Source organism: Ambystoma mexicanum, chromosome 5q (assembly GCF_040938575.1).
Source record: "Ambystoma mexicanum isolate Mex_15411 chromosome 5q, UKY_AmexF1_1, whole genome shotgun sequence".
Classification (NCBI taxonomy): domain Eukaryota; kingdom Metazoa; phylum Chordata; class Amphibia; order Caudata; family Ambystomatidae; genus Ambystoma; species Ambystoma mexicanum.
The window spans coordinates 837,287,426-837,575,783 of NC_090933.1; the positions used below are offsets into that span (position 1 = coordinate 837,287,426).

Genomic DNA, 288,358 nt, shown 5'->3' on the forward strand with positions numbered 1-288,358 from the left:
CTATACAATTACACACTGTTTCACCAATCTGCACCAAATTTTGCAGAGTCACCTTTTAGGACCCTCTGGGCATTGCTGGCTACATGACATCTGGACACCCCACCCCTTTCCCCAGATTTCAGCAAAAGTGAAAATGTGAGTGTGGGTTTGTGGCTTTGCGTATGTTCCCTATACAATTCCCCACCATTTCACCAATCTGCACCAGATTTTGCACAGTTACCTGTACCAATGAGGGAATGAAAGCTCAGGCAATGTCGGGTATATCAGATAGTTATTTAATAAAAAATAAAAAGAGGGCTTTTACACCCTTTCCAGATGGTAATTCCTCAAAATCACATACCTTGTTTTAAGCAATACAATGGCTCAGGGCTCCGCTCATTATATGCTGGTGTGGGGAATGTATGGGATGGCATTTGGAAAGCTCATTTGACGTACAAAGATATTGTAACCTTTCTTTCGGTATACTTAGATGAATATGTACATCTAGTACAAAAACAGAAAAATGTTCAAATATAATTTATGAATGTAAGAATCTTCAGAGGATGAAGAAAACAACCGTACTTTCTGTGTAATATTGAAACCTTGAATTTCTCACAAAAAAGCAATTTTCCAAAATAAAATTACATTTGACCGAAGTAGGAGTCCTCTCCGTGGAAGGAGCAGTGACAGCCTTGGCAGGCGCATGCTTCAGCCTTAATGCAGGGAGACGTTAGCCTGGCTTGTCTCCCACCTGACCAGACAGTCAATTTCACTGCAAATGAAATGATGAAAATGCCCACACACACCCACACACAGACATCAGACTCCATTATTTTGGATAACATATTTATTGCTTTGATCACAATGAAATCCGGGACTTATAGAAACTAAACAGCAGCATTTCTTATTACAGAGCGTCTGATGAGAAACAGCAGCTAATGGGGGAGGGGGGTTAGGGGGGTAACAATGGGCTTAAACGTATGTAACAAGTTCTGCAAAACGATAAAGCTTACAAACTGTGAAAGAGAGCAATGAAAGTGACAAGACCTTGTGGAAAATGATGCTGAATCTTAGCCGCCTCATTACTGTGACCTGCCTACCTGACCCAGTTTCATCCATTTTTGAAGGAGAGCAGCGACGGACCACGTCGGTGAAACTTTGGATCAAGTACTGGCAAAAGGCACTCATCACATCATATGTAGATGCTGAAAGTAGGAAGTCCTAGATCGTTTGCGCAGGGTTCAGCAGATGCAGACACAGCAAGCGAACACTAATCAGCTCATTGTTGTGTTGTGATACATATATATGGATTTCTTTAAGTGAAATGGATGATCTGTGGCTACTGTAATTCGAAGGAAATACCACACCCAATGGACAGTGAGCACAGTCCCATCTCTGCACTCCTGGTGCCACATACGACCGCACATATGAAGACGCAGATGGTCCTATGATCCCAGGCTCCATTTTCAAAAGTCCTCGATCGAGGGAGATTTTGGTGAATTGTGCCACTTGTGTCTGAGGCTATCACTCAACATTTGAGGATGTGCCTTCACCTACAGCACATATGGAGACGCAAATGGCCCTATGATCCGAGGCCTCATTTTCAAGGGGCTTCGATCGAGGGAGATTTTGGTGAATTGTGGCACTAGTGTCTGAGGCTGTCACTCAACATTTGAGGATGTGCCTTCACCTACAGCACATATGGAGATGCAGATGGCCCTATGATCTGAGGCCTCATTTTCAAGGGGCTTCGATCGAGGGAGATTTTGGTGAATTGTGGCACTAGTGTCTGAGGCTGTCACTCAACATTTGAGGATGTGCCTTCACCTACAGCACATATGGAGATGCAGATGGCCCTATGATCTGAGGCCTCATTTTCAAGGGGCTTCGATCGAGGGAGATTTTGGTGAATTGTGGCACTAGTGTCTGAGGCTGTCACTCAACATTTGAGGATGTGCCTTCACCTACAGCACATATGGAGACGCAGATGGCCCTATGATCTCAGATCCCATTTTCAAGAGTATTTGGTGGTGGCCCTATTCTGCCCAGGAGGGCTATATAATTATAAAAAACAGTTGAACGGGTCAGTAGAACAAGCATACCACCTTACTGTCCATTTTCATATCACAGGATGTATGACAAGTACCACACCTTATTGTAATAGTACTTCTTTTATACGAATAGTAGCATGTATACCTACTTATTAGTTTCACAATGGGAGATTTTGGTGACTTGTGCCACTAGTGTTGGAGGCCGTCTCTCGACATTTGAGGACGTGCCTTCACCTACATGTGATTTGCTTGTTTTGATGATGATGATGTGTTGATATTTTCTCGTTGCCTGTTGGCTAGACACAAGATAGCATCTCTGTGTAGCCTCCACTGCCCCCGACATTTGAAATGTCGCATGGACAGATATTAAAATAATGTGTGCACCAAAAGATCTGCATGAGATATTGAGGACACTCTTCCATCGTATGACTTTTTATGCTGAACATGCTTTGATAATGAATTGAAATGACTATCTCTTTAAGCGTACCAACTTTCCTATAGCTATAACCTGGGCTAAAATATAAGCACATTGCTGTACATAAATGATACTCGCAGTCTAATTGTAACTGTTGATAACAAGCACTACGTCAGTTTGGTGACTGTAAACTCTCTTCCGTTTGTGACTATAGTTAATACAAGACTGGATAATCACAACTGCAAATGTTCTAACTCCCCGGCATACAGTCGTTTTCAATATGTCCTCTTTCTGTGTTTAGTAATGGAAAGGAAGAAATCAAGGTTTCTTTATTCAATATACAGAGTGGCCCAAATGCAGACATTCTTTTTTTTTTCTCCTTATTGTTACAAAAACTGTACATTACAAACAGTATAGAAACAAACCCAAAGGAATCTGCTGCACATCCTGGCTATGGATCTCTATTTGTAGTCAAATTTACAGATATAAAAAGAAAGTACAGCCTACTCTCTTATAGTGCACAGTTGACGTGTCGCTACGCTAGATCCTCAGATCGTTGGAGACGGTGGCGGGCCTCTAGTTTTCATCGGCGCAGAGGATTAGGGCCAGTTCTGTTCTGTAAAGCTTTCCTCCGTCGGACAAGGCCATGATGCTCTTCTTGTAGGAAGGGATGCTGTTGCTGTCTAAATCCTATTTACAAAACAGAAAAGCCAGCATAATCCATTTAAATCATCAAAATGAATGAGTGAGTACATTGCCAGCAAAACGCTGAATTAGTTGAGGGTTGCGGCCCTGCCGGAGTAACGACAAAACAGCGCTGTCGATAAGTAGTTCATCATTTAGATAGCGTGCAACAATTTACTGATAAATGCCAGATAATTCCCAGAGCGATTCAGGGCATCCCTGGGGATCCACCGCCAATTTCTTGACTTTGACATTTACATCCCTATTACTTCTACTAAGACTGCTTAATGCACTTCAGGAATTATGGCCGGCGGCTCTATTTATAACCACTTCCTTAAATGGATTAGAAGCTCTAAATCTCATTTAGAGTTTAAATTGCCAATTCTAAAAATATAGCCATTCATTACCTTTTTGTTCTTCTCGCACAGATCCTTCAGCAAAGCGTCCAGCTCGTTCTCATCTATGTAGCCGCTGCCGTCCTGAGTAGACAGAGAGAGGGAGGTGGGTGTTTTGGCCTATTTGGGGGAGTTTCATTTCTGCGGATATGCTTGCATTGACTTAGATGTCACATTCACAGGTATTTGTGTCAGTCTTTGTAGCATGACAAACAAACATTGGCAAAGACAACAGTTTTCCCTTTTTGTGTAGGCATGAGATAGGCATTTGCTGGGCAATAATATTGGCACTACCTGGCCATAAGGTGGCAACAGCTGGAAAATGATGTGATCACCTAGGCATATGGTGGCAGAGCACGCCTAATACATATACACAAGCCATTACTGTTGGCTTTGTCACTGCTTGTTTTTAAGAGGACTTCAGTACATGGAATAGATATAAATCACGTGGCTGAAGGCACTCCTGTTTACAGGATTTCTTTTTTACACCAATAGCGCATTTACAGCTGCAATAAGCCATTAATGCTTGTAAATAACACAGGCAGGCCAAAGTTTAACGTTACTGCTTGATGCATCTGGCTCAAAGAGATCCCTGCAGGGTGTGTTTTGGACAGGGAGGGGCACCCTATCGGTGGTATTTGGGTATTTTTCATGATTAGCATGGCCACGAGCATTCAATTGGAGGGCAAATAGCTATCAAACCACACCCACAAGCTGGGTGCCCCTCCTGACATGTCATACTGTACTCTTGCCAGGGCAATCATTTCAGCTTACAGGAGGCCTCTAAGCGCCACCTAATAGACAAAACATAAAAGGATGTGAACGGGGGTGGACAGCTTTGCCCAGTTGCAAAGTAAATTTGGAATGCGTAATTAACATTATTTCTACTTCACCCCTACAGCAAGTGTGGAATGAATACTCACACCCTTATTTCGGGTATCCGAATGCCACATTTCAAGGGCGCTAAGAAAACATCTAACCGCAGCAATAAGGATTAAATGAAAAATCTACATTTGCATGCAAGAGTGTTCTTAATAATGGTACAAATGCATAATGTGACTGAAGGGTTTTGACATACACTGTGGTGGTCTTGAGATGTACCTTATGTAGTCAAGGTCTAGAGGCATTCGGAACTGCTTTAACAGTATACACCTTCCTAACAAGCAGTGCCTTTAATTCCAAAACTGGTACAAGCACCTGCTTTGTGCGTGTGTAAACTGGAAATGTCATTGGTGTTTTTTCCAGAGTTCTAAAAAAGGCCTAGCCCAGTAGGTCATGCAGCAACCCTTGAAAAAAGCTGAGCCTTCATCTGCTGCCGCGTGATAGTGTGCAGAAAGCCACCCCAGCCTACAATACCCCACAGTGGTTGCGGCACCCAGGCTGAACCCACCCCCATAGGGTCTCTCGCCCTCACCAAAACAGTGCCCAGCCCCCTAAGAAGGAGCTTAGGACCTCTTCGGTAATGGGGATGCTCCCTCTTTGATTTGAGGTTCCTTAAAGCTCTTAGATGACACTCTGGCACCTCTCACAAAGTTGCCCATTGGAAATCCGTCATTCAATCAGTGATGGACTAGAGGCCTATGAGTCTGAGAATTCTCTACACATCTGCCGGCATCAGCAGGAATTGCTAGTGGATTCCACATGGGGGCGCCCCCTCCAAATGAGGAAACGCTGCGCTGCAGTGCCACTGGCTGTGCATTGCATAGTACCGGAAGGTGCACACGACAAACCAAGGCCTTTCTGGAATATGAAAGTGTCTGGTGTGCACAATGCTGTCTAGAAAGACGTGGTGCACTTCCGAGGACACTCTTCATAATACTGTCCCCACTTTTTAATACTGCACATATGAAATGTCCTGAAGCAAAACCGTTATATCTTCCTACTTAAAGGCAACCATGCCATTCATTAAGCTGTAATGCTTGAAATGTCATATAGCACAGCACCTCACCATTTCCATCAATAATGCTTTGATTATGTTCTCAATGATCAGCATCTAATACTGTGCTGATGCTTGCTTGCACGTTCCTATTACCCCCTGTTCACAAATAAAGTACAAAGCTGTAATTGTGTGGGATAAACTTACCTGATCATAGAGCTCAAAAGCTTTATTAAATTCTTTCCCGCACATTTTCACCCCCTAGAGAAACAAGAACCACATTGAAAAGGTGTGAGAGCAACATGACATGCTATCATGAACAATCCACAGGTCACTTGGATCAAGGGCTGGTTCAGCCTTGCTGACATTCAAACACGTGACTAAAGGTCACACAAAGATGTCTGAGACAATTGATTAAATGACTGAGCTATTTTATCCGCTATTGTGTGGAGATAACTTCAGATTGGCTGAGAGGAACAACAAGCTCAGTCCAACACCACTAGAGGCACTAATTCCAGCTGCCTGAGGCCGCTTGCAGAGGTCAGTGGACCCACAAGAACCAACAAGGGTCGATCTACAGGCTGATCATGTGTTCCTGGACAAGATTTATCGGGAAACTCACTTAGAGGCGTCCTACCGTGGGACCTCTTGTTAAGGATGGAAGGTTGGGTAGACCCCCGATCTTAATCAGTGCCATTTTGTAGCCTGAAGCTCCCCTTGCTGTGCTCCAACCCAGCTCCTTACCAAAATCGTGTGATCCTGCAGTTGCTGATTTCATAGTCAAAAGAGGACTGTCTTCCTTTTTCCTGTTTATAACCCTTTCCTGCGGCAGTACCTCTGGGTTAATTTGAACATTTAAGTGATTCCCTTAGACTTCCTACTTCCCTGGGCATACAGAGCAAAAGGTTGACAGAGCTAAAGGTTCTTGCAATGATCTTTTCCCTTTTTCATTCATGGTTCATTCCCTGTTAGCCCCGGTTTTCCATCGGTTCCACACAACAGGCCTCATAAAAAGCACAAATATTAAAATACAACTTCACCACAGCACTCCGCTAAAACAACTAATTACATATACCTGCATTCTTCTCAACTACCAATCTGCACCTGCTCACACACATGAAATCAATTAACTCATTAGCACACAGTCACCAGAAATACTTTTCATTACAGAAACATGGCTCAAACCCCACCACACACCTATTATTCCTGACCTGCTTCCCTCACACTATCTCATCCACCACAGAGACAGCCCACACAAACAAGGTGGTGGCATTGCTATCATATAGAAAGAGTAATTCACACTTTGCAACCCCACACACCCCATACACATCCTTTGAAGCACTCTCTCTCTCTCTTGCTTGCCTCCATCACACCCAAGCACCACCTTTCTCCTCCTCATTTACCCTCCAAACACACAAACCCAACTTCTAAAACAGCTGACTACACAACTGAAAACCAGAGCTCCCCTGCATCAATATCTACAATAGCGACTTCAACCCTGGTAGTTCCCATCCAGAGAGAACCCCATACTAAAGAGTATCCTCACTCCACCCCCCCCCCCCAAACACTTCACACAACTCATCACCTACAACACACAAACAGCTGGTAATACCTTGGAACTTAGATTTCAAGTAAAAACGATGTCTCGATGATAAATCGAATTTGGGTGTTGGGGTCCGATCACTTTGCTATCCGCTTCATGCTCACTCTCCCACACAAGATCCCCACCTGCCACACATCCCCCCATCCTAAGTCAAAAAACCAAACACATTACAGACACAGCCTTAGTACCACTCATACCATCCCTCTCCTCCCCACATGCACATCCCTCCACTCTCCTCAATAATTACAACACCATCATCACACAGGCCCTCGAACAAACTTGCCCCCCTCAAATCACAAAAGCCCAGCAGCCACCATCATAAACCATGGTTTAACATATCCCTCCTCTCTATCAAGCAGGAATCCACACGCCACCTTTACACCACTCAAACACTACTGCAACAAATAAAAAACTGCCATATGCAATTCCAAATCCACCCATTACCTCCAAGAACTCCAATCTGCCACCAACCATGTATAGAAACTTGTGTATAGGCGTGTTATAAATGCCATATCATATCATATATCATATCAACATCAGGCAAGCGCTCCCGCCTGCTCGCCAACTCCCACCCCCGGTTCCCAAACATCCCAACACATGGGACACCTTCCACCCCATCAAAACAGACACCCTCATTACCCTTACCACCAAAACAAAACCTGCACACGTCCTGAGGATGCATACTCACCTCAAGCTGCACCCAATTCCATCAGCACCCTCACTCCCCACTGGCTCAACATCATCAACTGATGCCTATCATGTAGTACTAATCCCTCTGCACTGGAAAAATCTCACCCCTCCTCAGAAAAAAACATCTCTCAGCCCCAAGCCCACCTCATCAATATCTTGCCACACCTCACCAGAATCAAGGACACTTTGTCACTACCCAACTGCAACAACAGATCACCAGAAACAACTTACTCAACCGCTTCCAATCTGCCTTTCAACCTGGACACAGCACTGAGACTGCTACACTTCACATCCGAGATGACCACACCAACATCATAGATAAAGGACACACAGCACTACATGTACTTCTTGACCTTTCTGCAGCTTTCAACACCATCGACCACACCATTCTATTCAGCATCCTATCCCACAGTATAGAACCCTTGGGCACCGTCCTCGACTGGCTCACCTCCTTCCTTACTGACAGGGCATACTTGGCCTCATTACGAGTCCGGCGGTAACCGCAGCGGTAAAACCGCCTGGTTACCGCCGGACTCGTATTACCATTCTGCCTCTGTGATTCCCGGAATTACCAGGGCATTACAACCTCAGTTTCCTGGGAATCACGGAGGCGGAATGGTGTTAATCCCCATTCCCATTGAGTCCTATGGGACTCAATGGGAATGGGGATCATGGAAAGACCGGCAGCATCTCGTAATGCTGCCGGTGTTTCCTCGTCCGCCTGCAGGCGGGCGGTGTTAAACCCGCCAGGTCAGACCTGGCGGGAACATCACCTCCCGCCTGCAGGAGTTGTGATCGCCCGCTATGGAAACAACGGTGGCGGCGGGTTTACCGCCACCGTTGTTTCCATACCGAGCGATTTGTAATGAGGCCCACTGTGTCTCCATGCCCCCTTTTACCGACCCAACCCTCAGTCAAGTACAAGTTACTGCAAGGCTCCTCCCTGTCTCCACTCCTCTTCAACCTATATGTTGAATATTTTGGAGAGACTCTTAGCAAACACAACATCCATTTCCACCAATACAAACACAACACACAAGTATACTTCCAAATCGAATCCCTCTCACAACTCCACATACTCAAAATCAGTTTCTCCACCATCAAAACCTGGATGGACACCTACTTCCTGAGGCTGAATCCTTCCAAAATGGAATATCTTTTTATCTGATCCCCCCAGACACAAACCCAAATTCACCCCCTGAATCGAAGAACTCAACATGGACAACACACATATATCCGTCTCCACACCTGTCAAATACCTGGCTTTACCATCAACCCTCACCTTTCCTTCACGCACCACATAGCTGCTGTCACCAAAACATTGAATCTTCAAATACACATCCTATATAAGATCAGATACATCCTTCCTTCTGATAACTTCTGCCATGCAGTCCAAGCACTAGTTGTCTCCAAGCTGGACTACGGCAGTGCTCTCATCATTGGACTCCCAGCCATACAAAATGCAGCAGCCAGCCTCATCCTCATCCTACACAAACATTCACACATCACCCTAGATCCAATGGCTTCAAATACCCCAAATAATTGCCTTCCAAAGATGCTGCTTTGTTTTCAAAGCCATCCACCACGAGCAAGCCAGCGTCGCCTACACATTCCACTTTGCAAACTACTGTGCACACAAAAACAAACATGCACCCACTGAGTACCCAGGGCACGAAACACCCTACCTCTTCACATCCACACTGCACCCTCCTCCACTTTAAAAAAGAGCCACAAAACAAACCTGTTTCCCACACGCATGCTCCTCTCAATCTCCTCTGCTACCACTTGCCTATCCTAATCTTTGTTCCCTCTCCTGAAAACATTTCATAATACTTGAACCTTGTAAGGCGCTCAGACATCCTCTGGGCAGGGGCATTGCTAAACAAAAAGTCTCATAAATAAATAAATAAATAAATATGTGCAGTACTATTTTGTCTAATGGTCCAGATTTAACTTTTGGGTGCTCAGTCATAACCACCTAGCAGCCCAAAGAGCTCTAATGAAGTAAAAAGAGTGTGGCAAAAACATGTTGCGAAGTATCTTTACCTAAGTCAGTTTCTGTCATGCCCCTTCATGGAAGTGTAACAGAATCGCTAATACACTTCCAGAAAAACTAGTAGTAATTGCAATAAGACCCTCCCTGCCAGTTGCAACATTTTGATTACAAGACTTACTTTCAGACCTGGTCAAAACAGGAAGTTGATTGTTAAATGCAAATGTAAAAAAAACGTACCTGGAATTTGAGGAGGAAGTTCTCTTGAACTGGTAGTAACCTTTAGGGAGGAAAAACAAATATGAATGCGTATGACTATTTTGTAAGTAAATTGTCTCATGACAGCACTTTCTTTCATTACCTAGTGATTATCAATGCAAATGTTTTGAGAGTTTCTAATGGACAGAAACATCACAACCAGGCCTCACTGAAGCTTTGGACACCCATGTGAGGAGAGTTGCAGAGCCAGCACATTGATAGGCACACCCAGGCAGAAATATTCTATCCAGAGCATCTTAGTCAGGAAGGCCACACCTTCCACTGGCTTCCACCATCCACACCATGACAGCATCAAGATTACCAGTGAGTTGGAGAGGAAGAAGCCTCACTCTGTCACCAACCAGGAAGGCTAGTCTTTGAATTGGGCAACCAAGAAGCTACTCCAGGTCATCGCTTATCTCCCTCAAAAGAAGGTCAAGTTGAATTCTTTGAAAGAAAAGGCATCTAAATCTATATCCTTAGCCCAAACAGTGATTGGAAATTGGTGACTACCATAATGTCAATGTGCCTGTCAAAGTGCAGATTTCTCCATCTACACTGCAACAGTGGCCCTGGATCAGTGTGGTGGTCTCACTAACAATGCACTGAAGTGAAGTCCTGGATTGTGAGGCCTGGGTCAGGGATTAAGGTGCATACAGGCATAATCCTGAGAGCAAAGGGGACTTGCTTCCCTGACAGGAATGAGCTCGGAATCCCAAACCTCTATGCTGGTGACTGCATGGTGCATGGGCTTGGTGCGCCTGCTGGGGCTTCATGCTGTTTGATTGAGTAAGGAGAGTAGGGAGCAGGATAGAGAATGTAATGAGACATACCACCCGGAGTACTAATGATTTCATATTCAATCTCTTGCCTGCTCAGGTGCATATCGCAAGGGGCTAATTCACAGAGTCAGTGGAGCAACAGGTCTGTGGCAGTGCCTAATAGTAGTTACTACTCAACTGACTCACTCACAGTGATTCTCCTTTCCAGTAAGAGCTAGGTGGAGGCACCACGGGGAGAATTTCCAAATGTTGCTACAGATCTGAGCTTTGACTCCAGTAGGTGTGTATTTATATATTTATATATGAGCACCACACACCGTGGGTAATAATAAGCAGCGCTCAGATACCTGAGGGTTCGTAGCGCTATATAAATGCCAAATTATTTATTATGTGAGATATTTATGTGAGGTGGATTGTAAAGCTAGGAGGTATATTGTTTATGGGGCCAACATCGATTTATAACCTTCCTGATTAAGGCGGCGCAAATATATAGATATTCTTATGATTTTGACTGTGGTTTCTTTATGAGAACCACAATGTTTAGCCAGCCCGGAATCACAGACTTCTGCTGGCTACCGCGAGGACGTGTCCACGGAGGAAAGGCAACTTCAGATCATTACAAAATAGGGAGACACCAATCGAAAGGGACCCCCTACAAGCTTAACCCAGGAGATCACATAATAGATTCTGCGCTCTTGGTCTCAAAATAATCAGAACAGAAGCCAAGCAGCCACAACTGCAGTGCAAAACTGGGGGATCAAATCTTTTAGAACACTGAAATCGACCCGCAGAACTTTGCACTGTCCAAGAGCATGTCGCCATAGGACACAACAAAGAACCCGACCACAGGGTGACCAGCAAGAGGCAAGAAACACAAAGCCTTTACATTAGAAGGGAAACACAGGAGGACGCTTGTACAGAGCAAGGGTCACCACATAAGATATGGTCCTGAGGAAAGTGGTGCAATCGTAGATCTGCCGAAAACACCAACTTACTCATAGTGGAGGAAGATTCAGTGTGTAGGAAGTGTACCAACACAAGACGTAGACCTGGATGCAAATGAGTTGTGTTTTTTATGGGTGTTTAGTGGTATTCACATCACAACGTGATTTAGTAAGTCTGGCTGTATTGTTAGACATCAGACTTCACGCTAGGATATATGCAAATTTGTAATTATGAATGCAGCCACAATGGTTTGGAAAATAAGAAATACCAGGGGGCGCATGGAGAAAGCACTATGTTTATGGAAATAATTGTGGAACATGTTGAATTGCGCTAAATAATTGAGGCAAAAAAACAAGTGGAAAAGGAATAACCAGTAAATTAAATGCTATTGGTTACTAGAAATGAGTTGAGAGAATTACTTTGGCATTTGATGAAATAAAAATTGATAAACAAGAAAGGATAAAAGGAAGAAAAATGTTGGGTACAAATGTGCAATTATAGCCATTGCCAGATTCCCCTGCTTCCATGGTACCCTCTTTCATCACCTTTTGCAGTTGCTCCTACAATGCAGTCCTGGCTGTGGCAGGCAGTTGTCTGACCTAATGCTTGATGCGAATCGCTGCTTGTAGGAGACGTATTTTGGGCACATAGTTCTTTATGCAGCCTAATGTCTCCAAAAATAGTTTGTGGCACTCGTTCTTGGACAGTGAAATTCCTTCAAATTTTAAGAACACGACTTGACCCATTGAATGGGGATCCAGTTTAATATTCAGCTTAGCTTGATGACCCCATCCCACACAGCTGATCCTTTCTTTGAGAAATACACTTTGGTTTTGGTTGTGCAAAATGCCCAGAGCGACTTATGTATCCTAGCAATTGTATGCTGGCACCTCAAAACTCGTTTGGTTGCTGTTTCGTTTTGAGTACTTCCACTTCTTGTTTTCCTATCATTTTCTTGTACCTACATATGTATGGGTAGTATGGTCAGGTCTGACCCAGAGTAAGGCATCAGATGGTTTCTTTGAAATTGAGTTGTACAACACAGTGAGGTTTTTCTCTCCTGGAGCATCTGAGATTTTATCATAAGAACAGTTCAGATACCCTCATCAGATGATTCTTCCTCTCTCCTTTCGTCTCTTCGTTCGACCGTTGTTACCTTTCTTTTCCTCCATCTGCACACTTTAGCAAAATGCCCTGTCTTTTTGCAATTGGCATACTCCTTACCTCTCACCAGACTTTGCATGTGATTTGCTCTGTGTCTTGCCCTGCCACACCAGTGGCATCTTAGAGGTTCTTTCCCTCAGTCGTTCTCTTCTCTGGTGTCATTTATCCACCTGGTCGTCTATCGACCCCTTCGGTATTGAACGGTGTGCACCTCATTGCTCAACGTGATTCCCACCAATTCCTTTCGCCTTAGAATTGTTTCTTTGCAGCTCTGGCTATATGAATTGCTTTATCAAGTTTGAGTTCTTTCTCTAATATGTATTTATCGTGAGACTTTTTACTGTTTCAAGTGCACAGTTAGCAAATCACATATCATATTCTGCACGTTGTTACCAAATTCGGACAACGCCATCATTTATTGTAGTCTGTTGATGTAATCCTCTATCAGTTCAGCATTATCTCGCTTTCTAGTGTGCCTGCCTCATCACCAATTATGTAGTGGCCTTGCCTACCAATAAAGGGCTTGACTAGCTGTTCAGTTGTAATTGCGTTTTAATATTTACACATGCGTGAATGTGGCACGGGTAGTATAGCTCAGTGGCAACGTGCTCATCTTGGAAGCAAGATGATGCAGAGCAACACAGGTTTGATTCCCGGGTCTGCGCTTTTCATAAAAAAACAATTATAATTATGAATTATCATGCAAGTATTAGGTACATGATTTTTTGTATGATGTGAGTCCTGAGTGCGCAGCCGCGAGGAGCACAGGAGTGGAGCATCCTGCTCCACTCCCTGTTTCTCTCTTCACACACCTCTTACGCTCATGCTGACTGCCGCTCTCATGAGACCTCGTTTGTCGAGATCTCGCGAGACTGACGCTCTACAAGGTTCCTTTTCCTGTTTGTTTATTTTTGTTCCATGTTCAACACGCTCCCTGCTCTACCAGGGAACTTACGTTGGACAAAGTCTCATTCCTTACACGAGGGCCCGGGAGTCGAGGCGCTAAACATATGAGCTCAAGGTGCTCATCCCATTTCACATTTTATTCTCACCTTCCTCTGCCGAGCTAGGGAAGCCAGGTCGTGCTCTTTTCACCGCCATTGTTTTTTCCCTCCTAACGCAATCTCCGGTCTGGCAGAAAATACACTTTCTCTGACAGCGTCTCATTTCACGGGTCTTTTGTACTACTGTTTTTGGTGCAGCTGTGTTCAGAATTTTATTCCAGCGAGCAGGGATGGATAACTGCAAGTTTATTTCTTTTCCTGACTTTCATCTTCAAAATGAGTTCCCTCTAATGTGAGGTAGCAGTCAACAATTGCACACCAGTCCTCTGTGAAACATACTCTTGCTCTCCTTCCTTTCAATCACCTTGTACTAATTGCCCCATGAAAGGTCCCCCGGCCCCTCATATTGCCCCTACAAACTGACACCTTCTGGACTCATCCACTAGGTTCGTCTTCAATCCCTTCCGCCGCCTATCCCAAACACAGCTTCCCTCACAACCCCATCGTAGAACCTCCTCAACCACAGATGTAGGACTATATGGACCCCAAACCCACATCACAGTCCATGTTCTTTCAGAGCCTCCACCCGACCCACCTAACTTGAGGCTAGTGTTCGTTCTAACCCACCATTCTTTCACACCTCACCTCTACAAAAGGCCAACCAGCCTTGCAATGTATACTCCTCGCCTAGGCAGCTGTATAATGAGCTCCTTTCTCAGAAGAGTCACTGCCACTCAGCCTAGACTCTTGAAACCCTTGACCATTTGCACACCTTTGTAACCCACCTGTAAAACCTCTGCACACCAGAACTGCTCACTCACAACATAATCTCCTGAACATCTTTTCACTCTCTCCCTCGAGATGCCATTTATTACCTGGGATACACTCAACTTCATTATCCAGATTAGCAAATACATCATGCCTTGACCCTATCAACATTTTACATACAACCAACAACGTTATGCCTCCACATCCGAACCACTACCTCTCCATAAAAAACGACTACTCTGCCCTCTGCCAATAGTCGTTGCACCCCCATTCTTCAAATCAGGGGTCAAGTCCTAAAAATGTAAGTGGGGGGACTCATCAACAAATGCAAGGGAATGCGACATCGCCAGAAATTAGCACATCAATGTGAAATATGCACATTTCATTAAATTGGCTTTGCATAACCACCCAAATAGCATAGGACGAATGGCATTTGCCTTTCACAAAAGCAACACACAAACAAAACCAAGAGAGGATATTTTCTTCTAATAGTGTTTTTGACAATGTTAAAAGATGTGCATGTTTTGAACTCGAAGAACCAATACAAATGTTTTCCCTGGGACTTGCAGTACCGAAATGAGACATTTTGCCTTTAGTTGTCTGTTAATTTTCATCAGGTTATATAGTGCAGTGGTGAAGTGTCCAGCCTACAAACCTGATAACTGTGGTTTGATCCTCGTGGTCGGCTTTAATGCATAAATTCAAAGAGGACATTCAATGTTTCTCATTTTAGCTGGGGGGGACTGAGTCCACCCTCTGAAAAAAGTGGCGGGACTCTGTCCCCCCACGTGTACGCTCGACTTGAGCCCTGCCTCAAATGCTTCCCCCTTACTGCATGAACACCTTCCACACCTGCAGCTGGGTTTCCATGTCACCCACTCTCCTAACGTGTTCATGCAAACCAAAACCCTGCCAAGTCCAAATCCTAATGATCCTGCCTTCATAACTCGGCTGGCCATCCGGTACACTCGACAAGGGCAAATGTATCCAAATCTGAAATCTCACTGGAGGGGACTGTCAATGTTCACTTGAGTATAAAATGTCTCTCCAGGCAATTTTTATAATTTGTATTTGGAAGTGTGATAAAGGGGATGGGCATGTAAGCCCACCCCACTCTCCTACTCCGCCTGGTAAATCATTTGAAATCCTCTGGAATGGTATAAGTGGTGCTAATCATTTCTGCCACTTTTGCTGCCACATTTGACTGATCTGGGGTTTGGAGGTTTGGAAAAAGACCTTGACCTCACAAGAAAAAAAGAAAGATTGCAGCCACAGTGAAAGCAAAAGTGGCAGTGGTCTAGCTATCGTACACAATGACTTCACCACAATCTCTTACATTTTACAAGACGTAGTCAGCCTCAAATAAATGCTACCATTAAACACTCACGGCAGCACATTAGCCCTGTCAACCATTTCCCCAGGCTTGTTCCATGGGAATCTCATCAACAGTCTTTTCTAAATTCATTCTGAACACTTAGAACTTTATCTGGGAAACGTCCTAGAGAAGAAGAGATTATAGACCACTGCTGCCTTTTCCAGGATTTCTCTCTAATCAGTTCAGAAACCGACAAGCCATAACACATCTTCAACGTCGCACTCATGCCTCTTGCTCTTACAGACCACCACTAAACGGATATCCTATCATTCACCAATATCATGTCCCAAACCACCTAGAAAAAAATCCCTGACATGGAGCAGTCTAAAGATTAAACTTACTAGTGCTTAATAGCTAGCTGTAACCCTTTCTAAATCCAAATGTCCTGCCCCCAGAACCATGACAGGTCCGCCATAGTATTATCCACCATGGACTGGCCACAATAAATACTTGAACTTCATCCAAGCAAATGCAAACCGATTGCACACACAAGGAACCTTGGTTCAACACACACACACACACACTTTAGCTCCCTTCAACGAGTGAGCCACAAGCGGAGAATGCAGTGAGAGTCCAGAACAGAGTAAGATCAACTGGCAACAATTCTAAAATCCTCTTCTATAATAAAGCCTTTCTGAAAGCAAGCTGATCCCACATCATAACACATTTGGACAAGGTTAGCAGGAATGCTATTCAGGAGCGTAAGATCTAAACATCTCCAAATTCAAAAGCTCGAGTCTCGGATTATTTTGTCATTGTGCAGCACACAGAATAAGATGTTTTTGATGTATAAGATCTATGGATCCCAAAAAAGAATGTACTAATCCTTCTGAGGAATCACTGCTTGCTACAATGACCGTCTCCTCCACTAAAAGATCATGGCCTGCAAACATGATATAGATCCGAGCCTCGATAGACATGGATGGCTTCTAAGTTGATACCTGCCACTCTTCACTGATCAAAGGTAATGCAGTGTAGTCCCTCCTCTTCCGACTCAAATCATAGATTTGTGCATAAATACAGGGTGCGGGAAAGCAGCCTGCAATCGAGGCCTTGGTAAAGTTTGTTTTCTTTAAAGTCGCCCTGGGCCAATCCCTTGTTTTTGTGAACTTTGGGTCCATTGCTAAATGCCCTAGATCATGGAGTCGATGCCACAATTCTGCTTAAAACTGCCGCAAACATGCACAATATTCTGCTTTCGCTTACACTTGTTCATGGCTAGTGAGTCGGACATGACTGTTATAGGTAATCAGGAAATTTGCCAGCAACTTAAGGTACCATTTCAAAGCGTCGTAATGTAGGTGGTATTCAGACCGTGGCTGCCGTCTCCACTCCAGCCCGTACCCTTTACGTGATGCTCAAAGAGTGCACAGTAACCTGTGCTGAAATAGAAGCGCAGCCCGGGATCATATTTTATAATTAATGTACCAACTTATAACAGCCGGCAGCTGCAGTCTGCCCCAACTCCCCACCTTACCAACAACAATGAATGGGGCCCCAACCATTGTATTTTACTACCTCAAGTAGTACCCGTTGTTATGGATATGTCTAGCACACCCAAAAATGTTCCTAAACTAGGGTCCACCCTGCTGGCCCTGGTTTGCCAGAGGTGGCTAAACAGGTTCCCTTGCTCCTTATGTGTCCTTTCAATGCTATTGTACTGATGCACGTTTTGTTGCTGGTAGTGTCCTTAGCGAAGTGTGCACTCCCTGCTTAGGACAGGTGCCCTCACATTGGCACACCACCCCAGGGCAAGGTATCCCACAACATGGCAGGGGAATGGGCACTGACCCCTCCCCGCCCCTTTCGAAGAACCTGTATTGACGGAATGTGGAATGCCCCAGTCGTCCTCACACCCTGCCGGGTGTCCGCTTAGAGACATATACAGTCACTCTACTCAGATGTACACCAACAATGTTGGGCAGATCCTGCTCAGTCCTGCACAGCAATGCCCATCTTCATAATGCTGCTGAGGCATCCTCTTGGGCACTGCGTGTGCCGTGCACTTCATGTTTTGGTCCACCCCGCCTCGCCACTCCTTCTCCATGCAGTCACCATGACTTCATGCAACTGCGTCTTTATCTCCTCCTGAACCTTCAGGGTCGGCCTGTACCCCCTACCTCAGATGTTATGTTGACTTTAAAGTCCGGCGTGTGGCATGGCTTTCAAGTCCTGTCAGCAGCTCCTCTTCAGCTGCACCCCAGAAGCAGTATTACTCGAGAAGGCCCTCTGCCTTTCAGGGAAGATATTTTTGCGCGCGGGCAATGCTGGCTTTGTGTTTCCGATCCACACCCCCATAAGCCCTCTGGCAGCGGAACCCTGGAGGATGCCTCGCTCACTGGAGTTACACATTTGTGGCCAGGAATAAAAACATTGTTTTCTTTTTCAAATAAGATTGAGTGACATTTCAAACACTTGCCCAACTGGCCTTACAAAACCAGCAGAAGCCTCTCCTCCCTATTCATAACATAGTGGCAGATTAAAAACCTTTTTACCCACCATTATTTTAATGAATATTGATTCTGATTGGAATGTGCATTGATGCAATTGTCTGACGCATATTTTAGTTATTTCTTCACACTTTATCCAGCCACCAAATGTTTGCGCTGGCTGTCTGCGGCACATGTAGCAGGACTGGAAAGGTGCAGGTCCACACTGAAAGAAGAACATTACAGCTAATGTATCTGATGTGGGTCCAGTGATACCCAACTCCTCACCTCCTGTTTTGCCAACTGAAAGATAATACCTTTCAGATGGCGAAAGCTATAGAAAACGTGTCTGATCATTAGCGCCTTGGCCATCAGTCTGAACTGGGCAGCAATGACGTGTTCGGAAATGTAGAGTTCCTTGCTGATCCTCTAGAAGGAGAAGATGTGATGGGGCACCAGAAACCCCAGGCTGCATCACAAGAGTAGATATAGGTGGCAGGTATTTGAAAGGACACATCATATTGCCGGCGTGTCTTTTGGGGAATTGTTATATGGCTTTCACCCAAACCCAAGATCGTTTTTTTCATGCCATGGGTGTTTCTTCCAGGATCTAGTTAGGGAAGGGAACTTTCTTCATTCTTAACTATCCAGGCTTGTCTGAAGGTGCCTGTCTGGGAGCTCATAACCTGAATCCTATTGGACACCACACTGCCAATAGGATGTTGGCAACAGTTCTTGTAAGGGAGGGCAGAAGCCAGGAAAAGATTTCTATGTCTACCGAGGCTGGGTTGAATTTGCTGAAGACCTTTCACCCAGTTCCCAGCAAGAGCTGGCTGACCTCTTTTCTTGCCGAGGGGCAAATTGAGTTTTCAGAGAAAGTTGGCCAATCGTACTGCAGGATTTTGTGCCGAGACTAACTAGGCAGCCAAACTGTAGTCATTCTTAGCACATACTGTTCATATGTAAATTAAGTGCCAACTTCAATATGAAACCGAGTAAATGAAAGGGAGCTATGACACAACAGAGCTCCAGCATCAGTGGCTGCCCCATAACTGAGGCAACATGTGTCCACGAAGCATCAGGAGGATATCTCAGGGGCAACGTGCTCGCCTTGGAAGCAAGACGACACAGAGCAACACAGGTTCGATCCCCGGGTCCACGCCTAGAAACAACTGGGTATTAAGTGTGTTATAAATAACCTATCATATCATAACTATTTAAGAAGCAGTTTTGATCAGGCAAGCCATTTCCCTATCTAATATGTAAGGATTTCTTTTAGCATGGGGCCAGGGTCACAATATATGTCCTTTTTATATATGCACTTACCTGGCCAATTCTGTCAATCCCAGCTTTCCATCATTGTTTGAATCAAACATTCTGAGCTGAAAAAATAATGTGAGTTCTTTAGGTTCTTGTAGGAATGGAAATGCCATAATCATTAACTACCACATGATTTTCCCTGAAATGTCAGCGCTCATGATCTAAGTTATCGCCTGCTCATCGAAAGCAAAGAGATTATTCCAATAGTAGGTTAACTGGTGCATATGAGAGTACTTTATAAAACTAGGTTATGAGACACTAATCTCACCAAAAAAAGTAAATGAACTCGTTATTGCATCAAACCTTTGACAGATAGAATGTTCTATTTACTATACTCTGCAATGATTTCAGTGTCTATCCATAATAATTAACCAACAATGATGTGCCCAAGACTCTTGAAACCTGGTCAAGGGCACAGCCCATCGCAGATAATGGCAAACAGTAGTGGAAACTGACCCTCTGTACCAGGGAGTGAGCATTTCCCAACCGAATGGAAATTAAATAGATACAGTCATGCTTAGCTATATTTTCTCACTACTTGGATTCCAATCTCAAAACGTGTTTTGTGAAAACTCACTGAATAGTGTTCACAATTACTCCAAGTACCTTTCACGCCACAGAAGCGCATACATGTGGTTTTATAGAAGCTGTTATGTTTGACTGCAGCAATAATGTTATAAGTTAAACATAAATAAATACACACGATGCAGCTATGCAATTATGATAAAACCAGATAATCTATGTCAAACTATTGTTTCACATGTTAGTAAATGGGGCCTAAATGTGTTTACATGCCACTGTAAGGCTGGCAGCAAAACTCTTAGGGGTAGAAACGGAAGTCCAGGGGGGCGGGGGGGGGGGGTTGGCCAAAAGAAAAACAAGATGGCTGCCATATTAGAGGGAGTGGCTAGTGGGGCGTACATATAGCAAGAGAAAGGAAAGCAGGCATGAGGAAAACGAATTCATGGAATTGGAACCAAAAACCAAAGTATGTGAGTGAAGATGAGCGCTGAGAAGGAAGCGTCCACGTTCAGGGCAAGGAGGCTGGTGAAATGAAGGCGAAAGGGGGAGGAAGGGGCGGAGTTGGTGATGTAGAAGGAGCAGGTCTCGCAGTGGGAGGATGCTACACTTAAGCGCGCAAGTAAGACATTCTGGATCTAAAAACCGATGCTCAGGGGTCAAACATGGGATGAAGTGAATGAGGAAAGCGAAGAGCAGGAGGCCACTTACTCCTCAAGAGCTGATTCTCTTGAGTACAAGAGAAAGCTTGAAAAAGGCACACCTGTATCTGTCTGGAGAAGATAATGCATGACCGTGTGGGCCTTAATGAACCCCCTCCCCACCCCAGAATCTGGTGCATCCATCAAACGGCCTGAGGAAATCTGAGTACCTGTAGATAAATTGCTGAGAAACCTTTAAAAATTGGGGTGTTTGCAGAACCCATTTACCAGCATAATGCATTTGGTAAACAAACATTTCTACAGGGAAGTGAAAGTAAGCATTGTTCTAGTAGGGGCGGGGGGACAGATCCTCAGGAATAGAAATGATGGAGGGTAAGGCAAACAATGCATCTGGCTAGTGGAGGAACTGGAGGGTAAGGCTGTGTTTGTTGAATCCACGCCTCCTCCACCTGGTGGCAGAAACAAGAGCAATAAGGCAGCAGCCAAATATCCCTGCACAGAGGACCCTGTCAGTCCTATGCAGTAAGATGAAGGCGCTACCGCACTGGGTGCGCCATCAGGACCGCCTAGGTCCCAGATGAAGAGAGAGGGGCTGGGAGGTAGGGTTGGTTGCAGTTAGAAATGTCACACTACTACCAAACACCCGCTGCCAATGCACAGCAGACTAGGTCAAGGGCTCACCCTGACCATCGGACACCGGTCGTTAGGGTATAGCCCATTTGAGCAGGTAGTCCTGCATGCCTGCCGGAGATCAGTCACCCCTTCACATACCCCTCCTGTGTATAGTCTGAAAGAGCGCAAGCACACCTTAGACAGGCTGGCCCCATGTCACCTGCCTGGCCAGACAGGCTCAGCAGAGTAGGATACGCTTTAAGCCACACAATCCTAGATCTCTTCAACCTCACAGAGAGCAGCAGCATTGCACCAGGCTGTGCCCATTCAGTCATCCCACAACACACAAGCACGTTGGTAGGGTTGCAGGCATACATAGTTGGGACGCCACTTCTCCTGCTGAACCCTTCTCACGCACAAGCTGGCAAACTCTCTGACCCGCCGCACACCTCTAGCTAAAGAGCAAGCATGCAACATGTCTCCACTGGGGACCCTGACATTCACTCCAGAACCTTCTCACCACCTCTACCCAGCCCTTCTGCACACTCTGTGATAAGACCCTGACACAAAACTGTCAAGAAAACTGCGCTATCCAACCACTCCCCTCTCCGGCTTCACCCAGGCTTGTGTTGTGACACAACATAAGCCATACAGGAGCCCTCCATTTGGGAGTACTTGCTCACACACCAATAACGACACATGCTACGTTCGCTTGATCACAGGCATCTTTAAAATATATGCGTCCCCTCATTGGCATGCTCACGACCTCACAATTCATCAAAGACGAGCATTCATCATCAATGCCCCGAACCCCACACAGAAGACCACCCTGCAAACACAAAGCGTCACCGAACCAGGCGCATTTGACTTGCTTTCAGTGCCTCTTCTTTCTTGGTGATGAAAATCATAACACACCAAACTCTCTTCCATGTGGATTTAATAATGCAGGAGACCTCACTCACTCACTCACTCACTCACTCACTCACTCACTCACTCACTCACTCCCTCCCTCCCTCCCTCCCATATTTACATAGAAAGTAGCATTGCAAAAATGAGTAAAACACACACAATAAAAGAAAACGGCATGAAAACGAAAGACTATTCCGACCTATAGGACGCATCCCCTTGTGCTTTGTGTTTGTCCACAAGGCACATCACAACCTCGCTCAGTCCTGCAGGACAGCCACTGGATTGGATTAAGTTTAAATGGATGATGTGTTTCTGCTCTAATTGCAAGGACAGCATGTCGTCTTGAAAATGGCGTGGCCGTGCAAACCTCCCTGCAAGCCTGGGGGGGGTTTATGTTCCAGGCTGGCCTCGTGCCTGCCGTTCATGCCATGCTTGCTGTACTGGGTGGTGAATGGGCCCTGTTGTCTTTCTTCCTTCGGGCATGGAACCTCTCAAGAAGGGCTTAGTTGCTGCCAGGATCTGGGGAGTGTAAATGGGTTTGGTCAAGTGGATGAATCAGTTGAGGATTAACATATTGCGATCAATTGCAGTGGCCTTTAAAGGAGAGTTCCGGGACTTTTTTTTTATTGTCCCTACGGGTCGGCCATGTGTTTGTAAGCATAAATCGGTAGATCGTAGGAAACTTTCCTATGGACCTTACCCGACTTTTCGCCCCTTATCGCACTCGAAATCAGCCTCCATTTTGTGATAATCCTATCATTCCGCCGCATCGACCTGGCTCACCTGCCTTTGCGGCACTAAATCAAATCCCCCGCCCCTGAGCCTGACATCAGCAGACGCGTACTGCCCATTTCAAGCACGTCTCGTGTCAACAATCGCTGCGCCTCAGCTATTGACGTGTTGCCATGGAAATGGCAGGACGCCTCTTTCCCCAATAAGTATAAACAGACCGTTTCACAACATACAGCAGCAGATTTTCGATTCCATTCCTCTCTCTGTGTTACTTTGAGTATTCTGTGACTCGTTTCAGTGCTCTGGTCAGCTACCTTCGCCGCTTGTAGCCCGTGTGAACAGATACCAGTACCACCGCTATAAATTATTTTACTATCTTTACCGCACAATGGCCACAATAATGCCGTATATGTACGAGCCCGAGTACACCGAGGAAGAACTACTGGAAAGGCAAGCACGCGAAAACGATGGGGATTCGGACGGCAGTTGGGAGGACCAGTCAACGGATGAAGAGCCTGGACCATGTCGCATGGACGGCGTCTCCACCTGGTGCACGTGCAATCGGTGCGAGCTAATGCCAACTGAGGAGGAGAACTGCTGCTGCCGTGAAAATTCCGGGTGCTTGGCCTACATTTCGGAAAGCGAGCAAAGTCAGCAGGAAGGCGAGCAAAGTCCGCAATGCATCACCGAGCTGCCAGAGTTCAGGGAAGCCTGCCTCTCACGGACAGTGTTGAGGATGATGATGGTGCTTATGCACGAACTTCGTGGCACTGTTCGTCCGCGTAATCCGAGTAACGAGTAAGTATACTCTGTTTGTGATGTCAGTGATGCCACCACTATTTCATGGTCGTCTCCCACATATAAAATTACATTTACATATCATTGGAACGCATGTAAATTGGTTCCATATAGTGCATTTTCTAGATATAATTTTTTTCTAAGAAAAATGACATGTGTTACCTGAATCGACATTGATAAGAAAGTTTGGTCAGTTTAATACAGTTTGCATCTTTTTTTTTCACAGGTGGTACAGGCTGGTGGCCTATCGTTGCTTCACTTGGTGGCTTCACGGGAGGCTCGGACACCGCGTTCGGAGAGTAATACCTGCCTGTGCGGTACTTGCCATTAGACAACATTTCCCCAGTGACAGTGGACAATACCGCGGATTTTCCCTCGATGTGCTGCAACCTCAACTTTACAATGTGTAATGTTTATTATTTATGTTTAATTAAAATCTAAAATAAAGCCCAACATATATTTTAACAATGGTTGTTTTGATTTTTTAAATGAATCTAGTGTATATTCTCCTGGGAGGGTGAGGTATTTATAAACTCACCCCCCTGCCTTCCATGTAGTAGATCCTGCAGCCATCCTCTTACATTCAGTTAGATGGCCTCTCCTTGGTGAGGCCCTGCGGCAAACGGGTCTTGTCTGCACGACCACCGCCCCGATCCACCCCCCGCCTTATCAAAGGCAGTTCGCACCGGGGTACTTGAGCTGCTGGCAAGTGGAGCTGTCAGGGAGCGATAAAGGCCAAGAGGTGCCAAAGACCATGTACACTTCAAAGTGGTCTATAGAGCATGGGTTTGTTGTTCCCATGTCTACCTCCAGACCCCGTGTCTCCTGCCAAGCATCCCCCTCACGCTGGACGGCCCCCTGCAATCCACATAAGTGTGTCTCCATTCACGAGTCTTCCTGTGTCTTGTCTGCACGACCACCGCCCCGATCCACCCCCCGCCCTATCAAAGGCAGTTCGCACCGGGGTACTTGAGCTGCTGGCAAGTGGAGCTGTCAGGGAGCGATAAAGGCCAAGAGGTGCCAAAGACCATGTACACTTCAAAGTGGTCTATAGAGCATGGGTTTGTTGTTCCCATGTCTACCTCCAGACCCCGTGTCTCCTGCCAAGCATCCCCCTCACGCTGGACGGCCCCCTGCAATCCACATAAGTGTGTCTCCATTCACGAGTCTTCCTGTGTCTTGTCTGCACGACCACCGCCCCGATCCACCCCCCGCCCTATCAAAGGCAGTTCGCACCGGGGTACTTGAGCTGCTGGCAAGTGGAGCTGTCAGGGAGCGATAAAGGCCAAGAGGTGCCAAAGACCATGTACACTTCAAAGTGGTCTATAGAGCATGGGTTTGTTGTTCCCATGTCTACCTCCAGACCCCGTGTCTCCTGCCAAGCATCCCCCTCACGCTGGACGGCCCCCTGCAATCCACATAATGCCACGACATATACACGTCATTCATTCACAAACACACCCCTGGTTCGAATTCTTTATAACCCACCTCATATTTCTAATGAGAACTTCTTTGCGCTTTGCTAGTCAACCCGTGAAGGTGCTGGTTATCTGCTCTTCGTCTCTGTGAACTTCCGTGACCACTTTGAGCAAACTCGTCAGTTTGCAACCTGTGAACTGCTCCCTGTTCTACGACAAGAAACTACTCTGATCCCTGCATCTAACTGTTTGTTCGTCAAGGTAAGTCCATGTACCATAATCATTTTGCGTCCAATTTTTTAATTTATATCTATTTGCTAGTAGTCATCAAATTGCATCCATGTTTTCTTTTCGTTCACGACAGTACATGCAAGGAACTAGTCACATGTTCTGAGTTTAGTCAAATTACTTTTTCTATTTTTTGAAAGTTATTGAAATACTTATCCGCATGTGAATAACGTGTATAGTTCCAAGAACCAAAACGGACCTTGCATTGAACCTTTTATGTGTCATTTACTGTTTTAACACATTGGTATTCATAGAGAATTGTTGATCTTTACTTTTCAGAACTTTCCATAATGCCTGCCTGTTCCATTGGCGGTTGCCCTTCGAAGACCCATAACAAATCTGAAGGTACTATAATGCATGTTTTCCCTAAGACAATAGATCAGATAAGAGAATGGGTCCGATATTGCGGATATCCAGCCTCTGAGCTAGAAAGTAGAGTCCTAGAAGTCTTTGCGGACAAGAGGGGTGATCGATACCGCATCTGCAGCAGGCACTTTAGCCCAGACATGTACTCCACATCATTGCTAATAAAGAAGAAAACACCGCGAGCGAGGCGAAAATTGCTCTCAACCGCTATTCCCACTCTATTCGTCCACATCCCTCCACTGGTGAGTCAAGTTTACGTATTTATCTCTCGGCCTTGCGGTAGTGTGTAGCATTAGCTAACAATAATTTCCCCATTTATGTATCCACTCAATATGAAGGCGGAATATTCTCCATCCGTGTCGTTATTGCAGTCATCAGCCACTTCAAGCGCCTATCGGGTAATCTTACTTAGCTATTCTGACACTGACTTGTTTTAGGCATGTAAATCAATAGTTTTAATTGATCGTGTAATTATTTTACCTAATGGTACACCCTTGTACTCGTCCTCTAGTCTTTGTTTTCAGTTATAATTATTGTTATCCAAAATAATGCAAGTACTGTCTTTCAGGGAGATGCTGAGGAGTCCAACGCATTGACGACAACCGTAGATGTCACTCAGATGCTCGAGGTACGTTTCCGGACAGTTCCATCGATGGAGATCATCAGATCTTGCATTCTTGTAGCGTGATTGTTACACACAATGTTTCTTTCGTTTTTAGCCATTGATATGTCCTTCTGTCGTCGCCCTCCTATTTGTCTTCTTTTTTCAATATTGTGTTCATTACTAATGAAAGTCCTATGTTTCAGGGAGTCGATGGAGCATTAGTCCAAGTAGAAGGGGGAGCATGCAGTTACGGGTCGGCGCAACAGCTTGCAGAAGTGTGCACCGCAGTTACATCGTCCCTTGATGTTCTTATGCATTTCGAGGTATGGATACTGACAGTTCGATCAAGCGAAATCATATGACGTGATTACATCCGCTATACTTCCTTCTTTATTAACGCAAGTACTATGTTTCAGGGAGATGACGGAGCTTCTTCTACAAGAACATCACCCCTAGTAGTTGATGCAGATCTCTGGGTGGTGACACTTCCAACGATCGAGCAAATCGAATCATATTTACATATCCATTATTTATTTTAGACAACTGATCATTTGTGCAGGTCTATTTAGATGAGCCGTTGACGCCTGCTCAAAGTTTATGTTCTTTTTAACAAAATAGAAAAGCATACTAATGCAATTACTGTGTTTCAGGGAGTTGCTGAAGCGTCATCTTCAATAATATCATCAATGGAAGTCTATGCGGAGCCCGAGGTATGGATCTTGACAGTTCAATCTAACTAGATCAACAATGCGTGAACTATTGTCGTTTGAATGTTCTACACAATGCGTTCATTCGTGTTTTGCTATTGAGATGTACGTATGGGTATTGGTCCCCAAGTACATTTTGTGTTTTCAATATTATTATACATACTAATGAAAGTTCTATGTTTCAGGGAGTCGATGGAGCCTCAGTGAGTGATGGATGTGCTTATCATGAAAATATAGTCGTTGCAGCGCGAGAGGAAGTGGAGACATGCACACACGAGTCGGAGCAACAGCGTCCAGATGTTGAAGTTCGAGGCAAGAAAGTTTCAAAGAAAAGAAAGCAAAAGAAGGTTAGTGTCCTGTTCACTATATTATGTTGTCTTTCACTGTCAATAGTTCAATACTGTAAGTTGTGTTTAAACTGAACATCCCTTTTCTAATCTGTCCTCTAGTTGCGAGTGGGTGTAAGAACTAAATCTACACAGACAGTGAAGCGAACGAGAGATGTTGCTTGTCAAACCTTTTGGCAGGGACTTGAGACTGGAGATGCATCGTGCCAATGGGAAGAATATGAAGTGATTGACAACGGAGCTATACCACCACCAGCCATTGATAGTGAATGTCCTCCTGGTAGTTTGGATGCAGTCGGAGATCAATTCACAGAATCCACACCCGCAAAAAATAAGAGCGCGCGAAAGTTGAAGACATTGTTTTTTTCTCCCATCTCCGGACAAGGAACAGATGTTGCAATGGAAGAGAATGACGTGGACGACAATGAAACACCATCAATATCACTCAGCATAGCGGAAGACGATATCAGAGATTGTACCTTTCATGCGAGTGACATGTCCTCAACGTTACAGGCCGAACCAGCTGGGATGCAGAGTGAAAGTATAAGGAAAGAGGCCAAATTCATTGTATTCGATAGCTGTTTGATGGATATTATTATGATGATGAAATGTGGGCATTCGGTTGGTGGGGAAGTATGTGGGGAGCCATTGATTAATGTGACTCGTGCAATTCGAGGCACTAACCTTAAAATACATGCCACCTGTACACAATATCATCCGTTCGCATGGTCTGCACAACCCATGCTGGGGCAACTGCCAGCAGGCAATCTACTTTGTGCAGCGGCCGCACTTTTTAGTGGTTCAAGTTTTAAAAAGTTACAGTATTTCTTTCAGTTTGTGGGAATCCATTTCATTGCGAAAAGTCAGTTCTACAAATACCAAACCGATTATCTATTTCCAGCCATCAGCGAAGCTTGGAGAATGGAAAAAATGTCAATGGAAAGTACATTCGCGGGCAAACGCTTCAGGCTAGCCGGTGATGGACAGTGCGACAGCCCAGGATTTTCAGCCAAGTACTGCACCTACCACTTTCAGGACATGGAAAGTAAGAAAATTGTGAGTTCGGTGGTCGTGCAGGTGTCACAAAGTACATCCTCAGTGGCCATGGAGAAAGTTGGCTTTGTAGCATCATTGCAAGAACTACAATCGCGGGGAATGGTGATCGACCTGATAGCCACGGACAGACACGTTTCAATTGCCAAGACAATGAGAGAACAGTACAAAAATATAAATCACCAATTTGACGTTTGGCATCTTGCAAAATCAATCAATAAAAAATTGTCTGCTGCAGGTAAAAAAAAAGAATTGCAAGGTATTTCACAGTGGTCCAAGTCAATCAGCAACCATCTTTGGTGGAGCTCAAAAACATGTGAAGGGTCGTTGGAAATTCTACTGGAAAAATGGCGGTCAGTAATGTTGCACTGTAGCAACGTACATCGATGGTCGACAAATGAGCATTTCCACAAATGTGAACATGGCCATTTGTCCACAGAGGAGGCACGGAAGAAGAAGTGGTTGATTCCTTCATCACCCACTCACAAAGCCATTGAAAAGATTGTATTTGATAAAACTATAACAAAAGCTTTGAGGGGACTCACGGAATTCTGCCACACAGGAGATTTGGAGGTGTTCCACAATATGTGCCTCAAGTACAGGCCCAAAAGATTGCATTTTGGCATGGAAGGCATGATAAATCGGACTCTTTTAGCGGTCTTGGCACATAACCATAATGTTGGCCGTCAACAAAGTAGGACGACCGGAACTTTAGGGACGCTTCGCTACAATAAGGCCTTCACTAAAAGAAGTAAACAATGGGTGATCAAACCAGTGTTTGAGGATATGCAATATGAGTTTATTGAGAGACTTATCGTAGATGTCCTCGATAGGCACATACATGGAGTGGTGAACGAACCTATGCAGGGGACAACTGCATTGCCACCCAACATTGCCTCTGTTCCATGTCCACCTAAAGCAGAGCTCATTGAGAAATACACATCACGGTTTAAATGATTGTAATTTGATTGTCTGTTCTCTCGAGTCTCCTCATGTTGCAGGCCCATTGCAATTAAACCAAACAGTAATATAAATCATTTTTACAAAAATTATAGAATGTTTCCGTATTGCAAAAACATGGCCGACCCATAGGGACAATAAAAAAAAAGGCACGCAGACAAGATGTCCCTAAAACTAACTGCAGCTAACTAGAAATGTGTGCTCGCTCAAAGTGAAGGTCAGCTGCTTTGATGTTTTGCTCGGGTGGCGGAACGGCCCACGACCCAATATAAGGTTCTATTGTGATTTGACCTTGACAGGCCGGGACCATCCTGAAAGACTAAGAAAAGATAATGAATAAAATTTCAGAAACGAAACGATGAGCCACGTTCATTAGAAGAAGTAACGTCGGCAAAGAAGGAGTGGTGTTTCGGGTCTGCCCTACACAGAGACACAATGGAAAATGCAAATATAATGTAAGTAACTTTTGATGAGTTTATACCGCAATTTCATTACTATACAGTGGCTTTAAAGACGGGTTCAGTTGTACTTGTTCGTTCTATGTGGCATATTGTTTTCTACCGCGCACTATCTTGAGGAGAAACATCTGCTTTTACTGAAGCACCTCAAAACCTTCCTCTTTGCTTCTGCTTTCTCTCTCCCTCTCCCCTGCTACAACTGGTCCACTGTCTGCGACCTCAGTCCTGGGCCCTTCCACTCTCCACCTGCACTCCCCCCCCCCTCCATGCCTCGCCACGCCTTTAAACACTTGTGTACACCCAGTAGCGCTGTCCTCGCTATGAAATGAATAATTTTAATAAGGATCTGATGGTGAGACTAATTTCATTTTTTATGTTTTTAGGTACATCATTCACTACTGTCTGTGTCACGAGTACCAGACACCGGCGGACGGCTTCTACAGCCGCCAGTTGCTTCTCCGCGTGAACAACGTTACCACCCTGACCATTTTATGGGACGATCGCCAAGTACAAGTATGCCCTTATGCGGTACTAACGGTTAGATGCAACATACCTACCGTTGTGGTGGCCTAGTGCCTCGTTGTTGGAACAGCCATGCGATTATCAGTGCGACCGAAGAGCTTATTTTTATCGTAAACCAACACCCTGTGTACTGCACACGAACATCGCTTCCCTCAAGACGAACTAATTTGGATCGAGAGCAAAGAAAAATGCAAATCGCTGAATATTCTCTAAACATTTGATGTCCAATAAACGTACTTTGCCAAATGTACAATCTTGCCGTTTGCTTTTAAACCACGGTTTCACATTCCGAATTGTGGCGCTGTATTGTGAGATGCTCTAAGACCCTGTGTACAGCAAAGGACCATCGCGTTCCTCAATACGAACTTTTTGGAACGTGAGCAAATAAAAATGCAAATCGCTGAATATTCTCTAAACATTTGATGTCCAATAAACGTACTTTGCCAAATGTACAATCTTGCGGTTTGATTTCAAAGTACAGTTTCATATTCCGAATTGTGGCGCGCTGTATTGTGAGCTGATCTGTGTTGATTTCCGGGGTCTGTGTGGAGTCGCGTAGAAGACGCCTGGGCGCGTTTGCCTACGCAGCACAGTCACGTCACGGATAGAGGCGGGGAATATGAATGTTTTGATAAAGTCTGTTTCAGGGGCGGGGGATTTGATTTAGTGCCGCAAAGGCAGGTGAGCCAGGTCGATGCGGCGGAATGATAGGATTATCACAAAATGGAGGCTGATTTCGAGTGCGATAAGGGGCGAAAAGTCGGGTAAGGTCCATAGGAAAGTTTCCTACGATCTACCGATTTATGCTTACAAACACATGGCCGACCCGTAGGGACAATAAAAAAAAAGTCCCGGAACTCTCCTTTAATCCAAAAACAAGACCAAACTGCCATTGTTTATGATCGACTTATTCACAAGTTCCAACTGAAAGTTCATAATGGTGGTATATGTGTTTTCATATGTGATTTTTGCCCATTCTTATTTTTTTGTTTTTACTAAGAACGGCGATTCACAATGACTTATATGCAGAAACTCACCTCTTTATGAACATGCTTGGATCTTAGGACAATTGGCAGCACAAGGGCTCAGGACTAGGGGCAGCACACAGGCTCTGAATAAACCACAGGATAAGGGGCAGCACACGGGCTCAGGATAAGCAGCAGCAGGAAGGGCAGCAGAAAGGTCCAGGATAAGGGGCAGCACACATGCTCAGGACAAGGGGCATCACACAGGCTCAGAATAAGCTGCTGCATAAAGTGCATAAAGGGCGATGCACAGGACCAAGGGCAGCATGCAGGCTCAGGATACGCAGCAGCGTAAAGGGCTGCACAAAGGTCAAAGATAAGGGGCAGCACACAGGACAAAGGGTAGCACACAGGCTCAGAATATGCCACAGCAGAAAGGGCAGCACAAACGGACAGGATAAGGGGCAACACACAGGACAAAGGGCAGCACACAGGACAAAGGGCAGCACACAGGCTTAGGATACACTGCATCGTAAAGGGCAGCACAAAGGTCCAGGATAAGGGGCAGGACACAAATGCAGGATAATTGCCATCACACAGGTAGAGAATGAGGGGCATCACACAGGCTCAGAATAGGGAGCAACACACAGGCTCAGACGTGTGGCAGCTCACAGGCACCCCAATGGAGACTAGACGAAGGGATAGAGGGTCATCGGGGTGTCCATTCCTTTCAATGCATGCTATTTTTGCTGGTCTGTTAGCCTTTTTTAAAGAAGGGTGAATTATGGTGCTCTGCTTACATTGCGCTTTCTACTCGCCTATGCGTTCCACACTTTACGCCTCTAGATCAGGTGCATGGCAGCCCTGGTGCAGATTGGTCGCTTTGTGACTCTTCTTGCCTGGAGCACCATAGATGCTTTCATCCAGACCATTGCGAGCTGCCCCTGAATCCCCCCCTCTTCCCGAATAGAGCAGCGTGTTAGCATTGGGTGGAGAGTCCAGTGGGAGGACCACTAGGAAAGGCTATATATAATAGGCCCCGAGAAGCCTACTCACTGGAATCAGGGGTGGACTGGGAACCAAAAGAGGCCCTGGAAATAATGTTCACACTGGCCCCAAATTACACATTTTCAGCAAGCCCAATTATTTTCCTATGAGAACATTTGGAACTAAAACAGGTTATCACACAAAAGTGGCCCAGGGTGCAGAGGCCTACCGAGAACACTCCAGTGTTCTGCATTGGCCAGTCCACCCGTGTCAGGAATGCATATCTTATGCATTCTCTGTTGTGCACGTGAAAAGCAGGGGTAGGGTACCCCTCCCCTCTTTTCTCCCACACTCTCCATGTGGGAGAGAGGTGTGATGTCAGAGGCACGTGGAGCACAGGAGGCTGTCTCCGACCCCCGTAACTGCAAGCACCCGTGCGCAGGTCCTCATGATGCGATGCCGATATCACCATCTCCACCGTCAGCATGACGGTGCCGGTGTTACCGTCTTCCCCATTGATTCCTATGGGACTCGAATGGAAATGGGGAGTAATTTTTTCCAGCATCTGGCTAGGGGGAATTACTGGGACCACCGGGGCTGTAATGCCCTGGTAATTACCCATTGCCAGGCGCCGGAAAAAAAACAGCCCCCGGTGGCAACCTTGCCGTTTTTACCGGCACTGCAACCGCCAGGGTTGTAATGAGGCCCATTGTATTTGAAGAAGGGAGAAGAGTATCGGTATCAGAGCCTGCAGAGTATCTAGGAACGCAATGACACCTTTACACAATGCATATTTTCGAATCTGTTACATTTAACCTTTGTGATGCTGATGTCAGGGTGAGTTTCCAGAGAGTGCGTGAACCGCTCACAGTTCACATTCAATAGTTCTGGCTTCCGGGTGCTGCTCTAGCGCCCCCCTACGTGACCCTGGGCTATTGCCACAGGAAATCTAGGGCTTTTTGTTGTAATAATGGGCTTTGCATTCCTGTAGAAACACGAGCCAACTATCAGTGCAGCTTTGGATGGAGGCGGGTTTCAAAATTGTGCAGTATTTACACTCCCACTGGCTATCAACAGCCGGCATGTGTTCAGAATCCCAGGCATGTGACATGAGTACCAGCCATTGATGCAATGCGTAGAACATTATGTGAGCATCTTGCTTGTCATTGGCAACGCAAGTCTATGATGCAAGTACTAGGGGAATCTCATTATTGGCCTGGCATCGCCTCAGCAGCTTGCTTGGACCTCTGGGGAAGTCTGCTGCTCATATCAGCGGCTAAAGACCATTGTAGGAAAGAAGTCTGATCGAAGCATCACCCCTCACCTCCCACATTATTCTGAGCATTTTATGGTGGCTGCCATAGCACTACACACTCCCTTGAAAGTGGCGCAACCAGAGCCACCTGCAACAGCTGCTTCACTTTTCAGTATCCTGTTCCTCCACAAAGACCTGCATTTCCGTTTATAGCGGACGTCACCTCCTCTCTGCAAAACATATATTATTCTGAATGGTTTACAATGAAGAATGTGGATTTTTTTTTCTCAATGGATGGTCTAGGCGATATTCGCATGAAGTCTGAATATTCCCGCTTTTAAGGGAACAGACAAGGTGATTATTGGACCATGCTTGAGTGTGAATTGTGCAAAAATGCCAGAAAAGTATAACCAGAGCAATGTGCAGTATCTCTGCACAGTGACTGCCTCCCATGACCTGTGCATCCCTTATGACCCCTTTAGGCACCAATGCCTCCCGAACGGCTACAAAGCTCAAACGAATGAATACCAAAAATTGTGGCCTGATTCATGGAATGTTTTCATTTGGGATTGCTCCATTATAAAACACTTCCATGAATCAGTCCCACATTGTGTTTTTGACCTGGTATTAAATTAGTATATCATACCCATGATTGGTGATTTGGTGGGCTTGTGCCTTAGATGGCAAAGAACACCACAGTGATGGTGAATACCCTTATAATGCACCTTATGTACTGAGAAGGAGCGAGAACTTTGGAAATAGACGGTAGATGCTTGCTTGAAACATATCTCATTTGTCACGCTGAAAATAGGAATCACAGTCTCGGGAGGATAGCTCAGGGGCAACGTGCTCGCCTTGGAAGCAAGACAATACGGAGCACTACAACCAGAGGTTCGATCCCCCGGCCGGCGCTTAGAAACCTCTGGGTATAAAGCACGTTACAAATAACCTATCATATTATATCAGTGGTAGAAAGAATTGCATCTGCATTGCATAGACTGAAGCCTGCCCCGTGGGGACAGGGGAGAGATGGCAATGCTGAGCTACGGGAAATGAAGAAGTCCTTTGGATGCCGCAAGGCCCCTCCGTATTTGATTATAAGGCCGTTTGTGGATGAGGCCTTCAAAGATTATGCCTATGTAGCGGCTGCTATTAATAGAACGTTCTGAGGTTTGCTCTGCAATATCAAGTGTGATATTTTTAATAGCACATGGCAATGGTTGTCTGAGTGACACATGATAATGGACAGTCAGGAGAAAGGCAAGTCTAAGGAATCATTCATTAAGTTTTCTCGACACCACTCGAGGGCTGTACTGGGGGGCCCTGAAGATTGAGTAAAAGGCACGACGAGCATAGCAAGGGCATGTAACAATGTTCATGGGCCCATAACTCATGTTACAGCCCGGGAAGGTTTATAAAGCTATTATGGTCCGTTGTTTGGGGGAGGGAGGGTAGTAAAAGAAGGAGGCACTATGCCTGGAGGAGGCGGGGGGTTGTTGTTGAGAACTGGCTGGTTTCCCCATTAACACGTAGAAACATCCTGAGAGGGGGTGAGCGGTGTGGCCATGTCTGCGGGGTGTGGCCAAGGAAAGAAACTGAGTGGTGGTCTAGGTGGGGTGACAGAGGCCATGGTTGGGCTGCTCTGCCTGGTGTGGGCAGGCGAGGACTGAATGTAAATGCTTGGGGCGGAGACAAGGAGGCTTGTGTACACCAGGAATGACCCGGCTTTGAGGAAAGGAGGGAGGAGAGTGGGTCAGGATTTTTCGGTGCCCGGTTTGAATCTGTCAGGTGCGGCCCGGGCAAGGAGGGAGTGGTGCTGGTGGTAGGGCACCTAGTGGTGCTCATTTGATGAGAGGGCACACACCCGCTAGGAGTCCTGCCCACACCGGTCTCCAGGAGACTCACAGGGATTCCTCTCATTGGCTAATTTCTGGGCTGTGATTGAGATTTCTGAGGCCTACCAGCTCATATAGCCTGGAAATTGGTCAATGGGGAGATGCCAAACAAAGAGGTGGTGGCTGGAAGGTTTAGAATAAAACTTAACCTCTAGCATTACTCTGGGCTGGGACCAAGTCTTATTTCCATACGATCTTTTCCCTTTTGTAATGGCTTGGCAGGCGATGAACGATGGTCTGGAGGGTTGCCCAGAGTAATGGCAGAGGTTAAGATTATTTCCTAAAACTTTCCAGCCATCACCTCTTTTGTTTTGCTGTAGTCACCCTGAGTCCGACGGGTTTACCTAGGTGTGGGTCCCGTGCCTGCTGGGCCTAGGGACCCAAGCTACTCCTCAGTGATGAGGCCCAACAGCGCCGAAACATGTTGGGGATGCTTGTGGTCTCGTGCAGAAGGGATGTGACCTAGCAGTTCAGGCTGGCCAGCCCCTTTTGGGTGGGACCGAGCCTTGTTTGCATATGGTCTTTCCCCTTTTGTAATGGCTTGGCAGGCGAAGAACGATGGTCTGGAGGGTTTCCCAGAGCAACGCTAGAGGTTAAGATTATTTCAAAATCTTCCAACAATTACCTCTTTGTTTTGAAGGGGAGATGCTACATCACTCTCCCAGATCACAACTAAGGATATAGGTGGGTCATTGGGGACAGGTAACAGACCACGTTTTTGGTGATTGTCACTGCCTTCTCCTCCATCATCATCTGTGTTAAGGATGGGGAGGGTGCAGACAGGTGGCGGCTGTCTTAGCATCTGTAAGTGGTGCTGGCCTATGAAGGAGGACCAAAGTCCTCAATTCGACAATCATTGAGATATGCTCTTTTGGTGGCAACAAATTGAAGTCCTGACTGACCTTGAATGAGGGCTTAGTGTATCGAGTCGAGGTGTAGGAAGTCTTTCAAAACTGGGCAAGCACAGATGCGGCGTTCACTCGTGACCCTATTCTGATTCTGAGGAACTCCTTTTTGGCTATGTAGAACATTATTCGAGGCCTTGCTCAGAAGTTAATTAGCCTGAGATTTGGGTTACAGTTATTATCTTAATAAACCTTTTCACTTATTTTGAAAGTGTATCATTGGGCATTTCGTCTATGAAGTGTGTCTTCTGCCCAAAGTATGCGCACCTTTTTAAAAAACTCTTTTTGTATTGAAGGTTTCCAGTATAATAACATACATTGGGAGCACATCACATGAAGGACTCTCACATGAAGGACCCGTGTACTTCAGTAGTGTCAGAGTTTCCAGAACAACAACAAAAAAAGAGCATGATGGTAAGGGCTCTTGTGGAGGTCCACATTACATGTATGGGGGAGCAAATATTGCAATACAAGAGGGAAAGTTGCCCACTTTCAGCTTTTCCTCAAACTAAACAGAAAAGGGAGGAAAAGCCTCGACCATCTACCCTGTGGATGAACCTCCCACGGTTGACATAAGCCACAACAACAATATGATCTATACAAATCCTTTGCCGCAAAGCTAATACACAAAGACGGGTACTGATCGATAAATATATGCACACTTCATTATTAACAGGAAGCCAAGACAGACCACACATCAGATTCAGCCTTTCTCTGCTGATGAGGCCAGAATAACTTTGAGGAGCTCTTCTGCCTTCTCAGAGTCCCAGTAAATGTACTCCTTACCCTTCCATGTGACCTTAAGTTTGGCAGGACTAACGATTCTCGCTTTCACCCCTCTGGGGCAAAAAGGAGAGTCCACTTTTGTTGAAATGCCAACCTCTCTTTTTCATTCGGCACTTTCAGAATCCGCTCCTTGTCCCTAGTATCCGAGAGTTTTATAATAAGTGTGAAACCAATCTCTGAATCCTTTGTTTTGCCCTTCTCTAGTTGTTTGATTAAATATATATAGAATCTTCCTCGGTGTCCAATCCTAGCACCCCCGGGAGCCAGGTCGCTGGAAATGCTATCGGGTCATCTTCTGCGCCTATGCGCAGGCCCAGTAATCTAACTTGCTTCGAGCGGACAACATTCTCCAAGTATTCCACTCTCTGGGCCAGTGACTGGCTACAGCGCTGCACCGCCTCAAACTCCTTACCCATCTGCTTCACGGCTGGGACCATCAGGGAGCACTGACTTTCTATTTCCGAGATTTTTTGTTGTAGAGTTGAGGTTCTAGTTTCCAGCAGGGCCACCTTTTCACTCAAGCGGTCAATTTCCCCTCCAGTTGTGACACAGTTTTATTGATACAGCCCAGAACTGACATAAGATTTTCTTGGGTTGGGGACAAGGCTCTGGAGGATTGGTCTGTATTACTCGTTGTGCTCCACGCAGCAAAAAAGTCCCCACCCTCTTGTTGCTCTTTTTTGTTCCCCTTCCCCGAGGCCATCGTGGAGATTTCAATTTCAGAAACAGAGCTAGAGTTCCCCCCACTAGTGCTGGCCACAGCACGACAGGGCCCAGACTGTTAAAGCACTTCAGATCTCAATGTCAGGCACTGCGCCAGACTGGGTGACCCCACGCAGTCATGTGACACCTTGAATCCTGTAGCAGACTTAGACCTATTGCCCTATCAGCTTCATGTGCCCTGTTGACTTCACATCCTGAGGCCCCAGCCACTACACTGAGAGGACCACTCACAGCCCAGAGGCCAGAAACTGCGCCCTGCATTTAGACATTCTCCAATCTCCTTGCTCCACTGACTTCTGATGGCCACCCACCCGTTATGAGTCTTCCAGGAGCTATCTTCCACTAATACACTAAGATGGTGTAAGAGATTGGGTCTGCTCAAAAATGGCTTCAGCTTACTAACTTTGCTTCGAGTTCCATAGGTAGGTACATCCTGGTGTATCGACCGCCTGTAAGCAACCTCCAAGGAGGACAGTTGGGGACACCAGAGCTCTGGGCCCTCACTCAACCACTCTGGCCACTGGCGGCTCTCAAGCCCTTTGCACCCTGGACTTCTAACATGGCTGCGCATTGATTCCCGTGAGCGTCGTATAAGGCCCTGCTCTCTCTATGCCTTAGCTGGTGTGTATGGCCGCCAGGGTATTCACCTCGCCTGCGAGACACGGAGCCCTCAGCCACCGCTTTCTCCACTGCTATTTGTGCCTCAGAGCCATCCCCGATTTGCCAAGCACACCCCTGCCGCTTCGCCCATGCAGCATTGGGTGGCGTGTCCCCCGGTATAAGGGAGTACGACCAGATCACCACTGACACTGCTGGAGACCTTCTACGACCCGCGGCCCCTTCAGTCTGTCATCCGACTGACCAAAGTGGCATCAACACTGATCAGCCTTCCCTTCATGCCAGGAGCTTCGTTGAAAGATGGCCATATTATTCGGGCTCATGAGCGCCCCCGCTGGTCTCGCACCTTTTGATGTTTTGCAGGCAGTGTTTCAGGTGTTTAGCAAATGCATTGCCCCATTAGTACTGTCACCATTGTGATCTTTTTGGGGGAAACTATCGGTAGCCTGTGTGCTTGGGATATGTTGAACGCTGGCCGCCAATAATCAATCCATTCATTATCTGTACAGGTGGCTCTGGTCATTTCAGAGCTCCTTCTGAAAACTGGACCCAGCAGGCAGAATAAGCTGTAAATGGGTCCCAGTTCCTTTTGGGACTATCCAATAGCTGTATGTTTGGTCATGCAGGTACACCTGGAATATTAGGCAGGTAGTGAAATACCCACATCCACCTTTACACCAATGCACCTAAAGCTCCTTAAGCTATGCATGTGACCAAAGAACCGCACTGCCCATGCCCTCAAATGTCCCGACAATGCTCTGTCATTATGCCACAGGCTTCTCACATTGGGCTGTTCCGGTGCCCAAAGTTCCTCACTGTCTGACCATATGTCCAAAGTTCCTCTCACCAGCTGGTCCATGTGCCTAAAGAGCCTCAATGGCGGTCCTTGTTTCAAAGTGCCTCATAAATCGTGCCATTGTGTTACAAGGCCCTATCGCTCGGCTTTCTATGTACTCATATGCCCATTGGCCACAGGATCTGTTTATGTGCCCAGAGCTCCTCATATAAGTCTCTCAATTTGTCCATATCACCTTCTTTTCCGACTATTTTCCTTTTCTTTTCTGAAACACACAGTGTATAGGCGCATTATAAATACCCAATTCTGTCCGTGTCTTGGGAGAAGGGGGGATTTAACAAGCCCCCCCCCCGTGCCTTGACACACTGATTGGTGCTTTTGAATGCAAGTCCAGTTGCCAGAAGCCCACTTGCTCCTCTTCCAATTGCAGTGATTAACAATATTTCATGCAGGGAGCACACTTCCCAGGCCACATAATTAGTGTATGCTTTAGCTCCAGAAGTCTTTGACTGAGTAAGCCCACATCCCCCTTCCAGGCAGAAGTGTTGACTATGGGGTGGGGTGGGCAGGGCAGATGGCAGGCCCCAGCTCTTGGGACATGCCAGGGAGCGCAGAAGAGAGACATCATGGTTGCAAGACCTGGGCCCTGTTCAGCAGCATCAGCTATGTATCGCCCTCCCACAACCCCCATTTCTACGAGCAGAATCCATGAATGTTACCCTGAGGATCTGGTTGTGAATGCGTTTCAAGAGTGGCTGTGCAGACAGGCAGGGAAAATGCTCTGCAAATGCCACGAGTGCAGGGAAGAGGTGGAGATGGATTTGGTGGCCCCAATGGGCGCAAGCCTCGAGTAACCCAATGAGCACTGCAGTGCTTATCACATGGTGCAGCCTGGCCTACCATTCCTCAAGTACGGCAGGCCTAGGCAGGGACCTGACTTCGAGCAGACCTACACTGTCCCCAGGGGTGTTTCTAGGTCTGGAAAAGATCCGGGGCTATGCTAATTTTGTGACTGCCGGGACAGGGGGCAAGCTAGCTTTTTTGGTTGTAACCCCTGAGCTTCTATACGGGGCTACAACAAAAACACCCGGGGCTATACCACCCTCAGCCCCCCCCCCCAGCAACGCCTCTGACTGTCCCCATTGGTTGGAGGCAGAATTCCTCTGTGGGATTCACTCTGCTATAGCCCGAAGGGGCGGGGCTAGAGAGTGACCCTGTGTTCGAAATCCAATGCAAGGTCCTCCACTAAACCTTGTCCCCATTGTGTGAAAGGAAACTGATGAAAGCATGTATGGTCATGGCTTCTGCCTTCTTTGAAAGGAGGAGGGAAGAAGAACCAAAGCAGAATCCACATCCAAACTTTTGCCAGAAAAGTAACCTGAGAAAGTTTGAATATGGCGACCACCTACCGTTGAATTGTCGCCAAATATTGGAAAAGAGGCACTCACCTGATTGGAAGCTTCAACTCTGCTACTAAGTATTTTTATAATGAGGCTCAAAGTAATATTTCTTTCACATCTTTGTGTGTCCATTCTCTTATGGAATGTTATGTGTCTTCCACTGTATCTTCACCACTCCCTTTGCCTCCTCAGAGTTGACCTTGAGTAATCAGCCAGGCCAACCCCTTTGTGATATTGGATAAGATTGCAGGAAGCAGTTGCTTAGCTGTGGGTCATTCTCTCTCATCCTCTAAACACAGGGAGCAGAGATACTACTGTCCTAACATAGGACAACGTAGAACTATGTCTCAGCCACTGACATGCATTACTGTGGATCTTCCATGCAACATGGTTGCATGTTAAGACGTCTGGGGAGGCTGGTGGTGTATTTGATTAACAGGCATGCAGATGCATCAGCATCCATGTTGAGGGATCTGTTACAGCAGCAAACCCCTACGCATGGCAGTACAAGTCTAAGCGTCTCATGTTGTAGGGCTGCATGGCCCTGTGGCTTCTGTAGTGTGTGCCCCTCCCACATGGCAGGGACACTGATTGTTAACTTGGGTCATTATTCTGAGGCTTCACATACGCACATGAGGGCTGTGGGGAGAAAGGCCCTCATTCAATGGGCACGAGGATGTGGAACATTTTCACATTTTTAAAAGCCTGAATTTCCGTTCTCTTATTGGAAAGCAAAGTCAGTCTTTGGTGAACAATTCACAGTTTGCGAATGGCCCTTACACACAAACCTCAGAAAAACGTAATTTCAGAGATTGTCCCGTTTTCTGAAACCTTGTAGAATGCATGATGCTCTACTTTGTAGTTTCAAGATCTCGTTTTTGGGCATTTGTGCATAACGGGCGACGCGACGCCAACCCATCACTGTCACCCATTATGGGTGAGCCAAAGGCAGCCCTGTTAAAAGACTGAGCCCCTTTGATAGTTTGAGATTCCCAGCATGCCTGTCCAATGGGCCATGCAAGGCTGGGGACATTTTGATTCCCCAGACTTGCACAGCCCATTCGGGATGCAGGCTGGGGAAACGCAGACATAGTTGTGCTTAGGGACACTTTTGCATCTCCATGCACAATTAGGTCGTCTTGTGCTGCATGAAGGAGGCACTACGGCTCCACTGCACATGCCTTCAGGAACCAGCCCTCTCTGGTTCCTGTTGCATCCTGCGAGGGAACTGGGGGCATTTGTGGCAGACATTATCTGGTCTGGGGTTGCAGATACACATTTTTATTAATGTATGCATATATGTAAGTATGCATGCCTGCATGCGTACATGGGAGTTTTTGTATCTGTAAGTGTGCATGTGAGCGTTAATGTTGTATGTGTCTGTGGTCCCTAAGAGAAATTAATGGATGTTTGAAATCCTGTGTTCCGGGAAGCGGGTCTCTGATTGTGGGAGAGGGAAATGATTGTGCAGCTGCACGCACAGACATGTTTCTCTTACTATGGCATGGCCTTTTTTTTACTGGGAATCATAGGTAAAGCAAACATGATAAGTGTTTTTGCGTGACTAGACTGGCCTACATTGGCAGGGCTAGTCTGGATATATGTTCTTACGGTGGCATGACATTTGTTAATGGGCATCAATAGTAAATCCAACATAATCAGTGTTATTACTTAGCTAGAATGACCTACATTCATGCTGCTAGACTGGATGTGTTTTCAGTGGTATGGCATTTTTGTACTGGCATCAAGGGTAAACCCAACATTATGAGTTTTCTTACATTGCCATCTTGGCCTACATTGGTGCAGCTAGTCTGGAAATGATGTTTTATTTTGATATTGGATTTTTAATGGCAAAGAGCAGGAGTATGCTACATGGGGCCAATGGCAAATATTGGCAGAGCCAGCTTGGACATGTTTCCTTACAGTATTATTACTGGCATTGTGCTTAAAGCAAACAGGAGTATGTTCTGAAATGAGAATGCAGCATACATTGGTGCAGTCAGCATGAAAATGTGTTCCACAGCCAGCATAAACATGGTTTTATACTGGCATATATTGTGGTAAAAGGCGTTATGAAAATGTGTTGAGAACTGATCCTGTGGACTTTTGGTGACTTGCATCTATTGGATTATTTCATGAGATATCCTACACAGCGGATTGCAAACTGTGTGGCTTTTTACCCAATTCTTTACAGAAAGTTATGTAAAAGGCACAATTTGACCATATTATTTTTAAAAATGTTCTCAGGAAGAGGGGCAGTTACTCCCCAAAACACCCTTTGGTTGGTTCGGGGTCCTTCACTATACTTGGTTGCTACTGCTGATTTGTGGGAAACGTGTATGTCCCTCCAATTAAACATTTTCAACCAGCACCCAGTGGCCAATGGGCACACTGTTGCAGCAGTCCAGCTTCAAGATAACTAAAGCTTGGGCTAGTGGAATTTTGGGTATATGATCAAAGGCTGGATACACTATTTTCAGCACGTTTATATGGTAGCGACAGATATTGGTTAATGTTGCAATCTGTGGGGAGAAGTGGAGTAGTTGATCAAAAAGGATACATTACTGTAATGCAACAATCACAGTTTTTCTTGTTCGACAGAATGCTGGGTCCACATATGCTGTAGTCTAGTGCTTTATAATTAACTTGTCTATCCAGCTGGGAAGATGGCTCAGCGAGTTAAGTGCTTGCCATTGACACAAGGCCGTTTTAGAGATAATTTAAGTTGCTGAACAGACTATCTCATGAGTCAGACAAGCCCTACCTTACCTTGTAAGGATATTAAAAGACACAGAGGAAGTGTGAGCAAATAGAGGAACAAGGCCAAAGGCAGAGTTCCTTTATAAGGTCACATAACGCCAAGGTGACTTGCAATATCCTTCGTATGTATGGACAGTGGTATTCATTTATTTATTTTATTGCATTCCTATAATAATGTCCTCACACTGCCATTCCCTTTAACACCTCGTCTGATGCTTAATATAATGTAAAAATCTTCCATTTGCTGATCCATATAATAAATATAGAATCTGTTTGGATTTTTAAAAAAGTAAACATCCATATCCTAATGTTTTGCAGAAAAATAGTTAAAGCCGTTTAATGACATGAATTGGAAAACATTTCATTTTGCGCATTAAAATAAGCAATAACATGCCGATTCTTGCTCAAGTGAGTTAAACTCCAGCAGTGCACAAATTAAACATTCCACCATAAACAGTTCCTGTCAATTACTGGCTGCAATGTGTCAAAGGAAACTACTTTGCAAGCAAGTAATTTGAAAAGATTTCCACGGCTTTAAGTGCTGCAGTAACAACTGAAACTCTCTATGCTGGCTCAAGCAGGAGGCACTGTGATGTCACAACTGAAGCGTAATAACTGATTACAGAGCAGTTGTGGTGTCATTTTCATATTTAGGTCAGTTGTGATGTTACAACTAGCCTGTAATAAGATCATTATTTCCAGGCATTGCTGCAGAATTTGCCGGCTACCACATATTATAGCATGGTTTAATGCTCATTAGCACCCTCAGAGCCAATCCGGTTGCCCCAAACCGGGCTGAATCTACCGATGCAAGCCCGGGTTTGGAGCATACTGGGTGTTCTGTGCACCTGCCCTTCACCGGCGCTACTGTTTTCCCTCCTCCCCTGCTTCCCCTGCCGACCACCCCCAAATCCAGCCCCTCAGCACCCCCCTCTCTCCAGCGATAGGCTTCTCTGCCCGATCCCTCAGCACGGTCTGCTTCATCAGCTTGGCTTTCTGTTAAACCATGAAAATGGAAGAGGCGCTCCGGGCACAGCCCCGCCATCCATTCCCATGGCAACCCTGACTCTCCCTGGCTGCTGCTGTGAACAAAGCAACGCAGGCATTAAAAAAATGTTTTATTGCTATTAGCACCTCGAGCCGTCTGGGTGCTAATAGCAATAAGCCCACGTTCTGCTGTCTTTACCGGTCTGGTAACGGCCCTGGGGCCCAGGGTTAAGGCCCTCGCTTCGCTCGGGTCTGTAACTTGGGCGGCGGGCCATTAACGCCCACTGAAGCCTGCAGAACGCAAAATTATTGCTTAATTGAAACTGGGTCGGAAACGAGTTTCGTATTTCACAATAACTGTGTAGTAAGAATGCACACATAAGCAGTGCTTTGTGGTAAGCTCTTTATCTTTTCCAGTTCACATGTAATACCTCGGATAGTTGAGAGCCTTACCATTGTGTGGGTGTACTCCTCAAGCTTCGAGTCGTCGTAGGACTTGTTTGCTTTCTGTAGTAAGTCTTTCAAGAAGCTCTGCAAGACAAAGAGTTCCATAGCTAAGCCGAGCTGCACGAGAATAATCTTTCAATGTATTCCTTGTTTACTTCATGTTAACAGGAGATTGCAATGCGATCCTGACAAAGACGACAGACCATTGAAAGACATCACCGTCACTCTGTGAGGTCATTTGTTTGAAGGCAATAGACTGAAATGTCTTATTGTGGGGACACATTTAGACGAATTACAGTGTATGCGAAATGTTTGCTTGAAATAAAAGACAGACAATGATTTCAGAATTACTAATCATGCCGAGTTGAACATGGTTTACAAAATGAAAAATATTTAAAATTAAAAACTCAAAAACATCACTGAAAATCCTGTTTGACATATGTTTGAAAGCAAATAGAATTCGCTTTGCAGGGTAGGCAGAGGGGGGGGGGTGCAAATAGAGAAAATTGGACCATAATCTCATTAACATTTAAATGTTGTAATCGTTTTTGGTAAGATTGAAATATAACCGTTTCATTACACTTTTAAACTCTGAAGTGGACCGGATGAAAAAAATAGGAAGATTTGTTTTTTCAAACCGGTTGCCTATTTCATTAAAAGAAACTAAAATTTCAAGCAATCACTTTCAGTTTGATTTTCTAATAACGAAATGACAACCATCTAACTTAGATACAATCATCACATTACAAATGGCTCTTGAAGTATGTAAACTATTTATTTGGTGAAACCTCATATTCAAAACGATAGAAATAGCAATACATGTTTTTTAAAAATGCTATTGACAATGACACTGGCTCACACCCACACTGCTCACATTTTGACAGATTTCATACAGAACTTTCAGAAATGGTCCAATGGGCAGGGCAGTTTATCCCCCACAAACATCTGTGTGCAACCTGCAGGCATAGATTCGAAGACTGGCCGGGCTGACTCATTGGTAAATGAAGTACCATTCTGTTGGGGAATAACTCCTACTACTATAGCGTTCACAAAGCAGGCGGAATCTGCTGTGCAGTGCCATATACAAAGTGATGCAGTAAAACCAAGACTATCCTGCACCAATCGGAACCCAAAGGTGCTGGCGGTTAATTAAGCATGGCAGATCCCCTAATGGCGGTGTTCTGTGTGGCAGAGAGTTGGAAAACCGAGCAAAGAGGCAGATAACACAACTTCATGGCGTTCTGATATCAGAAAGCTCAGTTATCCATCCATCCTCAAAAGCTTGTTTTCTGGCATTTTCCTGATCAGAACAGTACTATTGTCGGCAATGACAGGTGGCGATTTACTGAGCTTGCTGGATAACAAGGCTTCCACAGTAGTTTTATTATTAGGAAATGGAAAAACTAGACAGCTACTTGTGGTGGCACTAGATTGTCCCCAAAGCATACAGCCTCTTTGTTAAGGGAGGGAGCTCAGAACTGTCACTTGGCTTGCAGGTCAAAACTTCACTGAAGCTGCCTATTGGACACATCTTCTGGTCTGATTCTGCCACAACATATAGACGCACTATGTGGCTCATTACATGGTTGCCTGTATCCTGATGATAATACCGCCAGCATACCGGCAAACGGTATTATCATTACCGGCGCTTGATCTACTGGTATTACCGGCAGATTTCAGTTGACAGGAACGGTAAGTAATTCCCCATTCAATGGAGTCCATGGGATGCCTGTATCTGCACCAGTAATACTGGTGCCGGTAATTCTGGCTGTTTTTTGCCAGTGGGGTGCCTGATTTACCTCCAGCTTTTAGCCAGATGTAAATAAGGGAGCCTCACCGGCAAACTTGTTGTTTCCCGGTCCAGAAAAGTGCTGATATACGTTATTACTGCCACTTATTTTCCGGACCGGCAAACCTGAAATGAGCCCCATAATGTATTTATCACAACAATTGCCAAACACCTCCATTTTAGGAGATTTTAAACACTGATAACCAAATTCAGTTGAGGCTGGCGACCCTGAGTAGAAGAGCCTGAATGACTGCGCATCCATGTGGTTGGCTGTGTCCATCAGAATCTGAACCGCTTCCACACATGCCAGAGATGGATCAAAAAGTCAATGTATGCCTGCGATGAAAGGCTTGGGAACCGGGGATGAACCTGGGTGTATGTGTCTTTTGCCACACAGATGCAGTGTATCCGTTGTGATCGCACATGGCAAATATCTTTAGCAGTTGGTTAACAAGTTGTGCCCGCTTTTTTCTTGCACAGGAGGAATGTAAGAATCAGTTGGATTCATACCGTATGTGAGAATTGTATTGATGGTGCGCACATATTAGCATGAGGAGTTCCTTTTTGAAGCAGGAACCCCAGACAAGAGTTCCAGCTCTCATCCAGTTCAACAATACGACTGTAAGGATACCTGTTAGTCTACAAAGGTAGGTGCCTGGGAGAGTCCTGCTTGGGAATGACTTAAAAACTCTTTGAGTTGTATCAAGCACCCCCTGGCCTCCTAGTAAAAGGAAACAGGAACAGACAAAGAAGGCCAGAGAGAGTACCTTAACAGACTTTCAAGAGGTTGTTACAGAAGAAACTATAACACCCAGTCCACAGGAACTACTAACTGCTATTTCCAAGAAAAAGGAGACAAAGGGGAAGCCCAAGGTCTCAAGGAAAAAGCCTGAGAACACTCCTTTGCAACCCGCAAGGACATCCCCGAGAGGACTGTCCAAAGTCACACCTCTGACTGCTCCACCAGCTGAGGCTGAGTGTGAGGAACAAACAGGAAAGGTTGAATCAGCTGCTGAAGATTCAGAGCTGGAAGAAGACCTTCCCCTGTTGGAGATCTGGATCCTAAAGACCATCCTGAGTTGCAGTCTTTACTGGCAGAAGGTGGCCCCTGTAGGGCAGACTTCAGCAGAGGTCAAAGAGAGTGTCCTACTCTTGAAGGACTTCACCAACAGGCAGCTTCCCAGCTGGATGGGCAAGAGCCAGGGAATCACAGGTTGTACTGGGAAGATGGCCTCTTCTACAGTGAACCTACTGAGTCTATCCCAGGGGACTACAGAAGACTTGTAGTGCCTCTAGAGAAAAGACAACAGTTCCTACAGTTAGCCCATGAGATTCCTTTAGCTGGTCACTTAAGCTTTAAGAAGACCAAGGAAAGGCTTTCTCTGCATTTCTACTGGCCTAGGTTGGAATCTGATGTAGATAAATTCTGTAGGAGCTGTCACACTTGTCAGACATCTGGCAAGAGTGGAGCCAAGAATGTGGCACCATTGCTGCCCCTCCCACTGGTGGGTATCCCTTTTGAGAGGGTCGGAAACAACATTGTTGGTCCCTTAGACCCTCCAACCTCTTCAGGCAATAGATTTATATTGGTTGTGGTAGATCATGCTACCAGGTATCCTGAAGCTATACCTATGAGGACTGTTACTGCTCAGGCAGTTGCTAAGGCCCTACTTGGTATTTCTTTTCCCACGGTATGTTTTCCTAAGGAAGTCATCTCTGATAGGGGATACACTTTATATCCCCCTACATGCAGGCCATGTGGAAAAACTGTGGAGTGACTTACAAGTTCTCAACTGCCTACCATCCCCAGATTAATGGGTTGGTAGAGAGGTTTAATAGAACTATGAAGAGCATGATAGGTGCTTTAGAAGAACCCCTTAGAAAAAAGTGGGATCTTCCACTGCCATGCATTCTCGTTGCTTATAGAGAAGTCCCTCAGGAGAGAATTGGATTTAGTCCCTTTGAGCTTCTCTATGGTCATCCAGTTAGCGGTCCGTTGGCCCTAATTAAGGAGAGGTTGGAGAGTGCTACTTCCCCCAAGCCAGAGAGAGCCACTGACTATGTGCTAGGTCTCCGGAGGAGAATGTCACACATGATGACAGAAGCATCTGATAACTTGAAAGCAGGTCAGGCTCTGGTGAAGCATTGGCATGACCAGAAGGCCAACATGGTTGAGTTTACTCAAGACCAGCATGTTTTAGTTATGGTACCTACAAGGCAGAGAGCCTTACGGGACAAACGGATGGGACCCTTCAAGGTTGTGGGAAAACTTGGAAGCCCCCAGGGTTTTCACACCAACCGCCTAAAAGCCTATGGCCCTCATTATGACCCTGGCGGAAAGGGGTTTTCGCCGGCGTAAACCATGGCGTACCTTACCGCCTGAGTACGAGTTCCCTTAGCGCCATGGTGATTTTAACGCCTGCTTTTAGCAGGCGTTAAAATCCATGGCGCTAAGGGACCTTGTTGTTAATTACGCCACCGTAAATTACGGTGGCATAATTAACGCCTTCCCCACTCCCATTATGCCCTATGGGGCCAGGAATGGGAATGGGGAAGGGTAAATGGGGATTGGGGACTTACCGCCCCGCCAACCTCGGAATGGGGCGGTAAGTCCGCCAACCCCCATGGCGGAGTTGGCAGCTTAGCGCCATGGACCATGGTGCAAATTGCACCATGGTCCTCCGCCAGGGTCGTAATGAGGGCCAATGTCTCAAGACCAGAAGTGGGAGCTTTGTTTCTAGCTTCTGCTCAGAAGGAGGAGGAGGAGGAGGAGAGTGAACCTCTACCTGATCTCCTCAAGGGACAACCTTTAGATGGGAAGATAGAAGGAGTTAATCTCTCTTCTAATCTGACACTGAAGTAAGCGAGCGGTCACACACCGAATCAGAACATATGGGATACGCTGATCATAAGACAGGTAGGCGGGTACTCAACTAACTATCTATGTCTTATGAAACATAGAATTAAATATTAATGTAACCCCTAATGTTACATATAATATACGTTACAGGAGGTGATACGTATAATTACTGAACAAATTGTGATTCCTCCGGACATCCACCACTGATTTAGACAGATCGATTACGGTCACGTAATTCTAGGTAAGCACCAGGCTGTTTTCTGTATAACACTTGCTATTTAAACTGAATTTTATGTGGCGACAGGGGGACCCAGCGCTATGATATGGCACCTGCTCCCCCTGAGCCACACTATGTATTACCGGGGTTTGACACTACTATATCCATATTTTTCAGTGATCATGTAATCTACCAGCATGTAAACATTTGGACCACACTCCAGGTCCACAACCAAGGTTAGTGCCGTTATGTGCCTTTAAGTCACACAGTACTGATACTTTAAACACTTGTAATTATCACACTTATTGAATTTTCTTTATAATTAATTGCAGGAGAGATAGAAAGAACGATTACCCAATATTTATAACCTGAAGAAGGGTGTTTAACACCCGAAACGCGTAGTTGGGAAGAGGGGACAACGGTTACATTAACACTGAACAATTTATGTCAACTCTAATATTGGGACTCATTTTTTGAAATTTGTAATGAATTGTTGAAAGACAGTCTAAATGTATATTAAGTTTTGTGAAAGAAGAACCTGTATTCTTCATTATTGACACAATCTGCGGAATTAATTGAATTCATGTATGTTGGAAAATACATTTATATGTTTTCTATATAAACTGTGAAAGTGAAAGTTCATACCATATTGTTTGAATTACTTTAATCATCGAAGTACTAATACACTTTATTCATTGACATTTAATCAAATCAGTGCAATAAATTTGCTTTATTGTAGTGCCCCAGTTCATTCACCGTGTAATTGCAGTGAATCTTCCCAGCCACATTATTGCCATTGTGTGGTCTCTGAACAAGTTTACACCATACTTGTATGGATCTACATTTGTGATTCAGACAGACCACCAACCCGTGAGATGGTTAATGCAGATGAAGGGGGAGAATCCTAAATTGTTGAGATGGTCAATCAGCCTACAGGGGTTTGATTTTACCATTGAACACAGGTCAGGGTGTAATCACCAAAATGCTGATGGTCTCTCCAGAATGTATGACTGACTGGAGTAAGGATATTCATCCAGGCCTGGATTAAATCCTACTGTCCCTTAGTCTGGGGGGATGAGTGTTAGGGAGAATTCTCATAAATGTGCGAATTCCCTTCACCTTACAGACCCCTAGCAACTTTGCTGGATTTTGAGGACTTGATTTTTTTTACCTAGAGAGAGTGTGAGCCTTTTTTCCCACTCTGTCATGTATTTTGAATTTGTTTTACTCTTGTGTTCTTTGATTATGGAGTTTTAGACAACTCCACAGGCTCATCTTTTCATGTGTGTCACACAGCACCCTCCGTGCAGTGACACAGAGGAAGTCTTTTTTGGCTGTCCCAAGGTTTAAATACCTTCTCTGGGGTAATCTACTGTTTCCCAGAGAAAGTAAAGTGAAATTGACTTTACTAGTCTTTTCAAATACCTAGACCCAGCACACCCTAGCTTACAAAAGAGTTCTGCAGGGGTTACTTAGTATCCCCTATGTCTAGACACTTATATAGCAGTCAAATGCTACCCTTTCCTTTCGAAATGGCTGGTGGCAGTGGTTTTACAACGAACTACCATGATTTTTCCCGACCGCAAACACAGGTAGTGTTAAATCGCGGGAGCCATGTTTTTCAAGATGGCGTCTGAGCCCCCTTTGTTTAAACAGGTCCTGGTCTTCTTTCTTTGCCATTTCTTTTTGGAAAGGTCCTTCTAGGGTTTGTCTCTGTGCATTAAACCCGGTTTGGTCCCTTTGTTCCTACACCTTTGGCGGGCTTCAGGACTGAATATCGCCTCTGATGCCAGAGTGCCTGGGGTGGGCAGGAAGTGAGGGAGGTGCCCGAAACTCCCTGTGCTTAGTCTCCCAGGATGCCCAAATGCACTCTGGCGTGATTGGGTGGCTGACTGTCCAACAAGGACAGCCACCCTGCTGGGTGAGTGGCAGCTAGGCTGGAATGAATGGGAGGAAACTGGATAAAAGGCGAGTCTCTTGGCTTGAAAGGCAGAGTCAACCACTGGAATGAAAGAACCGAAGACGAGCTGGAAGAGGACAGCTGCTGCAACTCCTGGACCATTGGTTTGCCTGGTGAAGCCCTGCTGCAGGTCTGAATCGCCAAGTTCATCTCAACAGAGAAGCGCTTCAAGGACGATTTCTCCCTTTCAGTTGGTGGGACCAATCAACTCGACCCATTAGCCAACTGGATACCATTCTCAGAGCTTGTTGTATTTTCCTCAGAGTGCTGCAGGAAACCGAATAACCAGGGAGAGGGACACCAGTTTGTGTGCTTGACTACAGCTACCGGAATTGAAGATTTGTCTTTGCCAGCTTTTTGACCAATCCCCGTGCAGTGCAGGAGTTCCCCGACGTCCTCCCTCTTGTCCCCACGACAGACTCAGGAACAGCGAGATCTACAGGAACTGCCAGGAACATAAGTCCTCAGCTGCATCTTTTTCTTCATTGTAAGGTACTGTGAAAACCCGACCGAGAGAACTTACCTCTCACTGCGAAAGTGCTTGCAACTTTGGCAACTGGCAGGCCTAGTCAGCTTGTGAGCCAACATACAAATCTTTCTTTTACGAACTACGTCTGAGAACCTTTGCAAAGACTTTTCCGTTTAACTACGAGAACTGCCTATCCTATATAAGACATTAGCCCATTGACTCTGGCCTAACCTATTGCATTGAATTGACTCCTCCGGCGAATTCAAACTATTTGCACTGTCTAAGAGTAACTGTAATCTTCTTTTTATTAACCTATGCCTTTTTGTTCCTACTTCAAATGCAGTGAATGCCATTTTGCTCCTCCTTCAAAGTAGTTTAAATGCCTCAGAACCTGACGTGTGAAGTGCTGAAGTATATTTTTGTGTGATATGGATTGCCTACTTCTAGTGAATGTTTTATTACTGACTGTGAAATAAATTAATAAGTGTTTTACCAAGAAACTTTGAGTGTAAGTGTCTATTTGAATACTTGTGATTGTAGACCTCTGTGTAACATCCTTACAGCTCACATTCCCCTCTTGAGATAAGCCTGGCAGCTCAGCAACGCTACCACAAAACTGTGTAGAACAGACTTATACCAAAGGTTGGTTTTGCTTACACCTGTAGCCCTAGTTGTGCGTAGTGGTCCCAAAGGGTACTGCATACAAACTTTGCCTAACACCGACCAGGAAGCCAGATGTCTAGAAAGAACTTGGCAAACAAAAAGCATCATCCTCCAGCCTTTGAAAGTTGCTGATCCATATACAAGATGTCCATATGCAGCACCAAACCCACCGATTAGCACAAAGAGCTTGAAACCACCCCCAGGTGCATAAAGAAACATTTCAACACCATCAATTCACAATCAAAACTACCACCCAAACGTAGAAGGCCCCATCCATCTTGCTATGCAACTCCCTCATGGGCTATTTCAACTCCAACATGCACAACACCAGACAGGCCCTCTTCTCCACAAACCCTCTTCTAACCCTCACTGCTAAACCCTCAGGCACATGGGACACATTCCGCCTCATTTACCAAGATACCCGCAAAGCCAAAACAAAATCAGTCCACTTTCGGGGTGGCACATGACCAGCTCAAGCTCATCAAACTGCATCTCCGTCCAGCCCCCCACTTGATCAACATTATCAACTCCTGACTCTTACACAGAACCATACCATGTACATTCAAAATAGGATAAATCTCCCCCTCCTGAAGAAGCCATCTATCAACCTCACACTCCCTGAAAACTACCATTCCATCACTTTTTCTGCCATATCTCACCAGAATAATGTGTGCTTTGTAATAAGCTGTCCTAAAAATCACATCACAAGAAACAACCTGCTTAATGCCACAGCCCTTAGACTGAAACCTTTCACATCCTAGAGAACCACCACACCATCACTGACAAGAGAGACAGCCCTACTAGTCCTCCATGCCCCCTCTGCTGCTTTTGATTCTGTTGACCACACCATCCTCCTAAACATCCTATCCCACTGAATGAAACACTCAGACACTCTTTTCAACTGATGTCCTTCCTTCACCACTGATATGACACTCCTCCTCTCCATGCCCCATCAATAATATCTCACCACAGTCTGATACTGGGGAACACAACCCCCATCTTTCTGCTTGTTTACCCTATATGTTAAACCCCTCTGACAAACTCTTAAGCATCCTCAGCAATATGCCGGTTACATGCACAAATATACTTCAAGATCTCCTGCCCCTTAGAACTCCACACCCGCAAAGACTGCCTCCTCACCATCACCACCTTCTTGATGGCCACTAACTTGCTAAAAGTAACCCCATCTGAAACTGAATACTTCCTCACCTGCCAATGCAGGCACACACCCAGACTCACCCCCCAGATCAATGACCTCCAACAGGTCTCCCTCTCCACACCAGTACAGTTCCTAGTTTTCAACATTGATCCCCAACTAACCTTCACCAACGCATGCAACCTACACCTACTACACCTACTCCACTTTAATAAAGTAAGAAACATCATTCTTCTTGAAGACTTCTGCACTGCAGTCCAGGTACTCATTCTCTCCAAGCTGGACTACGTTAATGCAACCATCACTGGACTCCCCAGCAATATTCTTGCCCCCTTGCAAGCCATAGAGAAAGCAGAGTATTAATAGTCATTCTACACGTATCCAAAAATGCACACACCATCCTAGATCTCCCAGCTGCATTAGCTTCCCATACCACAGATATTTGCTTTCATGGGACACTAAAAACCCCATCCTATCTCACACAAAACATAGGCCAATCAAGCTAACCTGCGGAGAAAGACAGGTCTTCACCCAATGGGCACCCGGAACCTGCTATGCCCTCCCACCTCGCATCTGTGCCATCCCTTCTATCACTAGCTTCTGCAAATTCATCAAAATGGACCTCTTTCCCCACACCTAATCCGGACGGTCCACGTCCCCTGCTATACTACAACTGTGCTGATCCTCCTCTCCTGTTCTGAAAAATGATACCTTCTTTTTCACCGCCTCCCTTTGAACTTTGTGAGCTATCCGACACCCTATGAGACGGTCCATTGCTGCAGAAAAGTTTAAATAAATATTTATACTGACAGAAACGTAGCGCTGTAGAACCTTACTGTCTTCACTTTCCTGCTGAGATACGTCATTGGGAAGGTTTAGTGAGTAGATTATTGCGGTATTAGTAAGTATTCCCATGAGCCACAATGCCTTTGGCATGGAAACAAATCTGAACCCTGAAACATGTTACATTTTCATGACTGGTAGCAAGTGTTTGGACAGTTTCTCTGAGCCCTGTCTTCAGTGTAGACGATTGTGTATTGATGTAGGCCAGTGGTGCACAAACGGGACGGGTGGGTAGCCCTGTGGCAATGCGCAGGACTTGGAATCAAGACCACGCTGAGCAACCACAGGTTTGAATCCCGGACCCGCATTTGGAAAAAAAAAATCAAAAATCAACCGTGTTATAAATATAACCTGCCCTTCCACAATGAAACTAGCGCCTAGATACCTATGGGTTATGTGGGCTGCAAATACATGCAATATAAAAAAATACATAACAACATGCGGCCCTTTAGGACATTATTTGTGGCCCATCAAGTCACATGAATCTAATGAAGTGCTGCCTGACCTAAAGTGTGTCAGTCATTAGGTCTGTAACAGTTTGTGAAGGCTCTGTGGTACAGTGTTTGTCTTTGCATCGTGATTTGTGCAGTTTTAAAAGGGCTCGGTATAATGCCTAATAATTAAAAAGCAATAAATAAAAATAACGCCTTTGAAAACATGTTTTTGAACTCAAATTTATGAACCAAGGCCCCTTCCACCCACACATTCCCATTGATAGTTTAGCCCAAGGTACGGAACTTGTGTGGCACATTCGGCCCCCGAGCGAAACAAGTTGTGCACCCCTGGTCTAGGCTAACAGGGTCTCCCAGAAAATGTCCCTTGCTCAGCTAGTGGTAGCTGTGGTCAAGCATCGAAGGCCACCTCAAAGGGAACAAAAGTGACAAAGTTCACTGCAACATAGGATTTCTCAAAATAAAATAAGGTTCACAGAGAGATGTTGCAGGAAAAAGAGTGCAGTGGATACAGCGATGAATACAGAACGTCTTGGAGTGTCTTTTGCACTGGCTACAGTTCTCTGCAAGAATGGCACGGCTGACATTCCGTGACCCACACATGTTCTCACAGGAGTAGCAGGGGAGTTGAGTACACCGCATGGCTACACAAGCTGCTGGTTACTGGCACTCTTGGGGAGATGCTTATGCCTCCTTGTGACAAGTGGCTGCTCGGCTGTGCTCCTGTGTTATGGGAAGAGAGAGCCATGCAAACAAGCTCACAATGAACATATATGAGGAAAAACCTACATTAGTAATGTTTCCATATTTGATTGTCAATCAGAGAGCCCAACCGTATGTCCCTATTTAATGGGTGGACAAACTCAACCTTAATATGTAGCTTGGTCGAACCAGAGCTGATACTATTTATCGCGGCTAATGAAACAGTGTGGCTGACCAGGCACCAAAAGCCTACACAAGGATCAAGCGGTGACACCAACAACATAGACCATAGCTGCCCTAGATCGCCATAGAGAAGCCAAACTGAACAACATGAAAAGGAGGCCAAGGTCCAGTATGAGAAACTCCGGTATCATGAGGCTGAGACGGAATTCTTACATCTCCCACACACAAAAAGAGAAAATACACACACCCCTACTTCATGGTACTCAGCAGGGCCGGATCCGGGCAAAATAAAAGAATGTGACATGTGTCTCCTAAACACCTCATGTCAAATGAGAAATCGTTGCGAAAATAACTTTTGACCACATCAACGTTCCTGACCACCCTCAAATAACCTCTTTCTAGGTATGTAGGTGAAATCTAATCCAGCCTGTTCAAATCTCATTCTCCTCAAAACAGAGTAAAAACGCGCAGATTCCCCTTACCTGTTATATTTTGTCCCTTAGGGCATATATGTGTATCCTGATTAAGTGGGCTTGATTTGCCCTTAAATGAGGGGGAAGCAAGATCTGTGCTCCCTCACCCCCTAAGTACCCTGGGAGTCAAGAAAATGGTTTCCCCCTCATCCCCCAGCAATGGGCACCTGGGAGGATATGCCCTCAAAGGGTTAAAGGAATCACCCTTGACAATCAGCCTTGCACGCAAATGCTCCAGTCAACGTAAAAGTCCAGCCATTGTCACTGTACAATTGAGGACCTGCCAAAAGCAATTGCCATTATTGGACCTTCCCACTGATTTTGCAGGTCCCATTGTTTCCTCATTGGTCAATGCAATATTTGGCAGCATTTTCCCTGTCCGATTGAATCTTAATAATGTTTTCCTCACTCAAAGGAATGATTCTCGGGATAGGATAAGTAACAACCCCACTTAAGCAAGTCATCAGACCCCAAAGCGCTCATAGATTTCTTTTGTATCACAATTATCCCCTATCTAATCAAGACAACTGAATTGTGAGTGTTGTGGTCCAAAACTGGGTTATAAATTTGGATTCTGCCTGAGTTGTAGCACAGAAGCAGCCACAATTCAGCTCATGCAAGGCTCCCTATATATAACGTATAGCGGTAAATCCTGAACCCCAATCCTGGTTCACCTATTGTCAGCATCGCTAACAGTAGATCATTAAAATAGGTATCCACACGATGGACACTGGTGATAATGGGCCTCATTAAACGGACGGCGGTAACCATGGTGCTATTAGCGCCATGGTTGCCGCCAGTATTTTACCGAGTCCGCCATGGTGAATGGCGGAATTAACGCCCTATTCCAAGGTGTTTGGGGGCAGTAATTCCCCATTCACCATGGCACTTCCCCATTCCCATTTTTGCCCCCATAGGGCTCAATGGGAAAGGGGAAGGCGGTAATTGCGGTACCGTAATTACCACCAAGGTCCCTTTGCGGGTCCCGTCCTTAATGGCTGGTAAAACCAGCCGTTAAGGTAGGGTCCCACAAAGGGACCTTGTAGTAAGGCGGCAAGGGTTTACCGGTACCGGTAAACCCTTACCGCCGTCCGTGTAATGAGGCCCAATGTCTTTGATGGGTTCACTTAATTTCTGCAACAAGGCACTCAGGGCATCGATGGGTCAAACTCCTCACATGAGCCTTCGGCCCATTCATAGCCTCACAGGGCTCTATATTTTCCCCAGGCTTTTCCATCTACAGGTGCAGTCCTCGAGGGCTTTCATTGACAGCCGGCCGATCGCAAATGGCATGATATGAAATGCTAGATAAGAGCAGAGAATACGTGAAGATCATACAAGACTGGATGCACCAACACAATCTGTAATGAAACACGAACAAATGAGCACCTGGTCTTAGACACCAGATCCTTCACCCTTCCCCTTGCAGGCCTGGCTCATCACACGACCAGTTACAAGGACCAGATGCCCCAACGTAGCCAACACGTGCCAGACTCTAAAATATCCAATGACAACCACAGCAATGAGAGAAGCAAATGCCAGCTGCAGATGTTGGGGGAGGTAACGCAATCTTTCTCCTCAAATGAGCTGGGCACAGACGCTGAAGCTTCCTGGCTGGTCTCGACTGAGGACAGTGCTTGTGCCGGAGCTCCCAAGCGCTACACGTGCATCGCGCGGGGCAGTACACGATGCAGCAGCATATCCCATGCCAGTCAGATGTTAGAGCATCATAACTGGCAGAGAGAAGCCTCAAATGTACCCCACAAAGGAGGCTGGTTTCATGTTGAGGTGGCTGCACCTGTAAGCTACTTACTCTGTAGCTGTGTGAGCCACCTACTAAAGAGATGCACTTCCTCCAAACCCGGAAGTGCAGCTTTCTGTGGCATTCAGAACATAACCGCCCTGGGTTCTTAATCGATACTTTACCGTCATGGACACTGGGGCATGTCCTGCTGACCTTTGGTGCCTTTAAAGCATCAGGGGATCTACGACTGTAAGACTTTGTCTGAAATATGTGCCCCGTCTCAAAAAATGTGGATCAGAAGTGCAGGCCAAGACTCTCCGCTTAACTTGCCGTTGTTTATGCAATTATAATATGGACTGACACATTATATGCCATGTCCGGGTGCACATCAGAGGTCTAGCTCCGGTAAGAAGTACTCAGATATAATAAGCGACTAGATAGAGCGTGCAGGGACTTATAACCGAAATTGAAAAAAAGGAAACAGCTTGAGTTATCTGGGTCACCGGCACTATGTTCTCAAGAGACTCTAGAATGTAGGTCATGAAAGCAAATTATGTCTCAAGTCTTAATAGTTTTTCCTAATTGGTTTTAATTGCACAAATGATATTGTCTCGTTAATGACACACCAAGAGCCATGCTGTCCCACAGATTACAAACCCCTTTTGTTTTTTTCTCTGTCCTTGATAATATCCTTTCTGCAAAGTTTTTTAAAAAAACTTTGCAATCCCCTTTTCAGGGTTTATTGCTTTATCAATACCAGACTGAGAGAATATTCGAAAATAATAACTCATGATACTTTAGTGTAATAAATGACTGGTGTCGCATTTCCACTGCTCTTCTTTCATGCTGGCGTCGAGGTAAGGCATCCCAAGCATCCCGGTCCCTCTTACCTTCCATTGGGTTTGCAATGTTGGAACTTGCTTTTCTTTGTGTGAGTGCTGTGCACTCTGTGTGTTTCCCCTCAGTCGTTGTTCAATGTTGATGTGCCCTCCCCTTGCCCTACCCTCTCCCTCCATTGGCTGTCCAATGTTGCTGCTCTAGCGAGGACCTAGTCTTTGCTTGCCTTGCCTTCCTCGCTTCGCCACTTCCACTGGCGTCGAGGTAAGGTATCCCGGTCCCTCTTGCCCTCCATTGTGTATGTAATGTTGGAACTTCTTCTTTGTGTGAGCGCTGTGCTCTCGGTGTGTTTTTCCCCCAGTCATTGTTCCGTGTTGGTGTGCCTCCCCTTGTCCCATACTCGCCCCCATTGGCTGTTCAATGTTGCTGCTCTAGCAAGGAATTAGTCCTGGCTCGCCTGGTCTGCCTCGCTTCGCCACTTCCACCGGCATCGAGGTAAGGCATCCTGGTCCCTCTTGCCCTGCATTGTAGTTTGTAATGTTGGAACTTGCTTATCTTTGAGTGAGCGCTGTGCACTCTGTGGGCCCAATTCATGGAATTTTAATTTTTTGCACAGTGTAAACTGACTTTGCACTGCTGAAAAGTGACTTTGCACTGCAGACACAAACCCTGATTCATGGAACTGTGCAAAGTGTCTTTTTGCCATGCAAAGTCACTTTGCACTGCAAAAATACACTTTGCACTGCTCCACCCGGATTCATGGAGCAGTGCAAAGTGTATTTTTGCAGATCAAAGTGACTTTGCACGGCAAAAAGACACTTTGCACTGTTCCATGAATCAGGGTGTTTGTTGGCAGTGCAAAGTCACTTTGCACCATGCAAAAGATTCCATAAATCAGGCCCTGTGTGCTTTTTCCCAGTCTTTGTTCTGTGTTGGTGTGTTCTCCCCTTGTTCCACCCCCTCGCCCTATTGGGACCATGGTCTACTTATGTCTATCTCACAGGGTAGCACCCCTGCCCAACATCCCCTTGTGGAGAAGGGCCCCGATGCAAAGGGCAGCCTCGCCAGTGGAGCATGCAGCACAGCCATCAACCAGCAGTCACTGACAAGGTAAGAATGTTGCGGTCAGGGGGAACAGCCATTACTGCTTCCTATTAAACTGTCCAATGCTCTCTTATTACTCCTTTTAACAATACTTTAGTCTGCTGTATGTCGCCCACATTGTATGTTGGCTATCTCTGGCACTTAGGTCCTCCATGTATCTCGCTTCTGGCTGTTATGCTCTGTTTTGCTGTATCTTAAAACCTAGGTTTTCCCCTGCTTTCTGGGAAATTCCCATCTAGGTTTTTTGCTCTGTTTTGCTGTATGTTGAAAGCTATGCTTTTCGCTTTGTCGTGGAGACTTGATTCTAGATATTTGTATTGCTGTGGTGCTGAAGTTGTTCTTGCTTCTCGCTCCGCTGCTATGAGACCTCCCCCAGCCTCCTCCCCTCCTCTCTCCGACTCTCCTGTCCCTCCCACATCATCTGGTGAGGTTTCCGGATGGCCCACTCTTGCGAGTCTCTTGCAACAGGTTTTCCCCCTGAACTCTATAGGACAACTTTGCCTCCACCGCTCTATCCTTGGTGGACTCTGCGATTACTCCCTGTCTCTGTGCTCCTTCTTATTCTCCTCTAGGACTCCCTTGTGTACCCTCTACCCATAAGTTCACTTCATTTAGTGTTCCCTTCTCCCCCCTTCAGCATTAGCCTTCCTCCCTGCCCCGCACTTCTCCTCCTCCTCATCTCCCCTCTTTCTGTCTACCACACTTGCATGCTCCGAATTGTCTCATAACCTAGTAGGAATGTTATTTTTTGTCTTCTTTTCTTTTCATTCCCTCCTCTCTTTTCCCCTACACCCCCTCTCGCCTAATTTCTTTTACTGCACTTGCACAATCTGAATAGTTCCACAAACCAGTAGGAACGTTATTGTTTGTCTTCTCCCCTGCCCCCACCTACTTCCACCTCCCTTCCTTCCCTGCCTTCCCCTTTATTCTTGTTACAGTACTTGCACATTCCGAATGTCTTACGACGTAGTTGGAACATTATTGGGGTTTATTCGCGCTGCCACCTTTCCCCGCCCCTTGTCTTGATGCACTTTGAAACACCATTTTGGCTGTATAGGTGCATTACAAATACCCAATAAATAAAATAAATGCCTCCCACCATCCCATTTAATTATATGTCTCTTATGTGCACATAAAGCGTAATTCATACTCATCCGGAACTTTAAAATGGCGGTAGTACACCTAGGCAATGTCCTAACTTCTTGTCTCACACACATCTCGTATTGGATTTAAGGAACCGTGCATTCCAAATAAATATCGATCCATGCCTATGAAACATTTCGTATTCATATCATTCTTCACTACTAAGGGTTCTATGGCATTTCAACGAAAAAAATTACTTTGTTGGAATTTACTTCGAATTTTACTTCGATTTTGGGTCCCCGTCATTCTACCGTTTCCCTTCGTTACCAGCCCCACACCAAATCCCTCCACACCCCTATTGCCCCGTAACCCACAAATAACTACAACAGTTCAAAGTCATTTGAAGTAATGCGCCTAAACTAAATTACAATGAAGTAATTTAGTTCACGATAAAAACGGGAGACCCTACCAAGCAAATGGGTTTATGGGAAATTGGATCTGTGTGGGGAAAGAAAAACAAGTATCCAAAGAAGACAGTTCTGGAAACCACAAACAATCGATGAATAAAGTCGTTTTTGAGCAAGCAGGTCCAACTTTCTACTGTGGTGCAACTGAAAAACCCCTTACTAGTGACGTTCCTTGACCACAGTGAGATACAACGAGGTTAATGTAAGGTCTAACTATGGAAGCATATCAGTGAATAATTTAAGACAATGTGCACATCTGTTTTGGTATCATGGGCAGAATATTGATCACTGATCATTTGGTGAGGTTTGGCTCCCTGGCGAGCCTTGGTCATGGAAGCCATTTTGCCCAGTGCACTTCAGCATGGAGAATCTTCTTAAGGGCACTGAGTGCCATCTAACAACCATAGCCTGAAAACATTGCGAAATGTCTGCCGACTATGAACCTCTGGAGAAGTTATCACAGGGCAGAGGCAGAGTTGGGAAGAGATGAGGTGCAACATAACACCATGAATGTAACGGAAAACCAAGCAAAACCTAGGCCGTGACATTTAGGGAAGCGTAGAAGAATCTGGTATGCGAAATATACAATTCATTGCCTCTGCAATGATAATCTGTTCCATCCTTATTTCCTCTGTACCCTACGTGCCCTGTTCTAAACATGGGTTGATTGTGCTCAGAGATGTTCACTGTGCATGTCGGTCGGCAGGTCTGCACAGGCCGTCCAACCCACAAGTCCACACAAAGGGTCCTGTAGATCTATGTGTTGGGGGCTAAGGGTACTGAACTGGGAGAGCAAGCACTGCGCAGCCCCACCCTGTCTTCACATTCAAGTACAGGTTCAATACTTATAGAGGCATTGGCTCCCAGCAGTGGGAACAACTGATGCCCGAAGACTCCCAATTTTCCCCAGACATGCATTTTGGGAGTGCACTTCAGCTAGTATCCATTAAAGGGCCTATCAATGTACATGTACAGTCTCGTCTCAACAAAGGAGTAGTTAAACGGTACAGCATTTCTGTACGAGAGACGTGGGTGAGCATTGAGCCCTGTCTGCTTTGGACCTTCCCCAAAGCCTGATCTGGCCAGAGCAAGAGTCAGGCACGGCAGGGATAGGGCAGAGTGCCAATCTGAGCATCCCATTGCCCATCCCTATGAAAGAGGGGGGTATGACGTTTTCGTGGAATTTTTTGTCAAAAATGTTCAGCTGAAAAAACTCATCAAAAAATATTGGAGAAGGGGTTTTGGGTGGGTAAGGGGATATATAAGGGTTAGGGATTTTTGGGGAATAGGGAACAGATAATAGGGAAGGAGGGGCTTGGGGGAATCCCACCAAATAAAACAAAATAATTAGATGAGTTTTTTTCGGCTGAAAATATTCATCAAAAAACATAGTGGAAACAAAAACTGGCGATCTAAGAACATTGAACTGAAACAGGGAAGTGCACAAATGTGCACTGTGCATCCTTGCTTCTCATACCCTGTTAGAACAAATGCGTGTTTGATGTACTGGGAAGGATCAGTGTCATATACAAAATGACAAATTGAGCATGCACACAAGACCTTGGTCAATCATGCCAGGCACACATTGTGCACCTATTACCCGGCATGCTCATACAATTTCCGATGGATATGTTTGGGTAACAGTTTTGTAAAATTGGCAGTGTGATAACAAGCAGGGCAGAACAGCCCTGTCTCACATCTCATATTATGCCCCCACTTCAGGCTGGGGAAAGGTAATCATCTTTCCAAGTCTGGTAACATTTTGAGATGGCCAGAAAATGTAAAAACAAAGTATGGAATTTCCACATGTCTCCAATTTGTACCTACAAGAATTCTAAAAAAATAAAAGGCTGGTGCTGACACTTTTGTGTATAATTAAAAATTGTAATGGAGCGATATTATGATACATTACTCTGCACTATCCAATGTCAACCTCAAAATGAGGATAGTAATGGATTTTAACCAAATGCATGAAATACAGCATGCATTATTACTGAGGATCTGCCTCTTTGACCTCTGCATTGGAATATTTCTCCTAATTGGGTGGGGACTCAACATTACCGAATGCAGTGACAGTAACTAACTAAGCTCCCAAACTGATATTGAAATCCTAACAGTGAACTATTTGATATCTTAAACCAGTGAAAATGAAATGTGATTTTAAAAATCACTTTGAACGAACAACCACATGTGAGACATCTTCTATTCAAGATATGTTAAAAGCAAGTTGCTATCAGGCAGAACGTGCTCAATATGCTCAGAAAATCAGAATTATATCTTTGTCAGGATTTGACCATTTAATATCTCTTCAAGGTAGTGATGTTCACACTTGGAGGTTTTTTCCAAGGTTTTCTCATTATACCAGACATCTAATGTCTAATGACAAGTTGTTGTCATTGCTTGTGCACAATCCAATATGTGATATCGCACCTCATAAAAAATATATGACAAATACAATGAAATGTATGATTCATAGGCCTCAAATGAACTTCTTAATTTTAGATGATCCTTCTTTAATTGAATTTATTTTACTCAGATTTGTCTTCGCTTTTGCAATTAGGTCTTTGTACTCTTTATTAACTTCCATTTTGATTTCCCCAGTGTTCTCTCCGAGTTGGCGCCGTAACACAGTCTGCCAGGCTAGAAGAATCTATGCAGAACAGCAGCCGCCCTTGTGATAGGCAAATAACAATGCAGATATACTGTAATGATCTTCCAAAATGTCACTGACTCCCGCTGAAGAAGCGACCTGCATTCTGGGCCGGTGGCTTTTCTGTATTATTAGTAACGTTTTGTAACGGGAATGTCATGTTCTTGGCTTTATCTGTGAAGAGCATCTCTTTTCCAGCACATCAAAAATATTTCCAGAGTAAACTGCAGATTTTTAGCTTTCGATGGCCAGATGTTGAATCCTGTGAAATTGCCTTTCGCTCTGTGGCTACCGTCTGGTAAATTTCTCCGTTATGAATGCGGAAAGATCCTTTTCACAAATCTCATTGCTCTTAGATTTTCATGCAACTGGAGTTCTGAAAAAAGGATATCCTTTCGCTACCACCACTGCTGACTGTCCGGGAGACACCCGCGAAACCCCACCTAAGTGTCCCACACTCCCCAACTTCCCGCTTCTCTTTCATTTCCCCTCTTGCCCACCCCTTCTACTTCCCACCGCATTTGCTCCATCCTTTACTGGCCCCTTGTCCCCCACGTAACGCTCCTCCTCCAACACTGGCCTGGGCCGTCCTGTCCCCCTTCGCTTCCTGGTATCAAGCAATGGACGTTTCTCACTCGTTATATGTGTAAGGTCTATTGTGCAATACAGGGGCACACCACCTGAGGAAGACCTTTCTGGTACTTTGAAGTATGATCTATTGTAAATGTACCATTTTAGCATATTGGCCTGGTTCATAATGACATACAATGGATTAATGTTGTATCTTCGGAAATATCAGATTTCGCTTCACCCATGGGCAACCGACACTAAATCAGGAGATGCCTGGGAGCATCTCAGATTTGCCGCTGCTTCCTTACGCCTTATTGGCAAAGTCCAAAGAGCAGCATAACAGCTGGCATTCATGGCATCTTTTATGAAATGAGGTCTTGTGCTTGTAACACTGCAATCTTCAGTTTGGCTTTTCTCAAACTATCTCTCATGAATGTGGATGTAGTTTTCTGATTTCCGAGTCACTATATGTGTATTGTAAGGCTAGAGCTGTCATCGATCAAATGCTGTCCTTCAAGCTCCATTTGTGGGCATTTGGTACATTGCTACTATTCCAGAAAAAAATCACTGACAAAAGTGCAAAACATGGCTTAAAGTGGAGGCACTTTGCTGACCACCCATTAGGATCTCACCATGGGCCTCATATTGAGTCTGGCGGTAACCGACCGGTGCTACCCGTGGGTTCCCGCTGGACTCATTACACTTTTCTGGTGCCTGACTTCCCGGTGCCACCGGGACATTAAGGGTCCTGGCAGATCAGGAAGTCAGGCGCTGGAAAATGTTAGTCCCCGTTCCCCTAGAGCCCCATAGGACATCATGGGAGTGGGGACACAGAAGCACGGGCACTGTGGCCAGTGCTTCTGTGACAAGTCTGCCTACTGGGACCGTTGCGTCCGGCAGGTCAGATTGGCAAGGCTCAACAGCCCCTGCAGGCAGATTTGTACTGTGGCAGTCCGGAAAGGGTGCCGGTACGTTGCTACCAGCAGCCTTATTTCTGGTCCGCCACATGGGTAATGAAGCTCATGTCACCTTATCAGTAAAACGAATGGATATTTATTTATATATTTATGTGACCTTATAAAGTGCTCACAGCAAAGCAATTACACAAAAAGAGCAATAAAAAACATACAAGAGCAGGAAAGGGGTCAACCAACAAGGTGTCCCTTTCTTAAAGATGGGGAGGAGTGAAAAGTTGTACTTTGAAAGAAGCTTGTAAACAGGCAGTAGAGACAGCATACATACTAGTGGGCACTGTTCTATAGTTTGGGGGCAAGAAGATAGAATTGATGCACCCTTTCTCTGGAACAAATTACTAGTGAGGATAAGGCTGCCCCCCTCCATGCCACACTTTATAAAATACTGGAATACTTTACTCTTCAGAGAACATCGTGCCAATTACTGATTGCGCCGCTCAAGCCTGCTTCTCCTCTCTTGAGCCCTCCTTCCTCTGCTCTGCCTACACATCCCAGCTCCTTTGCTACCATGCACCCTACCTGCAACACCCTGGCTTAGACCCCGTGCCGGAACTGCATGGATTCTTAGCTAGGTTTGCTCTTTGTAAATCCCATACAAACATACAATGTATGTCAATGAGTATGAGCACAAGGTGGACAAGGAACATTCAATATAAAAAGCGATGAAGAATGAAAAGGGTGATAGTGTTAGGACACAGAAACAAAAGAAGAAAGGTAAGTAGGGGCAAGGCCATGAACACATTAACAATCATGACCAGGTAGCGAATCTGGTGGTGGGCTGGGAAGTAAATCCAATGGAGAGGGTCTAGTGAAGGACAGATATCAGAACAAGCAGTAAGCAAAATCAACAGGCGAATAGCAGATTAAAAACATAGTGAATGGGAGAGAGGGCAGAGGTCCAATGGCCTGGAACAAGTGAGGAGCAATAGTTAACATGAGAAAATGTCATTGTAAGAACAAGAGTTGTATCTGCAGAAAAAGTGAGGAATTAACGACATTTGCAGCTGTTGTACAGTTGGTAGTGACATGAACGAGCAAGGGAGGAATGTGAGAAGTAAAGTAAAGTGGTGTAAATAAAAACACTGGGTTACAAGCCGAAGAGGATGGATCAAAGGGCTCTGGGGGAGCATCGCAAGGTGCAGGAAGAAGGCCTACATTTAACCACCTATTTATAATTATCATGGGCGGAACATCAGTCTACAAATCCAAGAAGGGGTCCATACTCCACTATATGTGTCAAAATTCCTGGAGCCGCATAGCTTTGGTAGAATGCATTTCGGCGGGTTCTCTTTTACCAAAGCAACTGGAGAATGTGGTTGCACTAGACTAGCCACCTGTGTTAGAGCACTCAGTAAATAAGCCAACACATACATGACATAAAATGACAGTAAGACCTAAGGCATCCAAAGATTCAACTCAGATTCTGCAAGCCAGGCAATAAGGGGTAAGGGGTGGATTTTTGGTACTGTTATTCTCATAAACGTTCTTCCGCAAGGTGCTCCGCTGAAATCCTTCTCTGACTGACATGGTAAGGAAACCCTCACAACCCAAGGAACATATATACCCCGTTCTGGGGTGATATGCTCAGTTGAGACACTGAACCTACCATCTAGGACTTGTTTTAGAAAAATATGCACAAGACCCCTGGAACCTCCAAATTGGGACTGGTGAAACGAAACGACAAGGTACCAGGGAAGAATTGTAGATGTTGAAACCAAAGTTATAACCTCCGGCTTCCGGCGGTAACCCAAGACCCCTTATACCAAAGGCAAAGGGAAGAGACTCATTCTGTCATTGGCAGACATGGGTGTACCACCTGTTAGGGTAAGTCAACAAGAGGTACTAGCGGTGCTCCTGTAATGATGCCCCTTGCCCACAAAATATTTTCTGTAAAGAGCGAGGCAGGTGCAGATGGACCCTTCGCCTACAAATACATATTGGAGAGAGAAAAATTCAAGAGGACCTCCGCATATGTAGTCCTAAATAAACATATACATTTGTGTACCTTAATGTTTCTGTACTTGTTTTAAACTGAAAAACTGTATTTTCCTCCAGGTTAGTCATTTTTCAACTACCTATATAAATTTGGGTCATCGCAATAAATAACTTTGAGCTGACTTATAGCAAGTGCTGGAGGATAAGGAACATGCATTTACATGTCCAGTTCCCAAACATGAACATAGTTCAAGGTTGATGATATATAATGTTGATGAATTCTGAACACAAGTATTGACATTGGTTTGTGAATTCACAGGGTGCCGGGAGAGAGAGATGGTACAGTACATCTATTTGGTAATGGGTGACTATAAAATCTTGAAAGACACATAGTCCTGAAGCACTGGGTTTTGATAATGTCCCATTAATAGAAGGGTGGACTGTAGTGTCCTCAAAATGTGTGAGGAACTCAAACCCTGTGCAGAGGGGCTGTACATTCATTGCAATGCTCCAGGTAACTGGATACTTCTCGCTTCGGTTGTTCCTAGCTCATGAACACCTTGGGTTTGGATTACGAGGGTGGTCTGACAAGACCCGCCATAAAGAGAACACTCCACAGTCCTGATTTTGTCGAAACACGTGGAGGACATGATGTGATGATTTTCAGTGAGATGAGGTGGACAACCGAGGTGAAGCTAAATGGCTATATAGTACTACAAGAATGGGCCGCTCCATCACTTAGAGACTGTAAGACGCAGCTTGGTATGCATGATATGCATCTGTTGCTATGGACTGCCCAGTGGTAGAAAGTACATGGAAACCGTATTAGGGTTTTGGCAGACCATAGCTCTTCTCAAGGGTTCGATTTCAACCCACAACTGATTATGATGAATAAATTACTGTGTCTGTGGAACTAAATGTCAAGAAAGAAGCAGTGCAGTTACTTGTGGAAATACTGTCTCAACGATCTTAGGGGTGCACACTTCATATTTATGGAAATGACGGAATCAGGCCCAGATCTCCCGAATGCTCTGTGTAGGATCCAGAGGGCGATTTGATGTTAATTCTGGGCTGGTACGGTGAGCAAGTGCAAGGCAACCAGAGCCTGTTTAATCATGTCACAAAGCTTCAATCCCAGAACCAATATAGCTGCCTTATTTTTAATCAGCTGCAACTGATTGGTTAAATGCTTAGGGAAGGCCTAGGTAGAGGCTGCTGCAGTAATCTAGGTGAGATGTGATGATGATTGCGGTAGAGACCTGCAATCTTTGCATCATGTGCAGGAGTGGGAGTAATACGCCTGATCACAAGGAGTTGAACGTGAGGTTTTTTGGTGATCTCATGGATCTGCTGTGAGAAGAAGGGGAACCTGTCCAAGCTACACCTAGATTCCTCACAGTGATGGAGTGAGGTGGAATGGCACCCATGGAGGAGGGCCAGGCACATTGAAGAGTAGGAGGAACAGAGGTACCAAATTAGATTGTTCAGTTGTTGATAAATTTAGACAAACAATGTTCTATTTCACCATGATGTACTCTTTCTGTAGCACAAGAAGGTAATTGACGCCTGATCCCCTTTAAGTACTGCTCCAAGAGGTCTGTTAGAGGGCTAAAGTGCTCTTTGGGACATACCTAAAAAGGACTATAATGGAAAGTAGCAGGCCAAAATACTGTACTCATAGTGAACAATAGCGATCCAAACAGGGGGGGGTCCGCGATTCAAATACCCCCATCAGCTGCCAATGACACTAACCTTAGAGGACCCACCTAGTGCTAAATACTGGTGTGACTTTACCCACTGAGGTATCCTACCATCATAGGAATTCAAATACTTGACGAGAGAAATACATCCACAGAGAGAGATGTATATAGATACACGCATTTAAAGGACATACTTCAGAACTCACTAGGTGGGAATAACTTCCATACATATGAGGCATAAGAGGAATACACAAACATCAAACACCAAATGGAATGGAAGAGCTTTAAACGGTGGGTATAGGCAATAGGCATACAAAACCGTCAAGCATTGCGACACACTGGCAATGATGCAAATAGACTACGATGCAAACTAGCAAGCACAGCTTGCCCGGGGTTTCCCACATTGCCAGTGTTTGGAGGTTGGGACAATACACAGATCCCTAGCTTCCTTCTGCTCACCGGGTGGCAGCAGATACCAACTGGTTATTCGCATAAGAGAATAGAGAGTTTATGAGGATAGGGCAACATTGGTAACACAGGTAGTACTTTAAAATAAAAAGACCGCACACAGTTATAGTTTGAATACTTCCTTTTGAAATTACATTATTTACACCATGAAGTAGTGCTACATGAGGAATCTCGCATGTGTTTAGGGTGAATCATTGGTTGTTCACTACCCATGTGGGTGAGGGTTGACCAGGTGTAAAGCTTAGTGGGTCTAGCTACGATTTACAGGAGATGATTAGATGCCCGAAGGCAATGCTGACCCAATCTCTACTCAGCGATGATGCAGGGCTCCCTTGTGATGTGGGGGCGCGTGGTGGGCGCTCCGGGCGCAACTGGTGCTGAGGGTTACTTTGCAGTTAAAATTCCATGAATTTGCAGAACGCGCAGAAAAGGCTTTTGCGTGCAAGTAGGCGCAAAGTAGTTTTACACGCAGAGTGCTTTGCGGGGACGTTGCGCATTTCCTATAAATCGGGCTCTACGTTTCGCCCAAATGTGCACCCAAAATACAGCCGTGGCCACCCAATTAAAAGGTGCAGCACAGGTTGCAGGTGCTGCACCTGGAGAGCAGTCAGTGCACACACACACACTTGCTTAGATACTGTTAGATGTGTGACAACTACTCTGAACAGGGGTGTGTGTCTCACTTTGTGAAAATCTGTTTAATAGTATCACAAAAGCCAAATAAAATAATACACAATAATTAAAGCTGTATCGCTACATTTCCCCAGACCACCTCATAATATTCCGACTTCATTTTCTTGCTCCCACGTAAACACACTGATAAATATGGAGCAATTTATGAATAAATAATGTACCAGTCACAGCATTAAAAACAATTGCATTTCCCAGTGCGCTGTAAAAACTACTTGCCTGGCAAATTTAATAAAAAAATCTGCCTTTGTTTCCCAAGTGTCAAAAAAACATATTGAAATTTACAAAGCAGACCGTGAAAGATTAATGCTGCAGTTACCAGTTACAGTTATGCAAGCCAAATCTACACTGCGCATCACAATGAAATCTGGGAGCGGGGGCCAAATAGCGGACAAATGAGACTGGAAGTGGCTGAATAGTGGCAGTCCATTGGCTAAAACCATGGGTACTCTCTAGCTGGTGGACATGGCAGGCAGAGTGAGGCTGGTTATCTCTCAGAGTGGATGAAGTCAACGTGGAATGAATGAAGGCATGAATACATTCCCATGTTTACCTGGCGCCTTAAGCTATCGCACACAGTTGCAAGAATGCCTGCGGGTACCTGCTGTATGGCAAGGAAGATTTCCATGGCTTTCACCTACGTTTAAATTACCTGCGAGTGGGCCCTACAATGTCTTGTAGGTTCCTATGGGTATCTAGGTACTTTTGCTTCTTTTAGAAGCAATTTATTTTTAAAAAGCTGCATGCAAATATCCAAGTAGAAACGTGTTGTGGGTATGAAAAATAACTAAAAGCAGAACCAGCCCGTCCTACTTAAGGAGAACCCTCCATCTTCCTCAAGGAGGAGAACCCTCCATCTTCCTCAGGGAGGAGAACCCGCCCATCTTCCTCAGGGAGAAGAACCCGCCTATCTTCCTCAGGGAGGAGTACCTGCCCGTCCTACTTAAGGAGAACCCTCCATCTTCCTCAAGGAGGAGAACCCTCCATCTTCCTCAGGGAGGAGAACCCGCCCATCTTCCTCAAGGAGGAGAACCTGCCCATCTTCCTCAGGGAGAAGAACCCGCCCATCTTCCTCAGGGAGGAGTACCTGCCCGTCCTACTTAAGGAGAACCCTCCATCTTCCTCAAGGAGGAGAACCCTCCATCTTCCTCAGGGAGGAGAACCCTCCATCTTCCTCAGGGAGGAGAACCCTCCATCTTCCTCAGGGAGGAGAACCCTCCATCTTCCTCAGGGAGGAGAACCCTCCATCTTCCTCAGGGAGGAGAACACGCCCATCTTCCTCAGGGAGAAGAACCCGCCTATCTTCCTCAAGGAGGAGAACCTGCCTGTCTACCTTAAGGAGGAGAACCCACCTGTCTTTCTCAAGGATGAGAACCCTACTCCCTGATTCACTGACAGGCCAACGTTCTTTTTTAATGGTCGAGGAAAAATAGTATTTTGACAAAAATATTAGATTGTGATACATACGTATGTGCCCTACTTGCAGACCCCTCCCTTTACATCAATATTGCCACAGAAACACTGTTTAGAGACATTGGGCCTAATTCATGGAACGTTTGGAGCTGAGCAAAGTGACTTTGCACTGCCAATAAACACGTTCCACCGGGCCTAATTCACAGAGCGGTGCAAAGTATATTTTTGGGGAGAAAATTCACTTTGCACTGCAAAAGTACTCTTTGCACCATATAAATGGCCCATTGACTGGGATGTTCATGTTTCAGATTTATTAACTTCGCGAAAATAGCGTTCCAGGACTGTTCTAAGCATATGGTAGGTGAATAGGAGTTTTGATCAGGCTATATTATCTGAGGAGAATCGGTTTAATTTAATGGCAGCTAAGCTTGAAAACAAAATTACCTTTTGGCTAATAATTATATTTGGGGACATTGTAGGGGGTGGAAAATCGAATTGGTAGAGAAGTGCAGAAGAAGGGCAAAGACTGGAGGTGTGACGCAATGAAAGAATGGTAGTAGAGGTTTGGACTAATAAGTTTGAGAAGGAGCAGGATATTAGCTATTCAAATACTACTTACATTTCTTCAATGGCAGCCCCCCACCTTTCACTTTCCTTCCTTTGTTCCTAAGCCAATAGCACTGTATTTGATTTGTGAAAGAGAATTAAATACCTCTGTGGTTTTATGTTACCCGACTACTTTGGAAAAAGAAAAGGTTAAAGAGTGTTAATGAGGATGGAAACCCTATCAGAGACGTACTATGGGCCTCATTACGAGGTCGACGCTAGGCAGCGGGTTACTGGCAACCCCCATAACATTATTACCGCCGCCTGACATATCGGTGCTACCGGGATATCACAGGCAGCGGTACGGCTATTTCCCACTCCCATGGAGTCCCATGGGACTCCATTGGTATGGGAAACCTGAAGCACCAGCAGCGTAGTTAACCATAGTCGGTGAAAAACATGCCATTAGGGGCCGGAACTCCCAGATGGTCAGGCCTGCCAGTAGTTCAGTGCCCCTACTGGCATACTTATAGTTTGGCAGTCTGGAAAGGGTGGCGGTACCTTGCTACCAGCACCTTTAATCCCGGACCGCGAAACTTGTATTGAGGCCCATAGAGGTAGACTTCATAGAGTGAATGGAGTTTCCTGGACCGTGTTCTTGTGCTTCTCAATGAACCTATCACAGTGGTGACTCTTACAGACAAGGGGCCAGATTACAGAAACTTTGAAACTGGTGTAAGTGAAAAATTGCACGGTATTAGCACTAGGGCAAAGTTTGCCCTATTTTAAAAAATACTGGGACACATTAAAAAACCAATGCACTTCGACAACTGCAGTTTGGCATATTAAAAGAACCAGGGCTTAAATTGTCTTAGTGCAAAAAAGATGTATTTTCACTAAATGTTTGCACCAGGGCAAAGTTTGCCTAGTGCTAATAAGGAATGGTATTAGCACTAGGGCAAACTTTACACTGATGCAAAAAATGTATCATAAATGTATCTTTTTAGCACTAGGGCATTTTTAGCCCTAATGCTTTCAATTTGCCAAACTGCACCTGTCGAGGTGCAATGGTTTTTTAATGTGGCTCAGTGTTTTTAAAAATAGGGCAAACTTTGCCCTAGTGCTAATACTGTGCAAACTTTGAACTTGCACCGGTGCAAAGTTTCTGTAATCTGTCCCCAGAAGTGCAAAGCCCGAACAAAGAAAGATAATAACATTCAAAAAAGGGAATGAAAAAGAAAAGGAGCAAAGAACAGCTGTAAAGTTACATCGCCCCACCTTACGTTGACAAGACAACCGATAGGGGATCATTGTTTATGGGGCAGTGCGGGAAATGAAGGTGTAAAATCAGGTGACAAGGCGTTCATGCCTTCCTTTCCTGCTCTGCCCAATTTTTAAGGGCTTTCAAAGTGGAAAAGGGACAGGGAGCAGAGTTTAGATCGCCACCATGCTTCGCTCCTCCCTCTCGTTAGTGCGCATCATTTTATGCCTGTATGGCATTTTCATGCAGCCACAAAACAAAGGGATTCCGAAAGGAATCCACCTCCATTTAGCACCTGCTAGAAGCAGGCAGATTCCATAGGATACCTCTGCAGAGCATAAGGTGGAAATGGTATTTACTTTTCTACAAGACAGCACCTAAAAGTGAAGAGCAATGGCGATGTTACTTGGTTTTACTCTTCACTTTTACATGACACCTTCACAATGTTTAAAATGCCATGCCGAGGACCACACTGGGGGGATTCACCGTGCGCAATAATACTTCTAACTGTTCACTCACTAGCATCTTCTGACATCACTGGCAAATATCAGCCCATATTCTCTGGGGTGACTCACGCCTTAATTACAAAACACCGCTTTGTTTATTGTTAGTTCAATTCTTCCAATACTCATTTCAAAGTAACATTTAAAAGCAATACCAGCACCCCATCCAATCAATACAAAAAAGTAAATAGTACATTCCAATCCACAATTATAGCGCAAAAAATATAAAACAAGAAATTGTTCATAGTACTTATACATTCAGTTGATACAATCAAATGCATTTGTAAACTGCAGTTTTAAAATGTATAATGCATGCTTTCATTTGTGGAACAAGGATCCAATATTTATCAAATACTAGTTCATTATAATCCACAAATAAAGTGCATAGTCCATGTCCATTCCATATCTAGATGCCATCTATAATTAAAGTGCTTAGTGCAAATCCCATGTCTGCTAAATACCAATTACATTTTACAATCAAATGTGCTTGTAAGCTGCAGTTTAATGTGAATGATGTGTACTATGTGGACTTTGATTTATAAAAAAACATAAAATATCTGTCAAGTACTGATGAATTTTAATCTGCAACTAAAGTGAATGGCGCATTACCGATACATATCAAAATGCTTAGTCCATATAACATGCCTGTCAAAGGCCGCTACTAAAGTGCTTAGTGCCTAGCCGATGCCCGTCAAGTGCCAAATGCTGCAAATAAAGTGCTTAGTGCATATCCGATGAGTCAAGTGCCAAATGCTGCAACTAAAGTGCTTAGTGCATATCCGAAGAGTCAAGTGCCAAATGCTGCAACTAAAGTGCTTAGTGCATATCCGATGAGTCAAGTGCCAAATGCTGCAAATAAAGTGCTTAGTGCATACCCAATGATTGTCAAATGCCGCAACTGAAGTGCTTAGTGCATATCCAATGCCTGTCAAGTCCCATGACAGGCATTGGGTATGCACTAAGCATTTTAGTTGCAGATTATAATTCAGAGAGTTAGAGGAACAGAAAGCCAGGGTGCCCTCAGCAAAGAGACCCATGCTATAGACACACTCTCTAGGCCAGGTCAGGCAATACAGAATTCAGAAAGGCAATTTGGGAAGACTGGTGATGTAATCTAACAGCTAGCAGTGCAGTGACTGATGTTAACTGCTCTTGTGTCAATTGCAGCATTTCATATTACATCAATGTTTTGGAAGTAATTAATTCTACCATAAAATAGATATATAATCTTTATTATAATCCAGCAGCTCACGTTTATAAATTAATAAGAGACTCAGTGGACCCATTTTATTAGGTCACTGCATCCACCAAAAGGGAACAATTCTTTTAAACTCACCCATATTTTTTACTATAATTAATCAATATCCTGCTGCTATCAGAGCACTGCAGTAAATGCGTCAGTGCAAACCACACTTGCACTTTCTACGTCATGTCCTCTGTGCAGCCCCTTCACCACCCACCCACCTCTCAGCAATCCTGTTTTGAAGAGGGGGTCCCACTTCACCGCCTGTCAGGTCTTACTCCCTCCCTCACCTAATCCAATGTTCCGTCTTTCCCTGTCCCCATTCTGTATTCCCTCCCTGCCTGCCCCTTCTGCGACCGTCCCCCCTCTTGTCCCATCCCCACCCCTTTCTATCTCCCTCCCGGCCTTTATCATACCTACATGCCCACGCCGTTATTTACGTGAAAGCTGCTGAGGCAAACGCCTGTGCTGCAAATGACAGCACAAGGAAGACATGCCTCCTGAACCAGTGGATTACTTATGGCAGTCAGGGGTGGGCATCTTCTCTTTTAAAATGAAGGCGAGGGGTGCACAAGACATAAACGTGAACAATGTGTTAGAGAGGAGAAACAATAACCGGGTTCCTGTTATGAAGGACCGGCAATCTCCTCATGCCCCAAAGTTTCAATAGAATATTAGATCACAGGCTCACATACAATCTGGCAAGAACCAAAGAAGAGTGGCTTGCCAGGAAGAGGTAAAGAGCAAACATGGCCAGGGTGTGTAGGGAATGTGCGCTCCAGGGGGCTTGGTTGGCAGCTGTCTTAAAATGGACTGTTTAATTAATGATTTCAAGTTGGTGGTTTAGCAGTAATTTTACAAGGAAAAGAATGGCCAAAAAGGGAGAGTGGGTGAGGAGCAGATACGGCTTAGAGTTTGTTTATGCTTACAGGGTGTTGGGATGCATGTACAGCTTCCAAGTCAGGGTAAAAGGTTCAGGTTGAGAAAAACCTATTAGCACAAACTATCGCTGGAGCTGACTGAGGTTTGTGCAGCAAAACGGCACGCTTTGATTTTAGTTAGGTTTGACACATATTAGATACCCACATATAGCAACACAGAACGAGCAACAAATGTACTACTGTTGTGGTTGCAGAGGTCATAGATGGGGCAGTGTTATAGGCCCTCTGTTTAGTGGTTGCATCCAAAGTTATGGCCCGAAGTGAGGTGTGCAGGAAGAACCGAGACAGGTGGAAGAAGGAGTCAGAGGAGTACTGTGGTAGATGCAAGGTCAATGTGTTATCATGGCACAATTGTCACCATATTGTAAGTTAAGGACTAGTTGTCAAGGATGGCACTCTGTCAAGAGTGGCACAGGGCCCCCAGGTAGGGTTTAGGTGGCTGTGCTGATGTAAGGTGACAGATAAGTACACGCACAGCAGGAAACTCATCAAGAAAGAAAAGTAAGCAACTGTAGTTGTGAACAGAAAGGGGCAGGAAATACAAAGATACAAACAAACTTGATTCCCTCTTGGGGTGTATGCAGATATGGAAAGAGAGTGTTCCACAGACCTTTGGAAACTCCAGCCTTCTGCACAGATTACTATTACAGAGGCCCACTCTGTCTGCTCATGGCTGGGAACAACAGCTGTGGGTGTCTGTTAAACAGAAAACGTGACAAGGGAAGGGGCAGAGGTTGCCTGCTGGAAACCGACAGTCAAGCTCTGTACAAAGGATCAACATAAGACACAAGAGAGACAAGAACAGAAATAACCAGGGACAAGGAAGTCTAAGAGAAATCTAGCAGAAGGGAATGAAGGAAGAAACAGTACAATAGAAATGGGTAAACTAAAGGGGAGGACAGAGAAGTCAAGGAAGAGAAGGAGAGGGATCAAGAACCAGGGGTTGCAAACAAGGAAGAGAGCAAGGGAGCAGCAGCCAGGAATTAGGGGGCCTGCAAACACGGATGTAGGGTTGCAGTACCGAATGGCACAAGGTACAGAAAAACTGCAGTGGATTGCAGAGGACTGTAGTAGGCTGCAAGGCAGAGAGTCCAGAGGAGCAGACTGAGAGCTGTATTAGGCGGCAGACAGAGCCCAGAGGAGTAGGGCAGCAAGGAGCGAACCCAAAGGAACAGGGCGTCGAGGCAGGGAGACCAGAGGGTCAGGGCTGAAAGCAGAAGAGAGTAGCAGGCTGCAAGGCAGGGAGCCCAGCGGAGCAGAGCAGCAAGGAGCGAGCGAGCTCAGAGGAGCAGAGCAGCGAGGCAGGGAGCCCGGAAGGCTATGGCTGTAGGCAGCGGAGTGTAACAGGCTGCAAGGAAGGAAGCCCAGAGGAGCAGGGCTGTGAGGCAGGGAGCCCAAAAGGCTAGGGCTGTAGGCAGCAGGGTCTAGAAGGCTGCAAGGCATGAAGCCCAGAGGAGCAGGGCTGTGAGGCATGGACCTCAAAAGGCTAGGGCTGTAGGCAGCAGGGTATAGCAGGCTGCAAGGCAGGAAGCCCAGAGGAGCAGGGCTGTGAGGCAGGGAGCCCAAAAGGCTAGGGCTGTAGGCAGCAGGGTGTAGCAGGCTGCAAGGCAGGAAGCCCAGAGGAGCAGGGCTGTGAGGCAGGGAGCCCAAAAGGCTAGGGTTGTAGGCAGCAGGGTGTAGCAGGCTGCAAGGCAGGGAGCCCAGAAAGAGCACTGGAACAAACGCAGGAAAATGCAGCAGCAGGAACAGCATACAAATTCGAGTCAAAAGGCAAAAAGGGGCTGGGAGGACTCTTGATGCAAGAGACTGCGCTCCTGCAGGCAGCTGCTTAAATACCACCCTGCCTTGTACTGAGGCAGGCTAATTGGCAGCACCTGGAGCAGCACCCCTGAATACAATCTGCTCCTCCCTCTCTGGTCCTGAGATGGTGGAAGCAGCTCTGATCCCTAGGGCTTCTGGGGATTGTGGTTCCAATGCTGACGAATGGGAATGGCCAGGAATTGATAGCTGTAGCAAGGTGCATTGTGGTACATGTAGTTAGTTGGGTTAAATAAGAAGGCACCAAAGTCACGCAAATGGGGATTAAGTACCAAAGTGTGAATAGGGGATGTTCCAAGAGTATTCTGAAGATAAATGAATAACACATAGTCCATGATGGTTGCCAATGTGTGCTCCCATGGTGCAGGCATGACACTAGTATACTATGAACTGAATAGAATGCATGCCCTGATGTGGACCCGTAGCTCTGTGTAGCTCACCTCCAAAAACAAATCCCCTTTCCGTTCCCCAGGAGAGAAGCCGAGGTCAGAGACAACTGCAGAGTACAGCAAATGCTAATTCTATCCAGCTGCAGGGCCTGACCGTGGTGGCAATGGAATGTGATCTGGTAAGGATACTACCTTTTAAAGGACAAACTCGTGAGACTAGGGCATAAGGTTTTGTGATGCTCAGAGTCTAAGCAAAGATTTAGAGCACTACTGCCCTCCCCAATGAGCAGTCATCCCATATGAATTACAAGTAAGCACCAAAGGCAAACAAATACATTCCTGAAATTCAGACTCAAGAGTGATGTCCCAGTCATGTTAGATCTCTATCACTCCTTTCCTGGGCAAACCCCTGGAAAAGCTGTCCACAAATCTGTCGGTTGTGCCCATGACTATCAGTCTGGATTCAGAGCAGCCAGAGGCATGGAAACTGCTCTTCTGAACACTCATGAAGATCTGCTCTCTAATCTTGACTGCAGCCTTCCTTCTGTCCTCATTCTACTTGACCTTTCCTCTGCTTTTGACATGGTCAATCACGCCATCCTGATCAATCGACTCCACGAGAACATGGGTATCAAAGATCAGGCCCTGGAGTGGTTGACCTAGTTCCTCCTGGACCGACCCTCCTAGGAACAACTTGGGTCCTTCCTCTCCACCTCCTCTCTCTTTCCACATGCAGTGTTCCTCAGGGCTCTATCCTCTCACCCTGGCTCTTCAATGTCTACTGGGCCTCTTCGGCCCACTTGATCTCTACCTTCTCCTCTAACTTTCAGTGCTATGTGGATGATACTCAGCTCTCTTTCATGCCCTCCTCAGCCTCCTCTCCTCTCTCGCTCATTCCTGACTCTCTATCCGTGATTTAGGATTGGTGCACCTCCAACGATCTATGCCTTTATGCCAGTAAGAAGGAGATCCTTCTCATTGGGACCCTGCTCCCGCTTTCCTTCTATCACTCTGGCTGACTTCCTTGGACCCACTTCCTTTGCCTTCCTGCGAGGCAATAAACCTTGGTGTCATCTTTCATTCCACTCTCTCCTTCTCTCCTCATGGACCTTGCCAAGAAGACCCACTATCTACTGCACCTCCTCAGAGGGATTCTTCCTTTTCTTACTTTCCCCCAGAATCTCACTGTCTCCAGAGCCCTGGTTCTCTGTAGGCTGGACTACTGCAATATCCTGTTTCTCAATCTGCCTTCCTCTACTTTCCGCCCTCTGCAGGTAATCCAGAACAGGACTGCAAGACTTATCCTTGGCCTCAAGCCTAGGAACTGTATCTCTCCAGCCCAAGAAATCTCATCACTGGTCCCGGTTGCTGCAACAATCTAGTTCAAGAACCTCTGCATCATCCATATGGCCTTCTGGGGCCAGGGCCCACACTACATCCAACTCTCTCTTCCAAAATACCATCCTTCTCAAACCCTTCGATCAGCTACCACCAACTCTCTGAGGGTCAGACACATCTCCAGGCAGAGGGGGGGGTAGATATACTCAAGACCATAATTTTCTCCTCTGCTTTCTCTCTCTCTATCACCCCTGCTGACCTGCCTGTCTGCTGCACTGGCTGGTTACTTGGCTATCCTGAGAATCTCACTGGGTACCAGGCTCCTCCATGATCTGTCTCCCCTGCATTGCCTCTGTGCCTATCACACGCTTAGGGGCTGTAACTGTAACCTCTAGAGCCCCCTGCCTCCTTGCACTTACCAAGAGCCACGTGCCTTGTCTGCACTCGCTCAGAGCATGTCTGCCCTGATTTCACTTCCCCTTTCCCTCTCCCTGGCTCTCCCCCCTTTGCCTTTCCTCTGCACTTTTGCGCTGTCGCACTTGTAAGATCTCAAAGTCACTTGGCCTAGTAAGATCGTTTGTCTTGTCCTCCCTCTACCCACCACCCCTTTGCCTTGTCGTGCCTAGAAACACTTGTGTACCGGCGCATTATAAAAGACATGTATCATATAAATACTGTGCACCTGGGGCTCGACAGAGATAAGAGGGAGCCGTGTCTGGATCGTTCTGTGATTTGGGATAGGAGGAGCAGATGGTTGGGTGCGCCATAAAAAATAAATAATGAGAAGGCCTATTATCTCATTAAAAACATAGTTGGCCTCACCACTTCACTTTGATCGCGTCCTGAATGGAGGGGTGCACATCACGTGACAGTGTCAACTTATTAATGTGTCAATACGTTTGAACCAATCACGTACCTGGATTCAATGGTGACGATGAAGGGGACCATGTGTTTAGGGGACTGGGTTTAGATAAGATGTGGCCAATCGGTCCAGGGACTATAGGGGGATAGTAGCATCTTTTGGATTATTTTTGTCATTCTGTTTTTGGGTTGCTATTTTCTTTACAGGGGATCTACAACCCAAAATGTTGTGACATGTATGTGCTAGAATAAATAAGCATGATCTGCTTTTTAATACGAGTCTATCAATGCATGTGTACACCATTCCAGAACAATGCCGGTGGTATGTTAACACTGTAACTTGCTTATTCAAATCCTGCCGTTTACCGCTATAAAACCTTTAACTTCTTGGGGCGTGATGAGCTCTGTGTCAGTTTGGTCCTATGGGACCGTCTGAGTAATGTAATGTAATAAACGGTGCAGTGATTATTTGACCTTTTGAATTATTTTTATCATTCAGTTTTTGGGTTGCTATTTTCTTTACAAGGGCTCTACAACCCAAAATGTTGTAACATTTTTGTGTTAGAATAAAGATGCGTGATTCGCCAATGTTTAATACAAGTCTATCAATGCATGTGAACACCGTGCCAGAACATCACTCCATTACGGCTATTTGGTATGCAATGGATATATTTTTTGTGCAACTGTTTGATAAACTTCTTCTGGAAATAATCAAGATGCCAGGTGTGCCCAATAAAGATAAAGCCCTCATTATGACATTGAAAGAAGCAAAAAGCCCCTGGCACAATCGTTTTTGCTTCTTTCAATGGAATTACCTTCCGGTCGGTTGGGCATTGCCTCTCGCTACCCCTGGCACACGCAGCAGGGACTTAATTCTAAGAATTTTGTTGCAAATCTTTTCAAAACCTCGCGCAGTTAGACACATCGTTCTAGTGCCCTTGCATTTGTATTTCACCTCATTATGGCATACAGATGATAGCAGCACCAACATTTCTTTCTAAGGGCCTCCTTATGTGTTTGTGGTTAACATTAATACCTCAATGCCCCCTACCTATTTTTACTGACTACCTGATTATGGGCCTAGAGGTATTTACTGCATGCTGTATTCCTTATGAATAAATGGCACTTGATTGTGAGTTAAAAAAATCCACCAAAGGGTAAAGGTACAATTTGCAAAACCCTACCACCATCTTAAAACATTACTTTCTTGAGGGCTGCACTTAGGATGTGAAAAGTAATGATAATGATGTGTTATTTATATAGCACCTTTTTCCAAAGCACATATTTACATACAATATCACCCAACTGAAATTGGTACTCCTTTATCGACCTCGGAAGGATGAAAGGTTGAGTTGGCTTTGCTGGGATTCGAACCTGCGACCTGCAGATCACGGTCAGATCGCAGCAGCAAGCGCTCAACCTGCTGAGCTATCTTACCGGTTAGGTAAAGTAGGTATCACAGATGATTATCTTCTGTCCCCCATTGTGTTTAATGCACAGAAGGGTCAATAATGACCCTTTCATGCATCACCATACATCATGGAGAAGTAGTATGATCCATGACTGTTAGGTCTTTAAGTGGCCTGGGCCCATTTTGGGCTTAGCTCTGTCTGGGTCCAAAATGTGTTCTCGAGCCAGGACCTTGCCATGTCTCCCGGAACTGGCTTCCGCGGCTATCTTTTCGTTGGAAAATCAGAGACAATACTGCTCTTGCCCAGTAGATGGCCCTGTTACTCATATTCGGAATAATCCATTTTATATATTTGGAGTTTGAACATTAATTTTGCAATATGGAAATTATAATATAGAGAATGATTCAACGTGTTTTGAAAGTCTGCATTTTGGTGGTGCACATTTGGTCACCCTCAAGTACCCCAATTTTTCTTTTATGGGGTTCACATCCCCATCCCACACGTATGCCCTCCCATCCCCTCTCCCCTCACCTCCTTTTCTCCAAATACACCTCTATATCGATATGTAATAGGCCGATTCAAAGAAAAGGGCACAAAGTACAGACTTTCAAAAGAAAGTATTTTAAAACATGCAATACAATTGATAATGCAACGTTTGATTTTTGACAGATATCAAATTGCAGTGGTGTCATCAGAATAATTGAATTACATGAAGGAATACATAAGAATCGTGGTTTTCCTTCAGATGAACAATGAATTGAGCCTGAAATGACCTATGCTGGAGGTAAATCCTCCACTCCAGGGGATTTGCGGGAAAAGTGGTGGTATTTCTATTACCGCCAATTCTTTCCTGCATCGCCATACTCGTAGTGAGCCTCAATCTGTTTAGCCTATTTTTTTAGCGCTTCTTAAAAGTACTCAACTTGGATTGCCTCTTTACCTCTGCCCCCTAGATTACTGTAGTTACCATAAGTCAATGTCAATGTTTCTTTTTCAATGATGTATTTTGCTTAATTAATTAATTATTGTTGGAAGGCGCTATTCTGATTTCCACGTGGAAAGCCATTTATTTTTCCCACCATTTCGAGAGTCGCTCCTTGGACCCTTTAATTCAAACTAACCTGTGTCCAATCTCTTTTTGGAATCCCAGGTGAGATCCTTGAAAAGACTGTCGCTCCCGAACGTGCCCAATTTAGTTACTCATCAAAATTGTTTGGATACACAACAGGTGGTGATTCACAGGCAAGAGCTGCTGAATCATTACTTGTGAATCTTCTGCGTCACAACAGAATATGCCCCGCCTCTGCTTGATCCCGCCTCTGCTTGATTGCCAGGGCATCCGAAAACATTCATGAGCCCATATTAATCAACCCTCTTTGTGAGAATGGTGTAGGGGGCCATGCATGGATATCATGTTTCTTTGTAGATCATCAATACAAGCCTTCTCTGCCTATGCCCCAAGACTATGGAGCCTCCTCCCTGTCAGCATCAGACTCGCCCCCATGCTGCTACAATTCAGAAAAGAACTCAAGACCCACCTCTTCAAGGAGTCTCTTCTCCTCAACGCCTAAGCCATCACATCACCCCTCGTGCCACCTGACTCGCTAGACGCCACCCGCCCCTCTCCTCCCCCATCCCCTAGTACAACTGTAGCCCCTCTCTGTGCCCCTCTGTGTCTCCCCCCACTATATATCTGTTTTGTTGTTACCTATGAAAAGCGCTCTGTTATGTATCTGTATTGTTGTATACCTCTGTAAAGTGCTCCGTTATGTATCTGTACTGTTGTATACCTCTGTAAAGCGCTCTGTTGCTTCTCGAAGCTAGATCCGTGCTCAAATAAATACTAGAATAATAATAATTAATAATATATAGGCAATATCCTAACCATCTTTTACATCTGCTGACTGACCCTTTCCATGCAATGTCCCACAGGGTCTTTTCCTTTTACCATACAATGAAACATTTAGGTTCATCCATTATGAGAGCTCATTGGCTCACGTGACTTGGCTTTAAATCTCTCCGCCATTTATGCCTCTGAAGCTCAATTCCGTAGCTGCCTGACTGTCTCTCACAGTTGGATTAGTGCCATCTGGCTGAAGTCGAATCTGTTAAAGACTCAGCAAATGCTGGCAGGTGGTAATGACACCGTCTTGTCTTCCCACTGTTGGATTAATTCTATGAAAAACCTTGTGTACATCTATGGGAACCTGTCTACTGCCAGTGAAGGTGGTTCCTAGTGTAGCTTGTTTCCTTGACTTGGACGTGTCATTGAAACCTTTAATTGCTGCAACTGATCCTTTGCGCTGAGAGGATAGCTCAGGGGCCACGTGTCTGTCTTGGAAGCAAGAGAATGTAGAGCATCACAGATTTGAAACAAGGTCCCGTGCTTAGACCCGGTCCTGTACTTAGCGGCTGGTCTACGGCACGAAGCGCGATATATAAAAGCTCTATTTTTTTACCTTCTGTATTTTCTCTGAAGGATCTGTCCTCTATTCACTACAGAAGCACTGAGATCAGTTGTGACAACTGCACTTTTCTCTTGGCTACACTATGGAAACTCCCTCTACCTGGGGCTGTACTAAGTACTTTATTTATTTATTGCTGTGGCATCTCTAGTCAGTACAGACTACTGTCGCTCATCTCTCAGTATGAGGGAGTTGTAGGGAGCATAACTCCTCACACATTCATGCCTTGCACGGGCTCCTGATTGAGGGGCGATGTTGTGCTTGGTTCAGAGGGAAGACCACACTTAGTATTCTACTTTCTTGAGTGCGAAACCCCAACACAATTTCTCCACCTAGGCTCCGAGTGCCTCCTTCCATGCATGTGTGGATGGAGCCTGATCATTTTCCGTGCTGCCTTCCACAGTAGATCTTCTGTCCCCTGGATCTGCAATACACTGTAGACTTAACTACACTTAAAACCATGTCAGTCGAAGGATTGGCTTTAATGCCTCACAATAACAATGATATTGTAGGTGTGGGATGCCACAGCTCCTCACACTGAGCTGCAATGTAGGCACACGATGGTGTCCTCTTTCTAAGAAAGGCCAGCCCTAGTGAGGGACCTTGACGTGTTTTGTGGAGTCTTTACGTTCAAGGTCTATTGTTCCAAGTCTATAGGAATGAATGTATTAGATTCACCTGAATCTATTGCGTCACCTCTGGAGACAGATCCCTTTTCATGGTCTAAAGACCATTTATATTACTTAGGGTTCACAGTCACATCCACATATAAGCCATTATATCACACAAATATTCCAGAATTATGCAACTCCATGAAAGAGCAATCAGATTTCTGCGACTCAGAAGAAATATCCTCATTGGGCCCTAGCTCGTCCATCACTATTCCTCTAATTCCCAGGTTATTCCATGTGTGCCAGGCACTTCTAATGTGTGTTCCAGTGGGAATGGTCAACAGCTTGCGAGTGGAGATATATTTCTTTATCTAGAACAGAAAGTCCCCATATGTTTCCTGTAAAAGTCTCATGTGTGCCCTCCACTTGGAGGCTTGAGTGATGTTTCCTTAAAAAGATACCTGATTGCATCACAGACTGGCCCCATTTCTAGCAGTTGTTATCCCTTCCGCCAGCAGTTAAAGGATGGAAAGTTGCTTACACATGCATCTTTTTTCCGAGGCAAGCCACCTTTATGGACTGTAAACAGTCATTCCAATTGGATTAGGCTGTGCGATTTTAGTACTTGTAGCTTCGTCATTGGACATATTATACAGACAAGGTTAAGGCAACTGCCAGAACAATAAGAGTCCTGGAGGTGCTGGGGTTAGAGGCCATTCCAAGACTCCTCGCTACTAATGGATTTCCAATTGTATTTGTTAAGGTGGGAACAGGAGTTGCGTCTCTATATCCAGGAGTCATGGAAGCACATATGGGAAAGGGCTCACAGATCCTCAATATGTGGCTCAATCAAGTAGTGTGCAAAGAAAGGTTTGCTTTAGCAGTATATAATGCTCAAAACGCTGTACAAACTCTTCCCGAACTCATCACCATACTGCTTGGGGAGTTGCAGGGAGGTTGGAGGCTTGGGTCACACGTGTTTGAAATTGTGGAAGGAGATTTAGGCTCACGTAATGGAGATCTGTGCCATATAACTTGCCACGCACCCACTGATGAATAATGTTGGGTGAAGGCGACGTGAAAAGAGGCTACCCTATGTTGTGTGCTAGAGCCTCCAGAATCACACACCTGCAGAATACAACTCATCTGAGCTTGGCCTGCTTGGAACACCTTGGCATTTTGGCAATGGAAACATTTCTGCTTTGACCAATAACTGATGTACCGCACAACCTGGTCCCCACCACTAGATTATTAGAAGGAAGTGGGAATTTGTATCATAGACCACATCTGTTAAACAATTATTCCATCATTTGAAGGGAACAACAACACAGGGTCTATAGTTGGTACAATGTTTGTTGAGTTCTAAATTAATGTTATATATTGAGGGGTGAACCTATATGCTTGTTGGCCTGTCCAAGGCCAAATGGCAGGCTTTTTCTTCTACCCCATATATTATTGTTAGGTGATTTGCTTTTGTATTCTAATTGGCAATAGTATCTTGCTGCATGATATTATTTCAGGTGTGATTGCCTTTATCAATGTTTAATACGGCTTATTTAGTTTGTATTATAGGCATTGAACAATATATTTATTTATAGTGTTTTTTTAGTTTACAAGCAAACTCTTTAGCACTTACAAATAATGTTCCAATAAAAACAACATCAAATACACAAAAGTTCATTCAAATTACTTAAAGATCATCTATACCAATAAATTAATCTAAGATGGCCCAGATTCAGCAATCCAACCCATTTCGCATTATTGCATAGAATGTCATGATAGGTCATGGTGGTCTGTGATTATTATCCATACATATTAATTTGAATACTTATAAAATGACAAGTTAACACTCAGGCATAATTCAGTACATGCTTTGATTTCAATCACTAATTGCTTAGATATAGTATATCAAAAGTATACTACTACAATACTTAGGGATGTCTGATCTTTTCAGTGAAGGCTGCATAAACAATCAGACTTATGCAAATAGATGTGTGAGTGTTTAGTAATATTTGTTTTAGTTGGAGTAAGTCCTTATCAATGCCCTATTTAGTTAATTGTTGCCATAAGATCTCACGGTCTACTCTAGCGTAGGCAGCAGAGAAATCTAAAAAGCCGTATCAAGCAAAGAGTTTATTTTCCATTCCCATATTTGAGCCAGAGTGCATTTACTATGATATATTTAGGTTAGTCTCCCTTCCTGTCCTAAAGCATGTTTGGGAGTGTGTGTTTTCCTGAATACAGCTGTTTGGCTCCTCTAACAAAAGGCTTGCAAAGCTTTATTGAAAAATGAAAACAAAGCTTATAAAATGATCTTTAGCAACTGTGGCACAATTTAATTAGACAGAACATTTTACTATGATGTCTCTCATTAGTCAAGAGCATTTGAACCCACCTGTAGTAGATCCGTGACAATTATGTCAGCGAGTAAGAAGTAGAATAAGCCAAGACGTGGCTGGGGAGCAGGTAGAGTATTTCGTGTTGCAGCAGTGAGAAAAAAAAGCCTTTAAACAGAAAGGTTCTATTTTCGGAAGGCACTCATTAGTGGTGATGCACATATGATGCTCCTCTTCCTCATCTAACAGCTAGTAAACAAACCTAGGTACCTATAATTAGCAGTGTTTAAGCGAGTGCTGCCATAGTGTTGCCACTACTTTACTGCCACAAGGAGTAGGCGAAACAGGTTTCTGCAGCTGTTGCGATGCACTAGTTTTGCTTTTTGCCTCTGGGGATATTATAGAATGTGTCCCATATAAATATTTACATATCTATGTAAAACAGTAAAGAAATGTGGGGGCCTAATCTTGTCTATTGTCTCTCTCTTTCTTGGACCCTATCACCCTCCTCTGCCCTGCCTTTGTGTCCGTCTTTTTCTTGCTCTCTATAACACATTTGCCTTGTGTGAGTCGCCCCACCTGTTTCCAGATTACATGAAGATTGATCCATCGCCATCAGTGCAGGGATGGAATAGGGCAGAGCCCGCTCAGTGCTCCTGGGGCCCGGCGTGGATTCGCTTCGGGGAGAATTTGCATAAAGATGGCTGGAACTGTCATGAGATCCCTGGCTAAAGGCTGCACAGATGGATGTCACTATTTGAATGCGCCTGCAGCCTCCCCACCCTGGTCGTTTCGATGGATGCCCGTGCTCCTTCACCCGTCTCACCTTTGCCGTATTCAGGGGTTGCACATTGCACCCTGAATGCAAGAAATTTTATGGACGCAGCCGGCCAATTGTGTACAGTACCATCTGGTTCATCTAGCTGCCGAGTCTTAAGAGGTTGGAGGTCAGATTTATTACGTTTGAACCAGTCTTAAGAGTGGAGAAAATCCATTGCACAGTATTTTTTTCTGCTTGCGTCATAATGGACAGTATAAACCATTCTGTCATTGTTTGCATATTTACCTACGCATTGACGCCCATGGCTATACTGATTCAGTTGGCCGTTCCCACCCACTACCTGCTCCTCACACCCAAAACACACCCTCCTTGGATCTATTTGAGCTAGCTCTATCATGCAGTAACATCAAACTCTGTGCCGTATCGCACCCATAAGTGTTTTTTATAAGCAGTATTCTGAGAGTTAATTTCTTAATTGACACTTTAATGAGTTTCTGGTTTAATCAAAATGTCTAAATGCCTTGAGCCACTTCATTTATAAGCAAAGTGGGTGCCCTCAGATCTGCTTCTTGCACTGAATACCCATGAAAACCAAACACTGACAAAGGCAACCATTTTGGCTTGTGCAGAGGTATTAGATAGGCATTGACATCCTGGACACCAGATACACAGACAATTTTTCAGCTTTTGCCATCTTTTGGCCAGATAGTACTATTATGACAGTACCGGGAACATTCCTATCACATGCCTGCACTAAAGTGAAATATACAGGTATTTTCCATGCTTGTTCAGATCGACAACGGAGCTAAAAAGTTTTTCCCTACATTTAGTAAAGAGCCTCATTGTGAGTCAGGCCGATTTTGGGGCAGGAATAACACCAGAGAAAATGAAAGCTAGCATTGGTGGTAATCCTGAAATATTGCCCAATTCTGCAATTACCACTGGCCCAGTGGTAATAGCAGCGATCATGTTCTCCCTTACATGGAGTATAGACATGGATAACGTGCAGTATTGGCGAATATCACTACTGTACATTTGTTTTAATGCACAGAAGGGTCAGTGCTCATCCTTTAGTGCATTACATGGCCAGAGTAGTGAGAGCGGGCCCTTTCTCTCTATTCCTGAGGTGTCAGGAGAAATGAAGCTCACACAATGTCATCTGAAGGATACCAAAGGACAGAGACAGTTTATTGCATTGCAACACAACAGAGAATCCACATACAGAGTGTGTCCCTGTCTAACCCTCCACAGCTGCCACCACAAGACCCTGGGCAGGGGCGGGGCTAACTGGAAAGTATTGTCTTTCCGTGAAGGCGTCGCCTCATATACAGCACAAAGCCAGCTTCGTGCACTTTGGACAAGTGCAAGCATCGTTGTTTGATGTAGACTGGCGCTGAAATAGTGCTAAATGCACTTGCTCAGTTGGAATCAGCGGTGAAAAGTGCATTTGATCTGGTCTTCGTGTTGCCCTCTATCTCTCTTGCTGCATACTTTCCAACCCTGCAGATTTAGGCAGTAGGCAACTGCCTTTTAAGCAGCCCTACCGCCTACAGACTTCAGTGACAGATCCTGCTGCTTTTTACAGTGGCAGGTCATTTATGTGACTCTAGGGCAGGCTCCTTGACAAAGCATATAACACATTAGTTAGTCTGCCTGTACAGTGGACTGATAGGTGATTACTTTGATTGGACTCAAACCAATCCACTGTCCTGACAGCTACTTGACTCTGTCCAGCAGTCTTGCTGGGACAAATCTTAGGTTAACCGCCAGTGAAGGCAAGGGGCTGAGTGTAACACCATCACGCAGCATATGTGGGGGGGGTATCAGTCGCCATGCCATTCAGTGTTCAACTTGCAATAAATATGTACTGCCTGGACTCCAGCTACAGAGCAGTGGCAAACGTTACCTACCAGCTCTGTGTGATTACCTTCTGTGAAGTTAGGTGATTTAATTTGGTGTTAAGTTTCCATTCAGAATTATACATTTTTAACATTTGAACATCTTTCCATATTGTGCTGTTTGATGGGTTGTGTATTTTAGAATGCTTCAATGGTGCCAACATTCTATGTTTTGTATTGTCCTGTGATGTCATTGTTATGGGAATTATTATTTTTGAAACTTCAAAAATCCTACATCTTTTTGGTCACAGAATGTTGCTGATCATGTGCAATACCCGTGTGTTGCTTATGTTGGAGCCGCGGTTATTAAGCCTTTCAGCCAATGATTCATGTTAAAAGTAATATTCAATGAAAATAAGTGGCACATCGCACCAGCAGCCCAAAGAGCATCCTAAACTTGCCATCCGAAACAGGCTTGCATTCAAATGTCAAATATTGATTGAAATACTCATCCGCGGCTTTTGGGGTGCATATGTTTTGAAGAAGAGAGTGTTTGGCAGTGTTCACTGAGCACCGATGTCTCATTTTAATCAGATGACATTCTGAATCCGCTGTTCCTAAAGCACCTTGCACTCAGAGCACATCTGGGCATGGGATTATTTGCTCGTTTTTCCCATTTTGAGCGGCCTGGAGCAGCTTAGAGGTATATTGAGTTGTGCTGCGTGACCTCTTCAGAGAAACCCAGGGCACCGTGGAGATTGTCATCGAATCTCCAAGTGGCGCTTCAGCAAATTCCGGAAACACATGCTGCTTCCCAAGAAGCTCCTCACACCTGCAAAGAGGGAGACTTAGGGGTATAATTATACAAGCTGTGTCAAGTGCAGATGCTGATCAACAACGCAGTTCTTTCTTAAGCTTTCCGTAAAGGGCTGGATCAACCAATCGGCACACTAGGCATGCGCGTGGAAGCCCCCTGGTAAGTTGCTGTCCATGCCCTGTACCTGCTGTGTTACTTTCCTGCAGCAGCGTACAGGGACAAATCAACCAAACGACATGCTATGCATGTGCATGGAGGCACCCTGGTAGGTTGCAGTCTGTACCCTCTACTTGCTGTGTTCAAATTCTGATGCAGCGTGCAGGGTCGAATCAACCAATCGGCACACTAGGCTTGTGGACAGATGCTGCATGGTAAGTTGCTGTCCATGCCCTGTACCTGCTGTGTTAGATTCCTGCAGCAGCGTACAGGGACAAATCAAACAAACGACATGCTATGCATGTGTGTGGAGGCCCCCTGGTAGGTTGTAGCCTGTACCCTACTCTTGTTGTTACATTTCTGAAGCAGCATACAGGACTGGATCAGCCAAACAGCACACTAGGCATGTGTGTGGAGGCCCCCTGGTAGGTTGCAGTATGTGCTCCATTGGCATAGTGGGTGCCCCTGCAGCCCTCACAGAGTAGGGGGGCCCACCACACCAGGTCTTGAGGGGGTCCCGGCCCATTCTTCACCCATCAGAGTGAAGGCTGGGTCAGGGCTTGCAGCACGAGAAGGAGGCGCTCAGTAGGGGTTAAAACTGATCGTGACATGTGGTACATGTCATGTGCCACGTTCAGCTCCAACCCTTTCCCTTGAACCCTTTCTTGCAGCTCATATACAGGATCCAGGAAGCTCTCCCAGCTTCCTGTTTGTGAGCAGCACAGAGGCGCCGAGGGTGGCCTGGAGTGACAGACCGAAGCTGGAAAAACAGGTAAGAAGGCTTTTATTTTTATATTTAAATGTGATGAGTAGTTTACAAGTGTGAAGTGCTTGTCAGATTTATCTATGTGCTAGGGGTCAGTGAGTGGTGGGTGAATGAGAGGAAATGTGATAGTGTGTGTGTTTGAATGTTCTGGGTGGATGGGTGTGTGCCTGTGTGGAGAATGCATTGAGTGTGGATGTAAGAGAAGGTTTATGTATGAGTGACTGGTGGATGAATGACTGCAAATGTGATAGTGTATGTTTGCTTGTTCTGGGCGTGTGCCTGTGTGGAGAATGCAGTGTGAGTGGATGAGAGAGAAGGTGCTGAGTGAGTGACTGGTGGGTGAATGAGTAAGAATGTGATAGTGTCTGTTTGTTCTGGTGGGTGTGTAGATTCCTTTGTGGAGAATGCAGTGTGAGTGGATGCGAGCGAAGATGTATGAGTGAGCTTGACTGGTGGGTGAATGAGAAGAAATGTGATAGTGTGTGTTTGAATGTTCTGGGTGGGCGCATGCCTGTGTGGAGGATGCAGTGTGAGTGGATGACAGAGAAGGTGCTGGGTGAGTGACTGGTGGGTGAATGAGTAAGAATGTGATAGTGTCTGTTTGTTCTGGTGGGTGTGTAGATTCCTTTAGTGAGAATGCAGTGTGAGTGGATGCGAGAGAAGATGTATGAGTGAGTGTGACTGGTGGGTGAATGAGTAGGAATGTGCTAGTGTGTGTTTGTATGTTCTGGGTGGGAATGTGCCTGTGTGCATAATGCAGCGTGAGTGGATGTGAGAGACAGTGTATGACTGAGTGACTGGTGGGTGAATGAGTAGGAATGTGATAGTGTGTATTTGTATGTTCTGGGTGGGTATGTGCCTGTGTGCATAATGCAGCGTGAGTGGATGTGAGAGACAGTGTATGACTGAGTGACTGGTGGGTGAATGAGTAGGAATGTGATAGTGTGTATTTGTATGTTCTGGGTGGGAATGTGCCTCTGTGCATAATGCAGCGTGAGTGGATGTGATAGACAGTTTATGACTGAGTGACTGGTGGGTGAATGAGTAGGAATGTGATAGTGTGTATTTTTATGTTCTGGGTGGGAATGTGCCTGTGTGCATAATGCAGCGTGAGTGGATGTGAGAGACAGTGTATGACTGAGTGACTGGTGGGTGAATGAGTAGGAATGTGATAGTGTGTATTTGTATGTTCTGGGTAGGTATGTGCCTGTGTGCATAATGCAGCGTGAGTGGATGTGAGAGACAGTGTATGACTGAGTGACTGGTGGGTGAATGAGTAGGAATGTGATAGTGTGTATTTGTATGTTCTGGGTGGGTATGTGCCTGTGTGCATAATGCAGCGTGAGTGGATGTGAGAGACAGTGTATGACTGAGTGACTGGTGGGTGAATGAATAGGAATGTGATCGTGTGTATTTTTATGTTCTGGGTGGGAATGTGCCTGTGTGCATAATGCAGCGTGAGTGGATGTGAGAGACAGTGTATGACTGAGTGACTGGTGGGTGAATGAGTAGGAATGTGATAGTGTGTATTTGTATGTTCTGGGTGGGTATGTGCCTGTGTGCATAATGCAGCGTGAGTGGATGTGAGAGACAGTGTATGACTGAGTGACTGGTGGGTGAATGAGTAGGAATGTGATAGTGTGTATTTGTATGTTCTGGGTGGGTATGTGCCTGTGTGCATAATGCAGCGTGAGTGGATGTGAGAGACAGTGTATGACTGAGTGACTGGTGGGTGAATGAGTAGGAATGTGATAGTGTGTATTTGTATGTTCTGGGTGGGAATGTGCCTGTGTGCATAATGCAGCGTGAGTGGATGTGAGAGACAGTGTATGACTGAGTGACTGGTGGGTGAATGAGTATGAATGTGATAGTGTGTTTGAATGTTCTGGATGGATACGTGCCTGTTTGGAGAATGCAGTGTGAGTCGATGTGAGAGAAGGTGTATGGGTCAGTGAGTGGTGGGTGAATGAATAGGAATGTGATAGTGTGTGTTTGAATGTTTTTGGTACATGGGTGCATTCCAGTGTGGAGAATGCAGTACAAGTGGCCATGAGAGGTTTATGGGTGAGTGAATGGTGGGTGGGTGAGTGAGTAGGAATGTGAGTGTGTGTGTGTGGGAAGGTTCTCAGTGGGTGGGTGCCAGTGTGAGTGTATGTGATAGAAGGTATATTGGTGAGGTACTGATGGGTTAAAGGGTATGAATGTGATGGTGTGCGTGAATGTTCAATGTGGTTGGGTGGCTGCATGTCTTTGTGGTGAATGCAGTGTGAAAGAATGTGAGAGGATATGTATGGTTGAGTGACCGTTGGGTGGAAGGGGAAGCATGTGTGTGTGTGTGTAAGGCCCTGGTAGACTGGGGATCACTAGAGCATTTTTAACACATCCTTTATTGACTTTGCATGTTTTACTGGTATTTCCGGGCAAAGCCAAGTTCACGTGTATCATTACTTGGCTAGAATGGCGTTTTGGTACAGCCAGTCTAGCCATTGCTTACTGTGGCATGACATTTATTACTCAGCATATTTGATAAAGCAAGCATGATGAAAAGACTTACCTCGCTAGACTGACGTTTTGGTGTAGCGACCTGTATATTTCTTACTGTAGCATGACTTTTGATTAACAGAGAATCTATGATGAAGCAAGGATTATAAGTTTTCTTATGATTCTAGACTGGCTTACATTGGAACCAGTTTGGATATGCTTCCTTATTGCGACATGTCACTTTTAATGGCCAAACCAACAGGAGTATTTTCTTACATAGGATTACTGGCATATATTGGCAGAGCCAGCTTTGTACCTAGTGCCATAATGATACTATAAAAAAACATCTCAAAGCAAACATGAATATGTTCTTATATGGGAATACTAGCTAGTGCAGCCAGCATGGAGATGGATGGGCACAGCCTGCATGACAATGTTTTTTATGCTGGCATATGCTGCAGGGACCCGCATGAAAAAGCATTGGGAAATGCGCCTGTGCACTTTCAGTGACTTGCATCTATTGTACTTTTTATCTTAAGTTGCCCATGCCCTAAAAAACTGATTGCAAGCTGTCTGGCCTTTTACACAGATTTTCACAGAGAGTGTGCTGTTTAATGCACCATTTAAACCCATTATTCAAAACAGGGGAAGAATCTTCCTGCCCCCCAACCCTGTTTTTGTTAGTTTGGGCCCCCTTGCTACACTTTGCATATTTGTGGGAAATATTTGCACACTCCAATAAAACAACTCACCAGGTATATTTGAGGACTAGGCACAGCCGCTTCTGTCTACCCTAGGTGAAACATTTAAGCTTTGATTAAAAAACATATTTACTTCTTTCGTTTGGAGTAGTGCATGTCCCCGCAGTGGCATAGTCACCATGTACATTGCGCACACGTGGTGGTCCGGCCCGGCCCGGAGTGTGTCGTGCCCTGTGCTTTAAGTTGTTGGGGGCCCTCAGCATGGCTCACAGCAGGAGGCACTTGTTGTGCTATGCAACTGCTGTACTCTGCTCTTGTTGTTGCATTTCTGAAGAAGCATACAGGGCCGAATCAACGAATCGGCTCACTGGGCACGTGCATGGAGCCTAAGGTGACCAGATTTCCAAAACGAAAAACCGGGACGACCAAGAACATAAAAGAGGGACTACCCCATCGCAGCCCACCAATTACCGCCCCCTCCCCCAACACGTCCCCACAACCACCTCCCAATCATATTTCCAGCACGTCTCCTTTTTATAAACTGTATATGATCTCATTTGTGCAGTTTTGTCTGTGAATCTTGGCATGTTAATTCAAAACAAGCGTTTGCTCTAATTGATATTACATAGCTTGCTGTACCATCATTTCCAAGCCATTCTCTGTAGCACAGTCAGCAGGTGTTGTGACTTGTACCTGAAAGGTTGGAGGTTCGAACCAATCCTCCAGCTCCAACATTCCGAACATGTTGTGAAAAATAATTACAATTTTAATTACCATAGCCGCCTAACCATGCAAACCCCAGATGGTGTTTCTAAAATGAGAAAACTCCTGGGACCCCGGGACTGAGGGTGATTTCCCCAAATTGTCCCGGGAAAATCGAGACGTATGGTCACCCTATTGGACCTCCCCCCCACTACTTGCTGCGTGACATTTCTACAGCAGCACTCTCGGCAGCCTGATTAAGTTCTCCTTCTCTATCTCAAAGAGCGTGTGTACACTGCAAAGTTTCTGAAACAATGAAAACCAATAACTGATGAACCCATATGCATGCATCGTTGTAAGCCGAACCCCGACCCTCACCCGAAATGATTTGTCTCACAACATTTTGTCAAGTGTTGGCAATAGAAGGCCATAGGATTTGATTGTACAGATATGGTTATGCAGATAAACAAATAATCACATATCATAATATCATACTTTTGGGCACCGGGTCCTGAGGTTACCCCCTCTGACCCGTGCTGCCTTCTCATGTCCCACAACTCGTTGTAGACACCGCACAGTGCCCTGTACTTCTTTTCCTTTGTTCTTCTCCCTTATTTGTAGGGTGGGAGGGTTTTGTTGTAAAAAAGCAAAGTGTGGAAGACGCTGAGTGAACAGCGAACCTCCTGTCAGTTTGGGTCCCCGTTCAGGGTCCACAAACAGGTTGTGTTCTCTTAGAGCAATCTGCTCTTATTTATCAGACCCAGGGAAGCCCTGGGTCTTTGATGTGTATAGTGGTGGGGGCTGTGTGCCAGCCCCCGCCCGGATAGCTGACATGTCTGGCCCCCTGAGGAGGGGGCTAGGGCTTTGAACCTGGGCCCTGCGTGCCTGTTGGTTTTCCGTAGGTGCTTAGCACCTTGTTGTTTGGAGGAAGGGCGAGGCGCATGTTCGCACCTCACCCTTCCTCGGCATTGTGTGACAGAGACTGCATGTCTCTGCGCTTGTGGGGGAGAGGACCAGGCGTGGGGGCAGAGCTGTCCCTCTCCTAGCCTGCCGGATGGTAACATCATTTACTCTGCCTCACCTTGGGTGGCCCTGCGGCATTGCCCAGAACTACTAATGGTTACAGACAAGAAAGAACAATGCCCGCAACTGAATCGTTCTATAGAAAATGCACCAGGCTGGCAGAATTCATAACAGATCTACTATCTCAGTGCATGTGAAAGCTAAAAGCAATCTGCGTAAACACAATACCGTGTTTTTCATGAAAAAACACGTGTGCTATTTAAACGTTTATTTTTCAATATCGTGCTATAGGTTTTTTAAGAACAACTGCGCACATTCCAATGAACGACGCCCACACCCATAAAGTCTGGCCACCCCGGAAAGTCTGAATCTGGCACTGCTTGCACACTATTGCCACGCATAGTTTGGGTTTGTTCAATGTTCCCATTTACAAGAATCAGCTTTTTATTATCTATGTCAGTCAATGGGTATCAATACGTGCACATGATGCACCATCACAGGTGCGTGAATTACGCAATCCGGAACTTTGCACACACATAGTATTCCTGCAGCGGTGACCGGCGCCATTTGCAATGTTTACATTGCAATGCAGCCAAGGCGCACTGAACCAGGACTGCACTATGTCGCATTTATTACGATTAAAATACGGGCCCAGCAGGGCTCGTTTGTGTGGCTGGACTTCCCTGCAGTGAATGCAGGAGGATGGCTGATAAAACAGTTTAACTCTTACCTCATTACCGGGGATAGCAATTTATTTTGCAGCGGTTGAAATCTAAAACACAAGCAGGAAAGGCCCATTTTGGATTGTGGGGGTTTGAGGAGCGCCAATGTCACTAGTAGGCATGTCCCTGCATCCACGTGGCCTTTCTACATGAGTTGTAAATATCCGGGACATACATATTTACGCCTCGCAGATGAGCAGAACTCTTGAAGAATCGGGCCCACAGTTCATTGCAGATTATTCGGCCTGTCTAATCATGACAAATAATTAATAGTATGTTGCGCCTGGAGGTCAAGAAAATGAAGGACAATTGCAGCCCGGGGGGGGCACTTTTTTACACTCAGGGTTTGATTCATGGACATTTTTGCACGGTTCTAAGTTACTTTGCACTGCTGAAAAGTGAATTTGGACTGTCGACACAAACCCTGATTCATAGAACTGTGCAAAGTGTATTTTTGCAGTGCAAAAAGATTTGTGCACTACAAAATGAACTTTTCACTGCAAAAATACACTTTGCACAGTTCCATTAATCGGGGTTTGTGTCGGCAGTGCAAAGTCACTTTTCAGCAGTGCAAATCACTAAGAAACGTACAATAAATTCCATGAATCGGGACCTCAATATTTTCTGTTTCCCAATATCCAGTGTTATTATGAAAGATTTGTGCCTAGTGTGTCACAGGATAGCAACCACAAAGCTTAATTTATCTCTCTCGCGCGCGCTCACACACACAAACACACACACGGTTACACGTTAGTATCCATGACTTCATGTATTGGCATTGGTCATGCTTGCCGTCCTATAATTGCAAAACTCCATGGTATGTGTACCTGAGCTCAGTAACTCGGCATCCATGGTTCCTAAGCAGGCTAGCCTCACCACAGGATTCCACCAATGGGCTGATCCCTATAACAGGGCTTGGAGTCTCGGGAGGGGCACTTCTTTCCGTTGAATAACCCCATCCTGTTTTCCTCCAAAGCTTCCATGCTGAGAAGGCACATGATAAAACACCGGATACATATAATGAATAAAAGGTATGCCCCTCTACTGTACATATGAAAGGAATGTCAGCGATTCGCTACCATTTTGATATAGCTTTGGATCCAGCACACATGGCTGACATCAGTGCCTGCCTCGAGTCATTAGGTCGGCCTGGATATGTCTTCGCTCTATTCCTTCACTCAGGATGGGCCTTAGGCATGGCGCTTGGCAGTTCTTCTTTGGAAAGTATTGGTCACACGTCTGAAGGGTTTCCTGGTCTGACTTATGCAGGGTTTACACCTCCTGCTGCGGTTAGCTGTGCTGGCAGAAGAGCTGGTCTTATGTCTAGAAGAATGGAGGAATCAGTTGCCTGTCCCAGAAGGCAGTCTGGTGGCTTCCTTTGGAAACAGTGCGCCTGGCATATGGTTCTTAGAAGCGTTTCTGAAGTACCAAGAGGAAAATACCATCCAGGAAAAAACTCTGATAAATAGTTGATATCAGGAATATGAGTAGTAGGCAGATGTAAAGGCAGACGATGGCTGCGGTCAGGGCATCACAGGAAGGCAAAATAGAGCAGGGGAAGTATAGGGCAGAGTGGCTGACAGATTTGGTAGCGAGACTGAACAGGGCTAAAAACAGGATGAAAAGGTCAAAGCATGGCAGAAAGCAGTGCTGGACAGGACTGACCGAAAAACAAGGAATTTGTGCGTGAAGCATTGTGCTGCCAATACAATCGTTGATGCTATGATACTGTGCCACTGACCTATTCTGCCTTCGATGACCCAGGAATACTTTTATGCTGAATCAGTTGATCACTGTGGGGCAGTATCAGGATCCCACAATCTTGCAAAGGATTTACTGCACTGCTCCCTTGCCATCTGTTTGTGGGCTCAGAACACGCTGTCATCGTGACTGCCTTCGAGGTTGCCCGTGCTCATTCTCTGGCCGCAGGGTCACACGTTCACCCAAGGAACACACCTGACACGCCTGAGTGAATGGTGGCACTCCTTGCCTTTGAGCGGCCGGTGAATCCATAGAGCGCGGTAAGTGACGCGTGACCGTGCTGTCATCATTACAGCAAGCCAGATTAAACGGTGTGTTTGTTGCTATATGGTCAAAGCAAAGAGTTGGGTATCTCACTGAATTAACATAAGGACTGAGATGAGAGAGAGGATAAAGAGGCAGTGCTTTGATTATTTACTGGTAATCTTCAGCAATTCGATTATATCTTCCTCATCTCGCCCTTAAACGCCTCCCTCTTGCCCGAGAGAGGGCTCTGTCTCGAGGGTTTGTTGACCTAATATTAATCAAGGGGGCATTCTGGAAGAGGTGGTCCTTCATGGGCACTTGTACTGGAGAGAGGATACACACATAGGGTCTCACCTCACTGAATTAATGATGATTGCTGGTAATAATCTAAGGCATTAAGAAATCTATATTAAGGGGATTCACCTGAACATTGTTTCAACAGAGATAGTTATTCAACTATGAATTGGCCTGGCCCTAGTTTACCTCCAAAAACCTTTTATCAGAAATGCATCAGATTAGAAGGGGATCTCTCTAAAAACTGGCAGCAGAAGCACAGGAATTTACTCTTGCTTGGAGGAACTCATATTTCTGTTCCCTAGGTACGGAGGGCAGGCCTTTGAAGAGGTCACCACCAAGATGTCACCACCATTGTGATGCTATTGTGATGCTATTGTGTAATTACACTATAGATTTTTTGCAATCATCTCATTTTAATTTGTATACTTGAGTCATTTATAACAGTCTTCCTCTACTCTGCAACTCCACCTCGACATTTGAGGGATGTGAGGATACCAGGCGGCCGCCTAGGACAAAACAGGAAGGGGCCACCAGCAGGCGCCAACTCTGGCCCATTTGCAAGAAATGGGGAGTTCCAAATGGCCAGGTATTCTGAGGGGAAATAAAAAAATGCACTGTCCTTGACTAGGTCCCACTTGAATGTCCCTATTGAAAGGGTCATGATTTCTCCTGATAAGTCGGGGCAAGCCCTATTAATCCTGATAAGTCGGGGCAAGCCCTATTAATCCTGATAAGTCGTGGCAAGCCCTATTTGGACTTTGGGAAGAAATGCAGTTTTAGACTTTTGTTGGCAGGTTGAAGTTAAATCATCCATCTGGTTCACCAATGAATGCATCAGTATTATACGAAAGACTGACCCTTGAGTGATGAACGGCTTTGTGCATATTATGGGATGGCTGGTTTAAAAATTCTGAAGTATTCGAAACAAGTCATCCACCCAGAGTAATGTGTGCGTGACCTTGCATAAGCTTAGGCTGGCAGAATATGTTTCAGTGGCAAATGAGCTGGTAGCTCCCAGGAGGACCATGCAATTGCATGTTCACTTCCTAGGCAGGAGGGAACTGAATTTATTTTACTTATTTTTATTTTTTAAAGTGCTCACACAGCCTGGAGTCATCGAGGCACTGTTACAGGAATATGCCTTAGTTGCTTATTTATAAAGCGCTTAATACCCAGAGGTTTCTAAGCACGGACTCGGGGATCGAACCTGTGTTGCTTCGTCGCGTCTTGTTTCCAAGGTGAGCATGTTGCCGCTGGGCTATCCTCCTGGGACAATTGATCGCATTTTGCCATTTTCTGTTTATACACCACTCGAAGAGGGAGGCACCTTTACACATGTGCCGTAATCAGGGGGGAGTGCCTTCAGCGTGTCTAGCAGAGACGTTGTAGCCTACTGACTCGAGGTAAGACTGGTGCCCAAATACTGTAACATGCATGCAGGAATCCAGTGGTGGCAGTTCCCTGTACTGAGTGCACTGAAGGTGAGACGGACATGCTGAAAATTGAAACAGTTACACTCTATCTTTGACTGCTCTGGGACAGAATGCAGAGGTCAAAGTTGTTTGACGGCCAAACAGTAGCCAATGAGGTTCCTCTTCTGAGCTCAGACATCTAGACAGAGTCCTTGCACTGAGCAGGTGGCAGTCTTTAAACACTTCCCTGGTGGCAGGCATGGATGTGGAACTCGTATTAGACTTCACAGAGACAGTGCTATTAGGCAACATTGAGACTCTGGGGTGAATTTGAGATAAGAGAACCCAGAATGCAAAAAAGACAGGACTCGGATTGACTGATTTGACCAACTATGCAACTGCCAAGGTCAGACAGCATGGACGTGGTGTGCGGTTCTGTGGTAGTGGTTGGTATCAACATACTGAACGTTTGCTGATATTTCTCAGTAGACTCAGGAAAAAGGCTACATGTTCTGTTTATCTGTGACTCAAGTACATGGCCGGAGGTTTGTTCTTTTTTCTCGATTTGGGGACTTTTTCTATAACAGTTTTCAGGAAGGTGGAGTAGGCATCGTGGGACGAGAGAAGCAAAAGACAGCGTTCTGTTGTGCTGTCTGTTAATGTATCTACCTTTAAAACACGGGGTGGTCATTTATTTATTGAGACATGATGTTCAAGCATCATGGCTCGTGCAAGCGTGGGTTCATGGGGGTGTGTATGCTGACGCCCTTAAAGGAGCCTGTCAGCATTGGAATGCACTGTACAACATGACACTCTCCAAAAGTCACAATAGCATCAAAGAAGAGATTTAACCCAAGCCACACCAGCATGTGTCCATATTACATCATCTAGTGAAGTCATAGGCTCCCAGCTGGGGAGGCAGTGTCCTGTGTTGTTGTAGAAGACTCCTGGGTTCATAGGCTGCTTCAGGAATCTCCAGCAGTAGTTGGCTAACCCAGGGAACCTGTGTAGTTCTGACACTAACTGTGGGTGTGGTGTGGTGCTGATGCCATCAACCTTCTTTGGATAGGGATTAACACCTTTGCAGTCAACCATGGAGTCAAAGAACCTGGGGGACAGCTTGGAACACTCACACTTTGCTCAATTAAGGATAGGTCCACACTCCTGAAGGCCTGGGGGACAGCTTGCAGCCATATGAGGTGTCCATCTGCTGTGGCAGAATACACTATGATGTCATCACTGACATAAATGATGCATTGCAGGCCTGCCGGCACACTGTGGATCATGTTGTGAAATCCTTTGGAAGCTGACAAGATGCCAAAGTTTAATGTTGTATGGCACCGAAGTTCCACACGTGTGGTGAAGTTGTTGATGGTGCTTGAGTTTTAGTCATGCTCGGGCTGGTGGTATCCTGATTTCAGGTGGAGCTTGGAGAAGAATCACGAGCATGTGAGATCTGCGACTATGTAGCCGATCCTTGGTGTGATGTCTCTCTCTCTCTCGTTATACCTTTGTTAGGGGGCAGCATGTCAGTGCAGATACGAACATGCCCAGGCTGCTTAGGTTTCTTCATGATGACAATAGGTGAGACCCAAGAGGTGGGAGCGGAAAGCTTCTTGGTGATGTGGGCTGATTCAAGGTTTGCTCAGTTCTTCTTCAACATTTGCTCGCATTTGAATTGATCTTCATGAATAGCGCAGGTGGACAGGCTGCACTTTCATGTCCATGTGCAGTTTGACAGGCTTCCACTTCAGGCAACCAATGCTGGAGAATAATGGTTCAAATTCCTTGAGTAGGCCTTCGAGGTCGGATGCATATACACGCAAGGTGAAGTAGTTGCGGTCTAGGACCTTGGCAGCTTTGCAGCTCAGCAACATGTCAGAGTGAACTGCTGTGACAAAAATCCTCTCAGAGATGTGCATGACCCATGAGTGATGTACGGCGTGAATAGTCCTCAGGAGAATTGGTGTTTTATTGCCATAGGTGAATATCTTCACACTTTTCTGCTGATAGGAGGAAGTGGTGTAATGTGGTGGAACTTAATTGATGGGAGTAGGTTGGCAGGTGTGCCTGTATCTACAACCAGTCACATGTCTTTAGCCACTTGAATATCGAACATGAAGAACATCTCATCATCACTTGATTCTCCGGATGCACATGTTGCTTTGTGACTGGTTTGGGGTTCCAGCCTTCGAGCGACGGACCGCAAATTGGGGTTTTTCTGTGTGATGCCTTTTGAGTGGAATACATTTGAAAAGTGGCTTCATTTGTTGAATTTCTTGCGTGTGTCTTTGATACAGTGTCACAGCCAGCATGAAACAGGAGCATGTAATGTGTCAATGTTGGGAGCTGTCTATAGACGGACCACAGGTGTGAACCACAGGGCCTGCATGAGTGGCAAGGCAGGACTCGGCCACCTTGTCTTCATCTGCTGCCCAGTCGTTGATCTCCTGCTCAAGCTTGGGGAATGCCTACATTTTTCATGCCATGGCATTGCAGTGCCATGGTTCGTGCCAACATGCATGCATGTGGGCGTGGATGCTGATGGCTCCTAAAGAAGCCCATCAACACTGGTTAAGCAGATAGTGTCTCTATTTGGAATGTCACAGTCCTGCATTGGTACTCTCCTCCATATTGTCATTGCTTGCAACTTCACAAAAGGGCATGCTGTTTTCAGTTGTGGAGTCCAGCAGGCACATTTGTCAATGCAGAACTGTTATTACAGCGAACACGTGTGCCTTATCCTAAACACACTCCCCATCTCCGAACCGCAGTCTTCCCTTTTCAGGGAAGTATTTTCTGGAAATGGAATGCTGAGCCTTGGCGGCAGGGAATGTCATCTACTCCAGTCTACTGTAACAATACACCCTCAGTCACATTCTCCCCTGAACATATGAATTCCTACTTTGGTATTGGGACTTCATAACACTACTCCATGTTCACATGCATGCCAAACAGCCAGCAACAGTCCAGTGATCTAATGGATATGTGTTGTTAATATTGTGCAATACAGCCAAACATGACAACCACTTTTCACCTGAATGACCAATCGGAGTTGTTGTCTAAGGGCTCTATAGTCGAATATGTGTATGGTGCATTGGCCCTGTAATGCAGTCAGCATCCCCCTAACCTGTGATGCTGATTGGTGGCCGAGGACAGCTAGGTCATCATATCCATAGGCGCAAATACTATAAGTAGTATGAGTTTGAAAAGGACACACAGGCGTTTGACATGTGAAACATTATGGTGGGGCACGCTGCTACACAACGAGAAGCAGAGAAAATGCAAGTCTCTGTAAACAATGCTGGTAGCATTCTGCACCCCCCACCCACCATTCATCGTTTTTATGGGGGAAATGGATTGAACACACCTCCTTCCAACATGTCTATGCATGTATGTAAACGTAACTGGCTGCTGCTGAGGTTGACATTCTGCTTTGAAGATAACAATCAAATATCTGCAAAGCCCGTTACACGTGTTTAAAAACACACGGGGCTGATTCAGAAGGAGTTCCTTTTGTGTTTGCAAAATCATCAGGCATAATAATCTCCACCTGGAACCACACTCGCATTGCACTGCCTGTGTAACTGACATGGAATCCCATTGGCTTCAGGAGCAATGAGTGCCTGACACATTTTGCTGACTGTCTTGATTACGAGGGTGTGGTCCCTTGAATGGGCCAACATTGGCGCAGACTACACTGCGGTGGTGTTTATGGTCTCTGTTAATATCAGTGAGCGTGGCCTGATATTACTTTGATTAATAGTATCTGACTGCTCTTTGACAATGGTGAATGTAAAAGTCTGAGTGATTCATGGCATGGAAAGTGTAGAAAGACTGATAGGGATCAATGGGCACAACGCGATCCTCAGCAGCTCCTATGCAATTCTAGTGGTGCTGTTCGGGAGAAGGCTAACAACAAAGATAACATCAGCAGCGGGGAAGAAGGCATTTCATCCCAGGCAATATTTCACCCGAGGCAATTGGACTTCAGCTAGACAGGAGGCAATCTGAGGAGACACTTCCACAATGAGATGCGCTGCTGTGGTATCAATCTCACATGCGCGCCGCTGACTATCTTTATTACGAGGGTGTGTAAGTCATCACACCACGGGACACACACATTCCCTCTTGTCTCTTCCAATTTCCATGCCTCTGCTCCGGCTCTCCACATGGGAGGAGGTAGTCAATATCCCGGGACTGAAATGTGCTGGATGGAGCAGAGGGCTTTGCCGCGTGCCGGCTGCAAATGGGTGGGACCTCGGTACAAGGAGTAGCCCTTTATTCCCTAACAAACAAAAGAGCAAAGAACTCCCAGGCAGTGAAAAAGAGCAAACAACCTATATCATTGTGCTGCCTCTCTCTCTAGAATTGAGTCCACACATTGTGTACTAACAAATGTCCCTACTAACACCAAACATTTGCCCCCTGCTGCACCCCCTCCCTTTTACAGAAACTTCTTTTTTTGTTGCTTTCTCTTCCTCTTACATGACTCTTTTACACTCCCCTCTTCCATCAGACTAAGGTCCGGTTTCTCTGGGAGATAGCACATCACGCCATTTAATGAACAAGGATAGGCATTTTGAAACGACTACATAGATCATAGTTGGCTTCACTCTCTGCTGTTTCCTTTGTCTCGCACTTCTCCACCCACCCCCACACTTCACCCCCCCCTTTACCCCCTCCTCCTTCCCTTGGACTTTCACGATCTGAATGTCACAAGGCCTAGTGAGATCGTTATTTGTGTCCTTCCTCTGTTTCTCCCCTTTGTCTTGTCACGCCTAGAAACACTTCTGTATAGGCGCGTTATAAATGCCAGATCATATCATATCATATCATGATTCACTGCAATACTGAGACCATTAACATAACACAATCAGGAATATCCTACTGAGTGCCTGATTCTAGGAGCAATCATCACATTTGTTTTTTTATGACCACATTTTGAGAAATTGGCCTTTACCATCTAGGCTACACCAATGTACGGTTTTGGGGGCGGGGCAGTTGATATCCTTGATTGTGTTTTCAAGGCAGATTTGAGGTAGTATTAGAGTACACAAATGGTGTGTTGTGAGGGGCTTAGGAGGGTGCTTGGGCAATCCTTATAGATATGTGGCCCTACTGGCCTGCGGATGTGTGTGCATAGCACTTGAGGCATATTCCAGTATGATTAGTCTGGGACTGCCAGCACAGAGCCACAAGTGGCCCAGTCCAAGGCGAGGACATGTAAGAAAGCTGAATGGCGTTGGTAAAACAAGGCAGAGGAATGAGATCGGCAGAATAGTAATGTAAAACATGGATAGCCTGACACCTAGATCTAAGCTAAATGGCGTGTAACTGTTTCTTGTATTTGCTCTCTTAATGAGGAGTGCCAGATGTCCATGGGGAAGAGCATAGATGATGCGATTCCATAGCTGGTATTAGCCTTATGACGAGAAACCCTTCTCACTACATGCAAACTCAAATGATCTACCCATACATAGCGTTTATAAGATCCTCTCGCCGGCTCCAAGCATCACAGCTGTATATGTCTAACACCCACTGACTCGCAGATCCTCTGGCCAATGCATGAGCACACTGCGAGCACGAGCTTCCCCTTCTGGGTATTCCTCCCACCATTGCTCCCTCCAACCCTGAATGTAGGGGTGGAGGCTGCTAGGGGCATGGCATTCTTTTTTGTTTAACCCTTGATGCACAGTACCGTGGCTCTTTGATTGGGGATTCCTTGAGTGCAACATGTGAGGTGGGCTCAATAGCCCGATTGCACCAACTCAGCCCTCCGTCCTTGCGAAGTTGATCATGTGAACCCCATAAGTGGGTAATAAAGATGGTGGTTATTACAGTGCTTAGAAGCTTGAGGAATTGGGCATGAAGCTCTATGTAAATCAGAAAGTTATGCATATACAATGGGCCCATACTGTATCAATGTTTGCAATCTGTAGGATAATGCACACCCGACGTGCACGTGGTGGTGGGCTCATCATGTTCGGAATGGATGAAAGAGAACTGCCAAGACTCGTCTCCCGCGTGAAGCTGTGGATGCACCGCTGTCGCGTGGCGATGAAGTAAAAATAAAAGGAGCGCTTAATTATACAAAAGGAACACGTTATGCAATTCTCTGTGGAACCAAAAGAGCTGATTTCAAATGACATCATAAATATTCAAAGCCAGAAGCATGAAAGGAAGTGCTCTGACAGACATGAAGCACCATCTCTGCTAGGAACGGATTTCAGGCTCACCATTGTTTTGGGGAGAGCGGGGTCCCGCACTACTTTCCCATAACCATCACATTTATCCAGAAGACGTTTCTATTCTTTGTGCCCCCGCGTACCCAGAAGAGTGGAATAGTACAACTGAGTGGGCGCTCAAAGGCTGATCAGGGAGGGAGGGAGAATATCTGCAATTGGTACTCCATTGGTACTCGAGGTTCATTCCTCACCAGAGAACGAACTAGGAGCACTAACTCAGCCTTTTAAAAGCAAGACCTGAAATATAAAATATGTCTCGCTAAAATGGTGGTCTATTATGAAACACTGAAGACTTCAGATAACCTTCCTGGTATAAGACAGACCATTTGAGCACCTGAAGATGCAATCTGCAATCCTAGCTCATCTTCTATTTCTTATCCTGGGTGAATGAAGATAGCTTTAGTTCTATGGAATGCACTCTTTTGCTGCAATCAAACACTGCTCTGCTCCAACCCCAGAGGAGAGGCCAGGATTGTCTAACAAGTGCAGCCTGTAGCTAATGTAGTTGGGCCCAGTACAGTGACATTAACATCTGTAAATTCCCACACAGCACTACTGAGTGGGCATTTACAGATGTTGTGTGGGCCTTGCCCACCCAGGCCCTACCTTGTCTACTCCTCTGTCCAACGCTCTATGAGACGCAGAAATACCAAAGTCACAGAAGAAATGCAATTCCATCAATAATTTCTTTCTCATTACAACACACATGCACAGGCAACAAATCAATGCCTAAATCGGTTGCACCGTTGATAACAATCCCACCTCGCATATGGACTGCCTTGGCGCCCCTCGCTTCCAAAGTTATCACTGAAAATCTCACTCATTGTAGTGATAAACCCTGCAATGGAGGGCTGACTGGGCCGTTAATAGCCATCAGCGCGACGATCGAAGGCCAGAGGTCTGTTACTGGCCCCGTCAGCCACGCATTCCGGGGTTTCGCAATATTAGCAACCCAGGGTCTCCCTCTGAGGTCCTAATAGTTTTTAAACTGCTTTTCTTTGGCAAAGGAGATTCGTGCCTCATGTTTTGCGTGTGCCAATTCTCCCACAGAAAACAAACGTAAGAAAGATAAGAACTGCCATAGCAAATATTAAAAGAAATAGTCCCTTTGCTATTTCCATGGCCGGAGACGGAGAAGTTGCAGGGCCAGGACCTAAAGAGAGGAGCAGGTACATTTGGGTGGGGTGGGGGGTGGCGAAAAGGAGTGGGTGCCCGGGGGGAGAGGCTGAGGGTAAGTGTGGGGGAGATGGGGAAGGATGGGGTGGGCGTTTCAAAACAAATGATGGCCACCTGAGGGTGGCTGAGAGAACCTAAGCCACCTTCGATATGGCTGGTCATCACACTGTGACCATCCTCTTTATGCTGGCACGGTTCTCAATTGATTCTCCAGTTACCCATCAGATAGACATCAAACTGTTCAGGTGGGCGCCTTCAGATCTGGCAGCTGCCTAGTTACCTGTGGAGTGCCCCAAGGCTTAATACTCTCCCCAGCGATTTTCAACATGTACTTCTGAGGAACCACTTCCTCAATGATGCAAACACCTGTCAACACCAGTACTTGGCCAAAACCACAGCTGTACTTCAGAGTGAACTATTCCAACAACATCAAATTCTTCCCGAAATGCCTTGAGACTGTTCAGACGTGGGTGACAAGCACATACCTAAAGCTCAACCAAACCGAAATGAAATATGTTCTCCTTTGGCATCTATCCAAATAGGAAATCATCCAAGGATGACGGAATGACATACAATTAGATGGGTTCACGTCTCAACTCAGCTCACACTGCTCCACAACATTAAGCCCTTCCTCCAACCATAGGACTCTAAGACCATGTTAAAAGCCCTCAGGATTTCCCTTATTAATCAGATAAAACCCTTCTCGCTGGTCTCCCTTCCATACACCTGCCATTTTTTGAGGTTGTCCATCATGCTTTGCAAACCTGATACAATGTTCCAATCATTTCACCACTCACATTTTTACATGATCAACAATGGCTTGCCTACCTTGCCTACCTTACTGACAAACTTACCACCTCTGGTAATACATGCTCCTCCATGAACCAGACCAATGCAAGGCTTGAAATAAAACTGGGACACAGTTAAAAAGACCAGTAAACAGTCCTCCTGCTATGCCCCAGCATACTGGAATACCCTCCCATTTGCAACCAGCACTGCCTCAGCACTCCTTCAGTTCCGAAAATAATGTGAGACCCTGTTTCTTAGAGGATTCCTATGGGTGACTTAGGATCCATTGTCCCTAGATTACCACTGCTACAGAATTATCTATTCAATGCATGTACCAGGTTCCATTTCTACTGAACTGCCAATTGGATTACCTCCTTATGGACAAGTAGGATATCTTAGGTAAGTATGGGCTCCTGAGGAGCTGAAGCTGGAGGAAGGGAGCGTGGGGTCCCTCAGGGATCTTGTTTTACTCCCTCCTTTTTACCATCTAGATGAAACACCTTGAAGAGGAAAATATGAAATCTACTCCTGCCCCTCTCACCATAGATGCATGAACTGGAAAGAAGAGCAGAAAGAATGAGCGCACTCGCCATTTTGCACCAGTCCCCAATGCGCCCATGGGTCACAACTATGCTGAAAGATACTCACCTCACAAACACTGCAACCAAAAAGTAACACAGACCTTGCCCAGAGTGGATGAAGAGCTTTTGGGTGCTAGCAGAAACACTTTAAATGACAGTATTGATTAAAAGCACTAAGAAGACATGCTACACTAGCCTCAATGCAGCAATACCGCCATGCAGAATCTGCAAAACACACAAATTCCTGTTTAAAGGCTTGCAGATGCTCACATGAATTAACCCCATGGAAAAGCAAAAGCGTTGAGCCACCTAACAGCACTATAATTCATGCATTATCAAGTGGCACAGTGTAAGCCATGCCCGCTTCAGGACATTACAGCCAAATACACTTGTCTCACTGAAGATGAGAGGCGATGGGACAGCGTGCAGCCCCCAGACAAGGTCATGTAACCAGATAAACTCTTTTCTTGTAACAAAATGAAATTATTTTCTTCTGAACAACAGTGAACCGAGCTCAGCCAGCTTCAATAATTCTCATTAAATACAGCTAATTCGAGTGTGGAGGCAAGACACGTGACTCTGTGGCTTTTCTATGAGAACGAAAAGAGGGTCGCAAAGCCAGACATGATTTGCAACAATATGTAACAAGAATGCCTGCATGTCGCATTTAAAAGCAAGTGCATTCAAAAAGCAGTGGGATTCACACATTTATGACGCACAAGAGACAGTTACTTTTATGGGGGAAATACACATTTCAAGCTGGGAGCAGAGTTTGTCTCAGGCTTGGAGACCTCAGCTCTGGCCATTCACCACTCAAGGCCCCAAGGCGGAGAACCTTGCTCAGCTAAACCGATGGGAAGGCTTTCACAATGCAACATTTTTAGAATTAAATCACTGGGAGAACAGCCAAGCCAACCCCCTAACAACGTAGGACCAATCATTAGGGGTTCTATAAGGGAGCTATATGTGGCCAATCACTCAGCAGCAACATGCTAGAGAGCAGAATCCTTTAGGATGCAAGCATGCCTACTTGTGCTCAATAAACACAAGGGGAGATTGCAGGAAGGAGGAGAATCATGGAGGAGGCACACATGCCTACTCGTGCTCCCTTGACACAAGTAGAGATTGCTGGAAGGAGAAGGCACGGATGCCTACTTGGGCTCCACTGACACATGTGGTGATCTGGAAGACCCTTGGGGGCCCTAGGCTACAAGCTATCTAAGTCGTGAGACGATGGAGAGAAAGGCTGACCAGACTGCTTGTGAAACACCCCCATAATCTTCAGGGAATTTGAAAGCCAAGGCTAATGCTATCCCCAAGGAACCCTAAGGTAATGTGGGAAATGACTTAACATATGCATGAGGGTGATATAATTGTGTCTGCCAGACAATGGGCCTCATTACGAGTCCGGCGGTAACCGTGGCAGTTAAACCGCCTGGCTACCGCCAGACTCGTATAACCATTCCGCCTCCGTGACTCCCGGAATTACCAGGGCATTACAGCCCCGGTGTCCCGGGAGTCACGGAGGCAGAATGGTGTAAATCCCCATTACCATTGAGTCCCATAAGTGGAAACACCGGCACCATCTCGCCACTGTTAACTCCGGACCGCCCGACCTGTAATGAGGCCCAATGACATGGAATTAAACTGAGTAATCGGCCAATCTCAGGGAAGATGTATACCAATGAGAGAAAATGAATCAGCACCTCTTTCCGTCTGAGAAGACCAAAAGATTAAGGCTGACAATAACATATTTTCAGCCCGCATGCTACTGGACAGCCCCTTGCGTGTGGTAAATGTTACAGGAATAGGGCTATCAAAACTGCCTGAAAATCATAGTGTTTCTAGCAGTCGAAGTTGCAGCGCTGGAGTAGATACATAAGTATGTAACTCTACCCAGCGTCTCGCCTTCACTTGCGTGAAAAAATGAGCAGGGGAGTCATGAAAGTGCTGAATGTGACCCTCTCTGATGCCCTTTGGCAATACTATTGCGTTTATAATGTACTGTATTGGGCTCTAGAACCACACCGGGGCCCAGAGGTGCCCTTTCAGCTGCTAGCGATAAAGCGAGAGGTGACGGGGTCACACACCGAAATAATCCGTTGACATCAGGCAGAGCAGAGGTGCACTGCACCCGAGGCAGCGTTAGGCAAGGATGCTGCTGATCAATTATACAGATTTCCACTCCATTGAGTCTTTTATCAAACAATCCATGGGCACAAATCTCTCTCACAATTCTCTCCAATACATATTCATGTTTCCCCCCTAGCTGGGTCAGCTAAAGAGACTGTCGCCAAATGATTCACTCGTTTAGAAAATGTCTTTCCACCCCTGAAGAGGTTTCCTCTTATCTGCTGCCTCCCTGGCGCCGCGCACGAGCTGCTGAGCGGGCACGTCACCCACCGCGCGCCAGCTTACCTTTAGTTCATCTGTCTCGATGAATCCGCTGTGGTCCGTGTCGTACCGGCGCCACGTCTGCAAGTGACAAGAGAGGCAACAATGTCAGCGCGAGGCCCAGGCAGCCCACCCCCCACCCCCATATCATCCGTCTATTCCCAGTGAAATTGTCTTTGCTGCCAGTACCTGCATGAATTCTTCGCTCGATTTCAACTGCTGGCGAAAGAACAGCAAGAAGTTCTCTTCTGTTGGCAGGATTTGGGCAAGCTGCAAAAGATTTAAAAAAAAAAATCGACATTTTACTATGATGTGGGGCAAATTAGGGCAATTGCCACCCCCAAGCCCATTTTGTGGTCTGCCCCCCAGTTCCCCTTGACAAAGGACACTCATAAAAGGTACTCCGCAGACCAGACCCGTCAGCAAACACCTTTTCCAGGCGACTATTTGCTTAGCCTGCCCCTTCTTGTGGCCGGCAGTAGACACCACTGGAGGAGAGGGGCCTTCAGTTCAAGGCACTGTGGTGCGGGCCATCTAATCTTAAAAGCGGACCTCCCACATGCTGCTGCACACTGCTTGATAAAGGGGCTGCTTACAATTTAATATGAAACAACAAAATGCACCATTATGTATTCAGTTATGAATAAAAGAAATCACAGGGAAAATGTTTTATGCACATAATTTACTACCTGCATATGCACTGGAACCTGGGATGCAGGGACGTTCTCTGGGGAGGCAACTGAAAGGGACTTGACAGGAGAGAGACAGCCTGGATGGATGTTAACACTGGAGCTCGCCTGTGTACTAACTTTATCTTAACCTGCAACTAAATTAAAGAAGTTTCCTTTTATGCTGCACGTCTCCTGCCTCATCCTTACCTACGGCGTGACGTAGCTGATATTAGGACACTTCAGAAAGCAATGCATTTCTGCACAAAAACACTGACAGAATGTACCATTGACGGCAGAGCAGGGGACATGGGTCCTTTACAATGGGGTGAGAGAATGTGACTTGAAGATCAGATGTTGCAGGGGAAGGCGGAAACATAAATCAGAGATGAGGGCAGGACAGAGTGACATAGGAACGGGATGGTAGAGGAAGTGCTGACTCAAGGACGGAGGTGTGACGGAAAAGTGATCTAGGGTTGCCCATGAAAGGTAACGAGAGAGACGAAAACAGGATGATGCAGTGGCATGGAGTACTAGGAAACAGGTCCTTCAGAAAGAAGCAGAGATTTGAGGTTGGATTTAAATAGTGGTAGAGTTGAAGTGGTACAGGGAGGGTGAGTAAGAGCATTCCACAGTAGGGGAGCGAGGAGAGAGAGAGCAGAAACGAGAGGGAGTACAGGGGGCTTGAGTGGTGGCTAGGAGGTGAGCCGGGATGATCTTAACGAGCGAGGAGGAGAGGAGGAAGTGAGATGAACAGATAGGTAGGGTGGGGCAAGTCTGTGGATAGTTCTGAAAGCGAAATAAATGTCTGCCCTTAAACCGACCAACATATTTCCAGTTATCTATGTTTAGTTTATTTTTGTGGAATTGCCCTCAAAATACCCCACCACTTTCCTGCCACTCCTTTCGGGTACTTTATCTCAGGGTGCAGTCTCAAAGATATTCTTGGCTTGTCAGAACATTCAATTGAAATGAAAAGCTCCCATTGTGCTGACAGCAGATATGAGAACACTGTGCTGTGGGTGATATTTCTCCTGGTAAACAGAGTCGGGCAAATGCTTAAACAGTGGCCCAAGACAGAAAAGCACAGAGGAGGCACTTGTTTTGCCTTCTGGCAGTTTTTTTTAAATGGACAGGTCACTTCACTCACAGTGGTGTCCTGTGCATTTCTTTGGGGCTGTGCAGCAGCACAGAATATGAGCTGGCCACCCTTCTTGCATACATACATTGACTGGAGTGCACCGCAGACAATAATGCATTACAGGCTCCCAGGACCCAGATGTGTGCTGGTAGCACATTTCACAGTGAAAGTGCCTTTCACTGCAAAATGCCAATAAAATAATGAGCATTTTACTTCTGCTTGAGGAATAGAAATACAAGTGGGACAGCACTGACAAAACATGGTCAGTAATTAACCGGTCAAGCACTGCGCAAGCTCCTCCGCCTTCTCAAAATAGGTGCAGGGGAACAGAGTTGATATCTCTGCATTTCAAAGTGCATCTCATTTGTCAATTTGGGATGTGCATTGAAATGCACCGAAACAAGTCCTTATTTGTGCAAATGGGCAAAAGCGGTCTGAAAGAGCATGTGAATGTGCGGATCTGTTATGCACTGATTAAAAGGCCCTTTGTGAATAGGGTGCAACCTTTTGGGGCACAAGTGAGGAGATGCGCTAACGTATCTCATAGCTTATGACAAAAAGGTTTTGAGAATCTGAACCAATGTCTTTAACCACATATTGTTGTAAGCTAAGCGATGAGTGGTGTCTATTCTAGGAAACACTGTCTCAGACCCCCTATTATTTGAAGCTGCACTGTGCTTGGTGCATAATATTAGGTGGCTAAACTTTGAGTGATGCTTTTTTCATTAAAGGGCTAGGCTGTATTCACATCAAGCACAGCAACAAGCGGTATGCCTGTAACAAACAATGACTAAGAGCAGCTGACTTTCACACATGTATACTCCAGCAGAAAGATTAAAGACATCTCAAAATAACTCATATCAGGTGTGGGATACTAAACCAGACCTCAACTCCACATTGCATTCTGGCACTTGTATGTCTGGTTTTATAGCCTGAAAATGTAACTAGAAATGTCATCCCCGAATGAAGTGTGATAAAAGAACAGGGAACAGCTCAAGCGATTTGTTTCTTAAAACATAGTCAAATACTGAGAAGGGAGTTAGTGGCTTACTCCACAAAGACATTCCTCCAGACTTTTGGAATGTTTGTTAAAGGCCTAAAAAGGGACTGGAAAAAGGGTGTGGTTATCTGTTCACTTAGTTGACCACTGGCCACTGAGACAAACGTCCAAATATGTTATCACAATTAATGGGAACATAAAAAGCGAGCTAAAACCTTTGAAGGTCTCTTTGTGCGAGGCAGACATGACCAGTAGAAGATGAGCTCAGGCAAGATTGTTGCAAATATTCCCCATGTCTCCCAACCCCACGACTTGAAAAATGAGATGAGTGCAATGCAGGCAGCACGGGTGCATGGAGAGCAGCAGTGCACGCCTCACTCATAGACATTGAGTACAGAAATGACAAGCTTGCCCCTCACTGCCTCTCGCTCACCCTCATCCATGCCAGGCCTGGCTCTATACAAATGGTTTCCCCGCGTCTGTCTCGCCAACCCCCTCACATACTCAAATCCTCCTCTCTCCTAGACCTCTCTCTGCCGCCTTCTCGCACATTTGCTCATCATCACTGCTAGCCAGTCTCCACTGCAATGCCCTCCCCACTGACAGCAAAACATAGCCCCACAGAAGTATTCAAGACCAGATTCAAATTCCAACTGTTGGCCAACAAATGGGCCTCCCGCCATACCCCTGCACAGACCACTAACTGACCATGCCAGACTCCCTTGTCACCACTGTAAACATGCACACACTGGTGTGCTCAGGCTCCTGGAATTATTATATGCAGTATTCATGCCTGTCCTTGCTTCATCCCCGGCATTTGCCCACTTCACAAGGCCATCATCGCCTTATTACTTTAATAGTAGTTCATAGTTCACCCACCCCATTGTAAGGCTGCTCTTTTCCAGGATTGTTTCTGTATTGACTCCTATTTAGGTCATGTCTGTGAGAAATGACATGCTAATTGCTCATGCTAATTGCTCAATAATTTCAAATGCAACATACACACCATAAAATGGAAGCCAGAACAGTAGTACCACCGCACTTCGATGGATAGCAAACCGAATTTGTCTCTACTGCTTCATTCTAGCTCGAAAATTCCAACAGCAGGCCTCGAGAAGTGTCCCAAACCACCTGTCTCTTTCACAACGAACCAACTCACCTTCCAATCTACTAGCCACCCTTATAATACAAACTGACCGCAAAACACACACGACAGCTTTATGCTGCTCCGACCACCCCAACAAGAGTAACACCAGCAGAGCCACTCGGAGCGCGTTGCCCGGCCCGCTACAGCTTTACCTCTATCACATACCACTCTCCTGTGCTGTCATTTAATAGATCCTGGGGTTTCCTCCCTGGATAAAACAGATACTCATATCCCAAAGCCACAAACTGCACAGAACCATAACTGCACCTGTGGGCGGATATGCAGTGACTCATATGCCAATGCCACAAACGGCACAGAACCATACCTGCACCTGCGGGCGGGTATGCAGTGACTCATATGCCAATGCCACAAACTGCACAGAACCATATCTGCACCTGCGGGTATGCAGTGATTAAAACAAAGTTCATTGCAGGTTTGCTATGCCTGGGGTTAGGGATGGGGAACGTGCAGTGGGGAGAGATCATGGGCTCTCCCAGTAACAGAAAAAAAGGGGTCAACCGTAGTCGTTCAAAAGGAGTTGAGCACACCCATCACTACCAAATGAGGGTCTTTTAAAGACATAGAACCAAACCCAGGACCCTGGTACTTGAGGCCTGCACTGCTCCCTGCCAGGCCCAGGACTCTGGTACTTGAGGCCTGCACTGCTCCCTGCCAGGCCCAGGACTCTGGTACTTGAGGCCTGCACTGCTCCCTGCCAGGCCCAGGACTCTGGTACTTGAGGCCTGCACTGTTCCCTGCCATGCCCAGGACTCTGGTACTTGAGGCCTGCACTGCCCCCTGCCAGGCCCAGGACTCTGGTACTTGAGGCCTGCACTGCCCCCTGCCAGGCCCAGGACTCTGGTACTTGAGGCCTGCACTGCTCCCTGCCAGGCCCAGGACTCTGCCAGGCCCAGCACTCTGGTACTTGAGGCCTGCACTGCTCCCTGCCAGGCCCAGCACTCTGGTACTTGAGGCCTGCACTGCTCCCTGCCAGGCCGCCCAGCACTCTGGTACTTGAGGCCTGCACTGCTCCCTGACAGTCCCAGGCCTCTGGTACTTGAGGCCTTCACTGCTCCCTGCCAGGCCCAGGACTCTGGTACTTAAGGCCTGCACTGCTCCCTGCCAGGCCCAGGACTCTGGTACTTGAGGCCTGCACTGCTCTCTGCCAGGCCCAGGACTCTGGTACTTCAGGCCTGCACTGCTCCCTGCCAGGCTCAGGACTCTGGTACTTGAGGCCTGCTGCACTGCTCCCTGCCAGGCCCAGGACCCTGGTACTTGAGGCCTGCACTGCTCCTTGCCAGGCCCAGCTCCCTGCCAGGCCCAGGACTCTGGTACTTGAGGCCTGCCAGGCCCAGGACCCTGGTACTTGAGGCCTGCACTGCTCCCTGCCAGGCCCAGCTCCCTGCCAGGCCCAGGACTCTGGTACTTGAGGCCTGCCAGGCCCAGGACTCTGGTACTTGAGGCCTGCACTGCTCCCTGGACTTTCACACCTGCCTCTTCCTCTACCTCACTAACCACCACTTTGTTTTGGCAAACGCACCACAGGGCCATCAAAAACGGCAGATTTGGATTTTACAAGACCAATTCAGCATACACTACCATTCAATTGGGTCGTCAAAATATTTATTACAGCGTATAGAAGAGAGAGGCTTCTGTCTTGAAGCACTAGAGGAAAATGTCGTATTATTATTAGACTTGTAAGAATGCAGAAGGGCTCAATGGAACATAGTTACGTGTTATCTGTGTACCAACAATCTGCTTGAAAGCTCTGAGTGGGCACTGAATGAGGGCGGCTGGGGTGCAATTCAGGGGTGTGTGGCTTGGAGCTGATGAGCGGAAAGAGCGGGCCGGGGAGGGTCATTGGGTTAGGGTTCACTTCTTTTTCATTAATTGATTTGAAGCTACATTACCAAAGGGGGTGACACGATGTGGGCTCCTTGAAGACCACACATTGAGACTCCTGTGAGACCAAATGGCTTTGGACTGTTTTAAGGGCCTTTTAACAAGTTTTGAACATAAGTTCTCATTTATGATGTATATTAACTTGATGCACACCTTTTATGTCCTAGCCCTTTTTAAACTTGCATATTGACGCCATTTTATTAATGACAAATCGCGTGGTAAAGTATATGCAGGCTTGAACCAATTCGGCCTGTTACCACTTATTGGGGCGCCCCGTGTTCTACGTGTGCCCCTGTTTGCCCCCGCAATGATGATTTCTAAAGACAGGACCGGACGTCCACCTTTTCCGGCATCAGGCAACCTTTCCGTTAGAAGTATGCCAGCCTATAGATACATTACTCGGTGTTATTCAACCTAATTATGACACCTGAAAGAATGTGCGCGCGCAGGTCAGATCTGCTACACTCTCGTTTTCTCGGTCTGTGGCCCCCCAGGAGCCCATTACAAACATTGTCAACAGAATGAGAGGGCACGACATTCACTTTGCTCCGAGAAATGGAGATCTTGATTGTACACTCGCTGAAAGGTCAGTGGACCCAGGCTGCAGGGCGAGGGATACGTGTTATCAGCTCTGCGGCTAGAGGACGTGCCTTTATTGGTGTTCAAGTGAGGCGTGCAGACGGTTTCGCGCATCCCTTCGACTGATGCTTTCATTGTGGCCCTTACACGCTCCCGGATGTTCATGTTCCATCCAGGCAGTCCTACCGTATGAGCAGCTCTGCACGTTGTCATGCGTTTTGCTAACAGCATTTGGATACCACCCATCTTAAGTATCGCTTCATGGCAGAATGGCTTTACATTCGTGTGGGGTTTACTATGGCTCTGGGATTGCATGCAGGCTAAATTGTGTGCACGGGAGAGTGCCAGTGGTTAAGTATTGTGAGTGTTTGCTCGGTAGTCTGTGCATTAAACACTGAAGCCCAGAAGCGGTCCATAGTGTGAGGTTTGTGAGGACGGAGATCAAGGGCTGGCGTGAGCAGAGATTTGAGGGCAGAGATGTGCTCAGGGTTGCCTATAGGTGTGCTAGTGTACCACTTTGGAGCACCCTCGGGCTGTTTCTGTGTGCTTCTTCCCAGGTTGGTGTGTTGATCTCTGTGGGTCCGTGGCAGACATGTGTATGTGTGCGGAGAGGGGAACAACAGGGTGTATCCAATTGGTTATTTGTTGCACATTGGTTGTCCGTTGTCCTGTGTAGATGAAATGGTAGTGGGCATAATCTCTGTGACAGCAAAGGTGCTATGTAGATGTGTGATGAATCAACTTCCGCGGCACCAGTGGTCCAGGGATGAATATCGGTTTCTCAACCATCAATCAGCCCCGCACCTCTAGTACACCAGAATGGACCTGAACAGATTGGAAACACAAGTACATTTTAAACCTCCTTGTCCAGTTTTGGTAACGTGGATGGAACGGCAGGCTTATCTCTGCAAGGTCGTGGATCGTTGGTTAGTTGAAACACAGGGAAAATACAATTATTACCCAATGATAAAAGGGACTGTCCAGTCAAGGTTGTACAAAAATATCTACTTTATTATTATCTCAACAGACAGTTCTAGCACACTTCAAAATACAACCCACCTTGTAAAGAAACACAGAGGACAGACAGTTTCACGAAGGAAAGGGATGCACTCTGGATACTGACAGGAGGATAGTCGGTAAAGCAATCAGTCATAACTGTTCAAAGTTACTTGGTTTCAGCACCAAGGGAGCAAGGGGTCGTAAATGTCACTTGGGGCCTTCGGAGAAGGACCAGGTTGGACAGAACCATAATGTACCTGGTGCTTGAGATGATCTTGATGCTCGACAGCATTGCGTCGGTTCCAGGGCGCTTTGCAGCTCCTGCGACAGAGTTCACAGTGGGAGACAGCTCCAGGTATCAAGCGGCAGGCAGTTCGGCAAGTGAGGCAGGACGGACAGCTGCAGGCTGGCACACAGCGGTTCCGGGTCAAGAATCGTTGTCTCTGTGGTGGTTGGTGGATCTGGAACGCTGGGCGAGGCATCTCGGATGGCTTTAGTGACTGCAGCGTGACAACAGTCAGCAGTGCAGCCGGTTGCAGCTCGAAGGGCTTGACTGCCCTGAAAATGTCCTTAAAAGATGTACTTTGGTTGATGCTTGTCATGGCACTCCTCCTAGCTTCTTTGGATGGGGTCATGTCGGTCTTTAAGGTGGACGGGCCAAAGCTGAGGCGAGTGTTTGCAGGCAACAACCTTGTCCTTTGTTCAGAGACTCTCTGGCACTTCCCACCTAGGAAGCTTGCTGGCAGAACCTAGCAGGGCACGCTGTGTGCTGGCTGGGTATGGTTATGGAGCTGCTGTACGGGTCCTCTGAGGTTGGTATCTCCCTCTGTTCCCTAGGAAATGTTTAGGGGAAGGATCCAGGCCTTCCTTCCCTGGTGGAAACTGTAAGGTAGACTGTACCTTCAGCCAGGGTCCAAATTAGTCCTTCTTCTTACTCCTTTTGAAGACATCGGATAATCTGCAAAAAGAGGGGCTCAGCCCTTTTTTAAAGCCAACTGGGTCCCAGTGATTGGTGCAGGCTAAGCTTACCTTAAGGAACCAATCTAGGCTCCCCACCAACAATCTTCTGTTATGCATGAAGTCATAACCAGAATGTTTTGCAACAGGAAAGGTAAGGGGTGACAACATGTACTACTAAGTCCCACCCATCTTCCTGTCTGTTGTGGATCAAAGTGTCTCTCTGGTTAATTGAGCTCTCTGTGGCTCCTGATCAAAGCGCAGGTCCCCTTGAGGTTTGTGGCGAGAACAGACTTTCTGTCTCCATTAATTCACATACTTCTTCCCTAAGAAAGGGGGTCTACCTGCAGGGGTTGCCTTCTGTAAACAGTTGTCCCAGACATGCCATTCACTGCCCTTGATACAGAGGGGTGGGAGCTAGTTTCAAGTTGATACATTGCATATCAAAGAGGTGTTGGGGTTTCCTGTCCCCTTTTGTCAGTTCTGCGAACAGGCCTATCACAGGCCTGTTTCATTTAACTGTCATCAGTGTGCGCTGCCACCAGCAGAACCTAGACAATGGAGAGGGCGGATCAATGGAGCCTTTGATATTTTAATTAGGCTGGCCATGGCCGGAAGAAGGTGTTGCCTCCCCCCTTCGTGAGATGCTTTAATGTACCCGTGCTTGTCACATTCCAGCTAAATGTGACAGGGAGGACTGCGCCTGTAGGCTGTGTCCCCCCAGAGTACACATGACTATGTGTTTGTTGTGCGGTGAGCAGAGGAAAATGTGTGCGGATTAGCCCCACACATTTTCTGAGGCTGATCTCCCATCATTCATTTTCATTACAAAACATTTTTAAAAAGCCCAGGCGAGCGCACATTCCCTGTGCGGATGGTCGAATTCCTCACAAGATGGATGTATAGAAGGCAGGTGCAGTGTTGTGTCCAGTGTATTCCATTGGGATCAATAGAGCATAAACGACAATACCAAGAAATACATTACAATGATTCACAACTCTAGAAACAGACTGCCTTTGGCAGGATTCCTCCTGGGTAGATTTTGTACCCACACTATAAGGTACAAAGCTCCCATGGAAGATAAACACTACATCAAACTATCATGCATATTTAAGTCAACACAGGGAACTCTACCATTAAATAATAGAAAGCACAATGTTTCATAGTTATTAGCAGGTTGTTTCCATAGGATGGAAGTGGAAACTAACAATCACAGCCTACCTGTGGCAGAGTTAACTTTCTACTCTTCTTCTTAAATGGCCTACCTACATCCTGCTCGCTGGACACCCACATGAGTCTGTTAGAGCTCTGAAGTGGATTCAAGTGTCATGCAACAACTTTATGAATAAGTAAAACCGTATTGGATAATGAGATCCAACAATGGTGTTTTCACATCATGCAGTGTTTGCTAACAGTGGCAGCCCACTTGCAGCTGCCCTCTACTTGATGGATTCATCTGGTGTTTCACGCTTCGTTACTGAAGTCTTATGAAGATCTCTACCATTGTTCCCATCCAAGAATGGAGGAACAACCTATTCCAGATGGACTGTAATACAAAGTCAAGGCCATTCGTGATTCCCAGATTCAACACAGAAGCATTGATTGAAAGGGGTACATTGCGTGGGCCCACTAGGGGGAGCCACCTCTCAAGTCCATACACCTCAAATAATTAAGCCGTTTCTTCTTCTCCAGTCAAAACAGGTGCCCCTTGAGCATTGGGAGAGGGCACAGTTTCACATTAGTAGGTAATTGGAGGACCTAACCACATTGGCGCTTGGGAGGTCATTGTGCAACACATGGATTGCCACACTGTGCGTTCTCCAGCTATTTTCCACATATGGGCACTATCGTCTTTTCCAGTGCATACATGTGCCAGGCACCACTGACTAGGGTCAAGGCAGTACGTTGTTTTCTTTCAGTTGTCACAGCAAACACTGATGCGAAATGCAGCACCATTCCCATTCTGCATACATACTGCTGTTCCCCTGATTCCTGCTGCTAACTCTCTGCCTTACCTTTGCAGGGTAATTTCAGCCACATGACATTAATTAAAAGCTACAAAACCATTATATTAATAAAAGACAGTCACAAGGGGGCTGTCAGAAATTGTTCAGAAATGCCATTTTAAATGGGTGGAGCAAGAACTCCCAGAGATGGAGCCTAGAAACCTAAGAACCAATTAGAAGAACATGGATAGGCCTTGTGTAGGAGGAGAAAAATACATGGCCCCTCAGGAGTATCAGCCAATGAGCCAGCACCTTATAATTTAGATATTTCGGGTTGCGGTTAGGAGATTTTAAAAGTAGAAGCACAGTGGAAAAAGGGAAGACTGACTAAAGAAGAAGGACCGAAATGCAAGGGAGACAGAAGGAGGTGAATGAGACAAGGAGAAAGATGGACTAAAATCTGGAGGGAGCCAGGAGAGACAAACGGAGGGATTGATGCTGGAGGCCATCCATAACTGAGTCTGGAGTCTGACCAGGTCCCTGTGTTTCCTATGAGATGACACAGGATCCCTGCTATATGTTGACTGCTCCATTGCCAAAACCCAGAAAAAACTCTAAGTGAGTAAATTTGTCTAAGAGAAAAAAGAATTGGTGGGGATCTGTTTGAATTAATACCTCATCCTTATTGATTGGTAGGGCATACAGAAGTAGATCCTTACAATTTTTGTATTAATTAGTAATTCATTTAACTCCCACATAGTCAAAGAATGTGGGTGCAAGCTCGGGGGCATGCACAATCTCTGATCTCGCTCCCAGCACTGATAAAGATATAGTCATTTCAAGTAATTGGGTAGAGAGTGAGGAAGTGACTCCAAATTAAAGACAGATTTCTCACTACAGAGTGGTAATGAAAAAGGGTTCAATAGGTTGAGAAAAGTATTTTGTTAAATCATGGTTGGGTGAGAACATTATAAGAAATAAAAAGCACGCAGGGATGTCAGAGATGAATAGCGGTGTGCATATCAATTATTTTGCGCAGTAGCAAAATGCTACATTTGGTTTAAGTGAGATCACATACAAGTTATATGCTAAAGTAAATCTGTCCTGTTACGTCTAGGGTCCTGCATAATTCTTTACATTAGAAGTCTTGTGGGCGACCCACTAATTTGGAGCGTTTATTCGACCTGCACTTCTATTTACATGTTAACAGGGGGTAATTTTAGATCAGAAATGAAAACTGCACATGTTTGTGTCTTAGATATTCTGTGAATCTTTACCACCAAAAGTGAATGGTGCTCAACCTGTTTGTATTGAAGTTTTGTCAGAAGGAAAGCTTGTGGGCCACCAAGTAAGGTGCTGTGCATTGTGATAATGATTGTGCAATGTTGATTTTGTCTATTGATGAATACATATATATTTTTTCTACACCGGTCTGATTCTCGGCTTACCTATTGTAAAGGGGTGAGGGATAATAGTGGTGTGATATTTGTCAAGGGCAGTACAAATTCGGTAAACTGATGTGGTGTTTTTGATTGTGGGGAGGGAATGAATTCCCTACATTAATGGTTGCCCCATAAATATATTATTCACCTGGTTGCTTCTGTTCTGCTCTTGTGCCTGGCTCTGTTTCCTGGCTAGGCCCCCATCCCTTGTTTGATCCCCCTTGTCTATCCTGCCTTTTTCATTGGTCTGTTTTCTCCTGCCTCAGTTTTCTCCTGTTTATGGCCCTCCTCTGTCCTGCATCAGTCTTTCCAAACTACCCTATGTTGTGTCTACAGTATCTTTACACTAACTCTTGTCTGTCGGAGCCCTTGCTATACCTGCATCCCTGTCATTTGGCCCATTCTGTCTAGTTGCCAGACCGTCTACCTCCGTGCTTGCACTATCCCTTGCAATGTTAATAGTGGGTGGCCATTCCGTGTCATTTGGATACCGTATCATCACAGTCTTGGTCATTTAGTGGCCAGCCTATTTGTCGTTGATTCCATAGCCACATTCTCTCCTGCAGGTATATACTAGGGGACACCATGAACCCTTGATGCCATCAATGCCACAAGCAACTGGATACAAAACCACAGTGTGATGCGCAGCTTGACAGCTACGTAGTATTTATGGAAGTCTAGGAATCCTCATCTCTCTCTTAAACCATGACTACTTTTCATCATTTCCCCTATGTTTACAGCCTCACGAACAATCTGCCTGCTAAAATCTCAAACCTTTTACACCGCACTCACTTCTTATCAGGAGGCCCAGAAGGCCTATTGTAAATATCACAGACTTCTACTGTTCTGCTGTTATCACGACACATCCCATATACATCTCAGCTCTGCCAAACCAGAGGCCGCTCTTATGGATAACTCGCTCATTGTCCTTTCTTCACTAAAACACCGATAGTGCCTACTGCCACACAGGTGACGGGTGATTCCGACCTGCACTCAACAACATAACAGTTTGCTGCATCTGCCTCTCCCTTTAAACTACTGGCAACCTGTCTTTTCTCTGCACAGGAAGTAGCCGGTCAAGTGGCACAGCGAGTAGAGCGCTCGCTTTGACACCCGTGCAGAGCCTGTTAACGCAGGTTCGAATCCCGGCGGGGCCAAACTCAGCCTTTCATCCTTCCGAGGTCGATAAATGAGCACCACACACCGTGGGTAATAATAAGCAGCGCTCGGATACCTGAGGGTTTGTAGCGCTATATAAAAAGCCCAATTACAACATTATTGGCAGGTGGTCGATTAACAAGGGCACATACCCTACCTTACTTAATAGTAAAATTAGCTAAGGTAGCAGAGGGTCAGAAGCCCTATTTGCTGCTGTTGGTACTGTGGAGACGATGTGAGTTCCATTTAGTCCATTCAATCCATTTGACAATCTGATCTCTCAAAACCTTCCCACTCTCTCCCGTTTGATCTAAGGAGGTTTAAGGTCAGAGAAGGATTTCCTCCCCCTTTCCTTTTGTGTGATCATTTTCTTCCTAGACGGATGCTTTTATTTCGAAAGTTGTATATACAATAAGGAAGTCAAGCTAATTATTTATGTGATGGGCAAAACCCTTTTACATATACGAAAAGGGGGACCCCCTGCAAGGAACAAGAGCCTGTCCATACAAGTAGGATGTCCTTCTGTTTCTTGTATTCATCTCCACTTGGGAATATTTTTAAATACCCATCAACCATTTTGATAGAGAAGGAAAGTATATGCCATCTATTTTCCCAGTGACAATACTAACATATTGACAACATGTTGATATCAGTTAGTGTGGTTTTGTTTTAATAACAGCACAATAGCAGTAGGTGCAAGTGTGCCCACAGATCAAAAAGCACTGCGCAGAAAGAAAAGGCATTGCATTGAATCTATGGGCGTGCCATGCTTGTGCTATTGTTACATGTAAAGATTTGAGAATGTTCTTCTATCTACCATTCTTATAGAGATAGAAATGGTGTTGCTACGTTACTGCGATGGGTGCCACGGCACTTATTTTCTCTTCCTGATGAATTTCCTGAATAAGCTAGGAAAGAAACCCATCAAGAGGCTCGGTGGTTTTACTAATGACAGATTTTGATTCATTAGTCTGTGCTTAATGTTGTATAGTGGAATAAATATGTTGGCTTCAGTATTAGCAGCGTTTGTTAACATTTCACTTTTGAAGCGTATTCATCATATACATGAGGACCACAGGGGGGAGACACTTGCAACCATTAGAAACATGCTGTTATAAAACGTACACACATGGGATATAAAAGATTCTTTCAGTATTGAATATTCTCACTGTGTATGAAGTACGATTCATTATCTGAAAAATAGATAGAACTATGGTCTTAGTGTACAAGCTGTTTTCACCATAGCAAAGTCCCTAAGGACTCACCACATTTGGTGAGATGGCATCCTGTAGAATTGCAATTTAAATAAATCTGGTCCCATCCAATGATTACCAGTGCCATAGTGTTGCTCTGATACTAGATCTACTACGACTGAAGCATTTTTTGCAAGTTATAAAAATTCTGGTTTGGACCGAGTACTTTTACCGAGACCCAGTATCCCAGGTCCGGCTTTGGCACTGCTGGGAATAACGTTTTGTTCTGCTACTTCCCTCATTACCCTCATCTCGTGCGGGTGAACCCCTGCAGCCTCTGCCCGTTTTCCCACGTGGTGTGCAAAAACGTTGTTCACACTTTTTTAAGGAAGCTGGCAGGGTAAACTCTTTTTAATAAGACCTCTGGAGGAAGTCTATCCGTGCAGCTATCACACCAGAAAAAGTGTCAAGTCTGTTTTTGAAATAATGGCTTCCATAGTGTGTGAGAGTGACATCAGTTGTAATGTAATGAATGGAATGTTAAATGTAAACTGGTTTAGGATGCTGTATTGCCTTTTCTATGTGATCATGTAACCAGGTCTTGACCAATGGGGTTTAGGAAAATGATTGACCCAGTTCATAAATATACACAAATACATGTTTCATATTCCGGATTGTGAGCTTAGAATTTTCTTTTGACCCTTATCTGAACCCTAAAACCCTCTTGGCATTTACAACAAACAGGAGACTTAAAGATAAGGAGAGATGGCATAATTACCAAGTCAGAAATCTGGAGTTGAAAGGGTGTTAGAACATGATTGCTTTTGCAATTTCTCTAAATTGATGATTTGGTAACAGAGAAATACGCAGAGTCGAGAATGCTTTCTATAACCCCAGATAACATTTCCCCTTGAGATTTCAGTGCGTTCAACTGCGCTAACATGTAATTGAATGCATTGTTGTTAAAATATATTCATTATTCTTTCCTATGAGACCTTGTAAAGGAGCCAAGAGGCTGTTTGTGCTCAGGACAACATGGTGATTTCTAGAGAGAATTTAGCTATGGCCGGGATTCAACCTAGACCCACTTTTCCCTTTCAAGGCGGGAAATAAGATATAAGAGAGCGAGACCTCTAGGGGCATCAAGCATAAAACAAAGGACCATGTTTTCAACAATGGGGTATTAATTGGATCACAAACAAAACCCTCTATACTTTTGAAGTCTATAGCACCAGTTGAGATCATAGGATGGAGAAGAGCAATTTTATTCATGTTGAGCCATTTAGAAATCAACATGTGTAGCAGACCAGCAAGACGTCGATTGCGTCTTTTTGGGCCAGAATTACGACCGAGAATTAACTGAGGTTTGGCTTATGGATCATACCTTGCACCCTTGAGAAAGAAACAAGACTGAGATCCTCTCATAACATGTATCACTCATTGAGGGGTCATATTCCAATTTTACTATGCTGATGCCAAGTCTTCAATTCATCATGGAATGAAATTATTTATTTCATGAAATTAACTTTGGTTAATGCCGGAAGTTGCTGCCTTTGGCTGGAAATGTTCCTCAAAAGGTACATACTACATTTTCTGTCATACTACATTTCCTGGCATACTACATGCCCAATGGTAAAATGTTTAACACCATAGCAGTATACATCATATATGTTTAGGAGTGGTAAGTGGCTCTGGGTCCATTAAACATTTTCGTTTATGCTGAGGCTGTTAACACGCCTGCCTAGAATGCAGTGGTTCACCACGAAAGGTATTTCAGCCACCTGAGAAGTCCTTCTAGCGTTCCGTCTCCTCTTGTGGTGATAGGAAACCACTCAGCTCGTAGTGGGTGCCTTATGAATCATCAATAAACGAATGAATAAATATGCAACTAAACGAAGAGCAGGCGAGCAGCGATGTTCAGACACCAGCTCGATGAAGGTAGCACAGCTCTGCTGAGCCATGCTGGGAAGTGCTGGTAGTGTCTCATGCTTTCCGCCAGTGTGAATTCTACTTCATAGGAGACGGTAGGAGACCACATTGCATGATCAGTAAACGTTTGCCTTCCCTACTGAGCTAGTAGCTGCATCCATGCAATCAAACACACAACGGCCCTTCCAACTCAACCCAACCCTGTTTTAGTCTTTACATTTCCAGATCTTAAAATAGCATGGGGAAACCCCTGACCCAATGAATCTGTTTTTAAATCCTATTTATATGTACCCATGGTACTGCACAGTATGCATTGAAATACATATTTTTCCACAAAGTTTTGTAAATATTTCTTAGGGAGAACCCTCCAATACCTTGAAAAGATGAATTCAAATCTCATCCATCTATTTGGGATGCCAGGGATCAAATGCAGCCTTCATTACTGACGCGTTCATTGAGACCCCCGCGTTCTACTTTCAAAGAGGTCTTGCAATTCTACCAAGCTAGGATCAATAAGGCATCTAAAGATTGGAAATAAGGAAGGCACTTGCTCACTACATGCAAAGGACCTCTGCTTATCTTTACTAGACAACATGGGAAATATGTCGAGCGGACAGTGCTAATAGCAGATATTTCCCTTAGACATTTGAGATATTGCCCCCACACATTCCCGCGGGGGATAGATGATCTAGCAACCTGCTGCCCAATGTAATTGTATGTGGATACAGACAGGTGCGAAAAGCATGTTCAATGCGCATTCTATGGCTTCTTGAGGTGCGAATTTATGCTAGGCAATGTTGCTCGTTCCTTTACAGATTCAGCACATATATGAACAACAATTATTTGCTGGAATCCCACAGAAATGATGGGGTTTGAGCAATTACACTGCAGTTGGTGGGAAAGTCTGGGAATGCCTGGGGCGCTCCACAATTATTTTCAGGCGGACCCCTCTTATTTTGCTATACTTCTCTATTCACAATATTCTAATTCCCATAAGATCAGAATGCATTTTTCCATGCTTGTGTCTATGGTGAAATACTATAGCATGGCCTTGCTAAAGGATTTGTAGGTCTCCATCAATTGTACGAGGAATGGAGTTTTGGAGTAAAATGCAATTTTTATCCCAGACCAAGTTCTTGTTTAGATAGCGCGCCAGTCTGCGTCTACCAGCTGCAGAAGACTCCTGCAATTATCTTGTTTTTCATATCCAGGGAAATTAGTGTTTGTGTCTTTTTCGGCACATGTGAAACCCCGCAAATTGCTCTGTATTTATTGTAATTTGTGTTTGCAGTTATAATTACTGGATCATGTGCCACCTAATGCCAGGATAGAGCCAACACCTGAAAGCTTGGAAGCCACCCAGAAAAGACCACAAGATGTAGGAGAATGAAATTCTCTGTAAACACTGATCTTCCATGGGCAAAAAAAAAAAAAAAAACCTTCGTTTTGTAGACGTTTGGTCGTGTTTACAATGTACCTTCACGCACCAGAGGGTGCTTTGTGTGTAGTATTTTGCTTGGATTATTACAATTCAATAACATCTAGATTGTGGTCCCACAAATTTGAGGAAGGATCGTTGAACACTGCTCGGCAAATAAAAATGGGGACACCTACTGTCTTGGGCCGCCTCCCGGACCAGCCCATCCTGTGCATGTGTGTTGTTTCTTCAATGCAGCTGTCCAACCACCACACTGAGACCAAATCTGTAGACGTCAACAAATGTGAGACCTCACTTCCCAACGGCATTATCGCTCTTAGAAAACTTGAAAGCAAAGCGTTAACCCTCCACAGATAAACACAACAAATGGCCAGCCATCACAATTCTGAAGGACAATTCTGCCATGGCTTCACGCCCCCATATCGTTGCATTCTCACAGGTGCGATGCCACAGGACCATGACTGGGCCCAAGCGTAAGCAAAGGTCCCACCTTATCCAAATTCCCAGAACCACTACAACACTCCCCCAAACAGGCGATTACCCACTTGCCAGCTCCCGACACTCGAGTTGACCACTGCCATCATTGCCTGACCAATCCCATTACAGAAACACAGGGCACCAAGCTCCAAGCATCTGAAATCACTTGGCCACGCATGCCTGCTCGTTTCGACTATCTCATCAACTAATCACATCCGAAATTCTTGGATCATCACCTGTTGCTCAGAGAGCAACACATCACCAAGATCAGTCCCCCGCAACCAGACAACAATGCCAGCACTTCCAGAGGGCAAGCCCCCCCCCCTCATCAGACTGGCTGGCAGAGCCAACCCCAAACACCTACTTCCTTCTGCTGAGGCATCAGTGTACATGCATCAAACATACAATGGCTCCTGGCACCATGCACACCTGAACTTGGCTTCAGCCCATCAGGAACCAGATTATCTAAATGTTGCCTTTGTGAATAAAAAATGGAGCACATTAATTGATCACCAATTTTGATGCTCCTATAATCGCAAATGGACCAACGAGGTGTTGCCCGAATTTGTAGTATGTAAAAATGTTCGCACTAGGTCAATCATTTATCAGACTGTTTTCGTTACTACGTTTGCTGCATAGAAATGCAGTAAACATGCTCCAGTTTAAGGTACACAGGAAATATAGCACAAAAGAGTCACCTTCATACTTAACCTAGTGCAAAAGTGTTACATTAATACGAATTGGGATAAAAGCTCTGTCCTCCATTTGGTATTACCTAAGTCCATGGCTGGTGCTAAATACATTTGCTCAGTGGTTGCACTGGTGCAAATGTAAGAAAATCTGGCTCCAGCATACAACAAGGCTACTTTTGCCCTTTGCCTGCTAGGAGCACACAAAACCAGCCCTAAGTACAGCTCCTGCACAAATGACATCACTAGCCTACGGGCAAGCACCATCATAACATGGGGAGCTCCTTCTAACCCCTAAGTAAGTATCCACAAGTGGCCACTACCATAAAACAGGGCCTTGCTGCTCCTGTCAGTAAGCTTAGAACCACCACAAGGACTCAACCAAGCCAACCCGGGCCTTCACGAGGCCAGATTCAAAGGATTGTGGGTCCGGTTTAGCCCTGCGCATAGACGTTCTTGGCCACAACAGGACCCCGCACAACAGAGAGTCTGTAGCACACACAACGTAACATTAACTCAAGTTGTAAGGTACTACTGGAGTTCACAAACGGACACAACTCACAATTGACTCATGACATGGACCACAGTTAGCCCCTGAATCAGGCCTACACACACGATTGTCATGGAAACAGAGTCACATGTGCACCTCCAAAAAGAAAATCGAACAGCAAGCTTGTCGCTGAAACAGGTCCACATGCTGCCTGCCATAAACCAACCCCCAGAAGTTCTCTCAAAACAGACACACACATGGTGAACATGGGTATTTGTAAGGACAGCACACCCACCTTTGACGTAGACACACACCAATGACATACATCCTAAAATAACCTTTCTTTTCAAGCACACAAAAGCACCATTACGAGGTACAAGGCACTGCGACTTGACTCAAAATATGTCCGTGAGAATTGCACGACTTCCATGATAGTATTCCTGAAAATTCCTGAAGAGCTGCCACAGTGCCCTCATCTCACACCCGCACACTGCTGATGGGACAGCAGTCTGGGGCTTGCCTGTCATTTGTGTCTTCAGGTATATGGTCTTTATAAATGTCTCATATCATTTCATAGATATGTGCATTGACTGCAAGCCTCTTTTCTGCAATTACTTGCCTCGAGCATTAAATAATTGCATGTTCTTTGTATAGCCAGTAAAGAGGACAGTGCATGTTTGTGTTTGGTTATTTTCATATTTGTTTAGATTAATTTGCCAATGATATTAAGTGTGCTTTGATCATTCATTTCAAAAACATATTAAGTATTATTGTAAAAACTAAATGACTAAAACATTAAAAAATACATTGCCTAAATGAAAGGCTCCATAGAGCATCAATATGTTGACTCTGAGTTTGTGAAAGTCAATCTCGTGTATCAAATCGGTACTTTGTGAAAGGCAAACCTCAGGCAATTAAGGCTTGTGTTTGTTCGGAACTCAGTGTACATGATAGCGCTGTTGCCAAAACTGCACTTGCGCTTTACCATATTGGCCATCAGGTCATTTGCTCTCCAGTATTCAAGCAACAGGTAACAGAGGTGACAATGTATGTTCATCAAATGCAGCTGTGACTGACTCAGAGGACATCATGGATTGGGACATTGGCTAGAGAATGTTGGCAAACCTGAGCATTTCTAGTTGTATTGTCGCATAGACTGAGCCTTAGTCATTAGCCAATAGGATCTTCCCGGTGCAGTCCTCAGTAGCCACTTCCAGCCATTCCAGTGAAATCACCAGCTAAATCCGGCCGAGGCTAGGTCCGCGCTTAATATCTTCCTCAATAATAATGTCTGTGCACAGCTCAGATTTGCACAGGATTCCTTATACCTCATTCAAACAGCATACCTCTGGAGTGAATAAGGAAAAGGCTGAAGTATTTGCACATGGGCATCCTGGAGATGCTCCAAGCATCTCCAGATGTGCGCCAGTTTTAGGCTTTGTGAATCGGTAATAAGGCATCAGATGCAACCCTGAGACCTTTAGACGCATCTCCTCCTTTGGTCCAGTGCAAATCTTTTTGAATTCGGTCCTTACCTTTTTACAAATATATGGATTTTTATAAAATGGTCGTTGCTTCTGGTTCTATCATTGTGTTCACCTAGTTTAGAGATGTGTGCTAAGTTTGTAAAGAGTCACAATTTCCCCCTAAGTGGAGGCGAGTCAGATCTGCTAAACCCTGTTAGTGAAAGTTCCACATCTCGAGCTCCCAAGACACCAACCGCTGCCCCCAGGCTGCTCATCACCATTCAGCTTAGTTCTCAAGCTGACATTTGAAAATCTGCACAGCGAGAACATTTCGGTTTATGGTCTTTCCATTGGAAAGTTTGCAACGAAAAGAAAATGCATCGAAAGTTTTCCATCAAATGTTTTGCTATTGAATGCATTTTATGTAATTTTTCTTTTTTTGGGGGGGGATTCCCCCAAACACCCCGTTTTCTACCATTACAAACCCATCCCAAAATGAACCCTTTAACCCACAGAAACATACATTGAATGGTAAACATGTCGTTGTAAAACGTTTGATGGAATTTATTTCGTTGCAAAGTCTTTCAATGGAAAGACCAGATACCGAACATTTCATATATCCAGACGACGCTTAGTTCCCATATTAAACCTTCAACACTGGCCACCACTTTTCCTACCATGTGGTTTTCATCACACTTTGCTACATGTGTGAGTTACGTTGCACATTTCCTACAGACTGTGTTGCTTTCTATAGTTCAAGATGAAATCCCCTATTTTTGTTCAACACAGAGAACAGTCAATTATTTTTCTCTAACAATAATAATCTGTCCTTTTTGCCGTGTGGTTGGCAAGAAAAGTTCACTTTTCTTTACACCACTCTTTTACCCCTGGCCGTAGGGGTGTTGCTAGGTCTGGAAAAGATCCAGGGCTATGCTAATGTCAGGACTGTCAGGACGCTAGGCAAGCTAACCTTTTGGTTGTAGCCCCTGAGCTTCTATCCGGGGCTACAACCAAAAGACCTTGGGCTATAGCCCCCGCAGCCCCCACCTGGCAATGCCTCTGCCCGGCCCCAAAAGATATAAGAATTTAGAATCATATCGGTACTTTGTGAAAGACAAACTTCGTGAGAATTCTCTCTCATGTTGCTGAAATCGGTTTAAAAGGAAGGGAACCAGTCACAATTCGGGATCAACTGGAGAATGCAGCATCAAATGGTAGAATGCCCAAATTCCCAGGATATTTAGAATGTTTTCTTGAATGCTTTGGCCATATTAGAGAATACAGGCAATTTATAAACTGCTGTCTCTCAAACCAAGGACTCTGGAAGGAGCCCTTCCCACTGACCGCAAACAAATACTTTTTTAGCACCCAGGGTGTGGGTAGCAACCAATCAGTTTCTTTGGATCTAAGCCTGCATTCCATGGCTGTTTTCCTCATCTGCAGCACCATCTTCTCCCCACCCTCCCTTCCCTTCATTTTTGACCAATCCCCTTCCCCAGCCTCACTTACCTGATTCTGGCAGTGACTCCAACCGCCGCAGTTTCGCTCTGTCTCCCTTTGCCTGCCACCATGCAAATAGAAGAAGGACTCCGTAAGGAGCCCCACCTTCAAGCTCTGTGGCAGCCATCTTATGTAAGTATTTTCTTTTCATGAACTGGATGCCGCGAGGTGTCCCGTTCATAGAAAAAAAATACACTGCTCTCAGCACCCCGGGTTACTGGATTTACTGGATTTCCAACCTGGGGTGCTAATAGCGTGAAGCATCCGTTCCACGCACTGAAATGGATGTTAATGTCCCGGTGTCCTTGTTAAATGCCCTTGTGAAAGGGGTGCTAATAGTGTTAAGCATCTGTTTGAAAGGCTGGAACGGGTGTTATTTAATGTCTCGAGCCCTCATTAAAGGTCCTTACATCTCTCGGGCTTTAGCTCTGGTCCCGGGCTGTTAACACCCATTCCAACCCTTTGAATGAATGCTTACACTATAGCACTACATTGTCAATGGGATCAAGCTCCACGCTCTCATATCTACCACAAAGAGTTCCCAGCTAAGGCAAATAACCACTCTGCATGGAGAATGGCAGACAACACAACGTGCTAACGTTAGATGTATTGAGACCCAGGGTTAAATTGCTGATTTTGGTACCTGTAGACATGTGTTCTAATGCTAGTGTCCCCACAAAAGTGTGTGCCTCCATGTAGCTCAGTTTCCACATCTGTACAATATGTGAATTCTTATAAAGAAGTATTAGGGGCATTACGTGTGCAGTATTGCATATTGCATGATACATGCCTGGTCAGTCATTCATTCAGTAATATATATTTGTTAAAACAATAGTGCCTATATGTGTTCTACAGAAGCAAAACATTTCCAAAAGACTTCTCACTTGTACCAATTGGAACTGAACAGTCTAAGAGTTCCTCTGTAGAAACAGCTGGCATCAAACCATACCCCCTTAGTATTCCTCTGAAGTGGCTAAGATACTGCCACATCTGGGGGTTGGGTGCATATAGAGCATTCTTCGTACAACAGCAACCTCCCCTTCAGTGGAAACTATTGACTGCGACGCCATCTATTCTCGCGTGATTTGGTAATTGATCTGCTCCATACTTGGAGACTGGTCAATTGCATATTTTACACCAATGAATTGAAATAAATCCCTTTGAGAATGCACAATCATCACATTTCTACTTTAAGCATGTGGAATACATTCTGAAAGCCCCCCTCCTCCTTCCTCTCTTCTGTAGTGTACATCTCTGTTAATGGGTGTGGCAGAACTATCCCTGGCTCCAAGAATCCTCGTGTGGGGAACTGCTCACACCTTGTGCATATGATGATCCCTGACAGACCCGCCCTACCCTTAGAAGGACAGCCCTTAGAAACTGGAAGAATAAAGCATAGCTGTCTTTGCCCAGCTCCCATCATTTTAGCTGTGGTACAAGTAAGGAAAACCCACTGAGACCCTTAGCTCGAAGGGCCAGAGAGACTGCAAACTCGAGATTGCAGCCTTATTGCAAAGTCCATCATTTCCCCCAGCCCGAAAACTCCTGTTCTTCATTGCCAACATGCCCCCTTTTTTACACCAAGGTGCAGCAGATTTTTGAGGAATCCATGCCCCACCTTCCATCTTTTCTTCTCCGTGTTTCATCACTGAGTATCCCCTGCAGGGTTGGAGCATTACTCTGATACCAAAGGCCTGGTGTCACCTCAGAAATGGGTGAGTTTGTGTTTGTTGGTGTCGGTGGAGGGGGACTTTCATTTTGGGCTGTGTGAGAAGAGTTTGGGGCTGGAGGGATACAGTTAGGTAGACGTCTGGGCGAAATAAGCAGGGATTCTAGCCACAGCCCCAACCAATGCCTGGCAAATGCCTGACAAATGCCTTCTGCCTTTCCCAATACGAGCCTCTCGTATCCCTTAGTTGCAGTTTATGGAAATTGGCTGGATTTTGCAGACTGCTCCTTGCCTCTCATCTGCCAATTTACATCAAAGAGAGAGAGAGAGAGAGAGAGAGAGAGAGAGAGAGAGAGAGAGAGAGAGAGAGAGATAGAGAAAAGGAGGGGATGGTTGGCAGTGGCAGGGAGAGCTAGTGAAATGGGACATGTATGCAAATGACCAGGGGTGGGAGTGAAGGGTTGGAGGTTGTTTTGCCTTGTAAGGCCTTTCCCTCGGTCCCCTGACTAACTGCCTCACCTCCAGGATCTCCTACCACCTTATACAACACACACCAGCCCTCCCCACAGACAGCAACCACAGGCCTAGCCGTGAGCACATCAGCTCTAACTGAGCCATGACTAAGCTTCCCTCTTTAGCCCTTTCACACTAGTCAATTCACATTAATTCATATGACCTTTTAAATTTTCACCAATCAGGTTTCAGACCAATTAATTCCACCGAAACTGCACTTCTTCACGTCACTAATTCTCTTCTTTTGGCTCGTCACTCCAATCTTTCCTCAGTGCTCTCGACAGCATTCAACACGGTAGATCATACTATCTTTCTCTCTTCTCTTTCTGCTTTGGGTATGTGGGTTCTGTTCTTTAATGGCTTTCTTCTTATCTTTCAAATCGGACAGTATTCTGAGCTGCACTTTCTTTATGCTTTGGTGTCCCCCAGGGCTCAGTCTTAGGTCCATTACTCTTCTCTCTTTACACTTCACCTTAATCACTGCTTCTTTTGGACTTTTGGGCCACTTTTATGCAGATGCCACACACATTTTCTTATCTTTCTTGTCTTTTTCAGACTCCATTCCATTCTCTCGTCCTGTCTCTCTACTCTCCAAACCTGGATGCTGTCACTCTCACTACATCTCAATCCTTCAAAAATTGAGGTACTCTATTTTTCCCCTTCTTAACCTCCTGTTATCGCTCCTCCTGCACCAATCTTGTTCACCCGTCTCATTTTCCTTTCTCGTCTTCGGTTGGAGTCTTTGTGGTAATTTTTGATTCTAACCTCTCTTTCTCATCCAATATTTCTAGCTTGGCTAAATACTCAAGATGCGTTTTGTAAAAAATAACAAAAATTCAAAAGTTTTTGACGTTCCACGCTACCAAACATTTTTTTGCCTCTCTTATTTTTCCAAAACTAGATTACTGCTCCACACTTCTGGTCGGTCTTCCTGCCTACTCCCACTTCAGTCTATTTTGAATGCCTCAGTTTGCCTTCTATATCGTCTTCCACCTCGATCTTCTATATCTGTCTCCCTTCTTTCTCGTCTTCGGCTCACTTTCGACTATCGTATTTACTTCATTACCTATGTTACATGGCCAACCTCCTCTCTAGTTGCCTCCTGTAGTTTCTGTGTAAACTCACTCTCAATCGCTTCGTTATGCCTCTTTATTCATCTTATCTGTACCTCGACCACCCTGCGCTCTACCACATTTCCGCGCCTTCCTTGATAGCCCCTAAATATCGGAATGCACTTCCTCTGCACATTCGTTCTGCCTCTTCTCTTGCCATCTTCCTCACACTACTTAAGGACCATTTCCTCTCCTTCTCTACTTCGTCTGGAATTTCATTGTCCTGTTTCACGGTTTATCTCTGACGTAATTTCTCATGCTTTGTGCTATTTGTTTTATTATTTATTGGCGAAAGCGCTTAAAAAATACAAATACTGATCTTAAATGGCTGGCACCCACTAGTGATCTTGAGGCACACTGAGATAACAATGGACATTAATTAATAATAATTTTGCATTTATATAGCACTACGAACCATCAGGCATCTGAGCGCTGCTTATTATACCCACGGTGTGTGGTGCTCATTTATCGACCTCGGAAGGATGAAAGGCTGAGTTTGGACCTGCCTGGATTCGAACCTGCATCAGCAGTCTCTGCACACATGTCAAAGCGAGCGCACTACTTGCTTTGCTATCAGACTGGCAAGTGTTTGACATTACCAATCAAACATTAGTAAAGTATTTTGTATTTGTCACTTTGTATGCAAGCTAGTAAGCCCTTACTGAGCATGAGGTGCACAGAGATAACATCAGGCATTGCATCAATTAAAATATGGGCACATTTCTGTATTGGTCACATGATCTGCAAGCCAGTACGTATAAATAACGGATGTTAACTCACTACACAGGGCCTCATCACGAGTTGGGCGGTGACGCTGGCACTATTAGCGCCGGCGCTAATAGCCCTACCGCCAAACCCCCGGCGCTATTAGCGCCGGATCACGGGTTTGGCGGAAAGGTTATTGCCCATTTCCCATTGGGCCTATTCGAGAATTCCTCATTCCCCATTGGGCCCAATGGGGAAAATTCACGCTAATTCTGCCGGCGGTAATCGCGCCAAAAATCGGCAATTTTGCTGCGGATTTCCCCCCAGCTCAGAGCTGGGGAGAAATCCACCAAAGCCCTGATTTGGCGGACCCTTAAATCCGGCGGTAACAGCGCTACCGCCGGATTTAAGGGTTACCACCAAACTTGTGATGAGGCCCACAGTCTTGGCACTGCATAGAGGCTGCCAAAAATGTATATTTACCTCTGGCTCAATGCTTTAATTTCCACACAGTTCAAAGCACCATTCTTAAGCTTACCTGGGTATGCCAATCATAGCAAGCAGGTGCATGGATGGGACTGCCAGTGAGTTTCAGGCATCTCATTTAAAAACAATGGAGCTTCAGGTATACTTGAAAACAATTTCAGACTCTGTGGCCCTCATTACAACACTGGCGGTAACCCATGGCGCTATTAGCACCATGGTTGCTGCCGGTGTTGTAACGAGTCCGTCAATGTTCAATGGGGAATTAACACCCCATTCCAAGGTTGGCGGCGGTAATTCCCCATTGAACATTGGCCCTTCCGCATTCCCATTTTTGCCCCATAGGGCTCAATGGGACTGGGGAAGGCGGTAATTACGGTACCGCAAATTGCGTTACCGTAATTACCTCGAAGGTCCCTTTGCGGGTCCCTACTTTAACAGCTGGTCCAGACCAGCTGTTCAGGTCGGGTCCCACAAAGGGACCTCGTAATTAGGCGCTAAGGGGTTAACGGCGCCGCAGCCTTTTACGGCGCCGTTAACCCCTTAGCGCCAGGGTCGTAATGACCCCCTGTGTGTTTGGTAAATGGGAAAAACACACCCGACCTACAAACTGTGTATTGCTACATCGAATTTCCCCACTATGCCATGTCTTATTGTGTACTTAGTGGTTACCACTTCTAAGACTCCTTGCACTTAAATGTGTGGATGCATTACGGCAACCATTTTGTGTTCATAAAGTGTATCTCCAAGCCCTGCTAGCATTGCAAATTGCTTTCCAATGGGTACAGTCACGTGTCTGTCATGAGACCGGATGTTTGGTTTGTAGAGAAGGTGGCTATCTGAGGACTACATGCCATAGATACTCGTCCTGCAGCCCTGGCGATTAAAGTGAAAGGTGGCCTCTTGTTTCTCTGTATGAAAGACATGTCCAGCACGGTGTCTCATGCATGCTGCTCATCTTAGTGTGACGCCATCTTACAGAGAATTCTATGAACGTCAAAGCTAATGCATTTTACAAGTGCAGAATAATATTTTCCATCAGTGCAAAAAAGGTACCAAACCTTTGTGTGATTTTAAATCTGGGCTAACACAGGGCCAAACCTTTCTTTGCGCATCAGTATTGCAAATGTAAAACACACACATTTCCCCCTTTGTTTTTCAGTCAAGAGAGGCCGGGCCTTCTGAGTTGAGAGTCCATTACTCAGGAACTTACTCACCACCCGGCTGCTTCTTATGCTTGTTTCAGCCTAGCTCTTTACGCATTTCCCTTCATTCATCCATTGGTTTCCCTTCCCCAGTACCCAGCATGCCAATACAGTGTAACATATGCACCGCAACATGGCACTGCCTGGCATTGTTTTCTAACCCTGCAAACACAACAATGCAAGCTATTGTATGTAACATGGCATTGGCGCCACACCAGTAAGTAGCACAATTTGACAATATGCTGCACGTCATTCTTAATCAAAATAAAATAAAGACATAATAAGGTCACGCTTGAGTTATTTCAATATGCAGAAAGATGCAGTTGCCAGGCAGCACTGTTACTTTGCAATGAATTTCATATTGCATGTGGGAATCAGCAGGGGATAGTATGGAGCGATATCCCAGGGTGTTGGGACACAGAAATGTATATTATCACACTGAGAAGATATGTACGATTTCCCCTTCCTATAAATATGTGTAACACACATTGACAGAAGGGTTATGTGGCAACGCAACACAGATCAAGCCAACAATTTGGGTTTTTTGTGTAGGCATGTGACTTCCATTGTGGCACTGCCAGAGTAGTATGAACTGGCCATTGATGCTAGCAGGTGCAGAGTGATGCAAGTACCTGGACATCTAATAGCAGTGCCTGGCAAATTCCTAATACCTGTACACAAGCCAACACTGGTGGATTTGCCTATGCTTGTTTTTCACAGTACTTCAGTGAAGGACACCCATAGTACTTGCAAATTGAGTGGCTGAAGTCAGACCTGGTTAACACATTTGTATTACACCAATAGCAGGTTTTCAACTCCCATTAAGTAATTCACTCTCGGAAGACTGCTTTGAACAAACACTGGTGGGCACTCTGAGTGCGAACTTTGATGGTAAGGTTTGATTAAAGTGAGTTCAAAGAGTTCCATTGAGGAGGTCGTTTGGGCAAGGAGAGGTAGGAACTGGGTAGAAATTGCCACATGGATTAGCAGGGCCATGAGCAGTCAGTGGGTGGACAAATAACCAAAAAACACATAATAGCTGTGTGTGTCCCTCCTCATATGCCATGTCTCCCTATCTGTACTGTAATGCGATAGTTTTGGCTTATTAGTGGCGCAAGTGACACCTAATAGCTCAAACTCAAAAGTGTTAGTGGGCCTCTCTGCTGGGCCACTTTTCTACTGAAGCAAAGCCTAAAGTTAGACTGTTTATATATTTTACTTTGAAGAAAAAACTGCAAATATTGTATTATTATAATAAACAATGAAATGTTAAAGTATCTCCCTGTGCAGGGAGAGGGTGAGGCATATGAGTAAGTGTCTGCATTGTGAAGCATATGTTCAGTGTGATCAGCATGGATTCCTTGAGATTCGAATGAAGACTGACATCGGTGAAGCGACTTAAGGATAGCCGGACAATTGAAATGTCCTTAGTCCTCAAGGGGAAATACAGGGTGAAGGTGCATTTTGGCCACTGGCACAATAATGCACTATTTAATCATCCAACCTTGTAGGCTTGGTGGCAGAAGCACCTCGAGTGGCTGCTATTTGGGATCAATAAACGAGTGGGTGGTGAGTGAGCACTGAGTGAGCATATGCATGTGCCAAAGAAAATTAAACACTGTCTAAACTACAGATTTCACTGTCTCCAGGCACTCATGATCTTATCAGAGTCACTCTAGGTCAGGGGTCTGCAGCCTTTGGCTCTCCAGATATTTTGGACTACAACTCCTATCATCCTTAATCGGCATAGTCAATGGCCAGATAACATGGGACTTGTAGTACGAAACATTTGGAGAGCCAAAGGTTGCAGACCGCCTGCTCTAGGTTGTTATTAGGAAAAAGGAGCACTTTTAAAAAAAAATAAACTTGAAAAGCCTGATGTCTTTCTAAGATTCTTCGATCAACTGGAAGTCAGGTAGGTCCAATTTAAGGGAGCGTTTACTGGATATATTGGTATTCCCAGGGCAAATTAATGATATTTGGAAACCTCTATAGAGAGTTGGTGCTTTGTGCTTTTTCTGTACTAAAAAGAAAGAGATTTGTTTGTGTCAGATAGAATATATTGAAGTGAAACCCAACAGGGAATTGGGGGCCATCTTTTTCTGAATCGTGGTCCTATTTCGTCAGTCCCTCGATTACTTCTCTACCCAGGCTATGCTATGCTCTGCTTGCAGGCACATTAACAACAATGAATTGGCATGCCCTGCACACAACCCTTTACAATGATCCAATGTGTCATTTTTGCTGCTTCTGTTTGTGGTACAAAGCATATCCAGAAGTAATGTTGCAGAAGTAATGTTGCAGAAGTAATGTTGCAGAAGTAATGTTGCAGTAAAAATGGGCAATGCACCCTGCTGACAATCAAACACTTTACCCAAATATTTTTGGATTGGAGGTAATAATATATAATTATACCCCTGCTAGAATATTTGGGGAAAGAATTTTGGGGGTCAGGGAAAAATAGTTGCCTACCTGTCGACTTTTTTACGCCGCCATTAGCACCTTGATCCACAAAAAGTCGGCTCTTACTTCAAACAGATATTTGCAGCAAGATCATCCCTTTCAAATGTCTTCACATTGTGCTTTACATGTCTGCTTATTACCTTTCTGCCCCTGAAGCTATTTACCGTCTCCTTTAGCAGGATTCAGTCTTTAAAAAAAGGTCAAATGGTGCCATTTCCTGTTACCGCCATTGCTTTCTGGTTAATGCGAATGGCACTTAATTTAGAGAACCCCGAGCATAGTCTGTGCCAGGCAACCTTTGGGGACATTGCCAGCGCTGGCTAATTGGCCGGCTCTTGCTGGATCCGAGATCTGGCATCAGATCTCTAGCCGGATCTCGGGATCCGGCTTGCCTCTGCCCCAGCCATGCCAAACTGTGCACAGTGCGCTCGCATGTGATGTAATGTGCTCTATGCGAGCACACTGTGCGCCCAGAGCCTGTGTGCACAGTACACTTGCACAGAGCACGTTAGATCACCAAGGTCCAGTGGCATACCGAGCGAGAGGGAGCAGTCAGTGGGACACCTCTTGCATTCGGCACCTCAATGAGGGCGCCCAACGGAAAAGGTGTCCCGCTGGCTGGACAATGTGCACTGAGCAATTCCTGCTCAGCGCGCTCATTGTCCTGGCATCAGGACACCTTACTCTGTCCAAATGGGAGTGTTGTCCCACTGCCAGGACAATGTCCCAAGGAGCTGCGGGCAGCGATGCGGCTGCCACATTGCCCTGTGTAAACAGAGCATTAGAATGTGAGCCATTAGGCACTGATGGGAGGGAGGGGGGACCTGTTAGAATGGACTTTTGTCTTTAGAAATGTGAATGGGAGGGAGTGATAAGTGTGCATAATGTTGCTTAGTACATGAAATAATGACCATGGCTTTAAATCCGAAGGGGGGTTTGTTAGGCTCTCTTTGAATGCAGGATGGGGGGAATAAAACTACAGCCGTACGCTTATTGCTCAACTTATTTCTATGGCAATTTATATCGTGTATAGTTTACTATGAAAGGCTAGTTTATTATGTAATGTGGTTTGCTTCTAAGGCATTGCTAAAAATAAAGTATTATTTAAGCACATGAAACGCAAAGCAAAACCTTAATAAATATCTGTATCAACTAAACCTGGGAAGATATGCTCAGTTCCTTAAATTGTCTACATCTCGGTTTGTCCATTTAACCAAAGTATGTGATCCTGGGCAAATCATTTAATGTGTCGTATCAGCAGCTCTGTAAGTGATTCGGATTCACTTCATAGCTTATGTTAATATATCATGCTATTATAAAAATAAGCCTAGAACTATAGAGTTGCTCCACATATAATAACAATGCAATTTAGATATTTTGCACCACAAAGTTATTTGCCAGTTGGCTTACTTATGGCAACTTATTCTAAAGTAACTTCCATGATGCCTCCAAGTATCAAAGACGATGCTCCTTGCAATGTAACTGTCAAATAAATAAATGTACTTTTCGGTGAAGTCGCTTCTGTTAATCCAATCCATATGCAAATTAGGAGGTTTGTATGTATTTTGCCCCAAAGCACCTGGACAAAGCCTCTATAGATGGGTTTCCTGCGTCTGTAATGATTCTGCAGTTTTATTTTTTTGTTGTTTGTTCAAATGCCACCTGCCACTAATGTTACCAACAAAGTAGATAGGGGCGGGCCGGTTGTCGGTTTGGGGGCACAAATGAGACAGTATGGAATTGTGCGCACTGCATTTGGGGGGAAAAGTAGCAGGACCTTTTTCGTGGTTCTTCCCCCCACTATTACAATGCTGGATAATCCTCTTCCGAGGATAACCACCTGGTTCTCCGAGGTTCAAAGACCCTGTGACAGAGCAAAAAGTTTACTGTGTACACAGAGCAGAATCCATTTGGAAAACACAATGATTACTGAGCCCCCAGCTTTGCAGGCTCTGCAATGTAATCTGCTCTGTGCAAGTACACTGTGCACACAGAGCCGATTACGTTATCGAGCCGCAAAGCTGGGGAATCGGTGATCATTGCCTTTCCCAAATACATTCTGGTATTTGTAGTCTTGAGAAGATGGCTTGAAAAGTACACAAACCATAGTAAGGCACCCACAGCTTACTATGGTTGGTGTACTTTTCAAGCCATGAAAGAAATTCCACACTTATTAAACTATTTCAACCATCCTTTGATTGGAGTTCAACTGCCAGCTCTGCCTCTCTGAACGCCACCTCCTCGGAACTCCGCCCCTCCTCCATACACCACCCGCACTCCTTGTGGGATTCCCCTTCACATTTTTTCCATGCCCACCACTGGACATTGCATTGATATGCACACTCATGCACTCCGTCTGCAGCCCCGGAGGGCCATTGAGGCCCCAAATGCAAAATGGCTTCCAGATTAGTTCAAGGCCTATCTATGTCTATGTCGGGGTCAGTGGTGATATAAGAGGCCACTCACCCCACTTTGCTGGCCCGTTCTCCTGCTGCATTTGGCTTAATGCTATTGTCCACGGGCTGGCATTTGTGTGTAGCATCTGTTTAAAATAGACTCTGCCACGTGGTAGCAATAATCAGAGAGCAGTGGCTTCATGGAGATATTTACATGTAGCAGAGATGTTTCAAAGCCCTTTAGAACTCTGCAGGTTAAACAAGTGGGTTCCAACTAATGAGGTCTGCAGCACAGCGCTTGGGAACCTACCAGACAAGAAGGGCGGCAGCCAATGAGCTCTGGCTTGCATACCGTGAACGGAGGATAGTGCAGGGGCAAAGTGCTGGTCATGAAAGCAAGACACCACACAGCACAACAGAGGTTCGAATCCTGGATCCGCACTTAGAAACCGAACTCTGGTATTATAAACAATTACATTACAGGCTCAAACACACAACGCAGGCGCAGTACAGAAATGCAAACGTTTGAATAAAGTGATAACTGCTGCAAGGGTTGCACTGTTTCAGTGAAAGATGACGTAGAATGTGTTCAAAAGGCGAGCAATCTACCCTTTCATCACTAGAAAGCATTGACTTTGAAAACCTGTTCTGGACCTTAATGCCAATTAGGGCCCTAACTTGTCCATTCAGCTGTGCGCATATAGTCCCGACAGCAGACTGGAAAAAGACATACTGCTACATAAATGCAGGAGAGTACCTTTTATTTGACAGCGTAGTAACATTCAGACTGCCCACATCCTAGTGAAGGCGTCACTGTGGAGTGTGTGTACAGGCGCTGTTTGTGTTATTTGGCTCTGTTGTCGGATAGCAGCTCCGCCAAAGTTACGCTCAAACAGCTCTGACTCCAACTTCCACGTGACAATACTGCTTTTTCAATAGCTTTCACATCCGGCTCCCCTGAGGGGGGGCCTCCCTCGCGAGTGGCGGCGTTTTCAGAACTGATCTTCATCAGGGCAGGAAGGAATTTGGTCGGAAGGAAGCTGCGCTTTGGCAACATTTTCTTGCTGGAGCGCCTTTCCACAGAGGCCCGCTACCCAAACCCCCGGGGGACCTAGCACAGCAGTCTCCAAGATGTGCTCCCTCTGTTCTACATAAGTAGTGCCTCAGGGCACTCACGGTCAGCGAGGGGGACTGAGTGAAATAGCTCACGCCTCACATCCGTGACATGCACTGTCCAAATGAATGCACATGTCTTGTGACGGCATGGCGACGAGTGTGACAAATACAAAGAGCAGAGCGTGCAATTAGTATTGCTTGCACAGAAGGGTCTCATACTTCAATCACTATCGTAAATATATAATTCTGTGCCCATTCTTATGTTCCCAAAATGCTGTTTGTTTTTATTCAAATCGCCAGGACTCAGTCCCTCACGCAGCTGCTCTCAGCTGAACTTAGGCTCTGCTGGGCCTGGGACAGGGGTCCACACTGCACACCTAACCCATCCCCACCTCTCATATCCATGGCCGCACAAAAGAGGAAGAGGGGAGGCAGGATCCTAGATGAAATTGTGTCCATTTCCAGCACTGCATCTCGGCAGCCTGCCTCCATTTTAGCGTGGCTGTTCCCCAATCCCTGCCACACCCGCCATCTGTTACCTCAAAGTTGTGCTGCCTTCCCTTTTGCTTCCTTCTCATTTCTCCCCTTTTCCCTCCTTTCTGCCAATGCGTGATTTCGACATCCCATTTCCGCTTTCTCTGACTCATGCAACGTCAGTTTCCTCTGACCCTTTGCCCACATCCTTAGTTCGCTCTGTGTTTACTCTGTGTTTATTGGACTTCTCTGCAACTTCTCTCATGCTTCTCACAGCTTTTCCTCCCTTTGCATCTGTATTTGCCCTTTCCCTTCTAGACGTGATGTGTGTCTTTACTATTACTTCCAACATGATCCTTTCTTCCAAATTCCTCTTGAACTTGATCACCAGGTTGTAACTCCTGCGCTTTTTCTCTCTTTCCGATTTAAAATGTGTTCAGGTCACTCCACCAAAACTGCCCTTTTCTCGCTCCCATCACCCATGCCCACCACTGGAAACTACCCACAGCGCTTTATAATGAGGATTGTAGTAATTAAAAAGTATGTGGTATTTTAAATATCTCCTCAGTTCAAAACACCATTTAATGATGATTTGGGATTGCATGGGATGTTTACAGTATGAGGTACACAGAAAGTACTGCATGTTATAGCATGTTGGGGGCGGGTCGGAGCCCCCACGTGATCCCGTAAGCCCCTCAACATAAAGGACTCACACGGGCACCAGTCCTTCGTGTTCGGACTTCCCGGTCGCTCTGCCGCGGCCGGGAACGCCCCCTTTATTTATACACACTGCGGCGGCGTGACACGTCACGCCGCCGCATAAGCCCATCATCGGGCAGCGCCACACTCCTCCTTTTCCGGGAGGAACAACAAAACAGATTAACAGTAACTTTATTAACCAGAAAACCACACATCTATCATAAACACTACTGCACACCCAAAACCCCTTTAATGTCATCCACCCAGATCCTCTCACCCCAGTTCACTAACCAAGTGTCCCACGACATATTCGCTGAGGTAGGCAGGTTTCCCTCGCCCAGCCCTCTGGGGGTACCTCCTGCCTACCTCCGGCACGTGACGTCCTTCCGCCGCTTCTCCCCGGACTGGGGATTCGGGTACCTCGTCACAGAGGCCTCCGCCAGCAGGCATGTCTGGTGGATCAGGTTCGGGTGGGGTTTCAGTTCGTGGATCACCCAGCTTCTTGAAGAAACTCACATTTCGGGTGACAGCAGATCGTCCATCCGAGGCCGTCACCATGGACCCTTTCACTGCCACTACATCCAATGGCTCCGGTTCATAGGGGAGTGAGAGCTTCCCGTGGGGGTGTCGGTTGCGGATGAGGACCTCATCTCCCGGTTCAAGTCTTTGAGGTCAGAGACCCCTGCGCAGGTTTTCTTGTTCAGTTCGGACTCGCCTTTCAGCCTCCACCCGCTGACTATCGATGACCCCAGGTGCTTTCTCCCCAACTTCCGGCAACAGCCCCCGGGGGCACCTCTTGAATAACACTTCTGCCGGAGCCACTCCCGTGGCGGCATGTGGGGTGGTGCGGTACACCCGCAGAAACTGATAGAGGGCGCGTTGTAATGATTGACCCTGCCCCTGAGCAATTCGGAAGGTTGTGTTCAGAGTCCGCATCAGTCTCTCAGCATCCCCGTTCGCTCGGGGCCACAGTGGGGATATCTTCCTGTGTTGTATGCCGCAGCTCTCCATCAACTCGGAGAACCGCTCACTTTGGAAGGGCGATCCGTTGTCAGAGCATAGAGTGTGGGGAAAACCATGGGCCGCAAATATTTTCTCCATCGCCACCACCACATGCTCAAAGGCCACAGATTCAACGAACTCGACCTCCGGGTATCTCGAGTGTTCATCAACTATTACCAGGAAGTGGGTGCCCACTGATGTTGAGCCAAAGTCGGCGTGGACGATCTCCCATGGCCTCGTGCCTCGGGGCATTGCCTCAATGGCAGGCTCTCGTTGCAGAGGAGAGGCCGCCTGACACCATACGCATGCCGCCACAAAGTCGTCCACCCTTTTCTCCAACTCCGGAAACCAGACTTTCGAACGGAGCCGCGCCTTGGTCTTGGCGGCGCCCTGATGTCCATGGTGGGCGAGACTGATCACATCGCTCACCTTTGACTGTGGAACAACAATCCGGTCACCCCGGAGTAGCAGCCCTGAGTCCGAGAACGACAACTCCTCCTTCACCTTCCACAACTGCTCCAGTACTGTTTTGGCTTCTTGCGTGCGCCCGGACACAGCTCCGAGGATGGACTTCCAAGACCCATTACGCATCGAGTCCTTCAAGATTCGAAAACACTCGTCCTCAGCCGCCGCAGCCTCCAACTCCTCTAGGGACATCGCATTTGGTGTTACCGCCTCCACCACCATTCGTACATGACTGTCCGCTTCTTCTCCGCAGGTGTCATATCCCTCTCTCCCACCCACTCCCGGATGACGAGAGAGGTAGTCTGCGGCATTGTTGGCCCCTGGCCTATACACCAGGGTGACGGAATACTCCAGGAGGGCGAGCATCCACCTCTCGATTCTCGCCGGTGGTTTTGAAGAGGAGCCCACCAGTATTGGAAGCAGTGGTTTGTGGTCAGTTACCACCGTCACCGGACGTCCCAAAACATAGAGCCGGAAATGTCTGCAGCCCCACAGCACCGCCAAGGCCTCCCGCTCGATCTGGGAGTGCCTCTGTTCCGTTTCGGTGAGCGCTTTGCTAGCATATGCCACAGGTCGAACAATCCCGTTGCGGTCCACTTGAGTCAGCACTGCTCCCAACCCGAAAGGACTTGCATCGACCACGATCTCTGATTCCAATGCGGGGTCGAAAAACGCCATGGTGTCCCCCGTTGTGAGGGCACCCTTAATGTCCTCAAAGGCGGCCTGTTCGAGAGGGCCCCAATGCCATGGTGACTCTTTCTTGGTCAGCGCCCGGAGTGGTTCAGATCTCGAGGCTAAGTTCGGGATGAACCGCCCACAGTAGGTTACCATCCCCAGGAAGCTCCTCACGTCCGTCACAGACTCGGGGGCTTTCGCCGCTTTGATGTCCTGGACCTTTTTCGGGTCTGGCGACACCCCCCCTTCCTTGAATATGAAGCAGAGGAATTCAATAGAGGAGCGCATGAATTCACACTTTTCCCTGTGAAGGGTGAGGCCCAACGATTGAAGTCGTTTCAGAGTCTTATCGAGCCTCTTCATGTGATCCACTTCGGTTTTGGCGAATACCAAAATATCATTGCTAATGTTAAGGACGCCCTCCAGATCTGCTAGGGCGCCCCTGATGATATTTTGGAACACTTCAGCGGCAGACGATACTCCAAAGCTCAACCGCTTGTATCGATACAGTCCCCGATGGGTGGTAAACGTTGTTATGTACCAGGACTCTGGATGAAGGACGACCTGGTGATACCCGGCTCGGAGGTCCAGTTTCGAGAAAACTCGAGCCCCTTGAACATCAGCAATGATATCATCGATCGTTGGTGTAAGATGTCTCTCCCTTTTGATCGCCTTGTTGGGGAGCCTCATGTCCACGCAGATGCGTACCGAGTCGGGTTGCTTGGGCTTTCTGGCCACCACGATCGGAGACACCCAGGGGGTTGGGCCTTCAACCTTCTCGATGATATCCAGGCTCACCAAGTTGTCCAGCTCCTTATCGACCTGCTCCCTTAAATGGAATGGTACTCGGCGGTGTTTCAATGCGATGGGCTGCACCGACTCATCGATGTGTAGTCGAACTGGTTCCCCAGTCATCTTTCCGATCCCACTGAAGAGTGCAGCATATTTGTCAAGGAGATCATTAATGTCCTCCAGGTGGACGGCGTATGCAAAGCTGATGATACCTAAGGCCTCCGCAGCTGCACAGCTGAGCAAGGTATTGCTGCTCACCGGGGTCACATAGAATCGAGCCTTGATTTGTGAGCCATCATGCTCCACATCTGCCACGAAGGCACCGTCTAGCGGTATCGGTTCCTGACCCCCAAAAGCAAATATGCGGGCCTTCGGTGTGACCAGACCTGGGAGGGGTTTGAGAGAGTCATAATGCCCTCTGGCCATCACATTGATTGAGGCGCCTGTGTCAACGAGCACTGGGACTGGGGAGTGGTTGATCTCCACCACACATCTCTGCTGTCTCCTGCTTTTTCCTTTGAGTATTCCCACGCTGGAGACGAAAAAGATGTTCTCCTCGTCTTCCTCTTCGGCTCCTTCAGCATGGGACTCGACTTCACCCTGTTCTACCTGGGCTACACTGGGCTGTTGGCTCTGGCGCAGAGTCCACGTCCGTGCCTGACCTCTCGGCACCATCACCGGCATGGCTGCACGACATACTCTTGAGAAGTGATCGGCCAGTCCACACCTCCCACAGGTTTTTCCAACCGCCGGGCATTCTGCCATGTGAGGGAGGTCGTACCCGCACTTCTGGCACGACTCCCCGGCTCTTCCTGCCCTGTCTCGGGGTCCTCCACCCGGGCGTCTCACTCCTCGGCCACCTCGCCACACGACACACGCCTCCTCCGACCTCACCGACCGAGACCCTGCTTCCATCTTGTTGGCTCGGGCTTCTGCTACCTCGTGGCACCTGCCCAGCTCCAGTATGCGGGGCAGCGTGATGCCCGGCTCTCTCAGGACTTGCCTCCTGAGCTTGCCAGAGGAGCATGCCTGGATCAGCATCGTGCGTATCATGTCGTCTGCATCCCCCAGGCGCATCCGAGGGAGAGGCGGCGTAGGCGACCATAAAAAGTGTCCAGTGTCTCCTCTTCCTTCTGCTTAGCCGAGAGCATGACGAATCTCTCATAATCCACATTTGCAAGGGGAAGGAAATGTGCAAGGAGTGCCGCCTTGGCCGCATCATAAGAGTTATTAATAGGTGTAAGCGATTCAAATATCTCCTGGACTGCCGGCCCTGCCGAGTACAGCATGGTGGCAATTCTGCTGTCGTCATCCGTCACCTGAGCAGCCCTTAAATACATGTCAAGGCGACTCACCCATCTTCTCCATCGGGGCCCCATGCTCGAGGGTGGGCCCGATGCATCGAACTCCGGGATGGGCTGCAAGGCGGCATGGGCCGCGGGTGCTCGTGCTTGAGCCATGATGGGAAGTCCTGGTTGTCCAGGTAGCGGTCCTGCAGGGGCTTGAATCACCAGAGGTAGGACAGCCTGTTGTTGAGCCGCTGCCTGGCCACGATCGCGGGGGAGTGACGCAGCTGCAACACCACTGTCTGAATCCTCAGAGTCACCCATGGGCTTGAGCGCACAGGCACCCCCACCTACTGTCCTGAGGGCCGCGACTCAAACTCCCACCATCATAGTGCAACTCACCCCTTCCTTTCTGGGCACACGAACAGTTCAAACAGGGGGAGGCTTCCGGACAGGGCACCAATGGAGGCACAAAAGAATAAGACACCCAGAGCAGCCAAACTTGATGATGAAGGAGACAAAGAAGAAGCCACAGCACTCTGATGATGAAGGGGACAAAGAGAACACTGTGGATCCACCTTGCCGTAGTCCAAATGGACCTGGGAGTTCCAAAAATTGAGCTGAGGCGATGGATTGGCCTAGACAGGCCCTGTCATGTAAGTCCTTCTCCTGGCTTTCACACGACGTAGGAGTCCCAAAACTGGGTTAAAAAGCACAAAACAGGCATGGGCGTGCAGGGTAGACTTCCTGCTATCAATGTTTCCAAAAATTAGGCCCGTGTTGCCTTCACGCTCCAAACCGGAGCCTCGTGAAGTTTCACGGCCTACAAGACAAAATGGCCGCCGGCCACGTGTGCGTCCCGCGACCCGGCATGAAGCGAGATGAAGCTTCGTTCCGCTTCGTTTGAAAAAAAATTATCCAAAGGATTTCACCGCCGGGCCCGGGTCTCCCTCACCACTCGTCGCCACTGTTGGGGGCGGGTCGGAGCCCCCACGCGATCCCGTAAGCCCCTCAACATAAAGGACTCACACGGGCACCAGTCCTTCGTGTTCGGGCTTCCCGGTCGCTCTGCCGCGGCCGGGAACGCCCCCTTTATTTATACACACTGCGGCGGCGTGACACGTCACGCCGCCGCGTAAGCCCATCATCGGGCAGCGCCACATAGCAGAGGCACCTGGAAAGGGAGTATTGATCTTTCTGACTGGGTGCCATCCCATAGAACAGGCAGAGGCACCTGGAATGGGATTGTGGATCTTTCTGACTGGGCACCATCCCATAGACCAGGCAGAGGCACCTGGAACGGGAGTATTGATCTTTTTGACTGGGCGCCATCCCATAGAACAGGCAGAGGCACCTGGAACGGGAATATTGATCTTTATGACTGGGCAGCATCCCATAGACCAGGCTGAGGTACCTGAAATGGGATTGTTGATCTTTGTGACTGGGCACCATCCCATAGAACAGGCTGAGGCACCTGGAATGGGAGTTTTGATCTTTCTGACTGGGCACCATCCCATAGACCAGGCAGAGGCACCTGGAATGGGATTGTTGATCTTTGTGACTGGGCACCATCCCATAGAACAGGCTGAGGCACCTGGAATGGGAGTTTTGATCTTTCTGACTGGGCGCCATCCCATAGAACAGGCAGAGGCACCTGGAACGGGAGTATTGATCTTTCTGACTGGGCACCATCCCATAGACCAGGCAGAGGCACCTGGAATGGGAGTATTGATCTTTCTGACTGGGCACCATCCCATAGAACAGGATAGTTCTTTTTGCATATTCACAGTAGAGGAACCTTCACACTTTTGGCAAATGTAAAAGGCTCAGCATTTCTCCTTGAGTTACTACGGTTAATCCAAGCATGGACCTCTTGCTGTGTGTGCCTAGAGAGGCTCTGCACCTTAGTCACATCTCTCTGGTGACACCCAGTAAACCACTTGCCTGAAGTTGCTTTTGGCACTCTTGTTTAGAGAAGATTCCCTTGGTTTTGCAATGCGGACCTTTCCTTCTGGGCTGGGGCAGACTGATATGCAAACAGATAGTTCTGCTCTGGTGTGACACAGAGTGTTAAAGCCGGACTCTTCATCTTCCTGTGTGGGAACCATTCTATAGAACAGGTTATTTGGTCTTGTCTGCTTTCAATAGACAGGCTTTCCTCCTGCTGCATATATATGCTTGGCGACTGGTTGTTCTTCCCTTAAGCTGAAGATGATCTGCAGTGTTTTGGGCTGCTTGCAGCCTTTTAGCTTGGCATCGGGGAGACCTGCGTAGAGAGAATCGCAGTGGTCTAGCCCTGGGTTCAAGTGCTTACGCCCCAATTGGGTGGATTTCTGTGTGTATGAAAGGTGGGGTTTCTTAAATGAATGATGAGTTCACGATGGTGCCAGCCTATGGATTCAATCTCATTTCACCGTCCATGATGAAGCTTAGGTTACGTACCTTGTGTTTATAGGACCTGCTTCTCCAAAGAATATTGAGGGGACAGTATTAGGATCTTCCTTGAGTAGGTAAGGTTGGCCAAACATTAGGATTTCAGTTTATCACCAAGGAGCCGAGGCTCTTTTTTTCCCATCCACTCCTCTACGGCATTGAGTCTATTTGAGACAATTGTGAATTGGCACTTATGGCCCTGGGGTACATTTGCAGTTCATCACTTAGGAGTGGAAGTGGAGTTTGTGTACTGGGGCAAAGAGTGGTTTGATATACATGCTGAAAAATAACAAGTTTGAGGGAGAAGTGAGATCCCTGGGGTACTCCTAATGCATCTAATTCACAAAAGGACATAGAAGTAGAAATAGTCTTCAGACACAATGTGAATCAGCTCCACGGGGAAATATATGGGAGTTTTTGGCACCTGCAGTTCCTTCTGTGAATTGTGTGCCCTTAGCTCGTGTGTAAATTGCACATGTTTGGGTGATGTCAGTGCTACTTTTACCATCATGATCAGTCACTAAATATCAACTTGTACAGTAAAGTTGAACTCTGTATTAATCTGGATGAAAAATATACAGTTTGAAGATGTGAAACAGTTGATTGGATGAAGACACCACGTATTGCTGTGTGTGTTTTCAAAATGATACACCCCTTTTTCAGAAATACGAATCTATTCTGCAATGCTTGCTGTTTTGTTTTTCTCCAAAGATGTAGGGTCTGATTTGCAAAGCGTGGGGTACCTAACCACTAGTGAAAGATAACCGTGTTTATATTTCACCGATTCAGTGGTACTTATTTGATGGATTTGGGCATGATGAAGGACTGAGTGGGCCTGCCAGGACTTGAACCCTTGACCATGAGTTCATACACATATGCTCCTTGTAAGGGATGAACTAGTCCATTAGGACACACACCACAACAAGGTTGTTCTTAATGGTAGTCTGCTTATGAAGCTCAGACGGATGAAAGTCTGAGGCAGCACTGGCTGAACCTGCAACCTGAAGGATGAACGCAGAAAGCTGCAGAGAGAGAGCGCTGAACTCACAGAGCCATCCGACCCGCTCAAAGAGTAGTAGTAGCGCATGCTCCGTAAATCCAACTTTTATTAGGCGGGTTGTCATTGTTATCACCAGTCGGCAACAAGGATCTATCTTAATCTAAAATTGATTAAACAGTGATGCAATTCCCTGAATACATGACTTAAAAAAGCAAAGATAATATGACGGATGCGTTGCTTATCCAGGCAGAGCAATGTGTGGGCGAGCTTTATCTGGTGATGAATTCTGAATCCAATCACCTTCCCTTTCGAATTGCCTAAAGAAAAACATTATTAGATCAAATGAATAAATTATCAATCAAAATTAAAAATGCAAGCGTTCGAATCCCAAATGTAAGACACACATTAAACATAGTGATATTAAATGCACCAAATGAAGAGACTTCATGCAAGTTTTGAAGGTTTGCAGAATGGTGTTAGGCATGATTTTTCCAAATCTCACAGCTCCCTATGGTACGCATCAGGCTGGAATAAATAAAGAATCATTGTTTTCCTGGGTTTTATCTGCACGGTATTTCGTAGTCATTTCAGGGAACCTCATCTTCTAATTATGCCTGAATCTCTCTTGAGAGCTGAAATCCATGAGCTGGCCCGGGGTGCAGGTGGCTGTTTCTGAGTTTCAGATGGATGTACATTCCCTGAGCTCCATTACATAAATGTTCTTGTGTGCACCTCCAATCCCTTTTGAGAGAGGACCAGTTATACTTAACCAGGTCCTGGTCCACTCTCAAAAGAGCCTTATTTATTTATTTGTATTAATTTATTGCATTTGTGTAACCCCCAAAGCCAGAGGTATCACCGCATTAGTACAGAGGTAGAAAAACAGTAGGTACAAAAAAGGGAGATATTAGTTATATATGTTTAACAGCCACGTTTTTTAAAGGCTGTGTAGGAGCGCTCGATTCTGATGTTGGGTGGTAGGGAGTTCCAGAGAGAGGGCGCCGTGACTCAGAAGCTCTCGCCTCCTGCTCGTTTGCTTTTGATTCGAGGGGTGAGCGTGGTGAGGCTGGCGGATGATCGCAGAGAGCGTACATGGTTCCTTCTAGAAACACTTCCAGCAATATGTGCCTGGAAGACCACTTCAGTCTCACAAACGGTATACTGATGCAGAAAATCTGGCACTTATTACCTCTACCACAAACTCCTCCCTAGAATGTGTCAACGTGTTTTAAGGACAGAAGAGAAGCACAAGCACTTCCCTTCAAAGCAGAAATCATTTTTTTAATGGGGAGATGGGAGGATGAGAATGTATGCATCTATGCAGCGCACCCTCTCACCACGTTACCCATATAATCCATAACAAGGTCAGAATGTACCCTTTGTGCACTGGTATGTACACATTTTGCAATGTGTTCATTTCCACCATTGACATAATGCTGGAAATGCATAAAAAAGTGTTAAAACAATATACAAATTTGTATTGATGGAATACCAGTGGTGGTATTCTACAAATACTGTTACTGCATTGCCAGTGCACGATAACTACATTTTGAAAGTAGATTCTTGGGATCTCCTGAACAGAAAGACGGCTTTTCTGTCTAGGCCGTGGGGTTAGCATCTGCCATTTCTTGTATCAGGATCATGGAGTTTTCCATTTTGATAAGCCATAGTGACCTATTGGAGATAAGCAGTGCAGTGCTGCATGTCCATGGGCGTCCCCTGCATGCTTCCATGGGCTGACCATACTTGAAGATCCTACTATAGCCTGTTACTATGCAGTGCTGTATCATATTATTGTGATGAGTCCGTCAATATATGTCCACCTTCCCATTCAATCTGTGGGCCAATGTATAGGCCTAGATTCTTAAACTAGTCACGTTATGTAAGGACCAGGGGCTGTGTGTCACATCTTCTGGGCATGGGGGTGCAGATGTTTTTCCTACAGGGAGACTCACCCCACCTCTCTGTTCCTCCAGCTCTGCTGTAAAGCCTGACAGCCAGACCCCCATACCTTGTTGCATGCTGTGGTGTGGATTTTTCTCATTAATTATGCTCCCTCTTCTCTGCAGCACTCGTTAGCACTTAACAATGTTGCAGCTCATAGGTCACTGACGTGTGCTAAATGGACCACTGGAATACCTGTTAGACCAATAAAATAACCGCGGATCTCGCCCTTTTAAAGGACCTTATCAGTGAACAACATACTGCAACGGTTACTTTTTCATTCAAAAAGAGTAATGCACAATACAGTCCTGCAAATATTTGCAGTACTGTTGAAAGTTACTTTGTGGTCAACAGAAGATATGAATCATCCAGACCAAGGGACGAGGGATGTTATTTGGGAGTTGCTACGGGGCGCAATTGCGACACATGGCAACCCCCATGCAGCCCTCGCCACTGCCTTTACGGCCCCTGGATATGGGGGAGGGCTGGGGTTTCAAGGAGAAATAATTTCTTTTTTAAGTTACTCTGACATCAAAAAGAAATGATTTCCCTTTCGGGTTCCCATAACGGACAACATTTCCTTTTGAAATTAGTCATAATGACTTCAAAAATAAATTATTTCATTTTAAATCCGAGCCCCCCCTTCCAGGAATTGGAACCAGAGTTGGTTCTGTGCATGCCTGCTGGAGCATGGGAGCCCGAGGTATGCCTGCAGAGGAGGAGCAACGGATTCGAGGAAGGTAACAACATTTATTTGTTTAGGTGTAAATGTGTGTGTGTGTGTGTGTGTGTATAAATTATATAATGTATGTGTGTATAAATCATGCAATGTGTGTGAATGAGTGCATGATGTATGGGTGGGTGTGAGTGAATGGTGAATGGGTGTATGTGTAAATGAGCAAGTGAATGTGTGTGCTTGTGTTAAATGCCTGGGTTACTTACCAGTAATATTCATTACTCCTGGCCTCACTCTTCCTCGTCCCAGTATTTGCCTATGAAGCACCTTGTCTCATATATAAGTTCTGGGACGAGGTAGAGTGACGTGCAGGCAAAGCTGGGGAGGGAGTTGATTTTGGAGGTTGGAGGAGGAGAATCAGAGGGAGAGAAGACGTGTGGGAAGGGTGGGGCAGGAGAGGGGTGCACTCATACATAATGGTCATCAATGGTAAAGAAGGTATGATGTGTATTAGTGGCTAGATTGGGGTTTTGGTGCAACTAGTCTAGCCATTTCTTACTGTGGCTTGACATTTGTTCTGGGCATCTCTGATAAAGAAATCATAATACGTGCAATTACTTGGCTGGACTTGCCTTTGGGTGCAGCCAGTCTAGCGTTTCCTTACTGTGGCATAGTATATTTTTCTAGGCATCTATGATACTTTAAGCATGATAAGTGTTATTACGTGGTTAGATTGGCATTTTGGTACTGTCCATCTAGGTAAGCCTTACTGTGGCATGGTATATTTTTTTACTGTGCATCATCAAGGCTACAGCAAACATGATGTGTTATTACGTGTCTGAACTACACTGTGCAGCCAGTTTTGACACATTCTCTTATTGCGGCATTGCATTTGTAATAGAAAAGCTGTAAGATAGCTGGGCGGGTTGAGCTCTCAATGCTGAAATCTATGTGTGATCTGCAGGTTCGAATCCCGGCAAGGCTAACTCAGCCATTCATTCTTATGAAGTTGATAAATGAGTACCAACTTCAATTGGGATGATAATTGTATGTAAAGATGTGCAATGTATAGTGCTTTGGCGAAAGCGTTATATAAATAAAAAATCATTATCATGAACCAAAGCATTAATGCTCCTGTGCTTTGTTGATGACTTGAATCTGTTGGATTTTTGGATACTGTAATATCGCAGCAACTGGCTATGTAGGGGCTCTACTTATCATATAATGGCAATAGCTGACATGCAGCTATAATTGACATAATATGGAAGTAACTGGCCATACAATGATGAAGTGGCATATCTATGGCAGTGCCTCGTCCTATGCTGATTCCAACCTATCATATCATGACCCCATCCATGGCATTTGAAGGAAGCACCCATGTTTAAATGTGTTTGTTATCTAAACTATTCTAAAATATTCTAGTCTGCTTTAGTACCTATTTGGTATTTAATTTTCCTTACATTTCTGTACTTTTTTTCACACCTGCATGCCACTTCTGGTGATGTCATCAGGGATAAAGAGGAACTAATGCTATCCGGGTCAAAGGTCATGTGACATCACTTCCTGCGATATCATCAGTGAGATGTAACTTCTGCTACGCCTGGCATTTTGGTGAATCGACATCCTTCCTCAGTACTCTTCGGGACACTGTACTAACAACAGGGGAGGCTGGGCAATTTTGTAGCAAGGGATCCTCAAGCAAATAGATGAGGAAACAGGGGGAGCATATCACACAGTCTCAGGTTGGGTGGGCAGTGGTAGATGTGTTGGCCTAGGTGTTAGAGAGGAGACATTTCTTGAAGAGGAGGGTCTTGAGATAGAGTTTGAGCTATGTGTATAGTATGTAGTGAAATCATTTGCTTAACCAAACCCAAGAATTCTAGTTTCTATTCCAGGTTTTGATGCTTAAAGGAGATTTGAGAACATTGGGAGTACAGGTGCTCTGGCGAGCCATTTATAGCTCCCTAAGTATAAAATGCACATCACACTGAGTCTTGCTTAGATACCAGAGTGGCCCGCACCAATGCTTTAGTCTACAGCATCAAGAACATAGCAGGAGAGATCAGGAGGGCTCTCAGGTATTAGTCTTGGGTGGGACCAACCTACTGCAGAATCCGTTTTCCAAGCAATACCTGAGTTGGTTTAGCCTGGAATAAGTATAGTTTCGAAAATAGTTAATTTTAGGCCATTGGCTACAGGTTATCTTTGGTGCATTTACTTTTGCCATCTAATTAGGGTATAGAAACATTAACACATATGTGAGAGGGAGTATCCTCTAGGATATTAGGAATTCGTTTTTAAATGAGAATCCAAATAGGAGACTGAACTCAATTGTTTTGAGAGAGTATTGGATTATTGGGGTCTGAATAATTTGAACTGCCATTTAGAATAGCAAATAGGAAATAAGGTTTCCTTAGATGAATTCGAAGATTACACGGTTCTGAAAACTATTTCAAAAGAAAATTATATTTTCAGGTAAATATTGTTAGTGGGCTTAAAGGAGAAGTATATTAATGAAATCATTGGGGTGGATAAAGGTCGGAACTCTGTCTTAGTAATGCCCGTTATATCCTCTCTACACGTTTTATTTTCTTAAACCGTTATCCAAAATGTCCTTCTGGTTTCAGCCTTAGACAATGGGCCTCATTATAAGCGTGCTGGTCTGGTAACAACCGTACCGGTAAGCTTTTTCAGTACTGTTGTTACTGGACCGGCAAACTACGAATTCTGTTCGTGGGTGCCTTCCCGCCCATCAGGTCTGACCTGGCGAGCGTACCGGCACCCGCGAGCAGAGCATGTCAGATGCACCGGCACCATTCATTAATGGTGCCGGTGCATCCGGCCTTCCCATTGAGCCATATGGGGCTCAAATGGGAATGGGGAGGAATTATTACCGGCATCTGGCAATGGGGAAAGACAGGGTCCACCAGGGCTATAATGCTGGCTTCAGAAGCTAAACGGGCTATGTCGTACCTATGGTGTCCGCCTGGTATTTTGCCCTTGGGCAGGCATATTCAGGCCTTTTCTCAGGGGCCTTCAGTCATTAGTGTGAGATGCTGACTTAGAGGTATTGCTGAATAGACCAATACAGTTACACCCCATTACTCGCAGGATGCCATTAAGGACTTACATTTGGACAGGTGGGACAGCTTCAGGAATAATAATCAATCCACAGTCTGGTTATAGTACTACCAGTGATGCTGGCACCAAGCAGTGATAGCATGGGTTCTGTGGTCCAGAGGTGGATTAAATGTCTTGGGGTAGTGGCACATCGGCATGGAGCACACTCCGCACAGATGCACAACGCCATGGTGAACCATGCAGGAGCACCGGATTTTAGGCCATCTCCATTTTTTTTTTCTTTTAAGATATGCCCTGTTCCATATGTCTAGTGTAGCCTATTACTTGCTATTGGTAATAACTCCAGCAATATTCATGCACTGGACGTGTGATAAAGTCCCCTGCCTAACCTTGGGAAACATAAGTCAATTAGTCAATGGGGCTGGGTGAACTAGTGGATGCTGTATCCACGGGAGGTATAGGGGGATCTCAAAACCTCCACAGTTGTGTTAACACCCTAAGGCAGTGGGCTGTTATTTGAATGTTTGCCTCCCCCTGGGCCCCACTGGTCCTAGGGACATGCAGCTTCATCCAGGGGATAATAACGGAGACCCTTCTCTACCAGTGGTCAACCCCAGGGAAGGGGGGCAGTCCTGATCCTTAGAGAGGCTCCTTCCTATAAAGTAAACACTCCCAGAGAGCTAATGTTGCTCTTTGGTCAGACCAAATTATCTAACTTGAGAAAAGAAACATTTTCTTTTAAAGGAACAATTTTCATAGGTTTCAATGTCCCAGACAAACAAGGAAGTACATTTGCCTCTCTGGCATGAATGGCAGAGTCACCAATTCACATTATGTCTCACACGCATGGCCTGTGGAGTGCCTTCCGTTATAGAGTAGTGCTCTGAGACAGAGGAGCTACCTCGTGCAGAACATGCGAGTGAGAAAAGAAACAGATTGTGTTCTCTCAGTATCACGTGGTATACAAGCTTGCCAGTTCCCTACGATGCACCAGATATAACAATGAACATCACATGCTTACCAAGGTATTTGCAGCTTTTGACTCACGTACTATGAGAACAGAGAGACTGGGGCACATGCAAACACTGACAACAAGACTCCCAGATTTGAAGAAGGAAACACCACACTTATCATGGACCTTGTGGATTCCAAGATGGCAGCCAGCCCTCATACGGATTCAGGCCACCCCCCCTTTCATTCATATGACCTCCAAACCTTGGCCCAATAACCTAACAGCACACCCCCATGCCACAGTTGTTCCTAATAGCCTAAATCCCTCTCCAAGGAGAGAAGAAACCTTCCTATGAAAGATAGCCACATCTGTTGGTCAGTGTGGCCTGTGCGTAGGAGTTGGAGGAAGGAGTTTGGTGGAGAGTGGTGAGTTAGTTGACTGTTGGGAGGAGAGCAGCAGGAGAGTGATGGAGGTTGGAGGGAGAGCTTGGAGGAGGTTAGAGTTAAAGGGGAAAAGAGGAGTTGGAGAGTGGTGGAGGTTGTGAAAGGAGACATTTGGCAATGGGTAGAAGAGGAGGAGGGGAAAAATGCTGGAAAGCGGAGGAATGAGCCTATTGCAGGAGGTAGATACGGGTGGGGGTGTTTGGCAAGAGGTAACATCAAGAAGCCCAACCCCTAGGAAGAACGAGGATGTTGAGACCCTTAACACCTGTGGCAGAGTGGAAAGAGCTAGAGGAGGAGATATCATAACCTGGGGAGATGGGGCATAGTGGAAAGAGGTAGAGAATGAGAGATCATCGCCTGAGGAGATGGAAGGAGACCAGGCCATCCCTTCTAGCAAGAGGAAACAGGGAGGTCCAGGCCAGAACTCAGAGGAAGCAGGATGAGGTATGAGTTTGTGAAAACTCACTGGGTGTCAGAGAGCTTGTGCTGTGAAAGTTCAAAATGGGAGGTTTTGGGGATCAAGGTCATAGTGCAGGGCAGTGGTCATCCAATTAAGAACATCCCAGGCCCCAACTCCAGAGCCTGGCCAAGAATCGGGCCAGTTCGGTCAAAGCTTACCCAGTGCCTCAACATCCTGAAGTAGACCCATCAACTGATCCTAGTCTAGAGTATCAAATTGACAAGGGTCCAGGAAGCCTGAACACCTGCATCTGAAGACAAAGAGCAGGACTGATTCTTGGACATCTGAGTTGTGGTGGATGGACTCCACTACTGGAAATGTGCACATTTTTCTTTATACTTTTGAAGAGAGGAATCACCTTTTGCTGCCTATTTTGAAATAAATCCGCTTGTATCACCCAAAGGCACTGGTTTGTCAGCCCCGTTGTGCATACCCATCTGGCTGCCCTGTCACAGACCACAACTACTTTTCATTTAATTAGGAGCTATTAGGTCTTTTAAAAAGAGTCGAAACCTGATGCATATTAGAAAAAACACCAGAAATCAACACCTCTTGACAGGGACCTGGTTTTTACTGAGACTGGGTTAATGTGGCATAATATATATATATATATATATATATATATATATATATATATATATATATATATATATATATATATATATATGACATATAAAACCCCTTATGTTTCACCTGTAATTTTTAGGAATCTGCTCCTTGTTCTGACTTCAATAGTATCACCATGAAGAAGTTCCCAAGTGGTGAATTGTGAAGATTAGCATTGCGTCACATCTAGACAGAACTGTAATACTAGCTTCCGTCACATCCAGATAGAATTGTAAAGATTAGCTTGTGTCACATCTAGACAGAATCTTTGAAGGTCAGGTTGCATCACATCTAGATAGAATTGTAAAGATTAGCATTGCGCCATATCCAGACAGGATTGTGAAGATTAGAATGCGTTGCTTCTAAATAGCGATGCCCCTAACCAACCCCACTAAATAATCTCACCCCTCTGCATACACTTCTCACACTCTACACAAACACAGCCACACCTCCAAAGCACTACAAACCACACATTTCACTACATCGCAACAACAACACATGACGGCTACTAACCATAAAGCACACCTTAGCTCAGCGAACAGTGTTAACCGAACTGAGGCTGCCAACAGCACATCACAGCTCTATTGCTCTTTTTCCCCACTCAACCTTACTAACTCATCCCACCCTCATTCCTTTTCAGATCTGGTGGTGATAGTTCGCGGTATAAATATCCTTTAACATTAACATCTAGATTTTCTTTTCATGGCCACTAATTCTACACACATCAAACAACGCACTCTAAACTGGGTAATAACATGCAGCCGTTTTCCCCTAAACGCTTCAATACTTGTGCTCGACTGATCCCACCATGCTACTGTGTTATTTTTCACTGCCTCCACCTCTCCTTGTCACTCGCGATGTCAAGAATACGACCCCCAATTCTTTCAAAGATACGTGTGAATTGACAGCCTACTACTTAAATCCTCTTTTGGGCAACATTGATTCCTCCTTGGAAAATAATAGCTCAGTGCAACACATTGTCGACACATATAACAGCTTTATAGCACATGCGATCAACAAGGTTGCACCCAACCAGACTATCATAGTTATGCCCAAATCTTTAGGAAATATATGGTATGTGACTTCCTTTGCTCTTTTGAAGATGGCACTTACAAAAAAAGAGAAACAATGGCAGGCAAACCCTTCACAGGAAGACTATCACAATCTTAGACTAGCATGTTGAAGATATAACTGTTCAGTTCTGGAAGAAAATTGATGCCATGTTTAATTCCACCAAAGAATCGTTACATGTTTTAAACAAACTGAAACTCCAAGCATCCCTGTGCAATGAGATCCAATTGTATTTCCAGAATACAGTTGAGAATATGAGAGCACGCATAAGTCTAGCAACTGACACCAGTAATATTAGTCTTATATTTGCTGGCTCCATGTTTGTGCAGGTTTTAGTATCCCCCTTCCTAAACAGATGGGCCCTTTTGTATTATCCTCCATTTATGTCCAGGAGAATAAGACTACCAGAGTGTTAAATCCACTAATTGTCCTGATGACCCATGCCTCCTAGTATTGTCAAGGATTGTGTGGAAGATTTAATCCCAAAAATCATGACTTCTTCGCTAATACCTCTTTTAGAGAGTCCACTGTTCCTGGCAACATAAAGCAAACTTGGGCTACTCCCCTCCTTAAGAAGACCACCTTTGACCCTAGCAGTTTATGCTAACTATATGCTGATTCTCAATCTTCTGGTGAAGAACATGAGATACTTGGAGGTTGGCAGTCTGGCTTACATCGAATTAGCAGTGCCAAACTCACCATTGTAGAAGTCAAAGAGTTTCTTCTCCAAATATTTGACCAAGATAATACTGGCTTAGTGATTGGTCACTCCCTTTTATTTCAACATATCAGGGAAGTGCATGTGGGGTCAGAAAATGCTGCTTGCTAGTTTATGTCTTTCCCGACTGACAGCTCATCTCGAGTTAAAGTTGGGGATGCTGTCTCGAAATTTGAACAAGTGGAAAGTGGGGTTCCTCTGGGTTCTTGCATTTCTCCTACTCTATTCAGCATATGCATCAAACCACTACATGATCATGAACATGTACCTTAAACTGCTATAATTATATTTATATATGTCTGTAACTATGCCATGATACCTAAGGGTTTGGGCATATTATAAAAAACAATAAATAATTAAATAATAGCTTTACGAGCTTGGTGACTTGTTCCAAAACAACACCCATAATATGCACATTATCTTTAGTCTAGATTTCCAATGTAACATGTCTTGCAAACAACCTATTTTCTAGCGCATTGAAAAGTCGATGTGTGATAATTGGATGGACCCTAATCAAGATAAAACAGAGCCCTTGGTGGTCTCCTCCCCACACTGTCGGGCTCCCTAGTCCATGCCCAGCCTTGTGTAAAATGACTAGGAATCTATTTAGATGCCACCCTCTCTGTGAGTGTGCATGGCCATTATGTGCGCAGTTCTGCTAATGCTCACATTATGCTGTTCAGACAATTGCGACGCCTACTTCCCTCTAATCATTGTGCAGTCATTGCCAGAGCTGTTATTGGTTCTAAATGGAGTATTGTAATGATTGATATGCTGTTGCTCCTAATTATGCTATTCAACAACTTCAGGCTTTGCAGAATTCAGCCGCCTGAATAGTGACCGGCACGTCAAGAAGGGCACATTTTGAAGAGGCTTCAACGGTTCCCCATGAAATGCCAGGATTGCATTGGAAACGCTCTCTAGGACCCAAAAGGCCTTATATGGCAACACACCTCTATCTAAACAGAGCTTTAATATTTGGTCATCGTCTCGGCATCAGAGAGCAGTGAATACAAACACGATCTCGATGATCTGCTTTAACCTTCCTGGGAGCTTCAGGTGGCTCTTTCTTGACCCTGGTGGCAAGACCTTGGAATTCCCTACCTGAAGCTATGTGTAGGGACTTTACTGCACTTGGTTGGTCTGAGTATGTAACTCTTGCCAAATTACAAAATGACACATTGACGATATCTATGGTTGGGACTGCCAGGTGTACAGAAACCAGGAATGCAGCCTACTGAAATCTGGGGTCACCACATGTTTCAAGTGAAGTTAGGAAAGAAATGGTGCTGTGGGATCCTATGTTATATTCATGTCTAAAACATACGATATGCCAAAGACCTACAGGCTCTAAACACTAATGACGTAAGCGGTGTACATTTGGACCAGTCATACCAATTATGATTACATTCAATTGCCTTCTTTTTGTTTTTCTCTGATTACAAGGTAGCGGGAGCCATTAAGGCACAGATGTGACAAGTGAGAAGCCTTCACTGTAATGTCATGGTCGCAGGAAGATCCACATTAAAAACTGTCCTGGAATGGAACATGCTTTGGAATCAAACAATCATGACTGCAATATTTATTGTCACGCTAACACATGCTAATGTTCATTGGTGGTAGGAGAGGAGGAAAAGCTCCAAGAAATAGAAATGAGAGCAAATAATAGGAGAGGGGTTTGGGGGACCCCCCTGAATATAAAACAATTTGATGAGTTGCTATGTAAGAACACAGAACCTGCATCTGATGCCAAAAAGCCCAGAGCGGGCTATATGGGGAGCCAGGTGCCATGAACGGAGCGATCAGGCTTATATCTAGCTGAATGACTGCCAGGTTAAGGCATTAGGAAATGGGGTGGCATGATCTATTGCACCAATCCTCATGGTTGCATTTTACACTTTCAGTAGCTGGCACGGAAGGTAAACTGGTAGATCCACGTACATTAAATCCCCACTACATTGACTTGCTAGATATTGGCTGCAAAAAGTTGATAGACCTCAGTCACCTGAATAGCCATATCCACTGCCTGCTGATGAAGAGGACTGTAGCAGAGATGCTATGGTGTAGGTCTGGGGGGGCGGGGGTTCATGAAGTGAGAGGTCCAGGTGGGTGGGGTGGTCGAGGATGTTATTCACAAAATGGGCTTGAAAGGTGTCGCAAGGGCTACCGATGGCACAAGGGATACACAATCAGCCCCCTCTGTGTATTTCCAATTGCTGAGCACGCTCCCGGCATTTGAACAGTGCCCCCAAGTGGGTAAGGAGTTGGGACTAGCCCACTACCCAGGTTAAGCCAGACAGAGAATGTGTAGTGCTGTAAGGATGTGGCAAAATGCGCCATCCTTTCTATTTTAGCCAGAGAAATGCTGGCAGGGGCCTGAAGAGATCCTGGGCAGGACTGTGCATTTTCATGCGACTGGTTTCCGACAGGGGAGCCCAAGCACAGAGAATTCCCTCAGTAACGTGCTTCTAACGGTGCCCCTCTCTCCTGAAAGATCCACCCTCACGGGTGTGCAGATTCACTTTTGGTAGTCACTGGCGTGCAGAATGCCTGAGATTTCTCCAACTACATGTGCAATGACCACACACAAATACAACACCTTTTAGAGAAGTGTCTCCTTGGTGCATACCTGAATTTATCAGTTCGGGGTTCAACAAAGATCTTCCCCATACTGAATACACGACACCTTCAATCACACGTGTGACAACATGCGCATATTTTCCACTGCTTCAATAATACCTCATCAGCCAAAATCTTCTTTTAACTCATTCCAGTTAAACAACAGTGACTTGCATTAGATGGGTTAGCCGCCTATCCTTTTATTTTCTTTGTTTACACTAAAGTAGCCTCTTCTTTTCACAGATTTTCTTTCCTGAGAGAGGTAGGGATACCGTGTCAGCCAGCAAGGTAGTGCACAGTGTTTTTTTTTCTCAAAAAGAGACACTATACAGCAGGAGATCTTGCAGCAATGAAGCCTTTTTTGTTTTTTTTAACTCACTCCACATATTTTGTCTGTTAGATTTCAAAACCACCTGGGTCTCTTCCCCGGACAGAGGAAGAGTCCTTGACTACAAGACAAGTGGTCTTGAAAGCTAACAGACAACCGTATGGAGTTAGCCACATACGGGTATCGTTGCTGCAAGTTCTCTTGCCGTTTTGACCTTTTTCTTATAACAACAAATAAACCTGCGCTGTTTTCCTTTCTGTTAAAAGCTACATTTGAATTTTCTATAACTGTCCATCTGTCATGAATAAGGGACATTGCGGCACTCAACAGAAAGCAAGAGAATCCTTTATCTGCATAACATTCTCTTAAAATGTATGTGCATTTGTTTGTTTATTTATTTGTATGGCGCATCCGACCCAAGGGTATTTGGGAACTGAGCATGTGCATTTGGGAACTGAGCATGTGCACAGCCATCCTTACCCTGAGTGTTACGTCTTTAACTGGGTGTGCGCATGCGCGAGCCTCGTTATGGCCACGCATGCGCGTTTGAAATAAAGACGGTTTGTGCTGGAGATGCCGCCGGGATCTTGGAACGAATGGACATGTGTTCACTGTTGTCTGAGTGTGCATGCGTGCGGATGCCAGTACAGGGCGGCCCGAGGCATGGGGGACACCATCACACTGAGACCTGCCTGCATTTTGCATAGGGAAAGGAAAGGTTGTCTCCAATCGCCTTGTATCCCAGTGGAGTGACTGATGGTGCAGCCATTATATCTTGCCATTCCAATCTTGGAGCTGTCCGAAATCCGGGTGGTTCATCAATGTTGCAAACATTTTAACATTAGGGTGAATGAACACCAAGCTCGGTGTATTATGTACCTAGCGATTCAAGCTTCCAATCCGTGCGACTCCACGTTTTGCAGAACGATGCAGTGCGAATTATAAAAAAAAAATCCTAAAAATTAACATATATCCATCCATAGAAAAGAACTACACTGGTTGCCAGTGGCGGCTTGGATTCGCTTTAAAATAATCACAATGACCAACATAAATTTGTATGAATTGGCCCCTTCATACGTAGGAAAATGGTTTCTCCATCATCGACCCAGCCCACAAGATTGAGTGATACCACATATCTGAAATGCCCACCTCACAAGTGTGTCAGAGGGAAGGGCCGTACCTTCCCCATTCAAGTATCCTTTGCGTGGAACTAATTACCTGCGTCTATGTGGAGGGAAGGAAATCTGACAACATTTCGGAAAAGTCTGAAGGTACTACTGTTTAACTGATTATGGCCGAATTGATTCTCCTGTTAGGCTGTCTTGTCTTTTATGTGCGCCCTGATGCCTGCGGGTTACGGCGCTATATTAATATATAAGCATAAACATAACATTTCCCCCACAAAATATCGGTTGTAGTATTATGTTCCAAAAAGTGTTTTTCATTTTATGCAGAGCACGCTGGAACCCTCAGTAGTGCTTTCCCCCTCCCCCTTTCTCATAGGGGAATCTCGAAAGAGTACACCATGAGTGTACCAGACTGTGCGTCTCGGAATGATGACGTTCTAACAACAAATAATGTACATGGTTATTGATATTGCGCTTGGATCAGTCAGAGAGGTCTACCATTCTTTGTCTGACTAAAATGTATACTGGAAGCAATCCATTGAAATTGAAATTGTAAATTATTATAAAAGGGCCAGTTTGCAATGTTGGTACAATTAAATAATTTTCTTTTTTTATAGTTGCTCGTGCAAAAAGGCACAGCACCACCTGCTCAAGATTTTTGTGTTTTTACTCTACGCACAAAGCTGTGTGCAGCGGTTAAGCCGCGTATAGCAGACGCGCTTCTGCCGATGCGATTCCCACCCATATTTAAAGAGAGAACCACGGAGTGGGGCCGCGACAGAGGGAAACAGAGAAAGAACGCGCAGAGAATGAGACGGAGAGAAACCGAGAGGGCTAGATCTGTGAAATGAATATACGCCTTCTCCCAAACTTTCTTAGACCTTGCGGTCTGCTCGTCACCATTGCGCCTTGCACCCCTTTTACTGATTGGACTATTCATGGGTGAACGCACATTTAGGTATGCAGATCTGAGTCCAAGGAAGAGGTTACAAAGTGAAGCCATTAAGTGCAGCTAGTTTATAAATATCAAGGACCTTTTACAAAGTACTCCAGAAGACACCAGGGCCCTCATTTACAACAACGTTTCTCCATGTGAAAATCCCATTGAAAAATGCTTTGTAAGTCAGACGCCAGGTATTTTGAAAGTCTGCTGCCTGGTCCCACTGCAGCAACCTCTGCTCCAAAAATCTATCGACACGCCGGGTGTCTCTCTGGAATATCAACATCTCAGCGAAGGGACAAAAGGAGAGGAGCTTGGAAAAGAGCTGTAAAAACCCATTACTGCAATTCTGACAGAATCTCTTATCTAGCGAATTACTTTTTATATATTTATTTATTTTGACATTAATAGAGCGCGCTAAACCCTTAGGCATCAAGGCGCTGAACTTCCAATGGATGTGTCTGGTGGGAAGCACTTCAGGCCCCTGAAGCAAATATCATCCCAGAAACACCAAGACTATATGCATATTTCTAAGAATGTCTGCGCTTTTGCAGCAATCCCACTCTTATGTGAACACATTCAAAAGGGCATGTTTAGCATGAAATGGACTCGCATCCTCCGGAGCGGAGCGGCATTGCAAAGCCAGTTGAATACAGACTAGCCAAGGCTTAAGACTAAAATAGCGTGGGTTTTCAGGATCTACATTACAGCAGAGGCAGAGGCAGTGACCTGGAAACATGTCAAATGAAAGTCTCTTACTAGGAGGAGAAGCTCGGGATGTACCGCCACGGGCAACTGGCTGCCTTGCCAAGAAATGCCAAAAAGCAGCGATGCTGTGGCTATGCGGCGCTGCTCTCCTGCAAAGCCCTTGCAACAGAGCGCAAATGGATGATTGCTGCACTTCGGTGTTCAGCAATCCAGTGAAAAGGAGTACTAGCCCTCTAATTTCAACAAGGATGCTAGCACAGTCCTGCACATTTTCAGTTCGATTTCCCAAAGCTAGCCCTGAAAGCTGCCTGTACTATTTTGTTTGTTTAACTAATGTGGATGGTTGGAATGAAACACTGGTGCTCCATCCAAAGAGAGCCCGTCCGTACAATACTAGTGCAAAATAAATAGAGTCAGCTCACGCCCCGTAGCCGGCTATGGAAAAAGATACCTCCGGGTTTGGGCGTTACACAGTGCTATACATAAAATATGATCCTGGTTAACAAGACGCAATATAATTGGGTAAATGATTGCTGCATTATAATTAGAGTTTTCCCCAAAAAACTGTCTTATCTCCCCAGTCGCGTTCTTACACAAAGAGGCATGGACACACACACACATACACACAACACAGAAGCATGGGCACACTGTGACGAAATGACTACTGCTCTGCAGGAAAACAGGGATGAGTAGTTGCTAAACTGCCCCACACTACAACTAAACTGGCAGGGCATCTAATCATGAATGTGAAACAGGCCCAGGCAGCCTCTTTAGGTAACATGGGCCCAGAGCATTCTATACTCTTCGGGGTGCTGGCTGATATAGTTGCAACACAATTTCCAACGCAGGTTCTAGAAAAATAGGAACTTTAATACAAAACTAGAAATGCACACAACTAAGTAAAACATTACAGACACAAACCTGTAAAGGAAAGACAGGGAATCCAGACTTTGAGAACACAGAGCACTCTGGGTTCATAGGCTGGGGTGGTGTTCAAGCAAAAGACTTCAGTGGTATGCCATTAAAAAGGCAGAAGGGAAGGGTCCTTTAAAGTCACAAAAGCTCCTTTATGGCATGACAAGGATACAGGGACTCTTCAAATACCATGTGTTCCTTGTCTTTGGGGCCCAACACCAGAAGCAAAGCTTCTAGGTGCAGTCCAGCTGGCATTGAGAAAGTCAAGATGTGCTTTCCTAGTGGCAAATGGGCGTCGAGTCAGTTTGAGGTGCAGGCTCCCAGTGGATAAAGCCAGCATGGGAGACGGTTGAGTCAATGTCTTCAAACGGCTCGGGCAATGGTGGTGCCGGCAGTGAGATGATAGTTCTGCTGGGTTGAGCCTGTGTATGATATGAGCGAGTCAATGGCTTCCCACAGATCAAGTCGGTGTGCAAGCTGGTTGCTTACACAGAGTCGAGCAAGCAATTGGGTTGAGTTGCGGCAGTCCGCTTCAATGGGTTGGGTCGGTGTCTGGTGGCTCGAACAGCAAGTAGGTGGTTTGAAGAACTTAGAGTGCCAAAAGCAGCAGTGTGGATTCAGTACCCGCTCAGAGTGTGTTGAGCATGGGGGAGCTTTCTTAGAGATGTTCCAAGCACCGTCCCAGCTTCTGGGTTGCTGGAAGGCATATTCCAGGGTCTCTAGGGCCAAGGGGCGTCTTTAGTTGCACACTTTCGGTTGAGGAGGATCGTCTATCACCCACATGGGATCCTTCAGCTCCCCTCAGCAGGGTCTTGGTTGCAGTGCACAGGCAGCAGAGAGGCCTGGGTCTACAGCAGTGTCCCCCCAATGTTCCCTGAGGATGGTTAGGAATCAGAGATTTACTCTGCCTTGGAGCTCTTTGTCTTCACCTTTATTGCAGATTACCCTTGAACAGACTGTATCCCCAGTAGAGTTCCAGATGGATCTGTTTTGTCTTGAAGTGCAATGATACATGTTACCCAAATGCTAAATATGGCAGAAATGGCCTTGAGCTGAAGCAAACATAACAATGACAAGCCAAAATATCTTTTTGAAAATGTGGCACATAGGTGTAGAGAATAACAAAGAAAACGGGAAAACCAACAAACCTTTTTATATGTAACTGTGTCAACCTAAAGTCAGATCCTGCCTCTCTGGCATGTCTGGGTCTATTTTTGCAGTAGAAAACCCCCGCTTGGGTGCCCCATTCATAAGCTACAAGAATGTGGTTTGCAGAAGCCAGAGAGTCTGATCACTCATCATCTTTAAGGGAATTCTGCTGCTTTAAAAAGTAACCACACCGGGATAATCATTAACCAGGGAAATGTGTGTGGATTGGCTGCACACATTTTCCTGAGGCAGGTGTACAATCATAGATTTACTTAAAAGTTCCAAAAAAGCCCAGGCGAGCACAAGCCCACCATGCAAATGGTTGAATTCCATACAATTATACTTTGACTCAGGGGTGCAGTTGATTAAAAAGCTACCTCTGCTTGTTGGAACTTTGTATTCCATCAGCTGTCAGGAATGCACATGTGACGTTTGAACCTGTCCTACTATCAATGCAGGGCAGGCGCTGGAGATTTCAGGAGACTGGTCACAGCAAAGGCACATAATTGCACTATGTTTTTGGCAGGGAACATTATGAAAGGGGGTCTGTTTAGCAGGTGTTCCTTTCAGAGATAGAATTACCTACATCATTTTGTTATTTTGTTATTAAAAATCAAAAAAGGTTCAGGTCTATGCTGCCCTTTCCAGATGGCATTCTGCCTCTCTCTCTCTCTCTCTCTCTCTCTCTCTCTCTCTCTCTCTCTCTCTCTCTCTCTCTCACACACACACACACACACACACCCATCCCCCCCACCCCCGCCCCCCCCAAAAGCCATTGGCAACCTTATATATGGTGACATTATGTATGGGGATGTGTTGCGGGGGTGTCCCCTGCTCCCCTTGTAAAAAAATGAATCTGGGATTGCGGGGGTGCCCCCGCATGTTCAATGTAATAATGTCTCCGCAAAAAACTGCTACATTTTTGTCAATAGACATTTTTGTGGGGACAATATTACATGGAGCCAGCTTTAGGGTCATCTGCCTTTGAAGGAAGACACAAGCCCGACGAAGAAGCTACAATGAGTGACACACAAGCATCATCCAGCGTCCATCTTTTATGGACATATTTGAGACAGTCGAGTCCTCGAACTACATCCGGCTGCACCGCTGACTGTTGTCATTCCTCAGTCACCAGAGCCATTCGAGACGCCTCCACCAGCATCCGCCAACCAGCACAGAGACAGCGTTTCTTTGTCCCGAATTACCGCGCTGGCCAGCCTGCAGATATGCGTCCAGCCTCGCTTGCTGAACTGCCTTCCACCTGATACCCGCAGTGGTCCCCTGCCAATAACTCTGTCTCAAGGGCTGCAAAGTGCCCTGGAACTGCCTCGCACCAAGAACTTCTTCAGCAACAGGTACATTGTGGTTCTGCCTAGAGACAGTTACAACCCTTTGCCCCATTGGTGCTGGAGCCGAGTAACCTTGAACAGTAAGATTGATTACTTTACCAACTACTCTCCTATCAGTATACAGAGTGCATCCCTTTCCTTTGTGAAACTGTATGTTCTCTGTGTTCCTTTACATGGTGGGTCGTATTTTGTAGTGTGCTAGAACTGTCTGTTGGAGTAATAATAAAGTAGATATTTTTATACAACTTTTACAGGACAGTCCCTTTTATCATTCAGTAATAATTGTATTTTAACTGTGTTGCCACTAACCAACGATCCATTACCTTGCGGATATAATCCTGCTGTTCCGTCCACATTACCAAAATTGGACAAGGAGGTCTTATAATTCACTTGTATTCCAAGCTGTTCAGATCCCCTCTGGTGTACTAGAGGTATGGTGTTGATTGATGGTTTAGAAATCAGTATTCATCCCTGGACCGCTGGTGCCCCAGAACTTGATACTTCACACTGGCACATCCCGAAGTGATTGGAACTGGGCCTGATAGGTCATGTGACAGTTGTAGATAGTAGTATCTCTCAGTCTCTAGCAAACCCACATTTGTCACACATTGCAGGGAAGGTGATCAATGCCCCCCAATCACTACATCCCCCAGATGCCACACCTCACATCTCTCCCAAACCCCTAGTCTACCAATCTTCCCAACTTCCAGGACAAAGGTGTTTTTCCATAGCAGCTGAACAAGGGTAGCCCTGCCCCGCCAACCCACAAGTCAATGGGAATCTCTCCATATTTGCCAGCGTTCTGGATAATGAGCGAGAGCAGCTGTCTCTTTTGAGAGCTATAAAGAATATGGGTAGGAGGTGAACCAGCCATCCATCTGCTTTAAGCCTTGACATGTGGCAGCGACAATTCCCCATGCAGCCAATCATTGACAACTTCCAGTTGACCAGCCCAGCAAGAACTCTGCATGTTAGAGAGTCTGATACCCCCCTCCCACACCGAACGCTGCAGTGTAGCCAGAGCAATACTCAGCTGTCCACCCCCCCAAAGAAGGGTCCGGAGAGCAGCGTCTGCTCAGTCAAATTCAACCTTGGGAATCTGCAATGGGGCATTCTGAAAGGACATACATGTACTTTGGGGGGGTCAACATCTTAAATAGGGCTGCTTTCCCATGTATTGTCAACGGGATGGATCTTCAGCGAGTGACATCCCGCAAGAACCTATCTGTGATGGGATGTAAATTATACAGCACATAATCAATCAGATCCAGACCTACACACACGCGTAAATATTTCAAGCCTCAGCTGAGACCCAATATGGACAGTTCTGTGGAGGATCATTCCCCGTCCCCTGGAAAAGGACAAAAATTGACTTATCCCTGTTCACCCTCAATCCGCTAGACACCTGAAAGTCCTGCGGGGTATGCATGACCCAGACACAGGCCACCTGTGGTCTACTTAGGTAAATAAAAAGATTGTCTGCATATAGCGAGACTTTGTCCTCACCCCCATATCTCCAACAGAAGCCAGACCACGTCTGGCCAGTTCTTAAGAGGATGGCCAGTGGCTCAATAGCCAGTGTGAATAAAAGGGGGGAAAAGCCAGGGAGGACACCCCATTTACCCAGACCTCGAAGGTCGGAGACGAATATCACAAACACACCCACCCCAGGAAGCTGTCCCTGAATCCCAATCCCAGTCCTGAATTCCCATAGGACGCTCCACTTCACTGAGTCGAAGGCCCTTTCCAGGTCCACTGAAAGAAGCGCCAACGGCTCCTCCAGCATGTGTGCCTGAGATATAGCCATGAATAACCTGTGAATATTCATCCTGGTGGATTTATCAGGCAAAAAATCACATTGATCCGGGTGAACCAAGGATGTGGTGACTATAGTGAGGCGCTTCGCCAGTACCCGCGCCTGGATCTTAACCTCCCCATTGATGAGGGAGATAGGCCTATAAGAGGCACAGGACTCCGGTGGGCTACCCGCCTTGTGAATATCAGTTATGCAGGCTCTCCTGAGGTCCAGGGGAACATGCTGGTGGCCCTCGAATGAATGAACAAATTGTGTATGTGCGGTAGCGTTGTCTCAGCCAATTTTATCTCGACATCATTGTAAAACCCATTGGGCCAGGGGCCTTCACGGATCTAAGATGCAATATAGCAGCCAACACCGCCTCCCTCGTAATATCTGCCCCCAGGGCGTCCCTCTGAGCAGGGGTCACCTGTGGCAAGACAACATGTGCCAGGAAGGGAAAGCCCCCCATCTGATCCCCAATCTGTCGGGGGCTGTAATTAAAGCTCCTCATAGTATGTGGCGAACAATTCTGCTATCCCCACATCCTTCACAACCCGTGTCCTGCTCAGACTTGTCACCTCCCGTCTTTCGAACCAGGCCAGCATTTTGCCAGCACGGTCACCAGACTCATAGATCTGGCTTCTTTTCAGCCAATGCGTATGCTTAGCAGTGTCTGGTGCAGTGTTCCGGAGTAGCTCCTGTGCTCGGCGAACCTCCTCCAGCCTCTCCAGGTTCCCCTGCGCCAAGTATGCCTCCTCTGCTACCCTCTCCTGCTCCTCTGCCTCCCTCTCCACCTGTCTATGAACTTTCCTATGAGCTGCGACTAGGGTAATCACCTCACCCCGCCCATAACACCTCCAGACTATGTACTGTACCTGTAATATTGTCAAAATATTCATTAGCCTTGGAGGCCACCCCCTCCAGGAACTCGGAAAACCCCAAATCGTAGCCATTCCTATGCCACAGAGTTCTTTCCTTCTTTCTACCCGTATCTAGCTCCACAACCAAATGGGGGTGGTCAGAGATGCCCCTAGCCAGGAAAGTAGACAACCTAATCTTATGTATGTCTACCATCTGGATAAAAAGATAATACAACTAGAACTGGCAACTCCAAGAAGGAGAAACCACTATCCAATGGATGCACCACTCTCCAGGCGTCTACCAACCCCATCGCGCAGGCAAATGTATTCAGCTTCGTGGGCGCGCTGACCTGTCTACCCCTAGCATGCATATGATCCAGTGTAGAATCTACAATGTCATTGAAATCTCCCCCCTGGATCCACCAGTCTGCCTGACAGCGGCATAGGGCTGTTTGGATTTCGTTCAACAAGTTGAATCCCAGAGGTGGAGGGGCATACATGCACACCACTCCCCAAACCTCTCCCCAGAGTTCCCCAGTCACCAAGACAAATCGCCCCCTCTGGTCCTGCTGCACCTCCAGGAACCGAAAGGAACTCGTTTGTGTAACAGTATCAGGGCGCCCCTTGCCCCCTTAATAAGCCAGCATGGATCGCCGTGCGGTAGTCCGTGCGCTTGAAGAAGTGACATTCCGACCCAGCCAAATAAGTTTCACTGAGGAGGACAACATCTGGGAATGCCTTTTGAGAATTTATAACACCAGTCGTCTTTTAATACTTGACTTCAGCCCATTCACCTTCCATGTTAAAAAGGAAATTGTCCTAGGCCTATGCTGCCCCGTCATACATGTGAGTAATATAAAACCCTTGTGTACAGGCACGTTATAAATGCCACATTATATCATATCATACAGTTTGGTAACCAAGGTGGCCCAGTCCATACCGTGACTTGGGCAAACATCGAGCAGACCTCCCAACATCAAATCTCCCTCAGTGTTCCAATCGTCGAACAGACCTACCTAATCCAACCATTCACACCAAACAACCATCAGTGCAAACGAGAACACCCCCACACACTTATTGACTATTACAATGCCTTGTATTTTGGGGCCCCACAGAAACTTCTCGTCTGATCACCAAAGCAGAAGGACACAGTTGACAGCATTTTAGGAGTATAAAAACAAAATAAGAAAAGGCACGGTGCGAGAGCAGAGCGAGTAGAGCGCTCGCTTTGACATCTGGGCAGAGCCTGGTGACGCAGGTTCGAATCCCGGCAGGGCCAAACTCAGCCTTTCATCCTTCCGAGGGTCATAAATGAGCACCACACACCGTGGGTAATAAGCAGCGCTCAGATACCCGAGGGTTCGTAGCGCTATATAAATGCTAAATGATTATTATTATTATCTGCAATGACTTAATATATTTTTTTATATACATTTTTTTAATAGAATGAAACAAACGCATCACAAATAAATGTGTAAATCCAAAGGAAAGTAACCACATATTCAAATAAGATAAGAGATGACCTTGACAACTACAAAACCTTACTTTGTGAATTAATATGCAAAAGGGTTGAATAAAGGTGAATACAATACAGCTATTGAACCAAATCAGGTGCCAACAACAAAATACCTCCTCTTGGGGATTTAGTGAAAAAGAGACCGTAGAGGGGGCAGAGGTGCAAGAGGGCTAAGAATAGAAGATAAATAATGGATAGGGAAACAAAGGGGTGAGAAGCCAGAGCCAAGGAATGAAACCACTGAGGCAATAAGCTTGATAAGCTAATGCAGTGGGCTGGAGGTCCTCGCAACCTAATTAATGTCCTGGGGAAGCAGGAACCACAAACAGTGGAGATTATTTACAGTCCTATGTGGTCTTTACATAATATATTAGGAACACAATAGCCCACCGCATCTGCAGTCTGTAGTCAAAAGACAATAATGCAAACATCTGACCAGGGAAATCCTACCCTAGTGCTATGTGTCCCCTTGCGACAGCCTCGCTGTTTAATTAATCACCATTCCCAAAACCATTGCTCACAAAGAGATGTTTTCATAACAAAACCACTTGATAGCGCGTATGACTATTTAAAAAACCCACTTTAATCTGGAGACAATTCAGGCAAAAGAAACATGTCCGATGCATTTCGTACTATAAGGAGCCCTTCTTCAGGGACATGGTCTGTCTCTTTTTTGTCACTTATATGAAATTAATTTGTACAACATCAGTCTGAATTCTTGAGAAACCTCTTGAGATAGATATATGTCTCATACAATCGGATGGATGTTATTAACACCCCTAAACCCCATCATGATTCCCGATTGTATTGAACAAACAAACTCGTGTTCTTAGTGCGGTCCCAACAAGTACTCAAAAATTCACCACATAAACGTTGCAAGAAAACAAGCCTTCTTCTGGTAGATACTCAGTCTGGTATAACATCCCAACACACACGAGGAAGGCTCTCTCGCTCATGCACTTCAAGACAGAGGTGAAGATGCTACTGCTCAAAGAACACCTTACCCATTGCAGATCTTGAATCCCAGTTGTGCCTCCTTGACTCTCCCTTCTACCTTCGGTACCCTTACCTTCCTGTTGCACTGCTCAATTGTTTCCCAGCTAGGATGAAATTATAGAAAATCCATACATAGTCCCAAACATGTGACTCCCGGGAGGATAGCTCAGCGGCAGCGTACGCGCCTTGGAAGTAAGACGACACGAAGCAACACAAGTTCGATCCCCGGGTCTGCGCTTAGAAACCTCTGGGTGTTTAAACGAGTTATAAATACGCAACTAAGCGAAAAACAATTACGCAACTAAAAAACAAAACAATTCCTGTAACAGCGCCTCGATGCCTGCGGGCTGTGTGAGAGCTATAAAAATGTAAAATAAATAAATGTGTAATATGAAAGGCTTCATCCAAGAGAAAAAGGAGGACTTTAGGCATTTGAGTATAACCCCATGACATTCAACCGAATTGGTTAGAATCTCTCTGTGCCATTTATTTGCAGAGAAGCCCTCTCCAAGGCCACTACGTCTGATAAATCTTCAATAACCTTATGGTGATGGCAATAGCTCTTAGCAACCAGTGTTTTCTCAAGGGCTGGAGCAGGACAAAGGCAGATGTAGCACCCAACGCAAACATCTTAGGATATGGCTTGACCTATCACCAAACCAATCCTCTCTGCCATTTCAGTCCAGAAAAAAAACACATTTTAGTACAGGTTTTCATCATTACCACCTGTGTTCTAAGAGCAGCTTTACAATTCCAACACAAGGCCTTATCTACCAATTCCCAATCTATGTATTCTCTTAGGGGTGCAATACAGCGAGACATATATCTTCCGCCGCATGCATTATATCTTAAGGCTTCTGGCTCTGGAGTACGTAGGGTTTAGCCAATTCGGTTTGAAAGCAGCCTAAATGTTCCTCCTGCTGGCCAATTCATTATCACATTGGGAGACTGTGCATTTCATAACCCCTGCATACGCCCAACTTGTTTTCTTACCCAGTTTTAGAAAAAAGATCCAATATACCCCTTGCTGGATTAAGCATCAAAACAAAAATGGAATCAAAATCACAGTATGGGAACATGATTTCCAAACCTAGCACATCTGGCTAAGAGAGTGTATTCTCAAACAAAGAGAGGGATGCTGGACAATTAGATTTCAGGACTTTTTTTCCAAATGGATTAAATAATCCCTTTGAATCGGCATGTTTTTATAAGAGTCTTCTGTAAGAAGTACGATTTTGACTGGGAGGGTAGAACTGAATTGTCTTTTAGTGTGTACAGGGATAACAGACTATACATAAAATGATGGGAGGCATTCTTTCATAAAATATCCTTCAAAACACCAAAAGTTGGACAGAAACAGAAGTTTTTGAAAGAATAATAATAGTGGCATGAACTCACAACAAAAAAGAGTACGATGGTGGTTGAAACAAGGGAACATGTGCACGTGAGAACAGCAGAGACATCCCTAGTTATGGCCGCTCTTATTTGAAGTGGTAGATAGACAATTGGCAGGGCATGTTTAATAAGGAGACTCAATATTTCAATATTAAGGACACAAAATACAGATATGTGGGCAAACTGACACATCATTTCAAGGTATATTGTGTAATGAATTAGAGCAGAGGTTTAGGTTGACAACAAATGTAGTAGACACTATAGAAGGACCAAGGGGGGAGTTTTGGAATGATATATACAGGCAACATAAAGGAAGGAATGATTTCTTCCCGTCAAACAACTTAAGGAATTAGCCAGGGTGGCTCAATATGTGCCATTTGGGTAAGAGAATGACTAGAATGCATGATGGTGATTTAAAATTCCATGACGGAATGATCTGCTCAGCATTTGGGTTACCGAGATTTTCTGTATTATGTTTCCTCAAATTATCAGCGTTGCTTGAGACAGGGCTCGGCCTGGAACATTGATTGAGGACGGAATCCCATGTATCATGCAATTGTGAACGATCTACAAAACATATGAGGCACGTGTAACACATTTAATGTTCAATAAAAAGATATGAAGCAAAGGATTATGACCTGGTGGTTTTCCACCCGCTACAGAGGCGAGTGCCCGCCCCTTATAATGCAATCCTGTCATCCAGATGGTTATATCCTCTACCTAACCCGGGGCTCTATCCAGGTGATTGGCTGGAATTCTACAATCCATGTTTACAAAGGTGATTGGCATAGTCCTCTGGTGCCTCCCATTTCTTATGCATCAAATGGATACTGGTGTGTCTAGTATTAGCCAGAAGGTCACCTATCTTTATGCTCTTATTAAAAAAAGAAAGCAAGAAGATGCTGAAGCTTCTGCAAAAAACATGATGTGAAACTGGCCTGACCTGAGGACTTATCTCTTTTAACATCTTTCAAAGTATCGGAAATGTCATTCTTTTATAAAGGCTTTCTCAATTTCAAAGGCTCTATCATCCTCCTAAAATCTTTTAATGGCATTGTCTGAATACAATGATCAATCTTTCCTATGCTGGGATCATTTCCATCCGGGTATAAAAAGGAATAGAAATGTAAAGACTAGTAGTAACAAGAGCTGTATGATGAGCTTAGTTTCAAACACCCAAACTGTTCTGACAACTTTCTATTTCAAGTCCTTTTTCAACCCTCAGCCTTTAGTCCACATTATAAATCATTCTTCGGTGCGTCTCACAAATAGTTTCCAGACAGTGCATGGGCAGAAACCCAAGATGGGAACCCTATCGGAAGAGAGTGAAAGGCGCCTGCCAGCTCAGGTCACCGAGATCTGGTGACTTCAACAAGGGAGCGTCTCACATGCATGCCTGGAAAAGGGTCTACAGGCATGGCTGCGACCCCCTAGACCACCGAGATAAGCAGTGAGAGCGCATCCATCTGTACCATGGCCAGTGAAATCACTGTGACCGCCCCTGCACTTCGCACCAGCCAGAGCATGGACCTTCAAGTGCTCAGCAGACTTCTGTGCGCAGAGGTAAGTGCTGTAAATTCCTGTTGCGTAGCAGGGGTGGAGCGTAAGAAGACAGGCATGATACAAAACCACTGCCCTTCACAGTTCAACTACCACAGACCCGCTGCACCATATTCGACATTTGTAATCAACCAGAGAATAAAAGAGTTAAACAACTGACTACTGTATAAAGAAAAAGGGCCATGGAAGCTGTGGATAAATGCATATGACACAAGGCTGACCACACACAGTTCATAAGTATGAGCCAGGCAGAGACCACTCTGACATGTTATGTGATCCACATGTGATTTGATTCTAAGAAGTTAACATCCTGTTACAGACTAATGAAGGCCCTAATGCTGTCCCCTTTTCTCGTCATGAAGACAGTGGGGTAGGAAATTGGATCCGGTTTTTAGTCCTGGCTTAATGTTTAGCCTTCTTGAAAGCCAGTTCTCTTCCCACAATATCTTTGCTATAATCCTGTAAAATGCAAATGTTATCACAACACCAAAATAGGTGAGACCTTTTGCTAGAATCTTTCAGGATTCTTTTTTTACCATGACAGCAATCGTCAGTGGTTTTGCAATCTAGGGGTCCCCTTGGCGTTTACATAGGTATTAGAGGTGGGCACGTGGTGTGCACTCTAATTTTCCAGAGGGCACAAGTATAGATGCAGAATGAACCAGTGTTGTATTACACTTCTGACCGCTTTCCAGACAACCAGCCAAGCTAATCATATTCATGAGATTGTGGTTTTCAAGTTTAGAATGCTTGGTTTGTGTGCCCAGAACCCCCAGTCTTGGGGGCTTTGTGTCACCACTAATGTTTCCCGATTGGCAGTCAGGCAACCTGGTGGCCTGATAAACATGACTTTAGGTGCTAGCACGGGCAGCACAAAAGAAAACAATTTGGAACTGCGCATCACTGTATGCCCTAGCGCAACATTAATGGTTGGACATCTAGAGTGTGAACCTTCAACTTAAGCAAGTCAATTAATTTACTAATAATGAAGTCAATTAGGACTTCAGTAAAAGTCAGGTAATATACATGATGAATTAATATCATACATGCAACAGTAATAGTTTGAATAGTAAAAAGCCATTTAAAATTAGTGAAATATTGTTATTTTGTTTCCATTATTTTCAGAACGTGGTTCCATCAATGAACTGATAAATATCCGCTAAATTGATTAGTGCATCAGCAAAAACGAGGCTTCCCTAAGGTAGGACTGTATGTCATGACTGTGATTAGCACAGAAGCAAGTTCCCCTGATGAAAGCCCAAGATTCATTTGCAAGTTGGATATAAACATGTACATGTCGGGAGTGGTGGACACTGAAGTTTCAGAAGTGCCAGCATGTAATGACGTGAACACATGCAAAATGTTCACATGTAGGAATAGAGGCACACTTTTGAACAATGTGTTGGTCATTGGATGCACTAGTACCTGAATATTTCATAATGATTTGTTTATTGATTATTGTTAGGTTATTTTAAAATATGGTATTTCCTAAAGTAGTACAATTAATTCTATAAAATTTAGAGTGAAAACCAGATGTGCCATTTTTTATTATTTGTCGAATTTATGTGTGTCAACCTAAATAATTGGAAGTATGTTGATAATAAAATGTATTTTTGTTATATAATTTAGTACGTTTGTAATGTACATATTTCAGTGTGATCCTATTAACTATGTCTAAATGTAAAGGTAAATCCAGGACACAAGAGAGGTTTACCTGGATCCTTCACACTTGTATTCCAATGTAATTGGGACAGCTTTCAACTAATCAACTGTGCAGGGATTTTCTGATCGAAAAATAGCTGACTTTTCGTCAAGAGATTTAGTTGGAGGAAGAGAATGTTTCACGTTTGCCGAGTTTAGGAGGTATTAGAACTTCTAATCAGGGTAAGTTGGAGTGCTGGACACAGGGCTTTGATCCCCCAGAGGAGATGTTTAGGGACGAAAACTAGGATTTCAACCTTGGAGCCATTGAACTTGAAGTTGTGTGGTCCCTCCAGAATTCCATGGCTGTCAGACTTTTGGATGCAATGTACATGTTTCCTATTTGTCTGTGAAACATTGATAGATTAATCCACTAAGATGTTTTAGGTTGGATGGTGCACATAAAACACAGTGGGTAAGACAGGATTACCTGTCCTCTGGGAAATAAGTGAAGCGATCTGCTTCATCTCTGGCCGTTCTACTGCAGCATTCTGATAGCGGCTTGACAAATAGGCCATCAAAGAAATAAGTAAAGCTTGGATGGCAAGGCAATATATAGAAGTCAAACTTATGACTACAAGAAGGCCTCCATTGGACATTTTCGCTCATCCACAATTTATATCTGCATTCAATTTCAATTGGATTGCCTGCTGGCCACTGGCATTGTGAGTTCAGGGAATGGTAATGAACCCCTGCCATGCTACTGCTTCTGTGATAAAACACCAGAATCAGTAGGGCACTTATTATTTAGCGTTTGCTATATGCGATTGTAAAGAAAATAACTGCGGCTGCTCGTGAGAACGTCAACATTAGGGAGACACGGTTCTCCAACGTGTTGTGCATGTCAACTAAACTTGCATTAGTCACCTTTATCTGCTGTACATGCCTTCGATGCACCCAAATATGTTACCATAAAGTTGACCTCAGTTGACAACACACTGGGGGTCATTACGAGATGGGCGGTAGCCATGGTGCTATTAGCACCATAGCTGCCTCCCATGCCATGTCCGAGTCCGGTCTTGTTCAATGGGGATTTACTGGTGCAGTCCGACCCTGGCGGGACTGGTAAGTCCCCATTGAACAAACCATTCCCCATTCCCATTTGAGCCCCCATAGGGCTCAATGGGAATGGGGAGTGCGCTAATAACTGGCTCGCGAATGGCAAGCCCGTTAATACTGGCCTAGTCCCTTAGCGGGACCCATAAGGGAGGTGTGGTCAGACCAAACGTTCCTTACGGTTCCCTCTAAGGGACCTCTGAATCGGGCGGAAAGGGATTACCGGAACCAGTCTCCTGCCCGGTATCCATTACCGCCTGACTCGTAATGACCCCCACTGTCTGGAATTAACAGAATTCAAATACAAATACAATTAATACAACTGCATTTGGAGAAAGCACAATTGTGTTGCTTTGTTTGTGACAATGGGGAGGGAGGAATCCATATGAGAGAAAAGGAAGATGTCTTTGTACTTGTCACTGTTCCCCTTGCTTGGCCTCTTTCAATCTCTCTTCATTTATTTTAATAATTGAGGCGAGTTAAGTACTTAAATTGCCTCTGGACGAAGGTGTTTCTTTTAATCTGTTTGTGTTTTCTAGCAACTAAAATATCCACGGCCTGACTATTAAGCTTTGCACAAGAGATTAACACATGTGAAACATGTGTCTTCACATATGGAGGATTTATATCGATTAACATAACTAACACGTGATGGAGAGCTGCACAAAAAGGGAGGGAATGCGGAAAGAGCAGGACAGGGGGGGCCACGGAGAGGGCAAGTAGGGGAAGAGGTGGTGAGGGGGTCGATGGGTGACGAGAGGTCCCTTGAAGAGCAGGATCTTCACTTCCTTCCTGAAGGGCCTGAGAGATGGACCTATTATTCCAGGATCTGGGCGCCTAGCATCAGATGACCTGTTTTCTGGTTCATCCGTTCCTTCATCTTGTATATTCTAGTTTGTCTATGTTGTTACCAATGCAGCACAGGCTGGCAGATGCTGAGCTGTTCAGCCTGGCAGAATGGAACTTTGCCATTGTTTTGCATGCAACGCAGGCCGCCTCAATGTGTTCCGGGTTTGTAAATGCTTCCAGTGTAGGTCTCTGGGGGTTGGAGGATTGCGGAGTGATATGGTTATGTTTCTCCCGTACTGCTATGTAATATGCTGCGGCATTCTGGGTAGCTTTCGGTGGAGTCAGGATTCCGGTGAGAAAAGCATTGTTCCAGTCCTAGAGGGAAAGGATCTGGGCCTTGGGATGCTTCTGAAGTCTGTAGCTGGATAAAGCACTCGGTTTGTTTTCCAAAGGAGGGCGAGCTAGCGGGAGGCTGTTTGGGGTTTCTTGGCAGTGTGGGAGTTAAGCTGAGGAGCAAAGCCACCAGGTTTCGTTTCTGTCACCCAGTTCTGGATTTGAGGGTGTCTACTAGAGTCCCGACAAGGAGGACTTTTGTCTTCATGGGGTGCAGTTTTAGCATGGGCTCTTTTGGGCATTACTTCACACTTAGTAAAGTCAGTACATGTCTTAACACCTAAAACACTTTTTGTAAATGTTTATTTGTTGACAAGTGGTTAATGATCGATAAGATAATTATTGAATGTACTTCTTATCATCTTGAGAGAAATGGTCATTCTACACATGTCCTGAAGGAATTCTGCCATACCCCACCTTGATATGCCTGTGTATTGAATGCACAGATGAAATAATCATACTGAAGAATTGTACTTGCATGCATGTTTGCTTTATGCTCTTCATGTGCCAAAGAAGCATTTTTGACGGAATTAACATTTTAAAAGCTGATGAAAGAGTACATGACCCTCCGACCCCGTCCTGTGCATACATTCTCCAACCAGTTACTTTGAGAGAGTCTAGGCTGGGCCACCAAGCCCCACTTTAACATTGGCATTTTCATAGTGGCGGGAAGTTGCCACGCTGCAAATGTTTATAGCTTTAATAGGTTTTTGCAATCGGAAATGTAGTTGCCCAGTGCAAATAGTGTGCAAAGGTTCCTGGAACATGGTGTTTCTATTGGTCCTATTCTTGATCGCTATAAAATATGTTTTTTTCTCTAGCTGCCACACTCCTGTTGGAATGTGTTTGCAAGAGTCCACATACCTGAGGAGTAGGGATATACCCTTGCCTCTCTCTTCGGTCTTCCCGCCTTTCATCTCATATCACATCTCCTTTCCCCACAGTGCCGCTGCCTGTGCTCCCTTCTGGGGGTCACCAGGATTTACACACCAGTAATATCATTCTGAATATCGCTTGCCTTTCCTCCCTCTCCTATTACCCTGTTCAGACTCATGGGCAGACATACATCTCCACGCTGAGGTTTCTTCACAGAGACCATGCACTCTATTTAGAGGCCTCGCCTACGCAACTGCTCTCCTTTTGATCACGCCTCAACTGCCCTAAACCTTGTCGAAATGTACGTTCTAAGCAACAGCTATGCAGTGCCAGAAGAAGCCTTCGGGCTACATGTGGACCTCTGCTAACCCACAATGACCATGCATGGTCCATTTCCTTGTATGTCTGTAGACTTCCGGTTTGGATAGCACTGTTAGGAAATACAGATTCCACCCAATATCTGGATGCAGCCGCATAGAGTCCCTACCACGGCATATTTCGTGCAGGGCGAGGTCACCGTTCCGTGAACCCACAGAGAGGCCTGCAGGACTCCAGAAAGTAAGACTTTCACACTACTTTCAATCTGCCTCGGAAGGGCGTATCTGCTCGTAGGAACTAGGCCGCGTGGCGTGAAAATACAAAGTCAGATGCACCCACCTCCGCCGCACACTGTCGGGCCTCAACTGGCTATCGTGTCCAGCCAGGCAAGAAGCATTCTGCAAATGTCACATACTGAAGAACTGGAGTTTATGCTACGAAATCTATCATGCTACTAAATGCCGCGTGAAAAAATAACGGCTCAAGGAGATTCTAGCCCTGCACAATCTTGCACAGATCCCCAGGGCATATCAGATGCTCCACTTCTATTCACCATATTATACTAGTTTATAAAATAGTAAACACTTTCTCCTGCTTCCAGATTTCTGAGATCACTGGAATGACTGAAATGTCCAGAAGATTTCAGTGAGCGTCAAACACTTCAGGCCCGATTCATGGAATATTTTGCTCCGTTCAAAGTGTTTCTGCACTACTGAAAAATGACTTTGCACTGCCGACACAAACCCTGATTCATGGAACTGTGCAATGTGTATTTTTGCAGTGCAAAGTCAGCGCAAAGTTAGTTCAAAGTCATGTTTGCAGTACATGACTTTGCAATGCAAAAATACACTTTGCACAGTTCCATGAATCAGGGTTTGCGTCGGCAGTGCAAAGTCACTTTTCAGTAGCACAAAGTCACTTTGAGCCGGGCAAATATTCCATGACTTTGCTTCATTTCTCTTTAAATGTTAGTTGCAATCCCTGCAGATGAATAATAGTGGATCGAAAATTGATTGCCAGCAAAGTCAATGTATTCAGTGAATGAACAAAGCAGTTCACACCGAAGATGTGTTCGGTTGTTCCATGTCAGGTGAGCGAAGTTCATCCAGTCTTGGTTTTCTCTCTGTGCTTGGGATTTATACAGGAAATCAAAACACGGAGGGGAGTGTAAAGCAACACACGGGCCTGCATAAACTATTCCCACCTGAGCTGGGGCATCTTGAGACCTCTGCATAGCGAGTGTCCACACCCGATTAGACAACCCTTAGTCACATTGCACATCCTGTGGCCTCTGAACCAAGGCGAGGCAGCGCTCGACTCCTGGCACGGTTGCTGCTGGTGATGTCCGCAGTGGACTGGAAACAGTGATCCGCCGGCGTGATAGGCCCTCATAGAAACGAACGCTCCACTGAACCATGCAGGCTACCGTTGGCACATGCAGGAAGCAGAGTCAGCATCGCATGCAGTGAAGACCCACCGGGCCTGCAGACTCCTTGCTCGTGCACATTGGGCGCCTAGATTTGCTGAGATTGGACGGCCCCACTGTCTTTCCCTGGCTTTAAGGCTGCAATATTCAATGAAGTGCAATGGGGACAGTAACACTTATTTTTACGCTTCAAAATCCCCAAGAGAAATGATCAACATGAGCCTTCTTTCCAAGAGTGCTTTCTTTTTTGTGAGGTAGGGTGCTTCTTAGTTAGTGGTGCCTGGAAGACAAACCATGGATATAATACTATTATCTCATTCCCACCAATAACAGAAGCTGCAGATTGTGCCGTGTGTGGCACGGCGCTTCCACGGTGCCTTTACTAGGGCTGGTACAGCCACAAAGCTTCCATTGCGGACATGCATGCAGAGGTACATCCGAGCTATGGGGGCGGACTCAACCAGCAGGCCCATACTGTGCTCGCACGGCTCTCAGGGTGCATGCAGCCCACAGCGCACCCTATTTATTTATTTATTTATTTATTTATGACATTTAGATTGGTTGATGATGATGAAAATTGAGACCTAAGGCCAGATTCACAAAGTTGCAGTGAAGCAAATCAGGCGATGCCCTGAGCACCTCAGCATCTCAGGTGTGCTCTTGCTACCTCACACCCGATACCCCCATTTTTTTAAAAAAAAGCCAATCCCCAGTTGTGTGTAGCATCTTTGAGATACCCTTCATCAAATTTTGGTAAATCACGCTTGCCCATGATTGCCTCAAATATGCCCATGGCAGGAGTTCCAGATTTGCTCCATTTTTAGGCTTTTAGAATAAAGTATAAAGCAGTAGGAGTCTGATTTGCTCCAGTGCAAATCTCTGTGAATCGCGTTCAGTTTCTACAACTGGTTTACCCTCAGCAATGCATAATGAGGTAAACATTGCCCGGCAAAATCTTTCATTTCCATTTATCCCAGCAGACCTTGGAGTCGCAGGAGCACACAAGCTACATGGATGGTCATGCTTTGAAGTGGTGCATGTTAAACCCTGTGAATGTTTGTATGTGTATGTACGCCCTAAAAAGTGGTATTGGTTCCCCACACTACAGTGTGTGTGTGTTTAGTTACACGCACACACACACATATATATATATATATATATATATATTATCAATGGGTGAACAGAGTAATCTGCGTGCCTCCAGCCCAATGTCCAGGGAACCTCTGCACCGCCATTTTGCGCCTTCGAGGGTCAAGGGACAGGCACTCAGAAGGTCAAGCAACTGATGAGCTGATTTAGAAAACAGACTGTTTTTAGTCTGGGAGTGACCCTAAGGTCCTAAATCAATTCTATTTAATGACATCCCCGAAACAGCACCTTGGGCAAGGGGTCAGCAAGCGTGCCTGCACACATGTGTGGTGGTTGCTGAGAAGATTGCTCTGAGAAACTGGAAATCTACTCGCATGTGGAACATTGAAGCGGGTCTTGAGGCTAGGATCAAGCTAGCCACGAGGAAAATGGTTTCATATCTCAGGAAAGACGGTGAGGAATTATTCTGAGCCCCGCAGAGCTCCCTGGAGCGGTGTGAGGGAATGGTTGATCATCTCCAAACAGAACCCACCCTGACTGCCACCCTTCATTCCTATCATGTAATCTAATTCGTGTATTTTCAATAACGTGCTCGATATGCAACTTAAGCACTCTTTTATCTGGCATATGATTTGGTGGTTGAACATAGGAACTCAAGCTTGTTACATCGCCTTATAGTTCTGGAGGGCATTTAATAGGAATTCTTTGTTTTATCAGCTGCACAATTAACGGGTGCACCCAAGCACCCTTCGACACCCTACTCTCTCAACTGACCTGGACTGCGGTCCCCGAGGGCGTTCAACCTACCAGCGCTTTGAGGTCATACCAATGATATATAGAGCGCTATATAAATGCCAAATAACATAACATAACGTATTCTCAGAGTCGCATGACTTAATGCCCTCATTCACATGGAATGTCTTCAGCCTGTATGCACGTGTGACCTTGATGTAGCACTGTCAGTGGCTCTCTGTTTCTTAAGGTAATAACTAGTTGCACCTGAATTAGAAATCACATCAGCACAATATCACAAACCATTTAAAAACATATGTTGTTAAGACACCAAGGGGAACCTTACCTCTATTATTCCTATTTTGCCATCTGCGTTCTCGCCATACTGGTCCACGAAAGCCTTCATTTTGTCCGACAGATCCTAGAATTTACAACAGTGCCGTAATTAGTTATCTGACGGAGCAACACATTTCAGGTTTCAATTTGAATCTGTAAGAGCTACGGTCAGAGCACCCTTAAATTAGCAGGAGTTGAAGATGGCTTTGTATCGGATGGGTCCAGCTGAAGGATGCGCCACACATTGGAAGCCGATGACAGGAATTGATTCCCGCTCGCTTCTGTGAACCTCCTAATGTTCTGCCCTTTGTAATGGACCAGTGGAGAGGTACGTAATGTCTGCTTTGTGGGAATGTGTACCGTCACTGTTGAAGATGGCCAGGCATTAGGAGAGCAGTAAATCCCTATACGTTCATGCAGCTAATACAAAACCTCGCTGAACCAGGTTATCTTAGTAAGTCTTGTGGCCTAGTGCCCAGGATGGTGACCTTGGAAAATGGGGACCTAGATTGTAATCTCTGTTTTGTCTGCCCGGACCAACTGTGTGATTCTGGGCAAATTACATCTCAAAATGGGAGCTGAATTATAAAGATTTAAAGGATAGCTGTACAGTGTGCCGTCTAAAATACCTTTCGAATTACATGTTCCCATCATCATCACCTCGCTGTTTATTCAATCAGGCCCCCACTGACCTCACTCACAATTCACTGCTTGATAAAGAGCACCACATTTTTTAGATGCTTCACCTCACCGAGAGTAACTGCGCTGTGCAAACTGCTTGGAAGCTCCTTGGAACGAGGCCCATGCCATAACTAATAAAATCAGTCACTGGCACATATCCTGTTATTATTTGTACAGCTACTCACACCATGCGCCAGGCATTGGCATCATTTGCCCTGTCACTCATCCCATTTGCCAAGTACGGTCTTCATATGCCCAGGTACTCACATAATGAATCACATACTCTCATGAAAGGTTTAGCTAGTCACACCACTGCCAGGTGTTGACATCCCATTCTAATATATTGCCACCATCGCCATACCTTGCCATAAGAAAACCCAGGTACTAACACCATTGTGAGGAATTGCCATCAAAAGCCCAGGTAATCATACAATTGCCAAGTAATGCCATCAAAAATACAGGACCTCACAGCATTTCCAGGTGTTGACATCAAAGACCCAGGTAACACCAATATTGACAGGTATTACCATTAAACCCCCCCTGCTCACTATTGCTAGGTATTGCCATTAACCCCCAGGTACTCATACCATGGCTTGGTATTGGTATCTCACATTAACCCTGTGCTCCGTTGATTGATTGATTGATATTTTATTTCTATCGCGCTCGTACACAAGTGTTTCAGAGCGCGACAAGGCAAGGGAGGGGAACAGGGGAGAACAAACAGCGATCTTACTAGGCCCAGTGACATTGAGAACGCGCAAGTGCATGGGAGAGGGGGGAGGGGAAAAGTGCATGGAAGGGGGGGAGAGGTGGAATGTGCGAAGCAGAGGAGAAACAGATAAATAACAATAAATAAATAATAAAGGCAACAAACAGTGGCAATGCAGCCAGCAATTTACAAGTGCTAGGTTTAAGGCAGCAGACAGGATAGGTTCGATAGGTGCAGGAAGAAAAAGGGGGGGGCTGCATGGGTACAGATACAGACCCCAGTGCAAGGGGTGGCCTGGAGGCAGTGCGGGAGGGCGACAGGATGAGCAGGTACCTGGGCCCAAAAGGCAGAGGGTGGCCAGGTGCACTGTGCCAAGAGAGAACAGATCAGCAGGGGAGAGGGGGAGCGAAGGCAGAAGAAAAGAGGAAGGTCTTGAGGTGCTTCCGGAACCGGAGATGGTTCTCCTCAAGTTTTAGAGTGGTAGGGAGGCTGTTCCAGAGGGAGGCCCCAGCCGAAGACAGAGATCTACCCCCAGCTCGTTTCTTAGAAAAACAACTGACCCTGAGTGAGTTGGAGGTAGAGGAGCGAAGAGCTCGAGAGGGGAGGTATTTGCGGAGGGATAGCTGAAGGTATTTTGGACCCAGGCCCCAGAAAGCCTTCTGGACAATGCAGAGGGTTTTGAATTTAATCCTTGCATCCACTGGGAGCCAGTGAAGAGATTTCAGAGCTGGAGAGATACGATCCCAGGGCTTGAGGCCAAGGACAAGTCTCGCAGTCCTATTCTGGATTAGTTGCAGAGGGCGGAGAGTAGAGGCAGGTAGATTTAGAAAGAGGCTGTTACAATAGTCCAAGCTAGAGAGAACCAGAGCTTGAGATACCATGAGCTTCTGGGGGAAGGAGAGGAAAGGCAGAGTACCTCTGAGGAGGTGCAGTCGGAAATTTGACTTTTTAGAGACCTCAGAGATGTGGGCAGAGAAGGAAAGGGTTGAGTCAAAGATGACTCCGAGGTTCTTAGCCTCGCAGGTGGGGGTAGGAGGAGGGCCAAGGGAGGCCGGCCAGAGAGTGAGGGGAAAGGATGGTGAAGGTGTGCCGATGAGGAGGATCTCTGTCTTGCTGGCATTCAGACAAAGATCATTGGCGGCACACCAATCTTGAATGGCAGTTAGGCAATCAGAGATGAGAGAGGGAGAGGAGGTGGCAGAGGGCAGCCTGAAAATGAGTTGAGTGTCGTCAGCGTAGCACTGGAAATTTGAGCAGAAAATGGCAATGCAGTGGGCGAGCGTTGCCAGGTATTGGTTGAAAAGCCAGGACGAGAGGTTAGACCCCTGGGGAACACCACGGGTAGAGAGGAAGATAGATGAAAGGAAGGACCCAAGTTGGACCTGGGAGGGTCGATCTGAGAGGAAAGAGGTCAGCCAGGCCAGAGCCTGATCAGTGATACCCAAGTTTTCACGGAGACGGTTGAGCAGGATGGTATGGTTGATCGTGTCGAAGGCAGAAGAGAGATCGAGGAGGATGAAGACAGAGGGAATGTTAGAGTCAAGGTTGGTGAGCAGATCTTCACAGATGTTTAGGAGAGCAGTTACTGTACTTCTGGCAGCTCTGAAGCCTGACTGGTGGTCATGGAGACAGCCAACAGAATTGGAATGAAGGTTAAGCTGAGAGATGGCCACCTTTTCCAGGAGTTTGCCAAGAAAGGGAGTAATGGAAATTGGGCGATAGTTAGCTGGACAAGAAGGATCAGCTGTGGGTTTCTTGAGAAGAGGATGCACAAAGGAGTGCTTCAGAGGGGAGGGGAAGGATCCAGAGGCAAAGGGGTGGTTGCAAAAATCAGCAAGGGCCGGAGCGAGGGTGTCAATGTGATCCTTGATGGTTTTAGAGGAACAGGGATGAACCTGTTTTGAAGAGGCTTTCATAGATCGGACTTGTCTAGCAACCTCGTCAGGGGTGAAAAGAGGAAAGGACGAAAAGGATGGTGGAAGGGTGGCTAAAGGAGGGTCTGCAAGCGCAGATGGAGAGGAGGAGTGTGGGTGGAGAGGGTGGACAGGATGTCCTGGGTTTTTGAAATGAAGTGAGAGGCAAGGGCATTGCAAAGAGCCTTGCACTGGTCCCCTGTGGCCAAAAGGGTTGACTTTAAGTCCCTGTGCCTAGTTCACAAAGCTCCCTATCACTTAGGAGCTGACTATTTGCAAAGTCAATTCTATCACTACATTCCGTACTTAGTGGTGATACCGGAATTTCGACTCTCCAGGGTTGGTGGCCGAGCCTTTTCAGTCTCCGCCACCAAACTCTGGAATAAGTTACCTATATCATTGAGACGTACAGAGAACCATCTCGTTTTTCGTCGCATTCTTAAACCCCTTCTGTTCTAGGCCTTCTCCTTTGCTATACAGTAGCTTGACCTCTGTGTCTGGTCTTCGTGCCAAGATGCCCCTGGGTAGATGTGCACGCTATACATTTTGGTAACATAACTGTTAGCGAGAATTCTCATTTCTGTGCCAATTCCCTTCAACCTTAGAGACCCCAAGCTCTTTTGCTGGACTTTAGGACTTTTTCATTTTTACCCTGGAGTGAGTGAGGCCTTTTTCTCACTCTCTTGTGTGTTTTGACCTACATTGGATTATGTGTTTCCTCTGTTTTTGGAGTCTGACAAACTCCATAGGCATCTACTTTTTATATGGTGATACACAGCACCTTCAGTGCTGGGTCACAGTGAAATCCTTTATATTCCTCATAAGGTTTAAATACCTTTTCTTGTGTGAACTACTGTTCCCAAGAATAGTAAAGTGAAATTGACTTTACTTACCTGTTCCTTTTTATGTCCAGCACACACCATCTTATGTGGAGTGCTGGGGGTTTACCTAGTAGCCCCTTATCCTACATTCTCATGTAAAAATAAATGATGTTACCCACACTACCTTAAATGGCTGGTGGCAGTGGTTTAATGTTCCTACCATTGTGCTTTTCTACCGCAGTCTGAGCCCACAGCTGCAGTACAGCACCCATGGGTGACCATTTAGTCAAAATGGACCGGTCTTCTTGTGTCAACATTTTCTGTTTGTTTGGTCATTATTCAGTTTTAGCCTATGCGTTGAGCCATGTTTCAGCCCTTTGTTCATTTTGCCATTGGCGGCTTCAGCCCTGAAGCCCGCCTCTGGCTCCAGTGTGTCTGGAAAGGCAGGATGTGAGGGAGGTTCCCGAAACTCCCCTGTCTTTTGTCTCTAGGAATGCCTGAATGCAACCAGCCCTGATTGGCTGGCTGGCTGTCCTTTCAAAGCCTATCAAAATGTTCTGGTCTTGTGTGTGACTCCTGCCTTCCCCATTCTCTTTGTGATTCCCACCAGATCTGACAAAGCTATCTTTGCTTCACACCTATTGCGCTTCTCATGCTCAACCACTGTGCCCCGCACAGCACTCTTAGGTGTCTGCTTCTAACTCTAGAAAGCTGCACTAATACAATACATCTGTAAATAAATTAGTCTCAAAGGTTTGCAGACTGGAACTACAATTTAATGTTGCTGGTGGTTGGGTCAGGTGCTGGGTTTCCTCTTCTGCTGGACTTATATTTGTCTTCCTTAAGTAGACTTTTGGAAATAGAAAAAATGATGAGCAAATATTTTATTTGAAAATGATTGTTAGAACCTTAACCTCTTCAGTGCTAAGGGCACGTATGTTGATCCTGAATTCCCATAAGGAAGCATTGTAGGCTCTGCCCAATCCCGCTATTAACCGGACCCTAAAGTTGTTGCGTACCAGAAAACGAACTCAAGAATTTACGGTATTTACCCATCACAGGCCAGTGGTTGACAAGATTAGTTTATTTTGGAAAACTTCAAGCCTTGAATTCTTGATATCTTGTATATAGAGTTATCTATATGAACAGCTTTAGTGTTATCAACAATGGGTATGCAATCACAATGCTTTGTTTTTTATGATTAGATGTTTAAACAAAGGTGTGCTTAAGTTGTTGAGTCTGAGCAGTGCCTAGATTTTCAAGTCATCAGACACCCTTGTTTCCCTTAAGGTTATGGTCCACCAGACTCACTCTCATTGAACTTCTGACCAAATAGCAGCATTCCCAAACAAGCCGCTGTATCACAAACGTATACAATTTAGAGCCAGGTGGGACCTTTTTAGAGGCAAGACCACGCTTCACAGAGAATCACAAATCGGTGGTCCTAATTTGGTCAAGTTGCATGACAACTGAGAGGTGAGGCAGAGAAGGTGGTCTCTGTGCATGCCCCTATTTACAGGATGCTGGGCTGGCTATGGATGGTGGTGCCTCACAGCGGGCTTCGTGAAAGAAAAAGTGTCTTTTGTGTGGAGTAATCAAAAAAAGGGGAAGGCACAGTCCCAGATTTTTTGTTAACGGGGGAGAAATTCTCAAACGGGACCCAACACTAGGGAAAACAGAAGTGCCAGAAGGCACAGAGAATTAATTACCCCTTACTACTCTAACTCTAGAGATACGTGGAGATAACAATATTATGGTCACATATACCTAAACCCAACAGACATCGCTACCATGAGAAAACATGTAAGACTAGAAAAAGCAAAGGCATTCACCCAGAGAATTTTTTTTTTTTAACATACTTTTAATCATGTAAATATTAAAAAGACAGAATCAATTCCTACATCCAGGTATCACAAAGGTACCAAAAAACTAAAAAGACATAAAATACACATAAGAGTACATAAATGCGTCAACTAATGACCCTATTTTAGAACAAATTCATAAGCTATATTGCCAGTCTTTAGACATTAGCTGAGGCATAGGTTGTCGACATGTTTCGGCCCACACAGAAATTGGACATTTCCTCAAATGTCCATTCCGAAAGAAGTATAATGGCCATCTTCAGGACATATGATTTCTTCACACTTGGTCTTTTATATGATGTGGATGGAACATCATGGATTTGTTTGCTCTAGAGAGAGTGTAATTCATTCGATGATACAAATTCATCCGAGTTGTACATAGATATTTAGACACCACCGTTGTAAACTATACAACAGCTTCACTGGCAAGCGTGACCCTTGAGAACGAAGCGATCCGACGAGCGGCTCGCGGATGAATGCGACGAATTCACTGCCTTGTATACAGTGGACATTTAAATCTGGGAACTGACTCATCTCCCCACGAGCGCTCCGTGTGTGGGCAGCCCTTTTTGTACAACAAAGCACCTTGTCCCCAAAAAACCTTTTCCGTGAGGAGCCTAATTAAAACAAGGACAAGGTGATCCTTGCCAGTGAAGCTGTTGTATAGTTTACAACGGTGGTGTCTAAATATCTATGTACAACTCGGATGAATTTGTATCATCGAATGAATTACACTCTCTCTAGAGCAAACAAATCCATGATGTTCCATCCACATCATATAAAAGACCAAGTGTGAAGAAATCATATGTCCTGAAGATGGCCATTATACTTCTTTCGGAATGGACATTTGAGGAAATGTCCAATTTCTGTGTGGGCCGAAACATGTCGACAACCTATGCCTCAGCTAATGTCTAAAGACTGGCAATATAGCTTATGAATTTGTTCTAAAATAGGGTCATTAGTTGACGCATTTATGTACTCTTATGTGTATTTTATGTCTTTTTAGTTTTTTGGTACCTTTGTGATACCTGGATGTAGGAATTGATTCTGTCTTTTTAATATTTACATGATTAAAAGTATGTTAAAAAAAAAAATTTCTCTGGGTGAATGCCTTTGCTTTTTCTAGTCTTACATGTTTTCTCATGGTAGCGATGTCTGTTGGGTTTAGGTATATGTGACCATAATATTGTTATCTCCACGTATCTATAGAGTTAGAGTAGTAAGGGGTAATTAATTCTCTGTGCCTTCTGGCACTTCTGTCTTCTTTTGTGTGGAGTATCCCAGGGGGCAATAGTGCCATGAATTAGCCTCTGCGGTTTATCCACGCCACCAGCTACAACCACAAAACTAAGACATCTTGGTAGACTGCCATTAAAGAAAGCCTACTTTTGTCAGACGTGACCCACCTGTGCTTACCCAATGTGATACTTTTCTTGCCCTGTATTACAGTCAACATGTGTGAAAGACATGCCGGTGGGCTTCTGTCATTGTGTTTACTTCTCTATCCCCGGAAACTATGACTACTGTCTTTTCGGTATACTTATCTGTGCGACCAATTAGAATGGGTGTTTTTGCTATTTTTTATTTCTGTCCATCTTCCCTCTTTCTTGCAATCAAGCCTGGCTCTAGCAGTAACCACATCTCTTTCTGAAATTGAACAAATCTTCTTTCGTAACGCTTAATTTTTGATTGAACGGCATCATACTGTTTTCAGCGCTCATAAACCTCCCTAGTTGTTTGCGGAAAGCCTTGGGCCTCCCCCGTTACCACACACTGAGGAACTATTTCACATTTAAGAAGCCACAGTTGAGCCGATCTGAGATTGATGTAAAACATGCCTGGGCTTCTGGGGTACCTTCAAGAGAGTAAAGTGTCACCCAGCTTCTGCCACCTTTAAGGACTGCAACAAATCATCACAATCCACTAGCAGGCACGTATCCTGCAAGTACACTTGTTCACTATTGGGACAGAATAACACACTCGAATGCGCTGATACACAATGTTAGAAAGCACCAAGAGCAGGAGAAGGACAGTGATGAGGGCGGGCATAGATCCTCTTGGCTCCCCGGCAGCTTTTGGATCTTGGGAACAGTGATGAGGGCGGGCATAGATCCTCTTGGCTCCCCGGCAGCTTTTGGATCTTGGGAACAGTGATGAGGGTGGCCATAGATCCTCTTGGCCCCCCCGGCACCTTTTGGATCTTGGGAACAGTGATGAGGGCGGGCATAGATCCTCTTGGCTCCCCTGCACCTTTTGGATCTTGGGAACAGTGATGAGGGTGGGCATAGATCCTCTTGGCTCCCCGGCAGCTTTTGGATCTTGGGAACAGTGATGAGGGCGGGCATAGATCCTCTTGGCTCCCCGGCACCTTTTGGATCTTGGGAAAAGTGATGAGGGCGGGCATAGATCCTCTTGGCTCCCTGGCAGCTTTTGGATCTTGGGAACAGTGATGAGGGCGGGCATAGATCCTCTTGGCCCCCCGGCAGGTTTTGGATCTTGGGAACAGTGATGAGGGTGGGCATAGATCCTCTTGGCCCCCCGGCAGGTTTTGGATCTTGGGAACAGTGATGAGGGCGGGCATAGATCCTCTTGGCTCCCCGGCAGCTTTTGGATCTTGGGAACAGTGATGAGGGCAGGCATAGATCCTCTTGGCCCCCCGGCAGCTTTTGGATCTTGGGAACAGTGATGAGGGCGGGCATAGATCCTCTTGCTCCCCGGCAGCTTTTGGATCTTGGGAACAGTGATGAAGGCGGGCATAGATCCTCTTGGCCCCCCGGCAGCTTTTGGATCTTGGGAACAGTGATGAGGGCGGGCATAGATCCTCTTGCTCCCCGGCAGCTTTTGGATCTTGGGAACAGTGATGAGGGCGGGCATAGATCCTCTTGGCTCCCCAGCAGCTTTTGGATCTTGGGATCCGTGATGAGGGCGGGCATAGATCTTCTTGGCTCCCTGAAAACTTTTGGATTCTTGGCTCCCCTGAAGCTTTTGGATCTTGGGTATTCTTGCAATACTACAGCCCTGATATGGGTGAGTCTTTTCATGTAATGCAGATATACTGGACTTGACAAGCCTTTTAAACACTAGATTATGCAATGCTGAAGGACTGCCCCACTCACCCAGGAATGAAAATTAAGGGCAGAGCTGAAAGGGCCGCACAATGGGGTGCAGCATGAACATAACATACAGGTAATCTGGGGTGAAGGTGACTATTTGAGAAACCCAGGATGACACAAACGGGGGAAAGCATCTCTTCTTATGACTTAATTAAGCATAAACCAGTTGCAGAGTGTGGGCAGGGAAAGTAACCACAACATGCTTATAATAGACTTCACATAACTCCATGTGGGGGGGGATCCTAAGTTATTAAATGACAGGAAGAGTAACACACACTGCACTGTGATGCTTTGCCCCGACACTGAGTTCTTTGCCACCCTAAGCCAGAGGTAGTGGTTTAGACATGTGCCCCCTAGCGTTTCGAGCTCCAACCTGTCTAAATATCCCTAAAATAGAAGCTGGGAGCCAATATGGTAAGGAGCCATCTCAGTGGACCTGCTAACCTAGAGCTTCATCTTTGGAAGATAACTTCACGGGGGTTGTTTGCAAGAATCTATATCAAGGAGCTTGTTTATTTTGATGCAATTTGAAAATAATCCCACAGTAAATAATGAACCTTATGTTATATGGTAGTAGGTTATTCTAAAGAAGCTTTCAAAGTGCAGTGATATGACTTTGCTAGTTTCCGGCTGCTGACATCGACAGCATAACCATGAATCAACACAACCGGATATTGGTAGGTTTAGAAAGCGAAGAGGAAGATTTTAAGGACTTTTCAAAAGTTGAGAACATTTTCCACTGCTCTGATGTGGAATGGTAGGGAATTCTATGCAGTGACACGAGAATGTAGATATATACGTCCACTAGTTTGGGATGATAAGAGACTGTGTGTTGCCATACATGCTAGTTGTTAGGCGGGAATATACCTCTCGAACTTGTTCTTAAGGAAGGTGAGACCTAATTCAGTAAAAGATGTGAAAAAGAGAGTCTTGAACTTGATGCAGCTTTCTGACAATGTATTTGTTTCACGGCCGGTGTGATGTTGTTGAATTTCTTAAGGATTAAGTTAAAGTTAGGCTGCAGTGATTTGCAATCTCTGCAGATGAGTTATTCATTACTTGGGATGTCCAAGTTATGCTCTTTGAGCAAAATCTAAACTGGCACGTCAAAGTGCTATGGACCGAAAAGCTCATATATAGGAACACTCTTCTAAGAAGTCTGAACAGAAAGAAGCCCTTTTTGTTTACCTTGGCCTGAAATTGGTTGTCCCATGGGAGTCGCCAATCAATCAATACAACTAGGTATTTCACTGTAGGGGAGAGTTTATAACATATGCCAGTTACTGAGGGCCAGAGCTCTAGTGGAAATGTGCCTTGACCACCAACAAGAACTCTGTATTTGTGGCATCCATTTTGATATTGTTGGCTTGCGTTCAGGGATTTGACACCAGGAGGCACATGGAAAATACGTTTTTATAATATTCATTGTGTGGACTCAATTTGGAAACCAACTGGGTGTTAGCAATGTAGTCATACATGATGGCATTGAAGGATTTTACAATTTTCATTAGGATGGTATGGGAGATATTAAACCGCTGAGGGGAAATAGCTGAACCATAAGGGACTCCACCATCAAGTTGCCATGTGCTAGACATGTATGGGGGTAGAGTAACAACCTGAGACCAGACAGATAGAAAAGTAATTAACCCCTTCAATACCATCTCCCTGCTCTACAGCCACTAGCATGCAGTTTATGGATGAACATAGAAAGACTGACGATCAAAGGTGGTCAAATGGTCTAGCAGTATGAATGCTCCATACCACCTCACTCTCACTGCCATACCAGTTGACCCTCTGCTTTGCCTTTGCTACTCTTCCGTTTGATACTTTTTTAGTTTTGGCTCATAAAGGTGGGGTTCCAACAGTGGCGATCTGGCACAATGAATCACTAAATAAAACGACCAAAGTCTAACTAAGATGAATCTTGGTTGAGAATTCGAGCTGTTTGGCGGAAATGGTTTAATAATAATAACAATAATAACTTAGCATTTATAAAGCGCTACAAACCCTCAGGCATCTGAGCTCTGCTCATTATTACCCACAGTGTGTGGTGCTCATTTATCGACCTCGGAAGGATGAAAGGCTGAGTAGGCTGAGTTTGGCCCTGCCAGAATTCGAACCTGCATCCCCAGGCTCTGCACGGATACCAAAGCGAGTGCTCTACTCACTGGGCTATTTGTGCTATTTGACCGGTTTGGACTATGCCAAATACTATGCAACGTTTTTAGAAATGTTTCACACATAAATAAGGCTTAACTTAAAGATATATACACAGTTAATTATGGTTTATGTGGCTTGGTTGTGATGCCTCAAAACAAAGCTTCAAAACCCTAAAATGCTGGCTCTGAGGAATTTACACCTGGCAAGTGTGTACAAGTCCTGGCTTTTCAATTTTTTTTATTAACTAATAAACTGATGCAGGTAACTCCATCTCAGTAAGGGTAATCTGCTCATCAAATCCCCTTTCCCAAGCTCCATGCAAAAAGCAAAGTGTACATCAGTCTCCTTCTGGATCAGTACCCTGCTCTCCAGTGGATTAAGGTTCACGGGTGCCCTATTGATAGCTGCAGTGACAGCCAAGTCTATGCAGTGAATGGGCTGTAACTATGAGCAACATCTTTGAGGTATCGTGGCAGGCATCTCTCATAGTTATCCAAGCCACATGAAATGGTATCCCTACAAAATATCACCACCAAAAATATCGGCGTACATGTGGCCATTTGTCTCGCCGTAGGCGATATTTTTGGGTGGGATATTTTGTGGGAACGGGGGTGTCCCCCGCACATTTTAAAATAATGCAAGGGTTGCGGGGGTGTCCTCCGCAGGGTGCATGGGTCAATACTGGTGCAAGAATATGGCAATATTTTTGTATCGCGATATTTTTGCGGGGATATTAACACATGGAACCCATCAAATTGATATCACCCAGGAGTAAGTCCTGTCAGCCCATTTCAGGCGTGGAAGGGTTATGTGTATTCCCCACAGCCACACTGTTTTAGCTGCTCCTAGCAAGACTGTAGCTCTGGGGATGGCCTTTCTTTATTTCTTTGTGAGGGTACGTGGCATCCTCCCCAGAGAGAAAGCCTCTTCACAGGAAGCACTCCTTGGAACAGGACACACCCATTTGCAGAAGGAGTAGCCTCACACCAGGGTGTTGCAAACCAAAATAGCCTTTTATTCAATGAGAAGGGAGGAGAGTGGGATTGGTGTAGACAGAGGGAAAACCTTGCAGCTGGAGGAAGGCTCCATCACCTTGTTTTTTCTGCCTCTATCTTTCCTTCCTGTCCCCCCACTTCCTGCAGCACAAAGCACTTTGGGTGTGATGCCAGAAGGCAAAGTTAACTTATTCCAAGAACAGGTATTGGATCCTTAAAGCACACTTGCATTTGTCCTATCACATGTAGACTTTTGCCTTTAAAAGAATGGGTCTCCTATTCCTTCTCTGAATCATCTCTGGACTTCAAGCCTTCAAGAACATTTTCTTGGACACTGTTGGGAAAGCCATCCTTTCTAAAGTCCTCCAGTTGTGAGGTGTAGAAAGGTAGTCCAAGGCAGAGGCAAGCTCTGTCCCTACCCATCCACAGGACACATTGGGGATGCTGTGCTGCTGGAGCAAGACCAGCACCTCTGCCAGCCACACAGTTGCCAAGGATCTCCCAGTGCTGAAGGACCCCTGGTGGTGTGTGCCAGCTTCTCCCATGTTTTGGAGCCCAAGAAAAGGCCCACTCTTTCCCCTGAGACCTTGGAGCGGGACTCACTAATACTGAGATTCCTACTCTTTCATTGTGGAACCACTATGAGCAGTGATTCAAGCTCGTTTGACATCACTTTGAACCAACAGGACCCTCCGGAGCTGCCTTTGGCAGTCACCAGCTTTTGAACTGCGTTCCACCCATTCAAACTAGTTGGCCACTGCACCACGCCAGCTGAAGTGCGTCATTACCTTCACACAAACAAAGAAGCAGCACTGCACTTGCATCGCTTGAACTGCTGTTTGAACTACCTGTCCCTTCATTGCCACTTCAGTTGACGGTCAAACCGACCCTGGTGTTCTCTCCAGATCTCATACTTTGAGCCCCTTCATTGAATTGACTTGCCTGTTGTGAGAAACCAGAGGGCTTTCTGACTCCTACTCCCCCTGGATCCTCTATGCAAGTGGCCAGGGAAAGGCCATCACTTTTGGATCCTGACCCTGGGGGTGGACAAGAGAGGCAGGATCACCTGGGTGGAGGGTCCTTTGGGATTATCCTTATGACAACCAACTTAACCCTCCCCTGACCTTATGAGTTATTGTAGGTCAACTTCTCTTGTTTCCCCTCTTGGAACATCTGACAGTACTGAGAACAGGAAGAAGCATCTAGGAGCAATGAACACCATCCTTACACTTTCACCACTTAGGTACTTGGACGAAGAAGATACAGGCTAGATATGAAGGTTAGGCATGTCCTCTTATTGAGAGTCAGGCACAATTGAACAATGGAATACACCTGTAGCCCATTAAGGAACAACAGTTGTATAAAAGTCGAGGCTGTGAAGCAGGGAGAGATAGAGACCTGGGGAACGTGGAGCAAGATCATTACAACACCTAGGAAATCCAGAGGCCACCGTGATGGGACCCGAGGACAAGACAGGATGCTGACCGACATACCCAGACCAATGGAAGCCTCCCATTTGCAGAGGGAAGCCTCCCCTGCGAAATGGGAGCAAAAGGAGCTGCGGCGAGGCACAAACAGTGAGGCATTCAAGCTGTCTATGCCAGCATAGCCCCAGTTCCCATGCGAGCTGGGTTCATGAAATCCGAGGCAGCAGCTAGAAGGATGGAAGCAAGCAGCAAGGACCACCGGAGGAAGACGCTTACAACCGGTGAGTGCTGGGGGAGATACTCAGAGACTGGGGCACTCTGGGCGGGCTGTGAAAGTTGCGCACAGTGCAGAGGGAGTAAAAGATTCTGTTATCAGTGAAAATATAAAGTTAGATGAATGAATGAAAGGCGAGAGGAAGGAAAACCTGCCAAATTGCTAATATTGAATAACAAAATGAATGCAAGCAGCAATTTGCTAATATTGAATAATGAATTGAATGTAAACAGCAAAACTGCTAATATTGAATAACAAACTGAATGCAAATAGTGAATCTGCTAATGTTGAATCATGCATTGAAACAAGTCTGAGAAACTGTGTGTTTTGGAACTGACTTTGAAAAACTGCTTGTCTGTTGAATAGCAAACCACCAAAGGAGAACCAAAGTTACCTGTAATGGGTGGATCGTGTAGTCCAATAACTGCGCCAAGACCAGTGAACCCGTATATGCCAACAAGGAAATCTACTATTGTGTCAAAAGGAAAACCACTATTGATGCTTGTAAGGCTTGGGGAAGAGAACTCTGAGCTGTAAAGATTTGTTGGGACTTAGCTTAAAGGCAAAGCTTCAGGATACTTCCTTTTGAAACATCTGTGATATCTAAACATGGGCAAGGGAACCCTGAGACCTTCTCCAATAAAAAGGCATTGACTTTCCTGACATTTAAAAAGGTCTGCAACAACATTATCTTAAATACAAGAGAAGGTAACTTGAACATTGTGGTGAACTTGCTGATACTGAAGGAGAAGTTGAAGAATAAGCATGAGCTGGAAATAGCTCAGAACTTTCCTTTTGGAACACGGTAGGGTTTTTGGTTGGCATCCCTACACATTGGTTTTGATGTCAGTTGTGAGGGCAAGCATAGGTTTTGGACACAGACTGACTTTTAAGATGAACTTTCTGACACAGATTATCCTTAGTTTCTTTAGGTAGATAAATCCCCCCTTAGCATAGGGCAACTTAGGCCTTACACCATTCTGACATATACGTTAATAAAAGCAGTTAATTACATTGAATCTGTTGTTTGTGTCTCCTTCCATTTGCCCACCTCCCACTGTGCATCTGGTCAGCAGTTCAACCGTCATCAAACAATGACCATCGAACCGATCCTGGTGACCTCCACGATCCACATCGCTTGAGTAATACTTTGAAGCGCAGCATCCTCCTGTTCCACCCCGACTCAACATCTTCTTACTCCTGGACTACAGCGAATGCCACCTTTCAAACGGAATGGAACTGCTGAACAGCCCATATAAGCCTGGTTCACCGTGTTGTACCGCGAAGGCACTGAAAAGGTATTAATGACTGGTAATTGCCCCGGGTCCATTTTGGGCCCTTGAGACTGGCTAGTTCACACTGGAGGACAAAGGATTGGAGGAACCATAGACACAGGCCATGGGGCAACTTAATGTTAGTAACCATGGTCCGCATTACAAGTTTGCTGGTACAGTAACAACAGTACCGGTAAGCTTGCACTACCGTTGTTACCCTACCGGCAAACTGCGAGTTCTGCTCGCAGGTGCCTTTTCGCCTGCCAGGTCTAACCTGGAAGGCTTACCAGCACCCGCAAGCAGAGCATGTCGGATGCACCGGCACCATTCGCAAATGGTGCCGGTGCATCCGGCTTCCCCATTCCCATTGAGTCCTATGGGGCTCAAAAGGTAATGGGGAAGAATATTTTCCGGCGCCTGGAAATGGGAAATTACTGGGTCTGCCGGGGTTGTAATACCCCAGAAATTGTCCATTCCTGGGTGCCGGAAGAATTCACAAGTTCGGCAGCAGCCTGCCGGTTTTACCGGAAAGACTACCACTGAACTTGTAATGAGGCCCCATTGACTTGATTTCTTGCCACCTGTGAGAACACATACTTAAGGATACTGCTAACAGATAGCAGTAGCTTTAAGTTAGATCACCTGGGACACTGCCTTCATATCCCAATATAACCAGTTGCTTCCATATTATAGTACTTATAGAGCAACACTGCATGTATAGTGCATGATTAATGCAAACTGCATTTCCAGGTGCTGCTATAATATGGCAAGTGTAGCCCACTATGAACCAACGTTACCATGTTATGCCTGTCATAGTACCACATGTCAGGTATATCATAATAAAAAAAGTACAGCCTGACATGTCCGGTGCTGCCATCATATGCCAAGCGCACTATTAAAAACCTCAGAAATGCTGCTTAATGTCTTATATTGCTGGCATAGTCATCAAATGTAAGGTGCAAACTCACAAGTGCCATTTTATGTCAAGTTCCTCCTCAAAAGCTTTAGAAATGCCATCTAATAGCTCCTTTGCATGGTATGGTGACTCTATGCAAGGTGAAGTCTCACATGCCAAGGTGTTGAAATCAAGTGGAAGTGCACCCTCATATGCATCACCAATGCCATCTAAGCCAGTCAATACTTGACATGCCTCATGAACTACTCACCATATGTAATGTGCATAGTGAAAAGTGCAGGTGTTGCCATCATATGCCAAGCAGAGTCTCAAAGGCCTGTGGTCTAGTGCCGGATAATTTCTGGCATAGCCATCATATGCCATGCGCAGCCTCACATGTCCAGCTGCTGCAATCATATTACCAAGTGCAGCCTCAGTTTCCCCCATGATGCCATTCAATGGCAGATACTGCCTCATAATAAAATCAGCATGTTATGCAGTGCTTTATGTTGCTTCCTCCTGCTTCTAAAGGTTAGAATAATGGCATTGACTATTACCCAATTAAGTGGTACTGAATGTGACTAACCTGGAACGATAAAGCGGTGTGTTCGAATTGCCTTGCTCCGAACTTGTGAAGTGCACGCTGGATGCGTGTCAGAGGTGAGCACTTCCTAATTTGAGCTATCTAGTGACAATGGGCCTCATTACACGGACGGCGGTAAGGGTTAACGGTCACCGTTAATGGCAACGGTGACCGTTAACCCTTACCGCCGTACTACGAGGTCCCTTAGCGGGTTGGTGCTTTAACGCCTGCTTTTTGCAGGCGTTAAAAACCAACCCGCTAAGGGACCTCGGAGCTAATTACGGCACCGCAAAATTGCGGTGCCGTAATTAGCGCCTTCCCCATTCCCATAGAGCCCTATGGGGCAGAAATGGGAATGGGGAAGGGCAATGGCGGAAGGGGGATTTACCGCCCCACCGACCTTGGAATGGGGCGGTAAATCCCCTTACCGCCAAGGCGGTGCCGGTAATTTACCGGCATGGTCCAGGGTGCTAATAGCACCCTGGATCACCGCCTTCCGTGTAATGAGGCCCAATATGCACTGTGCCACCACCGAGTAGACCATCACATATCCAGCTGCTAGCATCATAAGCCAAGGGAGGCTCAAATGCACATTGCTAATATATTAGGCACATAATGCTCTGTGTAGATATGTTGCCAATATATGAATATGGAATGAAAGGTTGACTGAACCTGCCAGCATGTTAACCTGTTACCACGAGGCCAAAAGAAGAAACCTGTAGCGAAGGGGTTTGCAACGTTTGACTCTCAAGATGTTTTGGATTACGGCTGTGACGATCCCTGACCACTGACTATGGTGGCTAGAGATGATGGGAGTTGTAGTCCAAAACACAGACCCCTGCTGTGGTGGATGCAGTATTCCACTGAGTCACACAGCCACCTTAGGTTGTCATCGGATGCATTGTTCTGTTTACAGTCCATCCCATGCATACTGCTTGTTGCAGGCTCTAAGCAACTGTTGACATTACAAACGAAGTGCAGTGTCAGTCAATACAAAAATAAGAAAAACAAGTCCACATTTTCCTCACTTATATGAAAGCAGATATATTGGGACAACAATAGGAATGCAAGAACACAGCACCCTGGGCCAAATATGATGAGGAGGAGACCGGGCCAACACTAGGAGGATGTCTGGTGAAGCAATGAACTGTGTGAGGAATTAGTGTCACTTCAGAAGTGTGCAAGGCCTGCAGTGATGATTAACCTCGCCTTACACATCATCATGCTTCCGAGGCGAGTCACTCAAGGGCTCTCGGTGGGCAGGTTGCCTGGAAAATGCAGTCATGTGAGAAGAAATGTGGTCTTTCTATGCATGCAATGCACTGTGAAAATGTTGCAAGCGATAAGATGGCAAGAAAAGCTATTTTTAAAAACAAAAATGTACAAATCGATAACTCTAACGCGGACCCAAACCTCTACTTTGCAATCGCCAGTTCTCCGTAATAACCCTAACTGTATCACTAACCCTTACCCTAACTCTAACCACCACCCTTATTCTAACCCTAACACTTAGGCTTTCCCTAAGCCTAACCCTTCAGTGTTTAAAGCATCATTGCATCTGGCACTATTCAAAATACCAAATAAATAGAAAATGTACAATGCCCTAACTAAAACCCACTTCACCATCCCTCCACAACTGCCATTTCCCGTACAGTCACTGTAACATAAAAACATGCTCTAGTGCCAACCTTAGCCTTACCCTGACCGCAAGTCTAACACTTACCCTACATTTTACTCTACCCTAACGCCTAGGTGTACCATTACCTTTCTGCTACCCCAACAACAACAGCTGCATTTTCAGTTGCCAATCCAGTATTCTGACACCACACCACTTTCCTCCCCTCCCGCTCATGGGCTACCACATGGCAGCTGCCATCTTGGGGTGGTCAGAGCAAGCCGGGATAGCCAATTTATCCAGTCCAAGCATCTGACGTGGGCTCCAGATCACTGTATCCAGTGGCTGTTGTTGTTACCTACTTTGCCACCTCGGGTGAGGGAACTCTCTGGCCTGCAGGGAGGACAGCAGATCCAAAGCCTGACCTGCAATACTGGCAGCATCGATCAGCTTCACACTGAGGCATGGCATTTCCCAGGGGTTATCTCGAGTTTACTGCGTAGATCAAGCCCGTCTGAAGAGGTGTGGGGGCCCATTTCAACATGATGGTTTGGGGCTTAAAGCCGAAAACAGCTTGAGGCATCCGTGGGATGCATAAATTATAATGGAGGCAAAGAAATACAGCCAGGTGTTAATAGACGCCGATTATCATGAGACAGGCAGTAGTGAGCTGAAACATGAACTGCTCACTGAAACGCTATAAATCCTTCTTTGTCAGCAAGTTGCTGATGTGGAGGAAATGGTGTTAAAAGGCAACGAGGTAATAACACTTCTGTATACCCTGATGGAAGTAACAGACGGAAGGGCTCCAACAAACACAACGAGCCTCATTCCGAGTTCGGAGGTAACCACGCCACTATTTGCGGCATGGCTGCCTCTGAACTCGCCCAAACTCAGGCCTGGTGAATGGAGTAATTACCGGTCCATTCCGAGGTCGGAGAGACCGGTAATTCCCCATTCACCAGGGCCATTCCCCATTCCCATTTGAGCCCCCATAGTGCTCAATAGGAAGGGGGAAGGCGGCAACAACGGTACCGTAAATTACGGTACCGTTATTGACCCCGGAGTCCCTTTGCGGGTCCCGTCCTTAACGCCTGCTAAAATCAGGCGTTAAGGAAGGACCCGCAAAGGGAACTTGTAGTAGGGCGGCAAGGGTTTAAGGGCACTGGTCTCGTTACCGGTGACCATTAACCCTTACCGCTCTACTCGGAATGAGGCCCAACTTGTACAGCAAGCACTGACAAGCACACATTTCAATCCCCAGAACGAAAGTAATATAGAAAGCAATATATTGCCGTTTTATACGACTTCTGTCTGGCAGGCTCGAGGCCTCCTGAATGACTGAGACTCGAGGCCCCTTTGAAATTAAATGGCTGAACGGCCCTGGCGTCGTCCATGGCATGGAACATACCGATGAAAAACTCTGGTCCCCATGCGACTCTGCCACCCTGCTAACACTCTTGGTCTACCCCTGGTGGGTCTGCTTAGTTTTAATACATGGCAATCACCATGTTGGATGAAACGGAGATATGATATGATGTGGCATTTATAGCACGCCTGTACACAATTGTTTCTAGGTGCGACAAGACAAGGAGGGAGAAACAAAGGGAGCACAAAATAACAATCTTACTAGGCCGTGTGTCATTCAGATTGCACAAGTGTGGGGAAGACGGAAGGGGAGAAGTGCCAGGGGGGAGGGGAATGGGGAAGTGCAGTTAACTCACAAGTGCAGCCAGCGGGAGGCTCATAAGTGCAGAGAGAAGGGACTGTAGGGTTGCAGATACAGACCCTTAACTGCTGGGGATCCCGGAGGCAGTGCGAGGGCAACTGGATAGTTCCATGTCTTTATAGCGAGTTCATTAATAACGTTCAATTCATTTTCAATTCAATTCAAATACTTTATTTCGATCCAATAAATAGATAATAAAAGTCAAACAGATTTTGCAGCATAACAAATCACACAATACATTGCAATAAATAATGAAGACATTAATAAATAATTAAGACATTAATAAAACACTGTAAAATGCAGCACTGTTGTTCCAGGATCAGAGTCCGCAAGTTTAAAAGCAAAATGTACAAACCCAGAGTTACTGATGTGAGGCTGATTATAAGGTGACATGTTTACGCCTCACCCTCCAAGCTTGGAGCAAGTAATTCCCCAGTTGGTTGCCAGCTCACAATACCCCATCATGCAAAGGTCAAGCATTACATCAATTCTTCTAATGCAAAACTGATTAAATAGCGGTATTAGAAATCTTTTCCTAACATGAGAGTACTTTGGACAAAACAAAATAAAATGAACTAATAATTTTCTAATAACGAAAACAGATTTAGTTGGGGTGCCCACTTCACTGGCACGTTCTGCAAAGCCAGGGCACATGTTTGGCACCTAACACATGTCCCAGTAGCCACCACTGCTTCCGGTTCTGTGCCTCTGGACTGGATAAAAGCCAGAAGGATATGCAGGCTGCCGTAGAGAGCACTACAGATGCACAGTTTCTCCACTACTACCCAGGCCACATCTCAAGTATGGACACGTTGAAGTGATGTGGGGCAATGTTCTTTGTAAATCTCACCCCATCTCTTCATACGAGTGTGAGGGCGAGTGTCCGTGCTGTCAGAGGAAATGCCTGGTGGAGGTGGGTGACCTCTAAAGTATGTGTTGAATTACAGAAGATCAGGCAACTATTCTGGCAGATAGACTGCGAGAGAGGGGTTACCTGCGTAAGACGGTAAAACATACTGTTAAACGCACTAGGTTCACCAACAGAGATGCCCTCCTCACTGGGAGTAGACGGGAATCAAACACTGAACAGTTGGTCCAGCAAACCACCACTTTTCGCTCTAAGGATGGACAAAAACGTTAGAGATCGAGTGGTCGATTCAAGGCTCAAGTCGGAACCAGTTCTGGTATAGAATATGATACAGGCTTCCTGGGACAGGTCAAGAAATCCTGTCCGAGGTCATTTCCCTTGTGGGAGTTTCAATGTGTGCTCTCTTACTAGTACGACTATGGAAATTTGTCACAGAGAATTCAGGTGGAAAATTCAAAATGTCTCCAATTGCAACTCCACAAATACAGTTTACTCAATGAAGTGTACATGCAGGTTGCTTTATATTGTAATGACTACAAGAAAGGTTTCGGTCAGAATTAACGAACACCAAGGCAGGATAAGGAATGGAACCATCTCTGCCCCACTGGTACAACATTTGCCAATGGAAAACCATGCGCCTGAAGACTTCAGTTGGCTGCACCAAGTTAAACCGAATAGGCTTCTTTTCTCAACAACTACGCAGCTCTACAAATTAGAGCAAGATTGGATTTGTAGACTCAGGACACATGAACACGGACTTAATGAAGATGTGCATTGGGCAACCATCATGGGGTGACAGTTGCCACTGGAGCTATGAACCGGGGAAAGGTTGGAGCCGATGTTGGTCTTTATCCCTGTAGTCACTGCATATCTTTTTGTTTTTGTCATGTCACGCGGGAGACTGGGGTCTGCCGCTCCCATTTCCTCCTGGCGAGTCTACCCGCGCGTTCGCGTCTGGGGACTCGCCGGGAGGGGAGCAACGGATTACAGGGCCGGCGGCCTTCGGCGCATGCGCGGAGGTCCTCTCTCTCGGTTCCGCGCATGCGCCGTGGGGGCTTGCCTTCCAAGCCTCGTTCTGGGTTCGCCGGCGCCCGGAAACGGAACGGTTTGCGTTCCAGGCCTCTCGGGCGCCGGCGGCCCATAAAAGAGGCCGCTAGTCAAAGCTGCCCGCGTCTCAACGCGGTTTGCTTCGCTTTCCTCGTTGTTCCTGCCCAGCCTTACCTGTGGCCTGTCCTGGGCCTACCTGCCTCCAGCCTTACCTGTGGCCTGTCCTGGGCCTACCTGCCTCCAGCCTTACCTGTGGCCTGTCCTGGGCCTACCTGCCTCCAGCCTTACCTGTGGCCTGTCCTGGGCCTACCTGCCTCCGGCCTTACCGGTGGCCTGTCCTGGGCCTGCCTGCCTCCAGTCCTTACCTGTGGCCTGCCCTGGGCCAGCCTGACTCCAGTTCTTATCCGGGTCCTGTCCTGGGCCTGCCTGCCTTCAATCCTCACCTGGGTTCGGCCCTGGGCCAGCCAGCCTCCAGCTACTACCTAGGTTTTGCCCTGGGTCAGTCTTCCCTCAGCCCATTCCGGAGTTCTGTCCTGAGTCATCATTGTGTAGAGGGGACTTATCCCACACTAGCCTGCATTCCCCCTGTTCCATCTTGGGCACGTTCCTACAGTTCTCTAATTGGCCAGACAACTAGTTCCAACTGTCCTCACTCTTTCCTGTCTTGCCTGACTCCGAATCTCTTCCTGTGTACCATTGGAACTATCTGCACCAGCCAAGCTCCTTTGCCTACTACGAATACCTTTCTGCTACACTGGTCTATCTATCAACTGTCGCTGCACTGAGGTTCTTGGAAGATTCATGGTCTGGACAACAAGCTCTACCTGGACTATGGTTCCCTCCATCTGAGCCTACATCCTCTTGTCACGCTTACCTGGGAGAGTGCCTTTGTGACATTGGGGGTTGGTCCATCCTTCACCCAGTTCCTCATTTGGGTGGTGGAGAGGCTGATTCCTCGTGCCGCTATCTCATCAGTTCCTGGACTCCAGACTGGCGACCTCTGCGAGACCAACCACCAAGACTACAGGTACGCGGTCCTCTCGGGCCAATCAGCTTGACAGATTGAGACGCCTTCCTCCTGATTCAGAGATGGACGAATCGCAGGACATGAGGAACGAGTTGCTAGCGCTCAGGGCCGAGATGACCGCCCTGCGTCAGGAGAATCAAACATTACGACAAATGATAACGCAAGGAGCACCTAGTACCTCTCAAGGAGAGGGATCATTGGCTCATACAACACCCATCAAATTCGACGGAGACCCTAGACGGGTGGCGGAGTTTTGTAACCACTGCAGAATACACTTTCTCTTCAGGTCTACCTACTTCAACACTGATAGGGCCAAGATTGGTTACATCTTGGGGAACCTAACTGGGAACGCATTAGCTTGGGCAACTCCGTTTGTGGTTACGAACAGTCCTATTTTGAATGACTTTGCTGCCTTTGAAAAGGCCTTTCTTGAGGTATTTCAGACGCCGAACCTGGCCTCCGTTGCACAGAATCAATTGATGGACTACAAACAGGGAAGCAATGACGTCATCACCTACATCAGCCGTTTCCGACTTTTGGCTACTGACTCCCAGTGGCCCGAAATTACACAGAAGACACTGTTTCGTCGAGGCCTGAGAGAGGAGTACAAGGATGAGTTACTTCACATCCCTGAACCAGAGAGCCTTCAACTCTTGATCGATCAAGTACTCCGTATTGACCAAAGGCTAGCCGAACGAAAGGCTGAGAGACGTCGGCTTGACAGAAGCGGTCCCCGGACAACCAACACACCTGCTGGTTCGTTTGGGTCGACCGAGTCCGGACCTGAGCCCATGCAAGTAGGAGCCATGAGGGGACCTTTGACGGAAGAAGAGAAGAAACGAAGGAGGTCTTTGCGTTTGTGTCTTTACTGTGGAGCAGCTGGACATTATTTGGGTACGTGTCCTTTGCGTCCGCAGAAGAAGAAGTCGGGAAACTAGGAGACCTGTCGTATACAGGAAGGGCAACGACAGGTCCCATTCCTTCCTCAGACCCTTCTGTTATTTGTTCTATACGTCTGCCCATGCAACCAGCGGTACTACAGACCCTGAAGGTCCGAATTAAACTACCAGACAAGAACCTGGAAGTATCCGGTCTACTGGACTGTGGGGCTTCCGGCAATTACATCGACGAAACGTTCGTCACCAGACATAAGATACCACTCGTTTCCAGACACACGCCTCTGTCGGTGGAGCTTATTGATGGTACTCCCTTGTCTTCTGGACCCGTTAGTCAGTTCACAGTTGGACTGGCCCTTCTGATTGCTGATCATTACGAGGAACTAGCCTTTGATGTTATCAAGTCACCGAACTACAAGATGGTTTTGGGATTACCTTGGTTGCAACACCACAATCCTTTGATAGACTGGAGAACCCAGACCTTGACCTTTTCATCCGAACGGTGTGCTCAAGAATGCAAGCTACCCGTTCCCACCAGGACCGTCTCGACTTCTCTAATAACGGACAGCAATGGGGTTCATCTATGTTCCACGTCTCTGGTCCCACAGGAATATTCCGAATTCAAACATGTGTTTTCTGAACCTGGCAACATACCCCTTCCTCCACACCGTTCTTTTGATTGCTCCATTGACCTGCTACCGGACCACGTTATTCCCCATGGGAAACTATATGCTTTGACACGTGACGAGAAGCTAGTTCTTCAGGAGTATTTGTCGGAGAGTCTAGAAAAGGGGTACATTGTGCCATCGAAATCGCCTGCAGGATTCCCCCTGTTTTTTGTAAAGAAAAAAGAAGGTACATTGAGACCCTGTGTCGACTACCGGCAGTTGAATGACATAACAGCCAAGGACCGGTATCCTTTACCCTTAATTCGCAGCATCCTTGAAACCCTGCATACTGCGCGAATCTTCTCCAAATTGGACCTCCGCGGAGCTTATCATTTGGTGCGCATCAGGAGTGGGGACGAGTGGAAGACAGCTTTCAAGACATCTTTTGGGCATTTTGAATACAGGGTTATGCCTTTCGGCCTATGTAATGCTCCCGCTGTTTTTCAACGATTCATGGACTACATCTTTGGTGACCTGTTAGGGTTATCCGTTTGGGTTTATCTGGACGACATATTGATATTCTCTAAATCCTTAGACGAGCATGTGGAACATGTTCGTGAGGTCCTTCATCGGCTGTCCGTCAATAACCTGTTCGCCAAAGCGGAGAAATGTAGCTTTCACCAACCCAGCATTGAATTCTTGGGATTTGTTATCAATCAAGAAGGCATTGGGATGGATCCCAAGAAGGTGCGAGCCATACAAGAATGGAGACATCCACACGATATCAAGGCTCTCCAACGCTTCCTGGGATTCGCAAACTTTTACAGGCGCTTTATCCCACAGTTCTCACAGATCTCGGCGCCCCTCACCAGGCTAACCAGCAGCAAGATCACGTTCGAATGGGATCTCGTGGCTTCCCGGGCTTTCGACGTATTGAAGTCGGCCTTTATGGCTGCCCCGATCCTGCGCCATCCCCAGGAAGAGTTGCCTTACATAGTGGAGGCCGATGCTTCCAGCTTTGCTGTAGGGGCAGTCCTTCTTCAGAAAGATCCTATCACGTTGGTAGAACATCCAGTAGCCTATTATTCTCGCAAGTTGAGTCCCAGCGAACGAAACTACGCGGTGATTGAAAGGGAACTGTTAGCCATCAAGACCGCATTCGAGGAATGGAGACATTTTCTCCTCGGAGCACGCTTTTCTGTGGAGGTGCGGACAGACCATCGCAATCTGCAATATCTTCGCTCTCTGCAATGTCGGACTCCTCGTCAAGCCCGGTGGGCCTTCTTCTTCTCTCCGTTTGAGTTCCATGTTACTTATATCCCGGGAACCTCCAATACGAAAGCGGATGCGCTTTCCAGGTCCCTGGAAAACGTAGATGGGACGCCCTGTCCAGAACAGCCACTGATTTCTCCTCGCCATTTTCTGCTGGCCTTGTCCTCTCACCTTAAGTCCATCGCGGAAGCCACTCGGTCGGATCCAGAAAGAACGTCCCTTCTTAGTCGGCAACTAGTATCAGAACGAGACGGACTGTTGTTTTTTCAAAGAAGACTCTACATACCCAGAGGAGCCATTAGAAGGGGCATTCTACACGGATTCCATGATTCACCCATAGGAGGACATCGCGGGGTCAGAGCCACTCGAGAGTTGATATCCCGACAGTTCTGGTGGCCTGGTTGGGCGACCGAGGTCCAGAAGTACATTGACAGCTGTCCAATATGTGCCCAGTGCAAGGTTCCCAGAAGACGACCATTGGGTTTGTTAATGCCCACCGAAGTGGCTCCCTATCCATGGCATACCATCGCCACCGATTTCATTGTGGATTTGCCTCCATCTGAAGGGTACACCTGTATAATGGTGGTTGTGGACAGCTTCACCAAACTGGCCCATTTCATCCCATTCCGGAAAATCCCTACAGCTACTCAAATGGCTTCAGCGTTTCTGCACGACATCTACCGGTTGCACGGCCTACCGGAGAAAATCATATCGGATAGAGGTACCCAGTTCCTTTCATCATTTTGGAGACAGGTGTGTGGTCATCTGGGAATACATAGAGCTCTAAGCTCAGGCTATCACCCACAGACAAATGGGCTAACCGAAAGGACCAATCAGACTTTGGAGGGGTACCTCCGCTGTTTTGCCAATGCCACACAGTCTAATTGGAAAGGTGGGCTAGATCTGGCCGAAGTATCCTACAACAACACTGTTCATGCCTCCATTGGAGTCAGCCCATTCTTCTGTTCCACTGGTCTACATCCTCGGTTAATGCCTTTTCAACCAGTTCCGTCTAGTACTGTTCCCTCTGCTGATGGTCTGGTCTTACACATCCGGGAACAGCAAGAACTTGCACACAAGATCTTAAGTGAAGCCAAGGATCGGATGAAGAGACAGGCAGACAGGAAGAGGAGTGCAGAACCTAATTTCCAGGAGGGCGACAAGGTGTGGTTGTCCTCAAAGAACCTGCCTCTCCGCAATCTGCCCGTCAAACTGGCCCCTCGATATTTGGGACCCTTTGTTATCACCAAACGGTTGTCCTCTGTAGCCTTCCGTCTTCACCTACCCTCTTCCTGGCGTGTACATCCCGTTTTTCACGTGTCCCTGTTAAAACCCTATGTGGTCGATGATTATGGCCGCACCTCTCCTCGTCCGGCCTCTGTTTTGGTACAGGGGGGCCCTGAGTTTGAGGTACACGAGATCTGTGATGCCCGGTACCGTAGAGGGGTGCTCCACTATTTGGTTGACTGGAAGGGGTACCCGGCCTGTGATCGTACCTGGGAACCGCGCCAGCACGTGCATGCTCCCCGGCTGATACGTGAGTTCTACGTACGGTTTCCCTGGAAGCCTGGGGCCCCGGGTCTTCCTGGGAGGGGGCATAGTGTCATGTCACGCGGGAGACTGGGGTCTGCCGCTCCCATTTCCTCCTGGCGAGTCTACCCGCGCGTTCGCGTCTGGGGACTCGCCGGGAGGGGAGCAACGGATTACAGGGCCGGCGGCCTTCGGCGCATGCGCGGAGGTCCTCTCTCTCGGTTCCGCGCATGCGCCGTGGGGGCTTGCCTTCCAAGCCTCGTTCTGGGTTCGCCGGCGCCCGGAAACGGAACGGTTTGCGTTCCAGGCCTCTCGGGCGCCGGCGGCCCATAAAAGAGGCCGCTAGTCAAAGCTGCCCGCGTCTCAACGCGGTTTGCTTCGCTTTCCTCGTTGTTCCTGCCCAGCCTTACCTGTGGCCTGTCCTGGGCCTACCTGCCTCCAGCCTTACCTGTGGCCTGTCCTGGGCCTACCTGCCTCCAGCCTTACCTGTGGCCTGTCCTGGGCCTACCTGCCTCCAGCCTTACCTGTGGCCTGTCCTGGGCCTACCTGCCTCCGGCCTTACCGGTGGCCTGTCCTGGGCCTGCCTGCCTCCAGTCCTTACCTGTGGCCTGCCCTGGGCCAGCCTGACTCCAGTTCTTATCCGGGTCCTGTCCTGGGCCTGCCTGCCTTCAATCCTCACCTGGGTTCGGCCCTGGGCCAGCCAGCCTCCAGCTACTACCTAGGTTTTGCCCTGGGTCAGTCTTCCCTCAGCCCATTCCGGAGTTCTGTCCTGAGTCATCATTGTGTAGAGGGGACTTATCCCACACTAGCCTGCATTCCCCCTGTTCCATCTTGGGCACGTTCCTACAGTTCTCTAATTGGCCAGACAACTAGTTCCAACTGTCCTCACTCTTTCCTGTCTTGCCTGACTCCGAATCTCTTCCTGTGTACCATTGGAACTATCTGCACCAGCCAAGCTCCTTTGCCTACTACGAATACCTTTCTGCTACACTGGTCTATCTATCAACTGTCGCTGCACTGAGGTTCTTGGAAGATTCATGGTCTGGACAACAAGCTCTACCTGGACTATGGTTCCCTCCATCTGAGCCTACATCCTCTTGTCACGCTTACCTGGGAGAGTGCCTTTGTGACATTGGGGGTTGGTCCATCCTTCACCCAGTTCCTCATTTGGGTGGTGGAGAGGCTGATTCCTCGTGCCGCTATCTCATCAGTTCCTGGACTCCAGACTGGCGACCTCTGCGAGACCAACCACCAAGACTACAGGTACGCGGTCCTCTCGGGCCAATCAGCTTGACAGTTTTACTCTAAGATGACACACACTCTTCAGTATGTGGATTATGCATAGGATGTTTTAATCTTTAACCTAGCAACATCATGACTATATACTTGATAGGCAGAGCCGAATGAGGCTTCACTGAGGAACTGGCAGCCATATAAGCACCAATAAACTGTATGTGACTGTGTGCTTGGACATCGATTAGAAGAAGACCTACCATTTATTCAAGCCATAGTGACACAGCTTACATTTGTGATACTGGAAAATGAGAATGATTAGGTACTTTGCACTTTTGCATTGTGAACTGGATAAATTAGAGTCATTGGTGCGTTATTTGCACCCATAATCGGCTTTGTACATATATATGTATTGTGGTTTGCTATTTGGTATGTGGTGATGTTTTTAGGTAGCATGTATGTATGACTGTGAGAGTGTGCATTAGAGTTGTGGAGAGTAGTGATTAATGATTTGGTATGTGAATGTAAAATTGCTCTTATGATTGTCCCATCTGTATCATACTATACATATTGCTTCGTAGTTTACAGTAAAGAGAACTAATACATATATTTTGAAATATAACAATTGAACTGTCATCCTGACACTGCAGCAAATCTAAACTAATGTGACATGGGAGCTTCGTTTGTGTCACATCTCATGTATGGGCAGGTTGAAGTGATATGGGGCTACGTTCTTTGTAAATCTCACCCCATCTCTTCGTACAAGTGTAATGGCGAGTGTCCATGCTGTCGGAGGAAATGTCTGGTGGAAGTGGGTGACTTCTGGCATTTCCCAATGCTGCCTATTTGTTGTGGTGTAAGTCAGAGTTCTCACTTACATTATGTTACAGAAGGGAACCTGACATATGCAAATCGTCCTTGACCATACCATCAGAGTGAGCAGTCTCCCCCTTAATGCTAGGACAAATCCCTGAGACAAAGGAACACAAGCAATGACAGGGTGGTTTTTGACTTCTCTGCCTTAATTGGTGAAGCAGAGAGGGTGTCCCTAGGAGAGACAAGCTCAGCGCCCACATCTGGTTATACACCCCGCACTAGGGAACAGTTATAATTGATGGGTGGAAATGCTCGAACCTTAACACTCAAATGGAGCGATTACTCAGTAATGTCATTAATTAAACATTTTGGGTAACATTCTTCTAAAGTATGTGTTGAATTACAGAAAATATGTGTGCTACAATATGCAGAATATAGGCCCTAATCAATATTAGTTCGTAAAGCGCCATATTGACCATGCACAATACATTGGAAGAATTAAGGTTATCATTTAGAGTTCTCCCCAAGAAACCTGTCTTGGGTCCACTGTGTGTTAGATTATGTTAATGAACATGTATATTGCACCCATTACAACCATAGTAGTGTATGGTGCCCCCGCCTAGGAAAACCAGACCGGGGTCTGTGGGGAAAAAGGAAGAGGATATAGAAGACAGGATAGGTGAATCGGCAATAGGACAGAAATGAACAAACAATGGAAAAGGCATGAGGCTGGTAAGGGAAGATGATTGTGTAATAGGGCTGTATGTGTCATTCTGATTAGTATCCGTGAGGATCAATGAGCTTGTTACAAGCATGCGCATTGGCCCTCGCCGGGGCATTACCCGGCTGACAGGCCTCCCTCACTACCACGGCTCCAGGGATCCCTCTGCGACTGGCCGCTATAGAAAGGGAGAAGGAACTTCATGTAGTCCCTTCTCCCTGTTCCATGGCAGCCATTTTGTTTATTTCTGTTTACATTGATTTCAATAGCTGCCATGGAAAGGGAGAAGGGACTACATGTGGTCCCTTCTCCTGATCCCCGGCAGCATTTTTTTTGCTTTTTATTCTCGAGTCGAAAAACGTTTGCAGCACCGTTTCTCAAACAATTAGTATCCCGGTACGATGTGCCGCTATACTAATGGCAATATGACCCTCGGAGGGGGGCCGGTAAGAGACGTACCCTATAATTAGTGTAGGTGTGTAACATTGAAATATTTAATATAAGTTGACAAGGGATATCATATTTTACCATTTTGTTCCACAAGGTGTTGCATATGACACGATTGAATGCTGATGTCATATCCAATTATGCCATATATATTGGACCACTATCGCGGCTCTTGGTTGATTCTAGAGTATGAGCTAGGATAGATGCACTTAGCGGCGTACCCATGTTTTTTCGAAATCCTGTTTGAAATTCTGACAGGGTGCCATGTTCTTGGATGAATATATCCAGATCCTTCAAAAGTAGAATTGAAAACACCTTTGATGCAGCGTCCATGAGGGCAATAGGCCTATAGGTGGCCAGATTTGATGGGTCTCCCTTTTTGTAACTGGGAATAATGATCTCAAGAAGCCAAAATGATGGCATCATCCTGCTTTTGAAAATGAACTCAAATGTAATTTTCTGAATAACGGCCCAAAATGATGGATCCTACTTTTGCACACAGGATGGAATTCCATCAGGTCCTGCGCTTTTGAATAGTTGAGTTTGTTAATTGCCCATTCAACGTCCTTTAAGGGCCGTTGACATGTCCCCATGAGTGATATGGCAAGGATAGGAGACACAACATCAGAATGCATCAAAGCGATTTAATAGGTTTTCTCAAGATGCTGAAATGGAAGAATTCAATACAACATGAGATCTATTCACATTCCTGATAGATGCCCGTAAGGATTTAGTGCTGTGCTTGCGTAAGTAGCATATTATTTCCTGATTATCCAGATTGTGCAACTTAATTTTGATTACTTTAATACTATTCTTATAGCTCTGCATAATTATGTTTTTACTAAATATGTATTGTAATGAATTCACAGCCTTTCTTTTAAGTGCCCTCAATTCCCTGTTTTTTTTCTCCATTTTAGGATAGCTATCTCAGTATTGTAAGTGTGAGTATCACATATACGATTATTGATTCGACAATTAGCTAAAATGTTAAGCTTAGCTTTAATGATATAATTAGTGATTTGCTCTACTTCTCTGAAGTTTCTCCCCACCAGAGCTTGATCGCCCACCCCCACAAAGTTCTTGTTGAACTATGCGAGTGAGCTTTCTACAGGGTTTCTGATTCCAACGTACTGAGATGTAAGGACGACCAAGTTCAATCACCTTCAGTGTAGGAATATTTTTGTGTGTTGTGTGCTCTAAGTAGACCTTCAAATTAATGATCAAGTGATCGCTAAGACCTGGATTGTGTGTGGTCACCGGAACGCACAGATGTAGTAGATTTGTGGAGACAAAATGAGTCGATATAAGATTTATGGCATCCACGTTGCCATGTGAAATTGGTTGCGTTTCAATCGGGCTCAACAATTTGGACATCCCAATCCATTAGGAAGGATACCCACTTTTGCCCTCTGAATTTGTTTTCCCTTTGCTTGCTACTCTCATTTGACCATTACCTCCTACAAGATTTCACGATGAGCTAAAATCTCCCTTATGACTGCCACATATTCAGGGTTATATAAAAATGCCTCTTCTAGAAGCATCCCTAGTGCTATCAGAACCGAACCAAGGTCTGATTTTGCAGGGTTCCAATAGAGACATACAATTAAAAGAATGATGTTAGAATTACCCTGAATGGTCATTTCAATTGCTAATAATTGATCTGAGGAGAAGAAACATTTTGACTTTGCATTCTCTTTATTGCTTATGAAAATCTACTTAGGGGAACTGCAATTGCAGGCGAGGTGTCAGTGAAAAATCCATCAATGTGGTCCTTTTTGACCGTCATAGGTTCTTGAACCAGAAGCACTGTGAGTTCCTCGCTACGATGTAAGAGATTTAACCAGGATTCTAGATTGGTGTTTCCACAATAATTCCAAGACTTCAAGTTAAGGCCTTTGAAGCTACATAGTTGAAATCACCTGTTCAGAGATATGAAGGTTTTTATTAAAGGTTAACAGTACCAGCCAGGGAGAGGAATTGTGTGATCACTCCATCACTTATCCGGGTCTGTGGCTCAGTTGACTAATGCATCCACTACAGGTACCTGTGTTTGACCTCATGGTCACAGATTCGAATCCCAGCAGGTCCACTCAGCCCTTCATCCTTCTGAGGTCGATAATATGAGTACCATTAAGTTGGGTTACAATAAACATCTGTTATTAGCGCCAAGATGCCCCTTTGGTGGTGAATGTGCGCTTTACAAATACGCCTGTTATGTTATCTCTGGGAGCTTTTGTTTTGTCATCATTGGCAGCATCTGTTTTGGTAACTTTGTCTGAATTCTCATGAGAATCCACAAAAACGTGAGCCACTTCTGAGTTTTTGAACAAATGGAGATGAAAACCGAATTGAGAAAGGTCCTCCCTGTGTTGTCATATCAGTTTGGTGATAACGAAAGAATGGATCTGACAGATCATTTGGTTGTTGTTGACCATTGACATTGCCACCCATTCTATGTCGTCTGAGCTGAGAATCCTTAGTGACGGTATTTTAAAGATGTAAGAGCGATTTAGTCTGGAATTGCCATTTGTTTTTTGGTCGTTCTCCCATCCTAAAATATTCACATTCTGGAGATTAGTCTCTGAGGCTTCTTTGACTACTTCATTTTTGCTCTTTGGACATACAGGCCCATTACATGATCTATCTGCATTGATAATATTCATCTGCGAGGCTGAACTTGCCTCTGTTTTCAAAGTGTCCGTTGATGGCGGAGCAAAAGAAGTAGATGACTGAGGAGTCAACCCACTTATGACTTGAAGAACATTAGATAAATCGTTAGGATTAATTACTGGAATGGACTTGGAGCAAACCTCTGCGTAAGATGCATGAGAAAATGAAGATGCTTTTGCTTTTTTGAGGCCCACAATTGGAAAAGAATTTGACATTTCGGTTTGTTTTACACCAATTGACTCACTTAAAAGATGCATTGGGACCTTCATTAAGTCATTGATTGTGAAAACACCAACTTTGCAATCGCTAGTGGCACTTCTTCTATAATTGATTTTGTGTTGACACTTTTCTTTTCTTTTAATTAGATGCAAGGGAACTTGAGATAGACTTCAAAGGGGAGATGCTCTGTTTAAGCAGAAGGTGAATTTTACTCTCTGCATTTAATTGGTCAAAATCTAAAACTTCATCCTCAGTGGATAAGGCACAAATATTTTTTATCGATGTTATGTCCAACGATCTTACCCAGTGGTAAATTCTTGGGTTTTTTGCAGGCCTTGTCCATTTTCTTGTTTCTGTTGTCCCTTCTTTTAACAGCCCTGCGTTCTAAGCAACTAGTTCTGCGTGAGAAAAAGTGAACTGAGTCTCCTGATTCGTCTGGAATCGAAATAGGTTCAGAAAAAGAAGCCATATTAGGATCCAGACTTTTGTGTTCTTCTTCTATGAGATAAATTAGTGGAGATGGACTATTTGGATCCTCACCCAACGATGCTTTTCGAGAACAATCTGTCTCATGAGTTGGATTACATGTGTTTGAGTTGTTAGAAAGCAGCTTTTGAAGATTTTGGATGCGGATTTCAAGTTTATTAATTTTTCATGAGTTCGAGCTGATAGATTGCCATACTTCCCGACTACAAATTTTCGCGCTATCAGTCGTGATTGTGGGAAAGGTACCCCTTACAGGAACACAGGCTTTATCATACAAAAGAAGTGTAAAATCAGTATCATACGTTTGAGATGAGTTATTCCTACTGCAAGTACGCATAGTTTGACATGTAGTGGATGCCATGGAAGCAATTTTATTTATCGAGTAGGTATATATTTGGCAGACTTAGAGAATTTGTGAGCAAGTATGAAACCTTCGAATTTATTCATTTTAGCTAAAATGTCTCTAATGGAGATTTTTATATCCCTAATCTCACAATGTGGGACCTCATGGCCCTTATCTAATAGGTTCAATATGCGTGTGAGAATCGGATATGAGTATACGTCAGGGCCATTGGGATTTAGAGAAATATTAATGCTAGAAGGTGTAGTATTTAGGTTGGTTGTGGACTTGTCATGAGCTAAACTATCCTTTACATTCTCTGCTTGCCATTCGTTTTGGTCATTCACTTGATCATGCATTTCATGCTAGTCTTTAGATCTTACACGGACCGAAGAACTGGCCATTTGCATAAAAGAGTCATTTTTATTGAATGCTACTAATAGCTCCAAATTGCCCTGCACCTTTTTGTATGAATTCATGTGAGTGAACAGGCAGACTTCCTTTTTCGGACCAGGAGAAGCAGATACAGAAGTTGACGGCCCAAGCGACAGCCTTATGCGTTTGCCCAATTAAGTCATGACCACAGGGGCTAGCATAGAAATGTCGGATTGCGAATTATTGTGGCATTCATTATGTTGTGATGTCATAGGGACAGATAAAGGATACTCCAGGTTGTTTATGTGATCCTGAAGAACAGATTTATCAAGATCATACATCTCAAGTAGGGAATATGAGAGATGTTCTGTTTTGGAAGTTGAGAAGTGATGAACTTGCTCTCTAGTATGATTTATGAGAGAAGCCTGCTTCTGTGTTGAAGAACACAATCCGATTTCTTTGTTGAGGAGAGACCTATTTAAGGGCTCTTCCCGAAATAGATCTTTCTTGTTGGGCAATTTGCTTGATATTGCCTTGGTAGAAGGTCATTGATCAATAACCACAGCATCCTCAACAGGTGTCTCCATAAGACATCTGCCGCTCCAGAGACTCCCACCATTGTGTAATTGAAACGGTAGGTTTATAATGTTTTCTTTTTTTAAAATATATATATATATTTGTTGTGTTTAGAATAATTGTAGAAAGATCACTTTTAAATAGTGACGCAAGCATTTTTTGTTGATTTGCGCGCAATAACCATTCGCAGCAGATGTGTACCTGTTGCTAACCGGGTAGGTTCAAGTTAAGTGACTTGTACAAAAAAAAAATGTTAACACTACTTTATTGAACCTACACCAAACACTACAGAGGGGCAACCCTCAAATTGTTGAAATTACGAACCATAAATGTATTGAAATGTGAAGTACAAGAAGGAGTTTGCTTTGCCTCCGTCCGTTGTTCACAAATTGCTACATAAGAGGCGGTTTGGATAAGCAACAATGTGTAAGGGGACACGGTCACAACAACGTTTGAGTGTATCTGGTAACACAAGATAAACGTGCGTCCAGTCTATACGTGGTAAGCAATTTTTTTTTTCCTTTGAAAAAGGTCAGTCGCATGAAAGATTATGAGACACGTGTAACGCTGTGCACATTAAATTGCAGCAGAATAAGATCAGATAACCATAACAGTGAATGTGCGAGCTTAAAGATGATTTCACATTTGTTGCTTATAGGGTGGATTGCTTACCGTCAAGTAGCTGTGATGAAAAGTGTGCAATAACGCACCGTTCTAACCACAAGAGTAACAAATCTGCGTTAACAAAACAATAAACCTCACTCGGCCATAAGCCATCCTCAAAGCCAAAAAGGCGCTTCCGGGCACTTCCCGGTGCGCGCGTGCTGGTGCGCGCAGCAGTGCCTTCTTATGGTGCTGCAAGAGGATGGTGGGCGGGGCTTTTGGCAAACTATTAAAACAAAGCAAAATAGGCATGTATTAACACTAATAGTGTTACATTAAATGTCCATATAAGTCCAATGTAGATTGGAAGCTGTCAGTTACACAATTCAAACCTTGTCTTCACAAGTAAGCAGCAAAGTCGAGCGGAACAGCAGCAGAGCAAACAGCCAAACAAGCACTTCCGGGCACTTCCCGGTGCGCGTGCACTGGTGCGCACAGCAGTGCCTTCTTATGATGCTGCAGGAGGATGGTGGGAGGGGCTTCTGGCAAACTTGTCTTCACAAGTGAGCAGCAAAGTCGAGCGGAACAGCAGCAGAGCAAACAGCCAAACAGACACTTCTGGGCACTTCCCAGTGCACGCGCTTCTAACTATAGCCACAGGGGTATTACCTGACAGGTAATTCCCCCCGCTCCTTCGGGTTATATTGCCTAAGTGATGGATCAAGCGTACTGCTGTTCAGGAAAACAGGGAAAATAAATCGGTCCTTAAGGCTAAGCATTTCACTCAAGGCAGTTTCTTGTATATTGTTCCCTGATACTAGAATTAGTCAGGGCATGGTTGTGTGGAGACTTCTTTACCATAACAAGTTGTGAATACTCTCTTTAATTAACAAAGGGTGTAATCTAGAAGAGCTAAACAGAAGTGGCTGTTCCAAGAGGTGGCCTTGAAGAGAAGGTGGGTGCAGAGGGGGTTACCCCTCCCCAGCCTAACCAAATCCAAAGACTTCATAAAGATCTGTTTTTATCTAAATGAGACTGCCAGACAAGCGTACAGATGAAAATGCTTACTTTCACACGAATTAGAAATTCTATAATTCTACATAGAACGTTCAGTCCACGAGGAAACAGCAGTATATGTGGAAAAGACAAGTCCCCAGAATTAGCATCCAAGTACTTGCCTCGAACCGGGCATCGAACAGTGGCCTGATTTTCAACGCGTTTTCCAACGGGATTGCGCCATTGTAAAAAGTTTTTCTAAATCAGGCGAGGAGAGTGCACCAGTAATGCCTGCGGATGCGCAATCGTCTCGAAACGAGGCTTGACTGAGTGACACAGCCCAGGGAGTGATACTCACGACGCGGGCTGACGGAAAAGCCAGGCCTGCAGTGGAAGGAATAATGTGTAGTTTAATGGTTCTCCCGTGAATCACCGCGTGAGGGCGGGGAGGCGCGAGACGGGAGCACATGAGAGATTCTGAAACCAATGGAAAAAGCAACGTAATGCGCAAAACAAGCGCTACTCTGATGAGTGACCACGCGCGCCATTGCAATCAGTGGGCAGGCACACAGTGGTCGAACTACGTGTTGAAGAAAGTAGCGAATATGCTCCTGATAGACGTGCTTGTCCAATCTCTGGACACGTTTTGCACACTGGCTGGAGGACGAATGGAATCTCTAAATCCCTGGTGGGCACAAGAGTCTAATGGGCCATGCTGGAGTGGGTATTATACCATCCGAAAATGACATTCTGTACACCTTGATGCCTGTGGCGTTCCTTAAACTCGCTGCTAGCGACTGGTCACTTTAAACGTTGTCATCGAAGGGGAGGTTGGAGGTACAGCTCTGATATTTCCTCAGAATGATCGCTTTCTTGATAGTTTAAAGGAAAATGTTTCGGAATATTTGTATTTGACCTACATCTAAATCCCCCGTAGAGCCGCATTCAATTAGTGGCTAGTGGCGTGCTTTTACACGAACGCCATCATCGCTGGTATTTTCAAGGCTGTTTGTACTGACAGCCAATTAACGCTGCTTCCCCGGGCCGCCGCCATTTTAAGTCGGTGGTGCCTGGGACATGAAACGGACCACCCTGGGCCTCCTGTGCATGAATATTTCAATGTTCAGGCTGACTGCTGCCGGGGAAGGGGGTTGTGGCGGGAGACACTGTCGCCTCTCTGTTTACAGCGTGCTTGGATCTGTCGGCGTTCTGGAAGCCCCAGCCAGGAGGCACCGAGGGCAGTTCCCCTTACAAGCCGGGTCCCTGACCCGGTGTCTTCTGCTCTGATGACCGAGTACACATTTAAGAAGCTGCGAATGTGTTTGAAATGATTTTTGGTTACACGAACGTGATGTGTGCTATATGGTATCAAAGGTACTGAGCCATTTATACCAGGGCCTTTACACCAGGGCCAAAAGCAAATACAGACGGACAAATTCCGAGAAGCAATGAGTTCGAGGCTGAGTGGAGCAGGGCGAAGGGCACTACAATTCATGTCATGCTTTGTTTCATCTGAAGTAACTCCAAAACCTGAACGTGTATTTAAACCTCTTGATTGCAAGCAGTACTCAATGTGGGTACTGAACAATACGTTTATCAGGACTTACTTTGCAAATGCTATTGACACATCTGGCTGCTGATGTTAGGAACCCCGGGGATGGTCTGTGGACACAGGAGTTGGAGTTCTGCACATGCTTGCAACCCCCTTCATTGTTAGGGCTCCATGCCTGGGTATAACCACAGAGCATGCTTGTGATGCAGAGCACGAGGGCACCAGCTAGGGTCATAGCACCTAGGGTGTGGACACCCTATGCTTTGGTTATGCCTCAAATCCAGTACTTCCAGGGCAGAGTCTGCACTCAGCGAATCCAGGACACAGCCAAAGACCGTGCTCTGGACACAGTTCCTGCAGGCCTCAGCTTATGGCTGTGTCTTTCGTGTAAGCCCTGGCCTGTGGGCTCTGCAGCGCGGAAGACTGTGCCCTGGACACAGTTCCTACAGGCCTCAGTTTATGGCTGTGTCTTTTGTGTAAGCGATGGCCTGTGGGCTCTGCAGCGCGGAAGACTGGGCCCTGGACACAGTTCCTACAGGCCTCATTTTATGGCTATGTCTTTTGTGTAAGCCATGGCCCGTGGGCTCTGCAGCACGGAAGAATGTGTCCTAAAAAGCAGTGTTCCCGGATTTTTCCAGAAGTCTTTGCACCTTGTAAAGTGAATGCAAGACACTGTTGCATATCGTACCCAGCAGGCACTGCACCAAGGGTTACAAGGTCAAAGTTCATTATTGCAAATCCCCCCCAAAAATGACTAAACAACTTGTGTTAAAGAAAGTAATGTTTGTGTGGTATGGCTATATAATGACATATATCAGTAAAATACGCCTCAAATGCCCAGGAAAGGCGGTTACATGGGAACATCCGGACTCCGAAACCGATCTGTGCAAAACGCAGTATGGAAGCCGCCACCCGAGAAAGCCACTTCGTAGAAAGACGCGGTCACCTAGTTAAATATCCCAGGCAACCCTGCCGGCAAGGGAAGAGCAAGTGTGGAAAGGCCGTGAAGGGTTCCCTGAGGTTGAGTGAGGTAGGAGTCAGCTAGGACACAGGGGTGCCTTGCGGCGAGGAAGAGAAGTACAGCACCCTCCCCCATAAAGAAAAGCGTAACTCTAGGGGATCTGGTTGACCAGTCCCTCAGAAGTTGTTACAAGTGGCAGCTCTGGAGGCAAGTTAGGGGGAGCAGTAGGGAGGGCCAGGGGGTGGAAGAGGGGCAGAGGAGGAAGGGTGGTATGCAGATCTTCCCCTCAAAGAAGCTTGCAGCAGCTTGAGGAAAGTGGCGTGCAAGGGCAAAAACAGTGGCACCCCCAGGAATGTTTCATAGGTGTGGCCTGATGAGGTCATTGGAAATCTTAGCGTGGAACACCAAAATAAACACATAACCGGCAGGGGGGCCGGCCAGCGTTTTTATAATGGTGGCCGTGGCCCCCCTTGACCACCCCGCTGGGCAAAAGGGAAGAAAGGAGCGGTATTATTGGCCAGGACCGTGAGATGCAGGGTTGATGGTAAATCAGTGCTGAGAGTAGGGAGTTGCTGTTTCGACCATTGATGGCAACAGGGAGATGTGTAGGAGAGCGATCTCTCCAGGGAAGTGTTATCACATGGAACCACAACTTCAGATCAGCTGATGTTAAGGACATATCACAACACCCGAAACAACGTTGGCATTCACCAGGTATGGATAGCACTGCAGTCACCAGCCCCGCTTCCTAAGGACCGCCCATTACTTCAGAGATGATATCACAAATGGCATCACTTATGACATCACTCATATATTCCTATAATGACATTGAGAGTTGTTGTGGCAAAATAAATAATAAATATGGAATAACAAGCCTGCTTCATTAATATGACTCATGAATGTGGTTGCAGTAAATATGCTTTTTTGTTTTTTAAACAGCAACTTTGGGATTTGTTTTCAGTAGAAATATGTTTTCCCAGTTGATCATTGCAGTATGCAGAAAACGCTACACCTGGTTGGACGATCTTATTTGTGCTCTGTTTTCTGCTTACAAAAAGACGTTTGATGAACCCCTTAAGTGCCAGGCTATTATGCAAGTCTATGCAAAAACGATGATCATACTAATCGTTTGTGGTTAAACTAATTCACAGCTGCTCTCTGCAGGGCAGGCCTTCGAGGCAGCAGCGCCCTGGGCGAATTGTCACCCACCGCGTCCCTGCGCATCCCTGGTCAACAGGGCGAGAGGTGGGCTGGTATGGGGGACAGGAGTGCCACAGTTGTTTTGTCCCCCCTTGCTCCGGCACCTCGCAGGGGTTAATCACTGGAATAGGACACTCATGCATGCCAATGCATGAGCGCCCTAGTCCAATGAAAACCTCCTGGCTCCCGCATCAGAGCAGGGAGGTAATCATCATGTGAATAGGGTGCTGCACCCTACTGTTATTAAATGCACCCCACCGCCGTGGGCGCATTTAATAACAAAAGGGTGCCTGCTGCACCTTTTTTCACTACACCAGCTCGGGGGAGCGCTTAAAAGACTCCCCCGATCAGGCATTGTGGGGGGCTAATGGCACCCTAGGGGGGGCATGGCGTCCCGGGCAATCATCCAGCCCGCACCCCCTAAGGCCGGCTCTGGCTCTCTGTAATGTCCCGTTAAGAATGCAAGTCAACATACCACCACTTTTATGGGGCACTAATTGCATGGTATGATTTAATTATTCAGCGGGTTTGTTATGCTCAGAAACCAATGAACTTAATTGATCAGGTTGATATTTCAGGCTTTTGATTGACATCCATACTTCACAGGACTGACGTCATATGGAACGATGTATTATGGCATCATGCATTAATTGTGGGTTTTGAAGCTACGGCTCATTTTGCAATGATTATAGCCCAACAAATGTGTTGGGGGTAGTGTAGTAGCTGTTTTTCTTTGGAATGAGCCCGTCGTTAATTCCATCAAGTGGGAAAAAAGCAGGTTCATAAACATGACAATTTAGAGTGTGCAAAAGATGGCATAACGTGAAATAACAGATCTCGTGTAAAGATCAAAGGAAAGAGTGCACCATCAGGTCAACCCACTCACCATCCCCTCCGCTTTTCCACACCTTCATACCACTCACGTACTACACATGCCCAAAAGGGGCAGCAAAACTACACACAAACCACACACCCACCGCTAATCACAAACAACCCAGACACTGGACGCTACCCCTCCGGACACAGCAAGCCCAGTGCACGCAACCAAGCACACCCAGAAAGCCGACACGCACAGACACCAGTTTCTCCTTGTTCTGCAGAATTCAACAGAACAGCACAACTTCTATCCTATGTCTCGTTCCTCACTAACCAACCCCACCCACTTTTCTTACAGAGCCACGTGAGCGCCTGGAGATTATGCAAATGGCAGTGGTGCACGGTATAAATCAACATAACATAACAACGCTGTGGGTTGGACTGCGGCCAAGAACGTGTATAGACCAGAAAATAGGAAGTGAATGTCGTTGAGAAAAAGAATGGCCTATTCTGTTCCGCGTACACTGTATCTCTCTGAGAAACAGAAACTGTGTTGCAAAGTGTGGAGCTAAGTGCTTTCAGTAGAAGCAGAGAGGAGTGGCCTCAACCCGTTACCCAAGGAGAGTCAGTCTGCGTGTTTTCTGACCTGCCTTCTGGAGCACTTTTATATGATGTGCAACGCCAAAGCGCCTGCGACGTGCAGAGATAAGGACTCACCTTTGAAGCAGTTGAAGCAGAGGAGTGGTGTACCAGGATTTTACCATCATGGCATCATCTGGAGCACAGGGTGCTGAGGTAAGTCCTAATTGGCATAGTTATGCACCCAAATCTATAGTTTCAACTATGCCGTCAGAATATTGGACTCTAAACCTGTGTCATGACGAAGAAGCTACTGTGGTGTCTCCTGCATCATCTAATCTACTGCCGTGGGCCCCCTACCGAAGCACCAAAGTGGGGAAGATCGCAACCTATTATAGAAATCATTTAAGTAAATCTCGGCTAACAAACCTGCTTTCAATGTTCAAAAGCAGCAGACATCCCTTAGGATTGATCTCAATCTTCAGTCGAAAGGTATCCCGCTTCTCGGGTGGACTTCTTGAATCTGTGTGTGAGGCTCGAATTAAAAGCCAAGGGGGAAATATGAGTTGATGGCCGGGGGACTTCCTGGATGCCTCAGGATTTATCTGTATTTGTGGGATGTATCTGTATTTGTGGGAGAGTTGACTCCATGCAGAATTCTAGGCGTCCACCAAGAGAAGCGATCTCAATTAAAAACATCTGCTCCTCCCTCGTACGTGGCCATCCATGTAGTACTTCAATCCCATGTAAAACGATACCATGTCCTGCTAGGGCAAGTCGTTTCTAACAAAGAACACTTGGGGGAAATCCTCACCATTTGCAAAGGTTTGAAATTGCACACACTGGCGAAGGAAGATAGGGAAGGCGGATCATCCTCTCACTCCAGCACGTGTCTGTAGACTTCGCCGCCTGTCCAAGAAGTAATCATGTTTGACTCGCAAATGGATAGGCCTACCAAACTGGATTCCTCTTTATCCCATATGGAAGCTCAGCCTTAACATCTGAACCGGCAGAGCAGGACGTACATCTGAAGAAACCTGCCAGAAAGTATAAGCACAAGCATTGGCAATGCCAATAGTTTGAGCTTTTATGTAGGCATGCGATAGGCATTTGCCAGACACTGGCGTAATGGTAGTGAATGGCCATTAATGAGAGCATCTGCAAAATGGTGCGAAACCTGGGCATATAATACCTCGACCTATCTAATACCTATACACAAGTCAACACGGCTTGTTTGTAACAGGACTTCAGTGAAGGACATGCATACTGCTTATAAATCAAGCGGATGAAGGCACATGGTTTAGGCATTTTTATTACACCAGTTGTGCATTGACAGTTCCAATTAAGCCATTAACTCTAAGAAGAATGCCTTGAAAAAATACTGGCAGTCACTTTGAGCACAACATTTAATGTTACTGCTTGACAAAGCTAGCTAAAAGAGATCCCAGGAGGATGTGCTTTAGACATCAAGAGGCAGGAAGTGGGTGCGAATGGCCATAGCGATTAGCATGGCCATGGGGAGACAATGGGTGGGTTAATAACAAAACAACAGTAACAGGCTGTGTCCTACTCATATTCCATCTCCCGCCTACCTGTTCTCTAGTGAAATAGTGTTGACTTAGAGGTGGCACTTGAGCTCCACCTAGTAGCCAAAACTAAAAAGGGGGCAAAAGGGAGCAATATTGGGGAGGGCAAATACGAAGGACCAATAGAAGAGAGTAAATTCATGCAAGGATCAAATAAGTGTTTAGGCTCCAGAGAAGTCATCATCAGCGATGCTGATTTATGGTGAAGATCAATGCTTTGTAATACAACAAACAAAGAATATGCAAAAAATGACAGGGCAGTAGAGGGGCAGGAAGAAAATGGCTGCAAATTCTCTGCAGAGTCAGAATCAAGACATTAGGACCTTCCTATAGCAAAGCACCAGAGATGTCATCATTAAGTGTGAACAATCACAGTATGTTTGTGACAAGGTGGCTTACAAGGAGAAGCAAGAGTGTATTTTACAAGAGCAAACTCCTGGCTAAGGTACAGGAAGTACAGTGCCCACACATTCAAAGAACATAGACTTCAGTTGCCTTTCCCAAGACATGATTAGGGGGATGAAAAGGAAGATCTATTTGAGGAAGTTAGACCAGTATTGTAGAGGGGGTAGACTAATTCTACTATCTCAGATGGTATGCTACGACCCCTTCGGGAAGCAATATTTTTGATGTTTTATAACTTTCCTCTAAATAGAGGATGTGTTCTGCAGTTTTTTGATGAAATATCCCCTCCCACTTAGACTGAGTACCTCATAAGATTTCGTTCAGTTGGATTTCATGATTTTAATAACTTACCAAAGGTTCACATTTATTTAAACTCCTGAGCACATGTAAAAAGATGTTTGGTGAAATAGGGGCACAACAGTTTTTCGGTGCATAAAGAGGTATGGGACTTTTTTAATAATCATAATTTATTTACAAGAAGTTTGGTTGTTTTTTTAAAATCCACTTGTAAGGGGGCTAGAGGTCATCCAAACAGGGGCCGTGTGTTGTTAACAATGATTTAAAATATTCTTCTAGTGAAGTCCTCTGAAATCTAAACTGGGTGTAATTATTTATTATGGATTCAGATGAATACGAATGTACCCACTATCTGGAATCCTGGATGATAATTAAAATGTATAGGCATCGTCACAGGGTGAACTGTGTTTAAAAGGTACAACATACCTTAGAAGCATGGTTTAGTAAAAATGGTACTAACAACATAACAACATAACAACATAACTTTAGTGGGGAACCTGAATGGAGTTTGCCCAGACAACACTGGGGAATTAGAGCAAAGTTTGGTTGGGAGAAGAATGATCATCATCAATTATGGGATAGATGTAATTGAATTCGAAAGGGATGGTGTGGCATAGGGATGGCTGCATGCGTTTTGATGATTATTAATGTCCGGGACAAAGGAACTATTCCAGGAACTTATAGCTGGACTAACGGCAAGACCAAGTATAGCATTGGTTACAGTTTTGTGTCTTCAGTGTTATTAGATGAAACTTGACACTTGTCAGTTATCGAACCAAAAGCAATGGATCATGGATTTCTGAGGGCCAGCTCTAGTCTACATATTAAACTAAGTTCTGCCACCTTTAAAAGAGGGCAGCTGAAGGTAAATTGTGTAAAATAATCCTATTGGCTGGTCTAAAAGAAACACTTAATGACTAAGTGGGTGGAGTCCAATTTAACCAGGTTTAGGGCTATGTGTTGGCCTTTAAGGTTACCTACGTCTAATTTTTCAAATGCCATGAAATAATGGATAGACTCATTTATGCCCTGTGTGTCTACATCTAGAATAAGGAGGCATTATCATATGGCAGCAGAGGGAGTGTAAGATGCTGCTGCTAACATCTGATATTGGGTGGGAGGAGTGTGGCTTACTGCAGAAAAAAATATATATATAGTATTCAAAAGGTTTGCAGTACACAAAGTACGTTTACATTATAGTTCAGGAGCAAACCACTGAGCCCAAAAACATGAAAAGATAAACAGAAGGTTACAATGCACAGCTCTAGACAATTTTACATTGATGCATTAATGCATGGACAACTACCCGCCTTAATCTAATGCAAAAATAGAATGCCAGTACACACACCTGATCTCAAAAGAAGGCAAAGAAAAAAAAAGGGAGCAGGCCGAGGGGAAGCACCCATGGAAAGAGAGAGACAGAACCCTAGAGTCGAAGAGCATGCAGATACTAATCTGTCTACATAATCAGATTGCCATGTTGAAGTCAAGATTCTGAATGGATTGGACCAATACGAGGGAGTATAGTCTGCTAAGGGTTCGGCTCTGGTTCATTCGCTATCGTGTACATCAAAATTCCTTATAACCAGTTGCAACCGACAGTGCATTACATCTCTCCAAATCAACCTGTGCCTCCAGCATCACTTCCTCAAGTCTATTAAACATTACAAGTGCCAACGTAAGTGACAATTGGGCTGCTGTCATAAGTCGATGCCACAGATCTACAGAAATAACAGCACTCGAAGAGTTGATAATGGGTTCAAAGGTAGCAATCCTACTGTCCGTACACCTGGGACAATAGAGAACCAAGTGCTTCAATTACTCTATTTCCCCACTGCAAAATCAGCAGACACGTTACTCCGTGGGAATCCCCACTAAGGTCGGGAGACAGTTTAGTCTGAACCTAAGATACGTGGGAATCCCCACTAAGGTCGGGAGACAGTTTAGTCTGAACCTAAGATACAAATCTCTCAGTTTAGACGTTGGGAATTTTCTAGATACATTCTAACTTCCCTCATTGGTAGATACAGTATTCCTTGTCCGCTCTATCTTTTTAATCACCCCAAATCTTGCAGATCTTCGGCAGTATCCCAACTTTTGACCTTTGCTTTTAGCACTGCATCTGATACAGTGTTATAAAAACTGGTTGAGAGCCCATCCAAACATAAAATGACACCCAAATGCCAAGAAATGCTGGGAGCATTGCCAAAGAACGACTCTATAAAAGTATGAGGACTCTTAAATGAGGATAAAGACTGTCTAGTTAGAGTTCAGTTAAATCCCATAGAAAAAGGGGATTGGAATCGGCACCCAAAGTGTCAAATTCAGTCTGATTTGAAAGTAGCTCATAATCGGTTATGCCATAATTCAATCAGTTGGGAAGAAAGGATTACTTTGTTATTTACAAGGTTAAAAAATGTAACGGCCCCTGTACCGGATGGTCTGGTGAATGTGGTTTGAAGGCCTCCCTGTGCACTAGGGCAGACATGTTACATACTTTATTTGGGCAAATTGTTCAACAAAAAACATCACTATCGTCCTAAACCAAGTCACACATTATCCAGATTTACAAAAAAGGAGCATGCGATAATCCCATAAACTATCGGCCGATTTATCAACAGGACAAAACAGGAAACATGTTTGTGTTCTTAATAATGAAAGAACTGCAAGCATTGATTCAATAGAATAATATCTTCAGTCAGGCTTTGGGAAGGGTCAAGGTACATTAATGAACATTAAGGAATATTTCGGAAAATACGCTTAAATCTAGGGGTCCTTTCTAATTCAGGTAAAGCAGTGGATCTTGCTTTTATCGGTTACACAAGCGCCTTTGACATGATAATAGAAGACAACTGAGGACTACATTAAATAAGTTGGTGCTAAAGTTGTGATTGTTAAAACGAATAATTGTATTTCATTCAAATATAGTATATACTATTAGACTTAATAATGATGATGCCTTTTCGAATACTAATGGCAAAGTCCTCAAGAAAGGGCTGTTTACTGGCCCTCTTGCCTATTCAATCTTCATATGTCCGCTATCGAAGAAACGCTGAAGTCAATCAATAACGACTCGCCTAAATTGGGTGCCACAAGGTTTCTATGGTTATGCTCCGCGGATGACTTGGAAACCTTTGATCAGACATCAATAGGCCTAGACACGAGTCTGAAAGCACTGGAGACTCACACTACCGATAATCGATTAGTCCTTAATGTAAAAGAGACCAATGTGATGAAATTCAAGCGGTCGAAAGTTAAACACATAAATTACGTATGGTATCTTGACCATAGACCCCTAGACGAAAAACAATATCTAACATATTCAGGATTTGAAATTAGGAGTACTTCAGAAAAATGGTGGTTTCATGGTTTCCACTCATTACGTATTACTGGCAAAAGATGGTGCTCAATTCATTGCATGGGATAGAAATGCATCTGCATGTGGATGAGACCGAGCTACATTTCTTGGAGGGATGGATCTTGAGCTATTTCTTAGACTTTCTTCCTTCCTTACTGGTCTAGGCGATCTGGTCAGAACTAGGCCTTGTGTCATTATATGCCTTTTTACAATTTTAAGAAGTAGTATGTGTTATGTTAAAATTCGATTTTCTTTAGGCAATTCCTTGTTCATTTACATACATGGTATGCTGCTGTGTGGCAAAGAGAAGGGCATTGAAAAACACAAAGTGGCATGTGAATCTTTTATGCATGCAACACAATTTGAATTTAAGGCTGTAATACACGATCAGAAGGTCTGGAAGCCAACTGAATTGAAGGGAAAGATTTTACAGTGGGACTGGGTGAGGAATGTGGAATATCTTGCCAAAAAGCCCTCACGGGTGCTTTAAATTCATATCCAGAATTGGGACTCAGCCAACGGTATGCAAGACAGTTCCCAAACAGACACATAGCCAACTGTTGATCTGTTTTACATTTAATGTGCTCCCCACACAACAGGTTACGGGGCTACGAAGGGACTGAGTAGACATTTATGAGTATGCAGCCTGTGTAAAGTTCTGTGGATGGGCGAGACTCTAAAACATCTCTTTATGGACTTTCTTTTTCTGTGTAATCTTATACAGAAATTGTTTATTTGTTTTGTTTACAGTGAAGTCCAAGTTTGCACGGGAGAATTTTTGACTTGTTTAAAGATGGGCAGACAGACATCTCTAATATTTGCAAATTGTCTCATTTTATAATGAATTATATATAATTCGGAATATGCAACATTGACAAGACTTGTGCACTTTCTTCCAAAATATTAGAACAGATTCCCAAATGATCGGCTCTGTAAAATCTTCATAAGATTTTGATTCAATCCTTTGGAATCTTTAGAGGCATTGGGCCCTATTTGTGGCATCGACACAACGAACCACTTGTGCAATTAACTGGAGGATCTTAATATTGGGAAATTTGTTAATGATTTCAGTTGGGTGGTTGATGACCAGCTCTGGTTACTTTTAGTGGAAGGATTCCAAACATCTTTGCTCATGGCATAATTACAATTCCTCAAAATAATACACAGACTTTTGGGTGAATCATGGTATACAAATGGGTGTTAGGAATTTGACACAATTAATATCTCAAGAAGGAAAGTAATTTGAAAGACTAATTTTCTTATGTATTATGTATTTTGTCTTCCTTAATGTATTTTATGTAATATAGGATATTATGTTTATATTAATTTTGCAAAATATGTATTTGCTTTGGAGAGAAAATCTGTGTGTACATTTTTAATTAACGATCTCACCGAAAAAAAGTGAATTATTCATGAAACGGCAATCCTGTATGATAGAAATGTAATATTCTGTGCACTAATTGCTCAGAAATATTATATTTGTCTTTTATAGGTAAGTTTGTTTATCTTGCATAAGGTATGCTGTGAACTGAGCACAATAAATCAATATTAACATGAAGAAACAGTGTCCAGTTAAAGTTTCGAAAACAAAGGATCGAATGACCTTTTATTCGAAAGTCAAAGGGTCGAAAAAAAGGTTGGAATTTTTTTATTTATTTATTTATATATTTTTTAGTTTGGTTTGGTAAAAAAAGTTTTTTAATAAAGAAAACGGGGGTTAGGGGTACCCCCATATAAAAAAAATAATAATAATTCGAACCTTTTTTTTACCCTTTCACTGTTGAATAACAGGCATTCGAACCTTTTGATTTCGATACTTTAACCTAGAACCTGAAGAAACTACATCGACTTTATCGGAGATTGAAATTAGAGAACTATGTCATGTATAAATTACGCGTTAATATTTGACCAAACACAACCAAGCAGAGGCAGGTCTTGCATGCCCATGTACAGTGCTTGCAGGACACTCTGTCGGGGGTACTGCTTGCGTATCTGTGCTTATAGCCGGTCGTGAGGGGTCCAAGTCTGAGCTGAGCTATATACACGAGCCAGAGAAACTCTATGCTCTTGGCACAGCGCAACTGCCTGCAGTGGTGCCAGCAAAGATAGTAAACATATGCGCATATCCATAGAGGTTTACAGCGAAAAAACACTTTTTGTTGACTGTCAGAACTTTATGTTCATTGTTTGTTTTGAGGATCTGTTCACGACAGGCCAGCAAAGAAAGGCGACACTCCCATTACCTCCCCTCCCACGCGAGAGTAGGGGCTCCGCCAGCTCTACAGTCGACGGTTCCTTGGTCACTGCCTCACCAGTTTTTAACGGTTTTTCTAGAAAGTGCATGTGTGCACTGTTTCCACTGAGGTTTGACACCACCAGAAATCACTGATCTCCATTCTAAGCTTAAAGGGAACTATGCTTCAACACACAGGGGCTCAGGGTTATTCCTGGGTAGCGCGCGGTTCTTCTATGTAATGCGCAGCCGTTTGCAATATGCAGCGATGGTTTATGCAGAAGACAGAAGACATGCGAGCAGTCAAGTGGGGTCACTCTAGAGCAGGGGTATTCAAACGTTTTATGCCCAGCCCCCCTTTGAGTAAAAATGTTGTTGCCAAGTCCTCCTTTGGGAAAAAAGATTGTTGCTAAACCCCCCAGATGCCATATCTGCTTATATTTTCTATTAAAAGCAATCACCATACTCCTTTTTGGAAGAGCCCCACGGGCCATGGGGTGGAGATGTGGGGGGAGCAGTTTGGGGGGGGGGGGCAGCTCCACAGTCTGAAGACCAGTGCTCTAGAGATTGTGGGAGATAGGTTGAGAAAGAATGACCCATCCGTCACCTACCAAGCCCGCCTTCTTCCGCGCCTGCAGCAGTTCCTGGATGAAATTCTGCAGCTCCTTCCCTTCGATGTAGCCATTTCCTGGAAAGAAATGAAGGCAATCGTTACACGCGGACCTGGCTTCGAGCGCGCGCAGCGCAAGACCGTGCACTGACACAGACAGGAGCCCGTCTCATTTCCAGCCCGCGTCCCTTTCGGAAACACTGCACCCCTCGCGTAAGAGGGCGCGTTGCCTGCATGCGCTAGACCTCGGGCAGGGACCATGAGTGAGGTCCTACCGGTCACGGGCTTTGCCATCCGAACTCGACACCAAACTCGACTCTAACAAGTGTTTCTGAATCTATGAACACGCACACGTTGCTAGTGAGAGACAGGCCGTCCTCGGTGAGGCCAGCTCAGAGTGAGGTTCATAATCACCGTCTGTGTCGTAGTGCCTCCAGATGTCCAGGAACTGGGACGCCGAGATCTCCACTCCTTGCAGGTGAGTTTCTGCCATGCCGACGCCGGGGTCTGCGGCTGGCGAGGTGACGGAGCTCAGGCTGCCGCTGGAGTCTGTGGGGAAAGAGGATGCTGCGGTGGACTCGCAGAGACGGGGAACTCGAGGCGTTAGTGGCGTCTCGGGGTGGGGCACGGGCAGAGGCTGCAAAGGCTGCTGTCAGTGCGGAGAGAGCTGCGTGCGTGTGTTAAAGTTGTAGGCGAGGTGAGTGGCCACCGGCTGCTGCAGGTGTGTGCGGTGAGGTGCAGGGTGGCTGCAGAGGCTGTGCGGTGGTGACAGGCGTCAGGCTGCTCCTGGTGTCTGTGAGGTGGGAGATGGGGCTGCTGCTGCGCTGGGACCTGTCCGCGGTGCTGACCGAGCATCCAGGGTCCGCCGCTGCATTCTGCGCGCTGCCACCTGTCGAGTATATATGCCCCCGTCCCTTGCACCCCGCCCCTCCGAGTGCACACACCACGCCCCGTGCGCACCTGCTGGAGGACCCCTGCCACAGCACACTGTTCTTTTCGCACACCTCTTTCTGCCTCATCCCACCCCAGCTCTTAATGCACACCTTCTACTAGCTCCTAAGGACCCCTCACCTCCTCCTGGCTCCTCCCACTCAGCCCACTTCAATTCTCTTGTGCACACCCCTCCTCATGTACCCGGGCACCCCGCACACCTGCTTCTGACTCTTCCCCACGCTCCCTCCCACCTTGTACTGCCCACTGCTCGCGGGCCCCCGCAGACTTCTCTCTTGCCCCTCACGCACATTTCTTTCGGATCCGCAGGTGTCCACTCTCAGCTCCTCCCGCACAACCACGCGTTCCCTCGCTACACCTCCGACGGACCGCCCGCAACTCTTACCAGCCCCCTACCTCCATGCAGCCCTCACACTGACTAGCACTACACCGCACGGCACTGACACCCACACCGTCCAGGGTCCCCTACCAGACATGGGGCAGACTTCATGGGACCTTCATGGGGCGCAGGGTCTCCGCCAGCTCCCTGGGGCGAATTCGCATAACCTCCAGCCACGAACCTCACACACGAGACTCGAAACCAAAACCAGCCTTCAGAGACGCCCACCCCCGTTAATTTTCCTCAAAATGATGTCTTTGCTTGATCCCATCCCTACCATTTATGCGGCGGTCTCGTGTTCTTAAAGTTGAAGGAAGAACCAACAGTCACATATTATAGAACTCTGCCCCCCCCCAACCCCCTCTCCAACGCAAATCAGAAGTGTCGGGGCTTTACGGCGTGCTGCCAGGCACTACTGCACACTGAAAGTATTTACTGGTACTGTTCGTTCCATCGACGGGTGAGGGCTGGGGTGGTCGGGTGAGGTGGTGGAACTGAGGGGGATGCGGGTGTCCACACCCCCTTCTATACGTATTTGTCTTTCAGAAGATTTATCATGAACAACGGGAAAATAACCCAAGAAAGAACTGTTTCCAATAATACTGCCGGCAAAGTATAAATGGTGCGCAGCTTTTAAGCCTAAAACGCGGTATACTAAATATGTCATGCGAAGTATAATGAAGTGATTTCACACATATCATGGTCAGGCAGGGGTCTCGTGGGTAAGTGTCTCCCCGAGCTGAATTACGGATCAAGGTACATCCAGTATTGCTGCCAGGCACCCTATAGCGGCGGGGGCTTTGGGGGCAATATGCGCGCCGCCCTCTCTTAGCAAATATGAAAGTCCTTAGAATACGAACATTGCATGGAACGCCCACACAAGACGCGCTCCCCTGCTCCGTGGAAGTCTCTCGGCGCTATAGCAAACCATGCCCCCCCCCCTCCCCCACCCCGCGTGTAACGCTGGCGAGAAACACTCGCACTAACCGGGCCAGGCACAGGGTCTTCGCGTAGCGATCTCACAGTACACCACACGCAATAACGTGTCAGCATGTGTGTCAGCTTGGACAGCGTATTTTGTCATTTCCTAGCAGTACTGCAATGTCTTAGGTAACGATCGCACAGGTGAAGCGAATTGCACGTCTCATCTCTGTTCATCTCGCAACGGCTCCAGCCACTTGCAGTCCGGTGGCCACCGCTCAAACACGGCGTGGGGCCCGAGGGCCACTGCGCGCGCCCCGTGTGCAGAGGTGAAGTGCAGGCAGCTGCCCCCCCCCCAATTCCTCAGGTGCCCCCCATGCACGGCGCTGTAAACAGCGTGTGCAGCCGCAGAGCCCCGGGGCAACCGGATGCCGACCTCCCCGGGGGACGGTTCGCATGCACGCCGAGGTGGCTTGCCTTTCAGAGGTCGTGGAGTGCAGCACTCTTCTGGCTCCCGCCCACGCGGCCCTCTGGCAATCTCCTGGAAAGTACAAGTAATTGCGAGTTGTTTTATTGCTTCCTGCCGTATTAAGTGATATTATAATAGTTATCGACAAAACGGTAGCCAGGGCCACGCGAGGCCATGCTCCCTTGCTGCATGGGAACGGATTGCAAATGATAAGCGCAGTCACTTCAACTCGGAGGGCTCGGGTATCATTGCGCTGGAAAATGCTAGCACTAATACCATTATTATAGCGCTTAGAAACGACATGGCTCGGAAAAAGTGCTGCATGCGAAAAGAATTTGCTATTGTTTGAGCGCGTCTCCTCCACAGAAGGGAGAGCGGATACGACTTAAACAAGCATTGGCAATGCCAACAGTTTGGGCTTTACATGACCTGATGTGACTGACCCACAGGGCAAGAGGAAGCACAGAAAGGTGCAGAGAGGAGAAGGCAAGGTCACCCAGAGGACTGGAGGCCGGTGGTCAAGAGTAGAGGTGACGCCCCCAGATGCTAGCGAGCTGCAGTGGAATAGGAAGCACAGATACATGTGTAGAGAAGAGTGGCTTGAGTATTTTAGATGGTGGGATATGGTAGGTGGAAAAACAGGGAGAGAAAATGCTCACAATAGCAGGAAAGGGCAGGGAAGGAACTGCACAGAGGGCTGAATGTGGATGGGGAACGACAGATAAATAAACTGCCACAAAAAACAGACACTGCCGTAGTGGTAATAACTGGCCATTGATGGTAGCAGCTGCAAAATGGTGCGGGTACCTTGGATTCTAATAGCAGGGCCTGGCAAATGCCTAATACACAAACACAAGAGAAAACGGTTGGCCTTGCCAATGCTTGATATTAACAGGACTTCAGTGTAGGACGCTAGATTTTGTACTTCGAGTGGATGAAGGCAGACCTGGTTTAGGCATTTTTATTCCACCAGTAGCAGGTTTACAACTCCAATTTAGGCATTAAGTCTCAGAAGGCTGCAGGACAAAAACACTGGCAGGCACTTTGAGTCCAACGTTTGATGGTAAGGCTTCTTTAAAGCAAGCCCAAAGAGTTCCTTTGAGGAGGTGTTTGGAGCGTGGAGGGGCAGGAACTGGGTGGAAGTGGCCATAGGAATTATAATGGCCATGGGCAGTTAATTGGTGAGCAAAAAAACAAACACCTACAGGCTGAGTGTCCCTCATATGCCATTCCTCCCTATCTGCACTCTAGCGCAATAGTTTCAGCTTATAGCCCAAACTAATAAAACAAGCGTTGGCAAAGCCAATAGTTTTGGCATTTGGAACAGCCGCCCTGGAACAGCCTCCCTGCCACTCTAAAACATGAGGAGAACCATCTCCAGTTCCGAAAGCACTTCAAGACCTTCCCTCTTTGCTTCTGCCTTCGCTCCGCCTCTCCCCTGCTGATCTGTTCTCTCTTGTCAGCGTGCACCTGGCCACCCTCTGTCCTTTGGGCCAGGTACCTGCTCACCTTGCCACCCTCGCGCACTGCCTCCTGGCACCCGTTGCACTAGGGTCTTTATCTGTACCCATGCACCCCCCCTTTTTTCTTGCTGCACTTATCAGACCTACCCTGTCTGCTGCCTTAAACCCAGCACTTGCCAATTGCTGGCTGCACTACCACTGTTTGTTGCCTTTATTTATCTGTTTCTCCTCTGCTTCTCACTCTCCACTTCTCCCCCCTTCCATGCCCTTTTCCCCTCGTCCTCTCCCATGGACTTGCGCGTTCTCAATGTCACTGGGCCTAGTAAGATCGCTGTTTTATTCTTCCTTGTTCCCCTCCCTTGCCTTGTCGCGCTCTGAAACACTTGTGTACGAGCGGCGCGATAGAAATAAAATATCAATATCAATTTGCTAATTGCCCATGTCAGATTGCACTCCCAGGCATCAGTAGCAAGTGGAAGAGAGCAAGACTGGGAAGGAGTGTGCAAGGCAAGTGTGTGAAAGAGCGAGAGAGCTGTGCCGTTAACAAGGGTGAGCAAGAGGAGGTCTGAGCGGGAGAGGCAGATAGCGGGGTGAGAAAAGAGCACATGTGAGAGGGAGGATGAGAGTGAAAGTAGGGGTGCTAGGAAAGGTGAGAGTAAGACAACGTGATAAGGGTGCAAGTTTAAGGTGCTAGTTATAAAAGCGAGGAGACATCTGGGAGGCAGAGCACGAGCGTGCGAAGTGAGTGGGTGTGAGGAGAGTGTTTGGGGTAGAGGGAGAAGAGTGAGGAAAGTGAGAGATGGTGCTAGCCAGTGTGAGCAAGAGAAGATGTGCATGAGAGGGTGAAAGCAGGAGTGTAAGGCTGTGAGGAGGGAGGATGGTGCACAAAGCAGGGGCCAAGAAAAGCTGAGACTAAGAGGTGTGAGGAAGATGCATGCAGTGGTGCGAGTGAGAGGGTGATTGTGAGTGCAACAGTGATAGTGAGAGGGAGAGGGTGCGAGTGAGAGGGTGATTGTGAGTGCAACAGTGATAGTGAGAGGGTGAGGGTGCGAATGGGAGGGTGATTGTGAGTGCAACAGCGATAGTGAGAGGGTGAGGGTGCGAGTGAGAGGGTGATTGTGAGTGCAACAGTGATAGTGAGAGGGTGAGGGTGCGAGTGAGAGGGTGATTGTGAGTGCAACAGTGATAGTGAGAGGGTGAGGGTGCGAGTGAGAGGGTGATTGTGAGTGCAACAGTGATAGTGAGAGGGTGAGGGTGCGAATGAGAGGGTGATTGTGAGTGCTACAGTGATAGTGAGAGGGTGAGGGTGCGAATGCGAGTGAGAGGGTGATTGTAAGTGCAACAGTGATAGTGAGAGGGTGAGGGTGCGAGTGAGAGGGTGATTGTGAGTGCAACAGTGATAGTGAGAGGGTGAGGGTGCGAGTGAGAGAAGAGAGGTGAAAGAGGGGGAGACAGACAGGGAGAGAAGATTGAGGAACAGATCGAGAGTGATAAGAGTGAGTGGGAGGAGGGAGAGAGTGTGTGAGGGGGAGAGGGAAACGTGTGAGAGATGGCGCTAGCCAGAGTAGAAGATGCTGAAGCAGGATGCTAAGAGTGAGGGCTCCAGTGGAGAATCAAGCGGCTCTGCCGGAGAAACAACAGAAAGAGTCACTTGAGCAACTCCAGGATGCAAGTGTCTTTACAGGAGTTCACCACCCTATACTCGCACCTGGCCTGTAAACCTACACTAAGGGAGATGCTCCTAACACGTTCCTCTTTCACTGTGCATGCATGGCAAGGCGTGCCAGTTGGCCTGCAGAGTAAGGAGTGCCTATACTCCACCGCTGTTAATGTGTGGATTGCAGCTCATAAATGCAGCTGGCAGCCCGTTGGAACCACCTCTCTCATGGGGAACTGAAGAAGAACATGGCGAAGAGACTGGGAGTGAAACCTGAACCATATCAAACGACATTTCTCAGAGTTGTATATTCGCACTTGGGAAAGGGCGGCGAAAGGTTTTGACTCGAACATCAAGGAGTAAACAAACAGTCCACTACTCTCAGGAGTCATACATCAATCCATTTACCATTTAATTTATTAACAAGATTCCATTGTGTGCAGCATGTGTCAGAGTCACTCGCTTTTGTCAAGTGCTGAAAAATATAAGGATAAATAAACCATAGCAATGAAGTTAAAACCTAATCAAAACTAGCTGATAATCTGAATGGCGCCAATAAACCGCCTCTGGCATAACACAAGGCCCGCCCGTTCGCATGAGCTCTGCAGGCTGCAGCTGTCAGCGAAGCTTATGGCCAAAGAGCAGAGCACACCCCAGACAAGGCCAGTCCGGGCCAGTCACTGAAAGTGGCGAGGGGAGGCTGTGAGCGAGAGCTCCAGGGAGGATGTAGCCAATCCTCCTCACACACTCGCACCTAGTGAAGCACAGCACCCTGGCAGCAGCTGCGTGATTTACAATAAGTCAGACACACATTTTAAAAGGGCTTTCACAATACTACACAGAGCATCCAAAGTACTTTTATTTTCAAAAGTAACCATCCTGGAGCAGTTACTTTTTAAAAGAAGAGTATAGAAGGTGTAACTTTAAAGAAAAACAGCATTGGAAAAGCCAACAGTTTTGGGCTTTGTGTCCTTACCATTCTAAGGAAGCTTCCTTAAACAGCAGTCATCCAAGATGGCTGCCTCCATGGTAGAGCTCAGTCAAAATCAAAGAGTTCCAAGATGGGAAGGAATGGGTGGGATTAACCATGGGGATTACATTGGGTGCGGCCAGGGAATGCGTGGTATTACAACTGTGTATCGCTCCTCAAATGTCATCCCCATTGGAAAATCATTACAGACCCACTTTCAAAGCCCATATTTGAAGCTCTTATGTTTATGACAATAGTTTCAGCTTTTAAGGTAGCACTTTCAGCGCCACCTAAGAGCCCCCCCCGAACACTGGACATGCTTTAAAATACATTTCAAGGTGACAGCCATGTTACGCCCCTGACGCTAGCCTCATAAGTGGGTCCACAAAATAGGTAAGAGGTTCATCATACTCGAGGTACATTATTGATCCCCCACCCATCACCTCCCGCATTTGCAGCCCCTTTGGGTTGAGCTACTTCTGCCCTCCAAAATGAATGACCAGGAAGTAAAAGGCAGGTTACTATGCAGGTAATAGTAGTGCTGGACTGCCCCTGTGGGTGGGACCAGATTGATATGGAAATGGAGATTTCTCCTCTGTTATGTTATGTTACTTTGCACTTATATAGCGCCTTATGTACCATCGGTATGATCTCAAGGCGCTGGTAGGTTGAACGCCCTCGGGAACCGAAGTTCAAGTCAGTAGAGAGAGGAGAGAGAGTCATAAGGTGCGTGTGAGCACCGGATATGTGTGCAGCTGGTGTGGCATTCCTGTGATAGCTGCTTCTTAGCGGTAGGTGTGGTGGTTGGGAGGTCAGGAATATGTGTTCGTTCTGGGAGGTTATTATCCAGTCTGATTCTGGCTGCGTTAGGCCCCAGGAGAACGCTTAGGCTGGAGGGTGTGTGACCAGCTGTGTTTAGTTAGGATGATGGGGAGTATGAGGCAAATGATGGTATGAGAACAGCTATACCGAATGGTGTCATAGTATCGCTGTGTTCTAGTTGAGTGATGGTGTGAAGAAGAGAGTAAGCGTGGAGATGTGATTTGGTGGTTTACCTTAGGTGCTTGGGATCAAGCACACTCTAATAGTTCCATGCACTCCAACCGTTCCATGCGTTCCGACCGTTCCATGCGTTCCAACCGTTTCAAGGACTCCAATCTGTTCCATGCACTCCAAACCGTTCCATGCACTACAAACCATTCCATGCACCCCAAACCGTTCATGCACTCCAAGCCGTTCCATGCACAGGTGATAATACGTACGTGCTCCAGTATTTATGAAATATTTTAAATTGACTTTTATGACTAGAACAATGAGAGGTTTTGGATTCTGCGAGTTTGTGAACACACCAGTGACATTAATGTAAATAATTGCAGATATTTGTCTAATTAGGTGCTTGAACCACCACTATTGAAAGTGGTAAGCACTCATTACATTTTTTGAGTAGTGCTGTGTTATATGTAGTAGTGCTGTGAAGGGTGCAGTGAGCTAAAACAAACGTGGTAGTAGACCCTCCGGAGTGCAAGACTATCTCAATACAAATGCACACATTGAGTTAAATATAAAACCCATCAGCATTTGAAAAACAAAAATAAAGAAATAGCTTAAAAAGGTGAGCTTTGCAAATAAACAAGGGGCATAGCCAAAGATGGAAACAAAAATAATTAAAAAAATGAAGCTTTAAGTGGAGGAGAGAAAGAGGTCAATAGGGCCAAAAAGGGGGGATAGGAGGGAAATCCCCCTTTTGTAATAAAAAGTAAGGAATAACACTAACAAAAAAACAATAAAATAATAAAAAATAAAAAAAGAGATGAGATGACTTGAAGTAAAATGGCCCATAAACAGTGTTCATTGAGATGGCTTCGAGTGACATCACTGCACTGAGTTGGGATTGTAGTGAGATAACTTGTGTTGAAATGTCACATATCGGGACAAGCAAGATAACACTGTAAGTAATTGTACAGTAAGCCAGGTTGATTCGCAAGTCCTTGATTCTTTAGGTGTTTAAGCCTCCATATAATACCTAGTCAACATTATTATATTGTTTTTTTGGGTCCTATTTGTCACAGACCTATCCTTAAGAAGCAATGGGGCATGGGGCACTGAACATCAGCAGGATTTATAGGACTTCATTAGGTGGGCGCAGGTGAGAAGGGGGAAGGAGTCCTTACAGAATGGCACTTATTACCACAGACCATTTAGAGTGGCAGGGAAAAGTTAACTTTTCCAGTTAGGGGATAATTGATTGTACACGGTGGCCATCAGGAGGGATACTGGTTTGGGGGTTTAAGGGCTGTGCTCTTGCATGGTGGCAAGAGGGTGCTCCTTGAAGTGGGACATCTTGATTTCTTTCCCAAATTGTGTGAGGGTGGGGCTGAGGCTAATGTTGATAAGTGTGATGTTCCACTTTGTGGGGCATAGACAGAGAACACTTATTTCTGGGCTCCTTCATTTTTGCATTTCTGCTGCTTAGTCTAGCCGGTTTCTGACTTCTGGTGAATCAATGACTACCAGAGGTGGTGAGTTTGCCTGCCAGGTATGAGGGCACATACACATCCCGATGAAAGGTTTGTATACAATGCAGTTGGTGTTGAAGGTAATTTGTGCTTTTAAGTGTGTCCAAGAAAGTTTGGTTAGTGTTGGTGTTATGTGGTCATGTTTGTGGAGATCTTTCATGTAGCAGGCGACAGCATGGCTAATGCTTCTCATATGTGCTAGGAAGGTTTAGGGTAGGCTGGCGATTAGGGCATTTCCTCCTTCTGGATGAAATAAGAGCAAGGCCTCTACAGCAGATCGGAGCCTGCTGGCTTTTAGTAAGCACTTGCTTTTTGCACAAGGGATGGTTTGAAGCACGTTGAGTCCTTTCCCTATGTGTGTTTTGAAGGATAGGTGGGTGCCTGTGTGGAATCTCACACCCATGATATCGGGTGGCAGCCACAGGGTAAAGCCCTCAAGAAAGAGTAATGGTGGACAACCAGGGTCTGGAGGTGGGTTGTTTGACACCCAGACTCTCATACCAATCACAGGGGGACTACGACTATGACATTTTGGTCATCAACGAAATATACTCAATTATCCAAAACTGGATGGGCGTGAACAGTTTATGCCTCAACCATGAAAAAACGGAGATCCTCATTGTGGGCTCCCCATCAAAAATGAATGCTCTTCATGCAGATTACACATCAATAAACATTGATGGAACTATGATCCCAGTAGTGAAACAGGTAAACACGCTAGGGGTTTACCTAGACGCCAATCTAACCATGACAAAACATGTAAATGACCTATCTTCATCTACCTCTTACACCTCCAGACTAATTGCATTAAGTCTTCAGTTCCTCACACCTAAAAGTTGCATCACATTAGCCATGGCGCTGATATTATCCAAGTTGAACTACTGCAATGTACTCCTCTCAGGCAACTCTAAAGCCAACCTAGCCAAATTACAACTAATGAAAAACAAAGCTCTACGAGCTGCCCTGGGCCGAGAAAAATCAGACCACATGTCAAACACCAGGAGGGAAGCCCATTGTCTGCCCATAAAGCAAGAATTATATTCAAATCACTGTGTTAACCCACAACTGTCTAAGAAAGCACCCTCTTGCATCAACAACACCCTTAGAAAAAAAGAACCTATTAGAACGCTCAGATCCAATAAAAACGCAGCTTTTGAGGTCCTGCGTTTCAAAAACTCCAGAGCTGGAGGAAGCAGTTTCCTAGTCTTGGCCCCCAAACATTGGAACTCTCTCCCTCTAAACATCAAAAATGAAGGCTCCCTCCAGCAATTAAAAAAACTACTAAAAACGTGGCTTTTCAACCTATATTAGATTGCCCACACACAGCTTACACCAGCCCACCCCCAATTCTTGCCAATTAGGGAGTTTGACTATAGGTTCTGTAAATAATGTAAGTTTCCAAGTAATTATCATCTCTAATATGCAAATTGTCGTGTAAATTTAATTATGTTCCTTGAATGTCAATGATTTTTTAAGATGTCTGTAGCTACGCTGTGATACCTCAGGGTCTGGGCGTATTACAAATGCAATAAATAATAAAAACAAATTTGCGTCATTGATGAAGAGCAGACATTCTGTCTTGGTGGGATACAGTTTCAGGTGAGTCAGGCCTGGAGTTGGTGAATGTCTAGATTCAATAATATCCTTTGGTAGAGTTGTGTATCAGCTGAATATTGTGGATGTGGATGTTGTGGCTTGAAAGGAGTGCTCGTTGTAGAGGTTGAACATAATGGGTGAGAGCTAGGATTGCTGTGGGACTCCACAAGTGCTATCTAGATGTGATGATCTGGGGTTAGACCTCTGGAGAAACGTTTGGCTGTGTTCTATGTAGTAGTTGCACAAGGGGACACAGGTCTCTCTGAGCCCATGTGGTTGGTTGTACAGGGTGTTGATTAGGATTTGGAAGTCTACTGTGTCACAGGCTGTAGAGAGACAGATGAGTCTCAGAAGGCAGGGGTGTCCATAGTGATGGATGTGCAGTGCATCAGCAATTATATGGATGGCAGCGGTCTCTATGCTGCATCTTGGCCTGTAACATGATTGATAGCTTTGGAAAGAAAAGTGTGTAATAGAAAGGCAGTTACTGCAGTCATCTTGGTCCAGTTGGATTGCCAAACATTGTGATGATTAGTTGAGGATGGCTCGGAAGATGCCCTGTATGAGAGACATGTTGGTGATTGCCAAAATAGGATGGAAGGCTTCCGTGGGGAGTGCCTTGAAGCCAGATGGAGGCAATATATCATCTGAGTAGGATGCTGCTTTGAAGGATGGTAGGGTCTTTCTCATGTCTTGCATGTAGAGGTTTGCAGAGGAAGTCCATGTTGTTGTGTTGCATGGTTGGAAGAGGAGGGTGTTGTCTGCATTGGTGGTAGTGACAATATTCTGGTGGAGCTTGCTAATCCTGTTAACAAATAAGTGGTTGATATTGTTCGATTTCTTGATGGAGTGTGATATGGGAGGTTAATCACTCTTTGACTGCCTGCAAATGATCCTTGCTTCGGCTGTTGGATTGTGCTATAGAATTCTGGAAATAGCCATATTTTGCTCTGATGATAAATTGCCTTTTCAGAGTTCCTCGAAGTATGGGTAGTTGAGTTGGGGTTTTGGACTTGCGACAGGTTTTCTCTTGCTTCCGAATAGTTTTTTTGTTGATCGGGGGCAGATGCTGCAGGGACGATGGCTTGTCAATTTACTGGGGTATGTATGGTGATGTTTGAGCCAGGGTGTTGTAAAGTGCTTTTAGTGGTATGCTGTGTTGTTAACAGCAATATGGTATCAAATTGCATTATTAAGTACATGTTACCGAACAATGCGATTTGTTAACATTACAACATTTGGTGCAATCACACACAGGGGGGTAGTGGATAAAGGTGTAGATGGTTGCTGAGGTAGGGTATAGGCAGGGAAACAACAATGGCCTGGAGGTAGCCCTGATGCCGTGCAAGTCAGTAAGGGGTTCACTATCTCGACCTGGATTCCTGAAAATACAGATTGGCTTAATGAGAGTCAAGACAGCCACCTACATCCCTTCTGGTAGGGTGTTGCACTTCTTGCCTTAGGGTCCTGACACAGAGGTGATGAGGCTGATGTCTGCTTCATAGGCTTGGGTGCAATTGGTCATGCTATACTGGTGGATGGGGAAGGGAACGAGAAGATGATCTGATCTGCCAAGATGTAGGGATGTGCGGTTGTGTAGGTTGGTAAGGCTGTGATGATGACGTGCACTATGTTGTTTTTGTTGTGAGTTAGTTTACTTGTGCACTGAGTGAGTTTCATTGTGTCAAGTAGGCTGAGTAGGACCTCTTTCATGGTCTTGGTGGCAGCGTTGCCTGAGAGGTTGAAGTCTCAGAAGAAGGTGTGGTTGATATAATGAGAGACATGGTGGTGACCAGGTCGGTGAAGTCTTTGACGAAGGATTTACTGGGATCAGGTGTCCCGTAGAGGAGGCTGAAGGTGACAGTGTCGAGGGGGAGAGATAGTGGCTACTCCCAGACTGGTGCAGCGTCAGGATGAATTGTACATGATATGATTCGGCCACCTCTCCTGTACGGCCTGTCTCTGGGTCGAATGCTGTAGCCGTTGGGAGCGGAAGTCCAGCATCCGGGTAGAGGCAGATATCCATTTGTTTCCATTGGTGAAGGGTGCATCCAGGTCATGGGTGTTGATGATGACTAGACATTTGATGCGTGTGAGATTGCTGTGTGGGTGTTGATGAGCATCAGCTTCTGGATTCTTGCAGGTGATGCTACGAGGGTTGGTTTAAGGGTGACATGGATGTTGTTGCTCTGGTGTCCATTTTACTGTTCACAGTTTGTGGTGTTTGCGCTGTCTGGGGATGGGTGATGGCGGAGTGAGTGAGGTGAACAAAACATCATATCTGGCTTCCATGTGGTGTGCGATGGAAAGCTCCTGCCCCTTTCCGGCTCCTCACCGGACCAAGCAGGCATAGCCTCTGTGTTTGTCTGTCTTTCACTTTGGATGCTAACTGCAAAGAGGGGAAGGGTTGGTTTGAAACAGGCAAAGACAGGGAGTCATTGCCTGGTGCGCGGTTCGCATAACCATGCTCCATTTCCATAGGTTGAACACTGCAAAAAGCCGCAGAAATTGACAACCCAGAAAGATAGAACCCTGGAAGCGTTTTAGGATATTGATATCGACATCGACATCAATCACTCAGAATCCGACCATACAAGAGATACGGGAAGCCTCCACTTCCTGATGCCCACATGCCCCAACAATCAGCGCACTGCTCCCCACGCCCTGTATTCTCTGCTGGAATCTACTTGTGTTCCTTGTCAGCAAAGCTTGATGTAGAACCGCTTTGTTCATTCTGAAGGCTGACAGAGGGACTGTTTGTTTTTGACAGCAGACCAAAATATAAAAGCCATTCAATACTTTTGTCATAGTTCAGCTGCATACAACGCCCTTCTGTTTGTAAGCCTGACTATTGCGGAGGATACGAGGCTTACACACAACACACCTGGTTGCTCAGAGATACTCACTATCAAGAGGTTCCAAGAGTTGTGGACATCACAACCATCCACAATTGTATATTCTGATCCGTCATGCCTGTGTCTTTTCCCTTTTCAGAGTCAGTGCAGGGGTTGACAGAGGAGACAGGGAGGAGGGAGCCTGTTAGGTGGGACCCTCGTGTGTGCGTTGCCCCTTTAAGGGGATGTGTTTCTCTGTATGTGTATCGCCCTTTTAAGATGGGCCATGACTGCGTCATGGCCCAAGCTAATAAAAGGAGCCCCCGCAGGCACGTGAGACAGAACGGCTGCAGACTCCATAAGAGGTTGGTCTGAGTCCGTGTCTCACTTATTGATGTAGGCGGCAGGCCTACACGTGGAGGCACAGGCCTGCTGGTCCTGTTGCCATGGGACCCCTTTGCCAGGACGGTGGCCTAGGTCTGCATGGTCAGGAGCCTGGCAGGCTGTGCCCCCACCCCGATGGCGCTGGTGTCCCATAGTGCCACGGGGCCTGCCCGAGGTCCATGGCAGGCCCCAAACTCCCACAGGCACTGGGCCTGTTTGGTGCTGTGAGGAAGCAGCACCCAGAGGCGCCTGCCGGATGGACATGGCAGGCGACCCCCAACAGAGCCCATCCATAGCACACGTCTGTCTTTGTCTGCTTAGCCCAGCATCTCCTACAGTCTCAATACCGCATAGACCCGGCTTCTCCAACTCTGGTATTTCCCTGTGGCCTGAATGCACCCCAAAAAAATAATACTGTGGGGCCAGGTCACAAAAGAAAATGTTGCAACAAGCAGGTGTGACTGCCCACAGATTGCACATGCAGGGTGAGTTACAAAGAATCCCATAGGCGCTAAGGGCAATGTCTTCCTGCTGCTGCAGTCTGCATGCACACATGGACCCGATTCACGAAAAGAGAACATGACACAGGCCAAGTCCCGGCAAGATAAACGGAAACGAACACGCGAAGGCAAACATTGAAAACGCTTTCTATGCAAAAGTGGTGGAAAACTGTAGCGCAGGGGAAATTCCTTTGGGGATTTTTTGGTTTTAAAAGTAGTATTTGTTCCTGCATGTTTGCCCAGAACCCAAGACTGATTTCGGTGAGGTTGGAAAATGGGCGTATTGCCGCAAGGACAAGTGTGCTTGTTATTTGTGCGTGATTCGAGGCTCTCTCTCTCTCTCTCTCTCTCTCTCTCTCTCTCTCTCTCTCTCTCTCTCTCTCTCTCTCTCTCTCTCTCTCTCTCTCTCTCTCGCTCTCTCTCTCTCTCTCTCTCTCTTTTTCCGAATTAGGTTGAAATAGCCCAGCGGCCTTCTGGATGCAAATATCTTTTCTTTATGCAAATAGACTTGCTGGCCCACCCAAATGCCAATGCAAATACATGGTCTACTATAACTCTACGCAGCTTTTTTGTGCCCCCCAAACAGCAACCGTAATACCTGGCACCTTGCCACCGCACCACCTCCCAGGGCTACCCTCTACAAAAGAAATACAAATGTCAGAATTCTCAAAACCTCGTCATTGCCACCCTTGCTTGACCCCAAGTAAAACTTATGACATAGCCTGTGATTTTTGTTCTCATTCACGTGGTCCGGGGAGCATTGGGATGGAGCATGGCAGTGGTACAATCTGACTGAGGCGCTGCCCCTTACTTTGCTTTTCAGCTGCCACACTCACTGCACTGACAGTAAAGCAGCAGGGATCAAGATTGGAGCGGGGCCGTTTAACTCATCCATTGCTGTATTTCCTGTTCCGCTCCGCTCCCACATTAGGAGCGCGGGGTATGAGCAGTATGACTGAGAAACTGCCCATCCTCGACCCTTCTCACAGATAAGCAGCCAAGACCAGCACAGCAGCTCTAAGGCATTGACTTGTCCCTCGTTTAATTTCAGGTCCTACACACCTCCTCTGGGTCAATGGAGTAGAGAGGTGGCCCCTGAGATGCCTCTGAAGGATACAGTATAGGAGGAAGCCATTCTCCGCTACAATAGGTCGCATACATGTGTCTGGATGTACTGCTACAGTAGCAGATGCCATGTTAATCTTGCAAAACAAAATCTGTGAATAGGAGTCGGTATGACAGCCATTTTAATCAGCTTAACTTCAAAGTGGTCCTATTTCTGTGACTCCCATCTAGATCCCAGCTAGACCTCTGGCTCATCTATTCTGTCACGCTGGCTGGCATGTTTTGCTCCGTGATAATGTACAGCTCCCTTTTAGCACCCAGATGCAGAAAGGTGCCCAGGATGACATGGGGCGGTTGCAGCCTTATGGATGAAACCTCTGCCTCCAAGCAAGTTTAATTGACATTGTTAAATCATTAACTAAACCAGCATTTTCAATTGGAGGGCCTTACCCGTGCTAAAAGAAGGTTTCTTAGCTGCAGTTTTGGATGAAAGCCCAGTAAGGCTGGATCCACCGACATTAACTTGATACTGAAACTTACAAATCTGTCTGATCATGGAAACTCACTTGTCAAAATCATTAGACTTTACGAATCGACTCTTGACCAAAGTCAGATTGTTTGTGGTTCCGGAACAATGTGGAAGACAGATGTTATGTTATGTTATTTTTCTTATACCGCGCCAAAGCCCGTGGGCATCCAGGCGCCGAGAGACAAAAAGACAGCAGGCTACCAGTGAGGGGAGAGAGTGCTAAGAGAAGAGATGGGTCTTCATCTGTTTCCGAAACGTGAATAGGTCCCCGGTCTTATGCAGCGGAGCTGGCAATGCATTCCAGGCCTTAGCTCCTTGGATATGAAATGCTCTGCCAAGCCCGCGGCATCGTTTCAAACGGTACTGAACTAATAAAAGATCTTCCGTTGATCTGGGCTGATAAACACTTATAACATCTTTCAGATAAATTGGTGCAGTCCCAAAGACGCATTTATGACAGATGATAAGTAACTTGAACCGAATACTGGCCTCAACAGGGAGCCAGTGTAATTTATGTCAAGCAGCGGTAATCGGTTCAGAACATTTCATCTGAAAAATGATGCGGATTGCTTTATTTTGTACTTTTTGGAGTTCATCGATATCGGCTTTACTTGCCCCACACAGGAGTGCATTACAATAATCCACACGTGGTAGAATAACAGCTCTCACCAGTTAGGTGCGGTTTTCGATGGAAACAAGTGGGGCAACCTGTCTGAGCACTTTGAGATGGTAATTGGTGCTCTTTAGCTGTAAAGTGGGCATCACAGTCTAGACTACTCTCCATGTACATACCTAACGTCTTGACTTTTTGCACGACTTTTATGTCACTGCCATCAATCATGAAGCCCGAGTACGCCTTGTCCAGATTAGTTAATGCCTGGCGAGGTCCAAAAAGCATAAGCTCAGTTTTTGAGGCATTTAGGCAGAGCCACTTTTTTATCAATTGATACACCATGTCTACCAAGTTTTGGTCAGTATCATGGTTAACAGTGATGCCAAGGACCAATTGAAAATCATCCGCATAATTGCAAAAGAAAATCTGGAAGAATTCCAATTTGTTACAGAGAGGAAGGATGTAGATATTAAACAAAAACGGAGAAAGGCATGCCCCCTGTGGCACACCACAAGCCAGTAGTTGTGGTTCAGAGGCACAGTCCCCCCAATGTACTTGGGATTGTCGACCCTCTAAAAACAACCTCAACCAATCTATGGCATTTGCAGAGAGGCCCCCGACCGATTTTATTCTCTCAAGAAGGATGTCGTGATCAAGCAGGTCAAAGGCTGCTGATAAGTCCAACAACATCAGCAGCCCCGACCTACTTTCTTCTAATTTAGAAAGCATAAAAGTCTGTAGGTCTAGAAGGGCACTTTCAGTGCCATGATAACTTCTGAAACCTGACTGTTTAGTGTGAAGTATATCAGCTGCCTGTACATGGTCCTGCAGTTGAATGGTTGCTACCTTGTCTACAAGTTTGAGTAGAAACAGGGTATTTGTAATTGGCCTTAAGTTAGCCGCGTCGGAAAGATCCAATTCAACCTTTTTCAATAATGGTGAAACTGCCACATTTTTTAATGGTTGGGAATTTTGCCTGACCAAAAAGAGGCATTGGCGAATCTACATAGGAAAGGCACGAACTGCTCTTTGTGCTCCAAAATAATTTTCGATGGAAGAAGTTCGCCAGGCCAATTTGTGGGATGCATAGATTTCAGGATATTTATAATTTCCACTACGGTGGTTTCCTGAAAGGTAAAACCAGTGGCGGGTTCAGTTTTAATGACAATGTTGAACATTAAATCTGGTTTGGTGTCAGTCAGCTTAGTATCGAATGGTGATATTTTGTTGGGCAGCGATATGAACATGACTGTAGTCGATGGGGAGGTCAAAATGTCCTGCTTAATTTTATCTTGGGCTTTGCGTAATTTGTCCGCAAATGCTTTTTGTACTCGGTCACAATCTTCAACAATGGGTTTAATATAAGAGCCACAGGCGGTGGGTTTTTCCCAGGATCTAAAAAGGCGGAAAAGTTCCTTAGTCTGATCTCCTGCAGAACTGATTTGATTATTGTAGTGGGTTTTCTTAGCCCGAAGGATTTCTAATTTGTACTGCTTTTCTTTACGCTTCCAGTCCAATAAATTGGTCATAGAGCTATCTTTGCGCCAGATGTGTTCGGCCTGTCTTTAACTAACTCTAAGATCTAGGGAAATCAGGGGAAATGGTCACTGTGCAACAATTCCACGATTGAGATTGTGAAGATTTTGGTCTGGTTTATATGCACCTTGTACTGCAGACTAATTGAACTATCTGTAGGGCATTCCCTGTTTAATTTGCCCAGAAACTTTATTTCCTTCACGTACCTCTTCTACAATCACTTTGCCAGACATTTACTTCTTCATGCATTTACTCTGTCAAGGTGGTCAAAGATGAAAAAACCACCTGCGCTCTGCGCTTGGCCAGTAAAGTTCACAATAATTGTCCAGATATAAAGTGTCCCAAAGTCTTCAACTGCTTGGTATTCCAGTTTATTGTCTGGTATTTAAGTCAGACAGACACGCGGAGCATCCGTGAAGTGACTCCATACAGGACACCTCACCCAATCTTTAACTCCAACGAGGGGGACGGCTGGCTTTAGCATTATCCATTTCATATAATACTTACTTCAAAGGAATGCTCCAATCTACTTATTGATAAACTATAGAAAATACCCACGCAGAGAGATACCCATTTGCCTTGAAAAAGACTTTTAGTCGAAACACGTGTTGGCTGTTTCTGCTAACTTAAATACCAGACAATAAACTAGAATACCAAGCAGTTAAAGACTCTGGGACACTTTATATGCGGACAATTATTGTGAACCATACTGGCCAAGCGCGGAGCGTGAGTGGTCTTTTCACCTTTGACTAATGTATGTAGTGGTATCAAGGTTAACCACATACTACTGACCACGCAGCTGGCACACTATACTCCTATCTCCCCAGCACAATAGGAAACATTCTATCCCTGTTTCTGGTTTCTTATCTGTCAAGGTGGCAATGCATTGGTTAAGGTAAGCTATAAGGTTAGGGTTGCAGTCAAGGGGTGGGTCAGAGGAAGAATATGCGTATGAAAAGAAATGGCGGGTTACAGCGTGGTCTCCCCCTGTAATGATGATGTGAATGTTAGAAGAAGTGAAAGACAGAAGAAGTAAAGGTATGAAGAAGCAAAAGCGACAAAGTGAATGTATGGTGATGGGAATGCTGAAGAAGTAAAGACATATATCCATCTGGTGCATGATATAAAAGGCATCCATTGTTTATGTCAGAGTTTGTACAGGGCTAGATGTTTGCACCGAATAATGTTTAATTCGCTGCGGCATGACACAAATGCTTCTAATGCTACAATGGTATTTTGGGGATCAGGGCTCAAGGTAAATGTGATATGCATTACTTTGATTAAGTGACTGATTCTTGCATTCTCTTTAGGTATATATTTATTTCACATGTTTCCATTTAGGGTACTTTTATCTATCAATGATTGTGTGTTTATATTTAATGCATTGGTAAATGCCAATAATCAATTTATTTCGGCTCTAAATTTCATGTTTGTTTTATTTTTCTATGCTCTGCCTCTGTGGTTGTGCTCTTTCACAGAAGAATAAAAAAGAAACATATATGATATGATGAAATGACTACTGCTCTGCAGGACTACAGGGAGGAGTAGTGGCTAAACTGCTTACCTAGCCTCTAGTACTATTACTAAACCATCAGTGTACCCAATCATGAAGATAAAACAGATACAGCCTGACAGGTATATCACCTTTGACTTTTGTGGTAACATGGGCCAAGAACTGGTTACACTTTCAGGAGGGGTGTGCAACTATAACAGTAGCAACCCAAAGAGCATTAATATGAAGACTCCAAAACAAAAGAATGTCCAATCATGGTTCTATAACACATTTTTAAATTTTAATCAAAGTATCAAGAATGCCCAAACAGAAGCAAAAACTCACCCGTGTAAGAGAGCACAGAAAATACAGACCATGTAGTGAATAGCACTCTGGGTTTTTGATCAAGGGGTGATCAGGCATGCAATTGCAGCAACGGCACTTATAATGATATATCTTTTCAAGAAAAGGTGAAAAGGGGGATTAAAAGCCACATGGGTCCCAGGAAGTTGACCAGAGGAACAGAAACTCTCAACAACACCTTGTTCTTGATCTTGGGTGGTTTGGTGGTGTCAAACTGAGCTTCTTGGGGCTGTATATGCAGTCAAACCAGATTCGAGATGTGGTGAATCATGTTGATCCAGGTGGCAAGTTCACGTGGAGTCAGTTTGGAGGTGTCGATCTGTAAGGTTCGATGCAGCACAATTCAAAGAGTCCAACAGCCTCCGGATGGCATTTGATACTACTTGATCAAGTCGATGCACAACACAATGGCTTTCATCGGTACGTGTTTAAGCTTGAGTTGGTTCAAGGCAAAGTCCTTTTAGTTTGATGATGACCTTGATGAAATGGAGGGTCGAATGCTTCCACTCAGGTGAGGTGGTGTTCAAACCGAGGCAGGGATGAGCACTGCTGGTGCAATGCAGTGTCAAACTGGTTCGAACATTGCAAGCAGCAGTTCAAAGCTTGAAGGATGGAAAATGCATTTCTAAAGTGGTTCACAGCAAAGCTGGGGTTCCTTCACTTCCAGTGAGCAGACTGGTTACTGTGTAGCAGGTAGACTGGCAGGTCTTGGTCCAAACAGCAGGCACACCCAATGTTCCCTGGTAATGGTGAGGGGACAGAGCTCTCCTCTTTCTTGGACGCACTTGTATTCACCACATTAGCAGAGGACTTTGGAATGGACTGCTCGCCCAACAGGGTTCCAGATATGTCTTACTCTTGGTGATCAGGAAAGAATCAAGGAAGCAGTGAGAGACCCCTTCCTTATTAAGGTAAAAGGTCAGAGGGGTTTGGAAAGAATCACACCTGCTCTAAGGGGTCCAAACTCTCTTGCTGTAAAAAGTGACCCCTGCCTTTTTGCATCATACTCAGAGTGCCTTGTTCTGAAGAAAATAGAGGGGACAGGAAGGAAAGCAAGCCCCCACTGAAAAGCAAGATGGTGGAGTAGTTTCTTGGGTCTGCTTCAATCTCTCTAGCTTTCCTAACTCCTTGCCTTCTGAAGCCTTCCATTTTAAAGGCCCTTTGGTGAGCAGCCTTAGTTATTTGAGTGCCCATTTCAAAGCAAGTTTCCCAGGGGATCTTATGGCAAGAGCTCTTCTGCCTGAGGGCCATTGTTACCCTTCCTCCCAGTGCATCACAGGAGGACAGCATTATGGCTATTGATTGATTGGGAGGAGTACAGACAGGCAGGCTGCCATAAATACCAATTGTCCTCACATTGCTGGTATGGGCTCACAGGGTTAAAACTTTCACGATATCAAATGTAATACTTGTCTGCTCTTATCAGTCATGATACCATTACCAGGTAGATCTTATTCTTAGAGTTTACTGGGCTGCCAGTCGGATAAGGCAATACTCAATATATCTGGGATCAGAGGTGCAGAAGTTAAATCAGAGCCTCTGTCTTCAGTGACTTTGAGTCACAGCAGCTGTCAGGAATACATATTTGACCTGTGAACATGCCCTGTGGCAGTGTAGAGCAGGTGCTGCAGTTGACAGGAGACTGGCACAGCCAGGGTGCCTGTATGCACTGTGCTTCTAGCATAGAGCTTCATGAAGGGGTCTTATTAGCAGACACCACTTTCAGAAACAGAATTACAAAATCTTTGTATTATTTAATAAAAGTAAAAAAGCTAATGCTTTCTTACCGTTGCCATATGACAGTCTGTAACAGTGATGAATCACAATGCATTTTCTAATTATCATTTTGATAAAACCCCCCTGGAAGTAGGAATGCCATATTTTTAAAATGTTGCATTTTCATCAACTGACAGTTATTACATACCAGTGTTTTAGATCATTAGAACATTTTTTACCCAGGTTGGTGGGAAGCTGACCATATGCATGTGGTTGCCCGGTATAACGGGAGCAGTTTGGGGAGGTTGGTCAGTTCCTGAACATGAGGTATCTTTCTCTATTGGGCAAAGAGCTTTGACGCCAATATGCTACTTCACTCGTCGACAGTGTAAGGACTTCACGGCTGAATAGCTTGTAGTTTTGAGACTTATTACATCAAATGTTGTACCAGGAGCATAGTGCCAGTCTGTCACATAAGCAAAGCAGGCAAAGCAGTGAGCGGGTAAGGGGGTGGGGGCGCTACTGGTAGGAGTTTGAAGCTCTTTTCTTGTGTTAGTCTCTTATGGGTGGTGGTTGTCGTGGTATAATGAACAGTGTAGAAGACTGAAAGTAAGGCAGTTCCCTCTGACTGCCACTGTAGATATTCTGCAGAGTGTGATACGCAAAATTTATCAGTTCAGGACAATACCGTTGGGTCAGTGGATTATCAGAAGCATTTATCAATAATCAGTGTAATTTTGAACTCACAAGACACATGCACTACAGATTGCAAAAATACATTAGGCTGAGCTTCTGAAGGCCCAGACAATCGAATCTGCACATTCCAACCTTCTGAATACTTTGAGGATGGATGCCTTAAACCTGAAACCATCTCCAAAGATGCACTGTCTTCTGCCCCTCGAAGGTCTGGGAAGAGAAGCTGCACTTTCCAATCTCCCTGATGCCCTGATGCTGAACTGACTGCTGGAAATAATCCAGCAAGCAAATACCTCCCCAGGACACAATTTGCTGTGGCACTGGAAGATCTGGAACTGGAACCTCTATCGTCCAGCATTCCTGGTGCATGTGATTCAGGATGTCACAAACCTATAAATTACATCTACCAAGATACAGTATGATGAGCTAATGGAAGCCAAGTAGCTGCAATCCACCCTTCAGAAGATGTTGTGCGTTCCGAGCTGAAACATTCAATGAGACCTTGGCCTGAATGTGGCTATTCCTGTATCTGATCTATTGTTTATTTGTGTTGATTGGTGAAACCGTAAGAGGTAGTTTATGTTTATTTTGCTGGCTTATAATACTATCACATTTTATATAGTGCTTTCTGCTGGATTCCTCCTTCTTCTAATCACTGTAATAGTGTACGGTAGGAATATCTAATATAGTGGTACTCATTTTGCAAAGTGTGGGCTGGTCTCATGTCTCAGGCAAGCACTTAGCTCACTGACCTTTCTCCCAGCTATATGGAAAGGTGACCAGATGGCTACATGACACCGGGGCAGCAATTCACCAGCCTTGGGGGCTTCAGTGGAATAAATCAATGCATCCCAGGACCTGTAGTCCTGTTTAACACCAATTGGACAAACTGAACTTAAGCCCTTGATACCGATAATGTGTGAAATGAAAGACGTGATTTGAAAGCTGGTGTCCCAGGTAATGTGCTTATCGGATTACCACATTCTTGTCTTGACTTGCTGTGTAGCTCCAAGAATGAAAGGAAATCAGTCTGCTGCGTGCCACCGGTTTGTTTTTTTCTTGTCTTGACCGTGCTATCGGTTTCATGTGCAGTACCTCAGCTGTCTACACTCCAGTTTCAGAAACTGCAGTTTGATTACATCACTATTCCTCAGCATTCCATGTTTCTCGTTGTGGATTACTTCTAGCATTTCCTTGGGATTTACTTCCTGAGTAACTTCAATTACTTAGTTTCTAGGTTGGTGTTATTTACATTTACTTCTGCCTGATAGTCCAGAAGGTATATCACTCTGCTCAGTACCCATTATCAGATTCCTAGCCAGAATTTTCTAATAGGTGGGGCCTGCAGATAATGTAGCTGGGCTCACCTGTCGCGGTTTATTATATGGTCACACCCAAGTCAGGGAGCGCCTTCCCCCACAAGGAATTGCTTTTGTTGATTTCAGTTTTTTTTTTATAAGACCTCCAACCGTCATGCACACAACCCCAACAAATACGCGGTGCCACAATGGACTAAGAACCAGGCTGGTGTGTATTAAGAATATATTAATTAATGAATTTAATTAGCCAAATATCACAACTATCAGCCACCAATGTTGTGGCAACACAAAATGACTTCCATATAGCAACAACGTAGAGCTATACTGTCACAATTAATTCCTTTTAAATCGCCAACCAAAACAGAAGAAATGAACAGTTCAAGGCACACAGTGAATTCAAACAGGGTTATGTTTTTCTCCCAGCAACCCTCACCCTCAAACATCAATTAGGCTGGACTCTTTTGAATGCAAGGCAGTGGCAGGGAGTGAGAACACAATGGTAAAATCGGATTTTGAGTAGTACTCACACAAACAATATTGGAGACAGAAAGGAAATGGGAAACATGTTTTGCAGAGCACAATGGGAAAATCAGTTTTGAATTACGTAGCATAGCTGCAATATGAGGAAGAAAATGCAAATAGGACAACTTCGTTTTTAAGAGCACACTGGGAACACCGGGGAAATTTTGTTTTGGCACCTTGCACATGCACAGGAACTACTGGGCTTCCTACTTCTGATTTAACAAGGGGATCAACGTGGAATTTAGTTTTTACACCCTGCGCACACACATGGAAGCAGGGTTGGGGGGTTCATTTTTTTTGGCAAATCTTTATGACTATACCGGCTCACAACACACTGGGAAAAGATTGTTAGTTTCGAATGCCAAAAATACTGATCCTGTGAATTAAAGATGGGAATTAATTGATTTACTTGAATAAAGATGCTAAGGTTCTACACAGGCAAACAGGATTATTTCAATGGGGAAACCACTAAAACAATGCTGAAACATATATGAGGGTTTCCTCTCTTTTCTCCAAGGGAGTCCCAATCAGTTTCTATGTCTCATGGCTCCTGTTTCCACTGCAAGATAAGGCCTCTCTTTGCTGGGATGTTTCTTGCCAGATTTCAGCAGCAGGTCACCTCTTGAAATTAGTGGAAGAAGTCTAGGTCTCAAGTAAACTAGCCTAGTTATAGGACAAATGACATTACCAATGTGGCATGATTCTCGAGAAAGGGATTGGTTGATTACCCATACCCCCCTCCCACCTGTGTGCTGGTAGTGCAAGGGGATGGGGGAGTGCTTTGGGTTAGCAGTGGGAGGAGAGAGCTTCATCATCCAACTTTGACAGATGGGCTTGGCATGCTTTTAGGCCATAGAAATCTCACTACATGGCAAGTACCCTTAATTCCCCAAGCTTTACATGTATGAATACATTTTTGACAACTATATTTCAAGGCAAATCAGATGAGACTAGTATAGATTCTGCACGTCCTTTCTGTGCAGGGATACAGTTTTTCTGCATTTACTCAGGAACCATATCAGTGAAAAATATAGCACTTTACGGGCATCATATGAATTATTGTTGGCATGCTTTTATCACCTTTTTTTGCATCTCTGGTAATCATGGAAAGGCCCAGATCACATTTACATTAATACCGTTAGTTGTGTTTATCCCACCAAAATCATTTTAGCATGGTTAGAAGGGGTTAACCGTCACCTTTAATAAAAGCCTAGAATCACTGTTGTTTGATGTACATGGGCCATTTTATGCAATGTGCAATTTCACTCCTTTGTCTCTCGCCCCCACCTTTTTTAAAGTTTCAGTTCTCCTGTCCAAGCATATGATATAAGCAGGGGGATCTGTGTTTATCCTAGCTTACCCCTTCAAGGTCTAATGGCCACTAAATGCCATACAAATGCACTTTTTATGGGAGGTCACAAGGGCTGCAGAACAGACCTAACCTTACCTGGTCTTCTCCACATTTCTCATCTAAGAAGTAATTATTTTATTGTATATTTAAGGAATGGTTCTGATAGATGGAGGCAGCCAGGCCTGAAACTCCAGGGCAGCAGGGAGGCCCTGTATTTTGATTTGGCATCTGAAGAAATCACCGTCCCTGTCCCTTGCAGCAAACAGCCTGTAAACTTTTACACAAATGCATATTAAATGACCTCTCATAAGGCACACAATTTGCACAATTCCATGCGAGTTGCTTTAAAATGGTCTGTGTGGTTGAGCTTGTGATAGTCAGAAACCAAGTTCACATTTTGAAAGTCTGGCAAACATTTTGCTGAGCATATTCTTAGCCTAGATGATGGAAAAACAAAATGACATGCTTTTATTTATTTGCCATGTGAAATGCTTCATACTGTGCACTGCGGTTTCTTGAAATATCAGTGCATCTCTCCATGGATTTGTCAAAACATCATTGCCACATGTCTTTCTCTTCCTTCATGAAAGGCATTGCGCACATTTTATCATCTTCAGATTTTTAGGCCCACTTTCTTTCCTTTTTGATTTAGTTTCATTCGGCCTTATGTCCAACATCATTTCTGTGCTGGCCTTTTATTTTTGTGAGCCCTCATAGCTGACTCTGGTCTGTTTATTTATGACACCCGGGGGCTATTTCACCCCACAAACCCAAAAGAGGTATTTTCTCAGCTGAAAATGTTTTAAAAATAAGTGGTTAAAATGGTGCTGTTTACAAAACACTTTCTTTGAAAAAGTGGGTTAAAAGCCACACTGTTTTTTAAATCAGTTTTGTAGGGTAAAACATGAAAGTATCCATTAGTGCACCATATGCCAGTGCAAAAACATTTTCATGCTGACTCTGCCAATATATGCGGATACTGGCTCAATATATGCCAATATTCCCACATAAGAACAAAAGAACCTACTCATGTTTGCTTTGCCTATAATGCCAGTAATGATTCCATAAGAGAACTGATTCATGCTAGCTCTGCCAATATATTCCACAATCCCTATGTACGCGGTTGGCTTTACCTGTAATGTCAGTAACAATGCCATGCCACAGTATGAAAACAATAAGATAATGAAACATACCCTTGCTAACTGCACAAATGGCCCCATACAAGAACACCAAGCCAAGATGCGTTGCCCTTAAAGTCAGGAAAACATGTCATGACACAGTAAGAAAATATTATCTCTTTGCTGGCTGTACAAATTCCCCCCACCCCTATCATGTAAGAATACTCATCATGTTGACTTTGCCCTTAACATTAGTAAAAAATCCAATTCCACAGAAAAGGTATCACCTCAATACTGCGCAAACCATTACTGCGAGGTAGAAAACCTCAAAGTTAAAACAATGAATTCAGCCCAAATAAATTGATGGGTGTTGTGTAGGGGTATTTGTTAAGGGGGAGGGGGAGACCTGTGGGGGGTCTCCCCCAGCATTTAAAATACCTAAAATGTGTTTTAAATTTGAGTTTGTGGACCTTGCAGTAAAAAAATTCAATATTTTCACATAGATCCACGGAAAGGACACATTTTGTCCCGGCTGCACAAATGCTCCTCCCCCATGTAAGAACTCACATCATGTTGGCATTGCTCTTAATGCAAATAAAAAATGAATGCCACAGTAAGAAAACCTCCAGGCACCCGGACACATTGCAGAATAAAGACACACCCCAACCCCTCCTCCATGTACCAACACTCATCAAGTTGGCTTTGCCAAAAAAGTGCCAGTATAACATGCCATGTTATCTTTGTAAGAAAACATCCATGCTCCAAGGCCTCGTGGGCCCAAGCCTAGCACACATACATACACACACACACAGACACACGCACGCACACACGCACGTGTTCATACCCATTCACCCACCAATGCAGCCTCTCTCTCAATCATTCACAAGTGCACCCAGAACATTCACACTTCACTCTCATCATATGGGCACTTATACACACCCTTGCATGCATGCATACATACATACACATCTGACACCCTCGCAAACATGCATACACACACATACATGTTTTATTTATCTTGCCTGTTTCCCGACCACCTTCAGGACACAGCATTTCTCTCTAGGCCTCCAGCTCCTTGGCGCTAGGCAGACAGGAATCAGAAGGCAGAGAGAGCTACCTGGTTCCTGATATGTACTGTGAATCTGGAGCACTTACATCTTCATGCCACCAATCTAGAGCGAGCATTCAAAAGTTTTGGGTGGGACTTGCCTGCTCAGGCCCTACCCAATCTGTATCCCTGCCAAGTAGCAGTCACTCTATCCTTTTTTAGATTGGTTTATATTTGGCATTTACTCTCTGCTCAGGTAGGATTCCTGAATGGTCAGTCTGTGCAGTCATCTATGTACTTTTATTGTAAACTTATTGGAGCACTAGATTTGCATTCTATTGGAGCATCTGTCCAAGATGTTTCCATTAATAATTGATCTGGCTTGTACACATGTATCTACAAGGAGTGGAATTAGTCTTGCATCTTTAATTATATTCCATTATGTAGGGTATTCTTGTGTGCTAGACACTAACACAAGCGAACCTTCTTCACTGCCCAGCCCTGACCCTTCATCATAGTGTCTTGAAAGGATAGAAATAGATTAAAGGCTCTGATCAAATACTTGCTTAGTTGCCATTTTGTGAGGCAAGGTACCTCTTACAGAACAAACCCACTGATGTATAGCTCCAGGTTGTGGCTATCTAATGATAATGATGTTTGGCGTGTGATAGTAGAAACAATTAACAGCATAGACCAATTCACCTCTTCTCTTGACCAGAGTGTCATCTCAACCTCACTCATGTCACAATGAGGCTGCTGGGCCAGACAACACACCTGTCGTGCACATGTATGTGTTTGATTCAGACAAAGCACAACATGCACCATGTCTGGGGCATTGCCTCGGATCCTGTACTGCCTGTGCCATTCATTGGGTGAACAGGATTTGCATTCTGTTTCTCTGCTGGCTGCTAGCAACCACCTCCAATCTGCCAGAATCCTCAGGACTTGTGTGTAAGAGTTCATCTGCCCTCTTTGCTTCCCCAGGATTTTTGCATTTTTATTTTTTGGCTGTTAAGTCGCCCTAATTAAATGACTGTACGTTGAGTTACCCCATAGTGACACTTTGATATTTGTGATAGGTAAATATTGGACCCTCGTGATAAGAATCCTGTGAGATTAACGGACCAGTACATACACTTGGACCATGCTCGTCCCCAATTAATGAAGGCCTTGATGTCAATCAGGTGACTAGATTTGTAACCCTCGAACTTGAGTATGTGCCTCAGGAAATATGTATATATATATATATATATATATTAAATGTGGAATATATTACAAATATGGACACATTTTTCATTTTACACTTATTCTGGAGATACCGTATATTTAGTGACGAAATATAATTTGCAAGAGGTAGTTGCTCCTGAGGAAGGGCTTTGCCCGAAACGTGTCAAGCTCATAATTTTATATATACTCTCTGGTGTTGATTAAATAATTTGTTTATTTAACACTGTAGAAAGAGCATTCTTTATAATTGAATGTCCATGATAAGTACCCAATGAAGAACGAATGTAAATGACATATTGGCCCTCATTACGACCCTGGCGGAAAGTGACTGACCGGACCGCCACAGCGTAAATAGCGTTTCCGCCATTGCAAGAAGGAGCAAAGTGCGGCCCATTCCGACCCATCGGGCACGAGCACCACGGCATGGCGGAAGTGCAAAGTCCGCGATGGCGGAAATGAACCCAAAACGGCCCACACCGCCGCCGTACGGCGCCCTAGGTGCAATACCGCCACCCATCACAGCGGACACCGCAGTGTGCGCCTACCGTAAAGTACGGTGACCGGAAATATACGGAAACGGAAGTTAAAACACGGGCCCGGAACGGGAAACAACCCGCCGTACACCTATAAAACCACTAAAACCACACAACCACTAAAATCACTACCCTGAGACACAACCCAACCCGTCATCCACCCTAGCGAAACCAAGAAAAATGGGAAAAGTAGCGAAGAAAGCGTGCGACCGCAAGCGGCAGGTCCACTTCTCCCGTGAGGAACTCACCGTGCTAACAGAGACCCTCCAGGAGAATGCTGCCGTCGTCTTCTCCACGCAAATGACCAGGACGGCACTCGCAAACAAGAAGGCCATATGGGCTCTGGTGGCACAGCGGGTAAGTGCGGTGGGGACCGCACCCCGCACCCCACAGCAATGCCGTAAGCGATGGGACGACTTGCGGATACGCGTCCGCAGCATACTCTCTGCCAACCGCAACATTGCCACAGCCACCGGGGGAGGGTCGGAATCACCCATCAAGCTGACCCCCTGGGAAGAAATCTGTGCCTCCACCATCGGAATGGAGAGCATAGAGGGAGTCGGAGGGATGGAGAAAGGAGTGCAGACATCTGAAGAATCACGTAGGTGGGCCTAATGAAACAATGCCAAAACCACAAAGTCCATCCATGTGAAGCACCATGTGTCCCCATAGTGCAACAGAAACACATGTCCAGGAGAACGTCCACACACATCGTCCTGATAGCGCACGTTAAAACCCACAATAAATACATAAATAATTAAAAACCCCTAAAACACGCACTACACGTGCAGCAGGCACACCCTAACTGCAGGCTGCCAAACAACTGCACCCTCACTCCACACACAAATGGAAGCACCTCCAAGGCCCCGACCCAAATCACCCTCAGGTACCACCCCAATGCATGTGATACAATGCCATTCCAATTCCCACAGACCCACCAATAACCCTCGCCCTCCTTTACTCCACCACAGGGTCCGATCCAAACGACGAGCTGCAGGACACCCCTACCAGCACACCTGCAAAGAGGGCCAAGACCAACGGCCAAAGACCCTCCACCTCAGCTGCACGCATCAAGACACGGCAGCAGCACAAATCAGGTGGCAGCACAGAGGAGGGAACATCAACAGGCACCCCAGCAGCCAGCATGCCCACAACACCACCACCACAGGTCCCCCCAACGGATGCCACAGAAGGCACTGCCTCCGGTGGCAGCAGCACCATAGGTGACACCCCATTGATGGCAGCATGCTCCGACACAGAAGACGGGGATGTCGAAGTCAGATCCATCCATGACCTGTCCCAATCCCCCTGTCTGTCCCATCCCGTACTACATGAGGATACCACGCAGGGGCACCCACAAGACGACGACTGGCCATCCCCCACAAGCCCTGTGGCAGGGCAACATGAGGACAACAGCCCCTCTGTGACACCCCCGCAAATGGCCATGGCCCAGCAGAGGCAACAGTCCCTCGACCAGTTAATAGTGCAACAGCAGCAACTGGCCACGCTCCTCAAGGACCATGCCGATGAATGTGGGGGCACTAAGGCAGACATAGAAACATCAACTGAGACACTTAGGGCAGAAATGGAGAGAGGTACAGAGACACTAAGGGCACAAATGGAGAGTAGCACCGAGAGCCTGAGAGTCCAAATGGAGAGAAGCACCGAGAGCCTGAGGGGGGAACTGCATGCGACGTCCAAAGACGTATGTGGTGAACTTGCCGCAGTGCGCCGTGTGCTCACTGAGCTCTCGCAAACCCTTAGGGACATGCATGGACGTGAGCAGGCAGAGACATCATCCGTTGCAAGTTCCGTCCAGGGCAGCCCCCAACGTAGATCTGGGAGGAACCTGCGCTCCACAGGCAGGGGTGCCCCTGATACCCGCAGAGGGGGCTTGCAATAGCGACTGCCCACTGACGATGAGCATCTTTGGACACTGGTGTTCGGGGGGGAGGTGGGAGGGTGGAGGGGGTGTGTTGGGCTCACTTGGGTGGCGGGTCGATAGGGTGTACAACATGATATCACATATGCCATAAAAAGTGCACGATCAACCAATGAGATGTGTGGACATTGATCTTTGTGTACGAGGCCATCATAGGCGTACAGTCCATATTGTGCATGTACCATACACACACAGTGCCACGAGTCCCGTGTCCATGTATCAGCCACCAGGCGTGAGTGCTAGAAGCATGCATCTATGATATGCTGACGAATGTCACGGCCCTCCTGTGCCTCGCAGACTCCTTGAGGTGCTGCCACATCCCCACCCTCATCATGACCATCTTCAGGTGCTTGCAGTTCTGCGTCAGGGGGCATGGGCACATTTCTACGTACGCACATGTTGTGGAGCATGACACATGCCATCACCATCTTTGCAACCTTCTCATGGCGGTACAGGAGTGCCCCGCCAGACCTGCTGAGGCAGCGGAAATGAGTCTTCAGTAGGCCGAATGCCTGTTCTATGACTACACGGGTACGTGAGTGGGCATGGTTGTAGTCCTCCTCATGCTGGTTCTGTAGGTTCCGGACTGGTGTGAGGAGCCATCTTTTCAGTGGATATCCAGCATCACCTGTATGTGGACGATAAACGTATGATGTGGAATGCCATTGCTACGTACGCACACCCCCCCCGCCCCCTTCCTGCCAGGTCATTGCCGAATCACATACCCCACATCATCATGCATGAAATGAGACTCACCGAGTAGCCAGGATCTGTTCCCTGCGTGTCGCTCCATGTAGCGTGGTATTGTAGAGTTCCTCAAGACCATAGAATCATGGGTTGATCCAGGGAATCGGGCACAACAATGTGTAATGATCCTGTTGGAGTCACACACCATTTGTACATTCAGAGAATGAAATTGTTTTCGGTTGCGGTACTGGGCCTCCATGGCATGTGGGACGACCAATTCCACATGGGTGCAGTCGATGGCACCAATGCAACCCGGTATGCCGGCAAGTGCATGGAATCCCACTTTTGTGTTGGTAATTTCCAGCTCCGAGCGTGGTAGGGAGATGTAGTCGTCTGCGTGCTTCAGGAGGGCATCGAGCACTTGCAATAGTGTCCGTGAGAACAGTGGCTGAGAAATGCCATGCAACTGTCCGACTGTGTGCTGGTAGGTGCCTGTGGCCAGGAAGTGGAGTACAGACACCACCTTCAGTAGGGGTGGGATGGCGGTTGGGCTATCTATCATGCTGACAAGGTCAGCCTGTGTCATGTCCACAATGGCGGTTATGGTGTCCCGGTCCAGACGGTAGAGGGTGTGGATCTGCTCATCAGTGAGGTTGAACGGATGTGCTCGGAGGCGTGGGATTGCGGGCTGCCTGCGTGGTGGTAGTGGCTGTGCTGGCGGCCCTTGCTGGCCCTGCCTTGGCCTCCTCCTCCTCCTGCGTCTCCTCCGTGCGGCCGGTTGTAGTTGGTGTTCGTCTTCTTCTTGGAGTTGGAGTACTTGCAGTGCTATCAGGTCCCCCAGGGCCAAGATCGCGAGTCCTGCCGGTAGCATTTCGGTGTGGTTGTGGGAGGAGACTGGCTGTGCAATTTATGTGTTTCCAGGCTGAATGGCCTCCACCTGTGGTGATTCATTCCACCTGTGCAAACTGCTCTCCCCTTTGGCCGAGCACGTCCCGCGCACAACGCTGCAATTCGTGGAATGGCATCTTGCTATTGCAATCGTGTATTTGTACCCGATGGCCGTGTAACATTGGTTGATTTGTTCATTCTGCTGTGGTCCCATTGTTTCACATACTATCTGTGCAGTCGCGAACAGAGTTGTGAAGGGTCAGTGGAACGTAGTACTCGAGTAACGGTGGGCCCTCATTCATCACTGTACCGAGTTGCAACGACGGGCGGGGCGTCCCATTCGTGGGTGAAGGCAGTTGCCATTTTCACACACAGCCGCACTCGATGGATTAATTAGTGTTTTCAAACGGCCACAGATGCCTCTTCGACGTGATGTTGCAAATGAGGAATTCGAAGGGCGGCGCTTTCGGTTTTCAGCTAGCGGCGAGGAGATGCCCACAGGTCTGACTGCAAATATAACGTTCTATTGTTCAATGTCCTTGGGACAGGGGCCATGGCGAGAATGCTATGATTGATATGAATAGTATGGGATGCGCAATTGCGTAGTGGACGATAAGGCAGGACGTTCCCAAATACATGTTTCTTCACTAGACTGGAATTACGTGCTGGGGCACTGTGGATTTTGCAGGCTGCATAACGCACAGACTCAATGGATATTTCTAATGTTATGTGAGTAAATATTCAGGCGTTTTCATTACGGGATGAGGGAATGATGAATGGATGCATGGGCAGGTGATTTGATACAGAGTTTGCCATGTACAGGGCTTCTTGGGATCTGTCCGCCCCCCCTGCGCTATGTGATGCAGGGCTGCCATAGTGGGACCATCGTCTATCTGGCCTTGTTGAGCCCTCCCTGTCTCGACGCGCCTTCAGACACTTGTGTCCATGCACGTTACCAATCCCATCTGAAGGATTCTGTTTTCACAGACGCATGCACAGGTACACTCGTTTGTGATGGTGTTTTCACCTCGATATAGATAGTTATGATTCGCAAGTGGTTTTGGGGTGGTGATGATCCTTTGGAGTGGGCTTGCATGCATATGGCTGTGGATCTAGTGTGATCATTGAAGTGAGTTGTTCGAATGTAGTTCTGATGGCCATTCTATTCTGTTTCTTTTCTTTTGGTTGACAGGTATCTCCTCCCCTTTTGCCACTGCCATCTGTATGCCACTCCTGCAGATGGGTTTTACTCCCGACACCTGCTGCTTCGTGTTAATCAGTGGAGCAGCATTACGATCTTATGGGACGATCGCCAATGGGCCACATGCCCTTACGCAGTACTGGTGGCTCGGAGCAACATTTCGGCCTTTCAGCTGGACTAATGCCTCCCCATTGGGACGGCCCTGCGGTTCTGTGCGCTTCCATGTTGCCTTTTCGTACGTGAATGTGGCTCTGTGTACCATGAGGGAACAGGGCGTCACACAAGTAGTGGCTGGTCATTTCTTGCGGATGCAGCCCACAATGGTGAAATGTGTTTTGGAGTTCATGGCCTGATGGCTGTATGGGCTTGGTGATATTGATGTGCATTAAAATTCTATTCTGATATGGGCCGTGTAGCGTTCTTCTTTGCAAGTGATGTGGCATATTCCTATTTGGGGAGCGATGTATTGTGAGGGGATCTGCATTGGGTTCCAGCTTCGGAGTTTTGTTGCGTGGTCCTGTACTGGGCGCGTTTGCCTACGAAGCCCGTGAGGTCAGGGATGGGGGCTGCCAATATGACAGTTTGAATGTTGTCATGCTCAGGGGCGGGGGATTGGGTTTTGTGTGACAGATGCCGGTCAGCCAGGTGGACTGGTGGAATGTTGTGATTTTCTGAATATTGCTGGTCACAGGTGCCTGTGTTTGCGTGCGTTTCTTGGTGGGGGACTGTGGTCATGTCCATTGGGATGGCTTCTGTATTCGTGCCATCTGTGCCCTGCAGCTCCCATTGGCCCCTCTTGAGGTTCATTTGTTCGTTGGCATGCATGGGTGACTTGTGCATTTCACTGGTTGCATTGTGGCTTCGTTGCACCTACGGGGAGTTGTACTTTGTGGGCAGGGAGCGGTGTACGGGCAGTCAGTGGGACCGTTTACGGTTGATTCGCGATGCCGTACTTCTCACCATGGCGGAATGGTGCATTCCGCCATGCTTGATGGCGTTAGGTACATGTCCGCTGGGGTCGGAATTGGCGTACCGTTGCGCCATGGTGGTGTTTACGGTTTGGCATGGCGCGCGCGCGCGTGCTTGGTGCAGTTAGCGTTGGCGTTCACTACGGTGTCGCTAATGGCATCGTACTTTGCGGTGACGGGTCATAGTCGCACCGAGCGCTATTCGATGGCGGTATTGCATTTCCGCCATCGTTTTCCGAATTCCGCCAGGGTCGTAATGAGGGCCATTGTGCATTAAGCATTACTATATTTACTATTTGACTGATTCCAGTTAAGAAGGTGTGGAGGAGACGGGAGTGTCCACTACTTTAGGACACTATTCACTTGCAAGTCGCCCTAAGGCACCATCTATAAGCTGAAACTATTGAATTGCACTACAGCTACAAGGCAGATGGGATCTGAGAAGGGACACACAGCTTGTGGGTGTTGTTTGGTTATCTACCCACGCATTGAGTATCAATGACCAAGCTAATCCATATGACCATTGCCAGGGTCGGACTGGGACAAGAAATAGGCCCGGGCACCCAAAAAAAAGTGGCCCAGCCCTCGCCTCAAAAAGGGGCCCACTCCTCGCCTGAAAAAAGTGCCCCTCAAACCATCATCCGTGAATCACGTCAATTCACGACTTCACAGAAAATGGTACTTATGGAGGGTTGATGTGTTTGTTGCATGTTATGTTTTGTGTAAACACTTGAGAAAGTGATAACATTCCTTTTGTTCTTTTTTTTTTTTTAAAAAAAACATCATCACATAGGTAAATACTTATTTTGCAGAACCATACTCAAGAATGTCTACTAGTTGCCACCAGTAGTGAAAATAGAGTTGCATTTAATAAGCAGTACTGCCAAATGACACCGCAAAGTACCTTGCCAGTTGTATTTGTGCTCACATTTTACATTACAACACAACTCATAAAATAACATAACAGATATGTACCACTCCAAAGTTAAACTGCATGCACACCACAGATATTCTCAAATGTCCCAGCTGCATAGTATATATACACCACTTCAAATGGCAACAGTACATGGATCTGCAACACAACTGCAACAGTGTACCACTATACAGCATAACAAACTGCACCAGCACACAGCTCTCCAGCATGGCAGCACCACATAACTCTATAGCAGTGCCTACTGCAACACTGTGTGGATATACAGCACTCCAGAGCGCGGCACACCTCTATCAACTACAAAATTCAGCACAAATGAAGCAATAAGCTGGCCTGCTGCAAGGCGAGTGAGACGAGATGCAGCCAACAAATAATCATTTGAAGCCGAGTCAGAGTCCAGGCCATCATGAGCCGACAGTGGGGGAGTGAAAAGACTTCTCATAAAATTCATTGGAGGCTCTGGGCTTGTAAATTGCCCACTTTTCACAAAAATCGGTCTAGTGATTTCGGATTTGTTTTTTTAAAGACACACGAATAATAGAGTTTGGCCGAAGCAGGCTTGCAAGGTACCAATGAGGAGAAAAAGGAAGGGCCGGTGCCTTAATAATGTTCTTTCACATCTACCATGACACACTCACTCTTCATACCCTTCAAAGAGATAATGAGGGGCCCTTATAAAGACGCTGTCTTACCCCCCCCCCCACAAACACCGGCCTGCCTGCCGGTTATGTGTTTGTTTTGGTATGCCTCCCCAGTGATCTCATCATGCCACCCCTATGAAAAATTTCTGGGGGCGCCATTGACTGATGTACAACCTAAAAACTCATACAGCCGTGTACAACGAACAACGAGGAAAGCGCTTGTGGCCCAAACGATTACACTACTGTGCACCCGGGAGACAGAGTACAAGTGCAACCTAAAAATGTACACAGTTGTGTGCGCAGCGGGATTTAGCGCACATACCAACATAGGACTCACAGCAATATACACGGGGAGAACAAAGAATGCAACTCTGTGAATCAGGAGGTAAGGGGCACATGTGCAACGAGAAATTCAGAGCATGTATAACCGCAGGAATTACAGAACTGTGCCACTAGGAAAAGGCATGCAAACCAGCAAACCACACAGACCGTGTGCACCTGGAGGGCCATTAACACCTAAGGATTTACACATTGTTGTGCACTGCCAGAGGGTGGATGCACCATCAATCACACATCTGTGTAAGCTCTGCGTTCAAGGAGTAGGAAAGCGCGCAACCCAAGAGATAATGCAACTGGTGTTGGGAGACAGAGCAAACGAAACTCACAAATCTACACCCTTTTGCACTGAGAAAATGGGTGCAAAGTTACAAAACACTATGCGCTTAAGAGGAGATAGGACGTGCAGTCTGATACTTTACAAATTTTAGTGGTGCTGGCAGATGCGATGCAGCTGAAACCAATGAAGCAACTGTGTACATTGGGAGATGGAGCACATGTATGCCTGGGAATACATGCAACCCAAGCAATTATTCAAGATATGCTTTATACTTAAAACACAATAAATTAATCTGTGAGTAGGTGGAAATGCAACTAAATACGTACACAACTGTGTGCACTGGGAGAGAATGGGTATCGGGGCCCAAGGAATCACACAACTCCGCAGAGAAAGGGTTAATGTGCAGCTCAAAAAATTTACATAACTATGCATACTGGCCTGGGAAAGGTGACTGTTGAACTTACAGATGCGCACGCTGCGGTCTCTGGGGGTGCGGAGGGAGTATCATATGCTTGATGCTTCACAAAACCTACAACTGTATGCCTGGGAAAATGAACTTACTGTGCACAATGCCGTACAGGGAAGCGCCAGTGACTGCGCTCCTCCAATGCCCCTACTCCACTCACCATACCACGATCCTGCCTATGTTATTCTGCCCCTCACTGTCCTCGCCTGCACTCTCTCGTGGGGCCTCTATCTACCCCATGCTGGGGTGAAGGCGCTGGCAGAGCAGGACTAGCGGGCGCGGTGCCATGGTGCTGCTGTCAGGCGTGGGGTGCGAGAACGGGGCTAAAGCAGCTCTGCCATTATAATACAAATCACTGGGAGGGAGCAGGTTGGGCAGAGGCAGCCCCGCCCAGCCCTGCCGCTCCCTCCCAGTGTTTTGTAATACCAAGGGCTGGCTGGCGCCATCGTGTCACAGCCTGCCGCATTCATCAAAGAAAGGTAACACTTAAGTGTTACTTTTTTTTGATGAATGCAGCGGGCTAGCGCCGGCGGTGCTGCAAAGGATCTTGCAAGTTACAGATCCTTTGCAACCTACGCGTCCGGCGGTGGCGAGGCCCTTGGGGCCGGTTCCTGAAACCCACGCCTGGGCCGGCCCACGGTGGGCTGTAGGAACCGGCCCCCAGGGCCTCGTCATGATTTCGGACCGGCCACGGGCCGATTGGCCGGTGGGCCAGTCCAACCCTGACCATTGCCACGAACTACCGGCCCGTCTGTATGGTAAAAAAAAATTAAAGCTAGGCAGGAAAAAACACGGTTCTAGAAATTTCCTAAAATCTTGATGGTTATGTAATGTCATTATGTCATCTGTTGTGTAAACTTGCACATATGTGGTTATAGTATATTATAGCTAATTTTAAAAGCAACCAGGGAGTGACCTGTTTTCACTCGCTTGGTTTGAGTGTTACACATCCCAATCTGTAGACAGCACCAGGTTAGGACCGTGTGACCTTACAGCACCGGCCTTAACTTTATCATCTCAAGAACAATGTTAAATTATTACCAGGTAGCGGTGAACTGCCAATGGAATTTCCGGAAGGTTTTCTTAATTCTGAATGAAACAAAAGAATTAGGAATCACCTACGTCTAATCTGATATTAAAATATACATTTGATTAATTGTAAATACGATGTCAAACACTCAGTGAGCCACCAAGAATATAACATGATGAACATTTTTCAAGGTGACTATGTAAAGGGAGACTCACGCTGTTTGTTGTGCAATGCCTGACACACTTATCCCTAAGAAGGTACCTAAGGTAGGTGAAGGAGGATGGGCTATCAAGAGGCATGGCAGGTGAGACAGGGTTAGGGGCTTGGCCCTGTCTGGGGAGAACAGGGAGCCCTCCCGACCTTGGGTTGGTGGCCTTCTAAGGCATATGCTAGAGCCAACCATAAACCCAGAGGTCGGGTGAGGGAGTTGGGAGGGCCAGAACCACATACATGTGTCTCTTTTGTCAAATCAGGCACCAGTGCCTATCACCCAACGCCTTGCGCCCTCAATTCAGGCACAATTTCTTAGTGATTTGACTTAGAACTTCAAGAAGCACTTGCAATGCAGTACCGGGAGAGCTCAAAGAGCCACTGGAGAAAGCCGACAGCACCAACACAGATTCAAACACTCTGACAAAGACGAGAGGAACATTACTCACCACAGCGCAACGCGAAGGGAATGCTGAACTGACATCCAACGGAGACTGTTGTCTGAAATGCTCTGCACCAAAAGGGGAAAGCAGAGATTATTTAGTGGTGCATTGGGATGACCCAATCCTGAGGAAAAAGACAGTTTTGGGTTGCACCCCGAGAGTCAGGTGGAACACGGCCCGAATAGAGGGAGGAGGGAAGGACAGAAACAGGACATCCCAAGCCTAAAAGACCTGTAGCAGGAAGACAGAGTGAAAGGTGTTCGAGTGAGGTCAGGAGATGAGGAGGTGGACTGGGAGACCAGGCCAGGATGGAATGTGTAGCAGAATGCACAAGTGGCTGTGGAGGAGCTGGATCAGTGTGTAGGTGAGGTATTGTATGTGAGAGAGAGAGTGGTACCAAGTGCAAAGATTGTAGGTCTGATTGCAAGTGTGTATGTATGAGTGAATGGTATTGGAGAATGGTACAAGAGGTAGTAGAGGGGCAGAGTGTGAGTATATAGGGTGAAGCAGATAGTGGAGAGAAATAGTGAGAGAGAATGAGGGAGAGAGTGAGGGAGCGGTTGAGAGAGAGAGAGAGAGAGAGAGAGAGAGAAAGAGAGAGTGTGTTATAGAGGGGGAAGTGGTGAAAGAGCCTGAGAGCGAGAGGGGAAGGGAGAGTTTTGAGAAGCTACAGGCACCAGATTGAGCATCTTTGATACCCTCCCGATGGGAGTACTAGAGTGGATACTGTTGGGAAGCCTCAGAGGGAGTAAGAAAAGGCATTGGCCTTTAAGCCCTCCAGTGATAGATGTACTAGATTAGACAGCAGGGGTTACCGATCTCTAGAATTCACGTTAATGCTGGGTGCTATGGAAGCCTGCGTTATGGGGAAAGGAGCTCACAGGAGGTTGAGGAACCAGTTAGAAGAACCTATTGGTTGAACTGAACTATCTTTAAAAAATCATCGTAAAGTCCATTCTAAACAATTGTGAAAATAAAGACACTTGAGCCATCTATCGGACTCTTATGTTTCTTTTAATGCAATCTGTGACACAGCGATATGGATGAACTCTGCTCTTTGGGAATTCTGTATGAGACTTGGGAGGAAACTGCTCGAGGGAAAACACTCAACTGGGGCCATCTCCTCTCTGCGAACAGTGCTTATCAGGTGGTCCTGGGCTTGTAAATCCCTCGGACAGAGAGATATTTGGAGTGATCAAAGACCTCAGCCATCTTGGATTAGAGGAGCAATAAATACTGTGGCCTCCTAGCATAAGACGGTAAAACAGAGGTGGACATTAGTTAGGGGAGAGTTAGAATTGGTTACTGTTCTGACCGGTAGAATTAGCATAGAGGGGTGTAGTGATGTGTCTTCCTCCTGCATCATTGTAGAATCTACAGAAGGTGGGTTTGACTGACATAGAATGTTACTTGATGGAATGTATTGGTATGACTAAGGTTCTAGGAGAGTCAGTTTGCGGTGTAGCCCACAGAGAGAGAGGATGCCGGTGTTTGCCACTGTGAACTGGAATTTACCATCGGACAAATATGACTCTAAGAACTGGATGTAATACTTGGGAACTTAATAAGGAAGTTACATATTCATCCCATGATGTCAGAGTCATCTATCCAGAACCCAGATTTCCATAGGGGCTTTAAGAAGGCTTAAAGGAACACCTCACTGATGATGCCCAACAGGCTTAAACACAATTCTGGGATTACTGATGCGTGCACAGAGCACACAATTGCCTAGAATTCGATTGCTGGTCTGCCCTCGTCGGTGGGTCCAGACTGATATGCAAATGCATATTTCCCCGCTGCCAAGGCATAGTGAGCTTGAGTGGGATCATCCCATAGAACCCATTATTTGGCTGTGTTTGTTCTTAGTAGTGGGGGCTAACACATGTTTGCAAATGTTTTAATGCTTAGGCTTTCAACTTATACCTGTAAGTGTAATGTACCTCCTTGCTATATGTAAAGTGAGACATAGAACAACAGACACAACTCAATGGTGATGCTCAAAAAGCAGAAACACGTGTCTGTAGTTGCTGGTAATACTTTTGCTTAGAGGAGAATTGCGTAGCCTTTTAGTGCTGGGCTGCCCTTATGGGTGGGACCAGCCTGACAAGCAAATAGATATTGCTCCTCTGCTAAAGTCCAGTGAGATAAAACATGGTTGAAGTTCCACCTGGATATGAACAGCCCACAGAACAGGTTATTCGGCAGTGTTTTCTTTCATTGGAGGGCTTCCAAATATTTGCAACCATTGGATAGAGTTTTACCTGGAACCAGCTGACACCGAAAAAAAGGCTGTCTCCTTGGAATCAACTGGTTATCCGAGTTGGAGATCCAACTCCCCAACAGCTGCATGGGGACAGTGAAATAGGCCCTGGCATTGAGATCTGTTTGTGTTGCTGTGGAAACCTTTCTCTGAGGCCCAACTCTAGTGGCAGTGGAAGTGTCAGGGTGCAGAGAGACACAGGTCCAATTAGAAAAGTAGAACATTGAAGACCTGGAGCAGTGCTTGGAATTTCACTGTAAGAGAATAAAATACCCTTGGGGCACTTCACCAAATTTCAGGTGCTTGGGGTCACCAAGAAAGTGGTAAGCCGAAAACCCACTTGGGAAAGGACCATTCGTTGGATGGTCATAAGCCCCGCAGTCTGCCTGAGAAAGATGCAACCCCAGCAGCCACCCTTAGTTGCTTGGGTGGGTGGGAGCTTTCTTGAAACTTCCAGGAGCAGTTAGACAATGGGGTATTTCAATGGTGGTCCGATGCCATGGATCCTTAACTTGGTAACTGTTAGGAAAGCTTTCTCTTAGAGAAACGTTTCCTCGATATTCTAAGGGCCCCCAAACCATTTGCTTTTGCTTTAACACTGTGTCGTGACGTTTTACAGTAAAGTGAAGCCTTCATCTTCAGTCCACTGGCCTTTTGCTCATTTGTTATGGGGAAACTGACTAGTCCTTCACACTGCCAGTATTGGGAAACCTCCCTTTTTCTTTTTAAATGTTATCTGTTTTGGGTAACATTTTCATATTCCACAAAGCATCTTTCAATGCAGTGCAATGGGGATACTTTCGTATCACCTTAGACTTAAACTCAAAGAATGTTAATTAACTTTTAAATGTGTGTAAATACAAGCTGGTGGCAGCAGTTACATTTTGACAATATTTACTGTATTTTTAGTTAACTCTCGCGTTTACCGATTTTGGCTATTGACTATGGCTAGTGTCCTAACATGGCCGTGCCACAAGGTATTTCGCTTGTTCTTTGGCCATTTTGTTCTTTGGTCTTCTTCCTTCCTTGCCAGGTCAGGAATGTCCTTTTATGGTCATGTATTTTCCCAGGAAAGCTGTGCTTTTTGCGTGCTAGTGCAGGCTATGTGCGGTAGAAGCCAGGAAGTGGGTTAGGACTGACTGGTCTCAATCCACGTAGTGGTTTTGATGTGTCTAGAGTGTATGCATGAGTTTGCCAAGAGTGGTCCCTGATTGGACCACTTTTAGGGTGTGTGTGTGGGGCAGATCGTTCTATTGGAAAGTTTGAGTTTCCGCACTTACCTGAATGTACAATAAGAATAGGAGTCCCACATCCATTGCAACAGATCTGAAGAAGAGCCAAGTATCCTGTGTAGCTGTGGAGATGAAGGAAGACCTGAGGACCCGTCCTCAAGCGGCGTGATGACCAACTCTTGCTGCTCTCTCGGTGGACCCCTGTCTGGCTAATAATCTCAGGAGACCCTTGCTGGTGCTTTGACCCTTTGGACTGGTGGGAACAACCAGTCCCTATGTCTTCTCGTGGCTCTGCAGTTTGGAGTCTTTAGAGTGTCTGTGGGCCAACCGATGGTCTGACCTATTCCGCTTTGGGCTAACCCACCAGGAACGTCACTGTTTCACATTTTTGTCCAGAACTTTGGGGGTCTCCAGCTATTCCCATGAGTCACCTTCCTGCGAAGTTTCAACATCCCAGCATCAAGGGGTCCAGAACTGGAAAGCTTTCTTTGGCTTTGACTACTGAGACACCTGCTGACGCAGTGCATGGTGACAATCACTGGAACTGGCCAGGGTGTTCAGAAGAGTCCTGCATCAGTACCTGTTGCATTCGTCTACTGGAAAGGGTCGCATTCTGCTCCTGGACCCGACTGGAACTTCTCTTGCACCAGCAGTTACAGGGCATCTGCTACTAGATCCAATGGCGGGAAAAGGTCCCTCCAGCGATTCTCAGTTTACCTGCCAAGTCTGAGGAAAAATTAGAGCATGGGTGGTGAGTAGTAACAATACTTACTGATGCCCCTATATCCACCCTTCAAAAGTTTGTAAATAACTTTGATTTGTTTTATAACTCAGCGCTTTGGCAACACTTGTTCCAAAAGCCCTCCAAAAGATAGAACAGTGTTTTACTCATCAGTAAACTCCCCAGACAGTCTTCTGGACCAATCTTCACATCCACTGAAATATTTCCATAACTTTTTCCCAACTCCTAAAACTACTTGAGAACTTTGTGAACCTTTGGGGAAGGCCCCACTCAATTTAGGATTGGACATTACAAGTTAGGGTTTCCATTCCTATGGACTGTTTCTATAATTGATAATTACTCCCCTTCCCTTTCAGCTATTGGGAGGGGGTAGGGGGGGTTGTATACTTTGCATTGACTAACAGTGACTCTATATGTTTTATATCAGTAGTATTGTGTGATAACATTCATTATTCTAGTATTTTCAATACTTAGTAAGGGTAATCCTTGACTGCTTCAATTTGTGGACTCTTTATGAACCTCTAGTCCCACTCACCTCTCCTGAAACGTAGCCTTGACCACTCTCCTTGCTACCTTGATTGGTTTGGCTACATCTCCCAGAGTTTCCCTTGTTCACTATAACCAGAGTGGGAACCCAAACTCTGTCCACCAGGCCAGAGTTTAGAAATCCAGCTTAAATTGATGCTACAGTGGTGAGGATAAGGTCCTGGGTACCCCAGTGTTATCCACGGTGTAGTATATGGATTATACCTACACAAAACATTGTGAAACAGTCACCTACTCTAGTTAGAAATATGGAAACAGTCAATATGTCATCTCTGAATGCTCTCAAGGTTGATAACTTGAAGAAGTTGTGTATGGACAGAGGCCTAACATTCTCTGTAAATAAGGGTGAACTTGTACAGAGGATTCTGGATCACCAAGAAAGTAGGATAGTTCCTCAACCAGTAAATTGTGATGCAGAATATGCTGGGGCTGTTGACAGCAGCAGCAATGGACTTATTGTGACTGCCACTGTTGAAAGGGATGAGGACTCCAATAATGTCTCCCTAGCTAATTCTGAGGCTGGAGTTATGTGGAGACTTAAAAAGGGGAAGCACAGACTCAGGAAGAAAGAGCTTGAGTACAACAAGGCAAAGCTAGAGTTTGATAGGGTTAAGAGACTGAATGATAGGGATCACAGGTGGAGCCGGAGCTTACAAGGCTGCAGGCACCACAAGGCTCCTCCAGAGGTTCTGCAACTGGTTCTGGTTCCTCTTCTCATCCTAGATTTCCCAAAGATCTGCTCAATGTGTATGGTGATATGAATGATATCATTAATCGGCTTGCAACCTTTCAGTAGGCTTGTGAGGTGCAAGAGGTGAATGAGTCTGATAAGAGTGCTCGGTTGATCAGCAGGTTACCCCATTCTGACTTCACTGCCATTATCGATATGTCAAATGCTGATAGAAAATACTTTGCTAAATTGAAGCAGGCCCTCCTCTTAAAGTTTGGGAAACCTCCTGTTTAATACTGAAGGAGGTTTAGAGATCACAAAATAGAGAATAATACTTGGGTGTCTTATGTGACAGACTCCCTGAAAACCCTGAGAGGCTGGGGAGAGAGCTATAAGGTAACAACCTTTGAAGGAATGATCAAGCTGGTCATGCTGGAACACATTTTTGCCTCATGTTCCCCCCGAGCTGAAGCAGCATTTGGCAGATTCTAAGGAGATAGATCCTAAGAAGCCGGCCATTGCTACTGACTTATGGGTATCCCATAGAGTGTCCCATAAGGTAAAACCCGCTTCTGGTAGTGTATGTACCAGTGTCATGTGTATGTGCCTCTACTGTTAGGAACACTGGGCCGAATCATACTGCAGTAGATTCTCTTGTGGTACACCCAGAGACTCTTGCCAGAGATACTTTGGGGATTACTTAGTTGGCTGGGAGGCCATCTCTCAACTTCCGAGAATTGCCTGTCATTGAAGCTGTGAAGACTGTGTGAAAATCTGTGACGTTGGGGTAGTTGACCAAATCCCTGAACCAGAAATGGCAGAGGGACTGTCATCAACTCTTGATTCTCGTGGGACTCTTTAACTGTCAAACTTGCTTGTAGTAGAACAGATCCCTAAGGTAGAGAGTAATATGGGCCAACAGAAGAAACCATAATTGAGAGGCCTGTGGAGAAAGCCCAGCTTCCAATTAGAGGGT

At 45.8% G+C, this 288,358-nt stretch overlaps 1 protein-coding gene across 2 annotated transcripts; it reads right to left on the minus strand.

Annotated features, from left to right (window-relative positions):
• Window positions 1-808: 808 nt before the first annotated feature.
• CALB1 (calbindin 1) lies at window positions 809-243,153 on the minus strand. 2 transcript variants are annotated; one of them, XM_069621326.1, is made up of 11 exons: window positions 242,556-243,153; window positions 242,143-242,219; window positions 191,774-191,848; window positions 113,417-113,497; window positions 113,252-113,308; window positions 45,217-45,294; window positions 19,738-19,793; window positions 9,927-9,966; window positions 5,608-5,661; window positions 3,537-3,608; window positions 809-3,135 (listed from the first exon to the last, which is right to left on the minus strand). In XM_069621326.1, the coding sequence occupies exons 1-11, from the start codon at window positions 242,632-242,634 to the stop codon at window positions 3,022-3,024; spliced, it is 783 nt and encodes a 260-aa protein (XP_069477427.1). In that variant the 5' UTR covers window positions 242,635-243,153; the 3' UTR covers window positions 809-3,021. The 2 variants fall into 2 exon arrangements, with proteins under 2 accessions (XP_069477427.1, XP_069477428.1); XM_069621327.1 differs by lacking the exon at window positions 242,556-243,153 and adding an exon at window positions 242,417-242,450.
• Window positions 243,154-288,358: the final 45,205 nt, after the last annotated feature.

Coding starts and splice junctions, on each gene's coding strand:
- CALB1 (XM_069621326.1), bottom strand. CDS start 242,634: ATGGCAGAAACTCACCTGCAAGGAGTGGAGATCTCGGCGTCCCAGTTC. Junction 242,220..242,555: donor GAGGCACTACGACACAGACG/GTGATTATGAAC, acceptor ATTTCTTTCCAG/GAAATGGCTACATCGAAGGG. Junction 5,662..9,926: donor ACTTCCTCCTCAAATTCCAG/GTACGTTTTTTT, acceptor TTGTTTCTCTAG/GGGGTGAAAATGTGCGGGAA.